This window comes from Heptranchias perlo, chromosome 7 (genome assembly GCF_035084215.1).
Source record: "Heptranchias perlo isolate sHepPer1 chromosome 7, sHepPer1.hap1, whole genome shotgun sequence".
Taxonomy (NCBI): Eukaryota; Metazoa; Chordata; class Chondrichthyes; order Hexanchiformes; family Hexanchidae; genus Heptranchias; species Heptranchias perlo.
This window is the reverse complement of record NC_090331.1, coordinates 75,363,640-75,651,997: the sequence shown is the minus strand read 5'-3', so window position 1 is coordinate 75,651,997 and position 288,358 is coordinate 75,363,640. Positions and strand designations below refer to the sequence as shown.

General features: G+C 44.1%; 1 protein-coding gene across 1 annotated transcript; it reads right to left on the bottom strand.

Moving 5' to 3' along the window:
• Positions 1 to 63,917: 63,917 nt before the first annotated feature.
• iqca1 (IQ motif containing with AAA domain 1) lies at positions 63,918 to 253,197 on the bottom strand. The gene is made up of 19 exons (XM_067987925.1): positions 252,908 to 253,197; positions 241,521 to 241,848; positions 232,280 to 232,396; positions 228,906 to 229,097; positions 224,646 to 224,717; positions 203,369 to 203,574; positions 199,900 to 199,984; positions 186,608 to 186,733; positions 170,654 to 170,729; positions 145,761 to 145,867; positions 127,672 to 127,764; positions 112,853 to 112,908; positions 109,076 to 109,158; positions 105,240 to 105,347; positions 93,499 to 93,698; positions 76,280 to 76,366; positions 74,356 to 74,533; positions 71,794 to 72,032; positions 63,918 to 64,464 (listed from the first exon to the last, which is right to left on the bottom strand). The coding sequence occupies exons 1-19, from the start codon at positions 252,916 to 252,918 to the stop codon at positions 64,327 to 64,329; spliced, it is 2,502 nt and encodes an 833-aa protein (XP_067844026.1). The 5' UTR covers positions 252,919 to 253,197; the 3' UTR covers positions 63,918 to 64,326.
• Positions 253,198 to 288,358: the final 35,161 nt, after the last annotated feature.

Here is a 288,358-nt window from a genome sequence, read left to right as displayed (position 1 = left end):
AGAATACAGATACATGATAGCTGAGGTAAGGTGGAGCGAGGCTATGGAGTGTCTTGTAATGGCAGAGGGAGGCAGAAAGACCATTATTAGAGAGAGAGAAAGACATCGAATGCACAACATGGAATCCACCCCGCCTCCCATTAAATGTATATCTGTAGAACACTGTCATATACATATAGGTGTCAGAAAACATCAACTTCATTGAAATAGAAACTTACCAATACCAAAAAAAACTAAATTAAAAGGCAATGGACATATCGGGATGATTTTGCAAGACTCCATTGACAGTGCAAATCCTCTTTAGTGACATCCTGAGATTGGAGAATCAACAACAGCAACTTGCACTTATATTGCACCTTTAGCATAGAAAAATGTCACAAAGCACTTCGCAGGTGACTAAAAGTTTGGTCAAAGAGGTAGGTTTTAAGGAGAGTCTTAAAGGAGGAGAAAGAGGTAAAGAAGTTTAACAAGCAAATTCCAGAGCTCAGTGTCTAGATGGCTGAAGGCACAGCAGCCAATGGTGGCACGAAGCAAGTGGGAGGTGAACAAGTTGCTAGAGTTGGAGGGATGCAGAATTCTTGGGGGTTGCAGGGCTTTAGGAGGTTATAGTGTTGGGAGGGACGCGGCCATGAAGGGTTTTGAACGTGAAAATGGACATTTTAAATTGGAGGTGTTGGGGGACCAGGAGCAAAATATTTGAACGTGCACAGAGGTGATGGATGAGTGGGAGCTGCTGCGGGTTACGGTACTGGCTGAAAGACTTGAAGTGTATAGTCAGTGGAGGATGGGAGGCCAGCCAGCACAGCATTGCGATAGTTGAGTCTGGAGGTAACAAACGCATGGATGAGGGTTTCAGCAGCAGATGGGTTGAGGCAGAGGCGGAGACGGTCATTGTTACAGAGGCGGAAGTAGGCGGTCTTTGTGATAGAGAGGATATAGGATCAGAAGCTCAACTCAGGTCAAATAGAACATTGAGATTGGGGATGATCAGGCTCAAACTGAGCCAGTGGTCGGCGAGGGGGATGGAATCGATGACAAGGGAATGTAGTTTGAGGTGGAGGCTGAATACGAAGGTTTCAGTCTTCCCAATGTTTAACTTGAGGAAATTGCGGCTCATCAAGGACTGAATTTTGGACAAGCAGGCTGACAACAGAGGCACTTGAGGGGGTGAGAGAGGTAGCAGAGAAGGAGAGCTGGGCATCGTCAGCGGACATGTGGAACCAGATACCATGGGCATAATTTTAACATGGCAGCGGGAGCTCAGCCGTGGCGGAGGGGTGGGGTCAGTGAGTAGTCAAGTGGGAAACCTGAAAAAATTTTGCGAGCATCGGCTTGAGCGATTGCAACTCAATTGAAGGCCCTTAATGTGACCTCTGGGTTTCGTGTCTCCAAGCTGTGCATCGGGGGTACCTTGCACCCAAATGATATGCTGGGAACTGGAGTATTTAAAGGGCCATTGCAAGCATGGATTTTGAGGGAGAAAGGAGGAATTTGCAGAAACGGAGCAATGAAGGGCTAAGCCAGCACCCCGCTTAACGGCTCCTCGCTTGAGTTACTACTGGCCGGTGCGAGGAGCAGGAGGGACATTCTGTACCCGGCTGATTGGAGGAAGTGCCCTGCCTCAGCCACCAAGAAGGCCTGGCTCGAGTTGGCAGAGGAGGTCACCAGCAGGAGCACGGTGCCCAGGTCTTGGCTGCAGTGAGGAAGCAGTTTAATGATCTAACCAGGTCAGGAAAAGTGAGTAGGGTTACTGATTCATCTACATCCTGTGATGTACATTAACCCCACCCCTCTCACTCTGCCTTGCTAAGTCTATTCCATCACATCACTCACACCCACTTAAGTCTCATTATCAACTTACCTTCACTTTTTGTGCACTTCCTTAACTCCCCATTTGTGAACCCATCACTCCCACTCACCCCAATTCTGATGCAATGTGATGAATCTGTCTGATAGTCTCCCTCCAAGCCGTCTCTTTCAATGGCAGTCTCACCCAAAGCAATGCATCCATTGGGTGACTACGTTACCCTCACTCACTCACTCTGTTTTTTCCCCCTTGTAGGAGAAGAGAGCGCAAAATGCACGGGAGGGGAATAGAATTGGAGGGGGGGCTACCACAAATAGTGTCCCTGACAGAGGCAGAGGAGGAGGCCTTGGAGCTGAGCCACACGGTGGAATGCCTGGCCATCTGAGATGACAAGACTGGCAACCCATCAATGGCTGGTGACAGAACTTTTCCCTCCCCTCAGGTACTGTCCCCCTCCCCTTCAAACATCCTTCACACACATCATGAATTGATGCTATCAATGATTGACCTGTTGTACACCTCAGTATATTCATTGCAAACTAACTTCTGTGATGATTGTTAATATTGCTTTATGTTCTCTTCCAGGGCCTTCAAGGATTGATGAGGAGGCACGGGCCATGGAAGAGGGCGATTCCTCAGAAGAGCTCCATTCCTCTGAGGGTGCCTCTTGATATTGAGACCCACCTTCTGCTCCCTCGATCCTATTGCCACTAAACTGCTGACCACCCAAATTCCCTTCCTGGCCCCCATGTTAGCCGATGTTGTTAACGGTTCCCTCCCCTCAGGTACTGTCCCCCTCCCCTTAAATCTGCCGTCATCACACCCCTCCTCAAAAAACCCACCCTTGACCCCTCTGTCCTTGCAAACTATCGCCCCATCTCCAACCTCCAGCTGGGTGGGACTGCGCTCGCCTGGTTCCATTCTTATCTATCCAGACATAGCCAGTGAATCATCTGCAATGGCTTCTCTTCTCACTCCCACATCATTACCTCTGGAGTCCCCCAAGGATCTATCCTTGGCCCCCTCCTATTTCTCATCTACATGCTGCCCCTCGGCGACATCATCCGAAAATATGACGTCAGATTCCACATGCTGACAACACCTCACAACCACCTCCCTCAACCCCTCCACTGTCTCTCATTTGTCACATTACTTGTCCGTCGTCCAGTACTGAATGAGCAAAAATTTCCTCCAACTAAATATTGGGAAGATCGAAGTCAATGTCTTTGGTCCCCACCGCAAAATCCATTCCCTAACCACTGACTCTATCCTTCTCCCTGGCCACTGTCTGAGGCTGAACCAGACCGTTTGCAACCTTGGCATCATATTTGACCCTGAGATGAGCTTCCGACCAGATATCCACTCCATCACCAAGACCGCCTACTTTCATCTCTATAACATTGCCCGTCTCCACTCCTGCCTCAGCTCATCTGTTGCTGAAACCCTCATCCATGCTTTTGTTACCTCCAGACTGGACTATTCCAATGCTGGCCTCCCATCTTCTACCCTCCATAAACTTGAGTACATCCAAAACTCTGCTGCCCATATCCTAACTCGCACTAAGCCCAGTTCTTCCATCACCCCTGTGTTTGCTGACCTACATAAGAACATAATAACATAAGAAATAGGAGCAAGAGTAGGCCTTACAGCCCATCGAGCCTGCTCCACCATTCAATCAGATCATGGCTGATCTTCGACCTCAACTCCACTTTCCCGCCCAATCCCCATATCCCTTGATTCCCCTAGGGCCAAAAATCTATCCATCTCAGCCTTGAATATATTCAATGACTCAGCATCCACAGCACTCTGGTTTAGAGAATTCCAAAGATTCACAACCCTCTGCATGAAGAAATTCCTCCTCATCTCAGTCTTGAATGGCCGACCCCTTATGCTGCGACTATGCCAACTAGTTCCAGACTCTAGCCAGGGGAAACAACCTCTCAGCATCTACCCTGTCAAGCCCTGTCATGATCTTATACGTTTCAATGAGATCACCTCTCATTCTTCTACACTCCACAGAGTATAGGCCCATTCCATTCAACCTCTCTTCATAGGACAACCCTTTCATCCCAGGAATTAATCTAGTGAACTTTCGTTGCACCGCCTCCAAGGCAAGTATATCCTTCCTTAGATAAGGAGATCAAAACTGTATGCAGTACTCCAGGTGAGGTCTCACTAAAGCCCGGTACAACTGTAGTAAGACTTCCTTACTCTTGTACTCCAACCCCCTCGCAAAAAAGGCCAACATGCCATTTGCTTTCCTAATTGCCTGATGTACCTGCATAATAACTTCTTGTGTTTCTTGTACAAGGACACCCAAGTCTCTCTGAAAACCAACATTTAATAGTTTTTCACCATTTAAAAGATACTCTTTTTTTCTATTCTTCCTAGCAAAGTGAATAACCTCACATGTGCCCACATTATACTCCATCTGCCACCATCTTGCCCACTCACTTAATCGGTCGACATCCTTTTGCAGACTCTTTGTCTCCTCCTCAGAGCTCACTTTCCCACCTAGCTTTGTATCGTCAGCAAACTTGGATACATTACACTCAGTCCCTTCATCTAAGTCATTAATATAGATTGTAAATAGCTGAGGCTCAGGCACCAATCCAGGCAGCACCCACTAGTTACAGCCTGCCATCCTGAGAATGACTCGTTTATCCCTACTCTCTGTTTTCTGTCATTTAACCAATCCCCTATCCATGCTAATATATTATCCCAATTCCATGAGCCCTTAGCTTGTGTAACAAACTTTTATGCGGCACCTTATTGAATGCCTTTTGAAAATCCAAATATACTATATCTATACTAAATGTACTCGTCAGAGTAAGCGATTCCACATCTAACGGATCAGATCAAAGCTCTGCAGTTTGCATCCAGTCGTGAATGGTGGTGGACAATTAAACAACTAACGGGAGGAGGAAGCTCTGTTTACATCCCCATCCTCAATGATGGCAGAGTCCAGCACGTGAGTGCAAAAGACAAGGCTGAAGCGTTTGCAACCATCTTCAGCCAGAAGTGCCGAGTGGATGATCCATCTCGGCCTCCTCCCGATATCCCCACCATCACAGAAGCCAGTCATCAGCCAATTCGATTCACTCCACGTGATATCAAGAAACGGCTGAGTGCACTGGATACAGCAAAGGCTATGGGCCCCGACAACATCCCGGCTGTAGTGCTGAAGTCTTGTACTCCAGAACTAGCCGTGCCTCTAGCAAAACTGTTCCAGTACAGCTACAACACTGGCATCTACCCGACAATGTGGAAAATTGCCCAGGTATGTCCTGTCCACAAAAAGCAGGTCAAATCCAATCCGGCCAATTACTGCCCCATCAGTCTACTTTCAATCATCAGCAAAGTGATGGAAGGTGTCGTCGAGAGTGTAGAATTCAGTGAATTCCACCTTTTCCCTGAGTCTGTAAAATTTGGCCATTGACCAAAATTCTAAGATGGAAGGTGCAGTTGAAAGGTCACCAAACGAATCAACAAAACACAGTGGAATGTGGGAAAAAAAACAAGGTTGAATTAAACAGCCACCACCCAGTGAATCACATCTCCAGACATGGTGGGGCCATGTCTTTGTTTTAAAGCAAAACCAATCAACACCTGGGATGTTGGATACAAAAGGAGCCCTGTATAGCAGGTGATCAACAATCAGCATTAATTCGAAGAACAATAGCCCATCGAGAGAGGCAACTACAGCAAGATGAGGGGCCATCGAAACCCATCAAGGACTTTCAAGAGGCTTTGAAAGAACTTTTAAACAAACATTGAAGTAACCTTGTTAACGTTAAAAACTATTGTAAGAGAGGGTATAAAAGTGGAAGCCCGAAACCCACTTTTCTCTCGGATTCCTCACTCGTGCAACTCAGCCCTGACTTTTGGGCTGATTTCTCCGCCTCCCGAGCTCTCCAGAGAGAAGAGCAGCTTCCAGCGAAACCAACAAACCCGACGTGAGAGAACAGGTCAGCCAGACCGGCAAGTGCGCAAGGATTGGTGAGCCTCGACCACGTGTGTGTGTGTGTGATAGGTGTCTCCAGGGTCCCCACCAACCTCTTAGTTTAGTGGGGTAGTGTACTGTAGTGTGTGTGTAACCCAATGTACTGTGTAGGACCATTTCAATCACCATTTTCTTCGCGTTGGCGGTACAATAAAACCAACCTTCCAATTCAAAAATCAAACACCGAGTTTGTGTGTTCTCTGTGCTATTCAGCTACATCATCCATCACCGGGTGCGTTAGCATAAGTCCCGTTTTTCCTGGACCCCGATCCGTGAGGTATAGGTGTTCCTGGGCTAGACCGGGGACCCGATATTGGCACCAGTCAAAGGGTGAGAACAACCCCAAAACACCCTACAATGGTGCCATCAAGCAGAAGTTACTCAACAGAAACCTGCTCACCGATGCTCAGTTTGGGTTCCGCCAGGACCACTCGGCTCCAGACCTCATTACAGCCTTGGTCCAAACATGGACAAAAGAGCTGAATTCCAGGGTGAGGTGAGAGTGACTGCCCTTGACATCAAGGCAGCATTTGACCGAGTGTGGCACCAAGGAGCCCAAGTAAAATTGAAGTCAATGGGAATCAGGGGGAAAAACTCTCCAGTGGCTAGAGTCATACCTAGCACAAAGGAAGATAAATGTAAGGAATCTTACAACACCAGGTTATAGTCCAACTGTTTTATTTGAAAATCACAAGCTTTCGGAGGCGTTCTCCTTCGTCAGGTGAGTGTCACTCACCTGACGAAGGAGAAAGCCTCCGAAAGTTTGTGATTTTCAAATAAAACAGTTGGACTATAACCTGGTGTTGTAAGGTTCCTTACATTTGTCAACCCCAGTCCATCACTGGCATCTCCACACAAAGGAAGATGGTAGTGGTTGTTGGATGGTAGTGGTTGTTGGAGGCCAATCATCTCAGTCCCAGGACATTGCTGCAGGAGTTCCTCAAGGCAGTGTCGTAGGCCCAACAATCTTCAGCTGCTTCATCAACGACCTTCCCTCCATCATAAGGTCAGAAATGGGGATGTTCGCTGATGATTGCACAGTGTTCAGTTCCATTCACAACCCCTCAAATAATGAAGCAATCCGAGCCCGCATGCAGCAAGACCTGGACAACATCCAGGCTTGGGCTGATAAGTGGCAAGTAACATTCGCGCCAGACAAGTGCCAGGCAATGACCATCTCCAACAAGAGAGAATCTAACCAGCTCCCCTTGATATTCAACGGCATTACCATCACCGAATCCCCCACCATCAACATCTGGGCAATCCACATAAATACTGTGGCTACAAGAGCAGGTCAGAGGCTGGGTATTCTGCGGCGAGTGACTCACCTCCTGACTCCCAAAAGCCTTTTCACCATCTACAAGGCACAAGTCAGGAATACTCTTCACTTGCCTGGATGAGTGCAGCTCCAACAACACTCAAGAAGCTCGACACCATCCAGGACAAAGCAGCCTGCTTGATTGGCACCCCATCCACCACCCTAAACATTCACTCCCTTCACCACCGGCGTACTGTGGCTGCAGTGTGTACCATCCACAGGATGCACTGCATAAACTCGCCAAGGCTTCTTTGACAGCACTTCCCAATCCCACGACCTCTACCATCCAGAAGGACAAGGGCAGCAGGCACATGGGAACAACACCACCTGCACGTTCCCCTCCAAGTCACACACCATCCTGACTTGGAAATATATCGCCGTTCCTTCATCATGACTGGGTCAAAATCCTGGAACTCCCTACCTAACTGCTGTGGGACAACCTTCACCACACGGACTGCAGTGGTTCAAGAAGGCGGCTCATCACCACCTTCTCAAGGGCAATTAGGGATGGGCAATAAATGTTGGCCTTGCCAGCATCGCCCACATCCCATGTACGAATAAAAAAAAAATCCACCGGTTCCCCTTTATCTACCCTGCTACTTACATCCTCAAAAAGCTCTAATAAATTTGTCAGAAACGATTTCCTTTTCACAAAACAATGTTGACTCTGCCTAATCATATTGTGATTTTTTAAGTGCCCTGTTACCACTTCCTTAATAATGGATTCCAGCATTTTCCCGATGACCGATGTCAGGCTAATTGGCCTGTAGTTCCTTGTTTTCTCTCTCCCGCCCTTCTTGAATGGTAGGGTTACATTTGCTACCTTCCAGTCCACTGGGACCATTCCAGAGTCTAGATAATTTTGGAAGATCATAACCAATGCATCCACTATCTCTGCAGCCACCTCTCTTAGAACACTAGGATATAGGCCATTAGGTCCAGGGGATTTACTGGCTTTTAGTCCCATTAGTTTGTCCAGTACTTTTTCTCTCATGATATTAATTGTTTTAAGTTCCTCACTCTCATTCAATCCTTGGTTCCCCATTATTTTTGGTATGCTTTATGTGTCTTCTACTTTGAAGACAGATACAAAATATTTGTTTAATGCATCTGCCATTTCCTGTTTCCCCATTATAATTTCTCCTGTCTCAGCCTCTAAGGGACCAATGTTTATTTTTGCTACTCTCTTCCTTTTCACATACTTATAGGAGCTCCCACAATCCATTTTTATATTTCTTGCTAGTTTACTTTCACATTCTATTTTCTCCCTTTTTATCAATTTTTTGGTCGTCCTCTAAATCTCTCCCAATCCCCAGGATTATTACTCTTCTTGGCAACATTATAGGCCTCTTCTTTCAATCTAAAACTCTCTTTAACTTCTTTAGTTAGCCACGGGTGGATCACTTTTCCCGTGGAGTTTTTATTTCTCAATGGAATATATACTTGTTGAGAATATTGAAATACTTCTTTAAATGTTTGCCATTACTTTTCAACTGTCAAACCCTTTAACTTAATTTCTCAATCTACCTTTGACAACTCACCCCTCATACCTATGTAATTGGCTTTATTTAAGTTTAAGACTCTAGTTTCCGACTTAAGTACATTAGTTTCAAACACAAGGTGAAATTCTATCATATTATGATCACTCTTCCCCAGAGGTTCTTTTAGTGTGAGATTACTAATTAACCCTGTCTCATTACACAATACAAGATCTAAAATAGTCTGTTCCCTGTTGATTCCATGACGCATTGCTCTAGGAAACCATCTCGAATACATTCCATGAACTCGTCTTCCAAACTACCTATGCCAATTTGATTTGTCCAGTCAATATGCAGATTAAAGTCACTCATGATGACTGCATTTCCTTTGATAAAAGCTCCCATTATTTCATGATTATTATTCTGTCCAACGGTATAACTACTATCAGGGGGCCTATCAACTACTCCCACCTGTGTTTTCTGCCACTTTTTATTTCTAATTTCCACCCTGATTCTAATATTGATTCTAATTCCTGATCTTCCGAGCCAAGATCCTTTCTCACCACTGTCCTGATGTCATCCTTTACTATTAGGGCTACACCCACTCCTTTTCCATTCTGCCTGTCTTTTCTAAATGTCAAGTACCCTGGAATATTTAGTTGGCTCCCGGTCCGGGAATGCCTCGATATTAAAATTTTAATCCTTGTTTTCAAATTCCTCCATGGCCTCACCTCTCCCTATCTCTGTAACCTTCTCCAGCCCTACAACACCCCAAGATCTCTGCTCTCCTCCAATTCTTGCATCTTGCGTATCCCTGTTTTTAATCGCTCCACCATTGGTGGCCGTGCCTTCGGCTGCCTAGGCCCTAAGTCTGGCATTCCCTCCCTAAACCTCTCTGCCCTTCTCTCCTCCTTTAAAACGCTCCTTAAAACTCACCTCTTTGACCAAGCTTTTGGTCACCTGTTCTAATACCTCCTTATGCAGCTCGGTGTCAAATTTTGTTTGATAACGCTCCTGTGAAGGACTTTGGGACCTTACTATGTTAAAGGTGCTATATAAATACAAGTTGTTGTTGATGTGATTGTCGTTGTACCGCTGCTGTGCCTCGTTGGCGGTATTTCTCACAGTTGTCATGAGCCACATCTGCAGGGGGCATCCCTTGTCTCCAAGGAGCCAGACTTTAGTCTGTCTTGTGTGTGGAAGTGGACCGGGATGTTGGACTCACGCAAAATGAAAGAATGATGGCAGCTACCAGGGAATTTGACACACACCTGCAGAAACCCCTCCGGTGGTCGCAAACCAGCTGCACATCGATCAAGTGATATCCTCTTCAGTTGATGAACAGTCCTGGCTCATGTTTAGGTCCTCAGATTGCTACATGTGTGCAAGTCAGCCAGAGAGTGGAAACCCACTGCCCTCTCAGTCTGGCTGATGTCATCACAGGGGAAGTTGATGTAGTCGGATGCCATGGTAAACAAGCCATCTGTGACCTATCGTATACATTTTTGTGCAGATGACTGAGAGACCATGGAGATGTCACCAGTGGTGACCTGGAAGTATCCAGAGGCAAAGAAATTGAGGGCAATGGTTACTTTGAGTGCGGGGGGGCAATGTGTAGCCACCAGGCCCAGTCGGGAGCAGCTCTGCATGAAGGAGCCGGTAGATGTCTGCGACCACTGGGCAACTCAATCTGAGCCTGCGTAGACACTGCTTCTCAGAGAGGTCCAGGAAACCCAGCCTCTTCCTGTACACCCTTTCACATGGATAGTGCCTCCTGCGATCTCAGCCCCTCGGTTGGTTCCCTCTCTGATCTTATGCAGGTCTTTGTGGCGCACCTCTGCCTTGTGGACCTGCAACTCCCAGAACTGCACGCCATGCCTGCTGCAGATGGTGATGTGCCTCCTCCTCAGATGTACTGTCGAATAAATCCATTGCCCCCCCACACCCCCCATCCTAATGAGAATTGGTTGCACTGCTGCAAATCTCATGGCATCAGGTCAAACATGGGCAAGGAAACCTCCTGCTGATTACTACCTACCATCCTCCTTCAGCTGATGAATCAGTCCTCCTCCATGTTGAGCACCACTTGGAGGAAGCATTTTTTTTTATTCGTTCATGGGATGTGGGCGTCGCTGGCAAGGCCGGCATTTATTGCCCATCCCTAATTGCCCTTGAGAAGGTGGTGGTGAGCCGCCTTCTTGAACCGCTGCAGTCCGTGTGGTGAAGGTTCTCCCACAGTGCTGTTAGGAACGGAGTTCCAGGATTTTGACCCAACAACGATGAAAGAACGGCGATATATTTCCAAGTCAGGATGGTGTGTGACTTGGAGGGGAAAGTGCAGGTGGTGTTGTTCCCATGTGCCTGCTGCCCTTGTCCTCCTAGGTGGTAGAGGTCGCGGGTGCTGTCAAAGAAGCCTTGGCGAGTTGCTGCATTGCAGCCTGTAGATGGTATATCGCCATTCCTTCGTCGTCACTGGGTCAAAATCCTGGTACTCCCTTCCTAACAGCACAGTGGGAGAACCTTCACCACATGGACTGCAGCGGTTCAAGAAGGCGGCTCACCACCACCTTCTCAAGGGCAATTAGGGATGGGCAATAAATGCCGGCCTCGCCAGCGACGCCCACATCCAATGAACGAATAATAAAAAAAACTCACCTTTTCTTCACACGTGTCAATCACTAATTTAAAGGTCCAACTCGCCTCTGTTTCCATGGCGTGCTTCAGAGGCCACAGGAGACACATTCAGGCAAAGTTGAAATGGTTTGTGTAACTCAATACACAAATAGTTAATAGCATTAAGTACATTAAAGACCTATTTTGGCCCTTTAAATATCGGCCCGCCGGCTTTAAATGCCGGAGGGACTTCCAGGTGTCAGAACCGCATGCGCACCCAAACGGTGAAACCCAGAAGTAGGCGTGTGGAGACGGGATGTGGTCCTGCTCTGAAAACAGAGTATTTTTACTGCACACCCACCCTCAATCCCCACATCCATGGGGGTTAAAATTTATCCCCGTATCTTCGGACCATGTCATCGAGGAGCATTATCTAGATGAGGAAGAGGAAGGGATCCTTGGGAGCCTCCAAAGATAACTGTCGGAGATGCTCTGGCTACAATTGGATGGGTAAGAGTGGAACCAATCGAGGGCAGTCCCACACAGCTGGAGAACAGAGGAGAGGCATTGGGGAGGATGGTGTGGTCAATTGTGTCAAAATCAGGGCTGTAGTTTCTACTTTTATTGCCCTGTCTCTTGTGTTTACTGAGTCTCCAAGCTGGCAACACAGCCTTGCAAAATCACCCCTATAATGCTGAGACACAGGTGGGTGATTTATTGGTTTCTGTTGAATGGGGGCCGGTGAGAAATATCAGCCAATAGAGGACTAAACTTCAAATATTCCATGATTTCATGGTCGCTCATTGTGCCATTTTACCATCACACTAAAGCCTCCAATCTAAGGATTAATTACAGGGGAGAAGCAAATGGCAAACTTTGTAATACTCACAGCATTCAGCAAAGGTTTCAGTGCACATTGTGTCGGATCGAGTCCAGCACCTTTGGGACACACAGTTTCCTGGACATCAATAATTAAATCCACCCTGATCAGTCGTTCTCCTATATTTTGAGACTAACCAAAGGAATAACATTACACTTAATGAAGGGTGTTTGAGATAATACATATGAATAATAATATGGTGTCAGACAGAAATATTAATAGTTTCCTGCACATTATTACGCTCCTTTGAAATGCCTTGGGACATCGTACTATGCTACAGGCATTATATAAAGGCAAGTTGTTATTGTATTGCATTCAGTTAGTAAAAACATGTAACAAGTTATTGCAGTGACCATTTGATACACTGAGCAGAGAAATTCATGGATATGATTTATTAACATATTTACATTGATGATAACACTAGTTGATATTCTCTGGGACTGCACACAACGATTCAAGACCTGTACAGTGTTGAAATCTTTTATTTTGTTGTTCCCAAAGAACGTGTTGACAATACAGTGTAAAACAGTGGACAGCAAAAGATGCTACCACCATAACATGGAGAGCAGAAAATGCCACCATAAAATGGAGACCTTTACACAACACTATTACAACAGGAGAACTGAACCCACAGAAACCAGCACTATCCACAAGAATGATGACTCACAGCCGCCAACTAGGAAAAGCTGATCAATATCGCAACATGGCTAAGACAGCACAAGTGAATTAACAAATTGATAAAGCAGCAGGAACCATTGATTACTGTGTATTTGCTACTTCTGCCTGCCAACCCCCTACATCCTGACACAATAAGAGGTGGAACTGGAGAGATGAAGTTTCCCACTGGAAATCCCAACGTTTTATCTGAGTAAGGTACGCCTCCATACAGCAGACGTACTTGCTGTACAACTATTGTAAGTAGGACCCACAGTGCCATTTCCCAGTGGCAATTGCTCTTCAACGTGTTGATTGCCTTTAGGAAACAGGCAATTCAACCAGGGTGTGCCTGAGGAGTGAAAATGGCGTCTTTGGCCCCTCCCTCTACCCCAATGGAACGCACAGGCACAATCAACTTTCAGCTTTGATTGGACGTCGGTAAATGTCAGGCTATTCATTAGTTTGTTTACATATCAAGCTGAGGCATTGCTACAAAATTCCACCCTCCTTTCCCCATGAGGTGAACATCCAAGGATCACCATAAATGGAGGAGCCACCCATCCCTTTTGTCATCCCATCCCCAGGGATTTGGGATGGGCTCAATGCCAGGGAAGACTGGCAGGCAGAAGTCCTGCCCCGCTAGCTCCCCTCATGCCCTATCTGAGTTCATCTTGTCCATGAAACCCACCTCCTGCTCTCCCGACCCTACGCACACCAAACTGCAGACCAAACTTCCCTTCCTGACCCCATGTTAGCTGACATTGTAGATGGTTCCCTTCCCTCCCTTTCAAATCTGCCATCATCATTCCCCTCCTCAAAAAACCCATCCTTGACCCCTCTGTCCTTGCAAACTACTGGCCATCTCCAACCTCCCTTTCCTCTCCAACATTCTTGAACATGTTATCGCCTCCCAAATCCGTACCCATCTTTCCCACAACTTCATGTTTGAACCTGTCCAATCAAGTTTCCACCCCTTCCATGGTTCTGAAACAGCCTTAATCAAAGTCATACATGGCATCCTATGTGACTGTGTCCATGGAGCATTAGCCCTCTTCATTCTTCTCAACCATGCCTTTGATATGGTCAAACATGCCGTCCTCCAATGCCTATTCTCCATTGTCCAGTCGAGTAGGACTGCCCTCGCCTGGTTCCACTTTTACCTATCCAGTCGTAGCCAATGAATCTACTGCAATGGCGTTTCTTCCCGTTCCAACATCATTACCTCTGGAGTCCCCCAAGGATCTATCCTTGATACCCTCCTATTTCTCATCGACATGCTACCACTTGGCAACATCATCCAAAGAAGTGTACACAGACGACACCCAGGTCCACCTCACCACCACCTCTCTCGACCCTTCCACTGCCTCTGCGTTATCAGACTGCTTGTCCAACATCCAGTCCTGGATGAGCGGAAATATACTCCAATTAAACATTGGGTAGGCCCCCACCACAAACACCGTTTCCTAGCCACTGATTCCATCCCCCTTTCTGGCACTGTCTTAGGCGAACTGGATTATTTGCAACCTTGGCGTCCGATTGACCCTGAGCTGAGCTTTCGACTCCATATCCTCTCCATCCCTACTTCCGCCTCCATAACATCACTCGGTCCCGCCTTGCCTCAGACCATCTGCTGCTGAAACCCTCATCCATGCTTTTGTTACCTCCAGACTGAACTATTGAACTCCTCTACTGGCCAGCCTCCCAGCCTCCACTCTCCATAAACTTCAGCTCATCCAAAACTCTGCTGCCCAATTCCTAATCCACACCAAATCCCACTCACTGCTGACTTACATTGTTCATCAATGCATTAAATTTAAAATTCTCGTCTTCATTTTCAAATCCCTCCATGGCCTCACTCCTCCATATCTCTGTCACTTCCTTCTGCCCTAATTTCCTCTGAGAACTCTATGCTCCTCCAACACTGGCCTCTTAATCAGCCCCACTCCCTTCACCCCATCATTGGCAGCTGTGCCTTCAGCCGTGTAGGCCCTAAACACTGGAATTCCTTCGCTAAACCTCTTCATCTCTCCACTTTTATCTCCTCCTTTACGACCCTCCTTAAAACCCACCTCTTTGACTAAAATTTTAGTCACCCCTCCTAATATCTCCTTTTGCTAAGTGTCAATTTTTGTCTGATTACGTTTCTATGAAGCGCCTTGGGACATTTTCCTCCATTAGAGGCGCTATATAAATGTGTTGTTGTTGTTGTTGTTGTTGTTGTTGTTGTTGGCAATCATTACAACAGTGACTACACTTCAAAAAAGTACTTCATTAGCTGTAAAGCGCTTTGGGACGTCCCAAGATCATGAATGGCGCTTTGGAAATGCAAGTTCCTTCTTTCTTACTGCGATGATAAATTACTCAGCTTATCAGAACACACCAGTAGAACATCTCAACAGCAACTGCTGATGAATTCATGGATACAATGATGATACATCACCAACATTTTAAAGCTGAATTTATGTTTTTATCAGAAATTGGTTTGAGTTCACCCCAGACTGATGTTAAAGAGAGAAAATTTTCATCACATCAGTAAGTGTTCAAAGTCAAATGACTTTAGAGAGTGGCTACCAGTTCCAATTGGGTACAGACCAAATAGCATAAAATTACCAATAATTGACTGCCAGAAAAATGCAAGTTGTTGAAGGTGTTGGCAGAGTACAAGCCCAACTGGAATTTCCAAGCTGTGGTCTTTAACTTCAGTAGAGGCTTTGCCATTAAGAAGATTGGGTTCAGGCATCGGGGCATGAGTTGCAGGAGTTGGGGGTCACCATAGGGTTAGGGGGTGATGGGTTAGGGATCACGGGTCACTATATGGGGAGTGTGAGGCCCTAGGTGGTAAACTTGAGACAAGCCACTATGTAACCAGGGAAAGCTCAGATTTATTAAGCATCAAACCATAATTGAATAGCCTCAAACGGTAGTAGGAGATCAGCAAATGGGCAACGGAATCCTCATTTATTGTGTGAAAACCCCTAAAATTGGTTTTAAACAACCAAAAGATGGAGAAAAACATCCGAAAATTGCAAAAATAAATTTCTGTTGGGAGTTGGGAGACAAGAGTTGAGAAACTGACAGGCTGCAACACAGTGCCATCTAGTGGGCTGAGCCTGCAACTAAATCATGACAGGGCCACGACAGGTTACATTGGAACGTTTACATACTGATCTCTATTCTAATGTTTATATAAAAAGCATGACTTAAACATAATGGCACAGGAAGTAAGGTTTATTGTCAAAAAGTGCATGAATGTTGATAATACGCTGGTAGATACCCTGTCAAGTTGCTGACGGGAAGTCAGGGGAACAGAGCTATTCCCCCAAAAATGTATTAAGTAAAAGCAGTATTTATTTGATGGTAATGGGCTTCATCATGTAATCAACACATGTGTACAGGGAAAGGGGGGGGGGGGGGGGGGTGCGGGCAGGCAGATGGGGAGAGTGAACACGAGAGTGAACATGGGTGTGAACAGAAATAAGAAAGTTAGAAACATACATATTATAAAAATATAAATAAAAAGTGAAAAGTGTGAGAAACAAAATGAGTCACTTCGCAGGCCAGAACAGCAAGATTGTGGAGAGAGTTGGATTTCAGCAAATTAAGAAATAGAAACAGAAAATGCTGGAAACACTCAGCAGGTCAGGTAGCAACTGTGTGGAGAGAGAAACAGAGTTAACGTTTCAGGTCAACGACCTTTCGTCAGAAATAGAAGTTAGAGATTTAACATTTCATAAGCAAGTACAGAGCTGGGAAAGAAGGGGAGGATAGGAAAAAAAGAACAAAAGGGATGATTTGTGATAGGGTGGAGGGCAGGAATGATTAAATGATAAAAGGTATAATGGTGCAAGGCAAAAAGGGGTGGTAATGAGACAAGTAAAGAAACAAAAGATGGATCTAGAGGAGCTGTAAATGGCAACAGCAGAACCATTACCATCAGGTGAGCACATTGCAGATGCCCTAAGTATAATCTTTCAAAGTTCTCTAAATTCAGGAACTGTCCCTCTAGATTGGAAAATTGCACATGTCACTCCGCTTCTTAAGAAAGGAGAGAGAGGGAAACCAGGGAATTATAGACCAGTTAACCTAACATCTGTTGCGGGGAAATTGCTGGAGTCTATAATTAAGGATAGGGTGACTGAACACCTCGAGATTTCTCAGTTAATCAGGGAGAGCCAGCATGGATTTGTGAAATGTAGGTCGTGCCTGACAAACCTGATTGAATTTTTTGAAGAGGTGACAAAAGTAGTGGACAGGGGAATGTCAATGGATGTTATTTATATGGACTTCCAGAAGGCATTTGATAAGGTCTTACGTAAGAGACTGTTAGCTAAGTTAGAAGCCCATGGAATCGAGGGAAAAGTACGGACTTGGTTAGGAAGTTGGCTGAGCGAAAGGCGACAGAGAGTAGGGATAATGGGTAAGTATTCACATTGGCAGGATGTGACTAGTGGAGTCCCACAGGGATCTGTCTTGGGGCCTCAATTATTCACAATATTTATTAACGACTTAGATGAAGGCATAGAAAATCTCATATTTAAGTTTGCCGATGACACAAAGATTGGTGGCATTGTAAGCAGTGTAGATGAAAACATAAAATTACAAAGCGATATTGATAGATTAGGTGAATGGGCAAAACTGTGGCAGATGGAATTCAATGTAGACAAATGTGAGGTCATCCACTTTGGATCAAAAAAGGATAGAACAGGGTACTTTCTAAATGGTAAAAAGTTAAAAACAGTGGATGTCCAAAGGGACTTAGGGGTTCAGGTACATAGATCATTGATGTGTCATGAACAGGTGCAGAAAATAATCAGTCAGGCTAATGGAATGCTGGCCTTTATATCTGGAGGACTAGAGTACAAGGGGGCAGAAGTTATGCTGAAGCTGTACAAAACCCTGGTTAGACCGCACCTGGAGTACTGTGAGCAGTTCTGGGCACCGCACCTTCGGAAGGACATATTGGCCTTGGAGGGAGTGCAGCGTAGGTTTACTAGAATGATACCCGGACTTCAAGGATTAAGTTACGAGGAGAGATTACACAAATTGGGGTTCTATTTTCTAGAGTTTAGAAGGTTAAGGGGTGATCTGATCGAAGTTTATAAGATATTAAGGGGAACGGATAGGGTGGATAGAGAGAAACTATTTCCGCTGGTTGGGGATTTTAGGAGTAGGGGGCACAGTCTAAAAATTAGAGCCAGACCTTTCATGAGTGAGATTAGAAAACATTTCTACACACAAAGGGTGGTAGAGGTTTGAAACTCTCTTCCGCAAACGGCAATTGATACTAGCTCAATTGCTAAATTTAAATGTGAGATAGATAACTTTTTGGCAACCAAAGGTATTAAGGGATATGGAGCTAGATCACAGATCAGCCATGATCTTATCAAATGGCGGAGCAGGCACGAGGGGCTGAATGGCCTACTCCTGTTCCTATGTTCCTATGTACCTGCTGTCCGAAACAATGGGAACAGTGGTTATGATCTGAAGTCATTGAAATCAATGTTGAGTCCGGAATGTTGTAAAGTGCCTAATCAAAAGATGAGATGCATTCCTTAAGCTTACGTTGAGCTTCGTTGGAACAGTGTAAGAGGCCGAGGACAGAGAGGTCAGAATGGGAATGGGATGGAGAATTAAAATGGCAAGCGACCGGAAGCTCAGGATCATGCTTGTGGACTGAGCGGAGATGTTCAGCAAAGTGCTCACCCAATCTGTGTTCGGGTAGAGCAGACCACTTCCGGTTACTTGCATTTCTAGTCCCATTTCCACCCTGACCTCTCTGCCCTTGGCTTCCTGCACTGCATAGAATTACATAGAATTACATAGAATGTACAGCACAGAAACAGGCCATTTGGCCCAACAGGTCCATGCCAGTGTTTATGCTCCACATAAACCTCCTCCGACCCTTCTTCATCTAACCCCATCAACAAATCCTTCTATTCCTTTCTCCCTCATGTGTTTATCTAGATTCCTCTTAAATACATCTATGCTATTCGCCTCAACTACTCTGGGTAAAGAAATTTCTCCTGAATTCTCTATTGGACTGATTAGTGACTATCTTATCTTAATGGCCCCTAGTTCTGGTCTCCTCCGCAAGAGGAAGCATCTTCTCTACGTCTACTCTATCAAATCCTTTCATAATCTTAAAGACCTCTATCAGGTCACCCCTCAGTCTTCTATTTCCTAGTGAAAAGAGCCCCAGTCTGTTCAATCTTTCCTGATAGCTATAACCTCTCAATTCTGGTATCATCCTAGTAAAGCTTGGTCCAAGCATGGTCTAACCAAGATTTTATATAAATTTAACATAACTTCCCTGCTTTTCAATTCTATCCCTCTAGAAATGAACCCCAGTGCTTGGTTTGCTTTTTTATGGCCTTATTAACTATATTTAATGATTTGTGTATCTGTACTCCAGATCCTTCTGCTCCTCTACCCCATTTAGACTCTCATTTTCCAAGCAGTATGTGGCCTCTATATTCTTCCTGCCAAAATGTACCATCTCACACTTATCTATATTGAAATTCATTTGCCAATTACACACCCAATCTGCAAGTTTATTAATGTCTTCCTGTATTTTGTCGCAGTGCTCCTCAGTATTAACTATACCCTCTAATTTGGTGTCATCCACAAATTTTGAAATAGTACTCCAAATCGTTTATGTAAATGGTGAACAACAGTGGTCCCAGCACCGATCCTTGTGGAATACCACTTCCCACCTTTTGCCAGTCTGAGTAACTACCTTTAACCCCTACTCTGTTTTCTGTTTTGTAGCCAGCTTGCTATCCATTCTGCTACTTGTCCCCTGACTCCACATGCTCTGACCTTAGTCATGAGTGTACTATGCGGTACCTTATGAAAGGCCTTTTGAAAATCCAAATATGTTTCGTCTACTGCATTACCCTTGTCTACCCTTTCTGTTACTTCTTCACAGAATTCAATAAGGTTGGTCAAGCATGACCTTCCCTTTTGGAATCCGCGCTGACTGTTCTTTATTATATTTTCAGTTTCTAGATGTTTTTCTATTACATCTTTGAGTAAGGATTCCATTATCTTTCCTACCACCAACGTTAAGCTAATTGGTCTATAGTTCCCTGGACTGGTTCTATGTCCCTTTTAAGATATAGGAATCACATTAGCTGTCCGCCAGTCTTCTGGCACTATTCACTTTTCTAATGAATTTTCATATATATGTAATAGTGCCTCTGCTATCTCTTCCCTAACTCCCTTTAATATGCGCGGATGCAATCCATCCGGACTTGGGGGCTTCTCCTTTCTAAGTTTGATTAGTTTGTTATCTCCCCCCTTTCTATCTTAAAGGTCTTTACATCTTTTTTGATCTGAGGCAAAGTGATTATTTAATATTTCTGCCATTTTGCTATCATTACCTGTGAGTTTATCGTGTGTATCCCTTAGTGGCTCTATCTCTATCCTGATTTTTCTTTTGTTATTTATGTGTCTGTAGAATACTTTACTATTTCTTTTTATATTTCTTGATAATTTAATTTTGTAGTTTCTCTTTACCTTCCTATTTTTTTAAACTTCTTTCCTAACCTTTTCATATTCCCTTTTGTCATCCTCTCCTTTGTTGCCTATGTATTTCTGTCTTTTTCTTTAGTATCAATTTTGTCCTTATTTCTTTATTCATCCATGGTGTATCACTACTGGTTAGTTTGCTCTTGTTTTTTAGTGGAATATATTTCTCCTGGACTCTATTGATCACCGTTTTAAATGTTTCCCACTGCTGTTCTAGTTCTTTGTCAGTAAATTTTTGCAGTTTATTTTCCCTAATTCCATTCTTTGGTCTTTGTCTTACTTATGTCTTTCTCAATCTTTATCTTAAACCTTATTATGTTGTGATCACTTTTGCTTAGATGTTCCCCTGCACTTACTTCTCTTATATATTCTGGTTCATTTCCCATTACTAGATCCAGCAGTGCTCCCTCTCTAGTTTGGCGTTTGACATTGTAAAAACTCCATTCCCTGTACCCCGTTACTTACGTCTTCTTGCCATTTTATTTGAAGGTAGTGAAAATCTCCCATGATTATTATTCTATGTCCTTTACTCATTTCTTCCTCCACCTCCTTTCCACTATTAGGTGGTCTGTAGTATACCCCTATTAGTGTGATCAATCCCTTTTTATCTTTTATTTCAATCTGTATCGATTCTGTTTCTATCCTTCTGTTAGTTATGTCCCTTTTTTCTACTGCCATTATGTTATCTCTAATTAGTACAGTTACCCCACTCCCCCTCCTTCCTTCCCTATCCTTTCTGATTATGTTATAACCTGTAATATTTCGTTGCCAGTCCTGCTCTTTATGTAGCCATGTTTCAGTTATTCCTACTACATCTGGTTCCTCGCTATGGATTATTGCCTCCGGTTCCCCTGTTTTATTTTGGACACTGTGTACGATCCTGTTACTTTATTTTTAACAGTCCTTTTATACTTCTGTTTTATAACTGTATTTGTGCCTTTACCGTTTATGTTATCTTTATTCCTTACTCTAGTCTGACCTTTACACTTATCTCCTGTTTCGTTAATCTTTAGGGTTTTGTTATTGCTACCTGATCCCTCCCCCCAGCTTGCTAGTTTAAAGCCTTCTCCACTACCCTATTTATCCTTTCCACTAGGACTCTGGTCCCACTCCGGTTCAGGTGGAGCCCATCCCAATGGTGCAGCTCCTTCCTGTCCCAGTACTGGTGCCAGTGTCCCATGAAATGGAACCCCTCCTTCTCACACAAGTCTTCCACACATTCATCATTCTGGTCTGCCTATCCCTACGCCAATTAACACTTGGGGGCTCGGGTAGTAATCCTGAGATTACCACCCATGTGGTCCTGCTTTTTAATTTAGTTCCTAGCTTCTAATATTTCCTTAACAGGACCTCCTCCTTGTTCTTCCTTATGTCATTGGTGCCGATGTGGACCACTGCAACTGGATCCTCCCCCTCCCTTTCCAAGTTCCTCTCCAGTTGCACTGAGATGTCCTTTACCCTTGCCCCAGGTGTGACAACAAGAAATAGTTTAGTTGGACAGAAAATACAGTGAAACACAATATTTTTAGTAAGATATAGATAGCTAATTGTACATTTCAAAGAGTATGGTAGCACTTTTCTAAAGCGCTACAAATTCTTATTTTCTATCTCTCGACAGTGGTATCATTTCTCACAGTAAAATCCTTGTAAATTCAACAGAAGAAATTCATGTTAATGAAGTTTATTACAAGGCAAGAGACAAAAATATATCAGTTGGATTTGATGGTACTTACTTTTGTTATTTCACACCTGGTCACACGAAAGAGGTTACTAATTGTGGAATCTTCATTCACCTTTGTAATTGTAGCATTTAAAACTATGTCAGTCTCTGAAATGGTAATACCGCTACATGACTGACCTGAATCAAAAAGCAATGGGGTTTAAGGATCAATACATTTTTGAAGTGGCCATTTGGTTTAACATCAACTGATCATCAGAACAACAAATCATACTCTAATCATTTGACAGCACACTTCAATACTTGCCAGAACAGTAGAGGATCTGGACTGCAGCAAAAATGAAGATAATGAGTTTCATTTTGCCTGTATGGATTAATGGAGGACACTTCTAGTTCGTTCTTCTCTCTGTCTGTTGTCTGGTTCTGTTCAATGTTTATATACTTCAGGTCATGCAAAACAGTACCGCAAATTATGGAACAATGATGTAATCAGACCACAACCACTCCCTTCATTTCCTGCAAAATCTTACCAGTTGTCAACTGTGTGTCATCCAAAAGTATTGTTGGGTGATGCAATATGTTTTGCACGGAGTGCTGTGCGTCAATTTCCTGTTTCATAATCAATGCTGCTAATTATTTTGGTAACCTTACAAATTATTTATGGTGAATTTCAAAGGAAGAAAGAAATGGTGAACTTGCAAATTAAATGAATGAACTCAGAGACATAGAATTTATTGATCACTGGTAGGTCACTGGGTGTTTCAATGGGTACCAACAGTACTGTTACACTATGATTCCTATCCTGGTATCAAGTTAAACAATCATCTGAAAACCTGTTAGCTGCTTGTCTGCTGTAATCTACATTTCACCATTATATCACCTCACCATTAGCAGGAGTACCTTCAGCCACCCAGTTTCCACTCTCTGGAATTCCTCCCCTAAAGTCCTCTGCCTCTCCACTACCCTCTCTTCCTTTAAGTCCTTTCTTAAATCCCACTCTTTAGCAGGTTTTTGGTCATCCCTTCTAATCCCTTATTTTTCAGCTCGTCATCCATTTTCCTGACGCACCTATGAAGTGCCTTGGGTCACTTTTCTACGTTAAAGATGCTACATCAATGCAAGTTATTGTTGTTATCTTCGAGTCTTAAGGGATATTAGTTTGGACCATTACAGTGAAGACCATTGACCCAGTAAGGCCAGAATGGCACAGAAATTCTGCCCAATGAAATGAATTTGCATTCTGCCTCTTAGGGTCAATGGGGCTAAATATAGTCTAGATTATGGTCCCAGAATTGTCTGATCTCTGCCCATTTTACATGCCATTCGCATTTCGACGAGGCTTGGAGCGGGTGATGGAAGCTCTAATCAGAATCAATCAGGAACTTTATTTAAATATGGAGATAAGGAGGGGGAACATCCTGCAATCCATTTCCCAACATTTGTGCTTGCAGGATATCCATCATAGACAACCTCGAGGAAACTATACATTCAGGGTCACTAGGAACTGAGAAGTCAGATGGAAGTGCACTGAAAGGGCACAGTAACTAGGCCATTTCTGGAATATTTTTGATTTGTTTTTTTGTTTCTACTGGCATTTAGGTTCTCTCAGACCTTTCTGCCAACTATTCTCAAAAAAAAGTATTTCCCCCTTCCCCCAACACCATTATTGGGAATATGATTTCCCAATAGGAATACCCCTATTTAAAATGTTAGGAAGAAGAAGATGAGATTCTATGTAAGGTTGCTAGGTAGATCAGGCTGTACACAAGGTATTCCATGTAATCTGGGCTGATCCTTTTGTGCAGTACTGAGGGAGTGCCCCATTGTCAGAGATGCCATCGTTCGCATGAGATGTTAAGCCAAGGCCCTGCCGCCTTGTTCAGGTGGGTGTAAAAGATCCCATGGTACTTTTTTAAAGAAGAGAAGGTAGTTCTCCTGATGTCTTGACCATTATTCACCCCTAAACTAACACCATTAAAACAGATAAACTGGTTACATCTCATTTACTGTTTGTAGGACCCTGGCTGCTGCTTTTACCTACAATAACAGTGACTACACTTCAAAAGTAACTCATTGAGTGTAAAGAGCATTGAGGTGTCCTGAGAACAATAAAAAATGCTGTATAAATGCAATTTTTTTTATTTCTTAATGACAACCTTTGTCCTTTAAGATGCTGCCTTGCTAGATTTTACATTCTCCAGCTGTTTGTGCTACAGGCCAAGTTCTTTGGGTCAAGCTTTTTATCACCTGTGAAACACTCTGAGATGCCCTGAAGATGTGAAAAGCACCATATAAATACAAGCCTGTCTTCTTTCTGTGCCCCTGCTTTGCTGGCGGCAAACCCACATCTGCAGTCAGATGAACATAGCTTCCTTTATCGGTGAATGTGAAGGCTCCTCTTCCCAGTGGAAGCTGGAATGACAGATCTAAAGATACCACTGAGATATGTGAATGCCTGACTAACCATTATGTTGGATGCCTCCAATGGCATTATAGGTCATGCTTTCAGTGGCACTGCATGAAAGAGGCATGACAGGGGGCTCAACAGCCAGTATGCCCTAATTGACAACGGCCACCAAGATGCCACCAAACATATCAACCGGCCCTGACTGCCTGTGAAGAGTTACGGTCACAGATGTAGAGCTGTGCCACCTGCTGTAAGGATATCTACAGCAAAAATGCAGCCATAGACAGTGCTGGTCAGCTGTGGCCTCAATCCTGTCTCCACCTCTGTGCAGATGGTACTGTGGCTGTCGGTAGGGATTGGGAGAGGTGGAAGGCTATCTGCAGGGATCAGGGGAGGGGAAGGCTCTGGCCACAATTGGGGAGGTAGGGAAGGATTTTTTAAGGTTCGTGAGGGGGGTAGCCCAGCTTAAGGGAGGCCCAAGGCTTCATGTGAAGCTCAGAGACGCTCTCCTGCCCCACACAGAAACCTAAAATAAAACTTTAAAACTTACCTTCTGGGCCTCCTCTGGGCCAGGATCCGGTTCCCAACACGTTTGCCTGATGGGGGAGCCGTCACTGTTCCCCACTCAGGCCTCAGGTTGAAATTGCAAATCGGGTCCGAATGACATCATCGGATCCGATCTGCATATTTAAAGTAGGACCCCACTTCCTTCCTGCAGGCGTCCTGCTCAAAAGAACAGATTAATATCGGGACATGGCAGGAAGGCAGCAGGATCAGGGAGGTAAGTGACTCGCGTTAATTAAACTCCACATCCCCCAACCTGATTTCTGCCTGGTGGGGGCAGTTAAAATCAGGACCATCGCCTCAGGAAAAAGCAAAAAAAAAATGACGCAGGTTCATAAAAGGGCGGCAGAAGATATAATTCTACAGAATTGGAAGCAACAAAACAGCAATATACATATATAAAATCCTTCAGTTGGTAACACACTCCAGTCTGTTGAAATCAGAGGTTCACTCTTTAACAGTGACAATAATAGTAACCATGTTACTGTTAATTCTTCCACAGGATGGCTTTAAGAACAAGGGGCCTGAATTCCCTTGGGCATTCTTCCAGACTCCCGCTTATGAGGCAAAAGACATCAGGAAGCCGCCATGGGGCAGAGAATTCATACTCCAGGAGTTCCTCTTAACCCATCTCAGTCATAACCTGACGTAAGACTGGACGCCGATACGCTGAATGAGCTGAGTATCAAGCTCCAAATTGTGAATCCTGTTGTTCTTCCTTTGACCAGTGGTGGCGCTCTAACCATTTTTCGTCCATTTGTTTTTCTTCCTTTCTCCAGTGGTGGCGCTGTAACAACTCGGCCTGGCACAATGAACAGCTAAAAGACATATCGGCATAGATTTGAATTATCAATTCCTGGTCGGTAATCTGGCAGGGCGGATCATGCACTCTTTCTTGGCTGTGTTTGCTGACACCACTGTGGTGCAAATAAACAACAAGCTTATTCTCACCACTGGGAAGTGGGAAGACAACTACTCACCCAAAACTTTGCCTGGAATGTGTGATTTGATCCAGTGTGCTTTTGACTCATTCAAGTTCTCTACAATGTGTAATTTGATCCATTGTAAACAATTTTACAACACCAAGTTATAGTCCAACAAATTTGTTAGACTATAACTTGGTGTTGTAAAATTGTTTACAATTGTCAACCCCAGTCCATCACCGGCATCTCCACATCATAATTTGATCCAGTCATTGTCAGGCAGGCTACAGAGTGCAGACAAAGCACAGTGCTAACACTACCGATTTCATAGAACGGACAGCGCTAATACTGTGGGGTTCAGAGAATGCACAGCGCTAACACCACCGATTTTATTCTTGCTGTTGTTGTAATATTGCCAAAAGTAATTTCCAGGTTAATTAAATATAGAGCCAGTAAAGGGCCTGTAGAACACAAAGCCTCTCAAGATTTGAGCTCTTTGTGTATAATTAATGGATATTCAATATGGCACAGAATATTTGCAGGCCAATGATCCAAGCCTAATTGTGCCAAGATCGTATACAGTGGGGACCTCTGGCATTGATATTGCTTGGAATTTATGGGGACATTGGCAGGTCATTGCATTTGAATGGGCTCATCAGACACTCATGCCATAAGGGCCGCAGCTGGTTCCTCAGGCCAGAAAGCCTGGCACAACTTGCTGGTTCTGGGAAGGGGGTGTAAGGGGTTTTGTTTCCGGGGCTTATTGTAGGTCAGCCAGTTATGTTTTCCTGAGCTGCCCTGCCCGCTGTGCGGTTTCGAATCGCTTTCCCCTTCCTGATTCTGAGCTCAGGACTTATCAAGTGGTAATAAGGACAGATGAACAGACCAGTGGATTGGTGCAAGGAAAACCAATGTTTATTAATAAGAAAAATAAAACTATGGATGCAATACAGTCTTACACTTAACGGGGTGGAAGAAACGGACACATCGTGGGAAAATTCTAAAATCACAATTTTAGCAATACCCCTTTAACTCCCACCCTTACACCTAGCTAGGTTGTCTTGTGGCGGCCAGAAAAAAAATAATGCTCACCAATGAAACAGATGAAAAGGCCTGGCCCCTGTGTCCTGCTGCTGCCGTCAACACGTGGTTGCGATGTTTACTGGATGGCCTTCCTTCTTGGTTGCTAGCAGGCAAACAGGACGCCGGGCCGAGGCGAAGAGAGAGAGAGGTTCTGGGACGCCCCAGTTATACCCTCCCGGCAAATAGGTTATTTTTGCGCCTCATCAGTTTTCTCCAATGTCTGATTTGGGCGCAAAAACGTAAGACAAGAGGGCCCCGATCTTGGCCCATTTACATTAATGGCCGGTACCTGTACTGATCTGTTCCATAACTTCTTTCCATTGTTCCGAATGTTCCTTAATGGGTCACCTTAGTCCTGGGATTACTTCTGCTCGAACTTTGATTGTGTAGGCAGGCAACATTGATGGCTTGCCTCAGGGCGTGAATGCAACTGTGCTTGCCTCACTGCATTGTTCAAAGAGCCCTGTCTGCTCTTGTGGAAAGGTGTTTGCAGACGTGTTAAACACGGAGCCTGCCAAGCTGTCAGAGAATCCAATTTCAAATGCTGCAGGCCTTTGGTCATGTGTCTGACAGCAGCCATTTTGAGAGGCCCTGGATTTTTTAAAACACAGTCACACCAGGGTTTCTTTAATAACTCCAATAAATCTTCAGAGGGGGGGGCGGGAACATTTGAAATTTTGTGAATCCCTTCAGTCCCCCCCTGTGGATTCTTAGACTTGCTTGAAGTGTCCATGCAAGGTGAGCAAAATTTCTGACCGTCGCAAACAACCTTCCCCTTTATTTATCTATCCCTAATCCCTCGATACATACATTCCCTTACTTGGAGAGATCCCCAGTGTATGGCAGGCATTCAGAAAGAAAAGAAGGTTGAATTACAACAATCCCAGCACAGAGGGGTCCAAATACCCCTGCACCACTTGGGATGAAACAGTATTTCGCATACTATACATTCTTTATTAAAATGAAAATACAACGAGAACAATCTTTATTGAAAACAACAAACGGAAGGGACCATCTTTATTAAAATAATGAAACAGGCTGCCATCACTCGCAAGGGATGCGTCACCGAACTCACGCGGGTGTTTCGTCTACCCGAGCATACTGGTCCTTCCATACCCTTTGTGTTCTAACTACTACCTCGAGACCCCTATTCCTACACTGGACGCAAACCAGGTAGAGGACAATCCCGAGCTGACAGATTACTAGTACGTGCGATGCCAGACGAATCCAGGAGGGGACCTCTATATTCTCAAAGATGTCCCACCAGGGTGGGGTTGTAATACTCAGAATATCGGCCCCTATCTGGACAGTCTTCTGTTCCAATGTGTAAAAGTGTTTTTGGGAAACCCCTACTGCTTTTAATAATTTAACGAGGTGTTCTGGGAGAGGGGGGATCTGGTAGCCGAAGTGGGCTACATACTTTTGGAGGTTGGTGAAATTCTCTTTCACAGTGAGGTGAACAGTGGATGGTTCAGGGATGGGGACAATTCGTATCTGTGCCACTTGAACTTCTGCCTCGGGTTTAAAGCAGAAACTGCTGTCACTCACCGCGCACCAGCTGTGCTGACCGTGCTGGTAGTGAGACGCTGCTGTGGTGACGCAATATGTCCCACCTCCTATATACGCCACCTGTGGGGGAACATGGCCTTGTGCCATGGCTTCCATGGTGCAGTTTAGAGGCTATTTTCCGACTCTTCTGCCACATTCCTATCAGACGTGCACCAGAAGGGCTGATGATTATCGGCCCCATGTCTTCACATGCTTGGGCATTCAACATTAGAAAATTAATAAAAGGAATCTACTCTTGTCATTATCTTTATGGTGCAATTAAACTACAACATAATCATTTGAAGATTAATTCTTTTGGTATTGGAAGTATGGAACAAGGCGAGGTATTTGAAGCTCAAAACATGCTTGGTACTCAGTAAATTAATGGGACTCAAGACGGATAAATCCCCTGGACCTGATGGCTTACATCCTAGGGTCTTGAGGGAAGTGGCAGTAGGGATTGTGGATGCTTTGGTAATAATTTTCCAAAATTCTCTGGACTCGGCAAAGGTCCCGGCAGATTGGAAAACTGCTAATTTAAAAAGGGTAGTAGGCAGAAGGCTGGAAATTATAGACCAGTTAGCTTAACATCTGTGGTGGGTAAAATTTTGGAGTCTATTATTAAGGAGACAGTAGCGGAACATTTGGATAAACATAATTTAATAGGACAAAGTCAGCATGGCTTTACGAAGGGGAAGTCATGTCTGACAAATTTGCTTGAGTTCTTTGAGGACATAACGTACAGGGTGGGTAAAGGGGAACCAGTGGACGTGGTGTATTTAGACTTCCAGAAGGCATTCGACAAGGTGCCACATAAAAGATTATTGCTCAAGATAAAGAATCACTGGATTGGGGGTAATATTCTGGCACGGGTGGAGGATTGGTTATCTAACAGGAAGCAGAGAGTTGGGATAAATGGTTCATTCTCGGACTGGCAAACAGTAGCCAATGGTGTTCCGCAGGGGTCGGTGCTGGGTCCCCAACTCTTTACAATCTATATTAACAATTTGGAGGAGGGGACCGAGTGTAACATATCAAAGTTTGCAGATGATACAAAGATGGGAGGGAAAGTAGAGAGTGAGAAGGACATAAAAAACCTACAAGGGGACATAGACAGGCTGGGTGAGTGGGCGGAGATTTGGCAGATGCAATACAATATTGGAAAATGTGAGGTTATGCACTTTGGCAGGAAAAATCAGAGAGCAAGTTATTATCTTAATGGCGAGAAACTGGAAAGTACTGCAGTACAAAGGGATCTGGGGGTCCTAGTGCAAGAAAATCAAAAAGTTAGTATGCTGGTGCAGCAGGTGATCAAGAAGGCCAACAGAATGTTGGCTTTTATTGCTAGGGGGATAGAATATAAAAACAGGGAGGTATTGCTGTAGTTATATAAAGTATTGGTGAGACCGCACCTGGAATACTGCATACAGTTTTGGTCTCCATACTTAAGAAAAGACATACTTGCTCTCGAGGCAGTACAAAGAAGGTTCACTCGGTTAATCCTGGGGATGAGGGGGTGGACATATGAGGAGAGGTTGAGTAGATTGGGACTCTACTCATTGGAGTTCAGAAGAATGAGAGGCGATCTTATTGAAACATATAAGATTGTGAAGGGGCTTGATCGGGTGGATGCGGTAAGGATGTTCCCAAGGATGGGTGAAACTAGAACTAGGGGGCATAATCTTAGAATAAGGGGCTGCTCTTTCAAAACTGAGATGAGGGGAAACTTCTTCACTCAGAGGGTGGTGGATCTGTGGAATTTGCTGCCCCAGGAAGCTGTGGAAGCTACATCATTAAATAAATTTAAAACAGAAATAGACAGTTTCCTAGAAGTAAGGGGAATTAGGGGTTATGGGGAGCGGGCAGGAATTTGGACATGAATTTAGATTTGAGGTTAGGATCAGATCAGCCATGATCTTATTGAATGGCGGAGCAGGCTCGAGGGGTCGATTGGCCTACTCCTGCTCCTATTTCTTATGTTCTTATGTTATGTTCTTAAATTTCCTGCCTCTACATGACTATCAGTTTAGAAGCCTTTTCATAGTTTGCAGTGGAATCATCTCATTAGTACCATGAAGTGGTCGGTGTGGCCTCCCTTCTGGTAATCTTTCCCCCGTCACACACATCAGTCAGAAACATTATGATGGGTGAATACACAGACCGTTTCTGCAACAGTATCACTCAAGATAACACAATCAGTCCTTGCCTGAAAGGAACTGAATATGACAGCAAATCTGTATTTCCTACAGGGTTTCCCACCCTATAACTCAATGATTGTAACTGCATTGTCCAAGCTTTTCCCCAGATCATCTTCTACACATATGTAATGAAATAGCTGAGTAATAGGATCCAGTTGTGTGTTTAAATAACTCACTCACAGGTAAAGTTCCCTTTTAAGGTCTCAGACTGGGCTGAGTGGTAGCACTCTCACCTCCCAGTGAGAAAGTTTAAGCTCCACTCCAGAGACTTGAGCAGATAATCTAGTCTGACAATTTTAAGATTACTTTTCCCTCTTGTTCAGAATTCAAAAGGCTAAGAATCAAGCGAGACACTGTGGTTATTTTCTAACTTTAAAGAATTTAATTTGACAGTTTGTACCAGAAAGAAAGTAGTAACTTTTCATACAACTTTTTTTCTAGTGAGTAGAACTCAAGACAAAGAATTGAACAGGTTCATTGCCTTGAGGAGAAAACGAAGGTTCCCTTCCTACAGCGTCTTGTTCTGAGATTGTCCGTGGTTCTCCTGAAACCCTTGTAGAATGAGCTGTTATATTGAGTTTCTTTTCCAAAGTCTGCTATTTAATTATCAAACATCCAAGAATCTCTTATCAGTTTGCAGGCCTTGATTCCTTATCTCTGCAACTGTCCGTATTGTTTTTCTTATCAGTTACTTCAGGTATAATCTTACAAAGGTTCCATTTCATCTGGGTAACAATGTAGACAATAATCATCCTGACTTCGGTCAAGTTGACAGCTGTGTTCTTCACCACGAAAGTGAGGGATTCATCAAGGTCCATTATTTTAGTCTTCTTCAAAATGAGTATCAAAAGTCCAAAATCGTTCACACCTCAAGACACTACTGTGGGAGTGCTGAACTTTTGGATGTGCTGTCTTTTGGATGAGATATTAAACCGAGGCCCCATCTGCCCTCTCAGGTGGATGTAAAAGATCCTGTGGCACTATTCGAAGAAAACCAGGCGATTTTTGCCCGACATTTATCCCAGACAACATTTATCTCTCATCCAGGGCTGTGTCCTAGGCCCAAACATCTTCAGCTGCTTCATCAATGATCTTCCCTCCATCATAAGGTCAGAAATGGGGATGTTCGCTGATGATTGCACAGTGTTCAGTTCCATTCACAACCCCTCAGATAATGAAGCAGTCTGAGCCCGCATGCAGCAAGACCTGGACAACATCCAGGCTTGGGCTGATAAGTGGCAAGTAACATTCGCGCCAGACAAGTGCCAGGCAATGACCATCTCCAACATGAGAGAGACTAACCACCTCCCTTTGACATTCAATGACATTACCATTGCCAAATTCCCCACCATCAACATCTTGGGGGTCACCATTGACCAGAAACTTGACTGGACCAACCACATAAATACTGTTGCTACAAGAGCAGGTCAGAGGCTGTGTATTCTGCGGTAAGTGACTCACCTCCTGACTTCCCAAAGCCTTTCCACCACCTACAAGGCACAGGTCAGGAGTGTGATGGAATATTCTCCACTTGCCTGAATGAGTGCATCTCCAACAACACACAAGAAGCTCGACACCATCCAGGACAAAGCAGCCCGCTTGATTGGCACCCCACCTACCACCCTAAACATTCATTCCCTTCACCATCGGCGCACCATGGCTGCAGTGTGTACCATCTACAGGGTGCACTGCAGCAACTCGCCAAGGCTTCTTCGACAGCACCTTCCAATCCCGTGACCTCTGCCACCTAGAAAGACGAGAGCAGCAGGCACATGGGAACAACACCACCTGCACATTCCCCTCCAAGTCATACACCATCCTGACTTGGAAATATATCGCCGTACCTTCATCGTCGCTGGGTCAAAATCCTGGAACTCCCTACCTAACAGCACTGTGGAAGAACCGTCACCACATGGACTGCAGCGGTTCAAGAAGGCGGCTCACCACCACCTTCTCAAGGGCAATTAGGGATGGGCAATAAATGCTGGCCTTGCCAGCGATGCCCACATCCCATGAATGAATAAAAAAAATCCAACATCATTAAAACAGACATTTATTTCATTGCTGCTTGTGGGACCTTGCTGTGCGCAAATTAGCTGGCATATTTCTTTCACTTATTATAGTGACTACACTTCAAAAGTACATCTTTGGCTCTGAAGCACTTTGGGATGCTGCAATGTCACAAAAGGCACTATATAAATACAAGTTCTTTCTTAAACAGATTCCAGGTCATTCTCAGTGATTCCATTATCAGGTCTCAGGTCTGTCCCAATGTCTCCATTATCAGGCCTGATGTCTGTTACAGTTCCATCCAGGTTTTACAGATGACAAACCTGGTCAGATTGTTCTTTGGAGACAGCTGTCAATGTACATGATTGAGACATGCCTTTAGTGACAGGAGTTACTATTGATAGTGCATAATTGAGTTAAATCTTTAGATGTTAAAAGGAGTATTATCGATACCATCAGTTAATATAAAGTTGGTGACCTAATGAGTCTCAAAAGCATCAAAGAGTTGCATTCCTGTGAGTTCTGCGAGCTGCCATTAACTTACCACATGTATTAATTGTGAGCACCAAATCTAAAGTGTCTCGGAGGTTATGGGTCTCCATTTGATTGCAGCTCTGCTGAGCCAGCATATTTAATGTAAATCCACTTTAACATTCCGATTGGCCTTCTGAACACTTTCTCATTCATTGCTTTTTCTTATTTTTCTCACCAATTTCCCCCTCTCCTTTTCTCCTCTCCTAGAGGTGTTAGTTGATTGGGCACCAGGCACCCTCTGGTACCTCACTGAAGGGGCCATTATTCATATTTCATTGTTTATGAGACAGCAAGCAGCAAGGAGACAGTGCAAGATTGAGGCCCAGCCACATGAAGTCCAAAATTACAATCCGAATGGTGAGTGGCTTCATCAGATACTGATTGGCAACCTCTTTAGACCAGCTAGAATGGAGAAGGACAATTAGCAAAGGTACAAAAGTAAAAAATATCTATATTTTGGTTTATCGTCCCTCTGTCGAGCTGTGCAGGAGGTAACATTTGACTTATTAATATATGTACTTGTTTTGTTTGCACTGTTACCAGATCAGACAGCCTTGACAGGAGAATTTCACTTGGATCTGATAGAAAGATACGGCTGTCGTAACTTCAGCGGAAGATCGGCTGAAACCCGGGATACTCTCGTAAATGGGGCTTCTGCCAATCGTCCTCCTCCGAGGTTACAACGGTCGATCAGGAGAATCCTGGGAGGAAATTCCCAGCAATATCAATTTCAGCACAGGAAGAGGTCACCCAGCCTTCTAACCTACACTAAATCAGGTCCTGCTTGGGCACTGATATTTCCCAGACCAATTAGCTTGCCATTTTCTCAGGCTAATCCTATTTTTCCTGTTTTCTGCCCATATCTCCTTACATTTATTCCTTAATTATTCAATACCTTTTCAAACGTTGTAATCGAACTAATCACCACTTATGGAAAAGCATCCCACTTTAAAATAACGTGAAAAAGTTTCTTCTAATTTGCTCCCTGCCCACGATATTTCAGTATAGCCATCGCCATCTCCTTGCAGGGCTGGATTACAGGTCTTCTGCAAGTCGGACGAGGCTGGTAAATGCCCAGTTAATGAGCTGTTTGCATTTTGGGTGCATTTCAAGATTTGATAAATCTCTTAGTCTGGTTGCTCCACCATTGTCTATTTTTCATTGTTGTCGTTTTTTAAAATTTAGAAATGTTGGTGGCTGTGTTTTGCAAAGGGATATTTAAAAGTGTTTTTTAAATATATATTTAACTCAAACGTACCAAGTTGGCCTTTAATCATCTATTTAATTTCTCAAGCTAAGGCAAGCACAATTTCTATGTCTACTACCTGATCTCTGGGGCATTGGTCACATGTTTTAAAAAGGAGTGTTGTACCTTAATACAAAGCGCAGGAAAATCCTTATTTCCTGTGATTCTTGGAACTGGACGAATAGTCAAGCAACAATCACTCTCACACTCACACTCACAGTCACACTCACTCTCGCGAGTTTTGTTAATCAAAATTAATTATTTAATGATGTTATAGTTCATACGAGCATTCAAGAAACAAAATCAAACATATGACTTTCCTCTATAAAATCCCATTGTACACTTAATAGTTCGCAATGTTATTATGTAATGACTGAACAATTCACACACACACGGCAAATCATGTAATATATACAACGGTGCACCAAGAATTTTGCTCATCGGGCCTAAAGGTTGATCAGCTCTTCGGTCCACGAGGTCCTCTTCTTCTTGCGCGATGTTCAACTATAGAGTGTGTTCCTTGTAACTGCCGTGTGGTAAAGAGACTGTGATTCTCTCAAAGTTTTCTTTTTATATTGTTTTTACCAATAGGATGTAGAATTGGGGAGTGTCATTCTTTTTGTCCAATCGCTCCCTGTTGCTATGCCTCAATCATTAACGTACCTCAATGATTGACAGTTTAGGCTTTGACCATGTGACTGGAGACCCTTTGATATAGAAAATGTGCTTGAACCATGGAATGTAAAAGGCTCCTTTACTATCTCTGTTTACGGCCTTTCATGTAGAGATAGCCCCTTTCATGTCTATACACAGATATTCTTAATGGTCCTGACATCTCCAATTTTGATTGTTTCAATGGTTTCAGATCCATTCCCTTTACCATTTGACCATATGCTGGATGCTTTACATTTGATGTTCTACAAATCCCAGTTCTTTGAACAGATTACTAGATAGGAATGAGAGGCCCGTGCTTTTTTCACATGTATCATTGCTTTCTCGATCAGAAGCCTTTGATGTTTGTCCTTGTTGCCTTTTCTACATTACCCCCCGCTGTGTTGAAAGGCTTGTGTTTCCTAAAGCCTATATGTTTTGAAAGCCTGACAATGCTTTAAGCTCAATATTGTCCATCTAGCTGATTTATTTAATAATCTAGATATGTATCTGCAGTACAATGTCTTCAATCCTGAAACTCATACTTCTCATACTGCGAGAACACAGTTTACTACATTACTGTGTTTGCAGGTTTTCAAATGTCTTTGTTTAAAAGGGGCACAGTTAACCCTTTCCTTTAAATGTCTTTTGTTAAAGAGATTTTGAACCCCATAGAAGACATTAGCTTATATTTTCTGAACAATGTTATTTTGATGCTGGTGTTAACTCATTATTTTAAACAGGTTGGCAACAGTGTTAAAATGTCACCAATTTGAAAATCTAGGACATCATGCCTGAGGCCCTTTCCCAGAGTAGAGGCATGAAAAATCTTTTTAACAGTTGCTATGCCAACGCAGGAAGGTGGCAGCTCCCTAATCGGGGGAGCACCTCAGTAGCCCCATTTACACTCAAAGAAGCCTGATGCAATTTTCAGGTGGTTTCAGGGCAAGCTGCCATCCAGCTCAAACAGATAGGAGGTTGCATAAATATGCAAATCGGGTTACTACACCGATTGCAGGACCCCCATTGCAAATTTCAGGTGCGAATGAGTGGAGTGTGCACCGTGTACGTGAGAGCTGGTCCATTGCCCGCCCTCTGAGAACCGGCGAGCTGTAGCAGGGTGCCCGCAGCTTGCCGGCAGCATCTTAATGAGGCCCGAGCCTCAAAATGCCTTGGGCCTCACACCAGCAAGAACGGGCGGGCAGAGCTACCACTCCACTGACTTCGCAACTATTTAGGGACCTACTTTAAAATTGCGATGGTGCATGTGATAAATTAATCGCCAGTATACAAAGTAAACGTTCAATGCTGCAATCCTTGGGTCCCACTACTGCTTAACTACATATTGGGCAGTAAAAGCTCCATTCCAGATCGCAGCGGATGAAAGGTCTGCTGAAGGAAATGACTGGTAACATTGAATATCTAGCACAAAATCTGAAAATTGTGACACGAAGCCAGGAAGCTGTGAACTCCCTGGTGTGTTTTCCAGAAAGCTTGGAGGCAACAAAAGAGATACTGAGACTTTTGACTAATATCAAATGTAGGTTTTATTGGGTGGTTCCTTGTTCTGGCTTCAACTCCACCCAGGGAAAAGCACGTTTTGAGCTACATCCTGTGTGTCAGAAAGCTTCTGACTGAATCACTGGTGCCTGATTAGAACAGCTACTGTGCCAGTTCAAGTAAGCACTAGATGCCTGAGTTCCTTTCCCAGAACGTAATAGGTATGAAAAGAGTTATTTGGACTTGGAGAGACAAGTCTGTCTGAAAAATATTTGCTCTAAATAGTCTTGGCAGCAGAAACTGTGACTCACTGAAAGCAAGGAAGGGGAAAGATACAGCGTGGCTAAACGTCAGAAAGAAAAAAGAATGAAAGAAAAGGTTGTGGGAGGAAAGATTAAAAGAAACTTGCATTTATATAGCACCTTTCAGAACATCAGGATGTCCCCAAACATCACTGGAGCATTGTACTGGGACTCATCAGTGTCTGTAAGACTCGTTGTTTGAACGCATTCAGTCTGGTTTCTACCCGACTCACACCCAAGGTTCCCTCTAATTTTTTTTGGCCATGTGCGGAATGAATTTGGGTTTGTGCACTGATCTAAAGACTGTGTGCGACATCGTAAAAAAAATCACAACTTTAAATAGAACATCTTTTTAGAAAATATTATTCAGGGTAAATAACAAACAGAACAAATGTACAAAATAATGGATAATTGTAATAATTTAATGTTATATTGGCTGATAAATTTATATAATTTATGAAATGGGTTTCTTAAGTTGCACTAGGATCGAGCAGACCAGTCTCGTTATATTTTATTAACAATTATCTGATGGGAACGATTCCAATCAGCTTTTTGATGAATCAGCTTAATGACTCTGATTCAAACAGAAATAAATGGTGTGCAATCAGAATTTTTAAATTGAGTCAGAAATACAAAACAGCTGACAAGTCAGTTAGTGTGAATTTGGGGATAGGGAACAGTTTAATTAAAGCTCTCCCCCCCTCCATTGACTCCTCAGCAGGATTTTAAAAATTATTGCATTCCAATTGTATATCTTGTCTGCCTCTGTGTATGGGCCCCTCATCTATGATTGGGTGGAAGTACCTAGTCTCTGATTGGGTGAAGATGCCTGGTCTCTTATTGGGTGGATAGGTCCTAGATGGACAATATTGAGCTTAAAGCATTGTCAGGCTTTCAAAACATATAGGCTTTAGGTCTGTGATTGGCCACTGACAAACGCATCGGTTTCAATTTTACTTCCTGGTCTGGTTTCCGCGCAGCCAATCAGCTGCTCACTGACTGCATTTCCTAGCAAAGTGGTAAACAATGCGGCTGCTGGGGCCAGAGCTGTGGGATCAGATACTCGGACCTCTGAACACTCGGACACTCTTCAGCACCAGAGGCAGAGCAGTCTGCCTGGGGCTGGAGCACTGGGGTCCGGGGAGGCAGAGCTGGAGAAGGGCCTGGGGTCTGGGCACTGGTCAGTGTGAGAGAGGGACCTGGGGACTGGTCAGTGTGAGAGAGGGACCTGGGGACTGGTCAGTGTGAGAGAGGGACCTGGGGACTGGTCAGTGTGAGAGAGGGACCTGGGGACTGGTCAGTGTGAGAGAGGGACCTGGGGACTGGTCAGTGTGAGAGAGGGGCCTGGGGACTGGTCAGTGTGAGAGAGGGACCTGGGGACTGGTCAGTGTGAGAGAGGGACCTGGGGACTGGTCAGTGTGAGAGAGGGACCTGGGGACTGGTCAGTGTGAGAGAGGGACCTGGGGACTGGTCAGTGTGAGAGAGGGACCTGGGGACTGGTCAGTGTGAGAGAGGGACCTGGGGACTGGTCAGTGTGAGAGAGGGGCCGAGAGCACTGGATTGGTGCGCGGACGGAATGTTTAAGTGCGCGGCCCACAACAGTTTGCCGCGGGGCTGAGCAACTTATAGGGAACAGTGCTCACAGCACTGAGAAAGCCCTGACAAAGTCACAAAATACATCCTCTGTGACCAGGACCATCTTATGTCATCCACCCTTGTCTTCATGGATTTCTTTGCAGTTTTTTGATATGGTCGACCCTGCCATTCTGCTCCATTGCCTCTCCTCAGTTGTTCACTACCTTGGTACTTCCCTCATATTGTTCCACTCTTACTTGTCTGAGTGCGGCTAGCACCTCTCCAACTCCTGCATAGTAATCTTCGGTCCCCTCCCAAGGGTCTATGCTTAGCCCCCTCTTCTTCCTCATTTACATGCTGCCCCTCAATAACATCATCTGCAGGCGTGGGGTCAGCTTCCAAATGTTTGCTGATGACATTCAACTCTAATACTCCGCCACCTCCCTCGACCCCATGACCACCTCAATACTGTCAGACTACCTGACTAACATCAAGTCACGGATGAGTCATAATTACCAACAACTGAACTTGGGGAAAACCAAAGCTATTCTTTTTGGCCACCACCATGCCATTGATTCCAACCCCTCCCCCCCCCACCATTCGTTCAGGCTGAGTGAGACTGTGCGAATCCTTATTGTCCTGTTTGACCCAGAGGTGAGCTTCAAATCTCATGCCTTATCCATCACCAAGACCACTTACTTCCAGGCTTTTGTGACCACGTGACCTGAATTCTCTAATATCATCCTTGCTAATCTCACATTCTCCATCTTCCATAAAATTCAACATTCCTAAAATTCAGCAACTCGTATCCTGTGTTTCTCAATACTGAAAATTGTTCTTGGTGTCAGTGTTGGCTGTGGCTCAGTTGGTAGCACTCACACCTCTGTGTCCGAAGGCTGGGGATTTAAGTCCCACTGCGGAGAGTTGAGCACATAATCTAGGTTGACACTTCAGTGCAGTACTGAGGGAGTGCTGCACTGTCAGAGGTGCCATCTTTTGGATGAGATATTAAATCTAGAGTCCGCCCTCCCATGCGACGTTAAAGATTCCATGGCACTTTTCAAAGAAGAGAAATATTTATCCCTCAACCAACATCTCTAAAACAGATTATCTGGTCATTATCTCATTATAGTTTGTGGTATCTTGCTATGCGCAAATTGGCTGCCATCTTTCTTACATTACAACAGTGAGTACACTTCAAAAGAATTTCATGGCTGTAAAGTGTTTTGGGGTGTCCTAAGGCACTATACAAATGCAAGTTATTTCTTTACCAGACTAATTGGCACTCGGTGATCATGTTTAAATGACATGTTACCTACATTAATACAAATTGGGGATTGGTAATACTGACGACTCTTTTGATTTTAAGAACCAAGTGCTCCAGCTTACCCCAATAAAGTTTGAGCAAGTGCATTTTCTGAAACAGCTGGCAGAAGAAGAGATGGTAGGTTTTACAATGATTCTGGGACAGCCAGACAGATGGTAACTAGGTGAGTTTTTCTAGCATGGATGCAGAGACTGACACTGAAGCTTCATGAAGAATGTGTCCCATTAGTTTTTTTGGGAGGAGCTGACAGTGCCTGTCGTACTGCCACAGGCAGCTCGGCCATTTTGAAAAGATCAATGCGGCAGCAGCCCAAAGGTAAGTCCCGGGGTAGGGGGGGGGCGGGGGGGCGCGAAGAGAGTGGGAGGGGGGCACGATGGTGGGCTAGAGCAGCCCTCGAGAATCATGTTTCCTACTGGCTCCACATCAAACCTGAAAAAACTCACCGTTTCGTTGGTGGCTGCTTGCTAGGACGCATTCACGCCTGGAAAACCTGAGCAGAGCAGGCCACTAAAACTGATGATCTGGTCATTTATTTCATTGCTGTTCTTGGGACCTTGCTGTGCGCAAACTGGCTACCGTGTTTCTTACATTACAACAGTGACTACACTTTCAAAATTGGTTATAAAGCGCTTTGGGACATCCTGAGGTTGTGAAAGATATTATATAAATGTATGACTTCCTTTCTTTCTTTCACCAGTAGTTCTAAAGAGGCATCAGGACTCATCTTTACAGCCAACAAATCTTCCACAGTTGTTCATTGGAAAATGCCAGCAGGGGATGCAACCTCGCTTTAAGCACAGTCAGGAAATGCGCCAGAAATTGCGGCAGAAACGTGGACGGGCTGTCCGATTCCGCAGGCAATCGGGAGGGCAGCCCTCCCTCCAAATGTTAATGAGGCCCAGGAGTTAAAATGGCCGCAGTCTCATGCCGACAACATCGTGGGGGTTTGCCACCTGCCCGGCCCCTCGCCAGCAAATTCCCGCCCGAGTTAAAATCACGGCTAAGCTTTCCATCACTCTGTTTAAAATATTTGCTGGGCCCTTTAAATCAACTTCCACCTTTACTTCACTGTCTAGTAATCCTGAATGCCTGCCTTATATGGGCATGATTTACATTCATTACACAACACCGGGTTACTCAACATATCACATCACCAGGGCATTGAGCTGACTGGTCCCAGGTATTAGAGATGGTGACTGAGTGACACAATGTATTAAGCACAGAGACCAAGTATATACAACATATTGCACATGGCAACTTAGCAATGCTAGGTATCGGGACCCCCACCTTCCTTGATTGCAACCCCTCTCACCCCCCCCACCCTCCGCCTCACCCATGCAACTTACCTCACCGGCGGCAGCACTGGCACGATTTTCAGTCCTCAATCCAGCGAGCTGCGTCGGAATGAATATTCTTAAATGAGGCCGGAGCCTCAAAATGACAGGGGCCTCTTCACCACAGGAACGGGTGCTCTGCTGGTCGGCCATCCGAAAGTCAAAATCTACCCCTGAGATTTAAGTTAAATGCAAAAAAAAGAGCAAATGACGTGAATCTGCCTTTCTGTCCTAACACTGATTGTAAGACGTGTTAAAATTGTCCATATAAGCTAGACGTTCTCAAGTGCTGGACTGTACCTGACGTCAAGAGTCATTTAAAGGGACAAACAGTTTGGAGGGCAAATTTCACTTTTATTTGCTGCGGTTGTGGTGCAATGTGCCCAATGGCCTTTAAGGGCAGCTTGGGAGTTGCAGTTTTCTGCCCCCGCCATTTCCCCTAAGCACAATGTGGATCCCAATTGGAATCCCATTGTGCAAGTACTACTTAGAGGAAGAAGTGCGGAATGAGGAAGAATTTTTGACAGCCAGGGAAATGTGGCTTTGTCACAGCAGGAGGGCTGCCACCTGCCGCTACTTTGCCAACTGACTATATCAATGGAATGACCTAACCTTACACTGACATCAAAGACTCTAATTCCCAAGGGAGGCAGTGACAGAGTTATGTAATATAGCGCAGGAGTGCCTCCAGCCAAACTCTACGGCAGGTATGGACACTGGTAGTGGCAAAGAAGGTAACTTTTTTGCCTCAGGTTCTTGCAAAGGGGCCAGCGGAAAGATCAGTAATAGCAAGTCCGCAGTACATCGTTGCATGAAACAGGTGACTGATGCTTTGTTTGCCAGAGCAACCAGGTATTTAACTTTTTTCATGGAATAACAGGAGAGAATCCTCGGATTCTCAAAAGTCCAGGGTGTCAGTGATATCTTGCGTATAACCTTACTTGCTCCTGCGCACAGGACTGCCTCATATATGAATCACAAAGGCTGTTATTCCATCAATGTTTAGTTTGCGTTTTCCTTTTATTCATTCTCGGGGTGAGGGTGTCATTGGTTTTACCCATGCCTAGTTGCCCTCCGAAGGTGGCAGTGGGCTGCCTTGCTGAGCCGCTGCAGTCTATATGGTGAAGGTGCTCCCACATTGCTGTTAAAGTGTTTTTTGATACATCTGACTGGCTTGCTAGGCCACTTCAGAGGGCAGTTAAGAGTCAACCATGTTGATGTGGCACTGGAGTCACATATGGGCCAGATCAGGCAAGGATAGCAGGTGTCCCTCCCCAAAAGAAATTAGTGAACCAATAAGGTTTTTACAATAATATGACAGTTTCATGATCACTTTTACTGATGCTTATTTTTAAAAACTGAATTTAAATTCTCAAACTGCAATGCTGGGATTTGAACTTAAGTTCGCCAGATTATTAGTCCAGTGACATAACTAGTACGCTACCATACCCTCTGGCATTTGACCATCTGCACTGGATGCTACAGATGGATGACTCATCCCCTGCAACAGTTATGATGCATTCATTTTAAGCCAAACCATTGTACCACAATTATTTACAGATACCTAGCAAGTCAAGGGTTAGGTCCTGGGATCACTGCTGCCTTGATTTATGATCCCTCTAAGGTATTCCTGGACATCAGCAGAAGACAGATGAAATGAGAAGAATGTCTCCACCAGATCCATTATCAAGCAACTGTAGGTATGCTGAAGCAATGCTTCTGATGCCTTGAATGGTCAGGCAGGGGTTGTCATAGTAGGTATTACCCAGTCAAAGTTTCAAGTATAATCATGGTCTTCTGCATTCTTCACCACCTCACAATTCAAAGAGGCATCCATATGGAGCAGCTGGAGCAAGAGCCTTCACATAAGCATCTAGAGAATACCACTGACTAGCCTGAGGAATCGATCGGGACAACAGCACAAGCACCTTCGGCAGTCACTAGAGCCATTCAACAGACCTTGATACAGGACACTAATGTCCTCATGGACATTTCCTATTACTGCTCCTCCCTGCACCTTCCCCGTACCCTGCAATAAATCACCTTCCTCAACATTTGCACTGCCGCCCTACTTATCTGCCAGGCAGATGAAATTCTGTGCGCACACTTCAACTTCTGCGGCAACAAATTTTATTCCCCAAAATGTAAAGTACTTCCCCTTTCTACCATTGTGTGTGTGTGTGTATTTGTGTGCGCATGCACATTGTGTGTGTGGTGCTCTGCTCAGCTACTCAATCGAACGCTTTTTCTCAGTGCAACTTCCGTGGCAGGAGCCTGTGGGGTGGCTGGTAACTGAATATCTGTGACTAGGGTTGCCAACCCCGGTTGGACATATCCCTGGAGGTGTCATCATATAACCTTCTGCTTCCAACCGCTCCGCCCCCACATCCCCACCATTTGCTCACCCAACATGTCCATACTCGCGATGCACCCGCCTTCCTATGCCAATTGGATAGAGGATAGACTCGTCATTACCCGATTAGATGATTCTTGGCTGTCAGTCCAACAGTCATTTTTCCCATGTCCAATATTTTTATAATTAGTAAACAATAGTGTTCAAAGAAAATTTAAAAAACCCACAATTTTTTAATGGCCCTATGATTTTTCTCTTGGGTTGCTCGCAGTAGTGTCCTGGAGATTAGTCTTTCATTCCTGGAGATGCCAGGGCAATTCCGAAAGGTTTGGCAACCATATCTGTGACAGGCTGAAGGGATCAAAGTGGTTCTTGCTCTCTCTGTGCATGACCATGACTTGCTGTCCATCAGTCTCAAAGGGAATATCCTTCCTTTGATGCACTTGCTCCAGTTAGATCTCTATAGTCCCATCCGAAAATCGACTGCCCTGTGTCAGGCATGTCATGGAAAAGGCATCTAGTAGCACACAATTTCCAACCCTCAAGTCGACCAGCTCCCAGTAAGACATATCATTCACGCTGGGAACTCACCCACAAACCCACTAATTAAACTAAACCCAAATTGGAGGTGAGGTTAACGCACTAAAGAGTTAAGTTTGTGCCAATGATGCATCACCTGACTTCTGTGCCAATGAAGACCCCAACTTAAGTTGTTAGGGCTCTCTGAGCCATACTTTATTCCTTGTTCTTCACAGTTAGTACATTCCATGCTTTTAATTGAGAGCTAAGGGTTCATTTTTTTCTCACTTATTCTGAAATGTTAGCATTTGACATCCAACTTCATGAATGAGTTGAAATGTTATATGGACCTCAAACTGGAACACATTCCACACGTAGAGAATTCGGACTGTATACAAAGACGATGGTGTCAGGTTTAATAATAGAAGCAAGTGAGAGAGGGAAACCGGGGAATTATAGACCAGTTAGAGGTTGTCTGGGATATGGCAGAAAGCCAGCTTTGTCAGACTGCCCCGGCAACAGCCATCGTGCGGCAATATGCAGTCGAGCCCTCACAGGCCCTAACACATAGAAGCCAGAGTCAAGAACATCTCAAGGGTCCCACCATGAGCAACAACAACCTTCCACCAGCTTTACTGAAGACACCGGGGCAGCTCGTAGGAGTATTGGAGTTAGCGGACCTTCTTTTAAGAAAAGGACTCCCTGATGACTTCAGATTTATGGGACCCAGAACTCATGGGCACTCACCTCAAAAGAAGGACACTTGAGGAACATGCAGGCTCTGAGGACAATCTCCCAAGAAGTGCCACAATTGAGAGGTGCCTGTATCTCTCCTTTGTAACAGCCACAGGGGTGGGTGGGGGGGAAGATGACAGCGCTGGTCTGCAATTTGACTAAACACAGTGACAACGCTGGTTAAAAAAGTTGTAACCCTGGTTGATGTCACTGGAATATGTTCACTGCAATGTTTTATTGAGAAAATGGAGGATTAACAACTGCTTGTGTTATGTAGTGTCGTTACTGGAACAGAATGACCCAGAGCAGCCCTATAAATCGGAATTTTTTTCCTCTCTCCAAATTCAACTTGCGGTTTTTCTCCTCTTACTGCTGCTCTCCTGAAAATGGCAATACACTGGGATAAGATTACACAGTCGGAAGTGCCTCCCGTAACTCACTCTATTGCCCACTTTTTATGCACAAGCTTGTTAAGTGAGAAGAGGTGAGAACCCTAAAAGTTGCTAATGGGACCAAAACGGCAAGAAATAGTTAATATATTCAATGACATTTCCTTCAAGTATTCGCTAGAGAGGACACTAGTAATACAGCTCCATAAACAGAAGTATTTCAAGTAGATTTCACAACTGCAACGTCAATGAAATTTAGGATAGAAATGCTTGGAAGGCTCGCAAAATAACAAATCTGCAAGGATAGATGATATTTATGCTATAGTACTAATAGAGACACAGCATGTGATTTATAAAATGCTAACAGTTGCCATGATGGAGTTGGTGAATGTTGTAAATGTTCATAAGATAGGAAACAAGCTGACCTGGTGTCCTGATTCATAAAAAACTCGTAAAAAAAATCCAGACCAATGCACACTTGTTCATCTTACATCATTAATGAGTAAAATAATTGACCTGATTATTAGGAACAAACCTGAGGATCACCTGTAGGATAACAACCTTGTAAACAGCCTACTCAATCTGCTTGATCATGGTGGGAAGGAGGGGGAGTAGGTTGTCAGCAGTTGGGTTTGGACACAGATCCCCAGAGAGGCATTCAATGAAGTGAAGTCTGGGTATAAGCAGACTCTGGGGATATTAAAGGAGTAAGACAAAAGATGTATATACATGAAATCCAGAAAGGTTAGAAATGCCAGCCGTATGATATAGTACGAATATCAGAAACATGGCTGATAAACGAGGATGGAAGAGAATACATCATTTAGGGATATAGAAGGGGGAATTCTAACTCTCCCCGATTGGCAGGAAAGGAGTGGGGAATAGTTAAAAGAGAGTGGCAGCGTTTCCCGCCCTGTTCCCAAAAATTCCCCATTTTAACGGTGCTGGTTTAGTGAGGAAATTGGTTGTCATCTTCCAAAATTCTATAGATTATGGAACAGTTCCTGTAGATTTGAGGGTGGCAAATGTAATCCCACTATTTAAAAAAGAAGGGAGAGAGAAAACAGAGAACTAACAGCCTAACATCAGTAGTAGGGAAAATGCTGGAGTCTATTATAAAGGATGTGATAACAGGACACTTAGACAATATCAATGGGATTAAACAAAGTCAATGGAATTATGAAAGGGAAATCGTGTTTGACGAATCTACTGGAGTTTTTGAGGATGTAACTGGTAGACTAGATAAGGGAGAACCAGTGGATGTGGTTATTTGGATTTTCAGAAGGCCTTTAATAAAGTCCCACATAAGAGGTTAGTGTGCAAAATTAAAGCACATGGGATTGGGAGTAATATACTGGCATGGATTGAAAATTGGTTAACAGACAGGAAACAGAGAGTAGGAATAAATGGGACTTTTTCGGGGTGGCAGGTGCTGACTAGTGGGGTAGCACAGGGATCAGTGCTTGGGCCCCAGCTATTCACAATATATATCAATGATTTGGATGAGGGAACCAAATGTAATATTTCCAAGTTTGCTGATGACACAAAACTAGGTGGGATTGTGAGTTGTGAGGAGGATGCAAAGAGGCTTCAAGGCGATTTAGACAAGTTGAGTGAGTGGGCAAATACATGGCAGATGCAGTCTAACGTGGATAAATGTGAAGTTATCCACTTTGGAAGGAAAAACAGAAAGGCAGAGTATTATTTAAATGGTGATAGATTGGGAAATGTTGATGTACAAAGGGACCTGGGTGTCCTTGTACACCAGTCACCGAAAGCAAACATGCAGGTGCAGCAAGCAGTTAGGAAGTCAAATGGTATGTCGGCCTTCATTGCAAGAGGGTTTGAGTACAGTAGCAAGAATGTCTTACTGCAGTTATACAGGGCCTTGGTGAGACCACACCTGGAGTATTGTGTGCAGTTTTGGTCTCCTTACATAAGAAAGGATATACTTGCCATAGAGGGAGTGCAGCGAAGGTTCAACAGATTGATTCCTAGGATGGCAGGACTGTCATATGAGGAGAGACTAGGCCTGTATTCAATAGAGTTTAGAAGAATCAGAGGTGATCTCATTGAAACGTATAAAATTCTGACAGGGCTAGACAGACTGGATGCAGGGAGGATGTTTCCACTGGCTGGGGAGTCCAGAATGAGGGGTCACAGTCTCAGGATACAGGGTAGAACATTTAGGACTGAGGTGAGGAGAAATTTCTTCACTCAGAGTATTGTGTGGCACTACCACTGTGCTAAATGGGATAGATTCAGAACAGATCTAGCAGCTCAAAACTGGGCATCCATGAGGCGCTGTGGGCCATCAGCAGCAGCAGAATTGTATTCCAGCACAATCTGTAACCTCATGGCCTGGCATATTCCTTACTCTACCATTACCATCAAGCCAGGGGATCAACCCTGGTTTAATGGGGAGTGTAGAAGAACATGCCAGGAGCAGCACCAGGTTTACCTAAAAATTAAGTGCCAACCTGGTGAAGCTACAACTCAGGACTACATGCATGCTAAACAGAAGAAGCAACATGCTATAGACAGAGCTAAGCGATTCCACAACCAACGGATCAGATCAAAGCTCTACAGTCCTGCCACATCCAGTCGTGAATGGTGGTGGACAATTAAACAACTAACGGGAGGAGGAGGCTCTGTAAAAATCCCCATCCTCAATGATGGCGGCGTCCAGCACTTGAGCGCAAAAGACAAGGCTGAAGCATTTGCAACCATCTTCAACCAGAATTGCCGAGTGGATGATCCATCTCGGCCTCCTCCCGAAAACACCACCATCACAGAAGCCAGTCTTCAGCCAATTCGATTCACTCCACGTGATATCAAGAAATGGCTGAGTGCACTGGATACAGCAAAGGCTATGGGTCCCAACAACATCCCGGCTGTAGTGCTGAAGGCTTGTGCTGCAGAACTAGCCACGCCTCTAGCCAAGCTGTTCCAGTACAACTATAACACCGGTGTCTACCCGACAATGTGGAAAATTGCCCAGGTATGTCCTGTCCACAAAAAGCAGGACAAATCCAATCCGGCCAATTACCGCCTCATCAGTCTACTTTTAATCATCAGCAAAGTGTTGGAAGGTGTCGTCGACAGTGCTATCGAGCGGCACTTACTCACCAATAACCTGCTCACCGATGTTCAGTTTGGGTTCCGCCAGGACCACTCGGCTCCAGACCTCATTACAATCTTGATCCAAACATGGACAAAAGATCTGAATTCCAGAGGTGAGGTGAGAGTGACTGCCCTTGACATCAAGGCAGCATTTGACCGAGTGTGGCACCAAGGAGTCCTAGTAAAATTGAAGTCAATGGGAATCAGGGGTTGCAGTCATGCCTAGCACAAAGGAAGATGGTAGTGGTTGTTGGAGGCCAATCATCTCAGCCCCAGGACATTGCTGCAGGAGTTCTCAGGGCAGTGTCCTAGGCCCAATCATCTTCAGCTGCTTCATCAATGACCTTCCCTCCATCATAAGGTCAGAAATGGGGATGTTCGCTGATGATTGCAACAGCGTTCAGTTCCATTCGCAACCGCTCGGCAATGAAGCAGTCCGTGCCCGCGTGCAGCAAGACCTGGACAACATCCAGGCTTGGGCTGATAAAAGGCAAGTAACATTCGCGCCAGACACGTGCCAGGCAATGACCATCTCCAACAAGAGAGAGTCTAACCACCTCCCCTTGACATTCAAAGGCATTACGATCGCCAAATCCCCCAACATCCTGGGGGTCACCATTGAACAGAAACTTAACTGGACCAGCCACATAAATACTGTGGCTACAAGAGCAGGTCAGAGGCTGTGTATTCTGCGGTGAGTGACTCACCTCCTGATTCCCCAAAGCCTTTCCACCATCTGTAAGGCACAAGTCAGGAATGTGATGGAATACTCTCCACTTGCCTGGATGAGTGCAGCTCCAACAACACTCAAGAAGCTCGACACCATCCAGGACAAAGCAGCCCACTTGATTGGCACCCCATCCACCACCGTAAGCATTCACTCCCTTCACCACCGGCGCACTGTGGCTGCAGTGTGTATCATCCACAGGATGCACTGCAGAAACTCGCCAAGGCTTCTCTGACAGCACCTCCCAAACCCACGACCTCTACCACCTAGAAGGGCAGCAGGCACATGGGAACAGCACCACCTGCACGTTCCCCTCCAAGTCACACAACATCCCGACTTGGAAATATAGCGCCGTTCCTTCATCATCGCTGAGTCAAAATCCTGGAACTCCCTTCTTATAGCACTTTGGTGTGGAGATGCCGGTGATGGACTGGGGTGGACAAATGTAAGGAATCTTACAACACCAGGTTATAGTCCAACAGTTTTATTTGAAAATCACAAGCTTTCGGAGGCTTTCTCCTTCGTCAGGTGAGTGTGGGATTCCATGAATGTTATCGCAAATATAGTCAGAGAACAATGCCTGGTGATTACAGATAATCTTTCCAACTGCCCGTTGTCAAGGCAATCAAACAGAGAGGCATTACATACAGGACTACTGAATATACAAACGATCAGAGCCCAAAGACAGAGAGAGAGAGAGAGAGAGAGAGAAACATCCGAAAGGAAGAGAAAGAGAGAGAATGACCAGTTGTATTAAAAACAGATAACTCTTTTTTCGTTGATACATCGACGACATTTTCTTCCTATGGACCCACGGCGAAGAATCACTGAAGAGACTACACGATAACATCAACAAGTTCCATCCCACCATCAAACTCACCATGGACTACTCCTCAGAATTGGTTTCTTTCTTGGACACACGAATCTCCATCAAAGACGGGCACCTCAGCACCTCACTCTACCGCAAGTCCACGGACAATCTCACGATGCTCCACTTTTCCAGCTTCCACCCTAACCACATCAAAGAGGCCATCCCCTATGGACAGGCCCTGCGAATACACAGGATTTGCTCAGACGAGGAGGAACGCAATGGACACCTACAGACGCTGAAAGACGCCCTCGTAAAACGGGATATGACGCTCGACTCGTCGATCGACAGTTCCGACGGGCCACAGCGAAAAATCGCATAGACCTCCTCAGAAGACAAACACGGGACGCAACCAACAGAGTACCCTTCATGGTCCAGTACTTCCCCGGAGCGGAGAAACTACGCCATGTTCTCCGCAGCCTTCAACATGTCATCGATGACGACGAACACCTCGCTAAGGCCATCCCCACGCCTCCACTACTCGCCTTCAAACAGCCACCCAACCTCAAACAGACCATCGTTCGCAGCAAATTACCTAGCTTTCAGGAGAACAGCGTCCACGACACCACACAACACTGCCACGGCAACCTTTGCAAGACATGCCAGATCATCGACACAGATACCACCATCACACGAGAGGACACCACCCACCAGGTGCATGGTTCATATTCCTGTGACTCGGCCAACGTTGTCTACCTCATACGTTGCAGGAAAGGATGCCCCGGAGCTTGGTACATCGGCGAGACCATGCAGACACTGCAACAACGGATGAACGGACACCGCACAACAATCACCAGACAGGAGGGTTCCCTCCCAGTCGCGGAACACTTCAGCAGTCAAGGACATTCAGCCACTGATCTTCGGGTAAGCGTTCTCCAAGGCGGCCTTCGAGACACACGACAACGCAAAATCGTCGAGCAGAAATTGATAGCCAAGTTCCGCACCCATGAGGACGGCCTCAACCGGGATCTCGGGTTCATGTCGCGCTACACGTAGTGGGATCTACTAAGAGAGAATATGAAAAGGTCTTAGATAGATTTAGAGTTTATATGTGTAAACGCACGAAGCATGGTAAATAAGGTTGGTGAGCTGCAGGCACAAATATCCACATGGGATTAGAATGTAATGGTGATAACGGAGACCTGGCTCAAAAAAGAGCAGGATTGGGTACTAAATATCCCTGAATACAAGGCGTTCAGGAAAGATAGGGAAGGACAAAAAGGAGGTGGAGGGGTGGCTGTATTGATTAAGGAGAATATTACAGTGTTGGAGAGAGAGGATGTCCTTGAGGGGTCAAGGACAGAATCTATTTGGTTAGAGTTAAGAAACAATAGAGGTGACATTACACTTCTGGGTGTATTCTGTAGGCCATCATCTAGAAGGAAGGATAAAGAGGAGCAAATTTGCAATGAAATTACAGAGAAGTGCAAGAACTATAGAGTAGTGATAATGGAGGATTTCAACTATCCTAATATAGACTAGGATAGTAATAGTGTAAATAGCAAAGAGGGGAAGGAATTTCTGAAGTGTGTTCAGGAGAACTTTCTTGATCAGTATATTTCAGGCCCAATGAGGAAGGAGGTGTTGCTGGATCTAGTTCTGGGGAATGAAGTGGGTCAAATGGAGCAAGTGTCAGTGGGGGAACATTTAGGGAACAGTGATCATAGTATCATAAGGTTTAGATTAGTTATGGAAAAGGACAAGGAGCAATCTAGAATAAGAATATTTAATTGGAGGAGGGCCAATTTCATTGGGTTGAGAACGGATCTGGCCCAGGTAAATTGGAATCAAAGATTGGCAGTAAAACTGTATTCGAACAATGGGCAGCCTTTAACGAGGAGATGAATATGGTACAGTCTAGGTACATTCCCATGAGGAAAGGTAGGGCAACCAAAGCCAGAGCTGGATGGCAAAAGAGTTAGAGAGTAAGATGAAGCAGAAAAAGTGAGCGTATGGCAGATGTCAGGTTGATAATACAAGTGAGAAAAAGACTGAATGTACAAAGTTCAGAGGGGAAGTGAAAAAGGAAATAAGAGGGGCAAAGACAGAACATGAGAATAGACTGGCGGCAACATAAAAGGGAATCCAATAGTCTTCTATAAGCATGTAAACAGTAATGGGACTAACTGGATTGCTCTTACAAATAGCCGGTGCGGGCTCGATGGGCCGAATGGCCTCCTTCTGTGCTGTAACCCTTCTATGATTCTATGATTCTAAGTAGGTAGAGTACAGGTCCAGTGAGCTTCCATCTATAAAGTATTGGTAGGACCATATTTGGAGGATTATGTCATCAAACTTACGAAAGAGAATGAGGCACTGGAGAAGATTCAGAGAGCAACAAGACATATGGTATTAGGTATTAAATCAATGAAGCATGATGGTGGAGCAAGGAGCAGAATCTGTTCTTATTGAAAGAAGATTAGAGAAGGAACATGGATAAGCCAAACTTTTTAAATCGTGATAATGAAGAGAAGCTGTATTGTGGACAGCAAGACAGTCTCTGTGTTGAATCAGCATGATATAAACTAAAAAAATCTTGACACAAAAATGTCTTGAGAAGATGGAGCTGCTAATTTAAAGAGTAGAGTCCCACCAACCAGGGTAAATGGGGTTGGGGCTGAATCAATAAGAAATAACATTTAAACAAAGAATTTATGCAGACGATTTACTTTTTGAGTGAGGGTTTGTATTTGTCGAGGTGAGGAATACCAGTCTTAGGGAATTAAACATTTCTCTACTTTTGGCATTTCTGTATCAGCATTAAGTACTACCAGGTCAAGTATAGCACTTGTGAGATGCTGAATAAAGCTTCCTCTGGCCTACACTGCTGTATTAAACACTCAATGGTTTAAATAACGGATATAATTTCCTCCACACTGCCTCATTAAACACTCCTAGGTATAGATGAGTTAGTTGACAGGTAAAGTTTCCTCCACACTAACTCATCAAGTGTTTACAGATCAAGTAGAGCACCAGTTATTTGCAGGATAAAATTTACCCACACTGCCCCATCAAACACTCCCTGATCAGGTGCAGCACATGTTAAACACAACGGTCTCGTCTTAATCTAATTACTTTGTGTGTGTGCGTAACAGGTATTAGAGACCTACACAGCAGACCTCAAAACAGATCATTTCCTTGAAAACACTGACCTTTACATTCTCCCAGTTCTGTACGTTGATGGATATGTTCACTCGTGGACAATAGTAAGTGTGATCCTAGGAAAACATTAAGTATCACTGACCAAAAATGCTTCCAAGTTCCAACTGTTTGAAGAATGTGCCAGTATTTCTGTGGCAGCAATAGTGTGCAACGTTCTTCTCTGTCCTTAGGATCGTTTATGGAGAAAATCAATGTCACCCTGTGAAATTAACATGTGCTTGGGAAGCGATCTCAACAGGAATGTTGATGCAAACTGGTGCAGTAAGTACAGCTCTCACAATGTCTCTCTATCTAAATCAATTTATCTATCAGTCCACTTGTGTTAATCTTCCTGTCTATAAATGTCTTCCTCTATGTATACCTGTATTTCTCTAATCTTCAGTCCATCTATTTTTAGCCAGTTCTTACCTATATCTGTGCAGAGTGTCTATTGACACCACTGTGTCAGTCAATGAGTTGGAGGAGGGGGCAGGACTTACAGCAGGACTCACAGCAAACAGTCTATATTACAACAAACAAAATCTATTTACTTAGCAAACAGAATCTATTTAAATAACGTACAACAGCAAACAGTCTATGGAGTCTATTTAAAAAGAGTATCTACGAACTACAGCAAACAGAAATCATGACTGAAACTACAGTAACGGCGCCCAATAAAAGCAAGATTATTTCTCCAGCAAAATGCAGTGAGTGGAGGATAGTTACATACAAATTATGTGCGTAAAATCATTCCCAGTCATTTACAGCTGTGCGGTCTCCAGGCGTGATTGATGGGGGAATTACCCAATTATCTCCATTCTGGCCAGGAACAGTGGTGTCACTATATGCAGCCATATCTGTGACTATTTGATAGGCTCTATCTTAAATAATCTCTCTTTGCCAATTGTATATCTCCCTTCGACTCTGCAGCAATCCATCTATAACTATTAGTTAGCTTACATAGAAATGGATAAACAAATAGAGATATGATATACCATTATTCAAGAAGGGGAGTAGGGAAAAACCAGGGAACTAAAGGCCAGTGAGCCTAACATCAGTGGTAGGAAAATTATTGGAAAAAATTCTGAAGGACAAAATTAGTCTCCACTTGGAGAAGCAAGGATTAATCAGGGATAGTCAACATGGCTTTGTCAAGGGAAGATCATGTCTGACTAATTTGATTGAATTTTTTGAGGGGGTGACTAGGCGTGTGGATGAGGGTAACGCAGTGGATGTGGTATACATGGATTTCAGTAAGGCCTTCGATAAAGTCCCCCACAGGAGACTGGTCAAGAAGGTACGAGCCCATGGAATCCAGGGTGCCTTGGCACTTTGGATACAAAACTGGCTTAGTGGCAGAAGGCAGAGGGTGATGGTCGAAGGTTGTTTTTGTGACTGGAAGCCTGTGGCCAGTGGGGTACCACAGGGATCGGTGCTGGGTCCCTTGCTGTTTGTGGTCTACATTAATGACTTGGATATGAATGTAAAAGGTATGATCAGTAAGTTCGCTGATGATACAAAGATTGGTAGGGTGGTAAATAGCGAGGAGGATAGCCTCAGTCTGCAGGACGATATAGATGGGTTGGTCAGATGGGCGGAACAGTGGCAAATGGAATTTAACCCGGAAAAGTGCGAGGTGATGCACTTTGGAGGGACTAACAAGGCAAGGGAATACACAATGAATGGGAGGACCCTAGGCAAGACAGAGGGTCAGAGGGATCTTGGTGTGCAAGTTCACAGATCCCTGAAGGCGGCGGAACAGGTAGATAAGGTGGTAAAGAAGGCATATGGGATACTTGCCTTTATTAGCCGAGGCATAGAATATAAGAGCAAGGAGGTTATGATGGAGCTGTATAAAACACTGGTTAGGCCACAGCTGGAGTACTGTGTGCAGTTCTGGTCGCCACACTACAGGAAGGATGTGATCGCTTTGGAGAGGGTGCAGAGGAGATTCACCAGGATGTTACCAGGGCTGGAGCGCTTCAGCTATGAAGAGAGACTGGGAAGATTGGGTTTGTTTTCCTTGGAGCAGAGGAGGCTGAGGGGGGACATGATTGAGGTGTACAAAATTATGAGGGGCACAGATAGGATGGATACTAAGGAGCTTTTTCCCTTCGTTGAGGGTTCTATAACAAGGGGACATAGATTCAAGGTAAAAGGCGGGAGGTTTAGAGGGGATTTGAGAAAGAACTTTTTCACCCAGAGGGTGGTTGGAGTCTGGAACTCACTGTCTGAAAGGGTTGTGGAGGCAGGAACCCTCACAACATTCAAGAAGCATTTGGATGAGCACTTGAAATGCCATAGCATACAAGGCTACGGACCAAATGCTGGAATATGGGATTAGAGTAGACAGGGCTGATGGCCGGCACGGACACGATGGGCCGAAGGGCCTCTATCCGTGCTGTATAACTCTATGACTCTATGATAGGACAGCATGGTACAGACAGCGATTGAATGACAGCATATTCGGCACTGGACTAGGTGATACCAGAGGGATGAATTTCCTCAAAGTTTCTCCCACTCCGCTGCCATAACTGCAGTGGATGTTTGGCAGAAACTCACTGTGCCATCTCCTACTCTAGATCATTCTTTCCCAGGACCTCAAAAGTGCAAAACATCTTATCTCTCTTTCTTTCCTTTCTCAGGCTTTTAAACCCCAAGCATCAGATAATCATAATTTTTGATTTATCTCCTCTCTCCTATCTTTTCAGTCTTGTTAGTATCCTGAAATAGGAGGCATGTCCTTCACCCAGAATCCTCAAATTTTCCTGTTCCGATGCATAACATAAGAGAGCAGTGGAATTTAGGTTTGGGAGTGTCTTAGCACAGGTTGAATCCAGCCCAGACTGAGAATGAAGGAATCATCTGCCTGCTGGCCTAAGAGGTCTGGCCTATGAATAGTCCTAAACCAATTGCTAAAGGACATGGCTCCACAGTATAAGAAGTTTAACAAGTTATTAGATTAATTTTATAATTGTGCTCAGTGAGATGTTCCTGCAGTGCAGACTGAAAATATCTTCTTCTGAGGTAGCTCTCCAACAGGAACAATTCTATTACTAGCTTAATAGTCACTACATCCCAAAAGTAATTCATTATATGAACCACAGTGAGGCATTTTGATATGATAAGGCCTTGTATACACAATTATAATTATTATTTATTAATCTGTACTGAGTTGGATTGGACATGGCCTGGTCGGAGTTAATAGTTTTCTACGAGAGTCTCCTATTGAGGAGGATAACTCCACAAACAAGCAGAAGAAAAACTAATGGTGTTGGCAACATTTATATGTTGAGATAGGAATGGCATGTGTAGCCAATAATGTAAAAGGAGTAACTTTAATCAATGCAGGATGAACTGGGAATGGTCCAAAGGACGTTAGGGAACAGAAGCATAACTAGTACCTGTGGTGCAGGATTGATTTTTGCCACAGTATATTACAAGCCCACTAGGGTTAATTTGAATCTAAACACAGTTCTGATGGATAATGTTTATAAGTAGCAGATCTGTTAGGGACAAGTGACCACAATATGATTAAATGTAAGACTATCTAACAAGCGTCACCAGCATGGACCAAGACAAAAAGATGTTGAACTTTAAAACGAAAACTTCAAAGGAATGAGGACTCAAATAAAAGGAATCAATGGGGAAGATTTCGGAGCTGAGGAAAAATACACCACTTGTGAAGGTGAAATATACAAGAAAATATATTTATATATCTGAGAAAAATCAGTGTGAACGAAACAAGCAATCCCAAAATGGATGAATAGGGAAATAAAATGGGTACTACAAATTTAAGAGGCCTTTGCTTCTTCTTTGGTCCACAGAGCACCTTTACCATCCGATATGTAATTAAACGATAGGGTAACTTGGGGCCATTAAAATAAGACCCCTCACTGCATGTACTGGATACTGTGATCTTGCACCTTGTATATTTCTCCTATCTTTCAGAAGGTGAACTGTAAAGCACTCCAGCGGGACAAGGCCAATTGTAAAACCAACAAACTTTTTAAAAATGGAATATATGAATGAACAGAATACCGTTTTCAGGTCAATATTACCTTTTTCCTATTGCTCCTTTTAACATCAAATAATAAATTATGCAAATATTTCACTCTGAAAAGGTCCCGCTTCACTTTAGAAGTCAGCATTGCTGAACTGACTGGCACTAACTTGAGAAAATTTGACCCAACTATCCCTCTCTGACTGTTCCAAATTCAAACCTGCAGCAAGCTGCTTTTTCTAATGAGAGAGGAAAATAAAAGTTGAATATCTGATCCCTGGCTGCATTCTCTGTTAGGAGGATTGGCTCACTGAACTGCTAATGAGAGATACCATCTTTCATGATAAGTCTCTTTCCTCCTCCCCCAGTGTGGGAGCCATGACTAAACATTGCCTGTTGAGCTAAAACCCCTGCTGGCAACTATGAATGAAAACTGGCACCACATTACATGTGTCAATTACACCCCCCACCCCTCCCATTGCCTCAAACTGATACAGTATTGTGGGAATGCACAATTCTGATATCTACAGCTCCCTGGCATAACTTCAATGGAATGTGGCAGGAAATTCTTTGGGAGTTGTTCTGCTAAATATGGGTAGGCATTGCGTAATGACATGCAAAATGATGGGACTACACAATCTGATGTATTTCCCATCATTTCTGTTCTAATAACACAGGGTGCTAGCAAAGCCTATACAAGGACGATTGATTGCGTACCCAAAGAACTTTTGAGAAAAAAAATGAAAATGTAAAAAGTTTTTTGGGCCAGTCACAAAGGTTGCTGGTCCCCGATACTTGGTGCAGTAATTTTCCACCTTCATAAAATAGGGAAAATAGCTATAATCCAAAAACAAATCAGTTTGGTTAATGGGGCAGGAAATTGAAATGGGCAGAACTCAAGCTTCGAGCAGAATTCACTGGGATGCTGCCAAAGCAGAAAATCCTGGTCTCCAATCTCAATACCTAGACAATGTACTGAAGCAATGAAATCGCTAATTGAATGCTGAGATATCACAGCCAGAAAAGCAGAGTTCAAGTGTTCAGATGTTTCACTAAGACTTCACAATGTCCTGGTCGGACTCCACTTAGAATGCTGCATTCAATTCTGGTCACAATATCGCAAAACAAAAGTCATAAGAGCAACAATATTGCTGCAAAAATGTAAATGGAATGAGCCCTGAGAAACAATTAGAGCAGCTCAAGTTCTACTGTCGACAAAAAGGCAGGTAAGGTGAATAAAATATTACGATGTGTAAAATATTTTAAAATACTGACAAATCTCTGATGGCATAGCTCACAGTGAGTCAGAAGATGCATTAAAGTGTGATGTCTGAAGTGTGACAGCTAAACTGTGACAAGAAGTAGTCTGGTGCTTACAGGAAGTGCGGGTTATATGTCAGGTTTTTAAAATGTTTTTGATGGGTAAGGTAAACCAAGACTATTAATTCAAAATAAATCAGGAATATAAATTTAAACCATTGAAAAGTTAATGTGAAATAGATATTAGGAAGAACATGTTTACTCAAATGAGTTTGTGATCATTTTCCAGGAACAATAGTGGTAACAAAAACATTAGAGGCGTTCACAATGCAGGTAGATGCTAAAATGGGAGTGTCACGGTACCAGAGAGATGAGCTGACTAGCCTTTTCTTCTCTTGCCATTTCTTATCCTCTTCTGTAATACTTTCCAGGTGAGCATTGGAAAAAAGGCAGCTAATGTTTTGTACCAGAAGCATGGTACATGGTTCGCTGTGGGGCCTGCTTCACAGATTCTCTGTAAGTTTAAGGCATTGTTTCATTCAGTTATACTAATAATGTTAGTACTCCTCCTTGGCTTTTGTGAAAGTCTCCAGCTATACCTTATATCCTTATATGAAACATATTATAACTTCAGAGTACTTGATGTTGACACCAGTTGACAAAACTGGTAAAAGTATTCCAGTCCTCACTGCTGACAGTTTTCACTTTGACGAGTGCAAAAATTACTCAAAAAGAAAACTCCATAGTGACACATGGATTGAATTAGATTAGCTTACAAGTGCTGGGCTATTTTGACTTTGTGCAATGTTGGTCATTTTAAAGTGCAGTGCACTTTATATGTAACACATCAGATGGGTATATCAAAACACTGTGCCACAGAGTGATAGAAAATAGTTTCCCCCTATCCACAATGATCAGGTCTTGATCTTATCTATCCTGTCAAGAAGCAGAAGGCAGGGAAAGTCTGATGCTTCCCTGCAGAGAAGGAAGGATTACTCGGGCACAATTCACCCAGGGCCACTCAAACACCAGCAGTTAGATGATTATTGATCAATCCTGGCAAAACCCTGGGAACAGATTGACTTCTCAGCTGAGTAGTGGAGTGTGATGTGGACGTCAAGAAAGGAAAATGAAAATACATGAATATAGTACATATGCACTTACAGAACTGTGTAAGGTTCTACATTGGAACATAGGAACAGCAGTAGGCCATTCAGCTCCTTAAGCCTGTTCCACTATTGAATTAGATCATGGCTGATCAATAGAAACAATACTTATTTTTATTACATTTACACTTGAAGAGAAGCACAAATTTTTAATCTGATTTAGACCTGAGATCTAGGGAGAGATTGCCAAAATTTTACTAACATAACATAATTGATATTAGTGCTAAGATTCTTATGTGAAAATCCACAAGCTTGTCATTTTCAATATATTTAATATGATTTATTTAATCCTCCTCTCTCCGTGGTTAAGGTAGCAAATAGATTAGCAATGTAAACCAGGCGGTCCCAAGTTAGATTCCTGGTCTGTTTCAGCTTGGGTAATGGGGATACTACAATTCATGTCAGAACATTGGACGAGGGAGAGAAAAACATCTGGAATTTCTAGTCCTGATCACTATCCAATGACCAAATTTCCAACATTAACCAAGATATCCCTGACTGACACATCTGCCGCAGTTTTCTGGATTCTGCCATGCATCATTTCTGTTGTGATGACATCACGCTCACAACATTTTTTATGATGTAATGATGTATTTTGATATAATTCGCAATATTTGATGAATACAGAATAATGTTTTGTTTGCCAGAAAACAATTTAGAAAGACACTGCCCCTTCAATTCTATTGCTTTCAAAGAGAAATTGAGGCAGACTGTTGTCATTATTAAGCAGGCTTGTTCCTGATTCACTACAGTTTGAAATACACCGGATCTATTTACTATTGCTTAACTGTTTTACAATTATCTTTGTATTTAAATAGCCCATTCACAGATTTTACTTCCCAATATCAGATTCCATGTATTCCTAATAACATGATGCATGCATAATCTAGTTTACAAATAACAAATTAGATCAATTTACCCCACTGGGATGTTGCTCTGTTTTACAGATTCTGCAGCCAGTACATCTTTTGACTGGGCATATGATTTAGGGATTAACTTTGCCTACACATTTGAACTCCGAGATAAAGGGAAATATGATTTCTTACTCCCAGAGAATCAGATCCAGGATATCTGTGAGGAAACCATGCCTGCTGTGACAACCATCATAGAGCACTTACATGATAAACACTTTATTAACTCCACCCCATCTATTGTAGTTCTAAAGTCCAGTGTACTAACTGTCTGTCTGTTGAACATGTACTTTGTAAATTTACAGTAAAATGACCAATCTAAATTTGGCTAGGGGATTCTTAAAGGGGAAGAAGACTTCACAGGGTCATTATAGTGAAGGTGAGAACTTCTGTCGGGACAAGTCATAACAAGACTGCAGCCACTGTGGGGGGAGAACAAAAAGACGTAGCTCATCACTGGTCACTAAACAATGACGTCAATGATAAAAAGGGGAAGTGCTCTAAGGTTCTCAGTATGGCTGAAGTCACTAGAGTGAGCTCATGGCAATATTTTACTGAGAAAATGGGGGATTAACCAAGCAGCTTTGTCAATTGGATTTTTTTCCTCTCTCCTAATATATTGTATAAATATATACTGCTTCACTCCTGACGCTGGCATTGTACTAAATGGTGTATTGCAAGTGGCTTCCATGACTACTCTCATATGGCCACTTACACCCCTCCCCCCCAACCCCTGCCACAATATTTGGGGTTTGCATATCTCGTCTGTTCTGTGTGAATGCCCACTTACACAGCGAGTCGCCTTATGGCTCGTTCACACAAGTACAACAGTCGAGGCTGATTTAGATGCCGTCGGCGGCAACTTGAACTGCAGCACTCTCACCTGGAACATGAGCGAAGGAAATAAGATTCCTGGACAGTGGAGGATTCCTGCCCATATGCCAGTGGATTTACTGAGGTTGCGCTGAAGCTGGTACTATAGGATGTGAAAGAAAGGAGGGATGTTTTCTTTCGCACTGAAGGGCACCCTCCACAGAAACAACTGATGCAGCAAGCCTGGCAGAACATAACTGACAGGGTTGCTGCTGTCTGTACCACAAAGAGGACCTGGATCCAAATGTGACAGATCTGAAGAAAACTCCCAAGGTAAAGCTATATGTGTGTGCTAGCATAAAAAATTAACACTGCACTTTAAGGAGATCAGTGCCTGACATGTGAGAACCTGGCTGGCCTTTAACATTCAGTTGAAATTGGTGAGGTTAGCCTACACATTTGCATTGTGTGGGAAAGTTACAGCCTCTCCCTTAAATAGTATGCATCAGCAGATTTGCTTTGGTAATGAAGTGAATGCCTACTGTGCATGAGAACCCGCATCATCAGGGGGTGGGGGGGGGGAGTTAGTGCAGAGATTTAAAGGGATGCCCTTCAGTTCAGGAATTTGCAAAATAGTTGCCCCATCCATACAATTCCAGCCAGCATAACTGTGCATGCAATGACTCAGTGGTTAGCCCATAAATCATGCTGGAAGTGCACATGTTTAGATGACAAGTTGGGACAGGGTCAAGATCAAGGTCAGGATCAGGATCAGGTTCAGCTGTGATGTCTCCATACAGTGGAATAGCCAGCTGATCCTCACATGAATAATGGGTGCTTGAATGAGGCACTAGAGTGCACCTACTGCTCATGATACTGTACCCCAAAAAAGAATTAATGTCTTCAGGAGAGGGAAGGGAAGAAAATTAGTAGATGTTATCCAAGCCTATATCCTACAGTATTCATTCTTGACCAGCTGCTTTAAAGTAATATAGCACCTTTCATGACCTTAGAACTTCCCAAAGTGCTTTACAGCCAATGAAGTACTTTTGAAGTATAGTCACTGTTGTAATGTAGGAAATGCGGCAGCCAATTTGCTCATAGCAAGGTCCCACAAACAGCAATGAAATAATGGCCAGATAATCTGTTATTTTTTGAGGGATAAATATTGGCCAGGACACCACGGAGAACTCCCTTGCTCTTTTTCAAAGCAGTACCATCTTTTACGTCCACCTGAGAGGGCAGACGGGGGCTCAGTTTAATGTTTCATCCGAAAGACAACACCCCCAACTCCCTCAGTACTGCACTGAAGTATCAGCTTAAATTTTGTACTCAGGTCTCTGGAGTGGGATTTGAACCCATGACTGTCTGACTCAGAGATGAGGGTGCTATCACTGAGCCACAGCTGAAATGTATAGTTTACCATGAGATTTCCCTTGTCCCAGGAACTCAGGAAGCATCATGCTCCATACAGAATTTGACCTCTGTGTATACATATCCTTATCTTCAGTCTTGTTCCTAATCAGAGTAGAATTGCCAACCCTCCGGAATTGTCTGGGAGTTTCCCAGGATGGAAGATGAATCTCCCAGGCACCGCTGAGAGTAATCTGGGGGAAAATAAGGACGTAGGTTCACACCATCGTGCATCACGGTGAAATTATGACTGATCTCTAATCTATATTGTTTTTCCGCTGTTAAGCACCCCGTGTTACAGGACAACTGGTGGTGTAATAGGCGGACACAATGATTGTTGTGTTCTATTGCATTATGTAGATTAAATTGTGGCTTATCTTCCAGCAACTGGCTGAAAACGTTTTTTAAAAAATCATTCAACAAGACAGAAAAACCAAACTGTCCCTACCCCTTCCTCGAAGACAATAACATTTTCGTTAGTGGATTATGATTGGATTCGAGCTGCTTGACAACTTTGATTGGCTCGTTTCCCTCCTTGTGAAAGGTGGATTTCCACAGTCAGATGCAGGAGTGAGCAGGTCCCACACCACCTGTTGGTACTTATTGACTGTGCTGTACATCTGAGCGGCAAGAAGTCGTAATTATGAAAAGCTACAGCTTGAACCTTCTCGCTCTATCAGTTTGAAATTTCTCTCCTCCACAGCTCAAGCTAATTCGCTGTCAGGGGGTCAGGCTGAAGCCTCCTGAGCATTCCCTTTGCGTTAGTCTGCGCGTGTTCTGAAATGTTTGTGAACCATGTCAACAGTCCCAGAATCCTGGAGCAGGAATGATGTCCAATAGAGCTGCCCACACTTGCTCAGTGAGCAGGATGGGCTTCTCAGTAACGTACAGGCTGCTCAGTGCAAACTGCGGACAAACGTCACATGATCAAACATCCAGGAATGCATCCAACCAGAGTTGGCAACCCTAAATCAGAGACATCTATATCTCAAAAAGAAGAAATTAATTAATTGATTGCTTAATTGGAAATAGAACCAAGCTGTAATGGTGAAAGTGCCAGATCTCAAACACTTGGCCACCAAGCAACCTAACCACACCGGCATTATCACAATTATTAACACCTTCCTCTGTATCCATAAACAGTCTGAAAAAACATACTAACAATCGGATGAAGGATCTATGATGTTAGTGAGAGAATATTAATTTCAGTGGAGGTTGCTCTTAGGTGTTTACTTAGACAAATGACAATATAAATATCAACCACGAGGTACTATATTCTTTTTGAAAATGCCTAGAACGTGCATCGTCTGTAAAGATTTTGTGAGGCATGTTTTTGTTGTAACAAACTTTTAATTTATTTTTATTAACAAAATGTACACTTCATCAATTTGGCATCTTAAAAGATTGATTGAGTCATTCACTACTACAGCTGCCATTTAGTATCATACCCACTGTGGTTTCTGACGCTCAGAAAATCACGAGATTTCTGTTGTTATTGCAACCATGCAAGACGGTGGCTGCAGGAAGTGACATCACACAGCCGTGTGAGGTGAATAATCTAATTAAGTTGATTGAAAAGAAACTACTTCTTGCATTAGCAATTGCTGCATTTTTTTTTCAATCAACTTAATTATAATAGACAATTACACATTTCTCAAACTTTACTATAGGATGCTTGCAACTGACAGTGAATTCAATATAAATATACAGCTGGCCCCAGGAACTCCAGAATATTATTGTTATTTTTTCTTTCTTCCTTTTTTCTTTCCTTTCTTTCCTTTCTTTCCTTTTGTGCCTTTGTCTTTCCCTTCTTCATTTTCTGCTTCCTTTGAGGCTTTCGCTTTCTTCTTGCCCAGTGGTGTTTTGGCATACCAATCCTGCAGTAAAAAGACGAGAGTTTACACCTGATGCGCTGCTATGAATATTGACCCATAATGTTGGTTTCAGTGTTCAAAAATCAAGCTGATGGAACAATACTGATTTGTTCAATGACCTGTTTTTTATAAGGGGAAATGGCTGAAATGGATACGAGAACCTGACGACTGCCAGCATCTACAGTTGAAGCTACAGGATCACTTAAACTGCGGGGATATAAACAGCGCGGAGAGAGCGAGAGTCCAGTCGGTGAGCGGCGGGAGAGAGCGAGACCAGAGCGGAGATATAAACAGCGCGGAGAGAGCGAGACCAGAGCGGGGATAAAAACAGTGCGGAGAGAGCGAGACCAGAGCGGGGATAAAAACAGTGCGGAGAGAGCGAGACCAGAGCGGGGATAAAAACAGCGCGGAGAGAGCGAGAGTCCAGTCGGTGAGCGGCGGTAAAGAGCGAGACCAGAGCGGAGATATAAACAGCGCGGAGAGAGCGAGAGTCCAGTCGGTGAGCGGCGGGAGAGAGCGAGACCAGAGCGGGGATAAAAACAGCGCGGAGAGAGCGAGAGTCCAGTCGGTGAGCGGCGGTAAAGAGCGAGACCAGAGCGGAGATATAAACAGCGCGGAGAGAGCGAGAGTCCAGTCGGTGAGCGGCGGGAGAGAGCGAGACCAGAGCGGGGATATAAACAGCGCGGAGAGAGCGAGACCAGAGCTTACTCTGAGAGCGAGACTCTGAGACCAGCGGCAGAGTTCAGGGTGACGTCACCAGTCAGAAAGTGACGCGGCACAGGGGAGGCAGCTGATTGGTGAGTAGGTTCAGGTGAGTATTTCTACCATTTTACTGTAAGTAAAGTAATAAGAAAGGGAAGATCTGCAGGTTTTATAGCAGATAGTGTTTTTTTTTAGTGAACCTAGGTCCCTAGTATAGTTAACATTTTCTAATTTCAACGTAATTTAAAAGGGGTAACTAAGCTAAGGCAAGTCATGGCAGCAGACCTCGCACCCGTGATATGCTCCTCCTGCAAGATGTGGGAAGTCATGGACACTACCAGTGTCCCTGCCGACCATGTGTGCGGGAAGTGTGTCCACCTGCAGCTACTGACCGATCGTATCTCGGAGCTGGAGCTGCGGGTGGACTCACTGTGGAGCATCCGCGATGCAGAGAAACTCGTGGATAGCACGTTTAGCGAGTTGGTCACACCGCAGGTAAAGGGTATACAGGCAGGAAGTGAATGGGTGACCACCAGGAAGAGTAAGAGATGCAGGCAGGTAGTGCAGGGGTCCCCTGTGGCCATCCCCCTCTCAAACAGATATGCCACTTTGGATGCTGTTGGGGGGGATGACTTATCAGGGGAAGGCAGCAGCAACCAACTTCCTGGCACCACGGGTAGCTCTGCTGCACAGGCTGGGAGGAAAAAGAGTGGCAGAGCTATAGTGATAGGGGACTCAATTGTAAGGGGAATAGACAGGCGTTTCTGCGGCCGCAACCGAGACTCCAGGATGGTGTGTTGCCTCCCTGGTGCAAGGATCAAGGATGTCTCGGAGCGGCTACAGAACATTTTGGAGGGGGAGGGCGAACAGCCAGCTGTCGTGGTGCACATAGGCACCAACGATATAGGTAAAAAAGGGGATGAGGTCCTAAAAGCAGAATATAGGGAGTTAGGAGGTAAATTAAAAAATAGGACCTCAAAGGTAATAATCTCAGGATTGCTGCCAGTGCCACGTGCTAGTCAGAGTAGAAATAGGAGGATATTTCAAATGAATACGTGGCTAGAGGAATGGTGCAAGGGGGAGGGATTCAAATTCCTGGGACACTGGAAACGGTTCTGGGGGAGGTGGGACCAGTACAAACCGGACGGTCTGCACCTGGGCAGGGCCGGGACCGCTGTCCTAGGAGGAGTGTTTGCTAGTGCTGTTGGGGAGGGTTTAAACTAAAGTGGCAGGGGGTTGGGAACCTGAGCAGGGAGAGAGAGGAAAGCGTAACAGGAAGGGACAGAAGGTATGGAGTAATAGGTAAAGTGTTAAAAAAGGAAAAAGCAGGAACTAAGCGTCACAAAACAGATTTGAAAGTTCTTTATCTGAATGCACGTAGCATTCGTAATAAAATGGACGAGTTAACGGCACAAATAACTACGTATGGGTATGATCTTGTGGCCATTACAGAAACATGGCTGCAGGGTGACAACGACTGGGAATTAAATATGCCAGGGTATTTAACAATCAGGAAGGACAGGCAGGAAGGAAGGGGAGGTGGGGTGGCTATGTTAATAAAGGAAGGAATCACTGTAATACAGAGAAATGATATTGGGACAAAGCATCAAGATAATGAAACAGTTTGGGTGGAGATAAGGAATAATAAGGGAAAAAAAACATTAGTGGGCGTAGTATATAGGCCTCCTAATAGTTGCAACTCTGCTGGAAGAAGTATTAATCAGGAGATAGTCGGGGCATGTAATAAGGGAACAGCCATAATTATGGGGGATTTTAATTATCATATTAACTGGACAAATCAAATTGGGCAGAGCAGCCTTGAGGACGAGTTCATTGAGTGCATCAGGGATGAATTTCTTGAGCAGTATGTAACTGATCCTACAAGGGGGCAGGCAACCTTGGACCTGGTCCTGTGTAATGAGTCAGGATTAATTAATAATGTCCTAGTTAAGGATCCCCTTGGAACGAGCGACCACAACATGGTTGAATTCCATATCCAATTAGAGGGTGAGAAGGTTGATTCTCAAACAAGCGTACTGAGCTTGAATAAAGGAGACTATGATGGTATGAGAGCGGAATTGATTAAAGTGGACTGGGAAAATAGATTAAAGGGTAAGACGGTACATGAGCAGTGGTGTTCATTTAGGGAGTTATTTTACAACTTTCAAAATAAATATATTCCACTGAGGAAAAAAGGGTGTAAAAGAAATGACAGCCACCCGTGGCTAAGTAAAGAAATCAAGGATAGTATCCGACTAAAAACAAGGACATATAAGGTAGCCAAACTTAGTGGGAGGATAGAAGATTGGGAATTCTTCAAAAGACAGCAAAAAGTAACTAAAGGATTGATTAAGAAAGGGAAGTTAGATTATGAAAAGAAATTAGCAAAAAATATAAAAACAGATAGCAAGAGTTTCTATAGTTATATAAAAAGAAAAAGGGTGGCTAAGGCAAACATAGGTCCCTTAGAGGATGAGACCGGGAAATTAATGGTGGGAAACATGGAGATGGCAAAAATGCTGAACAAATATTTTGTTTCAGTCTTTACAGTAGAGGACACTAAGAATATCCCAACACTGGACAAACAGGGGGCTCTCGGGGGGGAGGAGCTAAATACGATTAAAATCACTCAGGAGATGGTACTCAGTAAAATAATGGGACTCAAGGCGGATAAATCCCCTGGACCTGATGGCTTCCATCCTAGGGTCTTGAGGGAAGTGGCAGTAGGGATTGTGGATGCTTTGGTGATAGTTTTCCAAAATTCCCTGGACTCAGGAGAGGTCCCGGCAGATTGGAAAACTGCTAATGTAACACCGTTATTTAAAAAGGGTAGTAGGCAGAAGGCTGGAAATTATAGGCCAGTTAGCTTAACATCTGTGGTGGGTAAAATTTTGGAGTCTATTATTAAGGAGACAGTAACGGAACATTTAGATAAGCATAATTTAATAGGACAAAGTCAGCATGGCTTTATGAAGGGGAAGTCATGTCTGACAAATTTGCTTGAGTTCTTCGAGGATATAACGTATAGGGTGGATAAAGGGGAACCAGTGGACATAGTGTATTTAGACTTCCAGAAGGCATTCGACAAGGTGCCACATAAAAGATTATTACTTAAGATAAAAAATCACGGGATTGGGGGTAATATTCTGGCATGGGTGGAGGATTGGTTATCGAACAGGAAGCAGAGAGTTGGGATAAATGGTTCATTTTCGGACTGGCAACCAGTAACCAGTGGTGTTCCACAGGGGTCGGTGCTGGGTCCCCAACTCTTTACAATCTATATTAACGATTTGGAGGAGGGGACCGAGTGCAACATATCAAAATTTGCAGATGATACAAAGATGGGAGGTAAAGTAGAGAGTGAGGAGGACATAAAAAACCTGCAAGGGGATATAGACAGGCTGGGTGAGTGGGCGGAGATTTGGCAGATGCAATATAATATTGGAAAATGTGAGGTTATGCACTTTGGCAGGAAAAATCAGAGAGCAAGTTATTATCTTAATGGCGAGAGACTGGAAAGTACTGCAGTACAAAGGGATCTGGGGGTCCTAGTGCAAGAAAATCAAAAAGTTGGTATGCAGGTGCAGCAGGTGATCAAGAAAGCCAACGGAATGTTGGCTTTTATTGCTAGGGGGATAGAATATAAAAACAAGGAGGTATTGCTGCAGTTATATAAGGTATTGGTGAGACCGCACCTGGAATACTGCATACAGTTTTGGTCTCCATACTTAAGAAAAGACATACTTGCTCTCGAGGCAGTACAAAGAAGGTTCACTCGGTTAATCCCGGGGATGAGGGGGCGGACATATGAGGAGAGGTTGAGTAGATTGGGACTCTACTCATTGGAGTTCAGAAGAATGAGAGGCGATCTTATTGAAACATATAAGATTGTGAAGGGTCTTGATCGGGTGGATGCAGTAAGGATGTTCCCAAAGATGGGTGAAACTAGAACTAGGGGGCATAATCTTAGAATAAGGGGCTGCTCTTTCAAAACTGAGATGAGGAGAAACCTCTTCACTCAGAGGGTGGTAGGTCTGTGGAATTTGCTGCCCCAGGAAGCTGTGGAAGCTACATCATTAGATAAATTTAAAACAGAAATAGACAGTTTCCTAGAAGTAAAGGGAATTAGGGGTTATGGGGAGCGGGCAGGAAATTGGACATGAAGCTGAGTTCGGATCGGTCAATGCCCTGTGGGTGGCGGAGAGGGCCCAGGGGCTATGTGGCCGGGTCCTGCTCCGACTTCTTGTGTTCTTTAGATTTGTGGTTGGGATCAGATCAGCCATGATCTTATTGAATGGTGGAGCAGGCTCGAGGGGCCGATTGGCCTACTCCTGCTCCAATTTCTTATGTTCTTATGTTCTTATGTTCTTAAACATGTCTTTTGCTGATGTACATCTTTTCTCCTTTTGTTGCTAATTTTCTCTATAATCCCCTCTCATGAAGAAGCGGACTCCTTGATGACGTGTGGTCCCGTGGGCATCAGTCATTGGGGTAGAAGTTAGTCTTGGCCGGTAGGACAAAATGGACGGTATCGCATGGGCCGTCTATTAGATGCCTCACCTGTTTTCAGTTCAACTGAACATCGGGCGGAGCATATAACGGGTGGCTCATGTGATACCACCCTACTGCCCGAGACAAATTTCTACTCCATTTTGTTCAAGCGGCAATTCTTTGCTCATGAGCTCAGGCAGTAAGTATTGGTGGGGCATTCAATCAAAGTCCAGCCTGATCTTGTTTTCAGCTGATGTGCTGCTGTCCACACATTCATGGTGCCAGGGGTGGCTCAGTGGTAACACTCTTGACTCTGAGTCAGGAGATCATGGGTGCCATCTACAGCTGCCATTTGGTATCATTCCCACTGTGGTTTCCGCTGCTCAGAAAATCACTAGATTTCTGTTGTTATTGCAATCGTGCAAGATGGTGCCATCTTTCGGATGAGTCATGAAACCAAGGCCCTGTCTACCTGCTCAAGGTAGATGTAAAAGATCCCGTGACACTATTCAAAGAGCAGGGGAGTTCTTCCGGTGTCCTGGCTAACATTTATCCTTCAATCAATACCACTAAAACAGGTTATTTATCTTATTGTTTTATGGGACCTTGCTCTGCGCAAATTGGCTGCCATGTTTATCTGCACTATAACAGTGACTACATTATTGGCTATGGAACGCTTTAGAACACTTTGAGAATGTGAAAGGCACTTGATGGAATGAAAGTCTCCTCTTTCAGTTGGCCATAAGGTCCCATGTGAAAGCAGTTTATGACAATCTCTAAGAACCAAGTTCTCAGTAATATAAAACACTGAAAGATGTTCTACCCAACATGCCACCAAGGCATCTTTCAGTTTCTTCTACTCCAAGTAGATTAGTAGATAATCATTTTGCAAATGGCATGACTAGGCTAACACCATGGTAAAGTTTATATGCAGTTTGTTGAACTGGTGAAAAATTAGCAAATACTCCAACACATGAGAACAGGAAGATGAATTGTGAACTATCAAAATTTTCAATGCACCAATGAAGACACTGAAGTTCAGTTATCGCTGGTAAATATTCCAAACAGTCTCTAATCACACAACATCATCACTGTTGTGAAGTGCTAACTTCATCACAAACTAAACTGAACTCTTTTACTGTACTTTTGAAAACAACGGCTATAAAATTAAGCCCAATAAGTAGCTCCCCTGATGGTTTCTGAAGATAAACGGCCAAGTGTGATTATAAACAGAAAATATGGGAAATACACAGCAGGCATGATAGCAACTGAAAATAGAAACAAAATGGGTTAACTGACCAAGGATGTCTACCTGTTTAACCTATCTTTCCTCTTTTCAGATGCTGACTAGGCCAACATTTCTAATTCTAGCTTTTTATCTTAACGTAGTACAATACAGAGCTGTACAGACCATTAAATCACAAGTCTGATTCATGGTCTGTGCTTGGTTATCTGATCTGAAGTCAAGGTAAGATTCGAGCTGGACTGTGATGCCCGCCCCCTTGTAGCTCCCAAGATCAATTCGCCTGCCAACACTGACTTCAAGGCTTACACATGAAAAATGGTCAATTTGGCGTGGGACCAGTGGGTGGCTGGTGGAACTGTTCTGCCAGCATAACTCAAGGCCTTGAAAAGAGGGGAGAACTGTGGTGGTGTCGGTGGACTGCCCACAGTATCATTCTTGCTTAAACATGCCTAATCATCACATGCCTTGCTGATTTTGGACCATTTGCACCATTGACAGCATGTGCCCAATAAGTGAAATAGTCCTGGAAATGCACTTTGTATTTAAACCTAAAAAAATACTACTGGAACTTTGATTCACCTTTTCCTCTGAAAAATCGTGGACACTAAAGGTAAGACTGCCAGTAAACTTGAGCAGGCCACCTTTTTCCTTTGCTTCCTCTGTGTGGGAATATACCAGGCCCCTGCTCAAAATCTCTCCCTTTATGGTGGGACAGAGATGAGGAACTTGGCATGTGGAAAATCACCCTGAATCCTAGAACACCAACCAATGTTTGCCCCTGGTTAACAATTTTTATGGAACGTGCATCTCTCTGAAACCACAAGCACACTCTCTATGTTGCTTAAGTCACCAATTGAATATCAACTGTGATTCTTTATAAAGTTGATCCTTACCTTGAATGATTCCTCCTCCTCTTTGTATATAGGATCTTGCTTGGCCAGAGGAGTAATAAACTCTACTGCAGTTAAAGGTTTTGTGTGCAGCTGCTTTATGCGTCGCTCAGTTAGAACGTCCTTTGCGGCTTGGCTAAGGTGTCCCTGGGTATAGCCGTCGGTGACCTTAGCTAGGGAACTCAGGTCTAATGAACTGGTCAGGATCCCACCATTTTGCTGGATTATGCTCTGCCATAACACTGTCGCATGAAACATGAGAGTTCCAATTAGTTTGCTATCGCAGTAAGTTACATTGGAATGCATTAGTGATAGCTTGGAATTTACTGTTGGTAATATCGGTAGATGAATGTTTAGTCTGTTTGCATCATATTCCATTGTCTGCCACTTTAGCAAATGTGTCAACTTGTCTTTGTTAAAATAGCAGATAAAGGAGGGTAGTACAAACATGTTTCAGTGTCCACCTGCTGATATTGCCATTAGTAATTTCTGGAATGTAGCAATATGCGATAAACATCATCACCGTACAAGATATTTTTGTTTTGTATACACCGGACAGACATTTGGGCCTTGAGTTTCCTCTGCATGTAATCTGGACGCAATCAAATTATGGGTCTCAAAAGATTGCGATTGCAGGTTCTTAAACGTATTGTGCCTGATGTGCGTGAAGGATGGTTAAATGAGTTGAAACTTTAAATTTTAAGACTCAATGAAGAAATATACTAGTGTGGGTTCAGTTGTTCCTAGGTTCCCCGATTGTTTCTGCTGGTTTCAGCTGATTTATGCCAATTTATGCCCATTTTGAGTTTGGGCGTATTCTAATGAGATTGGGAGGATACTTTGGCGTTTTTCGACATCGGAAGCTTTGGGCGCAGCTTCGAGTGCTGCTTCTGTGTTGCGCCCACAGAGGAAACTCCAGGCCTTAATGCTTAAAGATTCAGGCCAATGAGGTCAAGAATGATTACCTCAATGGTGAAGTATGCTGGTGTCTGAGTTGGAGAGATTTTTTTTTCAGGATGCAAGCTCTATTTAAAAACAAAATCTGCACTCAGCAGATAGTGCTGTGATATTCCAGTTCAAATAAAAGCAGGCTGAAATTTTGAGAGCAGGGGAGGGTGGAAGTTGTGATAATTAACTCATCAAACAATGATGGGATTTAGTAAGTGTGGCAAAGTACACACACACACTTGATTTTTCAAAGCATGAACCTATTTAGTTTAAAAATTGGTGTCAGGAAGTGCACTTTCCCTGAATGGATCTAGAGATGTAAAGTTAGCATGGAACGGGAGAATTCACCACCAATTCCACTCCCCCTCTCAGCTTTTCACATGGTGAACTCCTGATTTTAGTCAGGAGGCCATTTATAAATCAGCTGAAACCAGTAGAAACAATCGGGGAACCTGAACCCACACCAGAATATTTATTCATTGAGCCTTAAAATTTAAAGTTTCAACTCATTTAACCATCCTTCATGCACATCAGGCACAATATGTATAAGAACCTGCAATCACAATCTTTTATGACGCATAATTTGATTGCATCCAGATTACATGCAGAGGAAACTCAAGGCCCAAACGTCTGTCCGGTCTATGCAAAACAAAAATATCTTGTATGGTGATGATGTTTATAGGTGGTGCTGAGTAACTGAAAGGGGAGAATCTGAGGACTTTAGACAACTTGAGGCACTAGTCTACTCTCATGCACCGTCTCTTTCTCTTGCTGCCCTCCCTCCCCCTCACCCCAAGAGCACTGATATAGAAGTGAGTGTTAATGACAAGAGTACTTGCTCAGAGGAGTTACTGAACCTCAGTACAAAGGAGAATTCACAAGCCCAGTGCAATGTCAACACTATTGGGAACCAGCTTATCCCAGCCAGCACTCTGAGTTACTGAAATAAAAATAGAAAATGCTAGAAATGCAGCATCACCTGTAAAGAGCAAAAGACAGGTTAATGTTTTGGGTGTAGACCCTTCATCAGTGCTGCTCCGAGTTACTGACTGTTTCTCTGCTGATGCTATTCCAGCTGCTTCAGTGTTAAGCTCAGTAACTGCTCCCGGCCAGTACCCTGTCAATAACTCAACCTCTACTAATATTAGTCCAACTCCTTCACATTGTTGGGCTCCTTCCAGCATTCAGCCAGCATTCCTAACAGTAATCCCTCACACTGACTTGTTTGATAACTAAGATTTCCATAGTTTTGATTTAGCAGTTCCTTCTCCCACTGTAAACATGAGCTTGTAGAGATACCTTGCACAGCAATAGCCTCATTGGTGTTTCAGATACAAGCAGAGGTTTACCCGGGCCTGTGTGCAAGCCCACCGGATCACCCAGACACAGTGAATATTGGAGAATCGGGCGGGTCAGGGCACACACCTGTAAAGGGGCCCGCCTGAATTTCTTTCCATTCATTTAAATGGAGGAAAAATCGTCAGGTTTCTTCACAGACATGGCTTTTGACCCGCCGGGTTTTCTGCTATTCGCTGCCCCCAGGCGATCCAGTGCAGCTGGACATAGACCCTGGAACATCTCCTCTCTAGGAGGGTTCATTTGTTGCTCCCTACTCACCAAATCGAGAAGTATAGTCTGGTCTAGGAATGAGCACAATTTTCTGGAAACTTCGACAGAAAGACTTCAATTCTGCATCGAAGGGTCGTTTTGTCGTGCCCACAATGAGAACACGGTCTCTTGCTTTAATGGATTTGAGTATATTGGGGAAAGATTTCTTTAAACGTTTCGGTTCCAGCTGCACAAAATGAGATAAAGGGAAATTTGATGCCAAAGGCACAGAAAAGCAGGTCAACTCTGATCAACTGAATTTCTCTCAATCTTTTTAAAGAATGATAAAACGTGAACCATGCAAGCCTTCATTAAACCAGCTTGTTTCAAAAGGGCTGACAAGTATGGTTTGATATTTTACGAAGTGTTTTGTTCTGTAGATGGAAATAAAATATGATTTTATGGGTTGTTTGTCTCGCATAGAGCTATTTTAGAATGTTATAGTGCAGCAATGGGGCAAACTGGATAGATACTGTGCTATCGATCTATACATATAAATAGTCTTGCATCCAGTAAGTCCATCGTTTACAGAAAGGGTCACAAATGCAAAGGGTGTTACGCTGCATCCGATTAGTTCATATATTATATTCATAAAATAGCAAGAAATCGGTACTGAACAAGTCTTAAAAGAAAGAAAGCTAGTCATTTTCTATTGACCTTCATAACGTGGGCCCTGAAATTCTGAGTAGCACGATCCTCTGCCAAAGTGAAGCAGGGAGGATTTCCATCCGCTCTATGGTCCCGACAATGACGCTATCAGAAATTATGGTGCCAGCTGATTAGAACAATGCTGGCAAGTCGCACTAGCAATTGGTGCACTGTGCTTGGGAGGCCTGGAAACAATGTTGGTGAGGGGGAATCAGAGGAAGTTCTGAGGCGCATAAGCTGGATCACTCTTACAGCGGAACTAGTATGCATGAAGGTGAAGACAGGATTAAGTAGCAATCTTCTGGGGGTGTGGATAGCAAGCATGTGGAAGGAGTGGTACCTGCCTAATCCCCACCATCCCCCTGAAGTGGTAAATCGAAAGGGAGGCCTTTTTGTTCAAAATACCCCCATATGTTACAGAAAAAAATAACCTTTACTGACGTTTGTGTAAAGATGTTAGTTTAACTAGTTACAGAGAGATCCTGGAGCCAGATCTCCCCCCGGATCGACTATTCTGGTCGTGCAACTGATGGGCAGCATCTATGTGTCCGAGAGCAGCTCCATTAGAAATAATGAGGACTGCAGCATCAGACTGATCTGAAAGCTGCTCCACAGTGAACTCTGGGAAACTTTAGTTGGGGCTGTGGAGTGATTTCCTGGGGTCATTCAGCTCTCAAACCAGTTTGAAGTCGGAACCCCTTATCGGTCCTAGAGAATCACTTGGAGATGCATCGCGATAGTCACTGTTGGTAACAGCACCAGAGTGGTCTAGCAGGGAGAGATGATCAAACTCAAGGGTCTCCTTGTGGGTAATAATATTGGTGTTTTACAAAAACATCAAAGGAAATTCTAATGAGTATGTTTTCTTTCCCCAATAAAATAGGTGAGTATGTTGTACATTTACTTTTTTCTTTAAATTATTCTTTTTAAAGATTGAGACAAAGCAATGTTTTATTCTGTAGAGATTTACAAAAGGCGCCGTGTACTCCACGAGACAGAGTTGTTGTTTTGTGATTTGGGTCTGAAGCAGTTGGCGAGTCCAGTTTTGAGGTGGCCTGCTTGGTGTTCACATAGGGAGGAATTGTAATTAGTAGAGGAAGGCTTTGCCTATTGTGTAAGAAGTTGTACTGAGAGGGACAGACTATGCCAGCTCTTTTATTATTACAATGTTGTTAAAAGTCCTTTTTGGGTCTTATAAACATCATAACCTGCTAATTTAACCATTTTATTACCCACGGCCAGCTAACAGCCTCAATATCGCTTAACAAAAAGACTTTGCACATACCCGCTTCTCCAACTTTGGAACCTTCTTGTAGAAGGTTTTCTCTGCATTGTCAATCCACACAACTGAAGGCTGCAACAGGCAGGCAACCTGAGTAAAAGCACAACACAAGCAGGGTTAGAACTAATACAGACAAGTGCACATAGGATCCAAAACAGTGGGCATAAGGGGAGAGTGCACCCAGCAACTCACTTCGAAGGCATCTTATTTAACCTGAAAAACTAAACAGCGGGATACCTATAATCCACAACATAATCCACAAAGCACAAATGTTGCTCTTTATCAGATGACAAGGGAACGAGAGGAACCCCAAGCTGCTGACACATATTATAGTGGTCAGATATTGCCCACAAGGAGAGGGACCCCAGACTGCTGACACATATTATAGTGGTCAGATATTGCCCACAGTGAGAGGAACCCCAGACTGCTGACACATATTATAGTGGTCAGATATTGCCCACAGTGAGAGGGACCCCAGACTGCTGACACATATTATAGTGGTCAGATATTGCCCACAGTGAGAGGGACCCCAGACTGCTGACACATATTATAGTGGTCAGATATTACCCACAGTGAGAGGAACCCCAGACTGCTGACACATATTATAGTGGTCAGATATTGCCCACAGTGAGAGGAACCCCAGACTGCTGACACATATTATAGTGGTCAGATATTGCCCACAGTGAGAGGGACCCCAGACTGCTGACACATATTATAGTGGTCAGATATTGCCCACAGTGAGAGGAACCCCAGACTGCTGACACATATTATAGTGGTCAGATATTACCCACAGTGAGAGGAACCCCAGACTGCTGACACATATTATAGTGGTCAGATATTGCCCACAGTGAGAGGGACCCCAGACTGCTGACACATATTATAGTGGTCAGATATTGCACACAGGGGGCAAGTGGAACCCCAGGCTGCTGACACATATTATAGTGGTCAGATATTGCCCACAAGGAGAGGGACCCCAGACTGCTGACACATATTATAGTGGTCAGATATTGCCCACAGTGAGAGGAACCCCAGACTGCTGACACATATTATAGTGGTCAGATATTGCCCACAGTGAGAGGGACCCCAGACTGCTGACACATATTATAGTGGTCAGATATTGCCCACAGTGAGAGGGACCCCAGACTGCTGACACATATTATAGTGGTCAGATATTACCCACAGTGAGAGGAACCCCAGACTGCTGACACATATTATAGTGGTCAGATATTGCCCACAGTGAGAGGAACCCCAGACTGCTGACACATATTATAGTGGTCAGATATTGCCCACAGTGAGAGGGACCCCAGACTGCTGACACATATTATAGTGGTCAGATATTGCCCACAGTGAGAGGAACCCCAGACTGCTGACACATATTATAGTGGTCAGATATTACCCACAGTGAGAGGAACCCCAGACTGCTGACACATATTATAGTGGTCAGATATTGCCCACAGTGAGAGGGACCCCAGACTGCTGACACATATTATAGTGGTCAGATATTGCACACAGGGGGCAAGTGGAACCCCAGGCTGCTGACACATATTATAGTGGTCAGATATTGCCCACAAGGAGAGGGACCCCAGACTGCTGACACTCATGTTTGATCAGTCAGATGACTGCCACAGTTAGAGAAGAGATGAGAATAAGTCACCTGCTTGAGCAGCAGTGTATGGTTTTAAGAATCTTAAAGGGAGAGGAAATTTAATTAAGAAAACAACACTGGGGCCAAAAATCTGCGGCCGTTCCAGTGGAATCCGTCTGTAACTTTGGTACGAGTCCATCAGAAATGCTGGTAACTAGTCTGAGACCTAGTTACACCAGATCCTGACTTAGTGCCAAGGTTTCCAAAATGACCTTGTGCAGTGGAGCTTTCTTAGGGATCTGGCACATTTTTTTTATATTATTCGTTCATGGGATGTGGGCGTCGTTGGCAAGGCCAGCATTTATTGCCCATTCCTGATTGCCCTTGAGAAGATGGTGGTGAGCCATCTTGGTTGGCACTGGTACGCTAGGTGAGACCAGGTGTACCAGCTGACCAACTGGTTGTTGTGGGCCCCACCTGGACAATTAGGGCAGAGTTGTGGCCTAAATCCCACAGATTAATTTATTTTTTATGATTTTAAGGTGGCTTCTTTGTAAGGGGGAGCCATGGGGCTCTTAAACTTTTCCTCAGGGTGGGAGGAACTCAGCAACCCCTCTCCCACCCGGGCCAGGACTCATCTGCTGGACTTTCCGCCCTCTTGGGTGGCTGGCTCATATATCGCAAATATATGCCTAGCCACTGAAGCGATGCAAATCATGTAACCCCCCGACCCTGCGAACTTTGACAGGGTCAATGGCGGAATTCAGGGGTGAATTTTCAGGGCCAATTTTTTTTCAATAATCCAACTATTTTGCTGCCATTTAAAATATCTTTTTCAATTTGTCTATTCTCCCTCACATTAACAGAAATGACAGGTCAATTTCACTGATGGATGTCATCAGCTACAAACATGAGATAAACCATCAGACACGTGAAACATCCTTTGTTTAATATCCTTTTTACATTACCGATCAACACCAGCAGGGTGTGCTGTAAGCTGCTGGATGCTGATACAGAATTTTGGATTCGGTCACACTCCAAAGGAGATTTCCTCTGTGTGCTGTGTGCAGGAAAATTGTAAATGCATTTAAAAAGAATACTTTGTGCACAAAGGAAATCTCCCACACTCCAATTTTCTTTCATCCTTAAATGTGTGACTCATGCTGGGGTATAGTTCTGCAGGTGCCTACTGGAGCATGGTTCCACGGGCATATGCAGGGGTATGGTTCCACAGGTACCTACTGAGGTATGGTTCCACAGGTACCTACTGAGGTATGGTTCCACAGGGTCCTACTGAGGTATGGTTCCACAGGTACCTACTGAGGTATCGTTCCACAGGGTCCTGCTGGGGTATGGTTCCACAGGGTCCTGCTGGGGTATAGTTCCACAGGTACCTGCTGGGGTATGGTTCCACAGGTACCTACTGAGGTATGGTTCCACAGGTACCTGCTGGGGTATGGTTCCACATGTACCTACTGAGGTATGGTTCCACAGGTACCTGCTGGGGTATGGTTCCACAGGTACCTGCTGGGGTATGGTTCCACAGGTACCTACTGAGGTATGGTTCCACAGGTACCTGCTGGGGTATGGTTCCACATGTACCTACTGAGGTATGGTTCCACAGGTACCTGCTGGGGTATGGTTCCACAGGTACCTGCTGGGGTATGGTTCCACAGGTACCTGCTGGGGTATGGTTCCACAGGTACCTGCTGGGGTATGGTTCCACAGGTACCTGATAAGGTATAGTTTCACAGGTGCTTGCTGGGGTATAGTTCCACAGGTGCCTGCTGGGGTATAGTTCCACAGGTACCTGCTGGTGTATGGTTCCACAGGTGCCTGTGGAGTATAATTCCACAGGTACCTGCTGGGGTATAGTTCCACAGGTACCTGCTGGGGTATAGTTCCACAGGTACCTGCTGGTGTATGGTTCCACAGGTGCCTGTTGAGATATGGTTCCACAGGTGCCTGCTGCCTTTTAGTCCCTGGTCAAAGTGGCCATTCTACAGAGTCAGCAGGTTATTTGACCTGTGAGTGATGTGGGAAGATTATAATAGCTGAGGCTGTCTTGTCCTTACCCAACACCACACCATTTTTCACTGGATATGAATCAGGAGTGGGAACCCTGGCTGGTGTGATCACCCATTCAGTTTTGGATCAATGTGTCCAATTCCTGGGATGACTGCCTAGTAACTTTTAGAATCAAAAACTGATGTTAAGAAGTTTTGGTTTCGAAAGGCGTATGAAAACCAGTTTCACATTCACACATGGAAGATCTGACCAGTTGTGCGAATGCAGAATCAGACCTTTGTACATACACACCATCTTTAAATGCTCCACCCTGTCTGGTTTTGCACTGAGCAGAATGTGGTAACCCGAACCTTTCTCATCCTTAGCCCAAGGGTACTGCGGACAATCGTTGCATCCCACAACTGCCCTGCTAGGATCAGCTAACTGAGCACAGACTGTGACTCACATATGAGATGTCCCTGTAAATATCTATCATTTTAAAACTAAAGTTGTCAATTTTCTCTGACATTGAGTTCTAGAATGTGAATTTGCATCTTTGTGTCCCCCATTGAAAGGTTCCAATCTCTGTTAGGCTATCAGACAGAACTTGGCATGTGGAGCTCAGGGAAGGGTGAGTTGTTCTGATCCAGTCTCCTGCATCTCCTTTTGGCCAATTCAAGAGCGGCAATGACTAAGGCCTAGGGGCAGATTGCCTGAATTATCCTGTGGGAAGCAGCTGTAATGGGGAGAGGCAAAGTACCTTCAAAGTACAAGAAAAACAAATGGCCTATTAGAAACGGAGAAACATGGGCAAATGACACATTTAATTTGCCACATCATCTAATTCACACAAGCTCTGAAGCTGAAGCCTTTGCCTACAGCTGAGGTATAGTTCCACAGGTGCCTGCTGAGGTATAGTTCCACAGGTGCCTGCTGAGGTATAGTTCCACAGGTGCCTGCTGAGGTATAGTTCCACAGGTGCCTGCTGAGGTATAGTTCCACAGGTGCCTGCTGAGGTATAGTTTCACAGGTGCCTGCTGAGGTATAGTTCCACAGGTGCCTGCTGAGGTATAGTTCCACAGGTGCCTGCTGAGGTATAGTTCCACAGGTGCCTGCTGAGGTATAGTTCCACAGGTGCCTGCTGAGGTATAGTTTCACAGGTGCCTGCTGAGGTATAGTTCCACAGGTGCCTGCTGAGGTATAGTTTCACAGGTGCCTGCTGAGGTATAGTTCCACAGGTGCCTGCTGAGGTATAGTTCCACAGGTGCCTGCTGAGGTATAGTTCCACAGGTGCCTGCTGAGGTATAGTTCCACAGGTTCCTGCTGAGGTATAGTTCCACAGGTGCCTGCTGAGGTATAGTTCCACAGGTTCCTGCTGAGGTATAGTTCCACAGGTTCCTGCTGAGGTATAGTTCCACAGGTGCCTGCTGAGGTATAGTTCCACAGGTGCCTGCTGAGGTATAGTTCCACAGGTTCCTGCTGAGGTATAGTTTCACAGGTGCCTGCTGAAGTATAGTTCCACAGGTGCCTGCTGAGGTATAGTTCCACAGGTGCCTGCTGAGGTATAGTTCCACAGGTGCCTGCTGAGGTATAGTTTCACAGGTGCCTGCTGAGGTATAGTTTCACAGGTGCCTGCTGAAGTATAGTTCCACAGGTGCCTGCTGAGGTATAGTTCCACAGGTTCCTGCTGAGGTATAGTTCCACAGGTGCCTGCTGAGGTATAGTTCCACAGGTGCCTGCTGAAGTATAGTTCCACAGGTGCCTGCTGAGGTATAGTTCCACAGGTGCCTGCTGAGGTATAGTTTCACAGGTGCCTGCTGAGGTATAGTTTCACAGGTGCCTGCTGAAGTATAGTTCCACAGGTGCCTGCTGAGGTATAGTTTCACAGGTGCCTGCTGAGGTATAGTTCCACAGGTGCCTGCTGAGGTATAGTTCCACAGGTGCCTGCTGAAGTATAGTTCCACAGGTGCCTGCTGAGGTATAGTTCCACAGGTGCCTGCTGAAGTATAGTTCCACAGGTGCCTGCTGAGGTATAGTTTCACAGGTGCCTGCTGAAGTATAGTTCCACAGGTGCCTGCTGAGGTATAGTTCCACAGGTGCCTGCTGAGGTATAGTTCCACAGGTGCCTGCTGAAGTATAGTTCCACAGGTGCCTGCTGAGGTATAGTTTCACAGGTGCCTGCTGAAGTATAGTTCCACAGGTGCCTGCTGAGGTATAGTTTCACAGTGAATGATGACATCCCTTTGCAAAAAAGAAAGTGGGGGGGGGGGGACTTTCCATAATCTTCTTCCAGCTATGTAATGTGGTATCACACATTAGCTTGCAATACCCACACATGGATAGAACTTCACAAGGGTAAAAATAGCCAGGAAGAGTTAAAAACAATTTTTAAAAACCTTGAGATTTAGTTGACTTCTACAAATTTGTTTGTATCATTTCCTGAATTAGTAATTTATTATTTTGTTTTTGCCATACTTTCGTCATGCTGAAGGTTGCTGTTGGCACTTTAACCCAAATCTGAATAAAACCGTACATAAAACTAATACAAAATTCCCACAGGTGATTTTGAATCCAACATAGTGTTTTGGTCTCACAGTTAACAATGTAATATGAGTCCTCCCCTTCTCCACATTAGATTATAGCTTGATGCTCACTTCTAGATATCTAATATAATATTTTCTGTACAAAATGACTTGAACCCTTCAATTAAATTCAAACCTTCAACTCTTGATATCCATTATTCTATATATTAAACAACTAAACCCCTTAATATCCATTTTTCTACATATATAACCATCAGATCCCTCAATTAAATTCCAACCTGTAATGCATCCACCCTGGTAACCCCTACCCTCTATTATATCTCTGCCTCATTATTTTAGAATATATTATACCCAAACTAGAAAAGATACATTTCACAGTGATGATTTACTAATCTGCAGTGACACTCAATCAGTGTCAACTTCTGAAACTGTTAGATCAAAGTCACACAGCTAGTTTACATAAGCGAGCTCAGCTGGGGATTTATTACTTGGGTTGAATCCTACTGCTTGCAGTAAGGAACACACCACAGGAAAGGTTATTTGAAAGTTCACTGACCTGGAAACATCACACATCAGTGACAAGGAACAGCATAACCCAGCCTGTCCAGAGTAACCCTCTCTCCCAGTCTTTGGTACATATGGGCAATGTTGTTTTACTGTTAATATCTACAGTCGCAGGTCTGAATGTCAACATAGACTAACATGCCTGGTCTCCTGCCATATCTTGTGAAGGGGTTGTTTAGTATTCCAGCAGTGGTAGGAGATGAAGGGAACACAAAAGTCCAAATGCTCATTCAGCTACGATTCAAATTCATATACCTACTTAATGCTGTAGCTGTTTCACATAGACTTTGCCCCCAGATGGTGTAGCACTTGAAATAAAAAGTGTTGGTGAATTTTGGGCTAACCAAGGTGAGCGATGTTAGCACTGGGAAATGAACTGCTTTCTTATTTCGAGCACCAGTGTCAACATCAGGTATTACTATGTCAGGTACAACATAGACAGCTACAGGAGTAAAGCTCCCTCTACTCTGCTAACAACAGCATAGAAATGACTACTGCTCTGTTTAAAATATATTGATTGATGCCTGTGTTAAATTAGAAGAATGTCATGTAAACATGTTACCTATCTGCTAATATCAATGAAGAATTTGTAGGCTAACAGCCCCAGTGGAGAACCACCTGCATCAGTGTGGACATCTTCCATTTCCCACCAGTCATTCTAGTGCCCTCCCAATGTGAGACTGCTAAATTAATACAGACCAATGTCAAATTAGGGAGCAGTTTAGGGGCCATTTATTGCTTGTGAACTTGTGTCCACTAAGATTCGAGTTAAGATTACACCAAATTCTAAAAAACTCAGGGATTAGTAGAAGGTTTTTATATATATGATATAAAAATAACTGACCTAGGTGAAATGCTGAGGCGGTAACAATTCTGGTATCCTTCATCATCGCTGGGTCAAAATCCTGGAACTCCCTTCCTAACAGCACTGTGGGAGAACCTTCACCACACAGACTGCAGCAGTTCAAGAAGGCGGCTCACTGCCACCTTCTCAAGGGCAATTAGGGATGGGCAATAAATGCTGGCCTTGCCAGCGATGCCCACATCCCATGAATGAATTTTTAAAAATTGTCAGTATGTTATTGGTTATCCAAGCTTTGAATCTGTTTATATACAAGCATTAATTTAACTGATATGTCATAATGCCACTACATTTGTAGATTATGTGGAATCAATCGTATTTAAGAAACTACTGGAAAAATGAAGAGTTCCAGGAAAATCTGTTTATAATTGGAGATGGTGTGCGTGTCTTAGAATCACATTGCTGTGCTAGACCAGCTCTCAAATGCATGCCCAGGAACAAGTTAAAGACTGTTCTAGATGGAAGGCAGATATTAAGAATTCTTTCCTTCACACTAGCCAAGCATCAAACTCCCACTTTAAAACCTCATAATTCAGTTCAGAAATTACAGACCGATGATGGAGATTTCATTACTTCTTGGCAGGACAGATCAGCTGTATTCCTGCCACGGGTCGAGTTTTTCCTTGAACTTTTTTTGTGTGAATTTTGTGTTGTCATTTCATTGAGATCAGGATGTTAGCATTGGAGAGTGGAACAATTCCCTATTTGGTGCAGCTTGTGTTAGCATCTAACATTCCTGTGTCAGGTGTGAATCACAACAGAGCTCCCAATTATAAACAGATTTTCCTTGAACTCTTCATTTTTCTGGCCGTTTCTTAAATACAATTGATTTCACATAACCTACAAATATATGTATCCAAGCTTGTATATAAACAGATTCAAAGCTCAGATAACCAATAACTATGTTATTAAGGAGGTAAAGTGAATGAGGAGGGAGAATTTCAAAAGAGGATTAAAGCATTCTCTATGGCTTAGGCTTTCCAACCTTTTCCCATGGAATTTCTGGCGGATCTGGGGCGAATAGGACTAGTAATGTACTTGGGGGGCACTCCAACGCATCCACAACTCCCCCACTTCTAGAGGGTGAGCCTGGTGACGTAAAGCACGCCTGCTTATACCTGGGCAGGCACATACAAATGACAACCCATTGAGGGAAACGCATCCTCTGTTATGTGAACTCTGGATGCTGGGACCTCCTGTCAGGCCCCAGTGTCCAGCATTCAATGTTGGTGGATGGGGCCTTGGAGGCATAATCATGGAGGGGCTTGTGCAAGTGTTCTTAGAGCATAGCTTTCTGCCACTGCTGCAGGCCCCTGAAACCTGCAACAACATGTCTCTTTTCCAGTCTGGCCTGACTCTCCAGTGAAGTCCAGGGAGCCCACCTACATGGGGCTGGAAAGTTGGCTGGCATGAAGGAGATATCTCTGTGCTGGCGAGTAACCTGGAGTGGGGGGTGGGGGGAGGGGGCAGTGTACAAAAGCCAAGGATACACCTGCCTTTTGTTTTTGTTTCCAGTACTCTGCCTGGAAAATTATTTATTACTCCAGAGTAAACAAGCTCTTCCTTATATCTGTTTTAAATGTAATTTTTGACCTCTGGTCTTAATCTCCTGGCTTACTTTAAAGTAAGAATTTGGGTCTGCTTTATGTATCCCATTATATACCTCAGTGAAGTCCTTTTTAACTGCCTGCTTTATAGACTGTAGAGCTTTCCTTATTACTCAGCCCTTTTATACTTGAGGTGGGGGGGATTTTCCTCCACAATTCTGCCCGAAATTGGGTGGGATCACAGTGGAAAATGGGGAGATGAGGCTTGCTGTCGCTTCATCTCTCCGATTGGGATTTCTCCACCTACTTCCCTCGCTGAGACCACTGCTGCCCGCTCCTTCCCCACCTGCTGCAAAAAGGGTCCAGGTCCTGGTGGATTTTCCATCTTTCTGGCCATTTTACTGCCATTTCCCAGGGCTTCCATGGGAAATGTGGCTCTGAGCCCTGAGGTGCCCCATGGAGGGAGAGGTCCTCAGAGCTCTGTGTTCTGTCCCCACTGACTTACTGTTAAAGGTCCTGGTTTCCTGCATTACAACAGTGACTGCACTTTAAAAAAAAGTAATTCATTATTTGTAAAGCGTTTTCGGATGTCCTGAGATTGTGAAGGGCGCTATAAATAAATGCAAGTCTTTTTTTCTATCTTTGGGCTGTTTCAGCCCCTTCAAGGTCCCTCGTTGGATCTTCTGGTTCTCACTGCAACTCCGCCAGAGCTTTCATCTTTGCACTGCGAGTCTGCTCTGCAAACTTAATGAGCCCCAACTCAAGGCTGGAGCAGACATTGGGGGGGGGGGGGGCAGTGTGCGGGGGGTGGGCGTACGTCCTGTCCCGCAGGAACTCCGCCCTGAAGGAATGAATTGCTTCTTGGGATCAGTCCTGCAGCTTTTCCCTGAATCCATTTATGTTTTTTGTGGCATAGTGATCAGAATTCAACACAGCATTGCAAGTGGAGTCTGACCGTGGATTGTTGGGGCTTGGAGTGCCTTTCCGCAGGGAGTGGCTAATGCAGGTGCCATTACATGTTTTAAGGGAAAATTAGATAAATATTTGAAACAGAGGGAGATACAGGGCTCTGAGGAGAGTGTGGGGCAGTGCAATTAGTTTGGATGGTTCTAGCAAAGAGAACGGCACAGATACGATGGACTGAATGGCCTCCTTCTGTTCTTAAACGTCTCTGGTTCTATGACCAAATGCATCATGAAGTGCTAGCAAAGTGCCTGCAGACTTATACATGACTGTTCTGGTTGTGTATCACTGCATTATATTTGTTAGTTGCTTCACCATGTTGTCCAGATATCGAAAGTAATGAGACTACCATCACTCTTAGGTCTTCTGCTCTCATTTAAGCTACATTAATTGTATCCTTACAATCCTTACAAGCCACATTTTTTTTGGTCACTGCAAAACTTTACATTGATCAATATTAAATTTCATTTGTTAATTGTCTGTCTAATTGCATTTCCAATCTAAATTCTTCTACAAATCTTTTGCTGTTTCCTCTATACTGCTCCCCCTATTTTAGTATTGTCAGCAAATCTGACAAGCTTATGTTTACTTTCTATATCCAGGCCATTAATGTAAATGAGAAACAGCAGGGGTCCAAGCACTGACCCAGTGAGAAACTCCACTCAATAGCTCCTCCCAGGCTGACATTACACCTCTTATGGGCACACTATTTCTTGTTCTTAACCAGCTTCTTATCCAATACCCTGTATTATTGCATAGAATTACATAGAATGTACTGCACAGAAACAGGCTATTCGGCCCAACAGGTCCATGTCGGTGTTTATGCTCCACACGAGCCTCCTTCCTCCCTACATTATCGAATCCTATCAGTATATCCTTCTATTACTTTCTGGATTATGATAGCTTTTGCTTAAATTAAAAGCCTTTCATATGGAACTTTATAATAGATATGGCGGATGGGGGAAATTCAGTGGATACAGTGTACATGGACTTTCAGAAAGCATTTAACAAGGTACCACACAGAAGGCTATCAGAGTAAATTATGGGATATGGAATTAAGGGGAGAGTAGCAAATTGGATTAAAATTTGGTTTGAAGGGGTGAAACACAGTAGGAGTTAAGGGCATCTTCTCAGATGGTTGGAATTGTATAGCTGTGTCCCAAAGGGTTCAGTTCTAGGATCGCTTCTGTTTCATGTGCTCATCAACAATTCTGATATAGGGCTAGAGGTAGTGGTATCCAAATTCTCAGATAATCCTGAAGTAGGAGACATAGTAAATCATTTTGAAGAACTAAGGAAGCTGCAAGGGGATAATGATAAGATGGTGGAATAGAAAAAATGGAATTCAATGTCATTAAATGTGAGGTGGTACATTTTGTTAAAAAAAGTAATGGGCCGGATTTTGCTCTGAAAACAACGGCGAGCCTAACAGCGCTCACTGTTATTTCAGTGCAAATGGTCGAGCAACTTCTGGCGACTGTACATGCGCAGTTAAACACGGAATTCCGGAAGTTGCTGTACCAGATGCCCTGCTCCTCTGTAAGCTTTGCAGGAAGGACATCTCGCTGGCTGACTCATCGGGCCCGATTTTACCAGGGGTGCGGGTATTCGGCGGGTAGGCCAGCGGGCGCGTTGAAAACGCGCCCGGTGAAATTAGTGGGTTGCCCGCGCGATCGTAGCAGGCAACACACTAATTGGATCCACTTCCCTGCTCCTCCGGGTTCCCCGATGCTGATCTGCGCGTTGGGCGGGCTGCGCATGCGCAGTAAGATCTGTCAGCTGGAGGCGCTCTATTTAAAGGGGCAGTCCTCCACTGACAGATGCTGCCACAAACAGCAAAAATTACATCATGGAGCAGCCCAGGGGGAAGGCTGCTCCCAGTTTAATGATGCCTCACCCCAGGTATCATTAGATGGGGTGAGGAGGAGGGGGAGGACAGAGATCTTCCCCCCGGCGGGCGGGAGGAAGCGGCCCACCTCTGCCACCAAGAAGGCCTGGCTCGAGGTGGCAGAGGGGGTCACCTGCGCCACAAACATATCGCCCACCTGCATACAGTGCAGGAGGCGCTCCAATGACCTCAGTAGGTCAGCAACAGTGAGAACACGTAGTCTTTCCCCTACACTGCGCCTGCCACAACACTGCCCCCACCCCACATCTCCTTCGGCACTGCCAACACTACTCTGTCACATGACCCCTCATACCCACTCAAACCTCATCCTCAACTTACCTGCACCTACTCACCTCGCGAGTACTCACCCCGCCACTACCACGCAACCCAATCCTCATACAATCTCATGGCTCTATCCCATACTCACCCTCTCGTGCATCTCTCTCACGGCCAGCCTCACTCAACCTGCCACCACCTGTGCTGCAGCCACAGGGCAAGCATCACATATGTGCAGTAGGCAGCTTAAGGCAAACGTGTCGTGAGCATGAAGGGGATGCACAAGGGTGTTTGAGGGATTGTCTTGGTTCTTACTTCTATTGAATTAAAGAACAACTCACATCACACATTATATTGGCACCACTACTGCCATGTCTTCGCGAATCCTGTCCGGTTTGTGCAATAATGCCCGCTCCTGGTTATCCCTATGAGGACCCACCACTGATGCCACCCAGTGTGTCACTGCAGAGTGGGTGTAGGTGTATTTGCAGGGCCCTTCTGCGCAGACGACTGAGAGACATCGGGGATGTCCCCGGTTGCAGCCTGGAAGGCTGTGGAGCAGAAGTTCGGGAGGGCAGTGGTGACTTTGACAGCGACAGGTAGGAAGCTGGTGCACGGGCCAGCCAGGAGCAGCTCGGCATAAAAGAGGCTGCAGATGTCCAAGGCTACATGTCGAGTGACTCTGAGCCTCCGTGTGCACTGCTGCTCAGAGAGGTACAGGAGGCTGAGCCTCGGTCTGTGGAACGTGTGGCGAGGGTAGTGCCCTCTGCGACGCATCTCTCTCTGCGGTAGCCCTCCCTCCTGCCGTGCAGGTGGATGTGTCACAGCACTCTGTTGTGGAGCTCCACGTGTCAGAGGTGGACGGCGTGGATGGCGAGGCTGGTGATGCCGTTCGCCCTCCGAGGAGGTCATGACTGCAGCTACGGCGGCCCCCATCCGCAAGGTGTACATCTGAGGGGGTCCGCAATGTAGGTACATGTCTCCGGACCCCGGGGTAAGTGTGCAGGTTGGTGACTTCGACCGTCAGGAGGAGGGTGGTGGAGGCCAAACTTTGTCCCAAGTGACAGAGCGGCCTCCTGCAATGGCTGAGGGTCTCCCCCCACCCCACCTGTCAAATGGACCTTTGCAGCTTCCACAGGCTGACGGCTGCAACACGTCCATTTCAACTGGGACTGTTTCCCCCAGTGTGTGAAACGGTCCCATGTTTATCCAAAATCACACACAGTCCCTTAATCATTTCAGTTAATGACCTGAACAACCAAAGTAAATACACTCAAGTGGCATCCCGTTGGCTTTAATTGCCTGCGGGATTCCCACCAGCGGGGGCTGCGCCACGCACCCCAGCACGTCAGCGCGGAACCCGGACGTGGGCGGGATCGAGGCGCGATCCGGTCCCGCTCCGGAATTTCGGGATTTTCGGGGCCCCCCCGCCGAGAACGCACCCAGTAGCGGGTGCTAAAATCGGGCCCATCGTTCAGATGAATAGAACAACGTGAAGTTCCTGCGCTGACCTGATGGATAGGGACTCATCTCACCAAAATTTCAGAGAATTTACATTTTGGGAAAAATTTACAAATTTGCCTGTGCTAGAAATGCTGCAAATTCATCAGAGGTTCTAAAGATATAACCAGTTCAAAGAAGGACTCCTTACAACCTTACTGGCCAATCAATGGAGATTGGTCTGTTAAAACTAATATAGGATACCATGCAGGGACCATCTTTTTGCAAGTGAATCCAAACACATGCCACAGGATTGAGAAAGTGATAGGGTTGTTATATCCAGGTGGCTTGTTCAAACAGGTATATGGTCAATCACTCTTAAGGAAACTACAGCCTACATATTACTATTGGTAATACTATTAGGTGAACACGCTGGGCACTAAATTGGGCTGTGTAGCGCCCGTTGTTTCAGCGCTACACGGCCTCTCTGACATCCAAGATGGCGTCTTGGATGCGCACACACGTTTCCAGCGTGACGTGCGCCAGACGCCATCTTGGTATAGGAGTTAGCGCATGCGCAGATAACGAACGCTGAAATCGTGTAAAGTCGGGAGAAAATGGCTTCAATCAGTGTGCAACGCAGATTTAAAGTGATAGACACCATTTTGGGACTTAATGCTCAACTCAACGCACAGTCTTAACCCCGACCATCTGAACGTGTCTTAGAGTGCCTGGAGGACCCCCCACCAGTGCTATTTAAAGGGACCATGCAGGATTTACAGGTTAGTGGCTGGATTATTGCTTCTGGCTGCCGAGACATTTGTAACTGTTTTTGGAGGTTTCCTGGACTTGAATAAGAGGTCGTGGGGACAAAGCCTAATATTTAGAGCCAGGACATGCAGGAGTGAAGTTAGGAAATGCTTCTACACGCAAAGGGTGGGAGACGTTTGGAAAGCTCTTTTGCAGATGGCAGTTGATGCTAGCTCACTCGTGAAAGTTAAATCTGAGATTGATAAATTTCTGTGAACCAAGGGTAATAAGGGATATGGGGCTAAGGCGAGTATATGGAGTTAGGTCACAGGTCCACCATTATCTCACTGAATGGTGGAACACACTCGACGGGCTAAATGCCACTGCCCCTTGCTGCCTCTTGATATGCACCGCTTTCTCCTGCAAGAAAGCGGGACATATGTCTGGGTGATGTGCCTGTTATGGTTGAATAGCTGCCAGTGTGTGTGGTCTGTGAGTTGTAGGTGGGCGGCTTGAAACAGTGGTAATGTGTAAGGGTGAGAGGAAGCATCTGATTGGCAGAGTTGAGTACTGATGAAAAGAGTTTGTTGGTATGTGGGAGATGGGGGGTGTAGTGAGTGGTGCAGTTGGTAGGAGATGCCACTTGACAGTTGACCTCACTCACCTCGACCATTCATGTCAAAGCATTGAACTTCTTCCTGCACTGCATCCATGTTCATGATGCTGTGCGCCTGGCATTGACTTCGTGCCCCGCTGCCTCCCACTGCCTTTTGAGTTTCTGTCTGGAAGGCTTCTTGCCACCCTCCCCACCCCACCTGACATAGGATGTCCCTCCTTCTGTCCACCTCTTGCACCCAAGGTCTCTAGTGCATCACCAGAGAACCTTGGTTCATGCACTCTCACAGGCCTGGTACCAACTCAGATCGGCAGATTGGTGAAGACTGGCATGCAGATTGGAGGATGTGGGATTTAGTAGTGTGCAACCTTTATTCAATGTTTTAACATAACTCATCAGTGTGCAAACATAGGGATGGGACCTGCATCTGTGTTTTATGTGTGCGATGTCTGATCTCCATTCAGACTCCGTGCAGACAGCAGACTGTTATTTTCAGCAAATAACAGGTACCAGCTCCCTTTAAGAGATTTCGAACAAACATCCTCCCTTAAGAGATTGAGCTCCCTCTGGTGGTGGAAAGTGCAAATTGCATTGATTCCATGTGCAAGGCCCGGAATGGAACGCCGATTGCAGGTAAGTCCTCGGGTGGGTCGAAAGTTGTGTCCTGCCTGCGCAGGGGCCATTGGGCGTTGGGTAGTAGCACATCACACTATCTGTGCCCAAAAACGGCCCCTATCCAATTTTTTTATCCCCTTTGATATCTACATATGATATTTCTTTGTTATTTTAGAAGAGGCTTTCACCCTTTTAAAATAAATGGCTTAACTTCTCTGTTAAAACAGGAAACAGAAGAATATTGTACAAATTTTTGTCTGCTAATATCATCAAAAGTATTTTACAGGCGCATATGAATTAACTGGCTGTGCTGATGGTTGTGTCACTAATGTTGCAAATATGGGACAACACAGCCAAGTAAAAATACCATCACTTTTTACATGACACACATTTACATTGAAAAATGAACCTAAAACCCAGATACACTTCACATGAGAGTACGGGGTAGATTTTCCAACTTGCAGATTGGCTGCCTGTTACAGAAACCACCCAATTTTAATTTCCATTAAAATGAATGTAAATTAAAATTGAGCAACTTCTATAATGGGCTGCGAGATCCGCAATGGCATTTTAAAATTCCCAGACAGCAAATTGAAAATCAATCCATATTTGTTAAGCGTGAAGAATATTGTTTCCCATTGGCTCACTCAGTAAATGCACTGTGTAGAACTAAGCCATACTGACCAGGAAGGCCCTAAGTTCAATCCCCATTCGTGGCGAATCACCTGATCTCAGGCAGACATCATTAAGATTGTTACAATTAGCCTCAGCACCTCTAGTTTAGGGAGAGGAAAACTAGCCATGTTTTCTATTCCTAATTACATCCAATGAGCCCTGTGGAAAAATATATGCATGTGGACATTTGATAAGGTCCCACATAAGAGACTGTTAGCTAAGATAGAAGCCCATGGAATCGAGGGAAAAGTACGGACTTGGTTAGGAAGTTGGCTGAGCGAAAGGCGACAGAGAGTAGGGATAATGGGTAGGTACTCACATTGGCAGGATGTGACTAGTGGAGTCCCGCAGGGATCTGTGTTGGGGCCTCAATTACTCATAATATTTATTAACGACTTAGGTGAAGGCATAGAAAGTATCATATCTAAGTTTGCCGATGACACAAAGATTGGTGGCACTGTAAGCAGTGTAGATGAAAACATAAAATTACAAAGTGATTTTGATAGATTAGGTGAATGGGCAAAACTGTGGCAAATGGAATTCAATGCAGACAAATGTGAGGTCATCCACTTTGGATCAAAAAAGGATAGAACAGGGTACTTTCTAAATGGTCCAAAGGGACTTAGGGGTTCAGGTACATAGATCATTGAAGTGTCATGAACAGGTGCAGAAAATAATCAAGAAGGCAAATGGAATGCTGGCCTTTATATCTAGGGGACTAGAGTACAAGGGGGCAGAAGTTATGCTGCAGCTATACAAAACCCTGGTTAGACCACACCTGGAGTACTGTGAACAGTTCTGGGTACTGCACCTTCAGAAATTTACTGTTATATACCCTATATGCGTTCAATGCAATCCACTCCTCCTCTGTTTGTACATTAGTCACTCTACCTTAAAGACCAAATGGATCATCATTTGGAGGCCAATCTTGCCTGGATATTTTCCTGCAATGTTATGTGGTGACAAATTAAAAAGATTGGCTCCAGTTTCCGTACAGAGAGCATGGACCAGCATTTTCTTTCCAACTCCAGATGGTCCTGCCAGCAGCAAAGACTTCACCAAAGGAGCTTTCTCATGGACAGCCTGGGAACCTGCAAAGGAACACAGGGACTCGATCAGGGACACTCAATGCCACAGATTTTCACCCCCTGATCCAACTCTAATTTTGATTCAGCCATAGAATTCTAATGTATAATACTACTTTTACTCAGTTTTATTGTATAGAATTCCTTACCCAAGCACGACATTTAAACATAAAAGGCTGAAGAACTAGAAAGTGGAGGGGTTGATCTAACTGTTGTGTTTAAAACAATAAAGGGCTTTGATAGGGTAGATAGAGATAAACTATTTCTTCCGGTGGGGGAATCCAGAACAAGAAGGCACAATCTTAAAATTCGAACTAGGCCAATCAGAAGTGAAATCAGGAAGCACTTTTTCACACAAAGGGCAATGAAGTCTGGAACTCTCTCCCCTAAAAATCTGTGGATGCTGGGTCAATTGAAATTTTCAAGACTGAGATCGATAAATTTTTGTTAGGTAAGGGTATCAAGGAAGATGGATCAAAGGCAGATAAGTGGATTCGAGGTACAGATCAGCCATGATCTGACTGAAGGGCAGAATCACGCTCGAGGAGTTGAATGGCCTACTCCTACAGGAGCATAGAGTACAAGAGTAAAATATTATGAATTTATACAAAACATCGGTTAGGCCACAGTTAGAGTAATGTGTGCAGTTTTGGCGAGCTCCATTATAGGAAGGATGTTAAAGCCATAAAGCTTACAACGTAGATTCGCCAGATTGATGTTAGGATTGGGAAACTATAGTTATGAGGAAATGCTTGATATACTAGGACTATTTCCCTTGAAGCAGAGAAGGTTGATAGGAGAGTTAATAGAGGTTTTACAAAATTACGAAGAGTTTTGATAGAGCAAATAGGGAAAGACTATTTCCTCTGGTTAGGGAGTCAGTGACGAGCGGTCATCAATTTAAAATTGTCACTGAGAGTGAGGAGAGAGGTTAGGAGAAATTTCTTTACACAATGGGTTGTTGAAGCATGAAATGCTTTGCCATAGGGAGTGGCTGTGGCAGAAATTTTTGCATCTTTTAAGGGGGAAAATTGGATAGATATTTGAAGCAGAAGAAGATACAAGGCTATGGGAAGAAAGCAGGGCAATGGGATTAGTTTTGAATTGCTCTATCAAAGAGATGGTGGGCTGATGGGCTCCTCAGTGCGGTATGCATTTATGATTCTATAATTTTCCATCAATTAATTTAAATGGATGGAAAGGCAGTGGCTGCAATCTGATGATTTCCCAATTCATGCTCGCAGCAAGCGTTTGATTAGGGAATCAACCTTCATGTCTCCTACCAGCTTTCTCCCTAGGTACAAGAGCAACCTGGGTGACTTGCTCTCCATTTGTTATTTTTGTCTATACTCTTTTATCTTCCTTCAAAAGGTTCTGCCAATTGATTATGGTAGCTCAGCATGAGGAAATTACAAATATGAACCAGCATCCTACTAAATTGCACTACAATATAATACTGCCATTGGACTGCTCATCTATTGAGATTTCCCACCGTGGCGTGGAGGTGGTGGACTGTGTTACATATACTTATGTACTGCCAGAGACTGCAGCAAATTTTCATTATTCAACAGGGCTGCTTTAAGGTTCTGATCACACTTCTCCTACATGGATCTCTGTTGAGGTAGCAGCTGGCACAATACAATTGGATTGGACTCAGCTAACGATGGAGGAAAGTACCCAACGTTCCCACTGAAAGTCAACAAGTGTGGATTTTGGGAGAGAATGGGTTTAGGTATGGTTGCGATGCTCTCCACATCTAGGCTCACACATGAAGCATGGCCAATTGAGTGTTTTACATTTGATAAATCGTTCTTATTTTTAAATGTACTCCATTGTTGGAAAGGCTATTGACCTTCATACTAAATATAAAGAAAAATGTCAGGCATCTCAGATTGTCAACTGACTTTTTAACTAAAATGATCAGTGAGCATGAAAAGTTCAGGATGTTTTCTGTTTGAGATAGTTGGCGTTCCCATTAGAGACACTGCGGGAAATCCAAACTTGAACTCTGAATGAATTATTAACATGCTCTCTTCCCAGGCCATTGTGTGTCCCGAGTGGGTTCTGTTAATTGTGTATTGCTGACATTGAAAACATGGGCTGGGAATTGCCTGTTCACATTTTAAACTGCCTTGTCTTAGCACGTACTTATTGAATGCTCAGCAAATGACAATCCATGTTAAATAAAATGCTTCATTAATAATGCAGGACTAAAACTGAATGAAAAGCTCTTTCACTTGAAATTTAATATTGCCTGGAGGTAACAAAGGGCATTTTGAAAAATTTATATTAAAGCAATAAAAGCTGGTATCTTATTTCTTGCCTAATAAAGTTGTGTTGGACACCTATTACACCTGCACCATGACTAGTTATTAATATTATTTTGCTACTAAAAGGGGTCAATGGTTCCCAACAGCTCAGTTGTTAAATACTCTGCCTAGTGTAGCACTGAACCATACAGATTAGGAAGGTCCCTGGGTTGATCACTGGTCTGTGTGATTTCAGCCAAGCTACAGAAGGGGTACTACAATTGGCTTCAGCAGGAGAGAAAGGGGAAATGGAAAAATCATTCAGAGCTCCCAGTGCCAATTTCTAACTTGTGACTCATGCTGGAGAGTGCATATTTATGAATGTTGGGTGAGAACAGGATTGAGCTTGGCTGTGATACTCCTCAAGGTCACTGACAGCACTCACTGTCTGGCTTTACACAAGGGTACCCATGTGAGCAAAGTACAACTGGAACTATAACTCAACACAAGTCAGCAGCTTCAGGTGAGGATGGGAGGAAACAAGGAGGGGAAGAAAACAGATTAGAAAATTAGGTAATAACTGCAGAGGACTAGGTGATTCAGAATGTTCAAATAATCACTAGTGTGACCCTTCCTTTCCCTGAGCTCATTATTACTATTAGGTTGGGTTTGTATAGGGCAACATAGCGTCTGGAGTATGTTCTAATTCAGTAACACATCAAGATGACATCAGGAGCTGTGACACCAAAGTTCAGGAGGATTCTTGTGTCAACCTGAGCCCTGAGATATTTTATGGTTTTGGAGCACACTCCCAGACATGTTATTCTTTGTAATATTTACAAACTTAATGATTACCATTTTCTGTTACTGATAACCTTGAATCTGGAAGTGAACATTAACCCATTTTAAAGAAACATCAGCCTCCTGAATGATCACCATGTGATTTGGTAAGAAAGCAATGTCAGGTTTTATTTTAACTGGGAAATTGTGGGGGGAATAGCGCAGCCTGAATAAGTAAGAAAATAGATACATGACTTATTTAAACTTATTTAAAGTCCTGCATTATTCTGCACTTCTGATCCATAACACTTTAACTACTGCTGTTACAATTTTTGGTTAGGCCTTTATGTCAACATTAAATGGTATATCAATAATTCTAATGTCAGTTTTCCTACGTCCTTTCAGACCTTCATCTAGTAGGTAGCGCATTTGTGCTTCCCAATTCTATTGCTTACTTACTATTCAAAACAAACTGCTCTTCCTTCTTTCCCTTCTGTCCCATTGTTTCTGAAGTGCTTTAGGCCTGCATTTGCAGCCATTTTTCCTTTTCTACCAATCGGTTCCTACCCCATGACATATTCTTCCTCCCTCTTCCTGTATCTTTGCTGCTCATGGCCCTTCTGCCCCATCATTCTTCCTCCTCTTCTGTTGCTGGTGTGGCTTTTCTGCCCCACTTCTTACAGTTCCCGTTCCTAGGCCCGCTTCCGCTTCAGCTGCAAGCAGCCATTCTCCCCCTGCCACCAGTCATTTTTTCCCCCTGCTTGCCCTAAGTCACACTTAAAATGCCCATTCCCGGTTTTAACTGGGAACCAGTTTTCTGAGTGTTCGGGTGGAATTCCTTAAAGGACTTCTCCATGAGTTTGCAAAAAACCCAGTTTTTCTTCTACGTTTCTCAACAGCCGATTCCTGGCCTTCCTTGGAATTTTTTTTTATTCGTTCATGGGATGTGGCCGTCGCTGGCAAAGCCAGCATTTATTGCCCATCCCTAATTGCCCTTAAGAAGGTGGTGGTCAGCCGCCTTCTTGAACCGCTGCAGTCCGTGTGGTGAAGGTTCTCCCACAGTGCTGTTAGGTAGGGAGTTCCAGGATTTTGACCCAGCGACGATGAAGGAACGGCGATATATTTCCAAGTTGGGACGGTGTGTGACTTGGAGGGGAACGTGCAGGTGGTGTTGTTTCCATATGCCTGCTGCCCTTATCCTTCTAGGTGGTAGAGGTCGCAGGTTTGGGAGGTGCTGTCGAAGAAGCCTTGGCGAGTTGCTGCAGTGCATCCTGTATATGGTATACACTGCAAGCATGGTGCGCCAGTGGTGGAGGGAGTGAATGTTTAGGGTGGTGGATGGGGTGCCAATCAAGCGGGCTGCTTTGTCCTTGGAATCAGCTTTTGAATTGCAGGGAGGCAATTCTGTTATGGGCTTCTCCATAACCAGAAAAGAAGAGAGAGAGCCAAACAGAACAAGAGAGAAAGAATGAAGCAGTAACACAGAGACAGGTAAGAGAAAGAACATATCCTTCAACTTATCGTGAGCATCGTCACAGGAGATCAACTAGTAATATAATAAAACTTCAAACAAAATTAAATGTTTTCAGTGAGTACATAAAGAGGGAAGGCACTGTGCTTCATTACCCCAGTGCAGTACTGATATGAATCACATCATGTTTAACCAGTAATCAAATGTTACGTCAACTGAGACCAGTGGATTGAACACAGGAAGTTTCCCACAACCCCAGAGACCTTAAAAACAGATGAATCAGAGTCCCATGGAACTTCAAAATTCAACTGTATTCCTGGTATTATATACAGTAGCAAAAAATAAACTGTATAAATGCACATTATGTAAAACATCTTATTTTCCCCTCCAATCTTCTCCTCTTATCTCCCCTCTCCTTAAGGTGACAACTCATGCTGTGATATGGTTCCCTAGACAACAAAGGCTCTCTGGAGCCTTACTAAAGCATGGACAGTTCACACTGGTGGACTATTTGAGTTGGGGCAGGGGAGGGGAATTCTACCTGAGCCTCATCTATCCACATCTGCGCAGGTATGACCAACTTGCCAAGCATGGGTATGCCCAAAGTGACAGCGAGCAAAGGGAACCCACAGCCCCTACCCAGCCTGGAGTGATGAGGTCAATTTGTGCCCTCAATTCCAATTCCTGCTCCTGATTACTACCCTGCTACAAAGTCTGCTGCAGCAAGGACAGGATCAGAATTGCTGCTGTCTCTTAGACTGGCTAACTCAACACATAATCTTTTTTCCCTCTCTCCTCTCCAAAGGCTGACTTATGCAGGGGTATAGTTCAATGCATGCCAGTTGTCCTCTGTTACATTGCCCAAGTGACCATTCTTCATATCTAAGCACAGACAGTGAGTATTGGCAGTCTATTTACTTATGGGGGGCATTATGGCCAAATCTGATCCTGTCCTTGCTGCAGCAGACTTTGTAGCAGGATATTAATCAGGAGCAGGAAACCTGGCTGATTTTTTTTGCTCCCTTCCTAGCACGTAGGAACTGAGGCCAATTGTAGCGCCTCTGCCGACACTCCGACTGAGAAGTACTAACTCAACATTGACTAGGAATCAAACTTCCCTGGGATCTTCCTGATCTGGAAGGCTCAGTACCACATTGGGCACTGCACTTACCAATTGAGCCATCAAGGGTGTTGGCAAATAAAGGAGAAGCTAATTCTAAAGGTAAGTACCCCTTAGGTATGTCCCTCATCACTTCTCTCTTTCAAAATGCTGTTGGACTAATTCTAGTTACAGAGCTCCTCTGAGGATCAGCGTCAGTTCTCTGCTCTGTATAATACCAAAGCAGATGTGCGGAAGTGACATCTGCCAAGAAGTTTCCCTCAGAATCTGACAGCTCCTATCAGTGATATCATTCACACCAGTTTGTTTTCAGGCTCACACAGATTCACATCTTTTCATTTCCCCAGTCTCTGACTTGGAGGAGATGAAATTTAAAAAAAGTTGAAAATCTGCACCGACATCAACGGAGCCTACCACCAGGTAAATTGTGATTAATTTAGACTTTTTGGGTGATTAAAAAAACATTAACAAGATAGGACCAAAATTACACTCTTCCACTCCTTTAATGATGGATTAAGGCTTCAATAATGAATTTCAAAAGTTGTTACAAAAATATATTGGCCCAGAATTTGCTGGAACGGGGCATCTCATGGCGTGCCCCATTAGTTAGACTCTTTCCCTCAACCTTCAGCTTGAGAAACCCGAGTTGATAACAGCGTGGCAAGAGGGACGGGCCATCTGGGATTTGGTAAATGACAGGACTAACAGTATATCTCCTTAATCAATGAAGTGAGAAAGAAAGAGGAACGACGGAGAAGGAGGATGAATTAGAGTGGGTGAACTAGAGTCAAATCAGGTACAGAAAGAGAAATAAAGAGAGGGAAAAAAAGATTTGATTAAGAGAGAGAAAAAAAAAGAAAGGAAAAGTAAGAAAAACGTATTAAAAATTTAAATTTTAAACAATTTACTACCTGTAGGAATGAGACTCCACTGTTTAAATTGTTCCCTTTCTGGGTTGGAGGCAATCCTGTCATTTACCAAGGTCCCAGATGCCCCGTTTCTCTTGCCACGCTGTTATCAGCTCGCACTTCCAACAACTTAGGTTTTTCGAGCTGAAGGTTGAGGGAAAGAGTCTAACTAATGGGGCACGCCATAAGATGCCCCGTTCCAGCAAATTCTGGGTCAATATATTTTTGTAACAACTTTTGAAATTTCATTATTGAAGCCTTAATCCATCATTAAAGGAGTGGCATTGCAGGAACATAAATCCCCTTATTAAATAATTTTTATGCTGTTAAGTACCAGCCCTAACTTTCTGCTATGAGTTTAATTGGCAATTAATGCAAAAATTCAGCAACTTTATGAAACTCATGGGAAGGTTAAGAGCGAGCTACCTTTTTCACAAGGCTAACGGCAGAGTGGTGCAACTTGTGGTGATTTGCAATTCATGGGGTACCTCTTCCTCGCCACAAGTTGCTGGATGATTCACACGTTAATAATGGCGAGTGCCATTAAACTCGCTGTTATTTTGGCTGCAAATTCTGGGCCATTATGTGCATACTGAATTATAAAACTCAGTAAAGCTGATGAAAAGCATCAATAAATCTTTCACAGCCCCAAAAAGCTGATAACTTAAAAACAATGCACAACTGAAAAACAGACTTGAATAAGTGCCTATGACTAAGGCCACTGCTTCAAGGCAATTGAATAAGTTAAATTCCTTGTGCTCAAAGCGCTCCCACGACTCACCCATTGCCCCCCTCTCAACCAGTACCCGCAATGCTGCCTCCTATCCAGGTGGCCGAGACTGCCCCTGCACAGGTGCAGGTGGAGAAGTCTTTCTCACTCACAGGCACCGAAACCCAGAGGGCGTAGGCTCAAAGCATCCAATCAGTCAGGGCATGAACAAGAGCAACCTGCCACTACCTCTACTGCAGCCACAGGAGGAGTAGGAGTACTCGTAAGCGTTAGACAAAGGTTTTGTGAGCACAAAGGGGATGCACAAGGGTGTTTCTACGGTTTGTTATGTTTTTTATTTATATTTGATTTTTGTTAATGGCACATTAAATATTATTATTGTCACCACTACTGCTACGTCTTGGCCATTCTTGACTGGCCTCTGTAATAAGGCCCTTTCATGAGGTTCACAATGAACACCCACACTTGATGCCACCCATTGGGTTACTCTACAGTGGGTGTATGTGTAGTTGCACGACTATTTTGTGCAGGTTGGCAGGGTAGGGGTGCTGGTGTGACCGCTGCTCTGTCCAGGTGGTGAGGACTGGACTCTTCACACTGTCTGATGTTAGGAGAACCATTCACATATCAGTGACTCCCTGGCCTCACGAACAGCCAGGTGAGCCACTGTTCTGCCCGTGGGTTGCTCCTCCTCCTCGTCTTCCTCCTCTGCCTCCTCCAGCTCCTCAATGTGGGTGGCAGATGTGGATGTGGCCTCCTCCAGTGGCACCCCTCTCTGTTGTGCCATGTTGTGCAGGGCACAACAGATGACTATAATGCGTCCCACTCTGTCTGGTGCGTATTGAAGCACTCCCCCAGAATGATCAAGGCACCTGAAGCGCATCTTGAGCACCCTGTAGCATGCTCAATTGTAGACCTGGTAGCGATGTGGCTGTCGTTATATCAACGCTGTTGCTCGGTGGTGGGGTTCCTCAGAGATGTCATGAGCCACGTGTGCAGGGGTTATCCCTTGTCCCCGAGGAGCCAGCCTTTGCGGGTGTTCAGTGCGTGGAAGAGGGGCGGGATGTTGGACTCCCAGAGGATGAAGGAATCATGGCAGCTGCCAGGGTATCTGGTGCACACGTGAAGGAATCTCTTGCGGTGGTCACAAACGAGCTGAGTGTTGATGGAGTGATAGCCCTTCCTGTTGATGAACAGTCCTGGCTCGTGTGGAGGTGCTCGTATTGCTATATGGGTGCAATCGATTACACCCGGCACCCGTGGGAAGCCAGCCACAGCGTGGAATCCGACTGCCCTCTCTGTCTGGCTGAGGTCATTCATAGGGAAGTTGACATCGTGCGAGACCCTGCAAAAAAAGCCGTCGGTGACCTGCTTTATGCACTTGTGTGCAGACGACTGAGAGACCCTGGCGATGTCCCACGTGAGACCCTGGAACGATTCGGAGGCGAAGAAGTTGAGGGCAGTGGTGACTTTGACAGCGATAGGTAAGAAGATACTGCTCGAGCCAACTGAGAGCAGCTCAGCATGAAGGAGGCTGCAGATGTCCGTGACTACCTGGCAACTGACTCTGCGCCTCCTTATGCACTGCTCCTTAGAGTGGTCCAGGAAGCTGAATGTCGGTCTGTAGACCCTGTGGCGAGGGTAGTGCCTCCTGCGACGTCGCTCTCTCTGTTGTTGCCCTCCGTACTGTTGTGCAGGTGCCTGTGGCGCAGCACTGTGATGTGGAGCTCCACATGGCGGAGGTGGACGGCGTGCCTGGTGAGGCTGGAGATGTTGCTCGTCCTCGGATGTAGTGATGAATGCAGCGATGGCGCCCTCCATCCTGACGGAGTGAGTTTGAGGGGGTACGCAAAGTAGGTAAATGTGATGGCATAGCAGAGTTTAGGGTATAAATTAAGAATTTTGAGTGGAAAGACAAAGGTGTTGCAGCCAAAACTTTGTCTGAAGTGACAGAGTGCCCTGCTGCAATAAATGAGGTTTCTCCCCCACCTGTCAAATAATCCTTTGCATCTCCCACTGGCTGCTGGCTGAAACACGTCTGCTCCAACAGGGAGTGTTTGCCACAGCACGGGAAACACGCTGAGGATCCTTCAAAATTGCACCCCTGCCAAAATCTCCACTCAATGAGGTCTGTCAAGTACCTCAACTATCTACATAACTATCTAAAGCAGCATCCCGCCGGCTTTAATTGCCGTGGGAGTCCCGCATTTGGGAACCGCGCGCGCACCTGAACGTGTCACTGGGGAACCCGGAAGTCTGCGGGTTGGAGCAGGGCTCCGAACCTGTTCCGGGATTTCGCCATTTTAGGAGCCCCCCCGCCCCGCCCCCAACGCACCCGCTCGGCCCTCTGAAAATCGGCCCCATAGGGCCAGTTACAGGTGTAGGGTGTTGCCTTAGATATTCTCTCAGGTATAGAAGTGCTAGTTACTCTTGTAACTGGTCTGAGCACCTTACATTTAGGAGTGTACTCGTACTGTCCAATATCTAACTATACAATAGCATAACCCTGAACTGGATACTCAGTTCTTTCTCAGTGCCCATATGTGCCTCTCCAATTTTTTGAAGACAGACCATGAAAGCACTTGGTAAGACAAGGTCACATATGAATCATTAAGCTTCTTTATTTCAGAAAGTGAACATAATGAGCAGCGGTTATAATCAAACACACTTAATTCAATCAGTACAAGTTGTCTTCAAGCAATAATACAAATTACTGAACAATCTATGCTTCTCCAATCAATGGGTCATCTTGCTGACAAACAAAATAACTCCTAAGTACCCTCCTGCATTCTCCTGAGCTTGGCGAAAGCTTACCTTCCCAGCTTTCTGCTTGAAAATCTGACTGCCTGGTGTCTCCATCTCTGTTTTTATCTCCCTGTGTTCACAACCAAGGGGAGGACCTATCCCAGATAACCCCTCCTGAATGCCTGGGACTAGGGACCACGGAACACAATGGGTATGAGGGTGTTTATCAATTATCAAGACAAGCTAACAAATTGCTTATTGTTTCAGTCTTTAGGAAAACTATTTCAAAGCCCAGCTCATTAGCATTTTAATTGCCTTCTGTCTCTGTGCCTTCTTTTTAAACTTTTGCGAATACACTTTGTTTTACAATCATAATAGGTACAGCACAGGAGGAGGCCATTCGGTCCATCGTGCCTGTGCCGGCTCTTTGCAAGAGCTATCCAATTAGTCCCATTCCCCAGCTCTTTCCCCATTGCCCTGTAATTTTTTTCCCTTCATGTATTTATCCAATTCCATTTTGAAAGTTACTATTGAATCTGCTTCCACCACCCTTTCAGGCAGTGCATTCCAGACCATAACAACTCGCTGCGTAAAAAAATGTTTTGTTAAAACTAAATCTTTTTCCAAATCCTTTCTGTGGAAAAATAGTCAAATATTCTTGAAACATGACAGGGACAATTAAAAGGAATTATACAATAAGGTGACAAAAACTCTTGAAAGCTTTTGGAAAGACTCAAGGGTGGACGGTCAACCTTGCCAATGGTGAAAGGTCAGGGAATTAAGTCAGGGAAAAATGAACGGAAGGGAAACCCAAGGTGCAGGCATGAGTTTGTAGACAAGTGACAGAGTAGACCAGAACCGGACCCACTGTTTGATGGCTACTGAAGTCAAGGTGGTTGTAAGAATTGGGCAAGGTATAGGACTACAGCCTTTTGTCCAATTTCCCAAATGTCCTTTGCTCAATCTGCAGTGGTGCAATGGATAAGAATATCTATCCATAGAAACAAATCTGGAAAATTTTATTACCATCATTTGAAGCAGGATTTATTTTTAAATATATGGTTTTAATTTTTTCTGGGGTTTTGCTTATGTTTGGGTCTGGTTTTGTTCCAGCAACACCTGTCATTGTAGTATTCCAGGTCACTGCTACATAATTATGTAATTACCACAAGTTTATTAAGACATCATTTTGCAGTTGATTTCTGCCTAGTGTATAATATAAAGCAGTAATTTAATCTACTGACATTCTTAAAGTGTTCAGGCTCTGTTCTCTTGATTTATGACATCATCAGAACCATTCAAATATATCACTGCTTTGTAATTCACTGACAGACATCTCTGTTTAGTTTAGTAAACAGTATCACCAGTGACACTTGAACAGTATTAATGATGTGACTGTGTGAAATTTAGTACATATTTGTCATGTTAAAATGGAATCTTGCAGAGGTCCATGACAACAGATTACAAACACTGATTAAACTCTTCCATGTTTAAGAATTGAGCATATTGTCTCAAAGCCTTAGTTCTCATTTCCAGGCTCTTACCCAATGGCAGAATCCCATAGAGTGCGATCAGCTGTCTCACATCTACGAGAGAAGGCATTGGTTCGATATCTGTTTGCCGTAGTGTGGTCCCCAGGTAGCTGTATTCACCTGTACAGGAAAAGAGAAGATAATTAATTATAAAAATTAATCAAATCAATTGTATCATTTTGTCACAGTCTCTTTTTTTATGAGGGTACCATTCCCCTCCTAAGTTCTTATCTGAGGGTGGTAGCATATTTGGACCTAGGTTCAAATTTAGCTCAGACTGATGGAATAAACATCTCTCTCTGCTGGTTGTAAGGTTTCCACGTGAAATGATTTTGGACGGTCTCAATCCAGTTCCTGGTGAGCACAGATTGACAGCACAAAATTGCCTATGGTTCTGCAAAAATTGGCAACCTTATTCATGGGGCTATAATGTTCAGGAAATGGAAATGTCACACTGTGTAGTAGAAGGTATTCTTGTGATATTAGAGTTAAGGAACATTCTTAGACAGAGAGAAAGAACTTTACTCTGCATCAAGCATGTTCTATGGCTGAGCTGAGACTCCTTAAAAGGAGCACTGTAGAGGGAGCTATATTCTATATCGAACCTGAGATATACTTGAACTGGAAGTGCTTGTTTGGATAGAATTGAAATGGCTTTGATCTACATTTTGCCCTCGATGTATCCTAACTGGGAGTACTTGTTGAAGTACTGTAGAGGAAGTTTTAGTCTGCATTTAAGCAATGATATACCTAACCTGTGATTACTTGAATGGGCCATGCAGAGGAACACTTCCTTGTATCTAATTTGTACTAAATCTGGGAATGCTTTTGCTGAAAATATTGGGTGACAAAAATGGACAAGTGCTCCATACAGGCATCCCTCAACTTGATGAACATCACAAAACTTAAAAAACTGTAAAGTGCAGTAAACACAAAATCTGGATAATTTAGTTTGATCATTTTACTATGATGTGATACTTCACAGGAAGCAGCGAAGGAATAGCAACAACCTGCTTCTGATAGTGAAGCAATGCAATACTACAAATTGGATCTCTCCAGAATCCAGCAACACATGAATTATTGAAATGTAACATCTGCACTTGGATCAACATGGGTTAGGGGTTGAAGGGTATTATCTGGCCCACATGGAGGAGTTGGCCTAATCTGGTGATCTCTTCCTTGTGCCAGGCTCTAACTCCACCGGAGGTGCGTCCTCCTGGGAGCAGCTTTATTTCTATAACATTAGCGTTTGTTTACCTAAGCACCCAGCTGGCCCATGGAGACAATGATTTTCCTGGACCTGCTGGCAGTCTAATGTTTAACTTTAAAGGGAGAAGAAAGTCAAGGGGAAGTATTTTATCACAGAACATGTTAGCTGCAGAAGCATTTTGACTGATTATTTAAAAAAACAACTCAGGTATCTCTGTGCCAGCAAGAAAATTGATGATTTTTCCCCAAAAATGTTATTTAAAGTTCTCCTGAGGCGAATGTTTTCTTCCATAATTGTACTGCCCCAGATTTAATATCATGGACTCGAAATTCCACGCTATTTTCAACAGTTTTTTGCATCTAAAATCAGGGTATCAAAGGGGGTTGGAAACTGCTTCTGCCAGTTTTCCACCTCAAAATCAATCCTCCCCTAAGTTTCTAAATTTGAGTTGGCCCTTTCCACAATCTATCTGTCGTCTCCAGCTACCTCATTATAATATATGCTAATAAGGGTACTGGCAATGCAGGCCCAAATTTCCTGGATTTACACTCGCAATGCACTAGGGATAAGTTAAAATGAGAAATGCAAGGCACAGCTATTGTCAGGATCAGCAAAGGCAGGCAGAATTGAGGAGGTTCTGAGTCTGAAGAGTGATTACTGCAGCTGGGAGTGACTTTTTGGATTATTGCTTTTGATATTTTGCATACACAGTCTTGGACCTGCTTCTAACTGCTTCTGGGAGTGTGATACCACCAGCAGATTTTGGCCCTCCCCCACCCACAGTGAGGATTTCTCAGTAGCAGGTATGGCATTCCCTATCTGCATACCTTTGTGTGCCATTATCATGAAGGATGAAGTACAGGGGAGAATGTAAGAAAGGATTGTGAGGCAGCAGTTGAGGAGGATACACCACCACCAAATACTACCGCCCTGAAGAATATACAAGAACACAGATCCTATGAGGACCTTAGTGACGAGACGCGTGTTAGAAGAGGACGCTTCATCTAAGAGGCAATAGGGGGGCTCCGACACCCACTGCAAAGTCCAAGGTGCAATAGGTGGCACCATATTGCTTTGCAAACTCCTACAGTCAGCTCCCTCAACAAGAAGGGCTTCCCGAATGTACAGATTGTGTGTAACAACATGTAAAGAATCTTGCACATCAATGCGAAATTTGCTGAAAGTTATCACGATGCATTCATCTTTCAAAACTCGACCATCCTTCACCTCCTTAAGGAAGAAAATCATGTCAATGGATGGTTTGTGCGTGACAAGGCCTACACACTGCTCCCATGAAGAATGATCATACTAAGAGTTGCCCAAACAGCAACAGAGGTGGCCCTCCTTTCATGGCAACTTGCTCTTGGGAGGGAGCCACTTCTGGCTACACCACTGGAGCATGTACCCGTATACCCTTGGGTCAAGTCATGATTCACTGGCTCAAATGCAACTTACCCCGTGGAATTTTGGGGCATATTACTTTTTAAAAGTTTTTTTTAAGTTCTTTTCTGGTCAGTTGGGTATCTGACATGAGCAGAAACCCATCACCATGTTTAAGAATCTCCAAACCAAGCTACTGGGAAATTCACACTTTTGCCTGATATGAAGTGGATACTTTTTCCCAGTGGTGACGCACATTACTTATCTAAGTCCTGAAAGCTTAGGCGCAAGTTGGCAAAGCCAATGCTTAGGGATCCTTAAATATTTCCATGGGTACTGCTGAAGTTTAACCAGCTAAAACCATACAAGCTAAAGTGGAAAGCATTACTAAGTTTCCCAATGCTGGTTCAGCCAGGAGCACCCGACCTGCTAGGGCCGTGGCTTGCAGGGTTATCTAGACTTAAATTGGAAAAATCTCAGCTCCCATTGATAGATCTACCCCTCCCAAGTTCCATTTGTCTTGGCTGGCCAATCAACAACAGTGCCCAAGGTGGACAGCGGGTATAAGAAGCTCCTCATAAACAGCATGGTGATCTGCACAACTCATCATAAAACGTGTGAATGCATCATCATCACTATCCTGACTACTTTGTGGACACACACTGTACCCCATAGAAGAGTGATTCCACCAGTTGGAGGTATAGAGATTCTGCCGCAGCTGCAAGCCTCTCCGCAATCAAATCATGGTCGGCACCAAATTATATTTGAGGATGTGGTCTGATACCTGGCCTCTAGGCAATGTCTTCTGGAAGCGGTCATTCCAAGTCTCATTGTTTCCTTATTAGCTATATAATGGACACCTGCCTTCAGTATAATGAAAGTACCTGCACAGAGTGGTTTACAACGTGCCAACCTTCCTGATATTCTAGATATTCTGACAGTCAAGCGTCACATTCCAGACTGAGTCATCACTAACGGCAAAATCCAGGTCCTCGAGTGAGGGGATTTGGCAAAGGAGTGTGCCTGCTATAAGGCTGCCTCCCCCTCCAAGGTACTTGGTGTTAGATTGAGGTAGGTCTGACTCCTCCCTACTTGTAACCATTTTTTAAACTTATGACTGATAGAATAAATGTATAAAAGCTATGTTCCCTTAAAAATTTTGCCTGATCGTTGCACAACCTGTCCCGAACCTAATACAAAAGATTAACCTATTAACCTTACACCTATCGTTTGCAAAGTAGAAAATGTTTCTCCATACCTTTAAAATCAGAGAGTCGCACATTCTTTGGCTGTATGAGCAGACCTTCACGAACTAGTTCTTCGTAGAGGGAATCAATTGTCCTATGTAAGTTCAAAGTTCACTTTAGTGCTTGTACATTTACACCATGGTTCAGGTCTCTGGTTCCATTGATCACCACTTATTGGATATATATTCGACGGTAATTATTTTATGTATACAAGCAGGGAACTGCACTTGGGCCTCAGCTATTTACAATCTATATTAATGACTTGGATGAAGGGATCGCGTGTAATGTATCCAAGTTTGCTGACGATATAAAGCTAGATGGGAAAGTAAGCTGTGAGGAGGACACAAAGAGTCTGCAAAGGGATATGGACAGGTTAAGTGAGTGGGCAAGAAAGTGGCAGATGCAGTATAATGTAGGGAAATGTGAGGTTATTCACTTTGTTGGGAAGAATAGAAAAACAGAATATTTTTTAAATGGTGAGAAAGAATCAAATGTTGGTGTTCAGAGGGATTTGGGTGTCCTTGCACACAGAACACAGAAAGTTATCATGCAGGTACAGTAAGCAATTAGAAAGCCAAATGGTATGTTGGCCTTTATTGCATGGGGGTTGAAGTACAAGTGTAGGGAGGTCTTGTTGTAATTGTACAGGGCTTTGGTGAGACCACATGGGGAGTACTGTGCACAGTTTTGGTCTCCTTACCTAAGGAAGGATATACTTGTCTTAGAGGTGATGCAACGAAGGTTCGCTAGATTGATTCCTGGGATGAGAGGTTTGTCCTATGAGGAGAGATTGAGTAGGATGGGCCTATACTCTGTAGAGTTTAGAAGAATGAGAGGTGATCTCATTGAAACATATACGATTCTGAGAGGGCTTGACAGGGTAGATGCTGAGAGTCTGTTTCTACTGGCTGGAGAGTCCAGAACTAGGGAGCATAGTCTCAGGATAAGGGGTCAGCCATTTATGACTGAGATGAGGAGGAATTTCTTCACTCAGAGGGTTGTGAATCTTTGGAATTCTCTACCTGAGAGGGCTGAGGATGCTCAGTCGTTGAGTATATTCAAGGCTGAAATCGATAGATTTTTGGACTCTAAGGGAACCAAGGGATGTGGGGATCGGGCGGGAAAGTGGACTTGATGGTGAAGATCAGTCATGATCTTATTGAATGGCAGAGCAGGCTCGAGGTGCCGTATGGCCTACTCCTGTACCTATTTCTTATGTTCTAAGTCTAATTTAAATGGTGGGAAAGAAACACCCATGACTCTTGGAAATCACATTCCATTTTCTCCCCAAGATAACATATTAATGAAAAGCTACATGGGATCTCACTGATGCACTTTCTCACTCCAATTGTGATACTTTTCCAATCGCAGTCCTGTGTCATAATGCACTTGTAACTCTGTTGCTCATATTATATAGTTAGATTCACTTGTTAGACAAACATCATAGAAAGATGATAGCCAACAGAGCCCCCATGTTAATTTTCTATTTATATATCTGCAGATCAGTAGTATAAGCAAATAACCTAGTGCCATATTTGAGTTATAATGAAGCTGTCGTTATAACATGCACAGTTTGGCTGATGAGGCCATTTGGCTTTATTTCCCTTTTTATTTATGTATTTGTACTGCTTATTTCCTATAAACTATACAGGAACAATGTCAGAGATGTGAGAATCCACTGACCTTGCACAAGTCAGCTGGGATCAGTATAAACTAAAAAGTTGAATAGGTGAGCCTAACCAGCTGGGACTCCATAGAAGCTATTAGACAGTTTTACTGTCTGCACGTGATTTATACGAGTCTTATTTCTTCCTTATCTCCTTTTAACTGCAGATAATTATTTTAGAATTTATGCTGGGTGTTGAATTTCATGACATTCAATCTCAGATTTACACCGTTATGATATCTCATTGGTGCAGTAATTGCTAATGTTAAATCTTTTGGTGTGAACACAATTACACTGAGCACTTCAGCAGCCAGATCCCAAATTAAACAAATTCATCTAATAAATTCACAATACAAAGAATTAAATACTGAGACACTCTGGAATTATTTCAAACCATTGCAACGTGTCTTTGGGTCAAACATTGGGAGAAGAGATTGAAGCTGTGGTAATATTTCATTTGTACAGAACTCCTAATAGCCTTTAAATACAAAACCTTGATTCCAGCTTCAAACTTCAACTGTTCTCTGTTTACTCAATGTCTGATTCCCACTACATTGAATTTTTAATGTTTAGTATGTTATGTATGACAAAAAGCTGCCACGTTTCACCCCGAGACAACACACTGTAAATGTCCATTTATGTCAGTGTGATATATGGGCTGTTCAATGTTTACTGCTGTTGTTTTGATTGAGCCTCTGAATAAATGTGCTGTGATGTTAAAAACTACACCTTGGCTGCTTTAAATCTAAGCTCTATAGTAATTCTGGGGCATCCAAAACATTCACTTTTGAAACATTCTCTGGAGATTCGGTATGTTGAAGAAGTGAGAACTGACATTTATTTGCTTCCTTGGCTCTGCTTATCAGTCCTCCCAGCTCCATGGCTAGTTTGGTTGAATTTGAACTCCAACCGTTAGAGGATAGCAGTTTTCATCATGAGGGCAGAAGATAAGCCTAAGAGCCACATGCATTTTCACCATGACTGCATGCGTAAGTCATGCAAAGGCATTTTAACAAAGCAATGTCCCACTTCAGTAATTGGTAATAGATGATAAAAGGTTTGCCAAACATGAAGATGATGCCACTTTACTTAGACTTTATGTAATTAAAAAGAGTTCAATAAAAGAAAAAGGAAAAACTGCAAATGCTGAAAATACACAGTAGGTCATTCAGCATCTGTAAAGAGAAATGACAGGTTATGACATTATAACATTTCGGATGTGTACACTTTAGTAGAATTAATGCAGGGTATTTTCCGTTTACAGATACTAACTGATCTGCTGTGTATTTCCAAGATTCTCTGCTTTTATTTTAAAGTGTATCTTTGTGAAACTAGGTACATGGGCAACTGCAGCCTTGAATAAAACATAGCATGTTGATTATATGAATATTATGTTTTAAAACATTAACAAAATACTGCAGTGCATTTAAACTGTGATTTTATCATCTAACATTAAAACGTTTTGGTACAATTTTAAAGGGGGTGCCGTAACAGAGAGACCTGAGGGTTCGCATACACAAATCTTTGAAGGTAGCAGGACAACTTGATAAGGCTGTTAAAAATAGCATACGGGATCTTGGGCCTTATAAATAGAGGCATAGAGTACAAAAGCAAGGAAGTTATGTTAAACCTTTAGAAATCACTGGTTAGGCCTCAGCTGAAGTATTGTGTTCAATTCTGGGCACCACACTTTCGGAAGGATATCAAGGCCTTGGAAAGGGTGCAGAGGAGATTTACTGGAATGGTGCCAGGGATGAGAGACATCAGTTATTTGGAGAGACTGGAGAAGCTGGGATTATTCTCCTTAGAGCAGAATAGATTAAGAGGAGATTTAGTAGAGGTTTTCCAAATTATGAAGGGTTTTGATAGAGTAGATAGGGAGAAACTGTTCCCACTCGCAGGAGGTTCATAACCAGAAAACACAGATTTAAGGTAATAGGCAAAAGAACCAGGAGAGAGAAGAGAATTTTTTTACGCAGTGATTTGTTATGATCTGGAATGCACTGTCTGAAAAGGGTGGTGGAAGCAAATTCAATAGTAACTTTCAAAGCCCTGTTAAGATTTAATTTGTGGAGTATTTCCTCATGACATGTAATACAACTGTTTCCAGCTTGATCTCTACCTGTTAACAGTCAGGTCTTTTCCTTTCTTCTTTTTTCCTTTCTTGCCTTTCTTTTTCTGCATGAAACCCAGAAACACAGTAAGCTCATGGAATTCAAACTGTTCACATCATTCTAATGAAATTACTTCAATGTTCAAATATATGTGTTAAAATGTGTATCACCTATTGGTGCCTCTTTTAAAAATCAAAGACATAGGGGGCTTAATTGGGTTGTGGCGCCCATTTTGTAGGCGCTATGCGGACACCTAAGCCCCAAAAATGACATCCGAGATGCGTGCACATAATTCCGGCGTGACATGCGCAGGACGCCATAATGGTAAAGGCGTTTGCGTGTGTGCACCTAACGAACGCTGGCAGCATGTAGAGTAGGGAGATTATGACGTCAATCAGTGTGCAACGCTGATTTGAAGCAGTCAGCGCCATTTTCGAACTCCCCGCTCCAGCCAATGCACTGCCTTAACCTCACACAGCTGAACAGGAGTTAAAGGGCATGAAGGACTGCCCCCACCAGCACTATTTAAAGGGAGCATGCAAGAGTTACAGGTTAGTTGCTGAATTAGATATTCTGGCTGATGGTACAATTGTGGGTGTTTGTGGAAGTTTCCTACACTTGGAGAAAGTTGCTATATTATGTAGAGAGTGGTCTGGCTGGTCTTGCAGTACTGTTAGTGGCATTTAAAATAGTGTACTGAACAAGGTTGATACCAGAAATGGATGGCCTGCTAGGGCTTCCTCTGGGAATTGAACATGACTGGGAACATGCAGAGAGACCACGCAGAGCAGGACAAGCTGCTAGAAGAGGAAGGAGGAGGAGGAGGCGCAGGAGGCCATTTCCAAAGAAGGCCTTCAGGGACCAATTCTCTTACCTCAACTTCAACGATGACCAGTGGATCCGATGGCTGCGGATCACTAAAGAGGTCGTGACTGAAATTTGTTAACTGCTGCAGCCACAACTGCAGCCTCAGAGCAGGGCAAGAACAGCATTCCCTGTGGCTGTCAAGGTGACCGTGGGGCTTAATTTTTACAGCTCTGGCTCCTTTCAGGCTGCTGCTGGAGATATAAGCAACATTTTACAGTTTGCAGTGCATTGCTGTATAAGGGAGGTCACTGAGGCTCTGTACGCACTCAGAAACAAATTCATCACGTTCCCTCTTGACAGAGACAAGTAGAATGAGAGACCACGAGGGTTTGCTCGCATTGCAGGCTTCCCCATGGTGCAGGGGGCCATTGACTGCATGCATATTGCCATGCGTGCTCCACATCTGAACTCGGACATTTTCTTGAATAGAAAGGGATTCCACTCCCTCAATGTGCAGCTGGTGTGTGACCACACTCAGCGCATCATACAGGTCAATGCCTGCTATCCTGGCAGCAGTCATGACTCCTTCATTCTGTGGCAGTCCAATGTGCCACCTATATTTCAACCAGCACGGCAAGTCAAACGCTGGCTACTGGGCGATAAGGGTTATCCCCTCATGAAGTGGCTCATGACTTTGGTCAGGAACCCACGCAGATGTGCAATCGTATGAGAGCCATTCTGCCACATGGAATATCATAGAGCACACCATAGGTATCCTCAAGCAACATTTCCACTGCCTGGACTGCTCTGGAGGAGCCCTTCAGTACTCAGCTGAGAGGGTATCAAGATTTGTCGTTGTATGCTGTATGCTGTACAACCTCGCCCTTATGAGGTAACAGCACTTGCCACCACCTATCCGGCGAGAACCTGAGCAAGAGGCAGAGGAAAAGGAGGAAGAGGCGGAGGAGGAAGTGGAGGGGGAGGAGGAGGAAGTGGAGGAAGAGACAGGGAGACAACAAGGTTGACAGGCCCTGTCTGCCAGGGCTCTGCATGATCAGATTATTAATAAGTGATGCCAGTAATCTCAACGACATCTCCCCATTCACCAACAGTCCCACATTCCTTACCTTTCATCTCCCACATGACCATCAAATTGTCCTCCTTATGATTACACATTGCTTCCTCCATCAGCTCATGGCAGAAATGAAAACCAACACCAAATCCAAATTCATAACCACATTTATAGATTTACACATCAAATGATTCAAACAAACTGATACTATTCACCCTTGTGCATTCCCTTAGTGCCTGTCGTTCGTGTGCCTTTACCTTTCCTAGTGCTCCTACGAGGTGCATCCCCAGTGGCTGGAGCATGGGTGGTGGAAGGCTGCTGACCTTCAATTGAGGAGCGTGCAGATGGCCTTGGAGGACGACCTCGAGCAGCTCTGGGCCAGGAGAACCCAGGTTCAGACTGCACCAACTTGGCCTGAGCTGCGGCAGTCTGGCCTGGCTGGCTGACAGGCAACAACAAGGGCACTGGCGGAGTGGTGGGGGTGGGAGCAGGAATGCTGTCATCCTGAGAGAGGACAGCAGGTTCCTGTTCCATGGCACCACTGCCACTCTCCTGGGGCGTGCCTCAGCAATCCTGGTGATCTGCTGGAGAACAGATTGCTGGACTGCTGTGAAGCCCTGGAAGGCCTGTTCCACAGTGGAACCCAGAGCCACGATAGCAGCAGCATGAGCTTCCAAAGCAGCAATCTGACCTTGGATGGCAGATGTTGGTGCTGCAATGGAAGCTGTGACACCGGTCATCAGACGCTGCGTCATGGTGGGTTCCACAGGTGTGCTGATGGAGGTGACCACCTGTTCCATGTGGGAAAGGATAGGCTCCAAGCTCTGCACAAAGCCCTGTGCCAAGTTGGAGCTGGACTCCTCCATGCCCCTTAACGTTGTGTGCAGGCTTTCTGGCAGGCTTCTGAGTGCACCAAGCATTTGGTTGTGTACGCACAACAGCCTTCTTCGGTAGCCTGGCCCATTGAAGTCATCATCTGACTCCTCTGCAGCTGAACGAATGTGCAACCTCGCTCTCCGGCGAGCTGGCACCTGTGGTATCCATTCCCCCCGCCCCGGCTCCTGCGCCCTTGTGCCCAGTGTCTCATCACGTGCAGATCCCTCCTCTATCCCAGCCTCTAAACTACGCGCAGTGTCACTATGTGAGCTGGTGGCTGCGAGTGCAAGATCGAGTGATGATGTGTCTGCATTACCACTGTCATCTTCCTCTGCTTCCTCTGACTGTGCCGGTTCCAGTTCTTGGATATCTGAAATGACAAAGGGACAGGGGTTGAGTTGTGTGGGGAGAGGAGAAAATAAGACGTGTGTGCTGACACCATCTGCAGCACGTGAGTCAGAAAATATTGTGGGCTGAGGGAGAAGTGGGAAGCGAGAAGGAAGATTAGGTATGCAGAAACCCTCATCATCGATACCTCCAGCACCGACAGTGGCCACGGCCACAGCGACGGCCCGTCCAATGATCAACAACACTGTCTCCTCCATGGGGGTGTGTAAGTGTGCCTGTCCTCCCCCAGGACTTTCCTACTGCCTGTTGTTATGCGCCACCTTCTCCTGCAAGAAAGAAGGAACTGTGTCAGTGAGTGTACCTGCAAGATGTTTGGATGATGTGGCTGTGATGGTTGAATAGCTGCCAGTGTTTGTGATCTGTGAGTTGTGGGTGTGCGGCTTGAAGGAGTGGTACTGTGTGAGGGTGAGATGCAGTACCTGATTTGAAGAATTGCGTACTGATGGAAAGAATTTGTTGGTAGGTGGGTGAGGGGGGGTGTAGTGCATGCAGCAGTGCAGGCGGCTAGTGGTGCAGTTGGTAGGAGATGCCACTTGACAGTTGAACTCACTCACCTTGACCACTCTTGTCAAATCATTGAACTTCTTCCTGCACTGCACCCACGTTCTTCGCGCTATGCTCCTGGCATTGACCTCGTGCGCAACTTCCTCCCACTGCCTCTTCAGCATATGTCTGGAGGGCCTCCTGCCCCCCTGCAGATAAAGGATGCCCTTCTATGCCTCCACTTCTTCCATCAAGGCCCCTAGTGCACCGTCCGAGAAGATTGGTGCACGCTCTCTCACAGGCGCAGTCATTCCTCAGTATATTACAGCACAGAGTTAGTTGCCAAATGAATTCCAGCTCTTCCTGCAGCCACAGTGCACCTCCCCTTTAAGAGGTGCAGTCTGCCTTTAAGAAATGTTAGCCACTCCCGATATCGGGGCCCCCTGCTGATGCATGCAGCCAATCAACAGCGCAGCTAGCGCTGGCAGCACACAGCAATCATTTAAATCATCAGGCAGCACGAATGTTACGTGTTGCCTGCATCACAACCAACGGGCATGGGTTAATTGTGCATCGCGATCCCAGCGCCCATTTTCAGGGGTTAACCAGTTTAATCCCCATAGAATTTATTGACATAGACATCAACATCTAGGGTACAACAGTATAGGGGTTACGGTACTGGACTAGCAACCCACGAGTATTGAGGTCAAATTCCACCTTAACATGTCATGAAATTGAATTCAATTTGATATTTTATAGGTAACTACCACAAAAAAGACCATGAAAGCTGCCAGATTGTCATAAAACAGAAACAAGTGGTTCATTAATGTCCTTTAGGGAAAGTAACCCGCCACCCCTACCCAGTCGGACTTATAATCCAGTCCATACGACACGGTTGTCTATTAATGCCCTCCCGGAAACTACAGATGAGCAATAAATGTAGCTTTCCAGTATCTTCCATATCCGAGGAACAAATAAAAAGAAAATATCTTTCTGTTGATTTTTTGCTAAGGTTCAATTCTAGGAGTCCTGGCAGCCTTCCATTACATTGCCATGTGGAAGCTTACATGAGTGTCAGAGGGATATTTGACTGTGGAAGGCACGTCAGCTGAACTTCATCCTGTTCCCATCCATGATCCATAAACAGAATCAATGTATATCAATCAGGAATAGGAATATTGGCTGATTTTTCCCCTTCTTAAAGATAACTGTAGCGGTCCAATGGTCATTTCAGCTAACTTACCACAGGCCAAGAATCGCATTGCTTATATCCAGGAAGCCACTGGGTAGGCTGGGTCCAACCTGCACACGTGCAAGTATCCGTATGTTGCTGCTGCTGTTCTGAAATCTGCCCTGCAATGTAGGCAGGTTTATTCTAGTGCACCAGAAGGCAAGAAACACAGAATCACTTGTGTTTGAAATAGTTTGTATGATATATAATTGCCATGAAGGAATGATTAGCACTCACAATGCAGTTACTGTTAGAGTGGCTTCCCGAACTCACTGATGTGAATTATCCAGATGTTGATGAAAGTAACACTTTCCATATACTTTCCAAACAAAACGACAAAAAGAACATGTGGGTTTGTGCAAGTCTGTCCCAGTCTGATGAATCATAATCTGTTACATTATAGGATACTTCTCAGGAATATTAACATAAACTGCAGTTTTTTTTATTCATTCATGGGACGTGGGTGTCGCAGGCAAGGCCAGCATTTATTGCCCATCCCTAATTGCCCTTGAGAAGGTGGTGGTGAGCCGCCTTCTTGAACTGCTGCAGTCCGTGTGGTGAAGGTTCTCCCACAGTGCTGTTAGGGAGTTCCAGGATTTTGACCCAGTGACGATGAAGGAACGGCGATATATTTCCAAGTCAGGATGGTGCGTGACTTGGGGGGGAACGTGCAGGTGGTGGTGTTCCCATGTGCCTGCTGCCCTTGTCCTTTCAGGTGGTAGAGGTCGTGGGTTTGGGAGGTGCTGTCGAAGAAACCTTGGCGAGTGGCTGCAGTGCATCTTGTGGATGGTACACACTGCAGCCACATATGCAACGGTGCTGGAGGGAGTGAAAGTTTAAGGTGGTGGATGGGATGCCAATCAAGCGGGCTGCTTTGTCCTGGATGGTGTCGAGCTTCTTGAATGTTGTTGGAGCTGCACTCATCCAGGCAAGTGAAGAGTATTCCATCAAACTCCTGACTTGTGCCTTGTGGATGGTGGAAAGGCTTTGGGGAGTCAGGAGGTGAGTCACTTGCTGCAGAATACCCAGCCTCTGACCTGTTCTTGTAGCCACAGTATTTATGTGGCTGGTCCAGTTATGTTTCTGGTCAATGGTGACCCCCAGGATGTTGATGGTGGGGGAATCGGCAATGGTAATGCCGTTGAATGTCATGGGGAGATGATTAGACTCTCTCTTGTTGGAGATAGTCATCGCCTGGCACTTGTCTGGCGTGAATGTTACTTGCCACTTATCAGCCCAAGCCTGGATGTTGTCCAGGTCTTGCTGCATGCGCGCACGGACTGCTTCATTATCTGAGGGGTTGCGAATGGAACTGAACACTGTGCAATCATCAGCGAACATCCCCATTTCTTACCTTATAATGGAGGGAAGGTCATTAATGAAGCAGCTGAAGATGGTTGGGCCTAGGACACTGCCCTGAGGAACTCCTGCAGCAATGTCCTGGGGCTGAGATGATTGGCCTCCAACAAACACTACCATCTTCCTTTGTGCTGGTTATGACTCCAGCCACTGGAGAGTTTTCCCCCTGATTCCCATTGACTTCAATTTTACTAGCGCTCTTTGATGCCACACTCGGTCAAATGCTGCCTTGATGTCAAGGGCAGTTACTCTCACCTCACCTCTGGAATTCAGCTCTTTTGTCCATGTTTGGACCAAGGCTGCAATGATGTCTGGAGCCGAGTGGTCCTGGTGGAACCCAAACTGAGCATCAGTGGGCAGGTTATTGGTGAGTAAGTGCCGCTTGATAGCACTGTTGACGACACCTTCCATCACTCTGCTGATGATTGAGAATAGACTGATTGGTCGGTAATTGGCCGGAATGGTTTTGTCCTGCTTTTTGTGGACAAGACATACCTGGACAATTTTCCACATTGTCGGGTAGATACCAATGTTGTAGCTGTACTGGAATAGCTTGGCAAGAGGCGCGGCTAGTTCTGGAGGACAAGTCTTCAACACTACAGCCAGGATGTTGTCAAGCCTTTGTTGCATCCGGTGCACTCAGCGGTTTCTTGATATCACGTGGAGTGAATCGAATTGGCTGAAGACTGGCTTCTGTGATGGTGGGGATATCGGGAGGAGGCCGAGATGGATCATCCACTTGGCACTTCTGGCTGAAGATGGTTGCAAACGCTTCAGTCTTATCTTTTCCACTCACGTGCTGGGCTCTGCCATCATTGAGGATGATGGTGTTCACAGAGCCTTCTCCTCCTGTTAGTTGTTTAATTGTCCATCCCCATTTACGACTGGATTTTGCAGGACTGCAGAGCTTTGATCTGATCCATTGGTTGTGGGATCACTTAGTTCTGTCTGTAGCATGCTGCTTCCACTGTTTGGCATGCATGTAGGCCTGTGTTGTAGCTTCACAAGGTTGGCACCTCATTTTTAGGTACACCTGGTGCTGCTCCATGCATGCTCTTCTACACTCCTCATTGAACCAGGGTTGATCCCCTAGCTTGTTGATAATAGTAGACTGAGGGATATGTCGGGCCATGAGGTTACAGATTGTGGTGGAATACAATTCTGCTGCTACTGATGGCCCACTGCGCCTCATGGATGCCCAGTTTTGAGCTGCTAGATCTGTTCTGAATCTATCCCATTTAGCACGGTGGTAGTGCCACACAACACGATGGAAGATTTGTCTACTGTGGGAAGACGGGACTGGGACTTCATCTCCACAAGGACTGTCAGATGGTCACTCCTACCAATACTGTCACGGACGAGGTTAAGTAGGTTTTTCCCTCGTGTTGGTTCGCTCACCACCTCCCGCAGACCCAGTCTGGCAGCTATATCCTTCAGGACTCGGCCAGCTCGGTCAGCAGTGGTGCTATCGAGCCACTCTTGGACATGTACATTCTGTGCCCTTGTTACCCTTAGTGCTTCCTCCAAGTCGTGCTCAACATGGAGGAGGACTGATTGATCCGCTGAGGTCGGTAGGTGGTAATCATGTCAAACCATGTTTGACCTGATTCCATAAGACTTCATGGGGTCCAGAGTCATTGTTGAGGACTCCTAGGGCCACTCACTCCTGACTGTATATCACTGTGCCGCCACCTCTCGTGGGCCTGTCCTGTTGGCGGGACAGGACATACCCAGGGATGGTGACGGAGGAGTCCGGGACATTGGCTGAAAGGTATGATTCTGTGAATATGGCTATATCAGGCTGTTGCTTGACTTGTCTGTGGAACAGCTCTCCCAATTTTGGCACAAGTCCCCAGATGTTAGTGAGAAGGACTTTGCAGGGTTGACTGGACTTGGTTTGCCTTTGCCTTTGTTATGTCCGGTGCCTAGTGGTCCGATGCCGGGTGGTCCTTCCAGTTTTAGTTCAATAACATTACAACACTATTTATAATTTATACTGAAGAACACAGTAAATGAGGATAAATATCTACGGTTTTGTACATATTCAGTGTTTGGAAGTTACAAGCAATGATTATGAGAAATTTTGCACATATGTGTCACAAAAAGACTTGTTTTGACACCTCAAGTGTTGCAGATACGTTTAGATACTAGGTAAAGGTGCTGCCTGGCTGAGAAGCCACAAATGAGTAAACTCATTGGAAGCCTTTTTCCTGTCTTTTTTTTTGGTTAATTTTGCTCCCTTTCTTCCCTCCTCCTCTCCCGAAGGTACTGACTCCTGCTGGGTTATGGTTGCACAGATGCTGGTCATCCTCCAATGACTCACCCGGGTCGGCATTCTTCATGTGTGGACTTGGACAGAAACTGTTGGCAGTCTATTTGACTGTGGGCCATCAAAGTTGACCCTGCTCCTGTCTTCATCCAATGTCCACATATTTGCTCTTTCTTGGGTACATAACTGGACAACAATCAGAAGAGGGAACCCTGGCTGTTTATTGTATCTTATGTAAAAGTGTGTTTTAGGTGTTTGATTTAGTAGTTTAGGTTTAATATCTCATTAATTAAGCTGTTGTTGATGTTCGAGTACTTTATTGCTTTTCCATATCACAGTGCATGAAACAAAAGCAATACAATCAGGAGACAGAAGTTTCCATGAACCTACCAGTCGTCTAAAAGTTAAAGTAGAAAGGGACACTTGTTAACAACTTAATCCAAGTTGTTTAGCTATATGTTAACAAAATGAAATCAGTAACAAGAAATGTCTGGCTCCCTAACTGACAATGGTGATATTGTAAATGAAAATATGGAAATGGCAGACATGTTAAAAGTTACTTTGCATCAGTATTTACAGTAGAGGAAGAGGATAGCATGCCAGATACCCCAAGGAAACTAATTTTGAATCAGGGACGGGGGCTCACCGTAATTAACATAAGTAAATTAACAGTAATGAAGAAAATAATGGCACTAAAGAGTGACAATCTCCAGGGTTTTAAAGGAAGTAGGTAAGAGCATTACAGGCGCCCTAACTATAATCTTCCAAAGTTCTACTCGATTCAGGAACCGTTCCTTTAGATTGGAAAACTGCACATGTCACTCTGCCATTTAAGAAAGGTGAGAGAGGGAAACCAGGGAATTATAGACCAGTTAGCCTAACATCTGTTGTCAGGAAATTACACGAGTCTATAATTAAGGATAAAGTGACTGAACACCTTGAAAATTTTCAGCTGATCAGAGACAGCCAGCGTGGATTTATAAAGGGTAGGTCATGCCTGACAAACCTGATTGAATTTTTTGAAGAGGTGACTAAAGTAGTGGACAGGGGAATGTCTATGGATGTTGTTTATATGGACTTCCAGAAGGCATTTGATAAAGTCCCACATAAGAGACTGTTAGCTAAAGCTGAAGCTCATGGAATTGAGGGCAAATTATTGACCTGGTTAGGAAATTGGCTGAGCGGCAGAAGACAGAAAGTAGGGATAATGGGCAGGGAATCAAATTGGCAGGATGTGACTAGTGGTGTCCCACAGGGATCTGTGTTGGGGCCTCAACTATTCACTGTATTTATTAACAACACAGATGACGGGATAGAGAGCCACATATGCAAGACTGCCGATGACACAAAGAAAGGCAGCATTGTAATCAGTGTAAATGGAAGCATAACATCACAGAGAGATATTAATAGATTAAGTGAATGAGCAAAACTGTGGCAAACGGATTTCAATGTAGGCAAGTGTGAGGTCATCCATTTTGGACCTAAAAAGGATAGATCAGAGTACTTTCTAAATGGTGAAAAGCTCGAAACAGTGGATGTTCAAAGAGACTTGGCGGTTCATGCACATAGATCATCAAAATGTCATGGACAGGTACAGAAAATAATCAAAAAGGCTAATGGAATGCTGGCCTTTATATCTTGAGGACTAGAATACAAGAGGGTAGAAGTTATGCTACAGCTATACAAAGCCCTGGTTAGACCACACCTGGAGTACTGTGTTCAGTTCTGGGCACCGCACCTTAGGAAGGACATATTGGCCTTGGAGGGAGTGCAGTGTAGATTTACTAGAATAATACCTGGACATCGAGGGCTAAATTACGAGGAGAGATTACACAAACTAGGCTTGTATTCCCTGGAATTTAGAAGATTAAGGGGTGATTTGACCGAAGTTTTAAAGATATTAAGGGGAACTGATGGGGTAGATAGAGAGAAACTATTTCAGCTGGTTGGGGAGTCTAGGACTAGGGGACATAGCCTAAAAATTAGAGCCAGGACTTTCAGGAGTGAAGTTAGGAAACACTTCTACCTGCAAACAGCGGTAGAAGTTTGGAACTCTCTTCCGCAAACGGCAGTTGAAGGTAGCTCAATTGTTAACTTTAAATCTGAGATTGATAGACTTTTGTTAACCAAAGGTATTAAGGGATATGGAGTTAGGTCACAGATCAGCCATGATCACATTGAATAGCAGAACAGGCTCGAGGGGCTAAATGGCCTACTCCTGTTCCTATGTTCCTAAACCAAATTAAATTCACTTAATGATCAGACAAATTGAGGTAATGTAGCTCAGGGCTGAAAGCCAACAGTATGAGTTATGAGATGAGGTTCACCTTTGGGACGCCAACTCTTTATATTGGGAGTTTCCTAGGACAATTTCTTTGTGGGATACAATATTGCTAAGACAGTAAGGGGCCACTTCTGGACCAGAGCTCCTTTGTTATTTTTATTAATACATTTGACAATCTGGTTTTCTTGCAATTCACGCAGAGCTGTCATCTGTGGACTAATGATACTTGTAGATGTTGCAGAGAATCTCAGCCTTAAGGCTTACTGAACATAAGGAAGCATGAATGAAAAGAGACGATTTAGCTCATTAAGTCCACTCTATGCACAGACCAGGCACAATTTATTGTATTGTGGATTTTTCCTCACCCATTTAATCTCCTGGGTAAAGTTATGCATTAATAGCCTGATCCCCACAAGCTATTAAGCAAAATTCCAGAATATTGCCATTCCTCCCACATTGCCACTAACAACTCTCCCCCCTTTCGAAACAAACACATTTGCGATTATGCTAGAAACAGCTTTCAAAGTAAATCTGAAGTGCTGTCAATTCCATATTGAAGATCTGTCACCTTTTCACTTTGCTTAGAAGGTGTTGACATGATTTCCTCAGACTTAATAAATATCTTGAAAGTAAACGATGAGCTGACACCAGCAAAGATAAGATGGCATTTGCTGCCTTACTCTCCTTGCAACTGAGTTGTTACTATTAGCCCAAACTTTTAATGAACTGCTTTCAATGATTCTTATGTCCTTTCCAAAGTGGTATATGATTTTAAAAAATATATATATACCAAAATACTTAAAATAAAAAAAGAAATCTGAAATAAAAACATAAAACACAGGAAATGCACAGCAGGTCAGTCATCATCTGTAAAGAAGACAGGTTATGATGTTTTGGGTCTGTCTCTTTGAACGTACACACCCAAAACGTCGTAACCTGTCTTTTCTCTTTACAGATGCTGACTGATCCTGCTGTGTATTTCTAGCACCTTCTGCCTTTTTACCAAAACATTTAACTAGCTGGGGAAAAAAGACAAAGAATTAAATTAGTAAAGCTCCAGAAGAAAAGGGGTGGTGAGAAATTGCCAATCCAGTCTCTGCATTTACTAGTTTAAGTAAATGGCAGTGTACATGACAAAGATGATCCACCCGAATAGATGGGATTGGAAATGGCTGGAGTAAACACCAATAGTGGAGTAATTGGCTAAATTCCTAGAGGCTGGGTTACATCCATTTTTCTAGAATTCTTGAAAAATGACTCAGCAAATGGCTCAAAAGCAAAAAGTAGCTGAATCAATGCCATTACGAAAAACAAATTCAACACAAAACATTAGTAATATTATTGAAAAGCAATATTAAAGGTACTGAATATTGTATTTTATTATTTTCCCCTTTGGTATTCCCAAATCATTTTCAAGTACACTATACATTTTTCCCCCTGTATTTTCTTGATGGTTTTCACTGTGGACCCTCATGAGTGAAAACATGAGGACATTGGTGATTTAGGTGAATGAATGGCTGCTAGGTTCAATGTTCCTGGGGATTCCCAGAGTATCGATCCTCATTCTCAGTTCACTAATGAAATAAACATTCACCAACAGTATCACACATATGTGCTGAGGCAGATACAGGAGATGAATAGATCAAAATGAGTCATCTTACTTCAGTTGTATTACTTCTGTTCACAAGGATGGTTCTGCTTCCTGAAGTGCTGCTAGATTGGGCCATACAGGAAAAAAGTAGGAGCCTGTATCACTGTCATGATGTTAGCTAATGTCACATTGCTGGGTATTTAAATCTACTCCTGGAAACAAGAGGGCACAATCTCGCCACAGAGAGCATTTACACTCAGTGAACGAGTGGAAAACACACTCAATCCAGTCTAAAGGATAATGTTTTCTCTTTAGATGCAGAAAAACCTTTCTTGCAGTATATGAAAGCCGAGGTTTAGAGCATTTGCACTGCAGCGATCTTCAGCTAATAGGTTTCCATTCTGTATCCTTCAATCACTGTGAGAATACAAACCATAATCTCTCAATCTAGCCTGGTATAAAGAGATAAAATACAGAAGTACATCTTCCATCCCTTGTATTCTTCACCTAGTGATAGAAAATCTAGTCATAATCAGTATATATGAACTAAGCGCTGGAAGTAGAGTACTTAAAATCTCTCTTTAAGGGTATGATGTTAAGCCATTAGTGTTTCTGTCCGACTCATGGCTAATTGAGAATATTGGACTCATTTTGGTTGTGAGAAGATGTTGAATTGAGCTCATACTATCTTTAGTCTGTGCCAGGACATATTTTGCCCCAAATAGATTCTACATTATGGATGAATCAAGACCAATAACTGCTAGCAAAAACAGGGTTGTAGCTATGATATCTATTAGGAACTGGGTTGAACTCCCCCAATCTCATTTCGTGTAGGGTTGTCCCATGAGGATATTTTTCCCAAGCCACTGGGATAGTGAATGTTTGTTTTAATATCCATATGTAGAGGCTAAAATACACTTGTAATAAAACTTTTATCTTTGCACAGTAAAAACAAATTATTTTCCCATATGATCATTGTTCACTTTTAAAGTATAGACAAAAAGAACAGAAAAAAAATGACTGCTCAAGATTGCCAAATTTGGATTAGCTGAATGTTGGATGAGTTACCAAATTTAACACCTAGTTAGCCCGAACTGACTGTCAACATACAAAAAATCAATTTCTAACCCCTGCTTACCTAACGAATTATATCTGTAGCATCAGATATATCTAAGTAGAAAGGCAATATGAGATCTTTCCTTTCCTTTGGTGATCTCTGATATTTACTCAGCAAGTTAAGTACAGTGCACAAATCAGCAAGGCAGAGACCAAATTCAGAAAGCCCCACGTTTCTGGTCATTTCGTCTTGAAAACAAATTCAACCTCTGCTGAATGCTCAGAACAACACACAGGCCTGGAGTTTTCGCATGATTTCCACCCAGATGTCAGTGTAATCTGGGCGGAGTCGAATGAAATAGCACTAAAGATCACAGAATTTCAAGCATAAGTGAGTTGTGCCCATAACCACTTTACACTGGAGTTTCCTTGATCTTTTACGTTGGTTCAAAAGTCCATTCGCCCGAAGCAGTCCCCATCCACAAAACTGGCCATGTCCCCAGGTTGGAATGGCGGGTTTCAACAAATTGCACCCGTTCAGGGGTGTTCATCACATTGCACCCAGAAACTCAGATGCACAGGCACCTGTGGTTACATGAATCCAGTGTTAATCACCTGTACCTGAAGTGATCAGCAGTCAATTGAAGCCTGACCCAGGTCTGTTTCTCCTGCTGCTGTAATTACTTTAAATTCAGTTTAAATTAGTCTAAATTTAGTCAATTGACCTGCTCTTGGTACATAAGCCCTGTGACCAGCAGTCAATTGAAGCCACACAGGTGTGACCTGCTCTGCTGCAGTAATTAGTTAATTGAAGACAGCAGTGACCAGTAGTCAATTGAAGCCGATTAGAAAGTGAGACCAAGGGGGTGATTTTAAACCCCAAGAACGGGTGGGTTGGGGGCGGGTGGGAGTTGAAAATAGTTGTTTTTTTGGGTCGCGACCATAACCCGGCTTTATTTCCGGGTTTAACGTCGGCACGTAAAAGTACAGGCATCCCACTGGGAATGCAAAGTCCAAAAATTTTGCGGTTGCGACCCAAAAAAACAACTATTTTCAACTCCCACCCGCCCCCAACCCACCCGTTCTTGGGGTTTAAAATCACCTCCAAGAGTATTAAGTCAGTCAGTTCAAGAATATCTAATTGCCTGGCAATTCCACTCCTCTTTGTGATGATGGAGAATGCCCTGTTCCAGACACAACTCGATCACACTGCTTGATTGCACTGATTCATGGGAGGTTTTGCATTCGGGCTTTTGCTAATGAGTTTGTTTCGAAACTTCAGAATAACTTCACCTTGGAAAAACCGGCGCAGTGTCCGGCACATTCTGGGCGCACTTTGCTGATTGCGCCCCTCGCGGAAACTCCATGCCACAGTGTACCAGGGTACTTACCTTCTTCCCACCTTTCTTTCCTTTCTTTGCACTTTTATCCTTGTCCACTGCTAGTTTTAAGTTCTTCAGCTCCTCCCTCATGAGCTCATCTACCTGTAATGTAGAAAAGCACATATGGTACTAATCAGAAATTTTTTAATTGTCACTGGTTCACCATTTAGTGTCATTATAGCCATAAGCTCTGACTTAGCTGCTGTAGGACTAGGATATCATTTTGTGTGCGCATACATATATACTGAAAAGAAAAGCTAAAAATGCCCAAAATCTCAAATAAAAATAGAAAATGCTGGGAACACTCAACAAATCAATCAGCACCTGAAAAAAAAATGATAAACATTTTGGATGTAAGAAACTAGGAAGTCCCTTAATTTGACGGATAAAAAGTCAAATGCCAGGTCTGCTAACTCCTATCATAAAGAATCAGTTGAAGGGTTTAATAGCTCATGAAAGGTTTTTATTAACAAGCTGTAAAGATGCGAAACGTGACAAATGATCAGCAAAGATCATCTTGTCAGGCAGCGAAAAGGTATTAGAAAAGCAAAAAGTAAGTAAAATTAATAAAAGAATGAATAAGAAGGTGGATGAGAGAAACAGGCAGGAGGATGGGGGATTCTGAAGTTGATGGAACAGTTCCTACAGAAGCAGAGAGGAGAAGAGAGGGAAAGGCATGTTTCACGATGGGATGCCATTGTAGATGGTGGAAATGGGAGATGCGGTTCGCTGGTCAGTTGGGAGGTGATGATAAGAGGGACTCTGTCATTATGAAGCAGGAGAGCGGATAGTCAAGGAAAGTTGATCGCAGCAAAGGGAAAACTTTGGCTGAGGAAAGAGGACATTTCAGAAACCGTGAAACCTTGATACTTTGTGACAGGAGTTAGCAAACCCCTGACTCCTATCATGTTTGACTTTTACCCGATGTTCTTCCCTCCTCTTCTCATTTTGATCACTCCTGTAAAAGGACTCGTGTATATCCGAGTTTCCAGTTGTGATGAATGGATCAATATCTGAAGTGTTAGTAGGTCTTTTCGCTTTATAGTTGCTGACAGACCTGCTGTGTTTCAAGCATTTTCTCTTTTTATTTCAGGTTAATATGTCACCACGATAGTAAGTTAAGGATTCAGATCTATGTGGACGCTGATTAGGTTGCCTGGTCTGCTTCTTCAGTTGCCTGCATGCTACAATGAACTCTCAGTTCTATAGGGAGAAGGAAAGCGTGCTGGGTAAAATTGAAGGCAATTGAACTGTTAGCAGTTGCATTAATTCTGATGAGTAAGTGAAGGGATTTACAGTTCATATAAAATTGTTAAAATGCCCTCATCCATGTTTGAGTGAAGCTATTTGCAATGTAAACTTCAAAACTTTATTGTACTCTTTATGTTACAATAAATCTCCATCTATAAACTCAAGTTCCTAAAGCACAGAAAATTGAGGATGGGCTGAGGGAATAAATCCCAGAAGAAATTAAAAACATATACAGCTTTGTGGATTTAGCGATAAAACTATTACCAATTTGCAGGCGTCAAATTACGTCTTTCCATGTGCAATCAACTCTAATAACAAACAACGGGTCAGCCTGCACTGCCCTGATACTGTTCATGAATAAATTCTGATACCTGGACTGTGATGCATGGAATTTCCTGCAATAAGCAGTACCCTTTTTGGAAGCAAACTAAACAAACCTACTTTCACTGTGGCATGGAAGGCAAAATTCCAATGTGAATTTAATTAAAAATGACTTATGAAATTAAGTTTTTTTTCTTAAAATCAAAGAATGCTGCATTGCTCTGCCTGGAACATGATATTAAAAGTTGCACATGGGAAAATGAAGCAAGATTTCTGAAGATCAATAGCTGGAAAGAGAATCAAAGGCCCCTAATCAGTCCCTGATTTTTTTTCCCCACAGATACTGTCTTTGGGAACTGAGGATGCTGTCGCCATTGTACAGTTGTACTGACCACATTAGATAGGAGGAGCTAGTGAGTAAGTCTGATCAGATGCTGCACATGTAGGAAAACAGAGTTGTTGTTCATTAATAAAATTTGGTTTCTGCATACTCGGTGAACTCTGGAATTAATTAACTACAAAGCAGAGCGTCTAAGTATTACAAGGAGAGATATTCCTTTAATAAATGTCTGTCTTTTGTCTATTTTGTCTGAATGAGTATAGCTATGACTACACTATAAATATGCTGACTGGAAAGCTCTATTTCCAATCATTGCATGACCTAAAAGGGGTACAAGCACAAGTCAACCCACTCCTCTCCTGAAGGCACTGATTCATTGGGTGATAGGGTTCCATAAGTGCTGTCTGCCCTCTGCAACTTCACACAAGTGACTTTTCTTCAAGTGTAAGCCTAGATGCTTGGTGTCAGTAGGCAAACGTGGACAGCATCATGCTGTGTGTGCAGGGATCACTGGCTGATTATCCCTCTGCTTGGGCCGGGGACAATGAAGCTAACTTTCGTATCCCCACTGTTACCTCAGTGAGAATCAACTACCTCAGCACAGATTGGGGATTCAACCTATGACTTTTCTGGGTTGCATGGCTCAGTACCGCAATGGCTGGTGAATTTACTCACTCAGCCATTAGAGGGGCGACATGAAACCTATTTCTTTGTCTGCTTCTTTCTCGGTCACCCAACCCTCCTCTGTATATCTCTTTGTATCTCTCTGCTGTCTCTTGGTAAGTGTGTCCACCATGCAAAAATTTTGCCCAGTGGTGGAAATAATTACCCACCATGCCCACCCCAACATTCACTGAAACAAAAACTGCCACTTCAATAACCAACAAAACCAGGCCAATGGAACGGATAAGGCTGCTATTTATCAAAACAGAGATCCCTTAATGGGCTGGATTCTGCTCGTGAGGTGGGGGTGGGGAAATATAGTGCCCCACTAGTATAGAACTGTGTTTTGGAGACTTAATAGTTGCCAGGGAAGAAAAGAAGCAAGAAAGTACTAGTGAGGGTAGATGAGTGCAATGCAGTTGATGTGGTGTATCTGGACTTTCAAAAGGCGTTTGATAAAGTGCTGCACGGTAGGCTTATCATCAAGATTGCAGCCCATGGAATAAAGGGGGCAGTAGCAACATGGATGCAGAATTGGCTAAGGGACAGGAAACAGTAGTGTTGATTGGTTGTTTTTTGGACTGGAGGGAGGTGTCCAGTGGTGTTTCCCAGGGGTCGGTGCTAGGATCACTGCTTTTCTTGATATATTGTAAACAATTTTACAACACCAAGTTATAGTCCAACAAATTTATTTTAAATTCCACAAGCTTTCGGAGGCTTCCTCCTTCACCTGAGGAAGGAGGAAGCCTCCGAAAGCTTGTGGAATTTAAAATAAATTTGTTGGACTATAACTTGGTGTTGTAAAATTGTTTACAATTGTCAACCCCAGTCCATCACCGGCATCTCCACATCATTTCTTGATATATATTAATGACTTGGACTTGGGTGTACAGAGCACAATTTCAAAATTTGCAGATGACACAAAATTTGGAAGGGTAGTAAACAGTGAGGAGGATAGTGATAGACTTCAAGAGGATATAGGCAGGCTGATGGTATGCGTGGACACGTGGCAGATTAAATTTAATACATAAAAATGTGAAGTGATACATTTCGGTAGGAAGAACGAGGAGAGGTAATATAAACTAGAGGGCACAACTCTAAAAGGGGTACAGCAACAGAGAGATCTGGGGATATATGTGCACAAATCGTTGAAGGTAGCAGGGCAGGTTGAGAAAGCAGTTAAAAAAGCATACGGGATCCTGGGCTTTAAAAACAGAGGCACAGTGTACAAAAGTAAGGAAGTCATGATGCACCTTTATAAAACACTGGTTCAGCCACAACTGGTGTATTGTGTCCAGTTCTGGGAACTGCACTTCAGGAAAGATGCGAAGGCCTTAGAGAGGGTGCAGAAGAGATTTACTAGAATGATTCCAGGGATGAGGGACTTCAGTTATGTGGATAGACTGGAGAAGCTGGGGTTGTTTTCCTTTGAACAGAGACGGTTGCAAGGAGATTTGATAGAGGTATTCAAAATCATGAAGGGTCTACGCAGAGTAGACAGAGAGAAACTGTTCCCATTGGCGGAAGGGTCAAGAACCAAAGGGCATAGATTTAAGGTGATTGGCAAAAGAACCAAAGGTGTCATGAGGAAAAACTTTTTTACACAGCGAGTGGTTAGGATCTGGAATGCACTGCCCGAGGGGGTGGTGGAGGCAGATTCAATCATGGCCTTCAAAAGGGAGCTGGATAAGTACTTGAAAGGAAAATATTTCCAGGACTATGGGAAAAAGGAAGGGAGTGGGACTAGCTGGATTGCTCATGCATAGAGCCAGTACAGACTCAATGAGCTGAATGGCCTCTTTCGGTGCTGTAACCTTTCTGTAATTCTATGAAAGTAGAAAACATCTGGGCTATTAAAATGCAACTACGTTAAAAATATTTTTGAAAATTTCAAAATGGTAATCCAGTCTTGGGATGCCTTCTGAACCCCGATTGGACTACTCTTTGTGATGCACTGCACCCACCATTATCCTTTCTATACTGAGCACAATTAGAGCTCCATATAACAGACTGGCGGCAACATTACTGATGGTGCTAACAACCAAGACATATAAAACTTCTCTCAAGAACACATATTAACTAATCTTGTATTCAATTAAAATGGTTATCCCTAAAATTTTGACTTTCTCTCAGGAGATTAATTAAGTGGAGTTTAATCCTTTATAGGGTAAACTGTACACGGTCTGTTGAGCTGGGCTGATGACCTCTTTTCATTTCACACCTTCCTTATGATGGAGCAGATAGGCTAATTCCACATCACTTAAAAGTTACAGTCACTCAGTAACTTTTCAACTCTGGGACCTGATTGATGAAAGTCTCCCTGCTGGCTGTAATGAAGGTTTTTACCCAGTTCGTAGTGGATAAGCTTATCAAACTAAAGGAGCGGCTGAAGTATTCTTCTCTGGCATTTTTCAGCTGGAAAACATATTTGTTCAGCAACTTCATAAATCATGAATTTGTCTCCCTTCTTCCTCTCCCAAAGACACTGACTCATGTCGGTATCCTACTTCACTCGTGCAAACAGCACCTAGTACCTCACACAAACAGCCAGTCTTCACGTGTGAGACTAATTGCAGCAGGCTAATAAACTGAGGAGTACACTACAGCCATCAAAGAAAATCACAATTATTAACACAAAACATATGATAGGCTAAACTAGCTGCTCATAATCTTGATTTCAAAATAACAGTCCTGGAAATAATAGGGAAAAATCAAATCAGTAAGATCTGTTTTCAAGAGAAATATATATAGTAAGTAAATATGTGAAACCAGCTGTATTATTTATTTCAATTATGGCACATAAGACATTTAACTTGAAGGATAAAATTGTCACAGATGTTTATGTGAATTCAGCTTGACGCAGCAATTGGCATAACATACCACCCAACAGATCAAACATCAAAAGTCTGTATTACAGAAAGTAAAAAACAAAAATCTTCCTTGGAGACCAAAAACTGACTGTAATCATCGATATAACAGATGTTATTGAAATAGTCACTTTAGGTCATGAGTTTTATGGATGATTTGATGTATGTATTATATATTGTAAAAGATTATGAGCTGTGAATAGAATAGTTAGTCATAATCTTACAATTACAAAGAATTACAATTACAAAGAATGTACAGCACAGAAACAGGCCATTTGGCCCAACAGGTCCATGTTTATGCTCCACATGAGCCTCCTCCCACTCTTCTTCATCTAACCCTACCAACATATCCTTCTATTCCCTTCTCCCTCATGTGTTTATCTCGCTTCCCCTTATATGCATCTATGCTAGTCGCCTAAACTACTCCTGTGGTAGTGATTCCACATTCTTACCACCCTCTGGGTGAAGAAGTTTCTCCTAAGTTCCCTACTGAATTTGTTAGTTGTAAACAATTTTACAACACCAAGTTATAGTCCAGCAATTTTATTTTAAATTCACAAGCTTTCGGAGATTTTCTCCTTCCTCAGGCAAATTTGTTAGTGACTAGCTTATATTTATGGCCCCTAGTACTGGCCTCCCCCGCAAGTGGAAACATTTTCTCTACGTCTACCCTATCAAATCCTTGCATAATCTTAAAGACTTTTATCAGGTCACCCCTCAGCCTAGTCAATCTTTCCTGATAGGCATAACCTCTAATTTCTGGTATCATCATGGTCAAATCTTTTTTGCAATACCTCCAGTGCATTTTATAGTATGGAGACCAGAACTGTTCACAGTACTCCAAGTGTGGTCCATCCAAGGTTCTGCACAAGTTTAGCATAACTTATCTGCCTTTTAATTCTATCCTTCTAGAAATGAACCCCAGTACTTGGTTTGCATTTTATAGGTCTTATTTATCTGCATCGCTACTTTAAATGATTTGTGTATTTGCAACCCTAAATCCCTCTGCTCCTCTTCCCTGTTTAGACTCTTATTTTCAAGGACAACATGGCCTCCTTATTATTCCTACCAAAACATACCACTGAGAATCATAGAATCATAGAAAGGTTACAGCACGGAAGAAGACCATTCGGCCCATCGAGTCCGTGCCGGCTCTATGCAAGAGCAATCCAGCTAGTCCCACTCCCCCGCCCTTACCCTGTAACCCTGCAATTTTTTTCCTTTCAAGTACTTATCCAGTTCCCTCTTGAAGGCCATGATTGAATCTGCCTCCACCACCCCCTCGAGCAGTGCATTCCAGATACTAACCACTCGCTGTGTAAAAACATTTTTCCTCATGTCACCTTTGGTTCTTTTGCCAATCACCTTAAATCTATGTCCTCTGGTTCTTGACACTTCTGCCAATGGGAACAGTTTCTCTCTATCTACTCTGTCTAGACCCATCATGATTTTGAACACTTCGATCAAATCTCCTCGCAACCGCCACTGTTCCAAGGAGAACAGCCCCAACTTCTCCAGTCTATCCACGTAACTAAAGTCCCTCATCCCTGGAATCATTCTAGTAAATCTTTTCTGCAACCTCTCTAAGGCCTTCACGTCTTTCCTAAAGTGCAGTGCCTAAAACTGGACACAATATTCCAGTTGTGGCTGAACCAATGTTTTATAAAGGTTCATAATGACTTCCATACTTTTGTACTCTAAGCCTCTATTTATAAAGCCCAGGATCCCATATGCTTTTTTAACTGCTTTCTCAACCTGCCCTGCTACCTTCAACATATACAACAGATCTCTCTGTTCCTGAAACCCATTTGGAGTTGTGTCCTCTAGTTTATATTGCCTCTCCTCGTTCTTCCTACCGAAATGTATCACTTCGCATTTTTCTGCATTAAATTTAATTTGTCACGTGTCCGCTATGCCACCAGCCTGTCTATATCCTCTTGAAGTCTATCACTGTCCTCCTCACTGTTTACCACCCTTCCAAGTTTTGTGTCATCTGCAAATTTTGAAATTGTGCCCTGTACACCCAAGTCCAAGTCATTAATATATATCAAGAAAAGCAGCGGTCCCAGAACTGACCCCTAGGGAACACCACTGTACACCTCCCTCCAGTCTGAAAAGCAACCATTCACCAATACTCTTTCAGCTAAATCTGCATCCATGTTGCTACTGCCCTCTTTATTCCACGGGGCGTAATCTTGATGATAAGCCTACCGTGCGGCACTTTATCAAGTACCTTTTGAAAGTCCATATACACCATATCAACTGCATTGCCCTCATCAAAAAACTCTATCAGGTTAGTTAAACACGATTTTTCTTTAACAAATCCTGCTGGCTTTCCCTAATCAATCCACCCTCGTCCAAGTCACTCTTAATTCTGTCCTGGATTATCGTTTCTAAAAGTTTCCCCATCGCTGAGGTTAAACTGACTGGCTTATAGTTGCTGGGTTTATCCTTACACCCTTTTTTGAACAAAGGTGTAACATTTGCAATTTTCCAGGCCTCTGGCACCACCCCTGTATCTACAGATGTTTGGAAGATTATGGCCAGTACCTCCGCAATTTCCACCCTTACTTCCCTCAGCAAGCTAGGATGCATCCCATCCGGACTGGGTGACTCTTCTTTATCAATTTTTAGCCCATCCAGTATCTCAAATATATCTACCTTTACTGAGACTCTGGCAGCATCTTCTTCCTTGGTAAAGACACATGCAAAGTACTCATTTAGTACCTCAACCATCCCCTCTGCCTCCATGAGTAGATCTCCTTTATGGTCCCTAATAAGCCCCACCCCTCCTCTTACTACCCATTTACTGTTTACATGCCTGTAGAAGACTTTTGGATTCCCTTTTATGTTGGCTGCCAGTCTATTCTCATACTCTCTCTTTGCCCCTCTTACTTCCTTTTTCACTTCCCCTCTGAACTTTCTATATTCTGTCTGGTTCTCACTCGTGTTATCAACCTGACATCTGTCATACGCCCCTTTTTTCCATTTCATCTTATTCACTATCTCTTTTGTCATCCAGCGAGCTCTGGCTTTAGTTGTCCTACCTTTCTGCCTCGCGGGAATGTGCCTGGACTGTACCTGAACCATCTCCTCCTTAAAGGCCGCCCACTGTTCAATTACAGTTTTGCCTGCCAATCTTTGATTCCAATTTACCCGGGCCAGATCTATTCTCATCCCATTGAAATTGGCCCTCCTCCGATTGAGTATTTTTACTTTAGATTGGTCCGTGTCCTTTTCCATCGCTTTTCTAAACTTATGATCGCTGCTCCCTAAATGCTCCATCACTGACACTTGCTTCACTTGGCCCACCTCAATCCCAAGAACCAAGTCCAGAATTCATAAGCAACTAATCATAGACTCGTGTGGCGGTAATGAAATCACTCATTTCTGATTTCTCAGCTTTAAAAAAAATGACGTTGAGGCTTGCTAATAAACACCAGTGATATTTCTGTATGGAAAACTTGTTTATTAAAGAAAAGAAAATGGGGCTAAGTACATGAATCTTAAGTACTTATTTTGAGATATATTCCACATATTTTACTAATAAATGAAAAGTTCACTTAAAAATGATAGCTTAAAGATCAGCTGTCCGTTTTACACCTCATCAATTTTACTTTCCATTGAAGGGTGGGATGTGCCCTGATGATGTCAGTCAGCGGGATTCTCTTACACTGAGTTCCAGGTTTCAGCTCCTAGCATGGATATTGATGTGTTCCACCTGGCAGTTAAAAAATGACTCAGTAGATACTGGGGAGTAAAACATTACATGAACCTTAAAACAGCAGCATGAGGGAGGCAAACAAAATTTTAAAAAAGCAGCGAGTTCAACAACTCCACTAGACTTGATCAAACAGATGGTAAGTGCTTAACATGTGTTTTTAGAATTGCATAAATGAAATGTCCCTAGAATGTGCAAAACAGTTCCTTATTATCTTGTTATTTTTTCCAGGATGGCAGCTGAAAGTAAACATGATTAGACTTGAAATTTTACACACGTTTAGATACTGAAACTTGTAAATAGACTCAGACCTTCTTCCTGGGGGATTAAAGCTGCATTAAATATCAGCAGACCCAATCTGACAGAAAGGGTGTTTTTATTGCTATTAAACAACCATGTCAGGTTTACAATTTTAGGCAAACAAATTGTTCTATTTATAAATGTTTACAAAAATGAATAAATGTTTGTTACTCAACTTGATTTAGGGCTCAATGGGCCAGTGATGTTACAAAGCATTTGTGTATGTGAGCTGGAAAGGAAGAAATCAACAATTTTTAGGAACAGGAAAAAGCTATTAAGACCAGCAGGCCAGCTTTCCAAGATAGGTGTTCAAAATAGCTTTCATTACTTTCATTCAGAGAAATTCACATGAAGTGACTAGTTTGTTAATTGAGGCATTTTATGCTGACATCAAGATTTGTCTAAACTCTTATTAACGCACCCCGCCCCCCCAGCCAAGTTTGCCATATTTGTACACCAACACATTTTAACCTAAATTTCTCATCTTTTCTGCCCTCTGCTTCTTGAGACAGTTTTATGTTGGAGCGGGGTTCTATAGCTGCCAGCAGCCCTTTGGTACCTTGCCCTGTTTGCTATTTGTATGTGCAAGCTAAGTCAGTGAAGCTATTTGACTGACAGCGCTGGCATTAAATCCAAGCTCATTCCTGCCCTCGCCTGACATGAGCACATTCCAACATCACTTGACAGGAATCTGACTTGTTTTTTCTGCTCTTGAGGCCAGGGATACTGAAGGCATTTGCAGTACTCTTATATCCTTCTGGTGGATATCAACTAACCCAACACAGACCCAAATATAGGTTTCTGATCTGCAGGGCTCAATCTCAGTCCTACTTCCAGAGGTAGGCGCATAAAATTTTTGTTAGAGCAAAATCCCAAAGGTCTGGAACAAGAATACATTTTATTCTTCTATTTTTAAGCCTGTGTTTTCTTGTAGCTGGCTCACACAACACGTCACAATAAACAAACAAAAACAATATTTCTCAAAACCTTTTACAATCAACTCCACCACAAAACTTGGAGCCTCCCATGCCCCCATAACTAAGAATACAGATACTGGTAAATCTGAATAAAAAAGTCTCTCTCCTTCCCTTCAGTTTGTCTCACTCCCTCTCTTTCCCGTCTATATTTCTCTCCCACTTTCCTTTGTGTAAGCCCTTCTGTGTTTCTCTCCTCCTTCCCTCTACGTTTCTCTCACTTTCCATTCTTTATCTGTCTCAGCTCCTTCCCTTGTGTGTTTCTCTCTACACCATCGCTTTTGTCTCTCCTTGCCTCTCTTGTCTCTCTATCCCTCTCTGCTTCTTCCCTTCTGTCCCTCCCACCTTCTTCCCTTTCACGAGTCTCTGCTCCTTCCCTTCTGTCTGTACCTCTTTCCGTTTGTCCATCTCTCTCAACTCCTTTCCTTCTGTATCTCTTTCCCTTCTGCTTTTTGTCTTTCTCCTCCTTCCCTTTTCTGTCTGTTTCCCCTGCCTCTGTCGCCTCCATTTATTGTGCGCTTCTCTCTCCTCTCCTGAATGCCCCTCTCTCTCGTCCTTACCTTTAATGTTCCTCTCCCCTTCCCTTCTGTGTGTCTCTTTCTTCTCCTTTTCTTCTCACCTCTTTTGTTTCTCTCTGTCACCTCTTATAGTTGTCTCTCTCCTCCTCTCCTTTTCGAGTTTGCTCCCTCCCTTTCTAGTTCGCTTTCTCTCTTCCATTCTGCACTGTGCTCTCTTGCTCATTTTCTGGTTGGCTCTATGTCCCCCTTTCTGCTTCACTTTCTTTCCCTTTCTACTTCACACTGTCTTTCTCATCCCTTTTCTCTCTTTTCATTTCATTTTGCGCTCTCACTCTCCTTTTCTGTTTCACACTCCCTCTCTCCTTTTCTGGCTTGCACACATTCTTCCCTTTTCTGTCTTTACTTTCTTTCTCCTTTTGTGATTTGTTTTCTTTTTTATCAAGTTCGCTTCATCTGCCCTTTCTGGGTTATTTTCTTCTTATCTGGTTCACTTTATCTCTCTTTTTCTGGTTTGCTTTTTCTTTCTCCTTTTCTGGCTCAATCAGGCCCTCCTCTCTTGCCCTCACTATGTTTAGTCTCTTCTCTGCTTCGCCCTCTTTTTTTCCCCCCTTCCTTGCTACTCTCTTCTGTTTATTTTCGCGAGGGACTGTAAGAAGAGAAAAAAAGCAGATTCCTGAACAAAAGGAGATCTGCTGAATCCAGGACAATGGCAGCAGACCAGTTAGTTGGGAGTAGTGGGAGACAGCAGGCTGGGCTTGGAGTACCTGCAGGAAAGTATGGGCTCTTCATTTAGCCGCAGTGGGAGTGATCGGGCTGGTTCTGTAGAAGCAGCAGGCCATGTCTGAGACCATTTCACAACGGGATCAAATGGGTTTGGGCCATTGGCAACCATAAATACGGCTCCAGCTACAACTTCAAAATGACACAGGAAGAACTGGAGTGGAATGGCTTCCATGGCTGATACAACTTGCAGCCAATCAAAAAGGACTGAGGCAGCCCTGGATTCAATACCATCAGGACTGTACTTTTTTTTTATTCGTTCATGGGATGTGGGCCTCACTGGCAAGACCAACATTTATTGCCAATCCCTAATTGCCCTAATTGCCCTTGAGAAGGTGGGTGATTTTGACCCAGCGACAATGAAGGAACGGCAGTATATTTCCAAGTCGGGATGGTGTGTGACTTGGAGGGGAACGTGCAGGTGGTGTTATTCCCATGTGCCTGCCGCCCTTGTCCTTCTAGGTGGCAGAGGTCGCGGGTTTGGGAGGTGCTATTGAAGAAGCCTTGGTGAATTGCTCCAGTGCATCCTGTAGATGGTACACACTGCAGCCACGGTGCACCGGTGGTGAAGGGAATGAATGTTTAGGGTGGTGGATTGGGTGCCAATCAAGCAGGCTTCTTTGTCCTGGATGGTGATGAGCTTCTTGAGTGTTGTTGGAGCTGCATTCATCCAGGCAAGTGGAGAATATTCCATCACACTCCTGATTTGTGCCTTGTAGATGGTGGAAAGGCTTTGGGGAGTCAGGAGATGAGTCACTCGCCGCAGAATACCCCTCTGACCTGCTCTTGTAGCCACAGTATTTATGTGGCTAGTCCAGTTATGTTTCTGGTCAATGGTGACCCCCAGGGTGTTGATGATGAGGGAATTGGTCGATGGTAATGCCGACGAATGTCAAGGGGAGGTGGTTAGACTCTCTCTTGTTGGAGGTGGTCATTGTCTGGCACTTGTCTGGCACGAATGTTACTTGCCACTTATCAGCCCAAGCCTAGATGTTGTCCAGGTCCTGCAGCATGCGGGCACGGACCGCTTCATTATCTGAGGGGTTCCAAATGGAACAGAACACACTGCAATCGTCAGCGAACATCTCCATTTCTGACCTTATGATGGAGGGAAGGTCACTGACGAAGCAGCCGAAGATGGTTGGGCCAAGGACACGGCCCTGAGGAACTACTGCAGCAATGTCCTGGGGCTGAGGTGATTGTTCTCCAACAATCACTACCTTTGTGCTAGGTACAACTCCAGCCACTGGAGAGTTTTACCCCTGATTTGCATTGACTTCAATTTTGCTAGGGCTCCTTGGTGCCACACTCGGTCAAATGCTGCCTTGATGTCAAGGGCAGTTACTCTCACCTCACCTCTGGAATTCAGCTCTTTTGTCCATGTTTGGACCAAGGCTGTAATGAGGTCTGGAGCCGAATGGTCCTGGCGGAAGCTAAACTGAGCATCGGTGAGCAAGTTATTGGTGAGTAAGTGCCGTTTGATAGCACTATCGACAACACCTTCCATCACTTTGCTGATGATTGAGAGTAGACTGATGGGGCGGTAATTGGCCGGATTGGATTTGTCCTGCTTTTTGTGGACAGGACATACCTGGGCAATTTTCCACATTGTTGGGAGATGCCAGTGTTGTAGCTGTCCTGGAACAGTTTTGCTAGAGGCGCGACTAGTTCTGGAGCACAAGTCTTCAGCACTACAGCCGGGATGTTGTCGGGGCCCATCGCCTTTGTTGTATCCAGTGCACTCAGCGGTTTCTTGATATCACGTGGAGTTAATCGAATTGGCTGAAGACTGGCTTCTGTGATGGTGGGGATATCGGGAAGATGCCGAGATGGATCATCTACTTGGCAGTTCTGGCTGAAGATGGTTGCAGACGCTTCAGCCTTGTCTTTTGCACTCACGTGCTGGACTCTGCCATCATTGAGGATGGGGATGTTTACAGACCCTTCTCCTCCCGTTAGTTGCTTAATTGTCCACCACCTTTCACCACTGGATGTGGCAGGACTGCCACATCCAATCTGATCCGTTGGTTGTGGAATCGCTTAGCTATGTCTAAAGCATGTTGCTTCCGCTGTTTAGCATGCATGTGGTCCTGTGTTGTAGCTTCACCAGTTTGGCGCCTCATTTTTAGGAATGTCTGGTGCTGCTCCTGGCATGCTCTTCTACACTCCTCATTGAACCAGGGTTGATCCCCTGGCTTGTTGGCAATGATAGAGTGAGGAATATGCCAGGCCATGAGGTTACAGATTGTGCTGGAATACAATTCTGCTGCTGCTGATGGCCCACAGCGTCTCATGGATGCCCAGTTTTGAGCTGCCAGATCTGTCCTGAATCTATCCCATTTAGCACGGTGGTAGTACCACACAACATGTTGGATGGTGTACTCAGTGCGAAGACGGGACTTTGTCTCCACAAGGACTGTGTGGTGGTCATTCCTACCAATACTGTCATGGACAGATGCATCTGCGACAGGTAGATTGGTGAGGACGAGGTCAAGTAGCTTTTTCTCTCATGTTGGTTCGCTCACCCCCTGTCTCAGGCCCAGTCTGGCAGCTATGTCCTTCAGGACTTGGCCAGCTCGGTCAGTCGTAGTGCTACCGAGCCACTCTTGGTGATGGACATTGAAGTACCCCACCCAGAGTACATTCTGTGCCATTGCTACCCTCAGTGCTTCCTCCAAGTTGTACTCAACATGGAGGAGGACTGATTCATCAGCTGTGGAAGGGCGGTAGGTGGTAATCAGCAGGAGGTTTCCTTGCCCATGTTTGACTTGATGCCATGAGATTTCATGGTGTCCGGAGTTGATGTCGTGGACTCCCAGGGCCGCTCCCTCCTGACTGTATATCACTGTACCGCCACCTCTGGTGGGTCTGTCCTGCCTTACGACAGGACATACCCAGGGATGGTTATGGAAGAGTCTGCGACGTTGGCTGAAAGGTATGATTCTGTGAGTATGGCTATGTCAGGTTGTTGCTTGACTAGTCTGTGGGACAGCTCTCCCAATTTTGGCACAAGTCCCCAGATGTTAGTGAGGAGGACTTTGCAGGGTCATATGGGCTTGGTTTGCCGTTGTCGTGTCCGGTGCCTAGTGGTCCGATGCCGGGTGGTCCATCCGGTTTTATTCTTATCATGACTTTTCGTAGCAAGATTGTACAACTGAGTGGCTTGCTAGGCCATTTCAGAGGGCAATTAAGAATCAACCACATTGCTGTGGGTCTGGAGCCATATATCGGCCAGACCGGGTAAGGACGGCAGGTTTCCTTCCCAAAAGGACATTAGTGAACCAGATGGGTTTTTACTTCAGTCTGTTAACTTTTAAAGAGCCCTTGTCATGTCATAAATTCACATTTTAAAGCTCCAAATTTTCAAAAAACATGGATATTTGCAACATGATGCCCATCCCTGTACATCACATGGCACATTTGTTCACCAAGCCAGTGGGGGAGCCCATACTCCAATTATTTAGTCACTTTTCTTTGCACCTAAATTCAAGCACTTTATTATATAAGCATGGTATTTTGTTCGCCATTATCAATGTACAACAGAAGTGCGACAAACTGGCATTACAGTGGAGATCTTTCAGGGAACATCAATCAGACCAAGGTCAATCTTTTTTATTTAAAGTTGAATCCAGTTGCCAACTGGCTAATAAGCCAGGTCAAGTAAGTGATCTGAAGGTAGTGGAACATTTATGGGCTAGCTTTCACAACATAATTAGGTTTATGGTCAAAATAGATATCAAAATGCCATAAACTGGATAGCCAGGTGGTGAAGGTTGGACTACTGGAGCCTGGTCTTCAGTTGCTTCCAACCCTTTATTCACAGAGCTCCACATTGCACACACAATACCCTAGAAAAGCTCTCATATAAATGGATACGAGAGTCTCCAATTGATATGCACCACCTAAATACAATTAACACTAATTGATATAAATCATATGGATACAATTAACACAAAATGCAGAGTTAAAAACAAAGGCATTGAAGGAAAGGAGTACATTTTAAAGGGATGAAAAGAGACCAAACCCACATTAATAGGATGGAAAAGTTGGCAGACAAACACAGAAGACCAGTGATATGAAACATTTAGGCACAAGATGGGTAATGTACAGACTAAAAACATTCCAACCAGGAATAAAGGGGTTGTGGCGAAGGCCAGAGTTCACCCCATTATAGAAAGGATGTTGGAACCATGGAAAGGGTTTAATGTAGATTTATAAAGATTATACCAGGGATGAGATGACATAGTTACATCGAGTTACTTCGAAACTACAGCACAGAAACAGGCCATTTGACCCAACTGGTCTATGTCGGCGTTTATGCTCCACATGGCCTTCACCCTCCCTACTTAATCTATCCCTGTCAACACACCCTTCTATTCCTTTCTCCTTCCTATGCTTATCTAGCTTCCCCTTAAATGTATCTTTGCTATTTGCCTCAACTACTCCTTGTGGTATTGCATTCCACATTCTTACCACTCTTTGGGTAAAGAAGCTTCTCCTGAATTCCCCATTGGATTTATTAGCAAATATTTTCTATCTACGACCTTTAGTTTTGGACTCCCCCACAAGTGGAATCATTTTCTCTGCGTCTACCCTATCAAACCCTTTTATTATCTTAAAGGCCTCTCTCAGGTCACCCCTCAGCCTTCTCTTTTCCAGTTAAAAGAGCCCCAGCCTATTCAGCCTTTCCTGATAAATATATCCTCTCAGTTCTGGTATCATCCTTGTGAATTTTTTTTGCACCCTCTCCAATGCCTCTATATCCTTTCTACCAGAACTGTGCACAATACTCCAAGTGTGGTCTAACCAAGTTCTAAACAAGTTTAACATAACTGCTCTGCTTTTCAATTCTATTCCTCTCAAAATTAACCCCAGTGTTTGGCTTGCCCTTTTTATGGTCTTATTAACCTGTGTCGCTACTTTTAGTGATTTGTGTATCTGTACCCCTAGATCCCTTTGCTCCTCTACCCAATTTAGCCTCTTATTATCCAAGCAGTACGTGGCCTCCTTATTCTTCCTACCAAAATGCACCACCTCACATTTATTGAAATTCATTTTTCCTTTGTATTAACCAATTTGGTGTCATCCACAAATTTTGAAATTGTACTTCCGATTCCCGAATTCAAATCTTTAATGTAAATTGTGAACAGCAGTGGTCGCAGAACTGATCCCTGTGGAACATCACTTCCTACCTTATGATGAGAACCTTGAAAAACCTGGAGAAAAGAAGGCTAAGGGGGAACTGTAATAGGAACGTTCAACATCTTGAAAGGATTTCACTGGTTGATGAATAGGTAATAAGAGAACATAAAATTTAGGATTAATATTGGAAGCAGAAAGAGGGAGTTTAGCAGGAATTTTTCATCCAAAGCTTTATTAGAATATGGAATGCATTATCACAAGCGGGGGTTACTGAAGCCAAGTGATTTAGAATATTAAAAAGAAATTAGAGAGGAGATTTTCTGCTTCAGTGTTTCCAGTATCTGCCAGGAGCACACACTGGGAAATTATGCAACTTCACCCCATTTTTTCTATCTATTAACATTACTGAGCAGAAGATCACAGGCTGGGAGTGCACAATTGTCCATAAGTGCTCGCAACATGCACCAGGATTGCCAAAATGTAAAATCTCCCCTTAGGTAACATTTGAAATTTTATAAAATAGAAACTCTATGGAAAGAGCAGGGAAATGGGATTAGAGTAGACAACTCAGATATGGAGCTAGGATTGACTGGCATAGGCACAATGAACTGCATGGCCCCCTCTGTGCTGAAATTTCTATAGTTCTACAAATTAGCAACGTAAACATCAATAACCAAAGCAAATGTTATGTGCTCTTAGAACCATAGAATTTTACAGCACAAAAGGATGCCATTTGGCCCATCACACCTGTGCCAGCTCTCTGAAAGAGCTATCTACTTGCTCTGCCTTTTGCCATACCCTTCGCCTGGATTAGGAATTGTGCAGGATGGCAATGACTGGGAAGTGGTTGCGTAAGTTGGATTTTTTTTTGTTACGAAATCTAGGTGAAGGGTCCAAGCTCTTAATGCAGGGCAACAGCATGGTTGAAAAAAACATGAGATAAAACAACATAGGTCAAGAATCAGTGATTAGGTGAAGCCATAAGTTTGGATTTTAAAATTCTGTGGACTGTAGGAGGAAGGAAAGACCAATGGAGGTAAAAAGTTCAACACTTGAGTGGAAAGTGATACAATTAATCTTGATTTAACATTGAGGATTTACAGATGAGGAAATACTAAGGCCATCAATGATCTTTTCCTGGAGTTTGTTGTGTTTGTGATCTAGAATATTGCTGTTACATTCCAATACTGGTTTGTGTTTCACTGACTAGAATTTCTGTACCTGTATTCTGATTTCCTCCTCCACCTCTTTGCGTTTATCTTCCTTGATAAGTTCAGGAACATGCTTCTGGGAGAAGTTCATGCGCTCATCTCGGTTCTGCCATACCCCTGCAGTTCAGGAAGAAGAAAATAAGATGAGGCTCCTCACAAAGGGGACTGTCAACATTTTAACCACCACCAATACTTTTCAATTTCTTTTTCATGCGTAAACGGGAGAGGTGGCGAGACAAAAGCTGGCCCCCATGTTCCTGTCATTTCAAATTGTGTAGCGTATTAGATTGGCAATTCATTGTGCACTGAAGAGGTAGAACACAGGTTCTTGTGACTCCATGTATGAGGAGGTCCTGATCCGCCACAGGGAGGGAAGGAAATATCAACGGGCAGATCGCCCTGGCCTGTTCTGGAATGAGCCTGTTTGCAGATGACAAACAAGCAAGTAGGCAGTAGGTTGCATCTTCAGTTAGATATAAATATTGCCTCACATGAACAGATGTAATGGGATGGGGAGTTAATTTACATGAAAAGCAGGAGTCATAAAAGAATGATTTAAGAAAAAAAAGTTTCTAGGTCATTACAGGACATATGGATAACCAATCCATTCAGCTAGCCAAAGCATTTTCTAAAATGTAAATATTCAATATAAAAAACAGCTGTACATAATGCAGTTAAAAAGACACAAAAAGTGACTTCTTAAAATACAATTAGAATTGGTGAATAGTGAAGAAAATCATTAGTCTATTTTTCCCCAGAGATTCAATCAATAATGACAGCTGGAAACAAGCTGGATTAATCCCTTAATAAGGATGTGTGTTAGTTCCACTTACAATGTCATAATGCTCCCCCTGGGAAATTTACAACATCATAAAGGTTCCCTCCCATATTCCTCTGATTAAAGGACAGGATACCAGTTGTAAGGAAATGTTGGTTGTTCCTTGGGACAGAAATCCTTGGAAGATGACCTTATACTTTTACTGGTATGTTTTTCTATTAACCACTTAAATTTTATACACAGCCTGTCTACATTGCCCATTACAGAACACTTACATTTTATTGACCTGGCTACGAGATTTAGTATTTCTACATTAATATATAGTAAGGAGAAGGTGGTTATTCTGGATAAAATTATGGAAAAATGGATAGGGACTGGACTTGGGACACCAGCAAACTTTTTGACCGATGATGGAGGTAAATTCATTATGGCGGAGTTCAGAGATATGTGTGAGAATATGAATATAATTGTCATGAATACAGCAGCTATGGGCCCTTTTAGCAATGGTCTTTGTGAAAGGAATCATGCTCTGATTGATAGCATGATGCATAAAATTTTGGTTGATTGCACAGAGTGTAACTTGTCAACTGCCCTAGCATGGGCAGTTAGGAACATAGGAACATGGGAACAGGAGTAGGCCATTCAGCCCCTTGTGTCTGCTCCGCCATTTGATAAGATCATGGTTGATCTGTGATCTAGCTCCATATACCTGCCTTTGGCCCATATCCCTTAATACCTTTGGTTGCCAAAAAGCTATCTATCTCAGATTTAAATTTAGCAAAGAATTCTCTTCAGATGGTTGGAGGATATAATCCTTACCAACTAGTCTATGGGCGCAATCCCAAATTACCTTCTAGAGCAGGAGGATTATCACAGTTAGTGCCATTTTTTCTGAGCATTTAAATGCTATGCATGCAGGGAGACGGGCTTTTATGAAGGCTGAGGTATCAGAGAAAATTTGTGGAGCACTGAGGCATCGTATTAGACCATCTGAGACAGAGTTCAATTCAGGAGATTTGGTATACTATAATAGAGAGAGTCATAGGGAATGAAAAGGCCTTGGTAAGGTAATAGGTCGTGCTGGTAAAATTTCCTTCTGTAATCACTTTTTGTTAAACAAAATTAAACAGGACAATAATGCAATAGAAAGTCTACATCTACCGGGAGTCTAATAAAAATAGCAGATGAAGGGATTCGCAAAATTTCACATGTTCCCCCCACCCCGAAGATTTATTGGAGTTATTAAAGAAACCCTGGTGTGACTGTTTTAAAAAAATCCAAGGTCTCTCAAAATGGCTGCAGTCAGACAAATGGCCGAGGACCGGCAGATTTGAAATTGCATTCTCAACAACTTGGCAGGCTTCGTGTCTCAGACAGGTTTCTTTAAACAATGCAGCTGCATTCTAGCCCTGAGGCAAGCTATCAACATGGCCGGCCAACACATCAAAATTCGAGCAGGAAGTGATCGCAGGACAAAAGGTGAACCATCAAGGTACATTCGGAACAATGGTAAAGCAGTTAGCGAACAGATCGATACAGGAAATGGCCATTAATGTAAATGGGCCAGAGATGGGGTCCTTTGTCTTACGTTTCGTGCTTAAATCAAACAATGAAACAAGCTGAGGAGGTATGAAAAAAACCTGTTACCAAGAGGGTATAACTGGGGCTGCCCAGTATCTCTCTCTAGCTGTTCTCTTCGCCTCTTGGCCCTGTCCTGTCTGTCTGCTAGCAACTAAGAAGGAAGGCCATTCAGTAAACCTCGCAACCACATGTCGACGGCAACAGCAGGCACAGGGGCCAGGCCTTTTTCATCTGTTTCACCGGTGAGCATTAATTTTCTGGCCACCACAAGACAACCTAGCATAAGTGTAAGGTTGGGGGTTAAGGGATATTGCTAAACTTGTGATTTTAGAATTTTCCCTCGATGTGTCCGTTTCTTTCAACCCGATAAGTGTAAGACTGTATTACATCCATAGCGATTTCTTTTTATCTTCTGTATTATACTGTTTACCTTGTAGTTTTAGTTTTCTTATTAATAAACATTGGTTTTCCTTGTACCAATCCACTGGTCTGTTTGTCTGTCTTTGTTACCACTCGATAAGTCCTCAGCTCAGAATCAGGAAGGGGTAAGCGATTCGCAACCGCACTGCAGGCAGGGCAGCTCAGGAAAACATAACTGGCTGACCTATTATAAGCCCGAGAAACAGTAAAAAAAGAAACCCCTTACACAGAATGAATGTATTCTATTAAAACGAAAAATGATTTGCTGTAAACTAAAATGCATTGGAAGTCACAGAAGGCTGAATAATACAGAATGCTCTGCAGACAGGATTATTAATCAGTGTTTTTTACAAAGTCAGTGGAGAGAAAATTGTTTTTTTCAAGCAAAGCGGCCTTATTTCTGATAAAATAGCCAAATAAACTTCCAGTGAGAGTATATGAACACAACCACAGATGGAACCTTTCTGCACCTGTAAGGCGTAGTACATTTTCAAGTCTCTGGGGACCCAAATGCAAATTAAGCTCACTGGTGTTATACATTAGATCACCTTCTTTTAAATCACACAAATGAAGCACATCTGTGGCATTGTATTTGATGCAGCTTTATTTCTTTGCATTTGTGAACATGCCAATGGTGGGTGTGAATTCCCAGTTTATGCATGACTGCCAGGAATTTTATGCGCCCACATCATGGGAGAGGCCAACCTCACATTCCAGGTAATAGCAATCATGGAAATTCTAGTAACTAAAGGGTGATTTTTAAAAAATTCATCAATGGGATATGGGTGTCGCTGGCAAGGCCAGCATTTATTGCCCATCCCTAATTGTCCATGAGAAGATGGTGGTGAGCTGCCTTTTTGAACTGCTGCAGTCTGTGTGAAGGTTCACCCACAGTGCTGTTAGGTAGGGAGTTCCAGGATTTTGACCCAGCAACGATGAAGGAACGGCGATATATTTCCAAGTCTGCTACTCCTGATTGCTATCCAGCAAATATCTCTCTAAAGCTTGCTGATATGGATGGCAGGAGAGGATAGGGTCAAGCTTGGCTATAATGCTTTCCATTGCCAAATAGCCTGCCAACATTCATTGTCTGAATTCACACATGAAGAAAGACCACCTGGCGAGATATTGGAGGCACAGGTGGAACTGAATTCTAGCATGAGTCACTATTTTCAGAAGAGAAAATTGGAAAAAAAATAGTAGTGCTGTAAAGTTAACACTGTGCCATGGATAAGTAGGAGGTGAGTCTGCAATTCCCAACATGGTGGCCCAGAATTCCCTGGAAATGCCTTACACTCTGTTGCACCTTTAAAAAAAAGTGTTGCATTGCCCATGGCCTCTAGAGGGAGATACACGAGTTTATTGGGTCTGCTTATTTGTATTCCTATCGGGACTTTGATGTAAAACCAGCTAAACTACCTGGAAATTTCTATGCAGCCTTTAAAAAGGCAGTTCAGCCTACATGCTTCAGCCTGGGGGTATACAGGTAAGAGAGCAACAGTGCTTGGCTTTTTCACTTCATTCTCAAATAACTTCTTTATGTGTCATAGCAGTATTTTTATTACACTTGGGCAGAATTGCAAACACTCAAATCCCATCTGTGCTCAGAGGGCAACAGGACATGGCATCAAGCCAGAGAAGATCATACAACTTCACTCATTCAGACCCCAAGCCCTACTGAAGGGCATTGAAGGCAGGTCAAACAGAAGCCTGGTGGTGTGTGGATGCCACCAAGTCACCCAGAATTATCTCTCGTGCCACCTGGAGGGAAGTAGCACTGGCACTGACTGCCAACTTCCTCACCTCCAGGACTGACTGCCAACTTCCTCACCTCCAGGACTGACTGCCAACTTCCTCACCTCCAGGACTGACTGCCAACTTCCTCACCTCCAGGGACTGACTGCCAACTTCCTCACCTCCAGGACTGACTGCCAACTTCCTCACCTCCAGGACTGACTGCCAACTTCCTCACCTCCAGGACTGACTGCCAACTTCCTCACCTCCAGGACTGACTGCCAACTTCCTCACCTCCAGGACTGACTGCCAACTTCCTCACCTCCAGGACTGACTGCCAACTTCCTCACCTCCAGGACTGACTGCCAACTTCCTTACCTCCAGGACTGACTGCCAACTTCATCACCTCCAGGACTGACTGCCAACTTCCTCACCTCCAGGACTGACTGCCAACTTCCTCACCTCCAGGACTGGAGAACAGTGTTCTTAGCTTCTACCTTCCTTTCTTTCAGATGCATCACAGCAATGGTGGCACAGAGGCAAGAAAGATGATGATGCTGGTGTAGAGGACGAGGATGACCATGCCACCAAGGAATCCCAGCTGCATGATACTGCCATCTCTTAGGACAGTAACACAAGGCACCACACCAATGGAAGATGGAAGGCAACAGCAAACTGCTAAGGAGCAAGCTAACATGAAACAAAGGCCACCTCTTAAGCCTTCTGTAGAGCATGAGCAGCCAACCACCTCCTGCGATCCTGGCCTCTTTGCTTGTGTAGATATGCAAGAACCACACAAACATGGAAAAGCGCTGTTTGTAAATGAGCTGTGTGTTATAAATTGGATAGCCAAGTGGAGAAGGATAGAATACTATAGCCTGATCTTCAGTTGTTTCCAAGCCTTTATTCACAGAAACTCCGCTTACACACACACCACACCCTAGATAAGCTCTCATATAAAAGAATACGAGAATCCCCAATTGACACACACCCCTGAATACAATTAACACTAATTGATATAAATCATATGATACAATTAACAGATTCCCTTCTCTCTCTTTAAATAAAAAAAATACATTTTATATATATAATACAAACAAAAATTTCAAAAAAAGAAACTTCCATATTCTGTACAACTTATACTATTCAAACATTACATTGTGAGGTGACCCTTCTCCAAGACCCCTATTAATTTCTTCATACGTATATTCCTTTTAGTAAAACAATCTGACAGTTGATGGCTTGAATCCACACGTTTAATTTTAGAGATTTCTTTTCTCCCCAGCATTTGTTTCAAGCCAGCAAGGTCAATCCGTAATCTTTCCTCACTCACATTTTTTGTACAGTGTACATTATCCCACAATGAACGATTGTCTACATCACATTCAATGGGTGTACTATCTTCTCAGTACTCCCATTGTACAGGATGTCACTCAAAATATTTGCCAAATAGAATCCCATATCCACTGCGTCGTCAAGAGCCAGTGTTTCAGCAGCCAGAGTACTTTTAACAACCCTTTTTATTTTCTTAGTTTCCCAAGCTAAAGAGACATTATTTCCCAGTCTCACCCATAAGAAACACAATGAAACCAGCTGCATTAGAATACCCATCAGGAAGATTAGCATGTGAAGCATCGCTAAAGATAACTAGCTTCATTTTCTTTGGGTCACCTAAGGATGAGAACTTAAGTACACACTTATCCATATTTAATTTTTGTAATTTTTATTTGCCCTTAAAATATTCTCTATTATGGGGTGTTTCATTGAAGTACTTAACTCCAATACCTCAAATCTAGCATCAGGTCTAGTCTGAGTGCACAACCAGTTCAACTGACCAATCAAGCTTCGTAATTGCTCTGTCTCTTTAAATATAACATCGCCTTTCTGTGATGACCTAGTACGATTCACTGGGACGAGAGTAACACTCTCTAAATAGGACTGTTGATTTAAAGTTATACCAGACCCACTCTGCTTAATATCTAAACAAATATATTTAAAAGCTCCACAGGCCTGACTCCCAATTTTAAATTCTACTCTAATCTTATTAATGACAAATTTCTCAAATTCGGCAGAACCACCCCATAAGAAATCATCAACATGCATCATGAAGATGCCTGAAAGTTGTCCTTTATGGTACCAATAAAACATTGCGGGATCTGTTTTTATTTGAACACAACCTATTTTCAGCAAAACAGATCTCACCGAAAAATACCATACCCTAGAAGCATCATTTAGGCCACAGACGCATTTGTTTAGTTTCTATAGTTTTCCTTCTGTGTCTACTGCCTCTTTAGATGTTTTCAGAAACATTTCTCTCTGAAAAGTATCACCCTGCAGAAATGCGGCTTTTATGTCAATTGACCTACACTCCCATGAAGATTTTTAAGATTACCTTTCCAGCAGTAAGAGAATCCACTCGAACATCTGTATCACCCAGTTTCTCTTCAAAACCCCTAGCTACCAACCTCGCTTTAGCCTTGTAAGTCCCATCTGCAAGGACTTTTCAGTACAAACCAATCTATGTGACAAAGCTGGTTGACCCTTATCTGTTACCTCAGAATAAACTCCAAATTCTTTCCCACTAATTAACTCCCTTTTTTTTTGCCTCTCTTGCTCGTTTATCCTCAAGTTTATTGGCAGCCAGCAAAATTTCACCACCTTGAGGACTTCTGCTTCTAGTTCTGTGGTCTTTATTTAATTGTCTGATCTAGTCAAGCTACATCCTCTACTTCCACTTCTATGTCTGTAGGGACTACTATTGCGAGATTTCCCTCTTTCATCTCTAATTTGTGATTGTTTTCTGATGTGAGATTCACTTTCGGACTGCCTATCACTACTTGTACTCGACTTTTGTACTCGCCACTTTTTTACCCCATTCTGCCAGTCCATGGACTTTGCTGCCATCATCCTGAACATTCAACCAATATTAAAACCTACCGGTAGCTTTGCCTGCACGCCCCAAAATTGTTGCATCCCTCCATTCATTAGTCCCTTCTGGAACATATGTCACCCGTGTACCCATTTTGGGTAATTGTTCTGTGGATGTGATAGCTCTGCCATGTGTTTCTTGATCACTGACATTACCACTGTCCAGCCCTTGATCTACTTCAGTCTGTTCCTCAGGGACCTCATCAAAAAAATCATGAACATCTGAGGCACAAGGTGCTTTGTTTACTTCTAACAACTGCTCAGAGTCCGAGATTTTATAATTAATTCCAATTAATTGTGAGGAATGAACCTTAACAGTTTGATTACAATATTGGACAAGTACTGTCTTACCAGCATGACCTATTACCTTCCCAGGGCCTTTCTATTCCCTATGACTCTCTCTTTTATAGTATAGCAAATCTCCTGAATTGAACTCTGTCTCAGATGGTCTAATACAATGCCTCAGTGCTCTACGAATTTTCTCTGATACCTCAGCCTTCATAAAAGCCCGTCTCCCTGCATGCATAGCATTTAAATGCTCAGAAAAAATGGCACTAATTGTAGTACCTTCTAGAGCAGGAGGATTATCACAAAGAACAGAAGGTAATTTGGGATTGCGCCCATAGACCAGTTGGTAAGGACTATATCATCCAACCATCTGAAGAGAATTCTTTGCATGAACTGCCCATGCTAGGGTAGTTGACAATTTACACTCTGTGCAATCAACCAAAATTTTATGCACCATGCTATCAATCAGAGCATGATTCCTTTCACAAAGACCATTGCTAAAAGGGCCCAGAGCTGCTGTATTCATGACAATTATATTCATATTCTCACACATATCTCTGAACTCCACCATAGTGAATTTACCTCCATTAGCGGTCAAAAAGTTTGCTGGTGTCCCAAGTCCAGTCCCTATCCATTTTTCCATAATTTTATCCAGAATAACCTTCTTCTCCTTACTATATATTAGTGTAGAAATACCAAACCTCGTAGACAGGTCAATAAAATGCAAGATGAAAACATTTCTGTCTCTCTCCCATACATTTAGATCCATTCAACTACCTCGCTGAAGTCACGTGCTCATGGAACACTTACAGTGGGACGTGGGGGCGTCCGTCTATACTTCTTACAGATTTCACAGTTCTCACTAATCTCTTCTATGAGCCTTGTATACTCCTCAGCAACTACACCTGCATCTTTTAGCAGGATTTTTAAACGTTGACAAGTAGGGTGGGGAAATTGTCTATGTAACTTTAAGACCATTTGTATTTTTTCTCTCTAATCCTTATCACCTGATGCCATTAACACGTGCCTAACACGCTGATGAGAAACATCAGGTTTTATTAAGGGGATACAATAATGCCCTGATCGGGCCCTGCGAATACACAGGGTCTGCTCAGACGAGGAGGAACGCGATGGACACCTACAGACGCTGAAAGACGCCCTAGTAAGAACGGGATATGACGCTCGACTCATCGATCGACAGTTCCGACGGGCCACAGCAAAAAATCGCATAGACCTCCTCAGGAGACTAACACGGGACGCAACCAACAGAGTACCCTTTGTCGTCCAGTACTTCCCCGGAGCGGAGAAACTACGCCATGTTCTCCGCAGCCTTCAACATGTCATCAATGACGACGAACACCTCGCTATGGCCATCCCCACACCTCCACTACTCGCCTTTAAACAGCCACCCAACCTCAAACAGACCATCGTTCGCAGCAAATTACCCAGCTTTCAAGAGAACAGCGTCCACGACACCACACAACCCTGCCGCGGTAACCTCTGCAAGACATGCCAGATCATCGACACAGATACCACCATCACACGAGAGGACACCACCCACCAGGTGCATGGTTCATACTCCTGTGACTCGGCCAACGTTGTCTACCTCATACGTTGCAGGAAAGGATGCCCCGGAGCATGGTACATTGGCGAGACCATGCAGACACTGCGACAACGGATGAACGGACACCGCGCAACAATCGCCAAACAGGAGGGTTCCCTCCCAGTCGGGGAACACTTCAGCAGTCAAGGACATTCAGCCACCGACCTTCGGGTAAGCGTACTCCAAGGCGGCCTTCGAGACACACGACAACGCAAAATCGTAGAGCAGAAATTGATAGCCAAGTTCCGCACCCATGAGGACGGCCTCAACCGGGATCTTGGGTTCATGTCACGCTACACGTTACCCCACCAGCGAACAAATGTTATCTGTTTTTAATATAACGGGTCAGTTGCTGTCTTTTCTATGTTTCTACCTCTCTATCTCTGTTTTTTTTTTGTTTGTTGTTTTTTTTGGTGATTTGTATATTCTGAGACCTGGCAGGTAACACCTGTCTGTCTGCACACTGATTGCCTTGGCAACGGGCAGTTGAAAAAACTGTCTGTTATCACCAGCATTGTTCTGTGAATTATAAATGCGACTTCATTTCGAGGACTTCATTTCCACATCGTTCACCTGAGGAAGGAGGTAGCCTCCGAAAGCTTGTGAATTTAAAATAAAATTGCTGGACTATAACTTGGTGTTGTAAAATTGTTTACAACTGATCGGGTAAACTGCAAATCAACCGATTTCCCAAAAATGATTGCCTCATCGTGTTCCATGTCAAGTTTCATTTTTGCCCTTTTCATGGAAGGTTTACCGAAAATCATAGGTATCTCACTAGAGACTACATGCGTACGTATAAAATAGCTTACTTCAGCTATCTTACGTGGAATTACCACTCTCGAGTGACTTCAAGGTATTGTCACCTCCAAACATAAAACATGTAGAACTTTTATATTCCTTAACCTTGCGTCAATCCTCACTGCTTAGTGAATCAAGGTAACATTTTAACCAATCTACCCCGCATACAATTGAAGTACATGCACTAACACCGCACAATTAAAGGGATCTGTGACTTATACATTCATCTCAGGGTTAAAATTCCTTGTGACCAGTATAATCTATTCAGATTCATCATTATCTTCATTCTCTTCCTCAGAACTACTTTCTTCATGCGTCATTTCAAAGATCCGGGGGGAAAATTGGATAAGGGTCCGTTCTGGGCGATGTTAGCGCGATGCTCTAACACCCCGCGCCCGACGGATCCTGGGCAGGGAAGACGCAAGTTTGGTCTCAAGGGAGCACTTACCTGCAACCAGCGTTCCTTTCCAGGCCTTGCATGTGGAATCAATGCAATTTGCACTTTCCACCAACAGAGGGAGCTCCAGCTCTTAAAGGGAAGATGTTTCTTAGAAATCTCTTAAAGGTGGCTTGTACCTGTTATTTGCTGAAAATAACAGTCTACTGTCTGCATGGAGTCTGAACAGACATCAGACATCGCACACGTAAAACACAGATGCAGATCCCATCCCTATGTTTACACACTGATGAGTTATGTTAAAACATTGAATAAAGGTTGCGCACTACTAAATCCCACATCCTCCAATCTTAACACCAGTCCTCACCAATCTGCCTATCTGAGTTGGTACCAGGCCTGTGAGAGTCCATGCACCAGGGTTCTCTGCTGATGTACTAGAGATCTTGGTGAAAGAGGTGGACAGAAGGAGGGACATCCTATATCCGCAGTGGGGGGGGTGGCGGGCAAGAGGCCCTCCAGAAATAATCTCAAAAGGCAGCGGGAGGCAGTGGGAGACGAAGTCAATGCCAGGCGCACAGCATCATGAACATGGATGCAGTGCAGGAAGAAGTTCAATGCTTTGACATGAGTGGTCAAGGTGAGTGAGGTAAACGGTCAAGTGGGTCTCCTACCAACTGCACCACGCACTACACTCCCCCATCACCCACATTCCAACAAACTCTTTCCATCAGAACTCAACTCTTCCAATCAGATGCTTCCTCCCGCCCTTACACATTACCACTGTTTCAAGCCGCCCACCCACAACTCACAGGCCACACACACTGGCAGCTATTGAGCCATGACAGGCACATCACCCAGACACATGCCTCGCTTTCTTGCAGGAGAAGGTGGCGCATAGCAAGAGGCAGCAAGTGGCAGTGGCATTTAGCCCCTCGAGCCTGTTCCACCATTCAGTGAGATCATGGTGGACCTGTGACCTAACTCCATATATCCGCCTTAGCCCCATATCCCTTAATACCCTTGGTTCACAGAAATCTATCAATCTCAGATTTATCATTCACAATTGAGCTAGCATCAACTGCCGTCTGCAGAAGAACGTTCCAACGTCTTCCACCCTTTGTGTGTAGAAGCATTTCCTAACTTCATTCCTGCATGTCCTGCCTCTAAATGTTAGGCTATTCCCCCTAGTCCTAGTATTCAAGTATAGGAGACCTCCAAAAATAGTTACAAATGTCACGGCAGCCAGAAGCAATAATCCAGCCACTAAACTGTAAATCCTGCATGGTCCCTTTAAATAGCGCTGGTGGGGGGTCCTCCAGGCACTCTAAGACACGTTCAGATGGTCGGGGTTAAGACTGTGCATTGAGTTGAGCATTAAGACCCAAAATGGTGTCTATCACTTTAAATCAGCGTTGCACACTGATTGAAGCCATTTTCTCCCGACTTTACACGATTCCAGCATTTCTTATCTGCGCCTGCGCTAACTCCTATACCAAGATGGTGTCTGGCGCACGTCACGCAGGAAACGTGCGTGCGCATCCAAGACGCCATCTTGGATGTCGGAGAGGCCGTGTAGCGCCGAAACGACGGGCGCTGCATGGCCCAATTTAGCACCCCCTGCGTCTTCGCTCCGGGCAATTCACCTCATAATGATACTTAGAGTCGCATCTACTGATTTTTCATTGGGCATTTCTGGGATTCGTTCACCCATTGTTACTGTCTCAATTTTGTCTTCTGTTGATATAACTGGATTTGCTGTACCTGCTTTCATCACCAATCTGGCTGTCTTTAATCCTTCTGTCATATCGACTCCGACGTCTGGTCTCTTGAAAATTTGAAACCTGGTCTGGCGCCTGCGCTTCGTCTCTGGAACACTTCAAAACCTGGTAACCAGCAAATCTTCTATTCTTTGTCACAGCGGAAGACTCCATTTGTTCCATGAAGGCTGAAGGGAATGACTGTTTCCCCAGGAATTTTTTTAAGGCAGCAACCATTTGATCTAACAGAGTCTCCTTTTCATAAGAACATAGAAATAGGAGCAGGAGTAGGCTATACGGCCCCTCGAAATTCAAAAAGACCATGGCCGATCTTCGACCTCAACTCCACTTTCCTGCCCGATCCCCAAATCTCTTGATTCCCCGAGAATCCAAAAATCTATCTATCTCAGCCGTGAACATATTCAATGACTCAGCAAGCGCAGCCCTCTGGGATAGAGAATTCCAAAGATTCACAACTCTCTGCGTGAAGAAATTCCTCCTCACCTCAGTCTTAAATGGCCAACCCCCTTATCCTGCGACTATGCTCCCTAGTTCTAGACTCCCCAGCCAGGGGAAACAACCTCTCAGCATCTACCCTGTCAAGCCTCCTCAGAATCTTGTATGTTTCAATGAGATCACCTCTCATTCTCCTAAACTCCAGACAGCATAGGCCCATTGTACCCAATCTCTCCTCATAGGACTACCCTCTCATCCCAGGAATCAATCTAGTAAACCTTCTTTGCAATGCCTCTAAGGCAAGTATATCCTTTCTTAGATAAGGAGACCAAAACCGTACACAGTGCTCCAGGTGAGGTCTCACCAAAGCCCTGTACAATTGTAGTAAGACTTCCTTACTCTTGTACTCCAACCCTCTTGCAATAAAGGCTAACATGCCATTTGCCTTCCTAATTGCTTGCTGTACCTGCATGCTAACTTTTTGTGTTTCTTGTACGAGCACACCCAAATCCCTCTGAACACCAACATTTAATAGTTTCTCACCATTTAAAAAATATTCTGTTTTTCTATTCTTCGAAAACTGGACGCCAGTTAGGACCAATTGCCTGTCCATATGAGATACGTTAGCACAATCTAGTAATTTAAATGCTAGTTACGATCCAGGGATTCCCAATTTGAACTTTGTCAACCTTTTATACAATTTGTTAAAGTCCATGATACACTCTTCCATTGAATGACCATCTATTTTCCGAAATCTATCAAATGCTGATTAGGCCTCATAGGCACTTAACAGATCATCTTTCTTGTAGATTTGATCCAGAAATTCTATTAGAAAGGTAAAACCTTCATCATTATCCAAAAGATCTGCATCCGTCTCAGAAAATACTTTACTTCTGATTTTACTTCACTCAGGAAGCGACAAGCCTTGTTTACTCTTTGGCAGAGTGTCCACATATCAACCTCATTCTTTCACTAGTCACACAGTTCAAACTCCGAGAACATCGGACAGAAATCGTACCTCGCCAATTTAAACTTGCTTTCTGCCATTTTCCACAATGGCCACTAGGCTCTCAAGCTTTTGTTTCAAGTCCAAAAAAAATCGTAGTTTTCAACCTCCACCTTTCGGCAACCATTCTCTGCTACCATGTTATAAATTGGATAGCCAAGTGGTGAAGGGCAGAATACTAGAGCCTGGTCAGTTGCTTCCAAACCTTTATTCGCAGAGATTCCCTTTAAACATACACCACACCTGAGATAAACTCTCATATAAAAAGGATACAAGAGAATCCCCAATGGTTTGCACCCCCTGAATACAATTAACACTAATTGATATAAAAATTACATGATACAATTAACACTGTGCTACACATTTATACAGTGTGAACACATTAAGGTACAATATAAAGCAGAAGTTGGCAAACTCCAACATACGAGCCAAAGATGTCAAGTAAGCAGATTTTTGAGTGAGTTATGCTTAATTTGAATTTTGCCTCATTCATGCTAGAATACAAATTTATAAGCAAGGTATACAATGTGGCACTTGTCAACCAATACATTTCTAACTCATAGAGTTTTGTTTCAGCACTGGAAAGTAAAGGGTCAATTTTTGCAATCATGGTGTAAGAGATGGTGCTGGGACTGGTGTGACAATCATATCTCTTAAGATGTTGCAATGTCAGCCATAAAACCCAATTTAATGTACTTTCTGTGTAGTTTGCAAATGTACAGGGAGTATAACAACTGGTTAGGGAGAAGGATATCTGGCGAGGAACCAGCTCCTAAAGTGCTGCAGTTTACAGCATAAATGGATTTCTGCTAATTTTGGAAACCAGCAGAGAAGGAGGGAGCGAGAAATTTGGGCAGAACTTCCCCTTTGATGAAGAAATACCTGACATTCCAGTGCAGGAGGTAAACAAAGGAGGGCTGCTATTTTTGGTGCTGAGACGTATTCTCCTTTGCAGCCTAATGGGCAACGGGTAGACCAAGTGAACATAGTTTCCCACTTCCATAGATCAAGAGAGCAGATGAGAAAATAGTTTCCAGCCTTAGGAAAAATTCAACAGTGAGAGTGCCCAGACTGTGCCTATTCGAAGCATATGTCCATAACATGCCAATCACAAACACATCCCAACCTCTGTTGCATAAACAAGGTAACATGGAATGTACTGACACAACCTTTCAGTTCTGTACCACATCTAGTTACATACCCAAAGGACTGCAGTGTGCACTTTCTGGCTAGTATTCAAATATCATAGAATGATGCAGCACAGAAGGAGGCCATTCGACCCATTGTGCCTGTGCCGATATGTACGTGATGGCTACCTAATGTTAGTACTTAGATGCCCCAATGTACACTGACACCTGGGATACAGGCAGGTGCATGCATAACACCTCAAGTATAACTGCGCCTGTCTTTCTTGCTTTTTCATGAACTCCTCATCAGCCATTTAGTTGCTGCAAATGAAATAGCACCAACAGCAAGACAGCGGTGTGAAAAGCAATTGCAAATAACAAAGTATATCGCAAAGCAAAAAATTACCCCAATCAACCACAAGAATAAATGTAATCAATACAGAGAAAGGTATCCAATAAACAAAAAGCCCACAACAAAGCAAACAGTAAAAAGTACCAGACACCTTTAAGAAACATACTGTCACAGCCAGAGCATCAAATCTATAACGCACCCATTTTACATAGGCGAGCAATGTTGGGAGAGAAGGCCTGATAAAACATGTGAAATGCTACATGGCCCTTATTCCATGCATTTGCATTGATTTGCACTTAGTAATGAGGTTTTCTCTTGCCCTTTGCGAGGAACAAACAGTAACATTTTTCTGCATAGAAAATCGGAGCAATGTGCTAACCGCTGCGCATAATTCTCCGATCTGTATTCCCATCGAGCGTGGCTCTGCACCAGGAGCCTTATAGTATCTTAGTAGGTACAGCCAGGAGGAGGCCATTCGGCCCATCTTGCCTGTGCTGGCTCTTTGAAAGCTATCCAATCAGTCCCAAACCCCTGCTTTTTCTCCCCATAGCCCTGTCATTTTTTCCCTTCAAGTATTCATCCAACTCCCTTTTGAAGTTAGTGTTGAATCCGCTTCCACCATCTTTTCAGGCAGTGCATTCCAGATTATTACAACTCGCTGCCTAAAAAAGTGTTTCCTCATATTGCCTCTGGCTCTTTTGCCGATCACCTTAAATTTGTGTTTTCAGGTTACTGAACCTTCTGCCACTGGAAACAGTTTCTCCTTATTTACTCTGTCAAAACTGTTCATGATTTTGAACACCTCTATCAAATCTCCACTAAACTTTCTCTGTTCTAAGGAGAACAACCCCAGCTTCTCCAGTCTCTGCACATAACTGAAGACCCTCATCCTTGGTACCATTCTAGTAAATCTCTTCTGCACCCTCTGTAAAGCCTTGACATCCTTTCTAAAGTGTGTTGCCCAGAATTGAACACAGTACTCCAGCTGAGGCCTACCCCATGTTTTATAATGGTTTAGCATAACTTCCTTGCATTTGTACTATATGCCTCTATTAATAAAGCCCAGGATCCCATATGCCCCAAGGTCTTTCTGTTCCTGCATCCCCTTTAAAATTGTCCAATTCAGTTTATATTGCCTCTCTTCATTCTTCCTACCAAAATGCATCACTTCACACTTCTCTGCATTAAATTTCATCAGCTATGTTTCTGCCCATTTCACCAGTCTGTCTCTGTCCTCCTGAAGTCTGTTACTATCCTCCACATTGTTTACTACATTTCCGAGTTTCGTGTCACCAGCAAACTTTGAAATTATACCCTCTATACTCAAGTCCAGATTATTAATATATATCAAAAAGACCAGTGGTCCTAATACTAACCCCTGGGGAACACCACTGTATACCTCCCTCCAGTCAGAAAAACAACCGTTCACCACTACTCTCTGCTTTCTGTCCCCAAGCCAATTTTGTATCCATGCTGCCACTGTCCCTTTAATCCCATGGGCTTTATTTATCAAACGCCTTTTGAAAGTCCATATACACAACATCAACCGCACTTCCCTCATCAACCCTCTCCATTACATCATCGAAGAACTCAATCGAGTTGGTCAAACACGATTTTCCTTTAACAAATCTGTGCTGACTTTCCTTTATTAGCCCATACTTTGCCATGTGCCAATTAATTTTGTCCCGGCTTATTGTCTCCAAAAGTTTCCCAACCACCGCCGTTAGGCTGACTGGCCTGTAATTGCCGGGTTTATTGCACTCCCCTTTTTTGAGGGGTGTAAAATTTGCAATCCTCCAGTCCTCTGGCATCATCCCCATATCTAAGGTTGCCCAATATTCCAGTGCAAATTGCTGGGGTTTTTATTTTTATATTTGCTTCTCCTTTTACACCCCGCCTATTGCATGTAATTCCTCAGACCTGCAAGTGTGCAGGAAACCTGCATCCACACCTCTGCCAATGCTAGAGTATGGGCCATGGTGACGCGCATTTTGATCTCCCCTCCATGGTGTCGCCTGAGTCAGAAGGTTGTGGGTTCAAGTCCCACTCCAGAGACTTGAGCACAAAATCTAGGCTGACACTCCAATGCACTCCTGAGGGAATGCTGCACTGTTGGAGGTGCTGTCTTTTAAACCCATCTGCCCTAGCAGGTGGGCGTAAAAGATCCCATGACACCTTTCAAAGATGAGCAGGGGAGTTCTCCCTGGTGTCCTGGCTAATATTTCTCCCCCATCCAACACCTAAAAACAGATTATCTGGTCATTATTACATTGCTGTTTGTGGGACCTTGCTGTGCACAAATTAGCTGCCGCGTTATCTATATTACAACAGTGACTACACTTCAAAAATATTTAATTGGCTGTGAAGCACTTTAAGACGTCCTGAAAACCTCTATATAAATCCAAGTCTTTCTTTCTCTGTCTGTCGCATTTGTGGAAGCTCCTAGACTCTGCACAATGCCTCCCTTTTAAGGCAAGGGTGAGACAAAGCATTGATTGTGTGAGCTTCATGCTTGCAAAATAAACCACGGCCTTCCACTTCATAGTCTTTGGCCTACTGTGCTGCCTCGTACGAGAAGTTTTTCAATGAAAACAATACTATCATGGAGGAGGGGAATGTTTTAAAGCTAGATTTGCAATTCAGCATTGCTTAAGAAAACTGGATGACTGTAACATGCAGATAAGAAGATGTTATAAAAGCACATTTTAATGATTTAGCTCATTTATTTTTCTGTGTCAACTGACCTAACTGATGAGATCTACAAAGAAAATATGACTTGTGTATCATGGTTTCCGTTATCACAAAGCAGCTACATTCAGCTTCCTTGTTGGGCTTTCCTCCACTTTGTCAACTGCAGTTGATTTCCTTTACATTGACACTAGGGCAGTTGACCTCTGTCATAAGGAAGTTTGACGTTATAGTGTCAAGTACTCTATAGGTGTGGAATCAGATACAGGATGAAACGCATACATGTTTGCTTTTTGTACAAACAAAGCAGTAAAAATAATCTGGGCATGTATTGTTTTCCTTTTGGAAGAGGTGGGTATGGTGATGACATTGGCAGTCTAGCCTTATATGATTGTGTAGATATAAAGAAAGGGTTTATATTTCTTTGTGTAAGTAATAAAATGTGCAAATTCAGAATTCTTACTCTTGGCCAATTTCAGTACATTTGCACTAGAATGCTATAACAGATTGGGTAGTGATATTTCCCATTAAACAGAAGGTTAACTTCTGGTCGTCATACAGCGGCTAGGTCATATATTAAGGGCTGATTTTCCTTTGCCAAACGTCCCACATGTGTCAGTCGCTAGGGGGAGAAATTAGGAGTGGAGATCTTTATCGCCAAGTCTCTATCGTGCTTGTGCTTGAAGAGGGATAAAAAGCAGTTAAATGGCACATAAATGACGCTTCAGTGATATCATGATGCCTTTTGCAAAATTTTCCAGAAATTTTGTGAGAAAAAGAATGCCCATGCAAACTGGGCTAGGCTGCTTCTTCTGGTCGGATGATCTGTGAAAGGGGAGACAGCAAATTTCAGGTCGGTTAGGGGATTCTATGGAGCTAAATTTAAGGACAGAAGGGCTGCAATGTGTGACTGGAGTGGGGGGGGGGGGGTGGGTGTGAGGGTGGGGGTAGATAATTCACTGCCACCTGCACAAAATGTAGTTGAACTTTACGCTGGTATAGGGCTACAGCACACAACGTCCTTCCCCTTAGTCGATGTGAGTGCCGAATTCATGGCAGTAGTCCCAAACACAGTAAGTGGCTGAATCTGAAAAAAACAGCAGGTTTTGCCACGTCACGTCAGGTACGTATGAAAGGTGCACTGCCTGACTTATAGTGGACATGATGTGGAGATGCCGGTGATGGACTGGGGTTGACAAATGTAAGGAATCTTACAACACCAGGTTATAGTCCAACTGTTTTATTTGAAAATCACAAGCTTTCGGAGACTTTCTCCTTCGAAGGAGAAAGTCTCCGAAAGCTTGTGATTTTCAAATAAAACAGTTGGACTATAACCTGGTGTTGTAAGATTCCTTACATTTGACTTATAGTGGAGTGAAGAGAATCAGTCCTTGATCTTTTAGTGGAAGCACTGTCATTTGTCAACTGACTTGAACATTTAAGACAACTGATGTGTTGGCATTCTCCAGAAAAAAAAAAATCAAATTTTGGTTATGTTGTTTATAACACTGCAAATAAATAGTATCTATGCTATTTGCCTCAACTACTCTGTGTGGTAGCGAGTTCCACGTTCTTACCACTCTTTGGGTAAAGAAGTTTCTCCTGAATTCCCTACTGGATTTATTAGTGACTATCTTATATTTATGACCTCTAGTTTTGGACTCCACCACAAGTGGGAACATTTTCTCTACGTCTACCCCAGCAAAGCCTTTCATTATCTTAAAGACTTCTACCAGGTCACCCCTCAGCCTTCTTTTTTCTAGAGAAAGAGCCCCGGCCTGCTCAGCCTTTCCTGATAAGAATATCTTCTCAGTTCTGGTGTCGGCCTTGTAAATCTTTATTGCAGCTTCTCCAATGCCTCTATATCCTTTCTATAGTATGGAGACCAGAACTATGCACAATACTCCAAGCGTGGTCTAATAAAGGTTCTATACAAGTTTAACATAACTTCTCTGCTTTTCAATTCTATCCCTCTGGAAATGAACCCCAGTGCTTGGTTTGCATTTTTTATGGCCTTATTAAATTGCATCGCTGCTTTTAGTGATTTGTGTATCTGATTTAATTTAAAATTTAAAATTCTTATCAGTGTTTACACCCTTCCATGGCCTTGTCCCTCTCTATCTCTATAACCACCTCTAGTCTGACAACTCCCCCCAAAACTCTCTGTTCCCCTGACTCTGGCCTCTTGTGCTACCCATCTCCCTTCCACCCATGATTGTCGACCCGTGCTTTAAGCCACCTGGATCCCACACAATGGAATTCCTTCCCTAAACGCCCCACCTCCTTCTCATTCACAAAATTCATCTTTTTGATCAAGCTTTTGGTCAGCTCTCTTAATGGGCCCGATATTAGGAGGGCGACAGGTTGGCAGCGGGGGGGTCGACTGGGCGCGTGGGTAACGTGCCCAGTGAAATCGGGGTGCTCGGCACGCAATTGCAGCTTTGCTTCCGGGTTTTGCGTTAGAAAGCTGCGCAGCGGGCGGACTGCGCATGGGCAGAATAGGCTGTCAGGTGGAGGAGCCCTATTTAAAGGGACAGTCCTCCACTGACTGATGCTGCAGAAAATAGGCAAAATTACAGCATGGAGCAGCCCAGGGGGAAGGCTGCTCCCAGGTTTAATGATGCCTCACTCCAGGTCTTATTGGATGGGGTGAGGAGGAGGGGGAGGACAGAGATCTTCTCCCCGGCGGGCGGGAGGAAGTGGCCTGCCTCCGCCACCAAGAAGGCCTGACTCGAGGTGGCAGAGGAGATCACCAACACCACCAACATATTGCACACCTGCATACAGTGCAGGAGGCGCTTCAATGACCTAAGTAGGTCAGCCGAAGTGAGTACACTTACTCATTCCCCTACATTCCGTCTGCCACATCACCGCCCCCACCCCACATCTCCTTTCTGCACTGCCAACACTACTCTATCACATCACTCCTCACACCCACTCAAAGCTCATCCTCATCTTACCTGCACTTACTCACCTCGCCAGTACTCATCCCGCCACTACCATTCAGCCCAGTCCTCGTACAATCTCATGGCTCTATCTCATACTCACCCTCTCATGCATCTCTTTCACGGTCAGCCGCACTCAACTTGCCACTACCTGTGCTGCAGCCACAGGGCATACATCACATAGGTGCAGTAGGAAGCGTAAGGCAAACATGTCGTGAGCATGAAGGGGATGCCCAAGGGTGTTTGAGGGTTTGTCATGGTTTTTACTTATATTTAATTTCTGATCAACTCACATTACATATTATATTGTCACCACCACTGCCACGTCTTCGCGAATCTTGTCTGGTTTGTGCAATAAGGCCCTTTCCTGAGGATCACTATGAAGACCCACAACTGTTGCCACCCAGTGTGTCACTGCAAAGTGGGTGTAGGTTTATTTGCAGGGCTCTTTTGTGCAGACGACTGAGAGACGTCGGCGATGTCCCCGGTGGCACCCTGGAAGGATGCGGAGAAGAAGTTGTTGAGGGCAGTGGTGACTTTGACAGCGACAGGTAAGAAGATGGTGCTCGGCCCAGCCGGGAGCAGCTCGGCATGAAGGAGGCTGCAGATGTCCACGACTACATGTCGAGTGACTCTGAGCCTCCGTGTGCACTGCTCCTCAGAGAGGTCCAGGAAGCTGAGCCTCGGTCTGTGGACCCTGTGGCGAGGGTAGTGCCTTCTGCGACGCATCTCTCTCTGCGGTTGCCCTCCCTCCTGCCGTGCAGGTGGATGTGTCACAGCACTGTGTTGTGGAGCTCCTCGTGTCAGAGGTGGATGGCGTGGCCGGCGAAGCTGGTGAAGCTGTTCGTCCTCCGAGGAGGTCATGACTGCAGCTGCGGCGGCCCCCATCCGGAAGATGTACGTTTGAGGGGGTCTGCAAGGTAGGTAAATGTATCTGGACACAGGGGTAAGTGTGCAAGTTGGTGAATTTTATTGTTAGGAGGAAGGTGGTGGAGGCCAAACTTTGTCCAAAGTGACAGAGTGGCCTTCTGCAATGAGTGAGGGTCTCCCCCCCCCACCTGTCAAATGGACCTTTGCAGCTGCCACAGGCTGATGGCTGCAACACGTCCATTTCAACCGGGAGTGTTTCCCCCAGTACGGGAAACAGTCCCAGTTGACTTGAAAATCCCACCCCTCCTAAAATATCAGGTCAATCAGGTCTGTAAACAACCTGAAGTAGTTAGTTAATTACTTCAAGTGGCATCCTGCCGGCTTTAATTGCCGGCGGGAGTCCCACATGCGGGGGCTGCGCACGCATCTAAGCGCGTTACTGGGGAACCCGGAAGTGGGCGGGTTGGAGCCGGGCTCCGAACCCGCCCCAGGAATCCCCGATTTTCGGAGCCCCCCCCCCGCCACGAACGCACCCGCTTGGGGTGCGAAAATCGAGCCCTATATCTCCTTCTTTGGCTAAGTGTCCAATTTTTTTTTGATTACGGCTTACTGAAGCACTTTGGGATATTTTTCTCTGTTAAAGGTGCTATATAAATGCAAGATGTTGTTGTTGTTTTCTCATTTGAAAGCCACTCCCCTTGGGACCATCTTCCCTAAACATAAAAGGGGTATGAGGTATGAGGCTGGTTCTTCAAAGTTTATCTGTGCCCTCTTTTTTAAGTTAAGGAATGAAATCTTTCTCATACCAAATATGCAGTGTCAGCTTCATCGTGTGCTTAGCATAGCCAGCTGCAGAGTAAAGCACTCTCTATTCCACCCCAAAAGTATACCACAGCTGTAATGTATTGCACCCACCTACTGTACCAGAGTAATTTCTCCATTTCTCTCCCAGCAACATTTGGCCTCACTGAGTGAGACTGCCAGTTTAGTACCAAATTAGGACAGATTTGTGCTGTAGCCCATTTCCAATAGTAACTGGGTTGAGACTGAAGAAACTCATTTCATACAGGACCTTTACAGTCAGCATGCTATCAGTTGTGGCTGGATTCCAATGCAAGTTCCAGAGGTGAAACAGCAGTGTGCTATTCTATTGCAGCGGCAAGTATCCATCACAGCTGAAAACATAATAACCTTCCACGCCAGGAAGACAGTAATTTCCGTAAAGCTGCTATCAGCCTAAAGGCTAAAATGCAAGATTAATGCTTCCACCACTCATGCATATCTATGGTCTTACTTCTGTCTTACATCCTACCCTGTACCCTCCACTCTGACTGAATCCTGCAAATTCACTGTTCAATCTGCTTCACCATTCAGCCACTACTGCCCTGTTCTCTGGAATTCTCTCCAAAAATCACTTCACTTTGCCATCTCTCTTCCTACCTTCGTAAAACTCCTAAAAAGCCTATGCCTTTGGCTTTCCAACATAAATTTCTCCTATTTATGTTCCAGGTCCACCAATGAATTATTAGTGAACTATTCAACTGGAGGGAGCTGCATAATAAGGCCTAATCCTGCCTTCACACAACATTCACACATATGTATTTTCCAATAGGATCATAGAATCTTACAGCACAGAAGGAGGCCATTCGGCCCATCTTGCCTGTGCCGGCTCTCTGAAAGAGCTATCCAATTAGTCCCACTTCCCTGCTCTTTCCAAAGCCCTGCAATTTTCTCCCCTTCAAGTATTTATCCAATTCCCTTTTGAAAGTTACTATTGAATATGCTTCCACCACTCTTTCAGGCAGTGCATCCCAGATCATAATAATACACAGCATTAAAAAAATGCAATTACTGGATAGTGAGCAGGAGCAGAGAACTTGGCTACTTTTTTTTGCACTACTTAGCCGAGGGACACTGAATCTAAATGTGGAACCCCAACTGAAACCAGCTAAGCAAGTACAAACCAAAGATCAAACCTCAGATTTTTGTGGTTTATAAGCCTCAATTCCTCGCCAGGTGGTGTACTTAACAGCAGGGAATTTAACTATATTTTTATTTAGATAGACAACAACATCTTTGATAGACTGTGGGAAGTTAAATGTTCCACGGTATAAAACTATTTATTCCACAGTACAAACCCAGCATCAAATTCTCTCAAAAGGATTGCTGCATGTTACAGAGACAATAAAGTAACATTTGCAAATGCTCATGTAACAGGAAAGAGACTGTAAGTTGTGGCATCCCCAAACTGGCTCGTTTGGCTTAATACACAGCCTTCAATGCCTGTAGCCTGTGGACTTTCTTTATAAAGCTGTGAAAATTCACCATGTTTAAAAACAAAATTTATAAATATAACTTGATCCCGTGAAGAAAAAAATATTAAAAATCCCAAAACATGACATTCATTAAGAATTTGTTTTTCTGCCCACTTGGTACAGTTGGTTCTGGTGGTAAAAAAAATATAGCACTGCATTTAAAAAGGCTTATGCACATTTCCTCAAACTCAAGAGGACAGTTCTGGACAGTTGACTTCAACTCAGGCCTTTGCTAATGATATTATTGATCTGGCTGTTGAAAAGTATGCAACATCAGGCTGGAAATGTTGCCTGCTGATTTACCTTCCCTCCCTTCCTTAAAGGAAGCACGTAGCCTCTTCTTGGTGCTATCCTCGATGGCATGGCTGATGCAAGGAGCTTACTTTATGTGAAACTGAAGCCGCAAACATATTCTGTGGCACTGCGTACTGAAATGCAAAAGGGTCCTACTACCTCATTGCCCAAAAGAGACCTGGTGAGAAAAGTGTGAAGGAGCTCAATATCTATAGAAACATTCAATAACTTGTGTTTCAGGGATTGCACTATTTGAACTGATATGTTGATTCAAATCCCTCATGCTGTTGTGTTAGTAACCAATGTTTTCACAAGTACTAACAACTTAAAATGAAAATATTCACAGCAGCAACAGCAAAATGTTAGAATTAGAATTGGTTGTAACTGATAAAAGTTATAAACAACATGAGAAAATTTGCTGGTGCTATTGTGACACATTTGTTTTTGTTTAATTCTCAGAAATCCTGTTTTAACATCATTGTCCCATACACATTAATGGTTGTAGTGATGGATTCAAATGTGACCATCAAACATAATCATCACGTACATAATTTTTTTCCCACCTTCGTATGTGCTATGACCTTCTGTCACTGTCGAGAGGAAATGACTCCGAGCCATTTTCCAACCTTCCTCTTCCTCCTGCATGAAAAAACAGAGTCATTTGTTTTTAAATTTTGAAAGGGTCACATGTGTTATACAACAAGTCAAGGCTTACTTTACTTTTCTGATTTCCTCCCTGGAAATTCCAACTTAACCTGGGATTTAAATTTTTATTTTTATAAGTTCACCATAGAGTTGGAACCTAGTGTGCAACCTTGTAGGTTGTCAACTGGAACACTGGAACCAGACTCAATGTGCTGGCTGTTTGACAGCCTTCGAATAAAAATAGCCATAATTTTTGTAAAACTGTGAGAATAGTAAGAAATACTTAAGGAGCAGTATTTGACATAATGAGCTGAAGGAAAAAAACTCAATGCTTTTATATAGAGCTCTTTGCCTCCAGCTAAATTCCCACTCTGCAAAAGCCAAACATTTATCTTGCACTTTCTCTGTCTTCAAATTCCTAATAAACACTGAGTACAATCCCAGACTAATGGATGTATATACAATATAGTTGATCTCCTATTTGTTGTATAGGGACTGATCCTTTATACCATGTAGCACACATATTATTCTGCTGTTAAAGTGTACAACTAAAGTGCAGGCATTTATCCCTTTAAGCTGCAAGGAAAGGGTTGATCAGATGATACTGCTAATGATTTGTCTTTATATTAATTTCTTTATATTACCTGTATCCAGTAACTTTTCAATTGTAGCTGATCTTACTAGCAGTCTAATTATCCCTTTGATATAAAAGATCTTATAACTAACCTGTAACAAGACTCTAAGAGCTTATAGGCCTGAGTGGGTGTGTAGAAAACACGGCATCTTGTAGGCTATGCGTCTTTCAACTTCACAGGAAAGCAGGAGAAGTATAACATTTTTATGATGGTTGGATGTCTGCAAAGTTGAAGGTGGTAGGAAAGGGATTTATTGAACAGGCATAAATGGCTGTATGCAAAGGCAACCTTGCAAGGCTACATCTGTCAAAGGAATATGACCAAGGGTGATGGGAAAGTAACACCCTCGCAGTTTGTTCTCTTTTGGTCTCCTCCTTTAGCTCCTGTGATCTTTTAAGGGTAGATTTTGTAAGTTCTTGCAATGGCAAGGTCTGAAAATCTCTCTCTGACTTTTCCTCCTTTAACTCTAAGAGGGCCAGGAAACACTCAGGCAGGTGGGCAGATCAAGAAGTCTTAGGTCTCAGGCATCTAAACCCAAGTTTGCACATGCAGAGTGAAAACCAAGCCAGAGTAAATAGGCAGATCGAGAAGCACACAGGTTGGATAAGTTAGCAAGTGAGCTAGAATGTATTCAGGCTCAGCAGGCAAGCAGTTAGACTGGGAAGCCAACAAACTGGCAGACCTGGAAGCACTTAGAGCAGGTGGGCAGGTACGGATGCACTTGGTGCAGATGGTCCAGGAAGCATTCAGGCTTAGTGAACAAGCATGTAGGTTGGCAAGTACTTCTAGCGGTTGATCAAACAGGCAAGCTGAGAAGCACTTGTGGCGAACAAGCAGGATACCTTTACAGCCCGATCTGCCCGATTTGTGTCATCCTGATACAGCTGTCTTTCTCCTCAGCTGTGCTAGGACTATGTGGATGCATAATTCTTTTATCCAGTAACATGGTGTAGGCAATGAGGGCAATGTAGCAATGATCAGGTTTAGTAAGATGCAGGGGAGGCCTTAGGTCTCAGACGTCTAAACCCGTGTTTGCACATGCAGAGTGAAAACCAAGCCAGAGTACTATTCCTAAGAGGGGATGTGGAGCATGACTGGAGGATTGAGAGGACTCTGGAAAGGCAAATAAATGAATTGCTGCATTAATTTACATACGTTTCATCATCAAACAGCATCTGTTTGATTATTCACATAATATACCTCAAAGTCCAAATGTTAACTTTGTCTTGATATTTTTATACTAAAAAAATTAGTTACCTCACAAGATTCATTTCTTTTTCATCATTGGAAAGAAATGGGAGGAGACAAGGCTAAGGAATTACAAGTTTTGGTATCTTTTGAATTCATACTGTTAATTATAAAAACAATACTGGTGTTATGTTCCCCCAGTAGCTCCAATATTTTGTGGTGTCCATTAGACTCAGGAAGGTGGGATTCTTTATCTACATTCGGGTGCCAAAATGAAGAGGAGGATGGATTTACCATGATTGACGTGGATTACAACCAATCAGGGGTAACCAAGGCATTTGCAGAAAAACAGTCAGCAAAGCCTCATTCAGTATTTTAAACTCTAGCTAAGTGCTTCAAATTGAGCCTCAGGTTCCCAACAAAGGAGTCGGGCTGTCTAAAAAAACACTTTCCAACTATTTAGAATACTGTACAGGCAACTCTATAAAGTTCAATTTCCGTGTTCATGCTACCAGCAGAGTCTCGCCTTCTGCAGTGCATATTGGGAACAGGCTCGAAGGGCGCAATGGCTTACTCTTGTTCCTATGTTCCTAAATCGCGAGCAGCTGCCCATGATTTTCTGTCTTTGAACTTTAAGTTATAAATGTAAATTTCTCCACTGAATTTTCAGCTGGGGAATAAAACTCAAGATTGTGTCTTGAACCAATTTCACTAAATTTTTGGAAGGGTTTGTTTTGTTGCTTCCTGCTACCTGCCAGTTTTGAGTGAGGTGATGATAAGGACAAGCAGCATGTTTGGATTTGAGGACAACCCTCCTCAACAAGCTGCAGTTAGGGCTGCATGGGAAGAGACGGCCAAAGCAGGTCAAAGTAGTATCTCATTGAAGAGGTCATCCTTCCCGATAAGGAAAACAATTCAACACCCCAATGAAGTCTGCCGAGATTAGCGAGTCCGCATTTAACAGTGCTCCGCAATTGCATGCTTGCAACACACTAAAAGACTTTGCCTTCAACCAGCAACCAGCTGCTTATTCATTTGGGATGTTCTCTTATCATTACACACCACTTTGCTGTCGTTAACACGAGCACGAGGCGACCACATTCAAGCATGACACAACTTTCACCCTTGCAGAATACCTTTCACGGATGGTGGGTAGGGCTGTTAAAGACTCCCTGTTGTACTTTAAGATTTTTACCTATTTCACCTATAAAAGATTTTCAGGTTAATTTATATTATGATGTTTCTATGAAGTTAAATTTGGTTCAAAGGGGCTAACTCCCAGAAACACACATGCTATCCAGGATGTTAAATAGGTTGATTAGCTGGGGTAGCAGCCTCCCAAAAGATAGGTCATATGATGTATTTCCCTCCATTTGTACCCTAGGAACACAGGGTGCAAGGGATGCCAGTGTATCCCTGGCATCCAGCATTGCTAAGGGTGCAGCTGAAAGGCATTTAAACTTTTAAAGAGCTGGTTTCCTCATAGCAATTGTTTGCAGGGACAGTGGAACATTTTTGAACTTTTTCATCTTCTTGGGCAGGAATGACAGTCCATTTATGCAGTGGACCGGCTCCCTCCTCCAGCTGAGATAGGCATCAAGGTTACAATGTGTTTGGCACACTGCCCAAATTTTGCAATTACTCCTGACCATGGGATTTTGGAATGGGGTGAGGGGGGCATCCTTGGGGTGATCGGAAGTTCTGACCTGCCTCAGATTTGCTCCAAAAAGACCTCCAGAAGAAGTTCAGGTCTAAAATCTCAAGGCCATGGCAACGCTGATAGAACTAAACCAGCGTTCAGTGCTCTGTGGTCCCCAGTGGAGGCAAGTATGCAATGGGTGCACCCGGCTATCTCTTTGACAGCAAAGGGAATTTCCAAAAGATTGCAGATGTCATTCAAAACAAAAATAGTAAGCAAAATAAAGATCCAACCCAAAGAGCCAACAAAAGTGCAATGCAAGAAGGGACCCAAAAACGAATCCTCAGAAATCACAGCAAAAAAATCAGCTTTGAAAGTACCTTCAGTGGTCCAGGATTGCTAAGGGCTGCAGAGGGGTTCAAAAACTAAAGCCAACTTGCCTGATGTAATCGATCACAGCACAAGTGACTGCACTGAACAAGGCAGAGGGGGTTGGAATAAAATTTAAATATTTTGCACTTCAACCAACGTGGCTGGCTATGCCATGCTGTGGCTAGCACCACAACCAAGTTCCCTCAATGAATCATAGAATCATAACTAAAATTCTCCAGCCCAGCAACATCCTCGTAAATCTCCTCTATACCCTCTCTAGTGCAATCACATCTTTCCTGTAATGTGGTGACCAGAACTGTACGCAGTACTCAAGCTGTTAGCTAACCAATGTTTTGTACAGTTCTAGCATAACCTCCCAGCTCTTATATTCTATGCCTTGGCTAATAAAGGAAAGTATCCCGTATGCCTTTTTAACCACCTTATCTACCTGTCCTGCTACCTTCAAGGATCTGTGGACATGCACTCCAAGGTCCCTTTGTTCCTCCTCACCTTAGTATCCTCCTATTTACTGTGTAGTCCCTTGCCATGTTGGCCCTCCCCAAATGCATTACCTCACACTTCTCTGGATTTAATTCCATTTGCCACTTTTCTTCCTGCAGTCTACAGCTTTCCTCCTCACTATCAACCACATGGCCAATTTTTGTATCATCTGCAAACTTCTTGATCAAGCCCCCCACATTCAAGTTCAAATCATTAATATATACCCCAAAAAGCCTTGTGGAACTCTATTGGAAACAGCATTCCAGTCACAAAAACACCCGTCAACCATTACCCTTTGCTTCCTGCCACTGAACCAATTTTGGATCCAACTAGCCACTTTCCCTTGGATCCCATGGGCTTTTACATTTTTGACCAGTCTGCCATGTGGGACCTTGTCAAAAGCCTTGCTAAAATCCATGTACATTACATCAAACGCATTACCCTCATCGACCCTCCTTGTTACCTGCTCAAAAAATTCAATCCAGTTAGTCAGGCAGAAAGTTCCCTTAACAAATCCATGCTGACCGTCCTTGATTGACCCATGCCTTTCTAAATGACGATTTATTCTGTCCCTCAGAATCGATTCCAATAATTTGCCCACCACCGGGGTTAGACTCATTGGCCTATATTTACTCAGTCTATCTCTTTCTCCCTTTTTAAACAAAGGGACAACATTAGCAGTCCTCCAATCCTCAGGCACTACGCCTGCAGCCAGGGAGGATTGGAAAATGATGGTCAGAGCCTCCTCTATTTCCTCCCTTGCTTCTCTTAGCAGCCTGGAAAACATTTCATCCGGGCCTGGTGATTTATCTACTTTCAAAGATGTTAAACACCTTAATACTTCCTCTCTCACTATGTTTATCCCATCTGATATTTCACACTCCTCCTTAACTACAATCTCTGAATCGTCCCCCTCTTTTGTGAAGACAGATGCAAAGTATTCATTAAAAACCATACCCACATCTTCCGCCTCCACACATAGGTTACCTGTTTGGTCTCTAACAGGCCCTACTCTTTCCTTAATTATCCTCTTGCTCTTTATGTATTTATAAAACATTTTGGGGTTTTCCTTAATTTTACTTGCCAGTATTTTTTCATGCCCACAACAAAATTGGTAGCCGGGCAGCGGGGTGCCAGTGTACAGTGGCCCACAATGGCAGGACACAGGTTCATGCCTATAAACCTCCCAACACACTTACTTCACAGCCTCAGTTAGCTAATGAGGGAAGCACAGAGCAGAAATCAGCTGCCCTCTCAGAAAGAAAGAGGGAAAATCACTCACCTCCTCCTTGCTGATTTCAAGGCAGCATTAGCAGAGATCTAGGAAAAGATGGTCTGCCTGTTCTCTCACCCAACTCTTGCTGCTTGGTGCAAGGAGATCCCCAAAAGGGAAAGGGAAATAAAGAGAGTCGCCCTTTAAAAAATTGCTGCTGGTGGCACTGCTCTGTTCTTCATATATTTTTATGGCAAATGGGTGGGGTTGTTTTCAGGAGAGGTAAAATAAAAACACATTGAATCACGATATTATCTACTTGTAACAAATCTTGCTTCAGGCATTCTGTTTCTTTAAATGAGTACAACAGGTCAGTCATTGAGGACCATGAGAAGATATTCTGGCATAATTCTCATAAAGTAACATTTATTGGTGTTGCCATGGGAACATTAATACGTCCCAAGCAGAAATATTTTTTTTTTTTGTTAAGCAGAAATATTTTTCTTAACTGGAAATTCTGATTTATACAACGAGATTACAAATAATGCTCTAATTTTCCATCTGTAGACTTGGCTATAAATATTTCACATCTGGACTTAAAAGTGTATAAGATTTATGCGTGTTAGTGAAAAACAACAAAAGAAACTTGTTCCTTTCACATGAACCAGAGCTCCTATTTAGTAAAATGCCTGAGCTTTATTTTTTGTTGCCAATTTATTTTCCATTTCCAATTAATTTTCCTTTCCGTACAAACCTTTTCAAATTTGCCCATTTTATCTTTTAGCAGCACATGAACCAAAATATTATAGCTGATATTTTCTGCCCTGGCTGCACCAATTTTTTGGCAGAACTGGGACAGGGGTAGGAAAAGAGTTGGGGTCCCGTTCTATTGGATCTACCAATGAGATTCAAATGACAGAAACACAAAATCCGATATATCTTCTGCGATTTGCACCAAAACAACAGCGATTCATCAGGGATTGGCTTAAGCATAAATTTTAAAATTACATTTTTTTTTTAAACAAACGGTAATCGGTAGCACAGAGTCTCCAAGGCCTGTTACAACCAGTCTCTTCCCCCAGGCAAATTCCATAGCAAGAAGCCTGATAAAATTATTTAAATGACCTCAATACCAGAAAATCAGCCGCAGTCACGGATGAATCTTTGTGACAGGCTGAAGATGCACCCAATTCTGCAACAGCAGGATATCTAGCCTTATATGTCCAGATTTTTATATATAATATAGATGCTGTAAAGACACTTGTAACAATGTTCAAGATTATTTTGCAAGTCTGGTTCTTATGCCACTACAAAGGGTTAAAAACGTTCTACCTCTTACTCACTCAAGTCTCAGGTTCAATTGCATTCTTTAGAAGGAGAAATGTCGGAAGGTATGTGCTGGTAAGTCACTTGACATTCATGTCTTCCTTAATTAGGTGGGCTGGATGTACCTGGTTTTGGGTTTCTCCACAACTATTGCCAATGTTCTGCCATGGCCAAAGTGGGTGGGAGATGGGAGAAAAGCCAGATGAAGTCAAATTTTCCTTTGCACTGCATGGAGCTCATTCTAGCAGTCTGGCTGAGAAAGTAGGAACAATTGAACAAATAAAGTCTGAATGGCAACGTTAAGCTTTGATTGTGTGACTCTGGGGTAGAGAGTGAGGCATCATCCCTAGAAATTTCACCATTTCAGTCTCCTAATGGCCCATTTAAACCTTTCCTCGCTTTACTCAGTTTGTGGATTTCTTAAAAGCATTTTTGTCTCAAATCTGAATAAAGGTATTCAGACTTAAGTATCATGAAGTTTAATAAACCTCTGTCTATTTCATGCAAATTTCACTTAAAAAAACACAGCATTGACAAAATCACTTTTGAGGAGGGAGAAGATACGTCATGTTGTCACAAAGATGTAAGAGGCACCATGATATATTTCAATGTGATTCATCTCAGGTTGGATGTTTTAAGCCTACCAAGACACATATTTTCATGAAGTTGTCATAGAATCATAGAAAGGTTACAGCACGGAAGGAGGCCATTCGGCCCATCGAGTCCGCGCCGTCACTATGCAAGAGCAATCCAGCTAGTCCCACTCCCGCGCCCCATCACCATAGCCATTCAAATTTTTTACTTTCAAGTGCTTATCCAGTTCCCTTTTGAAGGTCATGATTGAAGGTCAGGCAATGCATTCCAGATCCTAATCACTAGCTGTGTAATAAAGTTTTTCCTCATGTCACCTTTCGGTCCTTTTGCCAATCACCTTAAACCTATACCCTCTGGTTCTTGACCCTTCCGCCAATGGGAAAAGTTTCTCTCTATCTACTCTGTCTAGACCCTTCATGATTTTGAATACCTCTATCAAATCTCCTTGCAACCTTCTCTGTTCCAAGGAGAACAACCCCAGCTTCTCCAGTCTATCCACATAACTAAAGTCCCTCATCCCTGGAATCATTCTAGTAATTCTCTTTTGCACCCTCACTAAGGCCTTCACAGCCCAGAACTGGACACAATACTCCAGTTGTGGCCAAACCAGTGTTTTATAAAAGTTCACCATGACTTCCTTACTTTTGTACTCTATGCCTTTATTTATAAAGCCCAAGATTATGTTTGCTTTTTTAACTGCTTTCTCAACCTGCCCTGTCACCTTCAATGATTTATGCACATGTACCCCTTCTGGAATTGTGCCCTCTAGTTTATATTGCCTCTCATTTTCTATGTTTCTCCTCATTCTTCCTACCAAAATGTATCACTTTGCATTTTTCTGCGTTAAATTTCATCTGTCACCAGCCTGTCTATATCCTCTTGAAGTCTATCACTATCCTCCTCACTGTTCACTACCCTTCAAGTTTCGTGTCATCTGCAAATTTTGAAATTGTGCCCTGTACACCCAAGTCCAAGTCATTAATATATATCAAGAAAAGCAGTGGTCCCAGCACCGACCTCTGGGGAACACCACTATACACCTCCCTCCAGTCCAAAAAACAACCGATCACCACTACTCTCTGTTTTCTGTCCCTTAGCCAATTCTGCATCCATGTTGCTACTGCCCCCTTTATTCCAGGGGCTGCAATCTTGATGACAAGCCTACCATAGGGTACTTCATCAAACACCTTTTGAAAGTCCATATACATCACATCAACTGCATTGCCCTCATCGACCTCTCTGTTATCTCATCAAAAAACTCTATCAGGTTAGTTAAACATGATTTGCCTTTAACAAATCCATGCTGGCTTTCCTTAATCAATCCACCCTCATCCAAGTGACTGTTAATTCTGTCCTGGATTATTGTTTCTAAAAGTTTCCCCACCACCGAGGTTAAACTGACTGGCCTGTAGTTGCTGGGTTTATCCTTACACCCTTTTTTGAGCAAGGGTGTAACATTTGCAATTTTCCAGTCCTCTGGCACCACCCCGCGTCTAAGGATGTCGACTCGTTAAGGAATGCTACACAGAAATAAAAAGAGGTATGGTATATGAAAATGACAATCACCTTGAAAACAAATACAGGTTCTTGGTACCTCAGACATTTTGTCACAACCTACATGTGGCTTTCTGATGGTAAAATGTTAAACATGACATAGATTTATTTCTCCAAAATTAAAGGGGTTTGTTATGCTGAAAGGGGACTAAATTCAGGGGTGGAATTATTCCTTTTGTTATTACATTACTTGATATTCTTCACATGATACCTGACAATGCTTGTTCTTTTTAAAAAATTTGTTCTTGGGATGTGGGCAATACTAGCAAGGCCACATGAGATGGTAATAGTGGGTTGTCTCCTTGAACTGTTGCAGTCCTTTTGGTGATGATGCTCCAACAATGGTGTTAGATAGGGAATTCCAGGATACTGACCCAGAAATTCTGAAGGAATAGCAATATATGTCCAAGTCAGGATGGTATGTGGCTTGAAGGAAAACATGGAGGTGATGGTATTATCACAATATTACTGCTGTTGTCCTTCTCAGTGATAGAGGTCATAGGTGAGGAAGGTGCTACCAAAGTAACTCTGAGTTTCTGCAGTGCATCCTGTAGATAGCACATATTGCAGTCACACTGCGCCAGTGATGGACAGTTGGAGAGTTAATTCAATGACTGGTACGTTGATCAAACTTACTGTTCTGTCCTGGATGGCGTTGAGCTTCTTCAGTATTGTTGTGGTTGCACCCATCCAAGTGAATGGTGAGTATTCATCACACTAGTGACTTGAACCTTGTAGATAATGGAGAGGCTTTGAGGGATGAGTCACTTGTCTCAGCCTCTGGTGTGCTTTTATAGTAATAATGCATATATGGCACAAATGTTACCTGTCATTTATCAGCCAAAGCCTGGATATTCATTATCAGAGGAGTTGTGACGTTAGAAGAACACTGTGGGATCATCCACAAACAACCCCATTCTGACCTTCTAATGGAGGGGAGGGCATTGATAGTTGGACCAAAGACACTTCCCTGAGGAACACCTTGCAGCAATGCCCTGGGGCTGCGATGATTGGCCTCTGATAACCATGACCATTATCCTTTGCTTCAGGCGTAATTCCAGCTAATGCAGGGTTTTCCTTTGACCCCCATTGACTTCAGTTTTGCCAGGGCTCCTTGGTGTCATACTTGGTCACATGCTGCCTTGGACAGCTTCTCTCACCTCTTCTGTGGCATTCAGTTCTTGTGTGCATGTCTGGATCAAGACTGTGATGAGGTCTGGAGCTGAATGATTCTGGCGGTATCCAATTGAGCATCAATTAAGTAGGTTATTACTGAGATAGTGTCACTTGATGACACTATTGATGACACTATTGATGACTCCTTCCATCACTTTACTGATGACTCGGAGGAGCATGATAGGACATTAATTGGCCAGTCAGATTTGTCCTGTTTTTTTGTGGATAAGACATACCTAGGCAACAATCTACACTATCAGTGTCAGTATACTGGAACAGCTCGACAGGAGTGCAGCTAGCTCTGGTATGCTCGTCTCCAGTACTACAGCCAGGATGCTGTCAAGGCCAACAGCCTTCACTGTGCCCAGTGCACTCAGCTCCTTCTTAATGTCATGTGGAGTGAACCAAGATGACTCGATACTGGCACTGTTGAGTCCTCGGGAGGTCATCAAGTAGGACCGTCCATTTGGTACTTTTGACTGAAGATGCTTGTAAACATTTCAGCTTTACCTTTTGCACTCATGCTGGGCTCCAACATGGCTGAGGGAAAGTTCATGAAGCCTCTTCCTCCTCTTGTTAGTTGCCTGGTTGTTAACGACCACTCTCTACTGGAAGAGGTAGGGCTAGAGAGCTTTACTCTGACCTGTCAATTGTGGGGCCGCTTAGCTCTGTGGATAAATTGCTGCTTTTAATGCTTAGCTTGCAGGTAGCCCCATGCAAAAGCTACAGTAGGTTGGTACATCATTCTGAGTTATTGCTGGTACTGCTCCCAGAATGCCTTCTACATTCCTCATTGAATTAGGATTGATCGCCCTGCTTATAGGTGATTGTGGAGTGAAGGATGTGCTAGACCATGGGGTTACTGATCGGGGGGGGGTATACAAATCTGTTGCTGCTAGTGGCCTGCTTGCAGTGGGAGCCTCAGCCGGCTTGAAAATCGCAAAGGTGAAATGGCGTCGGATGGGAACAGGGTGACCTCAGGCCAGAAAGTCAACTTAACCTCCTCCCACGCCCCATTCTCACTGGAATTTCTAAGCAAGGAGATTTATTCTAGTAACATGCCTATCGTGTTTCAGGATTTTAGAATCACAGAATTATACACACAGGAGGCCATTCGGCCCATCGTGCCTGTGCCAGCTCTTTGAAAGAGCTATCCAATTAATCCCACTCCCCTGCTCTTTCCCCATAGCCTGCAAATTTTTCCTTTTCAAGTACATATCCAATTCCCTTTTGAAAGTCACTATTTAATCTGCTTCCACCATCCTTTCAGGCAGTTCATTCCAGAGCGTAACAACTCGCTGCGTTATAAAATTTATCATCATCATCTCCCTCCTGGTTCTTTTGCCAATTATTTTGTAATCTGTGTCCTCTGGTTACTGACCCTTCTGCCGGTGAGAACAGTTTCTTCATATTTACTCTATTAAAACCCCTGATTTTGACTATTTTTCCACAGAAAGCATTCAGGAATGAGTTATAGTGGAGGATTGCATTTACATTAAAGTGAGTTTCAGGAACAGCTCTGAGAGGCAGGCATCGGCCTAAGGTGGAAATTAAGATATAGCCAGTCGATTTTAAAAAGTTAGACGCTGAGCAGAAGGAAAGAAAAACTCACAAATTGAGTATTCTGCCCTCCATTCAGGACAGTGCAGCACATTTTTTCGTGTTATAGGAAACATTATAGAAGAAGTTTAAAGAAGGCTGGAAGTATCATCCTGTTCAATTGCATGTATTGTGTAAAATAAAGCCTCTTCTTGATTTAAGGAATCTTACAACACCAGGTTATAGTCCAACAGATTTATTTGAAAATCACAAGTTTTCGGAGGCTTTCTCCTTTGTCAGGTGAGTGTGAGATTCCTTGAAAGTTACCGCATATATAGTCAGAGAACAATGCCTGGTGATTTCAGATAATCTTTCCAACTGCCTGTTATCAAGGCAATCAAAGGAATTGAATAGTGTTCAGACAGAGAGACATTAGATACAAGACTACTGAGTATACAAACGGCCAGAACCAAAGACAGAGAGAGAGAGAGAGAGAGAGAAACATCCGAAAGGAAGAGAGAGAGAATGACCAGTTGTATTAAAAACAGATAACTTTTTTTTTCCGCTGGTGGGGTTACATGTAGCGTGACATGAACCCAAGATCCCGGTTGAGGCCGTCCTCATGGGTGCGGAACTAGGCTATCAATTTCTGCTCGACGATTTTGCGTTGTCGTGTGTCTCGAAGGCCGCCTTGGAGAACGCTTACCCGAAGTTCGGTGGCTGAATGTCCTTGACTGCTGAAGTGTTCCCCGACTGGGAGGGAACCCTCCTGTCTGGCGATTGTTGCGCGGTGTCCGTTCATCCGTTGTCGCAATGTCTGCATGCTCTCGCCAATGTACCATGCATCCTTTCCTGCAACGTATGAGGTAGACAACGTTGGCTGAGTCACAGGAGTATGAACCATGTACCTGGTGGGTGGTGTCCTCTCGTGTGATGGTGGTATCTGTGTCGATGATCTGGCATGTCTTGCAGAGGTTGCCGTGGCAGGGTTGTGTCGTGTCGTGGACGCTGTTCTCCTGAAAGCTGGGTAATTTGCTGCGAACGATGGTCTGTTTGAGGTTGGGTGGCTGTTTGAAGGCGAGTAGTGGAGGCGTGGGGATGACCTTAGTGAGGTGTTCGTCGTCATCGATGACATGTTGAAGGCTGCGGCAAAAGAACATGGCGTAGTTTCTCCGCTCCGGGGAAGTACTGGACCACGAAGGGTACTCTGTTGGTTGCGTCCCGTGTTTGTCTTCTGAGGAGGTCTATGCGATTTTTCGCTGTGGCCCGTCGGAACTGTCGATCGACGAGTCGAGCGCCATATCCCGTATTTACGAGGGCGTCTTTCAGCGTCGGTAGGTGTCCATCGCGTTCCTCCTCGTCTGAGCAGATCCTGTGTATTCACAGGGCCTGTCCATAGGGGATGGCCTCTTTGGCGTGGTTAGGGTGGAAGCTGGAAAAGTGGAGCATCGTGAGATTGTCCGTGGACTTGCGGTAGAGTGAGGTGCTGAGGTGCCCTTCTTTGATGGAGATTCGTGTGTCCAAGAAAGAAACCGATTCTAAGGAGTCAAACTGGACTCCTCCGGAGGGTCGCTGCCCTAAGCTTGACATGTATGCTCAAGCTGTCAGGAGATGCGTCAATGCCAGATTCATCAGCCGCACTCACAAGACAGTCCAGAACGTCACCCGATCACAACGCAACGCCATCGACGCTCTTAAGACCAACCGCAACATCGTCATCAAACCAGCGGACAAAGGAGGAGCCATTGTCATACAGAACAGAACGGACTATTGCAAAGAAGCATACCGACAACTGGACAAGCAGGAACACTACAGACCGCAGATCCGACCAAAGAACACACCCACCAGCTCAACAAACTGATCAAGACCTTCGACCCAGAACTTCAAAGCATCCTACGTGCTCTCATCCCACGTACTCCCCGCGTGGGAGACTTCTACTGCCTCCCAAAGATACACAAAGCCAACACACCCGGACGTCCTATCGTATCAGGCAACGGAATCCTGTGTGAGAACCTCTCTGGATACGTCGAGGGCATCCTGAAACCCATCGTACAGGGAACCCCCAGCTTCTGTCACGACACTACAGACTTCCTACAAAAACTCAGCACCCACGGACCAGTTGAACCAAGAACACTTCTCACCACGATGGATGTCTCGGCACTCTACACCAGTATCCCCCACGATGACGGCATCGCTGCAACAGCCTCAGTACTCAACACCAACAACAGCCAATCTCCAGACGTCATCCTACAACTCATCCGCTTCATCCTGGATCACAATTTCTTCACCTTCGATAACCAGTTCTTTACCCAAACACACGGAACCGCCATGGGGACCAAATTAGCAACCCAATATGCCAACATTTTCATGCACAAGTTCGAGCACGACTTCTTCACTGCACAGGACCTCCAACCAACGCTATACACCAGATACATCGACAACATTTTCTTCCTATGGACCCACGGCGAAGAATCACTGAAGAGACTACACGATAACATCAACAAGTTCCATCCCACCATCAAACTCACCGTGGACTACTCCTCAGAATCGGTTTCTTTCTTGGACACACGAATCTCCATCAAAGACGGGCACCTCAGCACCTCACTCTACCGCAAGCCCACGGACAACCTCACAATGCTTCACTTTTCCAGCTTCCACCCTAACCACGTCAAAGAGGCCATCCCCTATGGACAGGCCCTGCGAATACACAGGATCTGCTCAGATGAGGAGGAACGCGATGGACACCTACAGACGCTGAAAGATGCCCTCGTAAGAACAGGATATGATGCTCGACTCGTCGATCGACAGTTCCGACGGGCCACAGCGAAAAATCGCATAGAGCTCCTCAGGAGACAAACACGGGACGCAACCAACAGAGTATCCTTCGTGGTCCAGTACTTCCCCGGAGCGGAGAAACTACGCCATGTTCTCCGCAGCCTTCAACATGTCATCGATGACGACGAACACCTCGCTAAGGTCATCCCCACGCCTCCACTACTCGCCTTCAAACAGCCACCCAACCTCAAACAGACCATCGTTCGCAGCAAGTTACCCAGCTTTCAGGAGAACAGCATCCACGACACGACACAACCCTGCCACGGCAACCTCTGCAAGACATGCCAGATCATCGACACAGATACCACCATCACACGAGAGGACACCACCCACCGGGTACATGGTTCATGCTCCTGTGACTCGGCCATCATTGTCTACCTCATACGTTGCAGGAAAGGATGCCCCGGAGCATGGTACATTGGCGAGACCATGCAGACACTGCGACAACGGATGAACAGACACCGTGCAACAATCGCCAGACAGGAGGGTTCCCTCCCAGTTGGGGAACACTTCAGCAGTCAAGCGGGTAAGCGTTCTCCAAGGCGGCCTTCGAGACACACGACAACGCAAAATCGTCGAGCAGAAATTGATAGCCAAGTTCCGCACCCATGAGGACGGCCTCAACCGGGATCTTGGGTTCTTGTCACGCTACACGTAACCCCACCAGCGGAAAAAAAATTTATCTGTTTTTAATACAACTGGTCATTCTCTCTCTTTCTCTTCCTTTCGGATGTTTCTCTCTCTCTCTCTCTCTGTCTTTGGTTCTGGCCGTTTGTATATTCTGTAGTCTTGTATCTAATTTCTCTCTGTCTGAACACTATTCAATTCCTTTGATTGCCTTGATAACGGGCAGTTGGAAAGATTATCTGAAATCACCAGGCATTGTTCTCTGACTCTATATGCGGTAACTTTCAAGGAATCCCACACTCACCTGACGAAGGACAAAGCCTCCGAAAGCTTGTGATTTTCAAATAAAACTGTTGGACTATAACCTGGTGTTGTAAGATTCCTTACATTTGTCCACCCCAGTCCATCACCGGCATCTCCACATCTTCTTGATTTGACATTGACCTCACCTCAGCAGAGTGTTCCTCAGTTCCACCTACTGGACAATTGGAGAAGTCCTCTCGAGGGCAAGTGCAAAAGATGCAATATCCAGTTCAAGAGGTAAGATAAAAGTAGATATTGGGCAATATAGGTGAATCCTGAACATAAGAGACACAGAGGCCACTTATGGGAGACACCTGTGCCACTGAACCCAAGAGAATATTTAAGGCAAACCCAAAATTTGTAACAATACCTCTTTGTCAGCTTTTCCCTTCTTCTTCTTCTTCTTTGTGTCCTTTTTGCCCTTTTTCTCGTTCTGTTCTTTATCTTTATCTTTCTGTTTCTTTTTTTGTTCTTGTGCAGCGAGTTCTTGACGCACCTGAGAAGAAAGGAAAAGTAATTAATGCATTGGCTAACTCTCTCAACAGAAAACCCTGTCTATAGCATCTATCAAACAGCTAAAAGATCCTATATTTGAACCACCAGGCATGAAAGCATTTTAACTAGATGAGAATTGTTAATCAAATATCTGCACTCTGAGCCACAAACACTGAATATTCCAATCCATTGCTTATTACTACTAGTGATATTAGTGTTAGCTGATACTAATCAGAAAATATTGTGAACAGAGATCATTGGCAACAGAAATCACATTAACTGAAGCAACATTCAATGACAACATCATGAATTTTTCTTGCAGTTGCTACAGTTAGTTATTTCTCAAAAGATATGCCCACCGTGCATGTCTTTGGTGACCATGCAAAACTATACAGAATCATAGAAGTTTACAACATGGAAACAGGCCCTTCGGCCCAACATGTCCATGTCGCCCAGTTTATACCACTAAGCTAGTCCCAATTGCCTGCACTTGGCCCATATCCCTCTATACCCATCTTACCCATGTAACTGTCCAAATGCTTTTTAAAAGACAAAATTGTACCCGCCTCTACTACTGCCTCTGGCAGCTCGTTCCAGACACTCACCACCCTTTGAGTATATAATGGAACAATCAAGTTCTTTCATATCATGTATACAGCCAGGCATACAAATCTGCATGTTTTATGATAAAGCAAGCTTTTGGGCTGTTTGATCAGTGCCTTTGGTCACTCTGCTGATGTTTTGCAGTATGAGGTTATCAAAGATATCAGATTATTTGTGTTGTGCTATGTGAGGCACAACGTGCTGCATATCCTGGCTATTCAGAGGAGTACTGACATTGAGATTAACAAAGAATAGATCTGTGCCCTAGGTCCCTTGCAATTACTAGGGAGTATTACTTATTTGGGATTGCATGTTGACAGAACAGAAACCCTTACGGCTGATGTATTTTTATTGACTAAACTTATTCAACTTTTATTTTTAGCTGAGTATAGCACTTTGTGAAGGTCCATGTCTGCTAGTTTGCCAATTAGTTCTCCACACTGTCAAAAAAATAAGTGAGTCTGCCAGCCTTCCAAAAACTTGCCTGATAACTCAAACTTGCTTGAACTGAATGAAGGTGCTCTTGATAGGCTTTCATTTGAATAAGACCCTCTCTTTAATCTCCATTTCCTACGTAGCTTATTACCTGTTTACCCTACTCTTTCTCAAAGAACAGGATGGCTGAAAAAGCAAGAAAGACAGTTGCTGAATGTCTGCTAATACTGGATTGGATATGGTGGGGAAAAATTGGATAGGGCCTGTTTTTGGGCTGGAGTAGCATGATCCGCTATTACCCCGTGCCCAGTGGTCCCTGTGCAGGCAGGATGAGATTTTCGTCAGGCCTGAGGACTCATCTGCAATCTGCGTTGGAAATCAGCGTTGAACGAGGATTCCATGCAATTCGCACTTCCCACCAGCAGAGGAAGCTCTAATCTCTTAAAGGTAGGCTGTCTGTTAGAAATCTCTTAAAGGAAGCTAGTACCTGTTATTTGCTGAATATAACAGCCTGCTGTCTGCACAGAGTCTGAACGGAGATCTGAATGCCAGACCTTACCAATCTGCCAATCTGAGAGTCCATGCACCAAGGTTCTCTGCTGATGCACCAGAGGCCTTGATGCAAGAGCTGGACAGAAGGAGGGGGGCGGGGGCAGCAAGAGGCCCTCCAGACATATACCCAAAAGGCAGTGTGAGGAAGTAGGGGATGAAGTCAATGTCAGGTGCACAGCATCATGAACCTGGATGCAGTACAGGAAGAAATTCAATGCTTTGTCATGAGTGGTCAAGGTGAGTGAGGTCAACTGTCAAGTGGCATCTCCAACCAACTGCACCACTAGCTGCATCCACTAAACCCCCCAACACCCACCTACCAACAAAATCTTTCCATCAGTACTCAACTCTTCTAATCAGATGCTTCCTCTCACCCTCACACATTACCACTGTTGCAAGCTGCTGACCCACAACTCACAGGCCACACACACTGGCAGCTATTCATACATGACAAGCACATCACCCAGACACACGTCCCGTTTTCTTGCAGGAGAAGGTTGCGCATATCAGTAGGCAGCAAGTGGCAGTGGCATTTAGCCCCTCAAGCCTGTTCCACCATTCAATGAGATGGCCTAACTCCATATATCCGCCTTAGCCCCATATCCCTTGATACCCTTGGTTCACAGAAATCTATCAATCTCAGATTTAGAATTCACAATTGAGTTAGCATCAACTGCTGTTTGCAGAAGAGCTTCCCAAAATTCTCCCAACCTTTGCATGTAGAAGCACTTCCTAACTTCACTCCTGCACGTCCTGGCTCTAAATGCTAAGCTATGCCCACTAGTCCTAGTATTCAAGTATAGGAGACCTCCAAAAACAGTTACAAATGTCTCGGTAGCCAGAAGCAATAATCCAGCCACTAACCTGTAAATCCTGCAGGGTCCCTTTAAATAGCGCAGGTAATGGTCCTCCAGGCACTCTTAGACACGTTCAGATGGTCGGGGTTAAGACTGCGCTGAGTTGAGCATTAAGTCCCAAAATGGTGTGTATCACTTTAAATCAGAGTTGGACACTGACTGAAGCCATTTTCTCCCCACTTTACAAGATTCCAGCGTTCGTCATCTGCGCCTGCGCTAACTCCTATACCAAGATGGCGTCTGGCCCACTAAGCTAGTCCCAATTGCCTGCACTTGGCCCATATCCCTCTATACCCATCTCACCCATGTAACTGTCCAAATGCTTTTTAAAAGACAAAATTGTACCCGCCTCTGCTACTGCCTCTGGCAGCTCGTTCCAGACACTCACCACCCTTTGAGTGTAAAAATTGCCCCACTGGACCCTTTTGTATCTCTCCCCTCTCACCTTAAATCTATGCCCCCTCGTTATAGACTCCCCTACCTTTGGGAAAAGATTTTGACTATCTACCTTATCTATGCCCCTCATTATTTTATAGACTTCTATAAGATCACCCCTTAACCTCCTACTCTCCAGGGAAAAAAGTCCCAGTCTATCCAACCTCTCCCTATAAGTCAAACCATCAAGTCCCGGTAGCATCCTAGTAAATCTTTTCTGCACTCTTTCTAGTTTAATAATATCCTTTCTATAATAGGGTGACCAGAACTGTACACAGTATTCCAAGTGTGGCCTTACTAATGTCTTGTACAACTTCAACAAGACATCCCAACTCCTGTATTCAATGTTCTGACCAATGAAACCAAGCATGCCGAATGCCTTCTTCACCACCCTATCCACCTGTGACTCCACTTTCAAGGAGCTATGAACCTGTACTCCTAGATCTCTTTGTTCTATAACTCTCCCCAACGCCCTCCCATTAACGGAGTAGGTCCTGGCCCGATTCGATCTACCAAAATGCATCACCTCACATTTATCTAAATTAAACTCCATCTGCCATTCATCGGCCCACTGGCCCAATTTATCAAGATCCCGTTGCAATCCTAGATAACCTTCTTCACTGTCCACAATGCCACCAATCTTGGTGTCATCTGCAAACTTACTAACCATTCCTCCTAAATTCTCATCCAAATCATTAATATAAATAACAAATAACAGCGGACCCAGCACCGATTCCTGAGGCACACCGCTGGTCACAGGCCTCCAGTTTGAAAAACAACCCTCTACAACCGCCCTCTGTCTTCTGTCGTCAAGCCAATTTTGTATCCAATTGGCTACCTCACCTTGGATCCTGTGAGATTTAACCTTATGTAACAACCTACCATGCGGTACCTTGTCAAAGGCTTTGCTAAAGTCCATGTAGACCACGTCTACTGCACAGCCCTCATCTGTCTTCTTGGTTACCCCTTCAAAAAACTCAATCAAATTCGTGAGACATGATTTTCCTCTCACAAAACCATGCTGACTGTTCCTAATCAGTCCCTGCCTCTCCAAATGCCTGTAGATCCTGTCTCTCAGAATACCCTCTAACAACTTACCCACTACAGATGTCAGGCTCACCGGTCTGTAGTTCCCAGGCTTTTCCCTGCCGCCCTTCTTAAACAAAGGCACAACATTTGCTACCCTCCAATCTTCAGGCACCTCACAAGTTGTGCTAAACCTTTATAAATCACTGGTTAGGCCTCAGCTAGAGTACTGTATCCAATTCTGGGCACCACACTTTAGGAAGGATGTTAAGGCCTTAGAGAGGATGCAGAAGAGATTTACTAGAATGGTACCAGGATTGAGGGACTTCAGTTATGTGGAGGGACTGGAGAAGCTGGGGTTGTATTCCTTAGAGCAGAGAAGGTTAAAGGGAAATTTAATGGAAAAATGGGGCAAACAACCTGCTGGTGCCGCAACCAGCACCACCAGCCAAGAACATTTATTCAATTCTGCCCAATCTGCACCCTTTATAAAGGGGTGGGATGGTGAGGGGGATGAAAAGAAACAAGAATGCTGCAAGTTTTGTGGGGGTCCAGGCCAGGCCCCAGACCGACACCACTCGGGCTTTTGAAACTACCTGTGCGCCGGGATCATTACAGCATCCAAATCAGCGGAGGCAGCGGACAAAGAAATTGCAGCATGGGAACTCCTTTCACATGGCCTCACCCTGTTTAATGTCATGGGCCATATTTGGGACAACAGGGGGCCAATTTTCGGATGGCCGAGCGGGTACATTGGGGGCGGGGGGGCTCCGAAAATAGCGGAATCCCGCCAGGTTCCCCAATGACGCGTTCGGGTGTACGCACAGCTCCCGCATGAGGAACTCCAACCGGCAATTAAAGCCGGCAGGATGATAATTTAGATACTTATTTAGGTAGTTGAGCTACTTGACAGACCTCATTGACTGGAGATTTTGGCAGGGGTGCAATTTTGAAGGATCCTCAGCGTGTTTCCCGTGCTGTGGGAAACACTCCCTGTTGGAGTAGACGTTTTTCAGCCAGCAGCCAGTCAGAGATGCAAAGGATTTTTTGACAGTTCGGGGAGAATACCTCATTTATTGCAGCAGGGCACTCTGTCACTTCAGACAAAGTTTTGGCTGCAAGACCTAGGAACATAGGAACAGGAGTAGGCTATTCAGTCCCTCGTGCCTGCTCCGCCATTTGATAAGATCATGGCTGATCTATGATCTAACTCTATATACCTGCCTTTGGCCCATATCCCTTAATACCTTTGATTGCTAAAAAGCTATCTATCTCAGATTTAAATTTAGCAATTGAGCTAGTATCAATTGCCATTTGCAGAAGAGAGTTCCAAACTTCTACCACCCTTCACGTGTAGAAATCTTTTCTAATCTCACTCCTGAAAGATCTGGCTCGAATTTTTAGACTGTGCCCCCTACTCCTAGAATCCCCAACCAGCGGAAATAGTTTCTCTCTATCCACCCTATCCGTTCCCCTTAATATCTTATAAACTTCAATCAGATCACCCCTTAACCTTCAAAACTCCAGAGGATACAACCTGAAGTCCGGGTATCATTCTGGTAAACCTACACTGCACTCCCTCCAAGGCCAATATGTCCTTCCGAAGGTGCGGTGCCCAGAACTGCTCACAGTACTCCAAGTGCAGTCTAACCAGGGTTTTGTATAGCTTCAGCATAACTTCTGCCCCCTTGTACTCTAGTCCTCTAGATATAAAGGCCAGCATTCCATTAGCCTTATTGATTATTTTCTGCACCTGTTCATGACACTTCAATGATCGATGTACCTGAACCCCTAAGTCCCTTTGGATATCCACTGTTTTTAACTTTTTACCGTTTAGAAAGTACCCTGTTCTATCCTTTTTTGATCCAAAGTGGATGACCTCACATTTGTCTGCATTGAATTCCATTTGCCACAGTTTTGCCCATTCACCTAATCTATCAATATTGCTTTGAAATTTTATGTTTTCATCTACAGTGCTTACCTTTGTCTTTCCACTCAAAATTATTAATTTATACCCTAAACTCTGCTGCGCAAACACATTTACCTACTTTGCGTACCCCCTCAAACTCACTCCGTCAGGATGGGGGGCGCCTTGGCTGCATTCATCACTTCATCCGAGGATGAGTGACATCACCAGCCTAGCCAGGCACGCCATCCACCTCCGCCATGTGGAGCTCCACAACATAGTGCTGCGCCACAGGCACCTGCACAAGAGCAGAGAGGGCAATAACAGAGAGAGCGGTATTGTAGGAGGCACTACCCTTGCCACAGGGTCTACAGACCGAGGCTCAGCTTCCTGGACCACTCTGAGGAGCAGTGCATACGGAGGCTCAGAGTTAGTCGCCAGGTAGTCGCAGACATCTGCAACGTCCTTCATGCCGAGCTGCTCTCGGCAGGCCCGAGCAGCACCTTCTTACCTGTTGCTGTCAAAGTCACCACTGTCCTCAACTTCTTCGCCTCCGGATAGTTCCAGGGTGCCACCAGGGACATCGCCGGGGTCTCTCAGTCGTCTGCACACAAGTGCACAAGGCAGGTCACCGACGGCTTGTTTCGCAGGGCCTTGCACTATAACAACTTCCCCATGGATGACCTCAGCTAGGCGGAGAAGGCAGTGGGATTCCACGGTGTGGCTGGCTTCCCACGGGTGCAGGGTGTAATCGATTGCACCCATATAGCAATACGAGCACCTCCACATGAGCCAGGACTGTTCATCAACAGGAAGGGCTATCACTCCATCAACACTCAGCTCACCTGTGACCACCGCAAGAGATTCCTTCACATGTGCGCCAGATACGCTGGCAGCTGCCACGATTCCTTCACCCTCCGGGAGTCCAACATCCTGCCCCTCTTCCACGCTCCAAACACCCACAAGGACTGGCTCCTCGGGGACAAAGGATACCCCCTGTACACGTGGCTCATGACCCTCTGAGGAACCCCATCACCGAGTAACAGCATCGATATAACGACAGCGACATCGCTACCAGGTCTACAACTGAGCATGCTATAGGGCTGCTCAAGATGCGCTTCAGGTACCTTGATCGTTCTGGGGGAGTGCTTCAATATGCACCAGACAGAGTAGGATGCATTATAGTCGTGTGTTGTGCCCTGCACAACATGGCACAACAGAGAGGGGTGCCTCTGGAGGAGGCCCCATCCACATCTACCACCCATATTGAGGAGAAAGCGGACGAGGAGGAGGAGGCAGAGGAGGAGGCCAGGGAGTCACTGATATGTGAACGGTTCTCCTAACATCAGACAATGTGAAGAGTCCAGTCCTTACTACCTGGACAGAGGAGCGGCCACAGCAGCCATCTCCCCAGCCCCCCCGCACAAAATAGTCATACAACTACACATACACCCACTGTAGAGTAACCCAATGGGTGGCATCAAGTGTGGGTGCTCATGGTGAACCTCGTGAAAGAGACTTATTACACAATACAGTCAAAAATGGCCAAGACATGGCAGTCGTGGTGACAAAATAATATTTAATATGACTTGAACAAAAATCAAATATAAATAAAAAACATGACAAACTGTCAATCACCCTTGTGCATCCCCTTTGTGCTCACAAAACCTTTGCCTTACGCTTCCGACTACTCCTGCGTTGTGCTTCCCCTGTTGCTGCAGCAGAGGTAGTGGCAGGTTGCTCTTGTTCATGCCCTGACCGATTAGATGCTTTGGGCCGATGCGCTCTGGGTTTTGGTGCCTGTGAGGGCCCCTCCAAAGACTGCTCCACCTGCACCTGTGCAGGGGCAGACTCCACCACCTGGAGAGGAGGCAGCAATGTGGGTGCTGGTTGAGAGGGGGGCAACGGGTGAGACATGGAAGCGCGTTGAGTGGCGTCCCCACTTCAATGTCCCCTTTCGCTATCATCCCTCTCCTGGGCCAGGCCCACCTCATTCCTACCACCCTGCTGGACGACAGTTTGGAGGACATGTGTGATGCCTTGTAAGGCCAGTGCCACAGTATCTACCTGCCCGTTTAAGGCGGCAGAAAGTTGCTCACCCTGAGTCCGAAGGGCCGTTGTCAGGGCCTCAGTGGACTCATTGGTGAGCCGTGCCTGAAGCTCCATGGAGGCTAGCCTTCCCTCCATCACAGATATTCCCGCACTTACCCGTGACACTATCTCAGAGATGCCCTCACATCCCTGCGATCCCCTCCTGTACCTGTGCCACCATTCTACTTGTGCAGGAGTTGGACTCCTCCATCCTCTGCGCGATTGTGGAGAGTGCGCGTGGCACCTGTTCCAGCACCTCGCAAATGTGCCATTGCCCCTTGATCTTTCTCCTTTTAAAGGATGGCCCCCAGGATTCAGCATCTGTGTCCAGCTGAGCAGAGCCTGGAGAAGAGTGCTCCCACCGAGGCGGACTCTCCACAGCTGCCCCTGCCACCAATGTCTGCTCGTGCTCACGTGTGTGGTGACTCACCATGTGCAATCCCAACTAAGTGAGGACGGGGACCCATCTGCGCTGGTGGATGGCTCGCTCAGATGTGACGGTGCCCCCTCAGAGGCCGGCAGAGGTGCTGAAGATGGCAAGGCATGTTAACATCATTTGCTATTGTGAGTGCTGAATGTTAAAGTTCTGTCACCAGCCGTTTGTCGGGTGACAGTCTCGGCGTCCCCAACAGACAGGCACTCGAGGGTGCGACTCAATTCAAGAGCCTCCCGCTCCACATCCGTGAGGACGACCTGATGTTGCGGCCCCCCTCCGGACTTCGCCCTCTTCCCGTGCATTCTGGGCTCTCTTCTCCTATAGGGGGAGAAAGTAGAGACGCGTGAGTGGGGGATGGTGATGTGGCCAACCGCTGAATACGCTGGTTTAGGTGAGGCTGAGCGTGAAAGAGATGCATCAGAGGGTGAGTATGAGACAGAGCCATGACATTGTATGAGGGTGGGTTGAGTGGTGGTGGTGGGATGAGTACTGGGGAAGTGAGTAAGTGCAGGTAAGTTGAGGATGAGGTTTGAGTGGGTGTGAGGAGTGATGTGATGGAGTAGTCTTGGCAGTGCCGAAGGTGTTATGGGGTGGGGGCGATGATGTGGAAGACGGAGTGTAGGAGAATGAGTAAGTACTCACTTTGGCTGACCTAGTTAGGTCACTGAAGCGCTTCTTGCACTGTATCCAGGTGCGGGAGATGTTGCTGCTGCTGGTGACCTCCTTTGCCACCTCGAGCCAGGCCTTCTTGGTGGCAGAGGCAGGCCACTTCCTCCCGTCCGCCGGGTAGAAGATCTCCCTCCTCCTCCTCACCCCATCCAGTAAAACCTGGAGTGAGGCATCATTATACCTGGGGGCAGCCTTTCCCCTGGGCTGCTCCGTGGTGCTGTGTGGTTTTTTGCTGCAGGATCAGTCATTGGAGGACTGCCCCTTTAAGTAGAGCTCCTCCAGCTGACAGCCTGTGATGCAGGTGCGCAGTCCGTCCGCTGCACAGGTTTCCGATGGGAAACCCGGAAGCCACGTTAAGTGTCTTCAATTTACCCGCGATCGCGTGGGGAATGGACGGATTTTACTGGACGGGTTACCCACGCGCCCAGTACCCGCGCCCCCCCCCCCCCCCGCTGCCAACCCGCCTCCCTGGTAATATCGGGGCCCAGAAGTTCCACCAGCCCCAGGCCTCTGTAACAATTACTAGGCAGCAGGATTCTGAGTTATCCCGCATCCAGAGATCTCATCAGAAATCCCACCTCGTTTGGGCCTCCTGCACCCGATTTCTGCCATAGATCGCCATTGGGACCGGGGAATTTCAGGCCCTAAATATAAGATTGACCTTAATACACTGCCTCACATGTGTGTTAAAGAAGAATAGCTTGATGTAACCACTTTCAGTATAAATTATCCCCCTGCCTGGATAATGTCAACACCCTAATTCTTTGCATGCAGTAAGAACCTTAGTAAAGCCTTTCCTGCCTCAAAGCCACAGATTGCAACAGGTTTCCCGAAATAATCTTTGCAGTTGTCCAAATTGAAGGAGGTGCTTGAAGCAAGAGAACTACTACTTCTAATTGCAGCAACAAATTACATTTTGCAAGAGTGTAATGAGCTAGGGCTATTTCCTCTGGAAGTCATCCTTTCTGTCTGCATTCTCCTTCACTTTTTGATCGGAGATGATTAAACTCTACTGAATTACCAGGAAACAATGATTGATCAAGAACAATGAGATAAGTTTTTCCATAAAGGGTAGACAAGTCAAGATTGCTGTCAATGATGGAAGTAAAAGAGCCGTGGATGCATTCAGAAAGAAGTCTCTTATAAAATGAAATGGAGGGAGAAAATTGAAGATCATCTGATCAAAATGGCTGTCCACGGCAGAAAGCTTTCGACGGGACGGAGTCCTTTGCTGATGTTTTGCTGTAGGAATGTCCGATTTCAACACCGACACCTCATTAGCATTTTACTTCCAGGTTTCCTGTCTCTAGTGTGCGTGAGCGGGCGTAATGCAAACCTGCATGACGCGATCTCAACTCAACTATTTAAAGGGCCAACGCAAAGATGGAATTTGGAGGAGCTGGGTGCATTTGTACCGAAACGGAAAAATTTGAACATAGTGTCAGGATGGTCAAAGGCTGCGTTCTACTTCAATGACGCATCACTTGGTGTACTGCTGGGTGCAGTAAGGAGCAGGAAGGAGGTAATCTTGCCAAACAACGGCAAGAAGAAACCTGCTGCTATCACCAAGAAGGCATGGTTAGAGGTGGCTGAGGAGTTCAGCAGCAGGTGTATGTTGCCCTGCACCTAGATCCAGTGCAGGAAGTGGCTTAATGACCTAACTAGGCCAGGAAAGGTGAGCACAATTGCAGATTCATCTACATCCTGTAGTGCACTGCATCCTCTCACTCTGTCATGTCAAGCATACTCCATCACATCACTCCTCACACCCACTTAAGTTTCAAAAGCACCCACCATTTACTTTTTATGCCCTTCCTCATATCCCCATTTATCCATCCACCACTGCCACTCACCCCAATCCTTAAGCAATGTGGTGCCACCTCAGTCAGCTCACCCGATTGTAACCACACATCCTCAAATGCATGCCAGTGGCACTCGTGATCCATCTGCCTGATAGTCACCCTTACTGAATACACTGTATCCATCGGGTGAACACATGCCTTACAGAAACACTCATAAGTCTGTCGTTCCCCCTTGCAGGAGAAGAGAGCACAAAATACAAGGGAGAGGGAGAGGACTAGAGGTGGGCTGCCACAGATTGTGCAACTAACATCTGCAGAGGAAGAGGCCATGGAGATTAGTGGCATGTCTGCATCCCTGACCATCAGAGATGGAAAGACTGGGACTTCGCTGCTGCCTGGTGACAGAATTAAATATCTCCGACTCACATCTCACACAAGACACTAGTCATGTTGACTTGCTTTCAGCACCGAGTGAAACCTGATCACCTTAATTATGCTAAGTAGCAACATTTTTATATTTCCATTACTAATTCATATCCACCTCTCCTCACGCTTTCATGCTAGCTCAATTGTTAATTTTAAGTCTGAGATTGATAGATGTTTGTTAACCAAGGGTATTAAGGGATATGGGGCTAAGACGGGTATATGGAGTTAGGTCACAGGTCAGCCATGATCTTATTGAATGGCGGAACAGGCTCGAGGGGCTAAATACCACTGCCACTCGCTGCCTCCTGCTATGCGCCACCTTCTCCTGCAAGAAAACAGGACGTGTGTCGGTGAGTGTCCTGCAGGATGTTTGGGTGATGTGCCTGTCACAGTTGAATAGCTGCCAGCATATGTGACCTGTGACTTGTGAGTTTGCGGCTTGCAACAGTGGTAATGTGTGAGGGTGGGAGGAAGCATCTGATTGGAAGAGTTGAGTACTGATTGAAAAAGTTTATTGATATGAGGGGGATGGGGTGTGTAGTGCGTGGAGCGGTGGATGCGGCTAGTGATTCAGTTGGTAGGAGACGCCACTTGACAATTGACCTCATTCACCTTGACCACTCGTATCAAAGCATTGAATTATTTCCTGCACTGCAAACATGTTCATGGTGCTATGCGCCTGGCATTGACTTTGTCCCCTACTGCCTCCCACTGCCTCGGGAGCATATGTCTGGAGGGCCTCTTGTCCCCCCTGCAGATATAGGGTGATCCTCCTTCTGTCCACCTCTTGCATCAAGGCTGCTAGTGCATCAGAGAACCTTGGTGCACGCACTCTTGCAGGCCTGGGACAAACTCAGATCAGCAGATTGGTGAGGTCTGGTGTACAGGTTGGAGGATGTCGGATTTAGTAGTACGCAACCTTTTTTCAATGCTTTAACATAACTCAACAGTTTGTAAACATAGGGACGGGACCTGCATCTGTGTTTTATGTGTGCGATGTCTGATGTTCAGACTCCGTCCGAGCCCGTATCTTATTCTGTGCACTTAAGAGGTGCAGCCTGCCTTTAAGAGGTGCGAAGAACTCACCCGAGATTTGGGCCCCCCTTGCTGGTGAGAAGTGGAGAGAGAACGGAGAAAATGGAAAGACGAATGCAGCTATTCCTCCACACTGCGCATCAATCAGGTAAATGAAGTTGCAGCACCAATCCAACGAGCTGGCTGCGTCGGTACCACCAGGCGCAAGCTAATCGCACATCGCGATGCCCGCGTCCGGATTCGGGGATTAACCAATTTAACCCCCATAGTGCGCGACTGAAGTCACATGTAGGCCAGACCAGGTAGGCGTGGCAGGCTACTTTCCCTCAAGGACATTAGCTGGTTTTTACAACAATCCTGCAGCTTTGATTATAGTTTTCTCGTATTAACCCACAAATTATCAGATTTATTGAATTCAATTTCACAATGGTAGGATTTGAACTCTCCACGCCTGGGCTACTAGTCCAGTACCATAACCACTACACTACCATACTCATCTTAATACAGATGGAAAGATATAATACAGAAATGATATAATATGAAGCAGGATAAAGCTCTATCTTCATCACAGGAACACTGCTGCCAAGCTTGATCCTGACCTCAAAAACATCCAGACACACATACGTATACACACAATTTTCAGCAAACAACCTGGCTGAATTTTCCTCTCCAAAGATTAGTGTCCTTAAAGAAAACTGTAGCTCCCCTACTGCTGCCGCTGATAGGATTCAACATGTATTCAGATAGTCAATAATATGATAGAATAAATATCAAAAGTTAAGAAAGTGGGCCAGTTTAAAAATTGCCCTTAAAACAATCCCAGCTTTTCATTGGAGATTTACAGGTTAGCTGTGTGCCACAACAAATGCTTTGAACACACATCATGGAATTTACCTCTTGTGGCGTCTTTGAAGCAAAAATATCTGCGGAACCTCCTTTCTCGACATCAGGGTAGTCAGGGAACTTTCCAGTTGTGTTTCTGGATTGAAGAGCAAAAAGTCAACTCTTAATAAAAGGCAGCAACAATTCTCCAAATTAGCCGAGGGGTCTTGCAGTGAAATATACTAAGTGTTTAAAGTAAACAATCACTTATTGAAAGCAGCATGATTTTGGTGCAGGTTTAGAAATGGTTATGAACAAATCTTCACTTACTGGGAATATATTTTTTTCAATTAATACAAAGGTTTCTGCAAGGCTCAATGTAGGATCTCATAGAGAGCAGGCATTAAAAAATTATAGAGATGATTTTAATCCTGCCAGCTCATAGAAACATAGAAAATAGGAGCAGGAATAGGGCATTCGGCCCTTCGAGCCTGCTCCACCGTTCAATATGATCATGACTGATCCTCTATCTCAAAACCATATTCCCGCTCTCTCCCCATACCCCTTGATGCCTTCTGTGTCTAGATATCCATCTATCTCCTTCTTGAATATATTCAGTGACTTGGTCTCCACAGCCTTCTTTGGTAGAGAATTCCACAGGTTCACCACCCTCTGAGTGAAGAAATTTCTCCTCATCTCAGTCCTAAATGTACAACCTGTATCCTGAAACTGTGACCCATCGTTCTAGACCCCCCCCCAGCCAGGGGAAACATCCTCCCTGCATCCAGTCTGTCTAGCCCTGTCAGGGCAGTGTCCTAGGCCCAACAATCTTCAGCTGCTTCATCAATGACCTTCCTTCCATCATAAGGTCAGAAATGGGGATGTTCGCTGATGATTGCACAATGTTCAGTTCCATTCGCAACCCCTCAGATAATGAAGCAGTCTGTGCCTGCATGCAGCAAGACCTGGACAACATTCAGGCTTGGGCTGATAAGTGGCAAGTAACATTCGTGCCAGATAAGTGCCAGGCAATGACCATCTCCAACAAGAGAGAGTCTAACCACCTCCCCTTGACATTCAACAGCATTAACATCGCCAAATCCCCCACCATCAACATCCTAGGGGTCACCATTGACCAGAAACTTAACTGGACCAGCCACATAAATACTGTGGCTACAAGAGCAGGTGAGAGGGCTGGGTATTCCAAAGCGAGTGACTCACCTCCTGACTCCCCAAAGCCTTTCCACAATCTACAGGGCACAAGTCAGCAGTATGATGAAATACTCTCCACTTGCCTGGATGAGTGCAGCTCCAACAACACTCAAGAAGCTCAACACCATCCAGGACAAAGCAGCCCGCTTGATTGGCACCCCATCCACCACCCTAAACATTCACTCCCTTCACCACCGGCACACCATGGCTGCAGTGTGTACCATCTACAGGATGCACTGCAGCAACTCGCGAAGGCTTCTTTGACAGGACCTCCCAAACCCGCGACCTCGACCACCTAGAAGGACAAGGGCATCAGGCACATGGGAACAACACCACCTGCACATTCCCCTCCAAGTCACACACCGTCCCGACTTGGAAATATATTGCCATTCCTTCATCGTCCCTGGGTCAAAATCCCGGAACTCCTTACCTAGCAGCACTGTGGGAGAACGATCACCACACGGACTGCAGCAGTTCAAGATGGCAGCTTACCACCACCTTCTCAAGGGCAATTAGGGATGGGCAGTAAATGCTGGCCTTGCCAGCGATGCCCACATCCCAGGAACAAATTTTTTTAAATTTATACGTTTCAATGAGATCCCCTTTCATCTAAACTCTAGTGAATACAGGCCTAGTCCACCCAATCTCTCCTCATACGACAGTCCTGCCATCCCAGGAATCAGTCTGGTGAACCTTCGCTGCACTCCCTCAATGGCAAGTATATCCTTTCTTAGGTAAGGAGACCAAAACTGCACATAATACTCCAGGTGTAGCTCACCAAGGGTCTGTATAACTGCAGTAAGATATCCTTGCTCCTGTACTCAAATCCTCGGTGGAAATTGGGCTGGCGGGCAGTTAAAATTGCTGGTGGGACTCACCCACCGATGTCCCACACTGGTCCCGTAGGTTCATATTCTAACCTGCTCTTCTGAGAAGGTGAGAGGGACACCCGCAGGAAACCAGCGGGATCCTTTTTTAAATACGGAGATCAGGCTCTGATGACATCATTGGGACCCGACTGCTATTTTAACCAGAGGTTTGTGAGGGGAAGCCGTGTGGCTTATTCACCAAGCCAAACTAGTAGGAAGAGGAGTCGAGGCCAGAAGAGTCCGAAACACGCAAGTCTTTTTACTTTTTTTTGACTTTCCTTGTGGGGTTGGGAGTAACAGGAGCACGAGACTGATTGAGGTTATGCAGATGCGGTCCGGGAATTAAAATCCCCCAGGGCTCACACTGCCGAGGTCGAGATAGTTTACCGCCCATCTCGGCGCCCGTCTGCCAGACACCCGCCCCAAGTTAAAATCAGGCCATATTTCTTTTCTTGAAGCCATCAGACACTTTTTTAAAAATTGTAAGATATTTTCTTTCCCCTTTTCCCTGCTCTCTCTTTACCTACCCACTGGTGGCCAACGGCAAGAAAGAAAGAGCTCGGACATCCCAAAGTGCTTCATAGCCAATTAATTACTTTTGAAGTGTAGGCGCTGTTGTAATGTAGGTGGACGCAGCAGCCAACTTGCACACAGCAAGGTCCCACAAACGGCAATGAGGGAAATGATCAGTTAATCTGTTTTAGATGGTGATTATTGAGATCTCTGCTGCTCTTCTTCGAATAGTGCCATACATCCACCTGAACAGGTAGATGGGGTCTTGGTTTAATATTTCATCAGAAAGGCAGCACCTCTGACAATGCAGCATTTCAGCAGTACCGCACTGCAGTGACAGCTTTGATTATGTGCTCAAGTCTGGATTGGGACTTGAACCCATGATATTCTGAATCAAAGGCAAGATGTCTACCACTGAGCCAATCTGACACTTAAGGCAACCCACCTTCAAGTCTTTGCCAATGGCAATTTGAACCAAGCACCAGGGAGTGTACGACGTGCTTAAATATGTGAAGGGGTTATATGATTTATACAGAGAATATTGGATAACTATGAGTAAGTTAAAAGCTGCAACCTAATTAAGGAGTTTCAGATAATATTGCATGAACCATGAGAGTGAACTTGAGATTGGATTACAACTTTGAAATGGCTCACTCATTTGTTTATGATATATATTATTCCAATTTTATGCAGGATTCTTATTCAATTTTAAATCTGTTTTCATACCAGCAACTGCTAACATCTACTCTGTGCACTTCATGCTCTTGATTTGGGATAGTGTTCATGCCACATGATTAAGAATTACTACGTCAGCCAGGAATAATCTGGTTAATTACTGAGAAATTCTTAGTTTAACATAATACATTCAATTGCAGTCTACATTTTAAAACAAGACCCACAGAAAAGCCATTGTGACTTCTGAAAACTCATTGACCCGTTTCCCTTACCGACATTCAATAATCCATTGTCGGATCTGTTTCTGCAGGGTGTCTTTAATATCTGGTCCCTCCACCACTCGCACTTGCTCTTTTATAGAGATCAAGGCTTGCTGGTATTCCACCTCATGCACTTCCTGTACCACATTCCGCTGCAGATCTATTTTCTGCGCTTGCAGCTGAGCGGAGCTAGGCTTTTGGAAATTGGGAGGAGGCACCTGAAAAAACAAAATACCATGAAGAATTACTGCCGCCTGTAGTCTGTAACGATAATGCTTGTAGTCTAACTTACAATATTAGTGTTGGCGTATATGGCAGACAATAAAACTCAACCTAACTCGACAATGTGGAAAATTGCCCAGGTATGTCCTGTCCACAAAAAGCAGGACAAATCCAATCTGGCCAATTACTGCCCCATCAGTCTACTCTCAATCATCAACAAAGTGATGGAAGGTGTCATCGACAGTGCTATCAAGCGGCACTTACTCACTAATAACCTGCTCACCGATGCTCAGTTTGGGTTCCGCCAGGACCACTCGGCTCCAGACCTCATCACAGCCTTATTCCAAACATGACAAAAGAGCTGAATTCCAGAAGTGAGGTGAGAGTGACTGACCTTGAAATCAAGGCAGCATTTGACCGAGTGTGGAACCAAGGAGCCCCATAAAATTGAAGTCAATGGGAATTAGAAGGAAAACTCTCCAGTGGCTGGAGTCATACCTAGCACAAAGGAAGACAGTAGTGGTTGTTGGAGGCCAATCATCTCAGCCCCAGGACATTGCTGCAGGAGTTCCTCAGGGCAGTGTCCTTGGCCCAACCATCTTCAGCTGCTTCATCAATGACCTTCCCTCCATCATAAGGTCAGAAATGGGGATGTTCGCTGATGATTGCACAGTGTCAGTTCCATTCCCAACCCCTCAGATAATGAAGCAGTCCGTGCTCGCATGCAGCAAGACCTGGACAACATCCAGGCTTGGGCTCATAAGTGACAAATAACATTCGTACCAAACAAGTGCGAGGCAATGACCATCTCCAACAAGAGTCTAACCACCTCCCTTGACATTCAACGGCATACCATCACCGAATCCCCCACCATCAACATCCTGGGGGTCACCATTGACCAGAAACCTAACTGGACCAGCCATATAAATACTGTGGCTACAAGAGCAGGTCGGAGGCTGGGTATTCTGCAGCGAGCGACTCACCTCCTGACTCCCCAAAGCCTTTCCACCTTCTAGAAAGCACAAGTCAGGAGTGTGATGGAATACTCTCTATTTGCCTGGATGAGTGCAGCTCCAACAACACTCAAGAAGCTCGACGCCATCCAGGATAAAGCAGCCCGCTTGATTGGCACTCCATCCACCACTCTAAGCATTCACTCCCTTCACCACTGGCGCAGTATATACTATCCACAGGACGCACTGCAGCAACTCGCCAAGGCTTCTTTGACAGCACCTCCCAAACCCGTGACTTCTACCACCTAGAAGGACAAGGGCAGCAGGCACATGGGAACAACACCACCTGCACGTTCCCCTCCAAGTCACACACCATCCCGACTTGGAAATATATCGTCGTTCCTTCATCATTGCTGGGTCAAAATCCTGGAACTCCCTCCCTAACAGCACTTTGGGAGAACCTTCACCACACGACTGCGGTTCAAGAAGGCGGCTCACCATCACCTTCTCAAGGGCAATTAGGGATGGGCAATAAATGCTGGCCTTGCCAGCGACGCCCACATTCCATGAAGGAATTTTTAAAAAACCACCCCACCCAACTAAAGCAGATTCTTGGGAACCACTTAGGCTTACCACTTTTTGCCTGAAACTGGCCAGCCCCATTTCTTGAGTGGGACACTCCGCCACAGGTACAAAGCATTCACAACATACAGTTGAAGGTAAAATTAAATTACAAAACAGACTAACACAAAAAAGAAAACATTTGGCACACAAGTAAGGAAAAAAAAGAACATTTCAAAGGAAGCTGAATTGAAAAATCAAAGATTAATTGGACAAAGAGAAGAAGGAAAAGAAAAGATTGCAATAAATAAAGTGAGAAGAGGAAAGTCATTGTAGATCAGACAGGGGGCGGGCGGGGGGGGTGGGGGAGGGGAGCTAAAGGTCTGGAGAGGGGAGGGGAGGGAATCCAGCAACACAGTGCATAACATGGACATACCACTTCCAAAATATTTCCACTGGTCCTGTGTTAAGCATGGAGATTTAAGTTATTATGGTTAGAAGTAAGCAAATAAATAAGCAATGCTTTCAAATTAACATCGAAGAAAAGCTAAAAATGGTGTAAGATACAATGAACAAAAGCATTCCAAATCAAATTCAACAAGAGATCATTTCTATACTAGTTTTGTGCATTACACATGATGAACTTAGTCATTTCATTGTCATATGGGTTCATAATGTATTCACTTCACCACAAATTGCAAATACAAACAAGATGAGGACAGATTATCTGGAAGATTTCCAAAATTAAGTGGTGTGACAATTCTTTTAAACTTAAAAAAAAGTACTGCCCACAATTTGGATTACTTTGTGTTAAGCAGTTTTCTTTGTTAATAAGGCATGAAGGCCTAGAAATTCGAGAGTACCCAAAAACTATCGTGCAGGGGGCACAGGGTACAGTCCCTGTGCTTGAGTGAATAGGCCCGAGGTGCACGTAATATTGGGCCTATTATAACCCAATATTGCAGAGGGAGCCCCAAACAGGCATTAGGGCCCTTATTTGAAAGGGCCTACCGCCTCTTTTAGGCGTGGACCCTGGACGTCTATTTTTTTGACTGCACCAATATTGGGGGTGGTGCACTGTGCACTTCTGGCTCGTAATTAACGTGCACTTCTTGACACCTGAAAAACATCCAATTTCTAGACCAAAACCTTGTTTACAGCCCAAATCATTCGGAATTTTTTATTGGCTAAGCTGTTCTGCATTATCTCCTTTCGTTTTTCGAATTACATTTTTTCCAGTTTCATTCCCTTCTGTCCTGATGATGCTGGCTATTGCAGGTGTACACTTACATTCTTTATGTATCATAGTAGGTACAGCACAGGAGGCCATTCGGCCCATCATGCCTGTGCCGGCTCTTTGAACGAGCTATCCAATTAGTCCCACTCCCCTGTTCTTTCCCTGTAAATTTTTTCCCTTCAAGTATTTATCCAATTTCCTTTTGAAAGTTATTATTGAATCTGCTTCCACCAGCCGTTCAGGCAGTGTATTCCAGATCATCTCAACTCACTATGTAAAAAAAATGTTTCCTCATGTTGCCTCTGGCTCTTTTGCCGATCATCTTAAATCTGTGTCCTCTGGTTACCGATCCTTCTGCCACTGGAAACAGTTTCTCTTTATTTACTCTATCAAAACCATTCATGATCTTGAACACGTCTATCAAATCTCCCCTTAACCTTCTCTGTTCTAAGGAGAATACCCCCAGCTTCTCCAGTCTCTCCACATAACTCAAGTCCCTCATGCCTGGTACCATTCCAGTAAATCTCTTCTGCACCCACTCTAAGGTCTTGGCATCCTTCCTAAAGTGTGGTGCCCAGAATTGAACACAATACTCCAGCTGAGGCCGAACCAGTGTTTTATAAAGGTTTAGCATAACTTCCTTGCTTTTGTACACCATGCCTCTATGAATAAAACCCGGGATCCCATATGGTTTTTTAACAGCCTTCTCAACTTGTCCTTCTACCTTCAAAGATTTGTGTAGATACACCCACAGATCTCTTTGTTCCTGCATCCCCTATAAAATTGTACCATTTAGTTTATATTGCCTCTCTTCATTCTTCCTACCAAAATGCATCACTTCACATTTCTCTACTTTGAATTTCATCTGCCATGTGTCTGCCCATTTCACCAGTCTGTCTATGTCCTCCTGAAATCGGTTACGATCCTCACCATTGTTTTTTTTTATTCGTTCACGGGATGTGGGCGTCGCTGGCAAGGCCGGCATTTATTGCCCATCCCTAATTGCCCTTGAGAAGGTGGTGGTGAGCCGCCTTCTTGAACCGCTGCAGTCCGTGTGGTGACTGTTCTCCCACAGTGCTGTTAGGAAGGGAGTTCCAGGATTTTGACCCAGCGACAATGAAGGAACGGCGATATATTTCCAAGTAGGGATGGTGTGTGACTTGGAGGGGAACGTGCAGGTGGTGTTGTTCCCATGCGCCTGCTGCCCTTGTCCTTCTAGGTGGTAGAGGTCGCGGGTTTGGGAGGTGCTGTCGGAGAAGCCTTCGCGAGTTGCTGCAGTGCATCCTGTGGATGGTGCACACTGCAGCCACAGTGCGCCGGTGGTGAAGGGAGTGAATGTTTAGGGTGGTGGATGGGGTGCCAATCAAGCGGGCTGCTTTATCTTGGATGGTGTCGAGCTTCTTGAGTGTTGTTGGAGCTGCACTCATCCAGGCAAGTGGAGAGTATTCCATCACTCTCCTGACTTGTGCCTTGTCGATGGTGGAAAGGCTTTGGGGAGTCAGGAGGTGAGTCACTCGCCGCAGAATACCCAGCCTTTGACCTGCTCTCGTAGCCACAGTATTTATATGGCTGGTCCAGTTAAGTTTCTGGTCAATGGTGACCCCCAGGATGTTGATGGTGGGGGATTCGGTGATGGTAATGCCGTTGAATGTCAAGGGGAGGTGGTTAGACTCTCTCTTGTTGGAGATGGTCATTGCCTGGCACTTATCTGGCGCGAATGTTACTTGCCACTTATCAGCCCAAGCCTGGATGTTGTCCAGGTCTTGCTGCATGCGGGCTCGGACTGCTTCATTATTTGAGGGGTTGCGAATGGAACTGAACACTGTGCAATCATCAGCGAACATCCCCATTTCTGACCTTATGATGGAGGGAAGGTCATTGATGAAGCAGCTGAAGATGGTTGGGCCTAGGACACTGCCCTGAGGAACTCCTGCAGCAATGCCCTGGGGCTGAGATGCTTGGCCTCCAACAACCACTACCATCTTCCTTTGTGCTAGGTATGACTCCAGCCACTGGAGAGTTTTCCCCCTGATTCCCATTGACTTCAATTTTACTAGGGCTCCTTGGTGCCACACTCGGTCAAATGCTGCCTTGATGTCAAGGGCAGTCACTCTCACCTCACCTCTGGAATTCAGCTCTTTTGTCCATGTTTGGACCAAGGCTGTAATGAGGTCTGGAGCCGAGTGGTCCTGGCGGAACCCAAACTGAGCATCGGTGAACAGGTTATTGGTGAGTAAGTGCCGCTTGATAGCACTGTTGTCGGCACCTTCCATCACTTTGCTGATGATTGAGAGTAGACTGATGGGGCGGTAATTGGCCAGATTGGATTTGTCCTGCTTTTTGTGGACAGGACATACCTGGGCAATTTTCCACATTGTCGGGTGGATGCCAGTGTTGTAGCTGTGCTGGAACAGCTTGGCTCGAGGCGCAGCTAGTTCGGGAGCACAAGTCTTCAGCACTACAGCTGGGATGTTGTCGGGGCCCATAGCCTTTGCTGTATCCAGTGCACTCAGCCATTTCTTGATATCACGTGGAGTGAATCGAATTGGCCGAAGACTGGCTTCCGTGATGGTGGGGATATCGGGAGGAGGCTGAGATGGATTATCCACTCGGCACTTCTGGCTGAAGATGGTTGCAAACGCTTCAGCCTTGTCTTTTGCACTCACGTGCTGGACTCCGCCATCATTGAGAATGGGGATGTTTGCAGAGCCTCCTCCTCCCGTTAGTTGTTTAATTGTCCACCACCATTCACGACTGGATGTGGCAGGACTGCAGAGCTTTGATCTGATCCGTTGGTTGTGGAATCGCATAGCTCTGTCTATAGCATGTTGCTCCCGCTGTTTAGCATGCATGTAGTCCTGAGTTGTAGCTTCACCAGGTTGGCACCTCATTTTTAGGTACGCCTGGTGCTCCTCCTGGCATGCTCTTCTACACTCCTCATTGAACCAGGGTTGATCCCCTGGCTTGTTGGTAATGGTAGAGTGAGGAATATGCCGGGCCATGAGGTTACAGATTGTGCTGGAATACAATTCTGCTGCTGCTGATGGCCCACAGCGCCTCATGGATGCCCAGTTTTGAGCTGCTAGATCTGTTCTGAATCTATCCCATTTAGCATGGTGGTAGTGCCACACAACACGTTGGATGGTGTCCTCAGTGCGAAGACGGGATTTCATCTCCACGAGGACTGTGCGATGGTCACTCCTACCAATACTGTCATGGACAGATGCATTTGCGACAGGTAGATTGGTGAGGACGAGGTCAAGTAAGTTTTTCCCTCGTGTTGGTTCGCTCACCACCTGCCGCAGGCCCAGTCTAGCAGCTATGTCCTTCAGGACTCGGCCAGCTCGGTCAGTAGTGGTGCTACCGAGCCACTCTTGGTGATGGACATTGAAGTCCCCCACCCAGAGTACATTTTGTGCCCTTGCTGCCCTCAGTGCTTCCTCCAAGTGGTGTTCAACATGGAGGAGGACTGATTCATCAGCTGAGGGAGGACGGTAGGTGGTAATCAGCAGGAGGTTTCCTTGCCCATGTTTGACCTGATGCCATGAGATTTCATGGGGTCCAGAGTCAATGTTGAGGACTCCCAGGGCCACTCCCTCCTGACTGTATATCACCGTACCGCCACCTCTGGTGGGTCTGTCCTGCCGGTGGGACAGGACATACCTAGGGATGGTGATGGAAGAGTCTGGGACGTTGGCTGAAAGATATGATTCTGTGAGTATGGCTATGTCAGGCTGTTGCTTGACTAGTCTGTGGGACAGCTCTCCCAATTTTGGCACAAGTCCCCAGATGTTAGTAAGGAGGACCTTGCAGGGTCGACTGGGCTTGGTGTTTTGCCGTTGTCATGTCCGGTGCCTAGTGGTCCGATGCCGGGTGGTCCGTCCGGTTTTATTCTTATTATGACTTTTCGTAGCGAGATTTTACAACTGAGTGGCTTGCTAGGCCATTTCAGAGGGCAATTAAGAATCAACCACATTGCTGTGGGTCTGGAGTCACATATAGGCCAGACCGGGTAAGGGCGGCAGGCTTCCTTCCCTAAAGGACATTCGTGAACCAGATGGGTTTTTACGACAATCCGGTAGTTACATGGCCATCATTACTGATACTAGTATTTTAATTCCAGATTTTTATTTAATTAATTGAATGTTTTAATTAATTAATTGAATTTAAATTCGCCAGCTGCCGTGGCGGGATTTGAACTCATGACTCTGGATTTTAGTCCAGGCCTCTGGATTACTAGCCCAGTAACATAACCATTATGCTACCGTACCCGATACATGTCTGAGTTTCATGTCATCTGCAAACTTTGAAATTATACGCTCTATCCCCAAGTCCATGTCAAAAAGAGCAGTGGTCCTGATACTGACCCCTGGGGAACACCACTGTACACTTCCCTCCAGACTGAAAAACAACTGCTCACCACTAGTCTCTGCTTTCTATCTGTCCCCAAGCCAATCTTGTATCCCCCCTGCAACTGTCTCTTTAATCCCATGGGCTTTTATTTTGCTAACAAGTCTATTATGTGGTACTTTATCAAATGCCTTTTGAAAGTCCATATACACAATATTAACCGCACTATCCTCATCAACCCTCTCCGTTACTTCATCAAAGAACTCAATCAAGTTAGTCAAACACAATTTTCCTTTAACAAATTCATGCTGACTTTCATTTATTAGCCCATACTTTTCCAAGTGCCAATTAATTTTGTCCTGAATTATTGTCTCTAAAAGTTTCCCACCACTGACATTAGGCTGACTAGCCTGTAATTGCCTGGTTTATCCCTCTCCCCTATTTTGAACAGGGGTGTAACATTTGCAACCCTCCAGTCCTCCGGCACGGTCCCCATATCTAAGGAGGAATATAAGATTGTAACCAGAGCCTCCGCAATTTCCACCCATACTTCCCTCAGTAACCTAGGATGCATCCCATCTGGACCGGGTGACTTTTCTACTTTGAGTGGAAAATCTTTTAAGTACCTCCTCTTTTTATATTTTTATTCTATCCAATATCACCACTACCTCCTCCTTTACTGCTACAATGGCAGCATCCTCTTCTCTAGTGAAGACTGATACAAAGTGTTCATTTAGTACCTCAGTCATGCCCTCTGCCTCCACAAGAAGATCTCCTTTTTTGTCCCTAATCGGTCCCACCCTTCCTTTGACTGCCCTTTTACTATTTATATGTTTATAAAAGACTTTTGGGTTCTCTTTTATATTAGCCGCTAATCGATTCTCATACTCTCTCTTTGTCCCTCTTATTCCCTTTTTTAGATCTCCTCTGTACTTTCTGTATACAGCCTGGTTCTCTACTGTATTATGAATCTTAATACTAAACATGTGAGACTACAATCTATTCAACCATGATGGTGTTCCTAAATGAGCCTGATCCTGCCCTCCTGCAGCTTCCACACACATATTTTCCATCAGTTGTCACTAGATAGCAATCAAGCACGGAAACCCTTGCTGATTTCTACCCTCCCCAGCCCAGGATTGCTGAAACCAATTACAGAAACCCCATCGAGCCCAAGATCAGCTTGCTTTCCACAGAATTATGAACCGAATCTGGGCCCTTCCTGATCTGTAGGGCTCAGTACCATACCGTGTGGAGTACTTACCTACTAAGGCAGCCTGGAAGCCTTATTTTAAAGTCTCCCACACCATACCACAGCCAAGAGATGGGCAGGCAACCTGTTCCTACTCCTCTGCCAATGCTTTGCAAGCAACCACTGAGAAATGTGCAGGACTAATCTGGGGCCACCAAATGGAAATGAATTTGGGCTCCTAACACTAATCCCTTCCGCCTGCTTGAAGACACAGTGGGCGGATTTCCTCAGGGCTCCTCCCACTTCGCCGCCCTAACTTTGCAGGAAGTCCCGGTTTCCACACATAAATGGGGTTTCTGCCGAGATTATGGTAGCAGAGCAGAAGCCCAGATTTAACTCACCCCCATGAACCAGATCAGAAATTCAGGGAACAAATAAAAGTATCCAACCAATGTGTAGTACAACATGTGACTCTTTGGGGAAGCAATTGCATGAGTTTTGCAGCTGTCAACAGAGATTCTTTTAATAATTTTGTACTGTTTCAATGCTGCTATTCATATAAATAGTATTCCTAATGATGCCCTTTTCCATGGCTTGCTTCTAATTAGTCCACAAAAACATATTTAACAATAATAAATAAAACCAAATATTCAGGCAATGATACGCACCGCAGTTTTCAGCTTTATGTTAATTTTCAAAGTGAATCTCCAAGCTAAGCAACACAACATGTACATTAAAAATTCTAGCAAAGTCTGTGGGGGAGACAAAATGTTAATGAATCCCAAACGCGAAAGTGGTTCAGACCTCCTGCTGCGTTGGGCAGGCGTGTCACTGATATCCGAAAATCCACGGAACCAATTATAGAATCGGTATAGCCCTCCTAAGGCAAGACTTTCACCCGTTGACAACTTTCAGCATTGACCCTGCTGGAAATCATAAGGTTAGCTGACTTACATGCTGACTGGCATTCACCCACCTCAACTCCCAGGTACAATGGGAGTGCTTTGCTGGGGAGGTGGAGGATTGCTGCTATCAGCTTTAAAAGCCTGCAACAACTGAGCAGAGCAGCAGCGGCCTGGAGGATCAGAAGAGAAATTTTAAAAGCTGTAACGGTCTTTTCTGTAAAGCTATTGTACTCAGGTGTCTTAACAGGAACTTTTTATAATTTACCAAGAAAGATGACATTAACTTCGGGGACAGAGCGGGACCGACAGAACATCTCAGACCAATGAAAGAAAGGCAAAAAAGGCTCAGCACTTCAAACCCTGACGGAAGAAAAGCGAATGAGGGTAGAGAGAGAACCTGCTGGGCTCATATGGAAGGAAATCCCAAAATGTTGCAAAAACCATGTGGAAGTAGGTAGTGTTGGCATTGAGTGCCACCCCCAGGACAGCAGACATGTGCAGGAAAAAGTTCAATGTCTGACAAGGGTGGGCAAGGTCAGAGAACTGGCACTGCCCCCTTTTCTCCTGAGTACCATGGGAACCACTATACTTATCTCCCTATAATATTACTTAGAGTAGAGGCCTTCTGTCACACGAAACCACAGATCAAATGCATTCTAACTCTTCTAATTATACCACATATTGCCTGATCTCCTCACAAATTTAATTGCATGAAGCTTCTTCAAATTCTATCCTCTATTGTAACAGGGTTCTACCAATATATCTATAACAGCAGCTGTCAAATGCCACATGCTAGCCTCCTCCTAATATATTCAATCTTGCTTCAGGAGAGATTAGCACATAACGCTCATGAAAGGCTGGTGACGAGAAGATGGTATTACTGTTATAAAGAGCTAACCCCCTATGGAAAACAGGCCATCGATTTACTTGGCAGAAACTCAGTTCTGGCAGGGGAAAATGGCAAGATCAGCGGGCTTGTGCAAGTTATTTGTTAATGGATGCCAATCTTGACAGTTACCAGCTGCAGACCTTGAACACACCATGCTGGCAGAGATATCGTGACCTTTCACTGTCTCCTCAATCTCTCTGAGTGCTGCACAGCCACTAATAATTAATCTCCTCTTTACTTACACATCCATCACAGCAATTGGGGAGCAGAGGAGGATGACCTTGAGGAGCAGGAAGAGGATGAGAAGGAGGCAGATGATGGGAAGGGGAGACATTTCTTCCTTGTAAACTATGATAATAGTGACAACAACAAGGAGAATGAAGATGAAGCCGACGATCGGGAAACCCCAGAGTTTCTAGAACCATATACCACTCCATCAATCTCAGCCCAAACATCTTCCATTTCACCCACTTTGTCATTTGTCTCCTCAATCCCTTGCCACCGCTCAGATACTTTCACCCAGAGGAATGTAGATTATGTAAGTGAGGAGGAAGCCGCAGCAGGCAATTCACAGGGTAGGGGGGAGTTGAAGAAGGGAAGAGTGAATGATGAAGTGCACATTTCTCAGCAGAGGCTGTGGAGGTGGCTGCTCTGGCTGGGGAATGAGCGAACTAAGTTCTTATGGGTCGTAACTTGAAAAGAGAATGTTTGAGGAACATCACACCTCTATGCAGGCACTGAGGTCACTCTCATAGGATGTGCGGCAAATGACAGATCTGAATTTGGAGTCTACAGCCCTTACATGCGGTAACATCACGGAAGTGTTCAACACATTGCAGACATCAAAGAAACATGTGGGAATTGTCCCCCATCTCAGTAATGGCCCACGATAAGTTGGTGCCTCCCCCTCCACAGAAGCACAAACTGAAACCCTGGAAGTCCTGGGGACAGATGAGAGAGAGGACCCCATTCAGGCCTTCAAACACTTGGGACTAGTTTACAGGTCACACTCTTTCAGTGCTTTCAGGATTTGGTGGGAACCATTAAAGCTGCCATCTTGCTGATCAGTGGCACCCAGAACCTTGGCCCAGTACAGTAGGTAATGGTGGAGTCGACCTACATGAGGCAGCCATTTCCAATGACAGCAGCAAATGCAAGGCCTCAGGCAGATCTGCTCAAAGGCACGTAGGAGGCAAGACCAGGCTGCTCAAGCAAATGCAGAAGAGATGTAGCCCACAGTTGGTCCTTTCCAGGACTCAGCTATCATGAGGGAAGGGACACCTTAGTCTCATGAGCCTTTTGCACCTGAAGAGCAGCCAGCCACCTCTTGCAACACTGGCCCTCAGGTGGCACCTAGGAGAAGCACAAAAATAAAAGAAAGAAAAGCATGTTTTAGACACCAAGGAGACACATGGTGAGAAGTAATATGCAGTATTGTTTATATTATTAAGATCTGTGTAATCAAAGACAAGTTGTACTTCAATTTTGCTCAGCTTTTCAGAGAAGTTATAATTTCTTGCAAGATGTGGCGAGGCAAAGTAATACATTTGAGTCATGACACTCGCAGCTATTTTCAGCATTGAGGGATTGAAGTTGTCATGAAGTTATGGAAATGTAGTAATAATAGTGTTGATAAAGGTAGATATTTAATCATATAAGGAAGCATCATGAATTTTCTGCCTCAAAATTTCTCTTGCAGCTGGTAATAATGATTCCTCTGAGTCATACTTCTCATACTCCTCTCCCTCCAGCACCTCCATTTCCAGGCCTTTCTGAATGTTCTGAAGAGAATAATAAGCAAGCACAATGCAGGATACCTGCTCAAGAGCGTATTGATGTGGTCCTCCTGATATATCCAGGAAATGAAACATCTCCTTCAGGACCCCTATAGTTCTCTCAATTACGATCCAAATTCAAAAATAGGGCTTATTGGGTTTTTTTATTCGTTCGTGGGATGTGGGCGTCACTGGCGAAGCCGACATTTAATACCCATCCCTAATTGCCCTTGAGAAGGTGGTGGTGAGCCACCTTCTTGAACCGCTGCAGTCCGTGTGGTGAAGGTTCTCCCACAGTGCTGTTAGGAAGGGAGTTCCAGGATTTTGACCCAGCGACAATGAAGGAACGGCAATATATTTCCAAGTCGGGATGGTGTGTGACTTGGAGGGGAACGTGCAGGTAGTGTTGTTCCCATGTGCCTGCTGCCCTTGTCCTTCTAGGTGGTAGTGGTCGCGGGTTTGGGAGGTATTGTCGAAGAAGCCTTGGTGAGTTGCTGCAGTGCATCCTGTGAATGGTACACACTGCAGCCACGGTGCGCCGGTGGTGAAGGGAGTGAATGTTTAGGGTGGTGGATGGGGTGCCAAACAAGTGGGCTGCTTTGTCCTGGATGGTGTCGAGCTTCTTGAGTGTTGTTGGAGCTGCACTCATCCAGGTAAGTGGAGAGTATTCCATCACACTCCTGACTTGTGCCTTGTAGATGGCGGAAAGGCTTTGGGGAGTCAGGAGGTGAGTCACTCGCCGCAGAAAACCCAGCCTCTAACCTGCTTTTGTAGCCACAGTATTTATATGGCTGGTCCAGTTAAGTTTCTGGTCAATGGTGACCCCCAGGATGTTGATGGTGGGGAATTCGGCGATGGAAATGCCGTTGAATGTCAAGGGGAGGAGGTTAGAGTCTCTCTTGTTGGAGACGGTCATTGCCTGGCACTTGTCTGGCACGAATGTTACTTGCCACTTATCAGCCCAAGCCTGGATGTTGTCCAGGTCTTGCTGCATGCGGGCTCGGACTTCTTCATTATTTGAGGGGTTGCAAATGGAACTGAACACTGTGCAATCATCAGCGAACATCCCCATTTCTGACCTTGTGATGGAGGGAAGGTCATTGATGAAGCAGCTGAAGATGGTTTGGCCGAACACACTGCCCTGAAGAACTCCTGCAGCAATGTCCTGGGGCTGAGATGATTGGCCTCCAACAAACACTACCATCTTCCTTTGTGCTAGGTATGACTCCAGCCACTGGAGAGTTTTACCCCTGATTCCCATTGACTTCAATTTTACTCGGGCTCCTTGGTGCCACACTCGGTCAAATGGTGCCTTGATGTCAAGGGCACTCACTCTCACCTCACCTCTGGAATTCAGTTCTTTTGTCCATGTTTGGACCAAGGCTGTAATGAGGTCTGGAGCCAAGTGTTCTTGGCAGAACCCAAACTGGGTATCGGTGAGCAGGTTATTGATGAGTAAGTGCCACTTGATAGCACTGTCGACAACACCTTCCATTACTTTGCTGATGATTGAGAGTAGACTGATGGGGAGGTAATTGGCCGGATTGGATTTGTCCTGCTTTCTGTGGACAGGACATACCTGGGCAATTTTCCACGTTGTCGGGTAGATGCCAGTGTTGTAGCTGTACTGGAACAGTTTGGCTAGAGGCGCAGCTACTTCTGGAGCACAAGTCTTCAGCACTACAGCCGGGATGTTGTCGGGGCCCATAGCCTTTGCTGTATCCAGTGCACTCAGCCGTTTCTTGATATCACGTGGAGTGAATTGAATTGGCTGAAGACTGGCTTCTGTGATGGTGGGGATATCGGGAGGAGGACGAGATGGATCATCCACTTGGCACTTCTGGCTGAAGATGGTTGCAAATGCTTCAGCCTTGTCTTTTGCACTCACGTACTGGACTCTACCATCATTGAGGATGGGGATGTTTACAGAGCCTCCTCCTCCCGTTAGTTATTTATTTGTCCACCATCATTCACGACTGGATGTGGCAGGACTGCAGAGCTTTGATCTGATCCGTTGGTTGTGGAATCGCTTCGCTCTGTCTATAGCATGTTGCTTCAGCTGTTTAGCATGCATGTAGTTCTGAGTTGTAGCTTCACCAGGTTGGCACCTCATTTTTAGGTACACCTGGTGCTGCTCCTGGCACGCTCTTCTGCACTCCTCATTGAACCAGGGTTGATCCCCTGGCTTGTTGGTAATGGTAGAGTGAGGAATATGCCGGGCCATGAGGTTACAGATTGTAGAGGTACCAATATTCTCCTTGTGTTCTTGGCACCCTCAATGGGATCATGATTCTTGGCAGCAAGCGGTAAGCCTTAATGCCCAAAAGCCATCCTGAATAATGATTATTTTTCTTGAATAGATCAGGGAGGCTGGAATTCCTATCACAAAGGCATTGAGATAGCTGCCTGCGTGTTTGACAGCCACATGAAGAACCCTTTGCAGCTGGTTACAGACAATTTGTACATTCTGAGAGTGGTATCCCATTCTACTGAGAAAATCCAAAAGGTTGATTGTCGGAGCTTGTAGGGCAACTCAAGTGCCATCAACGGCACTCTGGGGAATCCAGAAACGTGATAAAACTGAACTGAACTGAACTGAACTGAACTATCTTAGTGACGCCTTGGAGTCATCCCGAAGTGAATGAACTGCCAGCTCTTCTGAAGATTGTAAGTCACCTAGTGATTTAATTCATGCCCAGACAAAACCCTAGGTAGTATTGTAAGGATCTCCAATTGTAGCCTGAAAGGAGCCGGTGGCGATAAATTTTTAGAGCAGTGGTGACTTTGACAGCCCTGGCAGAACTACTTGTGGACTGAATATCATCTTTCAGAAACTGGCAGAGTTGATCTGTGGTAACTTTAGTGAATTTTAGGGGGCGATTTTAATCCTACCCGCCCAGTTTCTGCCCACCCTGGAACTGCCGGGAGCAGACCTTTCCTAATTTTAACATGCTCTACTGAGCAGGCGGCAAGGATACCCGTCCAAAGCTGGTGGGGTCTTTTTTATGTATGCATGTCAAGTCCTGATGACTGCAATTTTAACTGAACAGCCTGGGCGGGAAGCGCTGTGGCTTTTCTGCCAGGTGAAGGCAGCAGGGAAGAGGAGTAAGACCAAAAGAGGCCCAAACAGTTAAGTTTTTTTTACTTTCCTTGTGGGGTCAAGAGGAGCAGGAATGCTTCAGGCCTCCCCTGCCAAGGACTCATCCCCCCCTTCTCGATTGTAAGACCCACGTGAGACAGCCCTGGTGGTTGATTATGCCATTTACCTGGCATTGACAGGCAGCCTCCAAATCATACGATTGTCCTCCACTTCCCGCCCGGAACAGGTGAGAAGTTGGCTGGTGGGATTTTAACGAGGTCTGGCCATTAAAATCAGCCTGGTCTCATTCTGTGCGGGCTGACAGGAACCTAACTCGCCAGTGCAGTTTCCTGCTGGAGACCTGCTGGCAGTTAAAATCCAGGCCTCAGTCTTCTCATGCAGAGCTATTCCCTGATAAGATCTGCGGGCCTATATACTCTTAGAGGGGTACTATCTGGTTGGCCTTATCTTCCTTGAATGCTGCCACACTCCCTTTAGCTCCAGTCTGTTTTCTTCCTGCTCCTCCTCCTCATCCATCATTCTTGTTACTTGGAGGATCCCCATAAGGAAATCCAATGCCAAATAAGCGACTATTAATCTAAGCCGGGACTGAAAATTTCCACAGGAATAATAGGTTCTCAGATTGAAGTCCTTCTCTGTATCTGACCAAAACATTAAAAAAAATTATTTGAAATCTCACTTATAACTGCAGCTCTCCTGAGGAGTCCCTTTTCCTAAGCCGCAGACTACATACAACAGAGCAGTCCGTCAGTATCAGGTGATCCTGGCAACTGCTCTGCCTCTTTTATCTCAGCATCAGTTATACTGGTCAACGTGGCCTCACATTTGCAGCACAAATCAGAGGGTTTCTGGCTAGAAACGGCATCCCATGATTTGTAAATTATTTAAACAACCTCACGGAAATTACGGCACACTGAAAACTGAGCGGATACCTGGCTTTAATGTGTCCTGCCCCAAACTGTAGCTCTGAAATGGCTGTTCTGTCATAACGCCGCTGTTACCTGGCTACATTTAGCAAGTCAATTTGAAGCCAATATTATTAGAAGAAGTACAATCCAAGTGTTAATGTTGGTGATTCCAGCATTCCATTACTTTAGCATTACAACAGTAAACTTCACCAAGCAAGCAACAGCTGAAGCACTCGGGGCCATTTTCACTTTCAGAATCATAACTGGTAGGTCACCATTTTAAGATCAGCCAAACTTTTCAGATTATAACTTCAGAACAAACACATCATCGTGCTGCAGGAGTTCACTAGAGGGTGGAGTACTTCATAGATTTTCAGGCAAAAAATGAAAAAAAATAATGATTTCAGGCTTTCAACATCTAAAACCAATTTTCTCTTCAAAAGGTGGTTAGTAAAACTGCACAACTAAAGTTTCACAGAAGCTGGCACCCCACCAGTACATCCTGTATATAGCCGTTTGTCATGTGTGGACGTGAACCGTGAGTGTTGATAGACTAGGATGTGCGTGATGGCTTAGCCCAAACATGTCCTCATCTAATACCCACATGTACATTTTCCAACAGAGGTCACTGGATGTTGATCAGCAGCAGGAACACAGATTGACTTTTCCTCTTCCCAGCCAATTGTACCACCTATATTACCACCAAAGCTGAAATCAGCCAACTCAGCAAAGAACAGGGATCAAATTTGGGGCCTTCCTGGCCTGTTTGGCTCAATATCACATGACATAGTACATTTACTGACTGAGATATCGCAGGAGCCGGGCTTATTCTGGTTTTTATAAGGGATCCATTTGTTTTTAGAATGTAAAAAAAACTAGTCGATTTCCCAGAGTATTGCACACAGTAAGTCGAAGAATAAGAGTCACTCTTTTACTTATTTCCAATGTCTTTGTGTTACTATTTCTCTGTTTCTCCTATTCTGTTTTTGTGTCCATTTTGCTCTTCTGTTTTGCTTCTCTCTCCTTAACTCTTTTTTTCTGCCTTTCCATCTGCCCTCTTCTGCTTCTCTCTATGCCTTTTACTTCGTTACCATGATTGGGAGGCAATGGATGGTATTACATGGTGTGGCAGGGAAAGGAGTTACCGAAGGTTGTAGGCTACATCTGGGTTGGAGAATGTAGGGAAAATGTGGCCCTCAGCAGTTTCCTTTCTATCCCTTCCCTCAATCGCTTGTGCTTCCCTACACCTTCTTGTTGTCATCACATTCCTAACCCCTTCACCTTCCTGCTACCCATTCTCCTTACCACTATCTCCTCACTACCCCGTTACTACACCAACCTTGTGCACTTTAATTTACCCACTAAACTCTTGTATCCTCCCCTGTCCCTTGCTCCACTGTCACTCACCACATCCTTAAACCTCTATCCATTACCACTCGCTTCCCCCAGGGCAGATGGCTAGAAGCCTGGTCTTCAACCAGTTTCCCTCCTACCCTCCCTTCCTATCTGTTTCCCTAAAAGAGGCTTTATATGCTTTCAAAATTCAACTTATATCTTTTTAAATCGTATTAGAAAAAGGAAATAAACTGCCTGTCTGCTTGTGTGTGTGTGTGTGTGTGTGTTTCTTTCCTTCTCCCTCATAGGTATTAGAAATTAGGATCTCTGTCTCTCAGGTGTAAACAATTAGCACTGACCTTTTCTAACTGGCAACAGGACACGGGTGAGTTAACCAGGTAGCTTCAAAATTCAACTGGTGTCTTTTTTAAAAAAAAATCAAAGTAACATTAAATCAAGAAAGGAAACTCTTTCTCCTCTTCATCCCCATCTCTCTACCTCATTCTCTCTCTAACCCATCTCTCACACATTCTCTCTGGCCCTCTCTCTCTCTCTCCCCTCTTACCTTCTTTCCCTCTGTCCCCAGGCTCTCGCTCTAACTCCTCTTTCATCCTTTATCTCACCATTTGTCTCTCCTCTCACCGCTCTCTGACCTCAGTGTGTGTCTCTCTCTCTCTCTCTCTCTCTCTCTCTCACTTTTGACCCCCTCTCTGGCCCCGGTCTCACACCCTCTCTGATTCCAGTTTTTCGCTCTCATCCTATTCTCTTACACTCCCTCTCACACCTCTTCCTCAGATTCCTGATTCCCTCTCTATCACCTCTCTCTCTGATCCTCTTCTCTATCCCTCTCTCCCTCCACCTAACTTTTCTCGCTCTCTTTCATTTTCTAAAGTTTATAGAACACAAAACAAAAGCTAAAACAGGTGTGAACAAGAGCTAAAACAGGTGTGTAATCAGAATCCTCTTTCTCTATCTGTCTCTCTCATACACAGCTTGTATTTTTTCATTATGAATTTTACCTCAGTAAAGCTTTTGAAATTTCTTGTAGCTTCAAATAATTTTGAAAAACTTTTGAGCAGAAGCTAAAGAAAAAGGGGTCTATTTTAACTCCCAGTGAATCTCGGGCTAGCAGGACGAGTGCAAAATGCACTCGTTGGCCCAGATTTCAGGCCCGGGGTATTTTAACTACTGGGATTCGGTAACTGCGTCGGGAACGGGAAGGCCACCCACTTTCATGGCGCAATTTTCAGCAAGCCTGCAGAAGCCAACTTAAAGCCGGAATGCACCTCTTAAAAGGAGGTTGCATTCCATTTAGGAAAATTAATGCAAGAAGATTTATTTATAGACAAATGAATCAGAAGCAAGACTCGAAGTTCACTGAGGCCTCCCTGGAGGCACTGGCCAAAATGTTGTGGGCAAGGTGGGAAGTTCCTCTTCTGAGGAATAGGAGAAAGATTCTACCCTTGCCCCTGCCTCAGCACATTGGCCACCAAAACCCTTGACTATTCCAATGATCTCCTGGCCAGCTTCCCGTCCTCCACCAACTTCAACTCATTCATAACTCTGCTGCCTATATCCTATTCTGCATCAATTCCCGCTCACCCACTACCGCTGTGGTCACTGATCTATAATGGCTTCCAGTCCCCCAACACCTCCAATTTAAAATTGTCATCCTCATGTTCAAATCACTTCAAGGCCTCACCCCTCCCTGGCTCGATAACCATCTCCAGCCCTGCAACCCTCTGTGAACTTTAAGTTCCTCCAACTCTGGCATCTTATGCAACCCCCACCCCCTTCACCTCACCATTGGTGGCCGTGCCATCAGCCATCTAGGCCCTAAGCTCTGGAAAGAAGCTTAAGGGATGATTTGATCGAAGTTTTTAAGATATTAAGGGGAATTGATTGGGTAGATAGAGAGAAACTATTTCCGCTGGTTGGGGAGTCTAGGACTAGGGGACATAGCCTAAAAATTAGAGCCAGGACTTTCAGGAGTGAAGTTAGGAAACACTTCTACATGCAAAGGGTGGTAGAAGTTTGGAATTCTCTTCTGCAAAGGGCAATTGATGCTTGTTCAATTGTTAATTTTAAATCTGAGATTGATAGATTTTTGTTAACCAAAGGTATTAAGGGATATGGGGCTAAGGCGGATATATGGAGCTAGGTCACAGATCAGCCACGATCACGATGAATGGCGGAACAGGCTCCAGGGGCTAAATGGCCTACTCCAGTTCCTATGTTCCCTCCATAAATCTCTCCACCTTTGACCGTCCTTAAAACCCCACTCTTTGGCCAAGCTTTTAGTCACCCCTCCTAATATCTCCTTTTGCTCAGTGTTGATCTTTATCTAATTACTCTTCTGTTACATAAATACAAGTTGTTGTTGTTGTACACTGCACATGTTCAGACTCCACAATCCAAATTCAACTCAGAGTCACAGTTCATGGCAAAACTCCAAGTCAGGCCTTTGGGACAGTCATTAAAAGACAATACACTGGATCAATTTAATCATATTATTGTGAAATATGTAACTATTTGAACTTTTTAATTTTGTTTTATTTTACTGAGGGAAAAAAATGGCAGCTGAAAAGATCGCTGGTGGCCAGATTACGCAATCACAAACTGATACATGTAAAACGTCGGATAGCCTGGTGGTGAAGGAAAGAATACTAGAGCCAACTCTTTAGTTGCTTCCAAGCCTTTATTTTCAGAAATCCCCCTTACACATCATGCAGCCCTTAGTTAAGCTCCCTCCCATAAATGAATGAGAGTCCCCAATTGATACCCACCACCTGAATACAATTAACACTAATTGATATAAATTACATGGGTACAATTAACGATATACTCTCATTATAAAATAGCAGCTATTATGTGTCACACAGTTTAATATCTTTAACATTGAAATTATTACCGTGCCATGTACAGGAATAATAGGTACATCGAGTTTTTAATGGAACACAAGCCCCACATACCATTTTTACGATATAACAGAGAGGATATGGCTGCCATAGGATTTAATTTAATCATTTGTTTCTTTTTAACATGGAAAATTTCTTAATATCAGATAAAATGCATGAATCCTTTCACAAAAAACCTGTCACTTTGCCATCATACATATCTATGGACACCCAGAGTACTACAAATCAATGTACTTTATGGTATGGTTATTGTAGTTATGAGAAACATTAATACAGTTTTGGCAAATGCTGTTTAATTATTCATTTTAGTATGAGAAGGTTCTGTTAGGAACTAGAAAAGGTGATACAAGTTTCCAAGTAAAAGTTTGGTTACTTTGAGCCCTTAATTTAGTTACTCGATGTGACATGGTAGTCACTCGCATGAGCAGCAGAATGCCTGTGATCTTTAAACATTTGCAATTATGACGAAGTCTTACTGAAAAAATTGAACAATCATTTTTGCACAAAGCTGGTTGAATTCTGGGGTGGGGGGGAATGGAGATTGGAAATTAATTGGGACCAGAGGGGTCGGTTGCCATTGGATTTAGGGTCTGCGACTATTGGAGGCATGAAGAAAGTGCTGTCTCTCGTCTTCAGCCAGATCCAGCCTCTGGTTCCCTCTATCGGAACAGCAGAGGTTTTAGACACCGCTGTAATTTATAGGCTATAACATCTACAGTTAGCCTTGTGTATTTATCCAAGCAGAGAAAGAGAGAGTTGTTGGAAGGTTTGAGGCTATAGTTACCGTAGTTCAGAAACAGGAATTCCAAAATACATCATTATTTTTAAAGCCTTGCAACCTAGTCTTCTCCCTGAACCCAATCACTGTATAATCTATGGACTGACAATTCATCCATACATCAGCCTGACAAAGGTTACCGACCTATTGCATCACTTGGACTCACCATTTCAAGAAATATCATTTCCTCTGCCCGTTCCTTCTTCGTAGTTTTCCTCTGAACATATCCACGCCAAATCTAGAAAATCAAATACGGTTATTGTGATCAATTTTTGTACAGAACAGGAACTGTTTTAAGCTGATTTTGTTGCACTATAAAGATAGAAATCAATTCACGCATCCAATTTAATGTAACCTTTCAAATATTTGAAATCTTCCTGTATAAAAAAACTCATGTTGGTAAAGCTACATATTATAAATAAACTTTGCATATTAATTTTACAATTTATCATTATACATTAATGTAATTTCTGCAGTCACAAAAGACTAAAAATGAAGAAATTGCTGGAATGCAAAACTTCTACCTAACTGTGACGTGTGCAATGGGCTTATTTAACACAAAGTAGTGGAACAAACGCCACCGTGCGGTGGGTGGGTAGGGGAGGGATGGGGGTAGTCCCATCGTGGGGTATTTAAAAGATTAGCATGATGGAATTGGGGGGGAAGCACTCCTGCTCCTCCTGGCCCACAAACAGTGCAATAAAGGCACTTACCTCATGGATCTGGCCATTCCCTTCATCGGTCAGGATTCCCGCCACCCAGGATTCCTGGGCCCCAGCAGTTAAAGAAAGAACTTGAGTTAAAATGGAGGCACGCAGCCTCCTTAAAATATTTTAGTGACCGACCCGCCTCCTGAGAGTGGGTTGGTTGTCCGCCCGCCCCCCCGAGAGTGGGCTGGTTGTCCGCCCGTCCCCCCCGAGAGTGGGCTGGTTGTCCGCCCGCCCCCCGAGAGTGGGCTGGTTGTCCGCCCGCCCCCCCGAGAGTGGGCTGGTTGTCCGCCCGCCCCCCCGAGAGTGGGCTGGTTGTCCGCCCGCCCCCCCCGAGAGTGGGCTGGTTGTCCGCCCGCCCCCCCGAGAGTGGGCTGGTTGTCCGACCGCCCCCCTGAGAGTGGGCTGGTTGTCCGCCCGCCCCCCCCCCCCACCCCGAGAGTGGGCTGGTTGTCCGCCCGCCCCCCCCCCCCCCCCCCCCCCGAGAGTGGGCTGGTTGTCCGCCCGCCCCCCCCGAGAGTGGGCTGGTTGTCCGCCCGCCCCCCGAGAGTGGGCTGGTTGCCCGCCCGCCCCCCGAGAGTGGGCTGGTTGCCCGCCCGCCCCCCGAGAGTGGGCTGGTTGCCCGCCCGCCCCCCACCTGCTAAAACCGGAAGTGGGCAAGTTAGAGGCAGGTTTGGGTTGGGTTGCCCGTTTTTTAAATTTTTAACCCCACCCACCCACCTCCTCCCCCACCTGCTCTGGGGGGTTAAAATTACCCCCAATGTCTCTGAAGCTGCATCTCCAACTTGGTTCATGCCGAGGGGATAATCATTCTTTCCCCCCCACTCGCTATATAACTCCTAGAACTATTGCATGCTCTCTGTTCATCCTTTCACACCAGAGAGAATGTGGGCTGTTCATTGGGGTGCTTCTTCTGTTACCTCCCAATGCTCAAAGGTCTCTTTGTTCTATTTCAAAAGAAAAAGGCTGAGCAGAACCCTCAGCAGAGAACCCACACTGGGACAACAGAAGCTATTCATGCAATCATTTAAGAATTGCTCCCATTGCTCTTTTGGTGAGAACTTAAATATATGCCATTTAGTTACAGAGTCACCAACTATTGGAAATATATTTTTTACATTGTCCCTATGTCCTGAACTATCTAGCATTGCTTCGTGGGTGACCACATTCTGCAGAGTTTGCAGCACGTGATTCCATCCATAACGGCTATCCTTGTTAACTTTTCAAGAAATGAAACTTAAAAGCAAGAGTCTCACTGCAGAAGGTATTGCAGTGCCAACAGGGTGCCCCCTTAGTTTTCACCAAACTGGGGCTGTGATGAGCTTTGAGCATAATCAATGTGCAAGTTCCCAGTGCACAAGGTGCCTCCTGCCTTAGTTTCCCTGCGCTCATTGCATTGGGCATAGAATAAGCCTCAAAGCTATGTATTTGATTATATTTGATCCACTTAGCCTAAAGAACCTGTGCCTTTCTACTTTCTATTATTGGGGGCTTTTCCCTAGTCTGCCCTACTTTTGAAAGATGAGGGATCTAGCAACTGGAAAGGGGGAGCAATAATGAAAGGAGGAAGAAAAGGAAAGAAAGAGGGAACCAAAAGGAATATAATGTATTCCAAAAAAAAAGAAAAAAATAGCAGTGATGTAGGTCTCAAAATAGTTAGCATTTAAACTCAGGCCTAAGAAACAGGGAACAAGCAGGAATGGAAATGAAAGAAAAATGTCATTCTTTTCAACTGAATTAAATTAGCAGGTCTTAAATATTTTTAAATATTATATACATCTCTTTTTCATTTAATTTAACATTCAAGCTTCAGCAATAGAAAACTGGAATCCATTACATTTTAAACTTGCATAGCAACTTAAAAAGCTATAATATTTCAAAGATATCATTATACATTAGTTTTTTTTTATTCATTCATGGGATGTGGGCGTCGTTGGCAAGGCCAGCATTTATTGCCCATTCCTGGAAATTTATTCAGCTTGTTACAATTAACATTTTAGTAATTACTGGCCATCAAAATCTGTTTCGAACAATATTTTTAATAAGATCAGTACTTCCCTCCTGGCTACTTTTCCTACAAAACCAAAGCAAGTTATAGTAGAACTCTGGTTCTCCCTGCGCTAGTGGAAAAGTATTAATGTTGAATCCTGGTCCCAAGACTATAGGCCCCAGATTAAAGTCTGATGGATCCAATACAGTGGCTTTAAGTGTGTTGATGTGGGAGGAGTGTGTGGTGTGCAGATGATTATGATGGTAGATTAGAATTATTGTTATGGCTGTGAATCTGATGGGGGTAGTGTAAAATCAACAGCTGAAACAATCTGTCTAATCTTTGTTCCTGTGGTTCAGATCGATTGCTGGGGTTTCCATCTACATTAGCTAGTGGTTCTCTTGGTTGAGTTGAGTGGGGTGGTGGGGTTCTTGCCTGGGATCAGATGGGTCATTGATTTTGGCTTATTTCACCCCCTGCATTGGTTTGTGGTCTCCTTCTTGGAGGTGGTGCGAGTGTTCACATGAATTTGTATCAAGTGTGCCTCCAGGAAGGAACACAAGATTAACAATTCTAGGCAGAGGTCAAATATCACTCAATCTGCTTGATATGTTCCACAGGTCTTCCATCCGTATGTTTGTTGTGGAAATGCCTCTTTTCTGCTTTTATAAATATGCCATCTTAATTCTGCAATTAGATTACAACTTGTAACTCACTTTCAGATGTCATTGCTTCCATGGGTATTGTTATACTACAGATACCGGCAGGCAAACTCAGGCTATATTATGTCGCTCTCTGGCCAGAGTCATTCACATTTTAACATAAAAGACCTGATCAGACAATCAGCTTTCATCCAACATTAGAAGCAACTTTAAAGTTCCTGGACAGCTCAATTGTAGCTGATGTGAAGCAAAAATGATGCAAGGCTATCTTCTAATCTCATACTACTTGCCTAAAATTAATTGAAGTGACTTTTATTTCACACCCAAATTACAGTAAGAATTTACATTAAACTATTTTGCATGAATGTGAAATATCATACAAATTAGCTTATTTACAATGTACCATATCAAATATTGTCCAACACTTCACTATGAATCTTAGTGAAAACATAGGATCTGCTATTTCATCATCAAATGGTTCTTTGATTATTGGTTCTTAACCTGCACAACTTTCACCCAGTCGCTTTCAATGTATAGACAGCAGTGACACCACAATTAGAGGACCTAATGAAATGGTAGGATGTTTCACCAGAATAGTAGAAATAAAGTCTACAGAATTTAGACTACGGTTTTACAATATATCAGTCAGACTTATTTAGAATTTAGAATACTGTGTTCAATTTTGGTCACAGGCCATAACATTTTATATATAAATTAGAAAGAGTACAGAAAAGAGGACAAGACTGGTCCCAAATATAAAAACAATGAGCTTTAAGGAAAGATTAGTGAATTAGTGACCAAGGGACAGAAATGAAAATTAGTGATTAGCAAATTAAAAAGGGATATCAGGAAGAACGTTACTCGAAGAGTAATACATTTTTGAAATAACCTGCCAGTAACACTGGTCAAGACAAAACAGTAGAGTTGTTCAAAAGACAGTTGGATGCTATGATGGAGGAGTTGGGGTACTTGTGGAGTGAATTTCGATGTGACAAATCACCTTTTCTCATCCTTGACTTTTCCAGCTATGTTCTTATCTTAAATGAAAACTGCATGAAATTAAAAACCTTTTGGATGCAGGTAGCTGCTATTTCAGGATCCAGTGTGCTTGCTACACGACGTTTAGCTAATCTCTCCTTTTCTTCTTCCATTCGGATTTCCAGCATAAACTTGGCTCGTAACCGTCCCTGTCGGGCTCGCTCGGAAATTTGAATGATTTGGATGGCCTCTTCTAGGGTCAAGATTTTTATACTTTTTTTCTAAAATATGAAAGGAATATTTTACAATGAGAAAAAAATAGCTCAGCTTGGTAAAACAATAAATTATTTCACTGCCTGCTGGTTTTATTATAGATATTAAAAAGAAATCAAAATTTTTGTTGTCAGAAATTCAAAAATAAACAGATTAACTATTGCCTTAAGGACACCCGATACCTTCATTTCCCCAGTATATATATCTCATTACAGATATCACTAGGTAATTATCACTGTTCCACCAGTTGAATAGAGAGAGGTCACTTTCATTTTCAGGCAGCCTCTTTGACACCAAAAGCAGAATGTGTCACCATCAAATAGGTAGTTTGGGAAATGACATAGCCTCCTTTTGTGCTGCCGTTTCCATGATTCTAAGTGAATGAACTAAGCAAACCATGAGTTAACATATCATAACAAGAAACCACTTAACACTAATTAGTTGTCAATTTATAGAACAGAATGTCTTCAAGGCACAGTGGATAAGGACTCAGCTGAAGCATTCAAAAAGGAAATGGAGAGGTTTGTGATTCAACATAAAATAGAAGAGTGCAGGCTTGGCAGCAAGTTAGGAATGATATGAAAATCCTCTGAGTAAGTCCTGTACAAGGACCAAAGCCAATGGTGCTCGTTCAATGGACAAGGGACATTTGCATTCCATCTCCTCTTCGCCTGCAGCCCTTGCCAGACTTTCTGCTCCGTGTACCTCTAGACTCCATTCCTGGTCAGACTGACTGAAATAAAAACATAAAATGCTGGAAACACTCAGCAGGTCAGGCAGCATTTGTGGAGAGAGGAAGGTAAGGTTAATGTTTCAGGTCGAAGACCTTTTGTCACACAAGATTCCAATTTATAGCTGATACTGATTGGGAAAAATGAATTTACTTTCCACGATAATTCCTATTATCTTACGTACACATACAATTGGGTTAGTCCCCCATAAGGGATTAAAAAAAACACAAATCCCTCCAGTGACAATCATGACTTGGTTGGGTTGTAGGTATCAATCTCCCTTGAAGCATCATACCAAAGCAAGCATTCTGTAGCTCTTATAACAATAAATATTAAGAATGCAATAATATAGAACTTATCACATTGAAACATCTTAAAGCAATTCACATAATGGATTACTTTTGTAACTGCAGCAACTATCATTATGCAGGCAAACATAGCAGCCATTCTGCACCAACAATTCCAAGCAGCAATGAGATGAGGGACAAGCTGATTTACTTTTTGGTACTATTAGCCGAAAGAGGAATGTTGGCCAGGACACCAGAAGAATTCCCAGCTCTTCTATGAATAATGCCAAAGGATCTTTAGTGTCCACATGAACCACCAGAACAGGCAGATGGGACCTTGGTTTCGTATCTCACCCAAAAGGTGGGTCATCTCAATAAGACCAGCAAACTAAAATATATGTAAGGAGCAAAAATCATGCAGCCATGAAACAGAACATAAAACTCCTTAGTGCTAAAGCTGACTAATTTGTTGGATCCAGGGTATAATGACTGGCAAACATATAATGAAATGAACCATGTCACTTGAAAAGTGAAGCTGAGCAGCCAACAATGGTAGCTTACTTGAGTGGACTGAGGGAATCCATCAAAGTCAGTGCTCAGGAAGATCTGTCATATTTGGTCACTAGGAAGTTTGTAAGTCTTCCTGTGGAATTACATGCCAGTCTCAGGAGATATCTGACAAACACCCAAACACAAGAGTTATACTTGGGGTCACAATTGCCTCCTTTGTAAAACTATTAATTGTTGTGCCCAATCCATTCAAATCATTATATAAGGAAATTACCTGTATTAAAGTAATGACTGCCATTAAAATAATGAGAAAGCATAAAACTAATGAGACTATTAAATGTAGATAACCCTCTGATTAAATGAGGCACACAGTTGACTCTGGATAAACATACATCACATAAAACATCAGGGTACCAAACTACTACTTATTCACTTCCTTTAGACAGAACTCCTGATCCAATAATAACAACTTAAGACCAAAATCCTTACCAAGCATAAAAGGGCTTCCCAGTAACCAACTTTTAATCTTCAATATAATAAAGCTACCCAATCACTGCCAAGAAACTACAACACTTATTAGAAGTGTAATCACATCTGCGAAAAACATATGTTTTTTGTTTAGATGGAATTGCTGAAGGAAGTGACTGTGGTACAAAGTTTTTCAGATTTTTTTTATATTTGACGTTGTTCCAGGTTGGGCGAACATTTTTATTAAATCCAGATAGATCAAGCCAATTTGCAAATTACGGGGGTATAGTTGATTTGTTTCCGCTCCGCATAGAGTTTTGCTAGATTGGAATATGGGTTGCAGAATTGGCCCTATATTGTCACAGTCCAATCTCTTACCCGCACTCCAGTCTAGTGAGGCTTCCCACTGGAGCACAGAGCCATAAAATTACCCATTACATTCAAACTATAATCCTGTATCAAGTATAAATTGAAGTTCTGACAAAGACTCTTTACCCAAAATATTAACCTATCTTGTCTCTTTTCCGATGCTAGTGGGCCTGCTTGCATTTTAGCATTTTCTACTTTTGCTCAGTTTTCCAGAATTTTCTTTTAAACTCTACATTATACACATAGAATTGTATGCATACACATAAATGAATTGCTAAATCAAATTGAAACAACCAACACTCTGAAATGTTCCAATTTGAATATAGTGTTATGAAGATGATGTGTTCCATATTAATTTATTTTTCTGAATTTGTGTACCAGACACTGGAACACCTCAGAAGCCTTAATTCATTAAGCAGTTTTGAAGTATTAGAATCAATAATACTATGATTCCGCCCTTAAAAATTTGCTAAATAATATATCTAGGCATATACGTTCATAGAACTGCAAAAGCCTCGTACTACCCAGCTACTATTTTCAATGTGGCAGGGCAAGATAACCATGGCTGCACATTCCCACCCATCTGTAGTCTGATCCCATTTTTAAGAAAGTGCATACTATATTGCAGGCAGTTACTGTTCTGTCAGTTACTATATGCCACCTTGAGACAGGACAAAAGAAGACTGGAAGGTTGAGAAGGCACGATTAAACTTTTTAAAAATCAGGTTTAAACCATATCCTCCAGAGGTAAACAAATAAGAATTTTTTTTTAAATCAATAATGGTAATACTATACACATATTAATATTTCATATGTACTACTAACTTTTTCTACTTGAGGCCAGGTTTGGGATAATATCTGAGCCAGAATGTTTTCTCTGTCCTTCACAACTTTCAGTTTATCCTTCAGGAAGTATCTGGGAATGGGGATCTCTAGGTCTTCCTGTGAAATTTAATTGGAGAAAAGTCAAAGATCCTTGCATTAGGCAGCCAACAAGATATATTATTCATTTATCAGGGTATCTTTTATACCCCTGAGAGTAAAAAGAGGCTAAAGCGCTGGCCAGAAATCATAAATAATAAAAACATGACATCATTAATACAACTGTAAAAATAATTTTAATTATAATTTTAATTAATCACTCAGAGCTATGTCTGCACAGCAATTATAATTGAATTGATTTAATAAATTAAACGAGGTAAATAATTTGATCAACACTAAACTAATTAATTAAATAATGTGGATGATCCAACTCGGCCTCCTCCCGATATCCCCACCATCACAGAAGCCAGTCTTCAGCCAATTCGATTCACTCCACGTGATATCAAGAAACGGCTGAGTGCACTGGATACAGCAAAGGCTATGGGCCCCGACAACATCCCGGCTGTAGTGCTGAAGACTTGTGCTCCAGAACTAGCTGCACCTCTAGCCAAGCTGTTCCAGTACAGCTACAACACTGGCATCTACCCGACAATGTGGAAAACTGCCCAGGTATGTCCTGAAGACAAAAAGCAGGACAAATCCAATCTGACCAATTACCGCCCCATCAGTCTACTCTCAATCATCAGCAAAGTAATGGAAGGTGTCGTCAACAGTGCTATCAAGCGGCACTTACTCACCAATAACCTGCTCACCGATGCTCAGTTTGGGTTCTGCCAGGACCACTCGGCTCCAGACCTCATTACAGTCTTGGTCCAAACATGGACAAAAGAGCTGAATTCCAGAGGTGAGGTGAGAGTGACTGCCCTTGACATCAAGGCACCATTTGACCGAGTGTGGCACCAAGGAGCCTGAGTAAAATTGAAGTCAATGGGAATCAGGGGGAAAACTCTCCAGTGGCTGGAGTCATACCTAGCACAAAGGAAGATGGTAGTGGTTGTTAGAGGCCAATCATCTCAGCCCCAGGACATTGCCGCAGGAGTTGCTCAGGGCAGTGTCCTAGGCCCAACAATCTTCAGCTGCTTCATCAATGACCTTCCATCCATCATAAGGTCAGAAATGGGGATGTTCGCTGATGATTGCACAGTGTTCAGTTCCACTCGCAATCCCTCAAATAATGAAGCAGTCCATGCCCGCATGCAGCAAGACCTGGACAACATCCAGGCTTGGGCTCATAAGTGTAAGTAACATTCGCGCCAGACAAGTGCCAGGCAATGACCATCTCCAACAAGAGAGAGTCTAACCACCTCCCCTTGACATTCAACGGCATTACCATCGCCGAATCCCACACCATCAACATCCTGGGGGTCACCATTGACCAGAAACTTAACTGGACCAGCCATATAAATACTGTGGCTACAAGAGCAGGTCAGAGGCTGGGTATTCTGCGGCGAGTGACTCACCTCCTGACTCCCCAAATCCTTTCCACCATCTACAAGGCACAAGTCAGGAGTGTGATGGAATACTCTTCAATTGACTGGATGAGTGCAGCTCCAACAAAACTCAAGAAGCTCGACACCATCCAGGACAAAGCAGCCCACTTGATTGGCACCCCATCCACCACCCTAAACATTCACTCCCTTCACCACCGGCGCAGAGTGGCTGCAGTGTGTACCATCCACAAGATGCACTGCAGCAACTCGCCAAGGCTTCTTCGACAGCACCTCCCAAACCCGCGACCTCTACCACCTAGAAGGACAAGAGCAGCAGGTACATGGGAACAACACCACCTGCATGTTCCCCTCCAAGTCACACATCATCCCGACTTGGAAATATATCGCCGTTCCTTCATCGTCGCTGGGTCAAAATGCTGGAACTCCCTTCCTAACAGCACTGTGGGAGAACCTTCACCACACGGACTGCAGCGGTTCAAGAAGGCGGCTCACCACCACCTTCTCAAGGGCAATTAGGGATGGGCAATAAATGCCGGCCTCGCCAGTGACGCCCACATCCCATGAACAAATTTTTAAAAATAATAAAATAACGGGAGACTATTGAATCGGGGACACGAACTCAATAAAATTAACATAAGTAAAACAACAGTAATGAAGAAAATAATAGCACTACAAGAGTTACAAATCCCCAGGACCAGATGGTTTCCATCCCACAGTTTTAAATGAAGTAGGTGAGCACATTGCAGATGCCCTAACTATAATCTTTCAAAGTTCTCTAGATTCAGGAACTGTCCCTCTGGATTGGAAAATAGCACATTTCACTCCGCTTTTTAAGAAAGGAGAGAGAGGGAAACCAGGGAATTATAGACCAGTTAGCCTAACATCTGTTGTGGGGAAAATGCTGGAGTCCATAAATAAGGATTGGGTGACTGAACACCTCGAGAATTTTCAGTTAATCAGAGAGAGCCAGCATGGATTTGTGAAACGTAGGTCGTGCCTGACAAACCTGATTGAATTTTTTGAAGAGGTGACTAAAGTAATGGATAGGGGAATGTCAATGGATGTTATTTATATGGACTTCCAGAAGGCATTTGATAAAGTCCCACATAAGAGACTGTTAGCTAAGATAGAAGCCCATGGAATCGAGGGAAAAGTACGGACTTGGTTAGGAAGTTGGCTGAGCGAAAGGCGACAGAGAGTAGGGATAATGGGTAGGTACTCACATTGGCAGGATGTGACTAGTGGAGTCCCGCAGGGATCGGTCTTGGGGCCTCAACTATTCACAATATTTATTAACGACTTAGATGAAGGCATAGAAAGTCTCATATTTAAGTTTGCCGATGACACAAAGATTGGTGGCATTGTAAGCAGTGTAGATGAAAACATAAAATTACAAAGGGATATTGATAGATTAGGTGAATGGCAAAACTGTGGCAAATGTGAGGTCATCCACTTTGGATCAAAAAAGGATAGGACAGGGTACTTTCTAAATGGTAAAAAGTTAAAAACAGTGGATGTCCAAAGGGACTTAGGGGTTCAGGTACATAGATCATTGAAGTGTCATGAACAGGTGCAGAAAATAATCAATAAGGCGAATGGAATGCTGGCCTTTATATCTAGAGGACTAGAGTACAAGGGGGCAGAAGTTATGCTGCAACTATACAAAACCTGGAGTACTGTGAGCAGTTCAGGGCACCGCACCATCGGAAGGACATATTGGCCTTGGAGGGAGTGCAGCATAGGTTTACTAGAATGATACCCGGACTTCAAGGGTTAAGTTATGAGGAGAGATTACACAAATTGGGGTTGTATTCTCTAGAGTTTAGAAGGTTAAGGGGTGAACTGATCGAAGTTTATAAGATATTAAGGGGAACAGATAGGGTGGATAGAGAGGAACTATTTCCGCTGGTTGGGGATTCTAGGAGTAGGGGGCACAATCTAAAAATTACAGCCAGACCTTTCAGGAGTGAGATTAGAAAACATTTCTACACACAAAGGGTGGTAAAAGTTTGGAACTCTCTTCCGCAAACGGCAATTGATGCTAGCTCAATTGCTAAATTTAAATCTGAGATAGATAGCTTTTTGGCAACCAAAGGTATTAAGGGATATGAGCCAAAGGCAGGTATATGGAGTTAGATCACAGATCAGCCATGATCTTATCAAATGGCGGAGCAGGCTCGAGGGGCTGAATGGCCTACTCCTGTTCCTATGTTCCTATGTAACAGGAGATGTGTTGCTGCTGCAATACGTGGGAACTTGAGGACATTTTTGTCCAGAACGACTACATCTGCGGTAAGTGTCTGCGGCTCGAGGAACTTCGGCTCCGAGTTGAGGAGCTGGGGTCCGAGCTGCAGACATTGCGAGACATCAGGGAGGGAGAAAGCTACCTGGACCTTTTGCTCCAGGAAGCAGCCACACCCCTTAGATTAAATACTTTAGAATTGGCACGTAGCCAGGGACAGAAGGGTGTGACTGCGAGTGAGGCAGGTACAGGGATCCAGGAGGTAGTATCGCAGGAGCCTCAGTCCCTGCGCTTGTCCAATAGATTCAAGATTCTTGCAACCCTTGTGGACAAATGCGGGGACTGCGGGGAGGGCGAGCAAACTGACCACGGCATCATGGTATCATGGTACAGGAAGCCGTTCAAGTGGGGGGGGGGAGAGTAAAAAGGAAGGTGGTTGTAGTAGGCGACAGTATAGTTAGACGGATAAATACTGTTCTCTGCAGCCAAGAGTGAGAGTCCCGAAGGCTGTGTTGCCTATCCAGTGCCAAGGTCAAGAACATCTCCTCCGGGCTGGAGAAGAACTTGGAGTGGGAGGGGGAGGACCCAGTTGTCGTGGTCCACATTGGTACCAACGACATAGGTAGGACTAAAAAAAAGGTTCTGCTGAGGGAATTTGAGCACCTAGGGACTAAATTAAAAAGCAGAACCACAAAGGTAATAATCTCTGGATTATTACCTGAGCCACGAGCAAATTGGCATAGGGTCAATAGGATCAGGGAGATGAATGCGTGGCTGAAAGATTGGTGTGGGAGAAGTAGGTTTCGATTCATGGGGCACTGGCACCAATACTGGGGAAAGAGAGAGCTGTTCCGTTGGGATAGACTACACCTGAACCATGCTGGGACCAGAGTTCTAGCAAATCGAATAACTAGGGAGGTAGATTAAACTAAATAAGTCGGGGGGAGTCCCGGTGGAGAGAGATCTGGAATGCTAAAGAGAAAAGGCAAGGAAGGAGTGCAGGAAAGTGATTGGGGTAAGGATAACCAGATTGTGTCAGGAAGGGACAGAGCGTACAAACAAAAGAGTGCACTAACAAATAGGATCTGGGTCAGAAAAAATGGTAATAAGACAAATAGGGCCATAGTACAAAAAAATGTTATGATGTCTAAAAATGTTAAAAAGACAAATCTAAAGGCACTCTATCTGAATGCACGGAGCATTCGTAATAAGGTAGACGAATTAACAGTGCCAATAGATGTAAACGGATACGATATAATTGCGATTACAGAGACATGGCTGCAGGGTGACCAAGGCTGGGAGCTAAATATTCAAGGGTATTCGATATTTAGGAAGGACAGGCAAAAAGGAAAAGGAGGTCGGGTGGCATTGTCAGTAAAGGATGAAATCAGAGCAATAGTGAGAAAGGGTATTGGCTCAGAAAATGAAAATGTAGAATCAGTCTGGGTGGAGTTAAGAAGCACCAAGGGGCAGAAAACACTGGTGGGAGTTGTCCATAGGCCTCCAAAAAGTAGCGGTAATGTAGGGGACGGCATCAAACAGGAAATTAGAGATGCATGTAAAAAGGGTACTATAGTAATCATGGGTGACTTTAATCTACATATAGACTGGCCAAACCAATTTAGCAATAATACTGTGGAGGATGAATTCCTGGAGTGTGTTCAAGATGGTTTTTTCGACCAGTACGCTGAGGAACCAACTAAGGAACCGCTATCCTAGATTGGGTATTGTGCAATGAGAAGGGGTTAATTGATCATCTTGTTGTGCGGGTCCTGTAGCGAAGAGTGACCATAACGTGATAGAATTCTTCATTAAGGTGGAAAGTGAAGTAATCCAATCCGAAACTAGGGTCCTAAATCTGAACAAAGGAAACTATGAAGGTATGAGGAGTGAGTTAGCTACGATAGATTGGGGAGCTTCGTTAAAAGGCATGATGATGGATAGGCAATGGCTAACATTTAACGAACGAATTCATGAATTGCAACAGTTATACATTCCTTTCTGTCGCAAAAACACAAAAGGAAAAGCAGCCCAACCATGGCTAACAAAAGAAATTAAGTTTAGTATTAGATCTAAAGAGGAGTCATATAAAGTTGCCAGAAAAAGTAGCAAACCGGAGGATTGGGAGCAGTTTAGAATTCAGCAAAAAAGGACCAAGAGATTGATTAAGAGGGGAAAAATAGAGAATGAGAGTAAATTTGCAAGGAACATAAAAGTGGACTGTAAAAGCTTCTACAAGTATATAAAAAGAAAAAGATTAGTGAAGACAAATGTAGGTCCCTTACAGTCAGAAACAGGAGAATTTATAATGAGGAACAGGGAAATGGCAGAGCAATTAAACAAATACTTTGGTTCTGTCTTCACGGAAGAAGACACAAATAACTTCCCAGAAATCCTAGGGAACCAAGGGATTAGTGAGAAAGAGGAATTAAAGGAAATTAGTATTAGTAAAAAAATAGTGCCGGAGAAATTAATGGGACTGAAAGCCGATAAATCCCCAGAGTCTGATAATCTGCATCCCAGAGTACTAAAAGAGGTAGCCATGGAAATAGTGGATGCATTTTCCAAAATTCTATGGATTATAGAACAGTTCCTGCAGATTGGAGGGTGGCAAATATAACCCCACTATTTAAAAAAGGAGGGAGCGAGCAAACAGGAAACTACAGACCGGATAGCCTAACATCAGTAGTAGGGAAAATGCTAGAGTCTATTCGAAAGGATGTGATAACAGGACACTTAGAAAATATCAACAGGATTAAACAAAGTCAACATGGATTTATGAAAGGGAAATCGTGTTTGACAAACCTACTGGAGTTTTTTGAGGATGTAACTGGTAGAATAGATAAGGGAGAACCAGTGGATGTGGTTTATTTGGATTTTCAGAAGGCCTTTGATGAAGTCCCACATAAGAGGTTAGTATACAAAATTAAAGCACATGGGATTGGGAGTAATATACTGGCATGGATTGAAAATTGGTTAACGGACAGGAAACAGAGAGTAGGAATAAATGGGTCTTTTTCGGGGTGGCAGGCGGTGACTAGTGGGGTACCGCAGGGATCAGTGCTTGGGCCCCAGCTATTCACAATATATATCAATGATTTGGATGAGGGAACCAAATGTAGTATTTCCAAGTTTGCTCCGACACAAAACTAGGTGGGATTGTGAGTTGTGAGGAGGATGCAAAAAGGCTTCAAGGTGATTTAGACAAGTTGAATGAGTGGGCAAATACATGGCAGATGCAGTATAACGTGGATAAATGAGAAGTTATCCACTTCGGAAGGAAAAACAGAAAGGCAGAGTATTATTTAAATGGTGATAGATTGGGAAATGTTGATGTACAAAGGGACCTGGGTGTCCTTGTACACTAGACACTGAAAGTAAACAAGGAGGTGCAGCAAGCAGTTAGGAAAGCAAATGATATGTCGGCCTTCATTGCAAGAGGATTTGAGTACAGGAGCAAGGATGTCTTACTGCAGTTATACAGGGCCTTGGTGAGACCACACCTGGAGTATTGTGTGCAGTTTTGATCTCCTTACCTAAGAAAGGATATACTTGCCATAGAGGGAGTGCAGCGAAGGTTCACCAGACTGATTCCTGGGTTGGCAGGACTGTCGTATGAGGAGGGATTGGGTCGACTAGGCCTGTATTCACTAGTTTAGAAGAATAAGAGGGGATCTCATTGAAACATATAAAACTCTGACAGGGCTAGACAGACTGGATGCAGGGAGGATGTTTCCCCTGGCTGGGGGGTCTAGAACGAGGGTTCACAGTCTTCGGATAAAGGGTAGGACATTTAGGACTGAGATGAGGAGAAATTTCTTCACTCAGAGGGTGGTGAACCTGTGCAATTCTCTACCACAGAAGGCTGAATATATTTAAGAAGAAGATAGATAGATTTCTAGACACAAACGGCATCAAGGGGTATGGGGAGAGAGCAGGAATATGGTATTGAGATAGAGGATCAGCCATGATCATATTGAATGGCGGAGCAGGCTCGAAGGGCTGAATGGCCTACTCCTGCTCCTATTTTCTATGTTTTTTTGTTTCTATGTTTCTATGAAATCAATCACAAACCCATTGAAATTAATAAAATTGGGGAATGGTTTATTTTATTCATTTGAATATTGAGATAACATATAATGTTTTATTCCGTGAGGTTTTACTGATATAGAAGGGTGCTGTGGGCTCTGTACAGCAGAGTCACTATACAATGCTAGTCAGCACACAGCTGATGATCCCAGTGTGGAGTGTGCTGGCTGGTGCGCACAGCGTGCATTGGGTGGGTCAGATTCATAGTTTTTCATTTATTTTTTAAATCAGTAATAGCCTCAAAGTGGATTCTGAAGCAAATACTAAATAACTGTACCTTATAGGAAATGTTGGCGTTAGAGAAAGCAATTTATCATGTTCCTGTGATTGGCTACGCCAACGTTTCCCAAACTGAGGGGCACACCCCCCGTTCTAAAGGAAGGCTCAAAAAGGTCAGAAAAATAAAATATTTTCAGAAAAACGATGTTGAGATGTGTCCCAAAGTGAACACTTTTGCCATGCTCCCTACACGTGTAGCGGTTTGAGACACTGCCTTAGATTGCGATAATCCACTCACGTGACCGGGGAAGTCCTACGAAATGGCAATGACGTAGCTCCAGCAAATGGGCTGTGTGTGTGGGAGGCAGAGTGCCACGTAAGTGGATTATCGCAATCTAAGGCAATGTCCCAAACTGCTACATGTGTAGGGTGTAGGGAGCACAGCAAAATGCTCACCTTGGGACACACCTCAACTTCGCTTTTTTCTGAACCTGTGTTATTTTTCCCACCACTTCGTGCCGGGGCGGGGGTGGGGTAGGTGGGGGGGGGGGTGGGGCTACGCCCCACAGTTTGGGAAACACCGCTTTACAATAAAGACCTGTAGGGTAGGAGCCATACCATTAGGAAAACAGTATGTTTTATTTTTATACTTGTGATTTATTGAGCTTTGTTTTATGTTTTGTAAGTTATCGACGAATATCTAATGTTTATATTTAAAGGGGGGCGCGAGAGTGCTTGCCTTCGATAATGTGGGGCAGAGCCAAAATAGTTTGGGAAACGCTGGGCTACGTGCATGCCTGTCACAGGATGTATTGTGCAATTTCAGGAGCAAAAGTAAAAAGTGCCAATTTTAGAAATAAAATTTAGAAACACAATACACCATCAGGGTTCATATGATGAAAGCAAATATGATAAACAGCAGCATTAAAAAGACAAAAATGATATGAATGAGCATAATTTTTGTTGAAAGCCTATATTTTTAAGACCTGCGTTGAATCTCAAAAGCAGTACAATCTAGGCTCTGATTTGCTAGCAGTTCATAATAAATAATTCAGAAGGCTTTTGCAGCAATCAAAGGGATTTAGTCAATTGCCTGTCGCTTAAACCAGCGTCAGATCTACTTCATTTGTTCCATATTGTTTTCTTTCCCTTGCCTTTAAATCCATGATGGAACCATACTTACCGGGGTGAGCTTGAGGTCCTGCAGGACATCATCGTAATAGTGAAACTCCGAGAATTCCAGCTTCACCATTTCATTCTTCATCTCTAGGATTCTGCCCATAATTCCATCCAGCACATGGCGGATAACCCTTCGCTTCTGAGGATGCACAATCTGGTCGTAAAGAGTTTCCATACTGCGGAAAATCTGCACATACTTAATGTAGAATGTTGTCAGCATCTGGAAGATCATCAAGCGGTCTGTCTGTGGTTTGGCAACCTGGGCAGGGATCTCTTGTTTCAGAAGGTAATGGAGGGCCTCATGGGTGTCAGCCCACATCTTATTGTAAGTTCTGCAATACAAGAAAGTAATGGATAATGATATGAACAGCAGACACAAAAAGTTAATGAGTCACACTGCATTTTAAAGTAAATGTGTCAGATATATTAGGTCGGATTTTGCTATGAAAATAATGGTGAGATTAACAGCACTCACCGTTATTTATGCGCAAATCGGACAGCAACTTCTGGCGAGCGCACATGCACAGTTAAATGCGAAAATCCGGAAGTTGCTGACCGAGATGCGCTGCCCCTCCATAAACTGTTCGAAAATGGCTTCTCCCTGTCTGGCTCCCCGTTCAAATGTATGGAGTGGTGTGAAGTTCCTGCACTAACGTCATAGATATGGACTAAATTTGCCACAGAAAGTTAAGGCTTGTCCATTCCAGTCTAAGTATCCTTTTAATGATGTGGTAAGTCTTAATTACTGCCAAATAACCTCTCTGGCACTGAAAATTAACTTTTACATGTGTGGAGTCTCATTCCTTCAGCTTTTAATTAATGTTGGAGATTTTTTTTAAATGTAAATACATTTTTTTTCTGTCTCTTTTATCTCTCTCTTAATCCAATTTTTTTTCCCTCTCTTTGTTTCGCTTTTTGTACCGATTTGACATTGAATTCACTATTCTAACTTATACTCCCTGGTTCAGACTCTGTACTGCTCATTAACAATTCTTCAATCTGATTGGTTAAGGAGACGCACAGTTACTTGCCCTGTTCACACAGGTCCCAGATGCCCTCTAGAGGGCGACGTGCTCTTTGGATCTCTAACTTACAGTAATTTGCCGTGGAAAACCCCATAGAAAGTCTATGAGGAAGTGCAAGTCCAACTAACGGCGCTGCTCACAGCAAAATCCGGCCCATTATGTTAAACATTAAGTAACATTCATTCCCTATCCATTTCAATTTATAAATTATCTTTTTACAATAATTTAGGAATACTTTTACTGCTTTCATGAGGAGGTTTTCCTGGGATTATTTATTTTTTGGTCTTTAGATCACCCTGCGCCATTAACCATTCTCTGATTGAAAGGCCAGACAGGAGAGTCATTTCCATACCTCTGCTTATCCTGGTCAACAGTCTGACTGCAGGAGGAGAACAAGAGTGACCTGGACCACTCACTCACCAGCTGTCCTCCCTGTTTGTAGCTTCCACTTATTCTTTTCTCCTGATGACATGATCTACATTAGAAACTCATCACATGGGGAACCATGGATGCAAATTCATGTCTTACTACATTGTGGCTCAACATATACCAGTATGCTGACCTGTTTTAAGAAAAGATTTTTTGTTCTGACAATGGCTACAGTAGCATGGAGATGGATTACCAAATTTTCCCTGTATTCTCTTGGTATTTTTGCTGTATATTTATATACACACATAGGTGAGAGTGCATCAGTTAAACTACCAAGATATTTTGATACAAGGGATTAGATTTTACGATCAGACATTGGTCAGGCAGCATGTCATTATATTAGCTTAATTTATGTTGTGTGGTTCTCAGCCCATATTGGGCCTGGTGTTGACAGCTCACCTTGGGGGTGGGAGGGGGAGGGGCGGTTGTAAATTGCAGGGAAGGAATCCTGGAAGAATAGGTGACAGCACTATACTGGCATAAATTGCAGGAAATTGTGTGGATATCTAAATTATGTCTAAATTATCTAAATTATAATTGAAATATAATTGTGGTCGGCACATCTGGGACCAGTACTTAACCTGACCAGAAAATTGGATAATTCACGAAATGCACAGAAAATTGGGGTAAATGATCTCTGCCCATTTTTCCAATGAGTCACGCCCACATTTACACCCATTAATCAGGCATAACAAAAGTCCACCCAAGTTGTCTGCAAACAGGAAATCACCAAGGAAATACAGGAAGAAGATTCAATCTACAGGAACAAGTGACATATAGCACTCAAAACTTGCTTTGTTTTTTATCCCCTGACCCTTATTTTTCTTGTTTCTGTCTGTCTGCCTTTTTCTTTCACTGCTTTGTGCTTCTCACCTTTTTAGTTTTCTCTGTCAATGCCTACCCTTCCCCTGCTATACTATTAAGTTTGCTTGAAAGTGATTAGCTCAGAAACTGTCACAAGTGTATAGATCTCCCCTCCTCCCCCCACCCACCCCCACCCCAGCCCAGAACTGAAGAAGCCAGTTGTAAAGTTCTACTAAAGTTATAGTATTTTTATAATTGATTACAGAAGTATTTTTGCAGATAGCTCTATGCCTCAACATTAGCCTCTTTTTTGTGAAAATATTGTTCAAAATTAAATTCTGTATTTCCGAGGAGAGGAAGAGGCTGTATATGAACCAATAAGTACAATATTTGAAACCTGTAGGCTGCTGAATAAAGCAACAAAATAAATGTGATGTGATGATATTACATTGTTTGTTGAGCTCATCACTCAACCAGCAGCAAGAGTCCAATGTTCTGCACTGGCTGGCTACCATATTCCCTAGTATACCAGTATCACTGTTCCACATCAAGGAGCAAGAATTTTTTGGGGCCCGATATTAGGAGGGCGGCGGGTTGGTAGCGGGGGGTTGACTGGGCGCGTGGGTAACGCGCCCAGTGAAATCGGGGTGCTCCGCACGCGATTGCAGCTTTCGCGCTGGAAAGCTGCGCAGCGGGCGGACTGCACATGCGCAGCATAGGCTGTCAGCTGGAGGAGCCCTATTTAAAGGGGCAGTCCTCCACTGACTGATGCTGCAGAAAATAGGAAAAATTACAGCATGGAGCAGCCCAGGAAGAAGGCTGCTCCCAGGTTTAATGAATGGGGTGAGGAGGAGGGGGAGGACAGAGATCTTCTCCCCGGCGGGCGGGAGGAAGTGGCCTGCCTCTGCCACCAAGAAGGCCTGGCTCGAGGTGGCAGAGGAGGTCACCTGCACCACCAACATATCGCCCATCTGCATACAGTGCAGGAGGCGCTTCAATGACCTAAGTGGGTCAGCCGAAGTGAGTACACTTACTCATTCCCCAACACTCCGTCTGCCACATCACCGCCCCCACCCCACATCTCCTTCTGCACTGCCAACACTATCACATCATTCCTCACACCCACTCAAAGCTCATCTTCATCCTCATCTTACCTGCACTTACTCACCTCGCCAGTACTCATCCCACCACTACCACTCAACCCAATCCTCATACAATCTCATGGCTCTATCTCATACTCACCCTCTCATGCATCTCTTTCACGGTCAGCCTCACTCAACCTGCCACTACCTGTGCTGCAGCCACAGGGCATGCATCACATATGTGCAGTAGGAAGCATAAGGTAAATGTGTCGTGAGCATGAAGGGGATGCCCAAGGGTGTTTGAGGGTTTGTCATGGTTTTTACTTATATTTAATTTCTGATCAATTCACATTACATATTATATTGTCACCACTACTGCCACGTCTTTGCGAATCTTGTCTGGTTTGTGCAATAATGCCCTTTCCTGAGGATCACTATGAAGACCCACAACTGATGCCACCCATTGTGTCACTGCAGAGTGGGTGTAGGTGTATTTGCAGGGCTCTTTTGTGCAGACGACTGAGAGACGTCGGCGATGTCCCCGGTGGCACCCTGGAAGGATGCGGAGGAGAAGTTGTTGAGGGCAGGGCAATGGTGACATTGACAGCGACAGGTAGGAAGATGGTGCTCGGCCCAGCCGGGAGCAGCTCGGCATGAAGGAGGCTGCAGATGTCCACGACTACATGTCGAGTGTCTCTGAGCCTCCATGTGCACTGCTGCTCAGAGAGGTCCAGGAAGCTGAGCCTCGGTCTGTGGACCCTGTGGCGAGGGTAGTGCCCCCTGAGACGCATCTCTCTCTGCGGTTGCCCTTGCTCCTGCTGTGCAGGTGGATGTGTCACAGCACTGTGTTGTGGAGCCTCCACGTGTCAGAGGTGGATGGCGTGGCCGGCGAGGCTGGTGATGCTGTTCGCCCTCCAAGGAGGTCATGACTGCAGCTACGGCGGCCCCCATCCGGAAGATGTACATTTAAGGAGGTCCGCAAGGTAGGTAAATGTGTCTGGACACCGGGGTAATTGTGCAAGTTGGTGAATTTTATTGTTAGGAGGAGGGTGGTGGAGGCCAAACTTGTCCAAAGTAACAGAGTAGCCTCCTGCAATGAGTGAGGGTCTCCCCCCTCCCACCTGTCAAATGGACCTTTGCAGCTGCCACAGGCTGATAGCTGCAACACGTCCATTTCAACTGGGACTATTTCCCCCAGTACGGGAAACTGTCTCAGTTGATCTGAAATTCCCACCCCTCCTAAAATATCAGGTCAATCAGGTCTGTAAACGACCTGAAGTACCTGGTTAATTACTTCAAGTAGCATCCCGCCACGAACGCACCCGCTCGGGAGTGGGAAAATCGAGCCCTTGGATCCCATTGTACAGCAATATCATAAATGAATTTATGAAGTTTTATTCTTTTCAGTATTTCTAGCAAAATCATAAACGTGCCCTGAAAGAAAGATGAAAGGCTGAGTGAAATATGCTGGGATTCAAGTTCAAGACCCCCGGACCCCAGACCAGCATTTACCCTACTGAGCTGCCTGGTGCTCAAACATAAAAAAAACAATTAATTGAAACTGCTCTATAAATGTCAAAGTACATGCAATGAAATGGATGGCATGATTCAATGTAAATATTCTCATCCAGGTGTGCACAACTACAAACTAATTGAGTTGATTAGGATGCTATCTGAACCCTTCAATAAGATCAATTTGCTGTAATCCCTTCCTCTTATTCCTTATTCACACATATCCTTCCAACATCCATTATATTCCTCCTAATAGGTTTCTGCTACATTCTCCTCCATAGGGATTTACAGATGAGGAGATTTGTCCTTTGTTGCCATCAGCAAGTAGAATAACCTGTGTATCCTGTTGCTATAGAAACTATTCAGGCTTACAATTGGCACTGTTGCCAGTAGTTTTTTAATTAATTCTGAAGATTTAGGCGTCGCTGGCAATGCCAACCACGTTGGTGTGGGACTGGAGTCACAAATAGGCCAGACGGCAGGTTTCATAGAATCATTGAATGGTTACAGCACAGAAGGATGCCATTTGGCCCTTCGAGCCCGTGCCGGCTCTTTGTAAGAGCAATCCAGTTAGTGCCATTCCCCGCTCTTTCCCCGTAACCCTGCATTTCTTTTCCCTTCAAGTATTTATCCACTTCCTTTTTGAAAGCCACGATTGAATCTGCTTCTACCACCTTTTCAGGCAGTGCATTCCTGATCATAACTACTCACTGCATAAATCTATGTCCTCTGGTTCTTGACTCTCCCGCCAATGGGAACAGTTTCTCTATTTACTTTATCTGAACCCTTCATGATTTTGAACACTTCTATCAAATCTCCTCTCAACCTTCTCTGCTCTAAGGAGAACAACCCCAGCTTCTCCAGTCTACCAACGTAACTAAAGTGCCTCATCTCTGGAAACATTCTAGTAAATCTTTTCTGCACCCCCTTCACATCCTTCCTAAAGTGCGGTGCCCAGAATTGTCATAACACTCCAGTTGTGGCCGAACCAGGGTTTCCTTCCCTAAAGGACATTAATGAACCAGTTGGGTTTTTATGACAATCCGACAGTTTCATGGTCACTTTTACTGATACCAGCTTTTTATTTCCAGATTTTTTAAACTGAATTCAAATTCTCAAAATGCCATGGCAACAGGCAAGTAAATATTTGTTTGTTATTCAATCTTTAATGGCATTTCATTTCTGACTGAAGCTTGATATGGATTGCTGAATTTGTAAAAAAAATTCTTTGGCTCTTTATTTACATATGACTAAATTAGTACATATAAAAATATTTCCCGAACTAACACATAAACAGTTATTTTCGAATATTTTAAAACTTACTTTAAGGATGTTACTTGGCGTTTAATTTGTCAGCACTACTAGCACCCCAAACAGTTAATACTTCCTTCTGCTTCATTAATGCTCGTTTTACTACTTATGTTGAGAATAAACTCCTTCCACTTGTTTCTACTTTTCTCTCCTGGTGTCCCGAGACTGTGTTCAAAATCATGGATGAAGAGGGTGGGTGAGTGATCTGCTCCCAGGCATCTGCCAAAGCCAGTCTAAACACAGCACTATGTGTGAAAGTGAGAATGGCCTGAGGATGTATCTTTCATTGATTTTTTTTTCTCTTTCTTTCCCTTTGGGGTAAAGCCTGGCCTCACCACAATGACTAAAACCAAGAACTCAGAGGGCGGGCTGAGGGGAGAAATCAAAATCCTAGTTCTATAATGTCATGCCACAGCAGTTACAATGCTACTTAACATAACATAAAAAGACATAATGTATTGTCTTCCTAAATACACGTGCAATAGAACGCCAAAAACCACGAAAGACCATTCCCTTTTTAAAAGTTCGGGCATTTATTTTGTCATCCAAAAGTTTAACAACAATTTACATTTATATAGCGCTGTTAACATGGAAAAATGCCCCGTAGCACTTCACAGTGGCATATCAAATATTGACAATGAGCCAAAGAGGTAAATATTGAGTGGGGGGACTAAAAGCTTGGAAAAAGAGGTGGGTTTTAAGGAGGGTCTTAAAGGAGGAGAGGTCGGCAGTGAGGCAGAGAGGTTTAGGAAGCGAATTCCACAGCTTAGGGTCTAGATGGATGAAGGCACAGCTGCCAATGGTAGAGCAAAGGGAGTGAGGGATGCACAAGAGGCCAGCATTGGAGGTTACAGAGATAAAGAAGGGGTGAGGCTATGAGGCATTTTGAACACAAGGATGAGAATTTTAAATTGGAAACATTGGGGGATAGGGAGCCAATGTAGGTCCACGAGCACAGGGTGTTGGTTGAGCAGGACTTGGTGCAGGATAAGATATGGGCAGCAGAAATTTGGATGAACCAAAGTTTACGGACGCTGGAGGATGGAAGGCTGACCAGGACAGTTTTGGGATAGTCGAGTCTACAGGTGACAAAGGCATGGATGAGGGTTTTGGCAGCAGACGGGCTGAGGCAGTTGTGAAGAGGGAAAATGTTACAGATGGGGAATTAGGCAGTTTTTGTGGTGGAAAGATAATGGGGTCAGAACCCCAGGTCAGGGTCAAATAGGATGCTGAGGTTGCGAACAGTCTGGTTCAGCCTCAGGCAATGGCAAGGGAGGGGGAGCCAATGAAAGCTTTGTTAAGGGTCAGGGTATCAAAAGTGGAGGTGATAGATTGATTGAACAAATCAACAGTAGAGGTATCTTGACAAATGGAGAGCTGAAGGCTAACTAGTTGGGAGTCTGAAAGTGTAATTGTAATCAACTTGGGGGAAGTTTTTTCTAGAGGTGGACACAGAACGAAGTTGTGTTAGAAGGGAGTAGGGGGTCATGGGTGGTGAAGGATACAGGGAAGTAGTCAGAGATGGTCTTGTGCAGTGCCCCGAACTTAATGTAGTACTCTAAATGAGGTCTAACCATAGCTTTATATAACTACAACATAACTTCCACCCCTTTGTATTCCAGCCTGCCTTGTGATAAAGGTCAACATTCTATAGCCTTTTAAATTATTTTTTGTACCTGTCCACTAGATTTTGGTGATTTCTGTACTTGGACCCACAAATCTCTCTGCTCATCCACAGTTCCTAGCGTCTTGCCATTTAAAAAGTGCTCTGATCAATCTTTCTTAGGTCCAAAGTGGATGGCCTCATTCTTCCCCACATTGACCTCCACCTGCCACAGTTTTGCCCACTCATTTAATCTATCAATGTCCCTTTGCAACTTTCTGCTCCCATCCACACTATTTACTGTGCCACCTAACTTGGTGTCGTCAGTAAACTTGGATATATGTCTCTCTATTCATTTATCCAAGTCATAAGTGTGTATATGTGAAGCAAAATAAAAAAAACCTGCCTATCATAGGTATAGAATAGATAATCTGTAAGCCACTAGTAGTGACATTTGAATGCTGCTCTGATAGGATTGTTCTCCCCATAGCTAAACTCAACACTGGGAGCCCTATAAATGGGCATGCAGGTTTGACCTTACAAGGAATATTCCAAAAGATGGCTCACAAAATCTGTTTATGTGACCTTCAATGCTGTATCTCATTACCTGACATGAAAAGTGTAAAAGCAGTGTTGACTGGGGGGGAATCATAGCAATATATTATGTTGCTTTCGAGCAGTGCTCAGCTTAGTGCTGAAATTGTGGAGCATGATTCATCATGCAGCGTTCCCACATTATCCCACATCATTTTTGAGTAACTCAGCACTCTGAAAATGAACTAGGTAATATTTACAAATCATCCCACTATGCAGGGCAGCCATCTGTGACTGAAGGAAAAAGAACGATTGTGTCCATAGAATTTTATCTCATCATAAATTAGCGCCTTTCAAAGGAGGATGGAAAAAATCTAATAAAAACTTTAAAGGCAAAGTATAATAAAAGGTGCACAATACATACTTCTGACAATTTAAACAATTCAGATATGCACTTAGATACTTGGTTCGTGCTTGCGAATAAAATATACATTTGAAAGAAACTGCTCATTTTATTGTGAATTTCTATGTAGATACATGGGGATTCAGATAGTGATGGTAATGAGACACTGAACAACAGTTTTATATTGATAAAACATGTATATAGATTATAATACTTGCATCTACATTACAATGGCAGTTCTGCAGGCCTATTATTAGTTACTTTGCAACCACCACCTGGATCCTGTATACTTTTGTAAACACTAGGTAAACAGACGCACTCTGTTGTGCAGCAGTGTTTAATAATGTAAAGAAACATGAAGTGGGCTAGCCATTGTACAGGCAACTTGATAGGCTACAGATGGTAAGAGTGATTGATCTTTTGTGACCAGCCTTGACAGCAACTGCTTTGGAAGAGAAATAAATGAATGAATGACTCTCTCAGATGAGATATTAAACTGAAGCCCCGTCTGCCCTCTCAGGTGGACGTAAAAGATCCCATGGCACTATTCGAAGAAGAGCAGGGGAGTTATCTCCCGTATACTGGCCAATATTTATCCCTCAACTAAAATCACTAAACAGATTACCGGGTCATTATCAAATTGCTGTTTGTGGGACCTTGCTGTGCGCAAATTAGCTGCTGCGTTTCCTACATTACAACAGTGACTACACTTCAAAAATACTTCATTGGCTGTAAAGCGCTTTGGGACATCCTGAGGTTGTGAAAAGCGCTATATAAATGCAAGTCTTTCTTTCTTTTTTCTTTAAACACCATACAATGTCCATATTAAAACTGCAATTTGAATCTACAAACTCCACTTTGAATATATAAGTTTCACTATGCCTCAGTGTACAGAAAGGATAACACAGTCTGCAATGTGTTACAACTTACCAACATATCAAGGGGCTATGATGATATTGGACACATGGTCATTTCAATGCCAAGTTACTGTTTGGGAACACATTTTAATGTATTTTACAAGTGTAATATATGGAACCCTTTTCATCCTGTTGTTTTTCTCCATTCTCCTGGTACAGTTCAATGACTGCTGATTGCCCTCCAGTACATGTATAAACTTTAAGTGTCGGTAGGCTATTTGACATCAGGTGGGATCACAGCTTAGCTCCTTATTGTACTCACCACATAAGCGCACTTCCAGTGGGAGAGTTACTGGATAGTGATTAAAGGAGGAATCCTTGCTGAGACCAATTGTAGTGGTTCTATCACTGCCCCAGCTGAGATCATTTAGCACATGAACTTGGTCCTTTCCATGTTTGTATGTACTGTATAGAAACTAAAGAATTTCTTAGTATTTTCTTTATTTTCCCTCCCCAAACTGCTCCCCTCCTCTTCTGAAAGTAGTGATTCATGCCGGGGCTCAGTGCAATGGATCCCACTAACCGTTACCTTGTTCAAATGGCCCACTCTCCTTTGCAAGCCAGGACAGTGAATATCTGAAGACTATTTGACCATTCACTGTGGGAGAACCTTCACCACACGGACTGCAGCGGTTCAAGAAGGCGGCTCACCACCACCTTCTCAAGGGCAATTAGGGATGGGCAATAAATGCTAGCCTTGCCAGCAACGCCCACATCCCATGCACGAATAAAAATAAAAGTGCAACACACGTGAACCCAATCCTGTCCTCATGCACTTCCACACATTCTTACTTTCCAATAGGTTTCACATTCAATCTACCAAGAGGGGATGAACTTTTTCCTCCTCTCTGCTTTAGGGATGCTAAAGCAAATTGTACCATCCCTAATGCCACCCCAGCTGAAATCAGCCTGGGACCTGCACACTGTATGCACCTCAGTTCCACAATGAGCCATCTTTCCACTCTACTTACCATTTATATATTTTTTGTCAGTAAGGGTGTCATAGTGGACAGTAGTATCACAAAGTGATTCAACAAACAGCAATGCAGTAGCTTGACACGCAGCAATAGTCAGATTTATTACTGACCAATACAAGGAACATAATAAATGCTATACATTATAAAGTATTTTTACTGGCTTTTGAAGGTTTTTTCAAAATTTGAAGAGTTCACTGTAGAGGTACAGTAGTTCTAAATACTATAACACTAAAGAGGAATAAGGCATTCTTACTAGTCTTAGATGATTCTGTTTTTACTTTGAATGGTTAGTTGAAATGCATTATGTCAGAAGGAAAAGAAAAACTATTTGGAATCTTAATGCTAAACTAGGAAATCCATTGCACACCATTTACTTGTATTTTGAGGTCACTAATTACATTTTGCAATTCTCATGACAAATTACTTGCATTCCACAACATATTCTAAGCAATTATGTGATATAGCTGGTCTCTTGCAATGCAATTGAAATTACTGTGCAATTCTGATGATAAAAGCACAATCACCCTTTGCTGAAAATCCATGTCCAAAAGGAACATAACAATAATAGCATAATGCAATAATTGAACATGCTACAATTCTGCTAGCCCCTGCAGCAATGTTTTAGTCTTAATTCAGTTGCTACATTCAAATATCTCCAATGATGTATACAGATATAGGTGGCAATTCGGTATATTCAGTTGAAATGCTCTATTTCCCTTGTTTCCTCTCTCCCAATATGTTGTGATACATAGTCAATATATTTAAGTAAACTTATAAAATGGCTCCTTGCTTACCTGTTAGACATTATTGCTGTAGTGCGAGCTTTATAATTGCCTGGTCTCTCCTTGGAACGGCTAAGACGTCGGTTTTACACGCTTGTTAGTCTCATTGATTCCATCCTCCACCCAGTACCAGATTCAGTGACTTGCACTGGAGCTGAGGCTGGCTCTTCAGCTGGATCCTTGATAATTTTCTTGCCTTACTTGTGTGGCATGACTTTGTGCGTGTGTGCTGACCGTGCTGTAACTTGGTTTCTCTGTATCTCTGGCAGTTTCAGAGCTCAATGACTCTCACTTTTTCTTCCCTTCTCTTCAACTCCAGGGCAACCAGGACGCTGGCGCATGCGTAGTGCGGAACCCGGCGGCGCTACCGTGAGGCGCATGCGCACTATAGAGTACGGATCTAACGTCGCCATGGTAACCAAGCGCTGTACTAGGCCTGATAATTTAAACTGTGTAGGTTGAAGGAAAAAGAAACCTCCAGGCTGTCTCTGGGTGAGTTTGTGGTTATAGATGAACAATAGCAGCTTTATTTATTGGTTAAAAGCCCTCTTTCGAAGTTTGCTGCACAAATCACAGGGTTGCGTGATTGCCAACAAGTGTTGGGCTGAGGGGCAATATCAAGTAAGGAGTCTGCCTATCTGCGAAAAAAAGGACTGGCCATTGTCTTCTGCTGTCAGTGTTACTGTGCATTCTTATTTATATTAAAGTAGTGGTGTACTTTATTGAGGGTGGAGTATGCAGAACAAGTTTTTTTCATAGCAAATTCAGGAAAAAATCAGCACAACAAATAAAACCATCATCCAATACCTCCAACCCCACTGAAAAGGAAAGCTATCCAGGAAGAGAAGGAGGTGGCTTGTTTTGATAGAAAATATAACCTAAAAGATAGAAAATATAAGCTAAAATAAATATGCCTATAGAATAAATGAAACATTACATTGTGCATACACTTAGTTATGAATCAAATAATTGCCACTTGTTGAGCTCCATGTTGAAATATAAGGTGAATTAACTTCCTCAGTGGATAAACACAGATAATATAAAAAAGGCTTTGTTATAACTTGTGTCATTCATGAATCATGGGGTTTTCACAGTCATAAGAAATATAATAAAGCACTGGCACCAGTGCAATCAATCTCTGCAATTACTGGGCCAGTTTGGACCTATTTGGAGGTACTTGACATGGCATCCGGGTTTGCCGTCCAAAAGCTGCACAGTGGGCAGACTGCACACCTGCATCACAGGCTGTCTGCTGGAGGAGATCTATTTAGAGGAGCAGTCCTCCAATGGCTGCTCCTGGAGCAAAAACCCAAATAGAACAATGGAGCAGCACAGGGGAAAGGCTGCTCTTACTGGATGGGATGAGGAGGAGGAGGGATGTCTTCTCCCCGACGGATGGGAGGAAGTGGCCTGCCTCTGCCGCCAAGAAGGCTTGGCTCGAGGTGGCAGAGGAGGTCACCAGCAGCAGCAATATCTCCCGCAACTGGATCCAGAGCAGGAAGCGCTTCAATGACCTAACTAGGTCAGCTAAAGTGAGTACACTTACTCATTCTCCGACATTCCGTCTTCCACATCAACGCCCCCATCCCCCAACTCATTCTGCCCTGCCAACACTACTCCATCACATCACTCCTCAAGCCCACTGAAAGCTCATCCTCAACTTACCTGCACTTCCTCAGCACTTCTTCACCTCCCCATTACTCACGCCACCACTGCCACTCAACCCAATCCTCATACAATGTCATGGCTCTGTCTTATACTCACCCTCTGATGCATCTCTTTCACGGTCAGCCGCACCCAAACCAATGCATTCATCGGTTGGCCACGTCACCAACACTCACTCACGTGTCTGTAATTTCTCCCCTTATAGGAGAAGATAGCCCCGAATGCACAGGAGAGGGTGAGGACCGGAGGGGGTCCGCAACAGATAGCCATCCCCACAGATGCAGAGCAGGAGGCACTGGAACTGAGCCGCACCCTCAAGTGCCTGTTGGGTGACAGAACTTTAACATTCAGCACACACAATATGAATTGATGTTAACATGCCTTGCCATCTTCAGCACCTCAACATCTATGATCATGCTGAATATCCAGTTCTCTTACAGGGCCTTCGGCGACCGCTGTGACCTGCCAGCCTCTGAAGGTGCACCATCACATCTGAGTGAGCCATCCACCAGCGCAGATACACACACCTCGGTGGGTCCCAGTGTGCAGTTAGTTGGGGTCGCACATGGTGAGTTAACACACACGTGAGCACGAGCAGACGCTGGTGGCAGGGACAGCTGTGGAGAGTCCGCGTCGGTGGGAGCACTCCTCTCCAGGCTCTGCTCAGCTGGACACATGCTGAACCCTGGGGGCCATCCTTTAAAAGGAGAATGATCGAGGGGCAGCGTCATAGTTGCGAGGTGTTGGAACAGGTGCCACGCGTACTCTCTACAATCGCGCAGAGGATGGAGGAGTCCAACTCCTGCATGAGTGGAATGTTGGCACAGGAACGGGAAGGAATCTCTGAGATACTGTCACAGGCACGTGAGGGAATCTTAGCGATAGTGTCGCGGGTAAGTGCGGGAATGTCTGCGATGGAGGGAAGGCTAGCCTCCATGGAGCTTCAAGCATGGCTCACAAATGAATCCATTCAGGCCCTGACAACGGCCGTTCGGACTCAGGGTGAACAACATTCTGCCACCTTAAATAGGCAGGCAGATACAATAGCACTGGCCTCACAAGGCTTCACACATATCCTCCAAACTGTCGTCCAGCAGAGGGGTAGGAGTGGTGTGGGCCTGGCCCAGGGGAGGGATGATGGCGAAAGGGAACATGGAAGTGGGGACGCCACTCAAAGCGCTCCCATGTCTCACCCGTTACCCCCCTCTCAACCAGTACCCGCAATGCTGCCTCCTCTCCAGGTGGCCGTATCTGCCCCTGCACAGGTGCAGGTGGAGCAGTCTTTGGAGGGGCCCTCACAGGCACCGAAACCCAGAGGGCGTAGGCCCAAAGCATCTAATCAGTCAGGGCATGAACAAGAGCATCCTGCCACTACCTCTGCTGCAGTAACAGGGGATGCACCACGTAGAAGTAGTCAGAAGCGAAAGGCGAAGATTTTGTAAGCACAAAGGCGACGCACAAGGGTGCTTGGCGGTTGGTAATGTTTTTTATTTATATTTGCTTTATGTTAAATGCACATTAAATATTATTATTGTCACCACTACTACCACGTCTTGGCCATTCTTGACTGGCTTCTGTAATAAGGCCCTTTCATGAAGTTCACCATGAACGCCCACTCTTGATGCCATCCATTCGATCACTCTAAAGTGGGCGTATGTGTACTTGCAGGACTGTTTTGTGCAGGGAGGAGGGAGCGTTGGTGTGGCTGCTGCTCTATCCAGATGGTGAGAACTGGAGTCTCCACACTGTCAGATCTTAGGAGAACCGTTCACATATCAGTGACTCACTGGCTCAACGAGCAGCCAGGTGAGCGGCTGTTCTGCCATGGGTTGCTTCTGCTCCTCTTCCTCCTCCTCCTTCTCCTCCGCCTCATCCTCCCCCTCCTCCTCCTCCTCCTCAATGTGAGTGGCAGATGTGGATTGGTCCTCTTCCAGCGGCACCCCTCTCTGTTGTGCAGGGCACAACAGACGACCTATAATTCATGCCAGTCTATCTGGTGCGTATTGAAGCTCTCCCCCAGAACGATCAAGGCACCTGAAGCGTATCTTGAGCAGCCGTATAGCATGCTCAATTGTAGTCCTGGTAGTGATGTGGCTGTCGTTATATCGACATTGTTGCTCAATGGTGGGGTTCCTCAGAGGTGTCATGAGCCACGTGTGCAGGGGGTATCCTCTGTCCCCGAAGAGCCAGCCCTTGCGGATGTTTGGTGCATGGAAGAGGGGCGGGATATTGGACTCCCAGAGGATGAAGGAATCGTGGCAGCTGCCAGGGTATCTGGCGCACACGTGAAGGAATCTTTTGTGGTGGTCACAAACGAGCTGAGTGTTGATGGAGTGATACCCCTTCCTGTTGATGGGCAATCCTGGCTCATGTGGAGGTGCTCGTATTGCTATATGGGTGCAATCGATTATACCTTGCACCCATGGGAAGCCAGCCACACTGTGGAATCCCACTGCCCTCTCCGTCTGGCTGAGGTCGTCCATGGGGAAGTTGATGTTGTGTGAGGCCTTGCGAAAGAAGCCATCGGTGACCTGCCTTATGTACTTGTGTGCAGAAGACTGAGACCCCGGCAATGTCCCCGGTGGCACCCTGGAATGACACGGAGGCGAAGAAGTTGAGGGCAGCAGTGACTTTGACAGTGACAGGTAAGGAAATGCTGCTCAGCCCACCTGGGAGCAGCTCGGCATGAAGGAGGCTGCAGATGTCTGCGACTACCTGGCAGCTGACTCTCAGCCTCCGTATGCTGTGCTCCTCAGAGAGGTCCAGGAAGCTGAGCCTTGGTCTGTAGACCCCGTGGCAAGGGTAGTGCCTCCTGCGACGTCGCTCTCTCTGTTGTTGCTCTTGTGCAGGTGCCTGTGGCGCAGCACTGTGTTGTGGAGCTCCATGTGGCAGAGGTGGACCCCGTGCCTGGCGAGGCTGGTGATGTTGCTCATCCTCGGATGTGGTGGTGAATGCAGCCATGGCGCCCCCCCCCCCCCCATCCTGACAGTGTGAGTTTGAGGGGATTCGCAAAGTAGGTAAATATGTTTGAACAGCAGAGTTTTGGGTGGAAAGTAAGAAATTTGAGTGAAAACACAACAATCTTGCAGCCAAAACTTAGTCTGAAGTGACAGAGTGCCCTGCCCACCTGTCAAATAGGCATTTGCATCTCCCACTGGCTGCTGGCTGAAACACGTCAGTTGCAACAGAGAGTGTTTCCCACAGCACGAGAAACATGCTGAGGAACCTTCAAAATCGCACCCCTGCCAAAATGTCGAGTCAATCAAGTACTTCAACTATCTGACAAACTATATAAAGTATCATCCCACCGGCATTAAAGCCGGTGGGACTTCGCATTCGGGAGGCGCGCGCGCACCCAGACGCGGCACTGGGGAACCCGGAATTTGGCGGGTTGGTGCCAGGCTCCGAACCCGCTCGGGATTTCAGCGATTTTCAGAGCTCCCCCGCTCCCAACGCACCCGCACCTTCACCCGAAAACCAACCCCTTTCTGTAGCAGTTTAATGTGCCAGCTCTGTTCAACACTCAAGAGGCAAGTGTCAGGATGTAACCTGGGTGACAAGGAGTACCTTTTGCTTCCTTGGCTAATGAGGGCCATGAAGCAGCGGAGGACTGTTACAATGATGTGCATGTCACTACCCACATTTGTATTGAAATGCAAAAGGGTCATTCCAGTCAGGGTAGCCCTGCAGTATGACCTCAGCACTGTCTCTAGACATGGTTGTGAGTTGTGTGCTGCATAATTTTCCCCTACGAAAAGACGTGATATTGAAATCCTTAAGGAGGAAGGCAAGCTAACTGAAGGGTAAGAAGATGCAGTGAATCAGGAGCTGGAAGAGGATGCTACACAATCTGTTGCTGCCACATGTAAATACATCTGAGGGGGCTGGCTGGAGCACTGTTATGTGTTGTTAGTCTGAGGGAGATCAGCATTATGAGAATGCACTCCTGTCATCCCAATGTTACTGGGCTCTTGGTTCTGGCTGCCCAGTGATCAGCAGGAGGGCTGACCTAATGGTTGCAGTGAAATTATGGAAACCCTGCAAGATGGTGCCCCGAAAATCTCAGAAGCTGGTCACCATCATTTTGTCCAAATGATTCTCCAAGGTCTGAAGACCAGCAGTCAGTGCCTCCATGTTTGAGGTGCTAACTGATCTGGAGGCCGCTGTATTAGTGGAACAGATATTCTTGGAGCTGCCTGTCATTCCAGAGCACACTGTATCAGTGAAAAGTCTTCTTTGATGGTGCTGATATCTCCTGAGCCTCCACTCAGCATCATGAGTCTTCACTTCCACTGCTCCCTCCCTTGGCTGCCTTGTGTTTGTGCTTCACCAAGTGCAAAGTCTCCATTTGAACTATCTGTTTCTGCATGGGTAGATCTTTCTGGGCTAGCGAGTGAGAGCGAGAGGATGAATATCTGTATGGTTGCGGATGTGGTGGTGGTGGTTGAGGAACTTAGTACTTTTTCTTCTCCTCCCCTCCACCCCTCCGCTGCTTTCTGCTATGTTGCATGTAGAAGCAAAGAAGAGGGCAAGAGGTTAGAAAGACAGTCCGAGAAACTAGGAAGTTGTCTGGTCCATAGAAAAGAGTAACAGAAGTAATCTTATAGGAAGGCTGGACGTGTTCCCTCTACAGAGCAGAGAAAAGCAGCAGATTGTCTCCACAAGCTGACAGTGGATACAGGCCCTCCCAATTCCACACCACCCACAGCATAGACCAAGCACCCCTCCAGGAGTGACAGCTCTTCTTCCTCATGTAGGGTAACGACTCACGTTGTGGGGGGTTGGGGGTGGGGTGGCTTCCCTTGTTATCTGCTCTTACTTGAATCATGGACAGTCTTGTCTTGCAAAAGAAATGTAGATAGCTCGTGGCACATAAGTCCAGTTAACGCATGTGATAGCAGCTGGAAGGAAGCAGCTATGAGGTGAGGCTTGAAAGGGTCAGGATGATTGGCAGACTGTGAGGGAACATCTATTCACAGGTAACATGCAGGAGTGGGATGGGACCGTGGACCAATGGTGTATGATGCAATCATGTAGGACAACAACTGAACACTGTGAAGGTAAGGAGTGAGGCAGTGGTACAGAGGGTATGGCAGAGTATTCTCGGCACATGCCAAGCTCATCTGTGACCTTCACTGCCCTCCTCAGGTTGTTAAATTTCTTCCTAGCATTCATAGCCCCTGCCATTGCCACCTCCTTTCACACAGTACAAGCAACTGAGAGAGAAGCTTTCCTTTCACCCACCCCAAGAAGTACATTCCTTCTCTGGTGCATCTCTGACAATAGCATCTCAATGTCTGCATCTGAGAAGTTTGCTGCCTTCTGCTTTCCACCTGGCCCAGCTGCCATTTCTTTATTGCAGTCCTGCTGCCATTGACCCCTTTAAGTTACTGCAATAGCCCAGGTCTTCCCTCCACCAACTTCACCCCCTGGTGCATCTGTCCAGTTGCTGAAGGGACTTAATTGGTTTGCCCACCCAGCAATATGTTAATTGGCTGACCCCAGGATTGCAGATGGGGTCAGCATCAGGTTGATTTGGCAGCCGGGAGTCCCACCCCATTGTACTTCTGGCGGCAAAGTAGGAGCCCAGGAATTTTGGAGCCTGGATCTCTAGGATATGTATTTTTGCATTATAATTGGCTATGTCACTGAAAATTCCTATTGTTTGCAACAAAGGTCAGAAGTCATTGAAACAGAGTCCCATCTTGTTCATATATGGCTCATTTAGATGGCTCCAAGTGGGTTCACAAAGCAGCATACCTTAAGGAATGGTGTATCCATGTTTACCCTTACTAGCTCACCGAAGGTAAGCCACTGGAAATTTTGCCAAGATCTGTAATTATTGCTCCATCTTTCTTCATGGAAGGGGCAATTCAAGACTTTGATCTAAATATAGTGGCAGAAAAGAAAAAGATTAGTAACACAGAAGTAATAATGGTAAGAGATTTATCAGAATTTGAGCAAGAATGGATTTTAGCAAAGGAAAGGAGATCAGGAAGCAGGGTAACTAAGAGGGAATCGTCTGATAGCAATTGCAGAAGGGAAAGTGAAGAACAAGTTAGGGTACAGAACGGGGAAAGTAGTTGTCTCAAAATTCTGTAGAGGGCATTGATTGGCTAGATGGTGTTTATTTGCCCTCCCTTTTATGTGTTCATATATTCCCACTAATTAAATCTTCTCTACTTTAGAGACAACGCGTTAACGGGGTTGGAAGATATGACTAAGATTGATTTAACATAATTTGCCTAAATACAACAGTGACAACCCTTCAAAAGTACTTTATTAGCTGTGAAGCACTTTGGAATGTCTTGAGGACATCAAAGGCACTATATAAATGCAAGTTATTTCTTATTTGCATCATAGTACAGCTGTTCCCTGTTTCCCTCCTCAAGTGGGTGTTGAATTTATAGCAACTACTGTGTTTGTGGTACCTTATGCCCAAATGTTTATGCAAGGGAAGGCCATTGCTTTTTAGTCAAGAAAGTTTACCAGAAAAACATGCAATGTTGTAGTGACATCATCATATCTCACAGTATTCCCAGGTCAAAATCATATAAACAGGACACTTAGAAAATATCAACAGGATTAGACAAAGTCCACTTGGATTTATGAAAGGGAAATCATGTTTGACAAACCTATTGGAGTTTTTTGAGGATGTAACTGGTAGAATAGATAAGGGAGAACCAGTGGATGTGGTTTATTTGGATTTTCAGAAGGCCTTTGATAAAGTCCCACATAAGAGGTTAATGTGCAAAATTAAAGCACATGGGATTGGGAGTAATATACTGGCATGGATTGAAAATTGGTTAACAGACAGGAAACAGAGAGTAGGAATAAATGGGTCTTTTTCGGGGTGGCAGGCGGTGACTAGTGGGGTTCCATAGGGATCAATGCTTGGGCCCCAGCTATTCACAATATATATCAATGATTTGGATGAGGGAACCAAATGCAATATTTCCAAGTTTGCTGACAACACAGAACTAGGTGGGATTGTCAGTTGTGAGGAGGATGCAAAGAGGCTTCAAGACGATTTAGACAAGTTGAGTGAGTGGGCAAATACATAGCAGATGCAGTATAATGTGGATAAATGTGAAGTTATCCACTTCGGAAGGAAAAACAGAAAGGCAGAGTATTATTGAAATGATGATAGACTGGGGAATGTTGATGTGCAAAGGGACCTGGGTGTCCTTGTACACCAGTCACTGAAAGCAAACATGCAGGTGCAGCAAGCAGTTCGGAAGGCAAATGATATGTTGGCCTTCATTGCAAGAGGATTTGAGTACAGGAACAAGGATGCCTTACTGCAGTTATACAGGGCCTTGGTGAGACCACTCCTGGAATATTGTGTGCAGTTTTGCTCTCCTTACCTAAGAAAGGATATACTTGCCATAGAGGGAGTGCAGCGAAGGTTCACCAGACTGATCCCTGGGATGGCAGGATTGTCGTATGAGGAGAGATTGGGTCGACTCGGCCTGTATTCACTCGAGTTTAGAAGAATGAGAGGGGATCTCATTGAAACATATAAAATTCTGACAGGGCTAGACAGACTGGATGCAGGGAGGATGTTCCCCCTGGGTGGGGGGTCCAGAACGAGGGGTCACAGTCTCAGGATACGGGGTAGGACATTTAGGACTGAGATGAGGAGAAATTTCTTCACTCAGAGTGTGGTGAACCTGTGGAATTCTCTACCAAAGAAGGCTGTGGAGGCCAAGTAACTGAATATATTTAAGAAGGAGCTAGATAAATTTCTAGACACTAAAATGGCATCAAGGGGTATGGGGAGAGAGCAGGAATATGGTATAGAGATAGAGTATCAACCATGATCATATTGAATGGCGGAGCAGGCTCAAAGGGCCGAATGGCCTACTCCTGCTCCTATTTTCTATGTTTCTATGTATTTTTCTTTTGTCCCACACAATTGTCTCCCAGATAGTTTTCTCATATCTTTTCCTGTAACTCTAATTGCGTGAAAATACAGGAAGAAACATTAGGAAACAATGACATTTCACTAAATAGTGAATAATACAGTAGTTCCATAATGAGCCTTGTGTGTTGAAAGTTGCTCATTTGGTGATGCCCATGTCACATTCCCATGCAGGATGAACGCATCCTGCCTGTTCTGTTTCACACACCCTGTAGTGTCCCAATTTTAAAATTACACCCAACATATGTTTATGTAAAAACAGAGGCTATGTCTTGTATTTTGCATGCACACTCTTCATGCATAGGGCAGGGAGGGACCATGTCTGATCGCATAATTCCTCATGGAGTAAGCTGACAGCAGCTGTGTCTCATATTTGCTATTTTAGTGGAAGCATTAACCCATTTAAAATAAATAAGTGAATGCCTTTCTTAAAATAATGAACAGAGGAATGTCATATGAACACTTTACATGTTTCCCTGCTAATATTGCCAGTGATAATTTCTAGGCTTAATGTTATTAAATCACTTTGCAGCTCTTAGATTAGCATTGAGGACTGGGAAAATGTTGATCCTCACTCCTGCAATTTATTTTCTCTCACACATGAAGAATTTCTTTTTAAACTGTACTTTTGGATCTGTCATGGTGTTGGTGAATCTGATGAATGTTGTGCCATGTAATGCATCATTTATTAATACATAATATTGTCAATTTCCCTTGTTCCTGTAAAGAATAAAAACAAAATTGCAACTGCCTCTCATTTTTTCCCACTTTCTGATTCTTCTGTGTCTTTCTGTTTGTCTTCCACTGTTTTTCTCTCTCCCTCTATCATTCTGACACTTTTCACATTGTGGTGTTTGACTTTTTGTCTCTGAATCTTTTTCTCACTCTTTCTTTCATTGTTTGTGTAACTCTCCATTTGCTGTCCCTCCTCTCTCTTCTGTATCTCTGTCAATCTTTTTTTTATGATCCTCAAACATGTTCCTTTGCATCTGCACCCAAGTTTTATCTCTTACCTTTTTTGAAGGTCAGGAAGGTAGGAAACATTACCAGGATCAGAGGGGAAAAGGCTGTCTAGGAGGTGATGGAACACTCACAAGTAAAAGAGAAAGTGGGACAGGGAACTTAGGCTGAAAGGGGAAGGAGGCAGGGGTCAGAGGAAGCAGAGGGTGGTGGGGCCAAGTGGGAAGCAGTAGGTGCAGAAGACTGGAACCTGCAAGGAACTTGGTGGATTGCCATCTTGAAATGCTCATGTAGATGAGGTCTGAGGAGAGATCGTATCTGGGTGGGGATGGAGGAGTCTGGAATGTAGCATCTCTCAGTACATCTTGGTGGGAGCAATAAGGAGTCCTAAGATTTAGGAGGACTTGGGTGCAGCTTTGTGCCTCGGAGCACTTGCAGGAATATAGGAACGCTGCGGATCCTGTGGTTTGGCCTGGAGATTGAAGCAGCACTTGATGATTCTGGAGTTTATCAGCACTTGGGAAAGCATCTTGAGTTTTGAAGCACTTAGTTGGGGGGGGGGGTGGGGGGGTAACTAGGATGTGGAAACTCTGTGAAGAGTATGGAAGTCTTGGGGTTTCACAGCACTGTGGAGGAACTGTTTGGAGCAGTGGTAGGGATCCTGGGGTTTAGCAGCAAGGCAGTAAGTGGTCCTGGGATTTGGCAGCACTGGTGGTGGTCTTGGAAGTTGACAGCACAGGTGGTGTTCATAGGGTTTGGCAGAACTGGTAGTGGTCCAGGGATTGTGCAAAATTGGCCGCAATCCTGATGTTTGACAGCACAGAAAGTGATCTTGGAAGTTGACAGCACAGGTGGTGGCCATGGCATATGGAAGAATTTGTGTTTGGTAGCACTGGTGGGGTTTCTGGCCTCTGAGAGTATTGCAGGCTGGAGGGGGTTGATGGGCTGGGTCAATGGCATTGTAGAACCAGGGGAGGGAGGTCCTGGAATGTAGCAGCACTTGGGGGTGGTCCTGGAGTTTGATACATTGGGAAACAAAACACCTCATTGGGGGCACATTGGAACAGCAATGGATGCCAGGCCATGTATGCACATTTTTATCAAACCAAAGCCCCAAGTCAACATTGAATCTCCAGACAAGAACTCCAAATTAAATCTTGGACTCTAACCCAGGAATAGGCCGCTGCAAGAAAATGTTTTTTCAGGAATTAGCAATCTTGTACGACAACTCCAGGATATATTTTCTGGTTGCTAAGGCTAGCAGCCAAAGAGTGGAACGGCCACTGGGATACAAGAAAATCTGGCTCAGTTCTATTAAGTTAGATATGCATCACTTTAGTGCCATGAACATTTTTGAAGCAGGCCTTTCAGTCTAAAGTAGTTGCTCTGTAAAGGAGCCAGTGCTTCATTTCAATATTATATTGACTGGGTATAAGCAATGCTTCAGGATCGATGAAGCTCTCAGAAAATGCAAGGTTTTTTAGCCTTTTTTATTTTCCAGTTTTACAATACATTTTTGGTGCTGTCTTCTGTTATGAATTTTTGTTGGCATTTTTATGAAAAATATCGTCACCTACATTTTAATTTTTTTTGAGAATTTTTTTTCTCTTAAAATAGTTAAATATCATATTGAAATTCATCAGAAAGCTGATTGTAATTGGAACGTTTCCAAGATTTCAGCAGAACAGGAAGAGGTGAAAAAAAGGTACATGAGAAAAGAGCTTTTACAACAAAAATTTTCGTGGAAGCTCACAGAGTGACATTTCCTGTGCTGGTTGGCAAGTAGAGATAACATTAACGATGGGTATTGCTTTAGCAACAAGACTGGACAATATACCCTTCAATGAGAAAGAATAATGTTTTATTCTGAATTGTTTATATTTTTATTGGTTTCTTGTGTATATATATTACTCTTACAGTAAATTTTAAGCTAGTTAAAAATTCAAGTTCTCGGCTGACACGTACTTGACAAAATTATTTGAGTAATTTGATTCCTTCTACATGCAGATTGGAATCGGTAAGCTTCAATTAAAAAAAGGAATGACATAAAACTTCAGTTTTTCGCTGCTTACTTATTCCTCATTAGTAATTACCAACTGACTCAGATTGCTTTTTATTAATTCACATTGGCCAATTGAATTTTTGAGTGGTTGAATTGAGGACTTGTTTGTTAAATTACCAATCAAAAATTTTTGCCTTACAGTTGTGTGACACCTTGAGGTATAAAACCCTGAAGTGTATTACTTTTGAGATGTGGCACATCAAAGGAGTGACAATGCCAGATGCGTCCCAAGTGCAAAACTTTTAATTACACAATTAAGAGAGTATTTTATATTGAAAGCACTTTCCCTTTAAATGATTTTTTTGATGAAAGCTGAAAGGTCTTCCTTTTCTCAAAGAGCTTATACAGCCATCATGGTTTTGTTATGTTATGGATTAATTTCCTGTTATTTCAGCTAAGGCCGTGTATATTTATGCAGATCATTTAGGAGTTAACTGATATCTGGAAGAGTTCAGGGCAAGTCGAGCCATGACAACATCTTAATCAACGCTTTAAGCTCACAACTGAGCACAGATGCCTGAAGTCAATCCATCCATGCACTGCTGCTGTAAGAATCGACGATAGTATTGCAAGGGGGAAAATAACATTTTTAATAATAAACCCTTCAAAAAGTTTTCTACCATTTCTCTCAAATCAGATCATATATTTCACATATGTGTTTTGATTTGCATATAGAACATAGCACACAATTCAAAGACAAACTGCTCCCAGATCATGATCAACATAAATAAGAGGGACAGATTTAAATTATGTATTTTTTCCCTTGTATATTCTGTGTTACTCCTTGGGCCATATTTTCTTGTCTACAGCATAAGTGGAAACCCCCCCAGAAAAAAGCAGGAGAAGATGATAATGGCTGATCGGAAAATACATTATGGAGATAATTATATGAATCTGCATTATCGACATGGAGCCTCGCCCACTGGCAGTGGAGATCAGGAATTCGATTGCACACTGCCTGCCATTTTCCAACTATAAAATCATGAGTAATGTGTACCCAAATTTACGACTTGCACTGTTGCTGGGCAAGGCTCCCACTGGCAGCGTGGAGAAGTAAAGTTACTCCTTATTTGTTCTGCAGTACCGATATCTGCACTCAAGTTGAGTTCTGAGATTCAGTTAGCTGATATTAGCCAAATCTGATAGTAAAACACTGGAGTTGACCTCAACTGCTCAAGCTAATCAGGGGAGAAAGACAACCACTGCTGATCTCTATCAAGTCATCCCCTACTGGAAGTACACATGTATTTTTGTTTACAAACTTATGAAAGAGATAAATAATGCTGATCAAACAGTAATATTGTCATATCACCGTTTACATGATCAAAAAAATCAAATAAGTTTTCTCATTTCTATTTTCAGATTTAAGGCAAATGGCAGGTATCTGAAACTCTGGAGTTGAGGTTTCTTCTCCTGGAAGTAATTGAAGATTTTGCCTGTCCTGTCTTCCAGCCATATGAGTGGGTTTTTTTTGTGTGACTGAGCCTAAGTGATGTGCATTTGACAATTGTACATTATGGCAATTGGTGGGAAAGTGGAGTTGAGGTTGAAGATCAGCCATGATCGTATTGAATGGCGGAGCAGGCTCGAGGGGCCAAATGGCCTAATCCTGTTCCTATTTCTTATGTTCCTCTTAAGACCAAACCTTCAATTTCTTGTCTTCCTTTTTAGCTTGTTGATGAAATGTCAGTGCTCGCTCAGTGGTAACACTTCTGCAGCTGAGTCAGAAAGTCGTGGGTTCAAGTCCCACTCCAGGACTTGAGCACATAATGTTGTGTGACATTTCAGTGCAGCACTCCCTGAAGTATCACCTTAGATTATGTGTTCAAATACAGACTTTTGGATGTTATCTGCTTTCTCTGGTGGATGTAAAAGTCCCATGCTACTATTTGAAGAAGAATTCTCCCAGTGTCCAGACTAATATTTATCCTACAACCAAACACAGTGCCTGGCCATTCGTCTCATTGCTGTTTGCTATGTACAAATTGGCTGCTGCGTTTACTTAGACAACAACAGTGACTTCGCTTCAAAAATTGGCTGTAAAGCGTTTTGGAAAGTCCTGAGGACATGAAAGGTGCTATATATATATATAGAAACACAAACACATTTTTTCTTTCTTCAGTTCTGTGATGTTAGATTAATTCTTGTATTTTTCGCAATCTTGGTCCATATGTTGGAAATGTAGTTCCACCCTGTTCCAAATGATAAAAGTTCTATATTATGTTCTTTCATTTAAATTATAGTGAAGCCAGGGCTCTAGGGTTGTTTTCTTTAAATGATAGCCAAGGCTGTTGTTTCTGTTAAGTTTTCTTTCAGCTCTTAAGACTGTAAGCAATATAATTATACAACTCTGTCTGGAAGCGTTGCATTTTAATGACATATATAAACTGTGGTTTCTGTTGACTGCTTTCTGGAGGGGATTTCTTTGTATGTGTGTGAGAGGGGGTAGGTTGGTGAGGGCAGATACACAAACCATGTCTGAACTATATGTGCTAGCTTCAAGGGAAAACTTACTTCTGTTTATACTAATTACTTGCAGGGAAAAAATGGTTCACTTAATTCCTCAGACAATTGAGCCATTGAGATTACTTCCCCACCATGCAAAAGTTGAAAGGATCTTAATTCCCACAAGTAGTATTTTAAGAGCATGTGCTCTTTCTTCAATTTTAGAAGAGCACCTCTGCTACATCATTGTGACATTTCCATTTCCCATACTATCTAATCATATGCAACCTGAGGAGGTAAAAATAGGTGTTTGCCAGTAGCTCGAAATGGGATCATAGTGAATCGGCCTCCTGTTTTAAACCACGCCTAATTTTCTTCTCCATCGGCTATGAACATATGAACATACGAATTAAAAGCAGGAGTAGGCCACTCGGCCCCTCGAACCTGTTCTGCCATTTGATAAGATCATGGTGATCTGATTGTGACCTCAACCCTACTTTCCCATCTACCTACTATAACCTTTAACTCCCTCGTTAATCAGGAATCTATCTAACTCAGCCTTAAAAATATTTAATGACCCTGCCCCCACCGCTCTCTGGGGAAAGGAGTTCCACAGACTCATGACCCTCAGAGAAAAAATTTCTCCTCATCGCCATCTTAAATGGGAGACCCCATATTTTTAAACTGTGGCCCCTAGTTCTAGTCTCTCCCACAAGGGGAAACATCCTCTCAGCATCTACCCCTTTAAGTCCCCCCAGGATCTTATATGTTTCAATAAGATCACCTCTCATTCTTCTAAATTCCGGTGTATACAGACCCAACTTGTCGAACCTTTCCTCATAAGATCACCTCCTCATCCCAGGAATCAGTCGAGTGAACCTTCTCCTAACCTACTCCAAAGCAATTATGTACTTTCCTAAATAAGGAGACCAAAACTGCACACAGTATTCTAGATGTGGTCTCACCAATGCCCTGTACAACTATAGCAAAACATCTCTACTTTTATATTCCATTCCCCTTGCAATAAATGACAACATTCCATTTGCCTTCCTAATCACTGGCTGTACCTGCATACTAACTTTTTGTGATTCACGTACTAGGACACCCAGATCCCTCTGTACCCCAGAGTTCTGCAATCTCTCTCCATTTGAATAATATACTGCTTTTCTATTCCTCCTGCCAAAGTGGACAAGTTCACATTTTCCCACATTATACTCCATCTGCCAAATTTTTGCCCACTCACTTAACCTATCAATATCCCTTTGCAGACTCCTTATGTCCTCTTCACAACTTACCTTTCTACCTACCTTTGTGTCATCAGCAGATTTAGCAGCCATACATTTGGTGCCTTCATCCAAGACATTGATACAGATTGTAAATAGTTGAGGCCCCAGCACTGATCCCTGTGGCTCTCCACTCGTTACATCTTGCCAACCTGAAAATGACCCATTTATGCCTACTCTCTGTTTCCTGTTAGCTAACCAATCCTTTATCCATGCTAATTATGTTACCCCCTACACCATGTGTAGTAGCCTTTGATGTGGCACCTTGTCAAAAGCCTTCTGGAAATCCAAGTACACCACATCCACAGGATCCCCTTTATCCACATTGCTTGTTACTTCCTCAAAAAACTCTAATGAATTAGTCAAACACGATTTCCCTTTCACAAAGCCATGTTGACTCTGCCTAATTGCACTGAGATTTTCTAAGTGCCCTGCTATAACCTCCCTAATAATAGATTCTAGCATTTTCCCTGTGACAGATGTTAAGCTAACTGGCCTGTAGTTTCCTGCTTTCTGTCTCCCTCCTTTCTTGAAAAGAGGAGTTACATTCGCAATTTTCCAATCTATAGGGACCCTTCCACAATCTAGGGAATTTTGGAAAATTAATACTAATGAACCTACTATCTCTGCAGCCACTTCTTTTAAGACCCTAGGTTGAAGTCCGTCAGGACCTGGGGACTTGTCAGCTTTTAGTTATGATTACTGGTGTAGATCTATGTTACCCCCTGTAACTGCTAATTGGTGCTGAATTATGCAAAGGTTTGTACTGTTGATTTGCATGCACTGGCAGTTGGATAGAGATGATGTCAAACCCCTTTCAGGTAGAACCCTTACAACCAGCAAAGCGGGGACACTGTCAACCCAACAGGACTCCATTGGAACTCAATTTTCAGAGGAAAAAGGATGTGGTGCTAACCTACAATGCAACTTAGATCTGGATACCTCAGTGGTTTAAAGTGAGAATCTCAATCTTTGTAGTGAAGATGTGTGTTTGTACAGGGTTTTAATTAATACAGGCATTGTTCACAATGTGTCTCAGGGTACAATGTCTAATGAGAATAGGGATGTTACTGTCCGTTAGGGGACTATATCAGAACTACTGATTTACAGTGACTGAATAAATCAAATTATATTTTTATTAACTACCATCCTGGGATTTTTATTAGCTCTTTGGTGATCAAATTCCACACACTGAGGAACCATAGCACAAATGGAGGGCACTTGGCCCATTGTGGCTGTGCCAGCTCTTGGCTAAAGCAATCCAAAGCTAATCCCACTGCCCCTGCTCTCTCCCCATAGTTCATATCTTCTTCTGCTTCAAATGTTTATCTTCTTGCTTTAATAGATGTAATTGCCTCTGCCTCCACTACTCCCCATGGTAAAGCATTCCCTATTCTAGCAACTCCGTGAATAAAGAGATTTCTTCTAACCTTTCTTTTCACTATCTTAGTGACTGTTTTTCATTGATGTCATTTGTTCCTTATCCAGAGGAAATAGTTTTTTTCTAGTCACCCTATCAAAATCCTTCATAATTTAAAAAAAAACTCTTCTTAATCTCCCTTTAACCTTCTTTGCTCCAGTGGAAATAGTCCTAGTATCCCAAGGCTCTCCTCATAACTATAATTTCTCATCCCTACCGTCATCCGAGTGAATCTATGCTGTATACTATCTATGGCTTTAATGTGCTTTCTATAATGGGGCATCCAAAACTGCATACAATACAAAAAAAGTGTGTCCTAACCATTGCTTTGTGGAAATTTATCATAACCTCTTTGCTCTTCTACTATAGGCCCCTATTCATAAAACTTAAAATGCTTTTAACCTTTCTTATGGCTTTATCTGCCTACACTCACATTTTCAAGGAATTCATTATTTGCACCCCTTGGTATCTCTGGCTCTCCACACCCTTCAGAATCTTATATATACTCCCCTTCTTTGATCCCCCCACCCCCGCAAATGTATTATCTCACACTTCTCTGCATTAAATTGCATCTGCCACCTAAGTCTGCTTATTCCACTCCCATGTCAATGTCCTTCTAAAGTATTTTACAACCTGTACTTGTGTGCTGTAAGCACATTTCAACATTGTGTTCTCGATTGCCATGTTAAAATCATCTCTATATATCAAGAACAAAGGTGGACCCAGCATTGAGCCCTAGGTACACTGGCAGGGTACACTGCTTCCAACCCTTCTGCAATACAAATATCACCGGCCAGCAAACCAACTTTCTGTCCATGGTGCTACATTGCCTCATACCATACACTGCATTTTTGTAACAAGCCACCAGTGAGACATCTTCTCGAATGTCCTCTGAAAATCCTTATACACTACACCTATTGCAGTCACTTAAAAAAAAATCTATTACATTTCCAAGCCTGAATTGTCCTTAAAAAATCTATGCTACTGATCATAGATTATCCCTTTAAATGTTCACTAGTTTGATTTCCAATTTTGAAGACCAAACTTCCTCTGCACTGCTACCTCATAGCAAGGAAAAATTGGGTGCAATACAGAGGAACAATGACAGCCTTTCTTTTGCCCCATTTTGCTCCTCCGCACTGCGGTCAAACTTCCTCTATGACTTCTGGGCCTGGATTTTAACATAGAGCTGGGAAGAGAGCAGGGGCGGGGAATGGTTCTCAGATGCGAAACCCGGAATTGAATTGAGCAGGTCGGAATCTGCCATTGCAACTTAATTGAAGCAATATTTTTTTTCTTCTCGGTTTCGCATCTGCAAGCTGTGCAGTGGGCTTAATGCACACCCGCCTGAAGTCCACTATTTAAAGGGCCAGCAGAAATGGATTTTGGAGGAGAAAGAAGGAAGTGATGACATAGATTCAAAGGGAGCAAGGCCAGCACCCAGATTCACAGATGCTTCCCTTGAAGTACTGCTGGGTGCAGAGAGGACCAGGAGAGAAAAAATTTACCCCAGCAGTGGGAGGAAGAAACCTGATTCTGTTACATGGAATCATAGAAAGGTTACAGCACAGAAGGAGGCCATTCAGCCCATCGAGTCCGCGCCGGCTCAATGCAAGAGCAATCCAGCTAGTCCCATTCTCCCGCCCTATTCTTGGTAGCCCTGCAAATGTTTTCCTTTCAAGTACTTATCCATTTCCCTGGCATGGCTGGAGGTGGCTGAGGAGGTGAGCAGCAGGAGCATGGTGCCCAGGTCTTGGATTGTGCAGGAAGGGCTTTAATGACCTATTCAGGTCAATAAAAGTGAGTACAGTTGCTGATTCACCTACATCCTGTGGTTTACAACCCTCTCTCAACTGTCTTGCCAAGCATGCTCCATCACATCACTCCTCACACCCACTTAAGTTTCAGCAGCACCCATCCTTCACTTTCTATTCACTTCCTCACCTCCCACTGCTGCCATACACCACAATCTTGCTGCAATGTGATGCATCTGTTTGATAGTCACCCTCACCCAATGCACTGCATTCATCGGATGAATACATGACCTTCAGTCACTCACAGGTCTGTTCTTTCACCCCTTGTAGGAGAAGAGAGTGCAAAACACAAGTGAGCGGGAGAGGACTGGAGGTGGCTGTCCACAAATAGTGCACCTCACAAATGCAGAGGAGGATGCCATGGGGATTAGTGGTACTTCTGCATCCCAAGAGACTGGGAACTCACAGATGCCTGGTGACAGAATTTAAACATCTTTCACACACATAATGACTTTATTTCCTCACTGACTGAACTATGAGAAGACTGTGTATGGTGATTAGCAAGATTGTTACTTTGCCACGACTAATTCATTTTGTTTTCTTTTGTCTTCCAGGGCCTGCACCCGTATAAGAACAATCTGCGGAGATTCATGACAACTATTCCTCAGAAGAGCTCATTCCTTCTGAGGGTACACCATTACAGGCATACAGCCACGCGCCAGCATTCAGCACGATCCTGTTAGACCTCTAGTTGGGTTTTCACCTGGTGATTCACAACTCACAAGTAAGCACGAGCAGACACAGGTGGCAGGGGTAGCTGTAGAGAGTCCGCGTCGGGCAGCGCACTCCTCTCCAAGCTCTGCTCAGCTGGACACAAGATGCTGAACCCTGGGGGCCATCGTTGAGAATGAAAATGATTGAGGTACAGCTGCAACTTTACAAGGTACTGGAAAACGTGCCACGCACACTCTCCACAAAAGTGGAGAGGATGGAGGAGTCCAACTCCAACATTTGTAGATTGATATCGCAGGTGATTGCGAGAATGTCTGCCATGGAGAGAGTGGCCGCCATCATGGAGCTTCAAGCATGGCTCACAAATAAGTCTGTTCAGGCCATGACCATGGCCGCACTGACTTTGGAAACCAGCATGTCTGCCGCCTTAAACAGGATGACAGATACCTTATCCTTGGCCTTACAACATGTCACCGATCTGCACCCAGCTGCTCTCCAGCAGAGTGGTGGGAGTGATGTGGCGCTGGCCCTGGAGAGGAATGATGGTGAAAGGGGACATGGAAGTGGGAACTCCACTCAAAGCGCTCCCACGTCTCACCCGTTGTCCCCCCCTCAACCAGTACCCACAATGCTGCCTCCTGTCCTGATGGCCTAATCTGCCCCTGCACAAGTGCAGGTGGAGCAGTCTTTGACAGGGCTTTCATGGGCTCCAAAATCCAGAGGCGTTGGCCAAAACCATCTCAGCAGTTAGGGCAGGGTTCTGAGCAGCCTGTTTACCTCTGCTGAAACCACAGGGTGCACCACATAGAAGCGTTAGGAAGCGTAAGTTCGAACAATTGTATTTCATGCACATGGATGTTTGTAGAAATGTTATGTTGTGAAGTTTCCTTTTTTGATATTGGCACATAAAATCTATTGATTAGCACTACTTCCATGTCTTGCCCATTATCGCGCCAACTCGCCCTTTCATTTGCTTCATGGTGATTGCCAATACATGACGGTACCCATTGGGCGGATGTGCATTGGGTATTTGCATGGTTGAAGGACTGTTTTGTGCAAGGGGGGTGGTTGGTTGTGGTGGGAGCAGGCTGGAATATTTCGATGTTGCTTTTTTCCCACTCTGACTAAGAGAATCTATGAGATATGAGGGCATCCCTGGCATCCCAGGCAGCAATGTACGCGGCTGGTCTGGCAATGGGTTCCCCATCTTCATATTACTCATCCTCCTCCTCCTCTTCCTCTTGCTGATCTTCAATGTAGTCATCGTCAGAGAATGATTGACGAGCGCCTTCATCATCTTCCACCTCTAATCCTCTCTGCTGCGTTATGTTGTGCAGGACGCAGCACACCAGTATGATTCTGGACACTCTCGCTGGTGGGTACTGAAGGGCATCTCCAGACCTATCCAGGCATCTTCAGCATGCTGATGGCTTACTCGATGACACACCTGGTGGTTATGTGGCTCGGGTTGTGGCACTCTTGCGCCTCATTGGTGGGGTTCCTCACAGATGTCATGAGGCAAGTTTGAAGGGGATATCCCTTGTCTGCAATGAGTCAGCCCTTAAGTCTCTCTCCTGGTAGGAAGAGGTCTGGAATGTTGGACTGCCGCAGTATAAAGGCATCGCGGAAGGTGCCAGGGAATCTGGCGCACACCTGCATGAACCTCTTCTTGTGGTTGCACATAGAATCATAGAAAGGTTACAGCACGGGAGGAGGCCATTCGACCCATTGAGTCCGCTCCTGCTCAATGAAAGAGCAATCCAGCTAGTCCCACTCCCCCGCCCTTTCCCCGTAGACCTGCAATTTTTTTCCTTTCAAGTACTTATCCAGTTCCCTTTTAAAAGCCATGATTGAATCTGCCTCCACTACCCCCTCGGGCAGTGCATTCCAGATCCTAACCACTCACTGTGTAAAAAAGTTTTTCCTCATGTCACCTTTGGTTCTTTTGCCAATCAACTTAAATCTATGTCCTCTGGTCCTTGACCCTTTTACCAATGGGAACAGTTTCTCTCTATCTACTCTTTGATTTTGAATACTTCTATCAAATCTCCTCACAACCATCTCTGTTCCAAGGAGAACAACCCCAGCTTCTCCAGTCTATCCATGTAACTAAAGTCCCTCATTCCTGGAATCATTCAAGTAAATCTTTTCTGCACCCTTTCTAAGGCCTTCACATCTTTCCTAAAGTGCGGTGCCCAGAACTGGACACAATACTCCAGTTGTGGATGAACCATAAAGGTTCATCATGACTTCCATACTTTTGTACTCTATGCCACTATTTATAAAGCCCAGGATCCCGTATGCTTTTGTAACCACTTTCTCAACCTGCCCTGCCACCTTCAACGATTTGTGCATATATACCCCCAGATCTCTCTGTTCCTGTACGCCTTTTAGAGTTGTGCCCTCTAGTTTATATTGTCTCTCCTCATTCTTCCTACCGAAATGTATCACTTTGCATTTTTCTGCGTTAAATTTCATCTGCCACATTCTGCCCATGCCACCAGCCTGTCTATATCCTCTTGAAGTCTAACACTATCCTCCTCACTGTTTACTACCCTTCCAAGTTTTGTGTCATCTGCAAATTTTGAAATTGTGCTCTGTATACCCAAGTCCAAGTCATTAATATATATCAAGAAAAGCAGTGGTCCCAGCATTGACCCCTGGGGAACACCACTGTACATCTCCCTCCAGTACAAAAAACAAACGTTCACCACCATTCTATGTTTCCTGTCCCTTAGCCAATTCTGTATCCATGTTGCTACTGCCCCCTTTATTCCATGGGCCACAATCTTGATGATAAGTCTACCATGCAGCACTTTATCAAACGCCTTTTGGAAGTCCATATACACCACATCAACTGCATTCTACCTCATCTACCCTCTCTGTTACCTCATCAAAAAATTCTTATCAGGTTAGTTAAACACGATTTACCTTTAACAAATCCATGCTGGCTTTCCCTAATCAATCCACCCTTGTCCAAGTGACTGTTAATTCTGTCCCAGATTATCGTTTCTAAAAGTTTCCCCATTACTGAGGTTAAACTGACTGGCCTATAGTTGCTTGGTTTATCCTTGCACTTCTCCAGTCCTCTGGCACCACCCCCATATTTACAGATGTTTGGAAGATTATGGCCACTCCCTCTGCAATTTCCCCTCTCACTTCCCTCAGCAACCTAGGCTGCAGCCCATCCGGATTGGGTGACTTATCTACTTTAGGTACAGATAGCCTTTTAAGTACCTCTTCTTTATCAATTTTTAGCCCATCCATCAGCTGTGCTTTGATGGAGTGAATCCCCTGTTTCATGTGGTGGTCCTCGGATTGCCATGTGTGTGCAATTGATTGCTCTCTGCAACCGACTGCCCGCTCATTCTGGCTACTGTCGTCATGAAGAAAGTTCACATAAGTGGATGCCCTGGCAAACATACCATCCATCACATGCCTTATTTATGTGCAGACGACTGAGACATCCTGGAAATGTCTCCAATGGCACACTGGAAGGAGCCAGAGGCAAAGATGAAGGCAGTGGTGACTTTTACAGTCACGGGTAATGCGTAGCCACCAGGTGCAGCAGGGAGCAGCTCTTCTTCAAGGAGGCTGCAGATGTTTGCGACCAACTACCGGCTCAACCTGAGCCTGCGTAGGCACTGCTCTTCAGATAGGTCCAGGAATTCAGCCTCTGTCTGTAGACCCTCTCACGTGGGTAGTGCCTCCTGCGACCTTGGCCCCTCAGTTGCTGCCCTCTCCTGTTCTCCATTCAGCTCCCCTCCCTGCTATTTTCCAGATCTGTGTTGTGCACCTCTCTCTTGTGCACCTGCAAATCCCAATACAGCACAACATCACTGCCATCGATGGTCATTGTCTTCCTCCTCCGACGTCCTCTCAAATACATCCATTGTGCCGCCCATCCGGATCTTGTCAGTTTGAAAGGCTCCAAAGTTTTGAAAAAGCTATTTCAATATAAAAACTCTCTGCCAAACATTTTCCAGAGAGAACTGAGACACCAGCTGTAATAACTGACCATTTATTCAGGTGGGGCAATCACAACTTTAAATACCCACATGAACTGCAGCGCAATCTCGCCTCCGTTTCACTGGCGAGCCCCGGGAAGCCGGTGCTGGAGGCGTTAAATTTAAAGCTAAGTAAAATTCAATTGAAAAACACCTACTTAGTGTCTCATAAGGACGTTAATTGATTCTATAACTATCCGCCTGCCTGAAATAATTAAGGTCCTAATGGTGATGAGTAGGTTACTCGCACCCATCCAAACGCTCCTCTGTTAAACCCAGAAGTGGGCGCATTGGAGCCGGGTTGTGGTTGCGCTCTAAGAATCAATTATGGCCCCCAACCCATCCGTTCTTCGGGCTTAAAATTACCCCCTTGGTGCCTGCACTTGACTGCGTATGAAAAGGATGTAGCAATGTAAATATCATGCATATGAATGAAAGAAATACTTGCATTTATATAGCGCTTTTCACAACCTCAGGACTTCCAGTTAATGAAGTAATTTTGAAGTGTAGTCACTGCAGGAAACATGGCATCCAAGTTGCGCACAGCAAGGTCCCACAAACAACAATGTGATAATGACCAGATTATCTGTTTTAATGATATTGATTGAGGGATATATATTGGCTAGGACACTGGGAGAATTCCCCTGCTCTTTTTCTAAATAGCACCCTGGGATCTTTTACATCCATTTGAGAGGGCAGACAGAGACCTTGGTTTAACATCTCATCTGAAAGACAGCACCTCATTCCCTCAGTACTGGACTGTCAGCCTAAATGTTGTGCTTCAATCTCTAGAGTCAGATTTGAACCCACAACCTTCTGATTCAGAGGGGAGAGTGCTACCACTGAGCCATGGCTAACATCTATGAATACTAGCGAGCTTTGCACACAGATTTTCTATAATAGCTGTGATGCTACTGATTCCTGAGCTAATGTTTACAAGCTGTCAGTCTTAAAGGACAAGCTGATATTGTCAAAATATGCCTTTATTAAACAGAGGTGTTACATTAGCTAACCTCAGCACAATTTTGCTTCCTGTTTTCGCTTCTGAATGGCCTAGCTCTAATTTTAAGATTATGTCCCTTTGTTCTTGATTCCCCTACCAGAGGAAATAGTTTCTCCAAATCTACCCTATTGAATCCTTTAAACATTTTAAACACCTTGATGAAATAACCCCTCAACCTTATATACTCAAGGGAATACAAAGTTTATGCAACCTGCCCTCATAATTTAATCCTCTAAGCCCCGGTATCATTCTGATGAATCTGCACTGCAGCCCCTCCAAATCCAATATATCCTTCCTGAGTGCAGTGCCCAAAACTGAATGCAATACTCCAGATGGGCAACTGACAAAGTTTCTGCACAACTGAATCATAACTTCCTCCCCTTGTATTCCAGCCCCGTTGAGATAAATATTCCATTAGCCTTTTTGATTGCTTTTTGTATCTGTCTATTAACTTTTAATGATTTGTGTACTTGGATTCCCAAATCTCTTTGGTCCTCTACAGTTCCTAGCTTCCTACCATTTAGAAAATATTCCGATTTATCTTTCTTGGGTTCAAAGTGGATGACCTCACACTTGCGCACATTGAACTCCACTTGGTATAGTTTTGCCCACTCACTTAATCTGTCTATGTCCCGTTGCAACTTCCTACTCCCATCTGCACTACTTACTGTCCTTCCTAACTTAGTGTCATCTGCAAACTTGGATATACAACTCTCTATTCCTTCATCCAAGCCATTAATAAGTATGGAGAAAAGTTGAGGCCCCAGAACAGATCCCTGGGGAACACCACTTGTCACATAACACCAATCAGAGTACATGCCCAAACTTCCTAGCAGTCAGAGCCTGCAACTACATTGCAGTAGTTGACATAGCAACTTACAACGGTAAATGCCGACAGAAAAGCATGACCAAAAATTGTGACAACAGGAAGTACGTGCCCTATGCAAGACCTTTAATAATATATAGATATTATAGCTAAGCTGTATTTACTCTACAGGTTTTTTTATTGTTAGAGGGAATGTGGTTTCAATTCCACCCTGCAGTATAAATTCTTTTGTAAAGCTGCCTGATATATCAATTCATGGATCAAGTCAGAGAAGAAAAACTCAAGTCTGTTTTCAAAAGTTTGAGTTTAGGTTTGATCTAGTGTTAGTGAATCATATAAGTGTTGGTGAAGCATACAAGTGTCCTACCAAAGTTCCAGTGGAGTCCACTGTTACAATATGCCAATTCCAGGGAGAAAGGTATGCAATGGGCAGTGTGATATTTGCCATTGCAATAAGGTTGCTCTGTGAGGCCAAGATCTGAAATAGAGGAACGTGTAGCACTCTAAGGTGTTGACGCCATTTTGCTAGTGTAAACATGGCTTTTGACTTCCTTGTTTCCTATTAGCATTTACACCATATACATAGTTTGAAATGCAGTGAGTTTTTTCAATTACATTATGCGTGAGATCTGAGCTGCAAATGATTATTTACAGTTAGACTGCATGTGGGGTCTAAGATACAGTGAGTGGGTTCTTTATAATAGCGTCTTACATTTCTTATGCGCTTCTCATGTAAAGAAAGAAATCTCAGAATGCTTTACAGGTTGGAGGAGAAAATGAAAGGCAGTAAGCTGGATAGGGGATTGAAAGTATAGTTGAACAGGAAGGGTTTTAGGAGGCTTTTGAAAGCAGAGAGGAAGCTGCCAAAGCAGAGAGATTTGAGGAGGGACCCCCGGCTGAAACAGTGACCACCCATGTGGAACAGGGGGAATGGGAGATAAAGAGTTAGCCATTGTCAGAGGAACGGAGTGTGTGTACAGTGACAGATGGTTCATGAGGTTTGCTAAGGTAGGGTAGAACGAGTTTGTGGAAGGATATGAGGATATTAAAGTCAATTCGTTGGGCACAGGAAGCCAATAAAGCTTGGCACAAAATACAGGCTGTGGCATTCTGAACGATTTGTAATTTGAAGAGACCGACTAGAGGAGCAATGGACAAGTTGTCCCTTGAGGCATGGATTAGGGTTTTGGCAGCCATGAAGTAGAGAGGGGGGAAGAGGCAGGCATTGTTTCAGAAGTGGAAAAAGTAGGTCTTGGTGATGTATATGCTCTGAGCAGCGGTGTTTTGTTAGGGCATTTTCTTTTTAAATGAATTCCTGGAAAAGATCATTGTATAATTTCTACTGCAAGTTCGCTGATGTGGTATAGATTTATGCTGCAGCACAAATGTTTTCAGTGAAGTTTTGTTTTTAATTGAAAATGTTTGTTTATGTTAATAGTACAAATAGAATTGCCAAGTTGGGAACAACAGAATATAGGAAATAATCCAAATTTGTGATGTTGGCGGGAATGCACCCTGTTTGCCTTTAGGTGCTATGAGTACCTAACACCAAGTGAATTATTTTCCAAATCCCATTGTTTCCCCGTAATATCAAATTTACAGTTAATTAAAATTGAATCGCACCAAGAATGGTAGCCTTTAAAGCAGCAGTATTTCACTTCCATTTGGTCAAGGACCACAATCCTGAGTAGACCTACAATTGAACATCTTTATACACCTATATCTGCTCATCTCTTTCCACAATATCCCAGTTTGGTGGGATACATGCAGCTTTAGGTCAAAGACCTATGGAACAACAAGTATGTTGAAGGCTATAGTGAGGAGCAGGTTGGCCACAATAAGGTGCAGGCCGTATTATGACTGCCACAGTCTTAAAGGGGAAGACCATTTGGGCCACCTTAATTAATTCATCCAGAACAACCCTACATTCCCCACATTGCTGGATCTAATTGTTTCTTAAATGCTTCCAAGATTTTCGCCTCTACCACACCACCCAGAAGTCCATTCCAAGCGTTGATCCATCTCTGTGTGAAGAACAACCTCCTCATATCAGTCCTAAGGATGTGGCACTGACAGGTTGTGCTATAGCAGATGACAGACTTCACTATGCAGCATGACATTGTCAAGCTGATTGAATGTGCAATTGTTTGATGTAAATGAAAGGGTGCAATGCATAGGGAGACATCCTGCTCAATTAAGGCCCAGCCTTGCCATCTCCAAAACTTTGCACTATCACTAAGCCAATGGTATCCAGGCATGCCTGCTCTGTTTCAGTCAGGAGCTGGATGTTGGGTGGTCTTTTCACAGTATTGCTCTCTTCCATGCTGTTGTGAGCCATTTTGTCCCGCAGACAAAGAGGGAGAGAATTAGCGAGTGGCTATTGAGAAGGAATGTGCACGTGTGGAGCTTCTTCATGTGGTGCATATGCTGAGAGTGAGAAGAAACAAGTTGCGAGTAGGATGGGGAGATGTTCAATGAAAAGAAAGTGGCTGGAATGTGAAGTGAAGAAGAAGTCATTATAGGAGTTTGTTGTTCTACAATCGCTACCGTGTGAGAACAGAATGCTGTTAGCGGCTGCTGTGTGGGCAGCAAGCAAGAGGATGAGTGTGCGTTTGGAATGAGAATGAGAAATGATATAGTGTCCCCTTGTGATTGGTGGAAAAGGATGTGAAAAGGAAGATAAGTTTTCAGGGAGGAGGGAAAGGACTCTCGTTAGGTGTTATACAGAGAGATGGAGAAATGAAGAGTTGTACTTACTCTTGTTGCTCTGGTCAGGTCATTGAAGTGTTTCCTGCATTGAATCCAGGTCCTGGGGGTGATGCTCTTAGAACTGATCATCTCTGCCACCTCTCTCCAAACCAGCTGTACATTGGCCATTGGATTCTTCTTCCCATTTATGGGGAAAAAATGTGACTCCTTTCCTTCACCTCTTCCACCAGTATCTCCATGGAGGTGTCAGAGAACCTGGTGGCAGCTTTGTAACTAACTTCTTCCTTGCAGCAGTATCAGAAACAAATCAGCCAAAATTGAATGCAGCCTTCATTTCCGAGGTACATTCATGCTTTAAACGGCCTCTGGTGGTTCGCTGGAAAGTCTGCCTTGAAAGTGGGCGGACTGCCCGTTCCACACGCGACCAGGTGGGCAATCCGCCAATCAGATGCAAATGAGGCCCAGGAGATAAAATCGACATCGGGTGGGGTTTGCCCTTCTTCGATAGCAACTCGTGACCTCCACCACCTGGAAGGACAAGGGCAGCAGGTGCATGGGAACACCATCACCTCCAAGTTTCCCTCCAAGTCACAAACCATCCTGACTTGGACATATATCGCCATTCCTTCACCATCACTGGATCAAAATCCTGGAACTGCCTACCTAGCATTGTGGGAGTATCTTCATCGCACAGACTGCAGCAACTGAAGGAGAAGGCTCATCACCACCTTCTCTGGGGCAACCAGGGGTGGACAATAAATGCTAGCCTTGCCAGTTACCCTCATATCCCGAGAATATCTCCCCTACTAACATCAGTGTATTTTTCAGCCTCTGTCCCTTTAAGAATTATTACTGCATGCTTTACCACTTTTTAAAAAAGGGATCCTTATTCCCCTTTGTTTACCTTTACCTGTCCCTGCACACCGTTCCTGAGGCTTTGTGGAAGTGCCAGTTTAATTTGAAGGGCTAAATACCATAAAGAACATGTCTGGTGAAGTTAGAATATGTAATGTTGACAAAATGAGTTATTAACAATTCCCACTAAATACACAGTAGATGCAATTAAGGATATTATATACTCACGTCTCGATCTCTGAACTGCAAATTCCACTGACTACCTTGGCTTTGTAGTACTTTTTTTCAAATCACAATACAGGAAACAGCAGGAACACATCCAAAACATGAGTATTAACAGCAGCCTGTCATGTCAGTGTGAAGTAAAAATCAAACATCTTCAAGAAATATACTGTACAGGCTTTAGCATTAAATTATGTAAGTTGCCTTGAGGAAAGCTAAAGATCAGAGAAAAATGTTTTGTTTCTCCACAGAGTGGTAGATCTATGAAACAGAATTTCATTAAGAACAACTAAAGCTACGTTGATTAATTGCTTTAAAAAGGAGCTGATGAGTACTTGATTAACAACCCAGTTTGAAGTTCTAAAGATAAATATAGACATGGATGATCAAATACTCTGTGGAACACTAAGGCTGCTGTCCTGCCTGAGACCAAGGAAAAGGCATCTGATTGAACAATGTAGATTATTTCTCTTGACTGATATCCTGGAATGTTTACTCAATTGCCTTCAGAATTCAGAAATTATAGGGGAATTACTTTTTCTTATTGTGTTTGTGCACAAAGGATCACCTGGGTGCACCCCATAAAGGAAAAATGGGCAGGGAGGATTTCTGTCCATTAGTTGCAAAGATCCTCCCACCTGATCTTCCTCTATGCACCGCTCCTAGGTAATCCTTTCCGCCAAACACAACACGATGAAAATTTGGCCTCTACATTTTTCTCTTCTTGGAAGTTTTACCTGTACCCATTGACTTCTCCTATATTTGCGTCAATACAAATTTTACATAGTCTGTTGGAAGCAAGGAGCTTGTTGGAACAAATTAAGAAATACCATGTTAATTGTGACATGTTCCCCTGATTGCCCAACTTGCTAGGTCATGCCAATACTACAGGTATAAACAATGTGGTATAGTTTCTCCAAATCAAAAATAAATTGCCATCTGCTTGTTCAGGTTTTTACTGCCTGCTTAAATGAGTTGTTACCTGACTGAAACAACTGGAAACACTCAGCAGGTCAGTGGAGAGAAACAGATGAGTCAACACCTAAAATTGGGGAGTAATCTTTACCTGCACCACTTGAGCAGTAATCAGGCAGAATGGAGGGCCTGCCCGTTATAGGAATCAATGGAAATGAAAATCAGGCAGGTTCTGTAATGGGCGGGTAATAGACTGCACCAGGTGAAAATGACTCCAGTTAACTCCTCTGTTCTCTCCACAGATGCTGTCTGACCTGCTGAGTATTTACAGCATTTTCTGTTTATGTTTCTGATTTCCAGCAGCTGCAGTACATTGTGTTTTGTTGCCTAACTGATTTCTGCCAGCTCATCTCTTGCTCTTTTCCTAGTTCTGCCTGCTGTTCTGAGGGATGCAATTACTGGAAATGGATGGTGGTAATATAATGTTGAAGTTCTTTGTAAATGAACTTTTTCTACACCTGCATAACTCTCTGACTGTCACTCGTCACAAAAAACACCTGGAACTTAGCGCTAAACAGACCAGAATGACTGAAATAGAAAATAGAATTATCAAACCAGTGCAGTGGAGCGTGCACTTCTGAGGTTGGAGTTAAGATGTATTGCTATGGCTGAGTACAACAAAAACAACTTGCATTTATATAGCACCTTTAACGTAGTAAAATGTCCCAAGGCGCTTCACAAGAGCGTTACCGAGCCACATATGGAGATATTAGGACAGGTGACCAAAAGCTTGGTCAAAGAGGTAGGTTTTAAAGAGCATCTTAATGGAGCTCAGAGAGGTTTAGAGAGGGAATTCCAGAACTTAGGGCCTAGGCAGCTGAAGGCATGGACGCCAATGGTGGAGCGATTAAAATCGAGGATGCGCGAGAGGCCAGAATCGGAGGAACGCAGAGATCTTGGAAGATTGTAGGGCTGGAGGAAGTTACAGAGATAGGAAAGACTGAGGCCATGGAGGGATTTGAAAACAAGGATGAGATTTTTAAAATTGTGGCGTTGCCGGGCCGGGAGCCAATGTAGGTCAGCAAGTAGATGTTTGATAGGTAGCATGATATATGAGGGTAAATTTTCTGGTTCTTATGAGGAAATTGCGCACCCCCACCCATGATTTTCCCTCAAATAAAGTTAATAGACAGAATATTGCGGGCTGGGGTGTGTCATTTCCCAAGGTGCACTCCCAGCCTGCACTGGGATCGTAGATAATCTCCCCAATTATTTATATCTCATGAGTGGGCTGACATATTTCACACACTGTGTAACTGTAGTCAGCCAGTCTTCATCATGTATTTGCACTCTTACCACTGTAAAAAATTCATAAAACAATGGAGATGTGGGGGTACAGTAAGTTAGCACATTGTCCTTTTACTTCACGCACCTGGAATTGATTCCAGACCAGACTGAAGGGCTGAAAGTTTCCTCTCCCTTCAAGGTATAAGTGCCCTATCTGAAATTAATTCTGGCAGTCAACCCAATTACTAACAGTTGTGGACCTGCAGCGCATAGAATTACATGGAATTTACAGCACAGAAATAGGCCATTCGGCCCAACTGGTCTATGCCGGTATTTATGCTCCACACAAACCTCCTCCCACTCATCTTCATCTAACACTGTCAACATATTCTTCTATTCCTTTCTCCCTCATGTACTTATCTAATTTCCACTTAACTACATCTATGCTATTCACCTCAACTATTCCTTGTGGTAGCACATTTCATATTCTAATCACTTTCTGAGTAAAGATGTTTCTCCTGAACTCTTTATTGGATTTATTAGTGAGTATGTTATATTTATGACCTCTAGTTATGGATTCCTCTATAAGTGGAAACATCTCTACGTCTACCCTATTAAAATCCCTTCATAATTTTAAAGACCTTTATTAGGTTGCCCCTCAGCCTTCTCTTTTCCAGACAAAAGAGCCCCAGCCAATTCAGTCTTTCCTGATAATTATGTCCTTTCAATTCTGGTATCACTCTTGTAAATCTTTTTTGCACCTTCTCCAGTGCCTCTATCACCTCAAGCACAAAACTTGATACTAACTTATTCGTAGCAATCAGAGATCACAAGGATAATTAGTAAAGGAAGTGAAAAGTGTCACACTCATTCAGCGGGGAACACAGCTGGGGTTAGTTGGACACTTGGTTGGAGCAATACTACACTTGACCTGGGAGTGGATGATGCTGCCACTTGAGATGGAAATAGTGTTGTTATTTTTATGAACTCAGAAATGCAGAAAAAAGTTACAGTTTTGTATCTACCAGCACACAACACGCAGTGTGCACACTACTCACACATGGTGATTGGCACATGAGTTTTTTTTAAAATAAAGTCTAGGACATAATTGAGAACTCAGGAACCCTAGGCCTCTATTCTGGTTATTAGGCCTCCCTTTAGGGACCCCACTTCATCTCAGGATATTCTGTTTAATTGGCATTTTGGTTTACATTGTACAATGCACTATTCTAGTTATTTAGGATGTGGAGATGCCGGTGATGGACTGGGGTTGACAATTGTAAACAATTTTACAACACCAAGTTATAGTCCAGCAATTTTATTTTAAATTCACAAGCTTTCGGAGGCTTCCTCCTTCGTCAGGTGAACGATGTGAAAATGAAAACCTCGAAATGAAATCGCATTTATAATTCACAGAACAATGCTTGGTGAGTACAGACAGTTTTTTCAACTGCCCGTTGCCAAGGCAATCAGTGTGCAGACAGACAGGTGTTACCTGCCAGGTCTCACAGAATATACAAATCACCAAAAAAAAAACAACAAACAAAAAAAAACAGAGATAGAGAGGTAGAAACATAGAAAAGACAGCAACTGACCCGTTATATTAAAAACAGATAACATTTGCTCGCTGGTGGGGTAACGTGTAGCGTGACATGAACCCAAGATCCCGGTTGAGGCCGTCCTCATGGGTGCGGAACTTGGCTATCAATTTCTGCTCGACGATTTTGCGTTGTCGTGTGTCTCGAAGGCCGCCTTGGAGTACGCTTACCCGAAGGTCGGTGGATGAATGTCCATGACTGCTGAAGTGTTCCCCGACTGGGAGGGAACCCTCCTGTTTGGCGATTGTTGCGCGGTGTCCGTTCATCCGTTGTCGCAGCGTCTGCATGGTCTCGCCAATGTACCATGCTCTGGGGCATCCTTTCCTGCAACGTATGAGGTAGACAACGTTGGCCGAGTCACAGGAGTATGAACCATGCACCTGGTGGGTGGTGTCCTCTCGTGTGATGGTGGTATCTGTGTCGATGATCTGGCATGTCTTGCAGAGGTTACCGTGGCAGGGTTGTGTGGTGTCGTGGACGCTGTTCTCTTGAAAGCTAGGTAATTTGCTGCGAACGATGGCCTGTTTGAGGTTGGGTGGCTGTTTAAAGGCGAGTAGTGGAGGTGTGGGGATGGCCATAGCGAGGTGTTTGTCCTCATTGATGACATGTTGAAGGCTGCGGAGAACATGGCGAAATCGAAGTTCTCAGCCGAGGGCTCAATTTCTGCCCCACTACCAAAATGGACCCCACTAGTCTCGCGGCAGACACAGAGGAATTCATCAGGAGAATGAGGCTCCGGGAATTCTACCACAAACCCCAAGATTTCAGCAGCGAACCCAATGAGACAATCGACGATCCGGAACAGCAGACAGAGGGATCCGCGGTACAGCAACCGAAGAGGAAAGAGTCAAACTGGACTCCTCCGGAGGGTCGCTGCCCTCAGCTGGACATGTATGCTCAAGCTGTCAGGAAATGCATCAATGCCAGATTCATCAGCCGCACTCAGAAGACAGTCCAGAGTGTCACCCGAGCACAACGCAACGCCATCAACGCTCTCAAGACCAACCGCAACATCGTCATCAAACCAGCGGACAAAGGAGGAGCCATAGTCATACAGAACAGAACGGACTATTGCAAAGAAGCATACCGACAACTGGACAACCAGGAACACTACAGACAGTTACCCGCAGATCCGACCAAAGAACACACCCACCAGCTCAACAAACTGATCAAGACCTTCGATCCAGACCTTCAAAGCATCCTACGCACTCTCATCCCACGTACTCCCCGCGTGGGAGACTTCTACTGCCTCCCAAAGATACACAAAGCCAACACACCCGGACGTCCTATCGTATCAGGCAACGGAACCCTGTGTGAGAACCTCTCTGGATACATCGAGGGCATCCTGAAACCCATCGTACAGGGAACCCCCAGCTTCTGTCGCGACACTACAGACTTCCTACAAAAACTCAGTACCCACGGACCAGTTGAACCAGGAACACTTCTCACCACGATGGACGTCTCAGCACTCTACACCAGTATCCCCCACGATGACGGCATCGCTGCGACAGCATCAATACTCAACACCAACAACAGCCAATCTCCGGACGCCATCCTACAACTCATCCGCTTCATCCTGGATCACAATGTCTTCACCTTCGAGAACCAGTTCTTTACCCAAACACACGGAACAGCCATGGGGACCAAATTCGCACCCCAATACGCCAACATTTTCATGCACAAGTTCGAGCAGGACTTCTTCACTGCACAAGACCTCCAACCAACACTATACACCAGATACATAGACGACATCTTCTTTCTATGGACCCACGGCAAGGAATCACTAAAGAGACTAC

Bases quoted from the DNA above. Each gene is read 5' to 3' on its own strand.
- iqca1 (XM_067987925.1), bottom strand. The intron at 127,765-145,760 runs GTACAGAAATTC...TCTACATTACAG, and splicing joins AGGAGGAAATCAGAATACAG to GTAGATGAGCTCATGAGGGA. The intron at 74,534-76,279 runs GTATGTGCAAAG...CATTTTGTGCAG, and splicing joins TTCCAAAGTTGGAGAAGCGG to CTGGAACCGAAACGTTTAAA.